The sequence below is a fragment of the Telopea speciosissima genome, chromosome 7, assembly GCF_018873765.1.
Source record: "Telopea speciosissima isolate NSW1024214 ecotype Mountain lineage chromosome 7, Tspe_v1, whole genome shotgun sequence".
NCBI lineage: Eukaryota > Viridiplantae > Streptophyta > Magnoliopsida > Proteales > Proteaceae > Telopea > Telopea speciosissima.
Genome location: NC_057922.1, coordinates 67,327,244 through 67,615,601, shown reverse-complemented (window position 1 = coordinate 67,615,601; position 288,358 = coordinate 67,327,244). Strand labels below are relative to the sequence as shown.

The 288,358-nt window shown below is 40.7% G+C and overlaps 4 protein-coding genes and 2 long non-coding RNA genes across 8 annotated transcripts; 4 read left to right on the top strand and 2 right to left on the bottom strand.

Moving 5' to 3' along the window:
- Window positions 1-64,221: 64,221 nt before the first annotated feature.
- Window positions 64,222-91,709, bottom strand: LOC122669684 (hepatocyte growth factor-regulated tyrosine kinase substrate). Of its 2 annotated transcripts, none has more exons than XM_043866514.1 (10): window positions 91,574-91,709; window positions 88,825-88,881; window positions 88,656-88,723; window positions 84,311-84,518; window positions 84,132-84,232; window positions 79,655-79,730; window positions 79,469-79,528; window positions 79,351-79,401; window positions 79,172-79,250; window positions 64,222-64,507 (listed from the first exon to the last, which is right to left on the bottom strand). In XM_043866514.1, exons 1-10 carry the CDS (start codon window positions 91,652-91,654, stop codon window positions 64,419-64,421), a joined length of 870 nt encoding a protein of 289 aa, XP_043722449.1. In that variant the 5' UTR covers window positions 91,655-91,709; the 3' UTR covers window positions 64,222-64,418. The 2 variants fall into 2 exon arrangements, with proteins under 2 accessions (XP_043722449.1, XP_043722450.1); XM_043866515.1 differs by having other exon boundaries at window positions 79,655-79,718.
- On the top strand, window positions 77,758-93,703 carry LOC122669686. Its single transcript, XR_006334067.1, has 4 exons — window positions 77,758-77,767; window positions 78,774-78,778; window positions 93,131-93,146; window positions 93,642-93,703. It is a non-coding gene; the product is annotated as an uncharacterized LOC122669686 (long non-coding RNA).
- An 11,388-nt stretch (window positions 93,704-105,091) lies between these two features.
- LOC122669183 lies at window positions 105,092-122,033 on the top strand. Its single transcript, XR_006333977.1, has 3 exons — window positions 105,092-105,393; window positions 105,993-105,997; window positions 121,997-122,033. It is a non-coding gene; the product is annotated as an uncharacterized LOC122669183 (long non-coding RNA).
- On the bottom strand, window positions 112,261-185,634 carry LOC122669182 (vacuolar cation/proton exchanger 2-like). 2 transcript variants are annotated; one of them, XM_043865874.1, is made up of 12 exons: window positions 185,519-185,634; window positions 185,164-185,421; window positions 184,781-184,848; window positions 184,657-184,685; window positions 182,676-182,872; window positions 182,363-182,575; window positions 171,041-171,175; window positions 156,944-157,060; window positions 156,800-156,853; window positions 156,363-156,479; window positions 136,974-137,067; window positions 112,261-112,305 (listed from the first exon to the last, which is right to left on the bottom strand). In XM_043865874.1, the coding sequence occupies exons 1-12, from the start codon at window positions 185,594-185,596 to the stop codon at window positions 112,292-112,294; spliced, it is 1,374 nt and encodes a 457-aa protein (XP_043721809.1). In that variant the 5' UTR covers window positions 185,597-185,634; the 3' UTR covers window positions 112,261-112,291. The 2 variants fall into 2 exon arrangements, with proteins under 2 accessions (XP_043721809.1, XP_043721810.1); XM_043865875.1 differs by having other exon boundaries at window positions 112,261-112,302; window positions 185,519-185,633.
- Window positions 185,635-241,437: 55,803 nt separating this feature from the next.
- Window positions 241,438-241,677, top strand: LOC122666625 (small polypeptide DEVIL 22-like). Its single transcript, XM_043862656.1, has one exon. It carries the CDS (start codon window positions 241,482-241,484, stop codon window positions 241,659-241,661), a length of 180 nt encoding a protein of 59 aa, XP_043718591.1. The 5' UTR covers window positions 241,438-241,481; the 3' UTR covers window positions 241,662-241,677.
- An 18,477-nt stretch (window positions 241,678-260,154) lies between these two features.
- Window positions 260,155-288,065, top strand: LOC122670094 (protein FATTY ACID EXPORT 2, chloroplastic-like). Its single transcript, XM_043867059.1, has 3 exons — window positions 260,155-260,670; window positions 286,831-286,965; window positions 287,806-288,065. The coding sequence occupies exons 1-3, from the start codon at window positions 260,205-260,207 to the stop codon at window positions 287,946-287,948; spliced, it is 744 nt and encodes a 247-aa protein (XP_043722994.1). The 5' UTR covers window positions 260,155-260,204; the 3' UTR covers window positions 287,949-288,065.
- The last annotated feature ends 293 nt before the right edge of the window (window positions 288,066-288,358 follow it).

Here is a 288,358-nt window from a genome sequence, read left to right as displayed (position 1 = left end):
ATCATGGGCTAGTTTCGTAATTTAGTTCAAGTCTCGTGACATGGAGACTGTAACGATGACAACTAGCACAGCGTCATATTTCAATTCAAACACGGAAGAGTGACGCGCCTATTTCATTAAATATTCCGAGAATGTGCTCCTTGTCAAAAGCGTGCGTTGTATGCTAAGATACCAAATGCAAATAAAATGGAATCTATATAGCGCTAAGAGAATACACACTTTACACCCGATCAAAACAGCGTACAGCCATGAGGGCATGATTCTATGAAGCGCATCCATCCAGCTAACTATAGATCTGACCAATAAGGAAGCTCGCGCCAGAATCAAGTTCGCCCAGTTCATTCCGCTCACTCCAAATGGAATCTAACAAGAAGGATTCCAATCCAATGGCCAAAAAGACTCTTGAACTTTACCAATTTAATAGGGAACGACTGTTCACAGAATGCACCTTATTTTAAGCCAAAAAAATTTGGCTAAGTACCCCAACATCTCACATCTATTCGATGAAAACCCCAAGTGGGCATCTATGTACACCAAGGCTGGCCCGGCATGGCTGCTCCATGTTGGGGCCTATGATACCATGTGTGCTCACATTGGCACATAGTTGTCATGGCGTCCTGGCGCTGGAGAAGGTTGCATGGCGACCTACGCCATGGCGTCCCTCTTTGATTTCTTCTTCCTGTCTCTCTTTCCCTCTTCGAATTCTTCTTCCTGTCTTCGATTTCTTCTTCCCTCTTCGATTTCTTCTTTCCCTCTTCGATTTTTTTCGATTTCTTCTTCGATTTCTGAATTTTCTTCTTAAAACTTGAGAAATAATAGAGAAAAAATAAAACATGGCTTGAGTATACATCTATTAAAACATTAAAAATAGAGAAAATAAAAAATAAAGCATGGTCGACATGCTCGCCATGGCGGGCGACATGTCGATATATCGACGTGACACCCCTCCACCGACTTGGATCGCCGTGACGCCGTGACAGCTGACAACTATGCATTGGCATGCTTGTATGTCCTCCTCTTTTATGTGTGCATGCCATGTGGTGGCTTAGGCTGCCTAGGTGGCCTGGGCTGCCATGTGGCAAATTTTTTTTTAAAAAAATTGCTCCCACAAGTAGCCAGTAGATCCAATAACAATTGTGTAAGCTCACTTTGCCGACCTACTCTAGATTTGCTCCGTTTTTGACAACCTGTAGGAAACCTTCTATAACTTCTCCGTTTCATATCGAAATCGAACAAAATCAGTTTCGTTTGAAAGAAGACTCGACGAGCTTCAACTTTCATGTTTACCACTTCTTTCAACTCTGCCAGTAAGAACTTCAAAAATAGCTTCAAAGACGACCCTTCTGCGGTGACCTATGATGCGCATTTTCAACATTTTTCCGAAACATCACCTGAAGCTTCCACATGCTGCCACACTTCATAAACCACTGTAAAACACCTCAAAACACTAAGAACTACTACCACAACTGCCTGGATGCTCTGAATCACTGCCAAACCTACCAAACTGATTGTAACTGATTGTACTGTCATACAAACTATCTGACAGCTCTTGAACTTCCACAACACACAAGAATGCACGGGAAGCCTATCTCAATCACTGCCAAAACCTGTGGGAAGCACCTTGTATCCATAGATATTACCTTTCAATCTCTAAGTTAGTTCCATTCTTTTTCAACTTTAGGGCTTCTTTTGATGGGAGCATGGAAGTGCAGTTCTTCTTTTACCATGCTTACTTTTCCACCATATGAGTTTGATGTTGAACCTAACAAGAATATGGTAGTGGTTCCTATCCTAGAAATTCAATAGAGATTGTTGGTATACTGACGTAGAAAATCTACCAAGTGTGAAGACAAGGATGATGGGAATGAAGCAATTGTTAATGGTGTGCCCTTTCTGGGTATGATACACACAATAGAGCTTGTGTCAATACCACTTGGGAGTGGAGTAGGGGGCCGGCTTGGGGGGAACCGTAGTGATTAGCTCCTCTATTTGGAGTTTCTTGAAAAGAAGGCCTAAAGGCATCCCAATGTTAGTAAACTACCTTTTAGGTCAGGATGGTGCCATGGCATCTATAGTGAATGGCGCCTAAGAGGGTTGATTGGTGGTTACAAACTTACAACATTGATCTCATTATTCATTGCTTGGAAGGGCCTTCTTGCTGTTGAGGAAAACACCTCATATACTCCAAGCCATGTTTTGATAATAACAAATAAAGCCTCTCTTGGACTAACATTTGTGTAAGATGTTTAGATGAAAGCGTAGCACTAAGTGAGGGGGAGCGTACACAAGAGCGTATACAAATGCATACAAGATTACTGCTTAAGATGATTCCAAAGACATGGAAGTCAAAGAGTCAATCTTTGAAGACTAAAGGCCTTGGCTAAACAAAAAAGCTTTTGTCAAGATTGAAGATAATTGAAGACATTGTAATTTTTTGTTTGTAAATATAAAGTCACAAATGATGTAATGCACACACGCACGCATACATTCATTTAGAATGTCCTTAGGAGGTAAAATGAACCCCTAAGTCATGTGACCATTTAGTTTTGGAACCCCCCAAACCAACCCCTTATTGGAATTGGCCTATTTCCACTGAAATTGCCCAATCCGGCGTACCGGATTGGAATCTGGGGTACCGGATTAATGACAATCTCAGGAAATTGGTCACAGTAGCCCTCCGAAGTACGCTGGATGATGATCCAGCATACCGGATTGGAATCCGGCATACCGGATAGCTATCCATCATACCGGATCAATATATTACTGTTATAATTTGACCGTTATTCCCCTGTTGAATATGGAAATTGGGTAATCCAGCATACCGGATTGGAATCCAGCATACCGGATTATATATGGCTTTTGGAATCCGATCCTAATTTAGATTCCTAATTAAATTAAGCCATCTAGCCCATAAATACCCACTTGTTTAAGATTCTAAACACCACTGCTAATCATAATTAAGAGCCTCCAAAAAACAAGTCACTCTCAAGTGAGAATTCAAGTACTCATTCAAGGCATTCACTCTCACTTAGCTTCCTTCATTCAATTTGCATTAAAGTTCAAGATTGAAAGGTAGCATATCATTACTAAAGATTGAGGTAACTCTAAACCTTTAGTACATTCATTTTCACTTATTATAAGTAGGTTGAGTTCTCTTGCTCGGAATCAAGAGTAGATTGAGTCCTCTTGCTCAGAATCAAGAGTAGATTGAGTCCTCTTGCTCATTAACTCAAGATTAGTTGTTGTTGAGTCCTCTTGCTCATCTTTCAAGAGTTGTACGAGTTCTCTTGGTCATACTCAAGATTTGTTATAGTGAAATTCTGTCTAAGGTGAGAGGAGTGGACGTAGTCAAGTGTTGGTCGAACCACTATAAATCTCTTGTGTCACTTTTGATTTATTGCTTGTCATTATATTGATAATTTGGTTTATTTCCGCATTAATTTTTTTAATTTCCTACCTTCACCTATTCACCCCCCTCTAGGTGAATTCACATTTGGTATCAGAGTGGGAGCTCAAGACTTTGATTGTTTTTCAATCTTTAAGAGTTAAAGACCATGGGATCCTTTGCCAATCGTAAGATTGAAGGATTCAACATTACCCGACCTCCCTTCTTTGAAGGTGAAGGATTCTCCTATTGGAAGAATCGTTTCAAGAACTTCGTGTATGCCAATAACATTGACGCATGGGAAGTAATTGAAAATGGACCAAATACCATAGACAAGCCCAAAGAAGAGTGGACCCCAGCTGAAAAAGCTAGGATTCAACTCAATTTTGTAGCTATAAGTTATATTCAATGTGCTCTAGGAGAAAAGGAGTACAATAGAACTTGCATGTGTGACTCCGCTAAGAAAATGTTTGATAAGTTTGTTGTTACCTAGGAAGGTACTTCAGAAGTCAAGCAATCTAAGATTGATATGCTTGTAAACGAGTATGAGCTATTTAAAATGAAAAATGATGAAGACATATATGCTATGTTTACCCGGTTTACTAACATTGTGAACAAGTTGAAAGGGTTAGGGAAGGTCTACTCCAATGGTGAAAATGTTCGAAAAATCTTAAGATCCCTCTCAAAGGAATGGAGACCCAAGACTACAGCAATCAAAGAATCCAAAGACATAGACAAGCTGAGTCTAGATGAACTATTGGGATCACTCCAAACCCATGAAATGGAACTCAAGCCGGACACCAAGGAGGATGAACCAAAAGAACCAAAGAATAAAGTTGTAGAGTTCAAATCTTATGAAATCAGTGACGACGAAGAAGAATTATCTGATGACGAGATCGCTTATCTATCCAAGAAATTCTGTCGATTCTTGAAGAACAAAGGAAAAGCCACATTCAACAAGAAGAGATTCTCAAGAGATCAAAAAGGTAAAAATACTCCGAAAGAGAATAATGACTCTTCTTCAAAAGAAATTGTTTGTTATGAATGTAGGAAACCAAGACATTACAGGGGAGACTGTCCAAAAATAAAGAAATACAAGAAGGCCTACAAAGCTGAACATTCCTTTGATTCAAGTGATGAAGAAGATGATGATGAAGCATCTTAAGAAGAAGAAGAACAAACTAATTTGGCACTCATGGCTACTGAAGATGAAGAAATCCAAAATAAGGTAATTCTCACTTCTCCATCTCATAAAGATAAGGACTTCCTAGAATTAGAAGAAACCTTTGAATACCTCTACCAAAGTAGAATGGAGTTAGCTACTACTAAAAAGAATCTCTTAAAAGAGATAAATACCCTCAAAGATCAAAACACAACTCTAACTTCTCAAGTTAATAACTTAGAAGAAGAAAAAGAAAAATTGTGTAAAGCCTTAGAATCATTTACTAATGGCAAGAAAACTCTTGACATTTTACTTGGAAATGCTTCCAAAGCATCTTTCAACAAGGAAGGAGTAGGCTATAAGGTGAACAAAGGTTCAAATCAAGCAAAAGAGCCAAGTACAAGTAAAATGGCAAGTAAGAAAGTTAAGAAAAAGTTTTGTAACTACTGTAAGAAAAAAGATCACTCTATTGAGGAGTGCTACTTAAGAAAGAAAAGCCCTCAATTTAGCAAACCCAATCCTAAAGGGAAGACTTCATATATTCCTCAAATTGTTGTGTACAATAATTGCAACAAGAAAGGACATACTCTATGGGAATGTTATCACATGAAGCAACATTTTCACCATCCTAGAAAACCTTTCAATGGTCAGAATAGGAGAAGTCATCCAAAGGTACAAAGACCAATTAAACTACCACCTAAGGTGCAAAGACCACCCAATAACCAAGGTTCATTTAGGGCATCCCAAAACCAAAGATCTTGGAACCCCCAATCATACCCGAATTGGTATGGAAACCAAAAGGCAAATGGTAACCAAATGGTTTGAAGACCAAGAGAAATGTATGATACTAACAATGATGGACCCAACATACAATGGGGACCAAAGTTTTATTGTCTTTGTCTTATAGGTGAGTTTGAGCAATATGGAATGGTACATTAATAGTGGCTGCTCAAAGCACATGACATCCAATCCAAAGCTGTTTTCGGAGCTCAAAAAGCAAAAAGAAGGATGGGTATCTTTTGGAGACAACAGCAAAGGAAGAATTATTGGTAATGGATCCATAAAATTTGGAGGTACAGTAATTTCCAACGTTAGTCTAGTTGATAATCTTAAGTATAATTTACTTAGTGTAAGTTAACTATGTAACAATGGTTATTTTGTTAATTTCAATGCTTCTAAATGTGAGATCAAGGATCCTAATGATAATATAATTCTTGAAGGATGTAGAAAGAACAATGTTTATACTTGCACATTTACTGTAAATTCTCATAATGCTTGCCTTATTTCTAAATATGATGATGCTACCTCATAGCATAGGAAACTGGGACATATTAATCCAAAGATAATTAGATCCCTTTCCTCTAAGGGCTTGGTGAGAAATTTACCTAAGTTGAACTTTGATAAGCAACACACTTGTGGAGCATATCAAAGAAGTAAACTTACCAAAGCTTCTCACAAAGCCATTAATTCTGTTGCCACTTCAAGACCCATACAATTACTTCACCTTGACTTATTTGGACCTATCCAAACCACTAGCCTGGGAGGAAAGATGTATACCTTTGTTATTGTAGATGACTACTCCTGTTTCACTTGGACCCTCTTTCTCAAGCATAAAAACGATGCATATGAGGAGTTTGTATTTCTTTGCAAGAGAATACAAAATCAGAAGGGTTACTTGATCACTTCTATAAAAAGTAACCATGGCGGTGAATTTGATAACATGGACGAATTTGGTGAGTTTTGTCGAAAACAAGGTATAACTCATAACTTTTCGGCTCCTCGAACACCACAATCTAATGATGTGATTGAAAGGAAAAATAGAACCATACAAGAAACTGCAAGGACAATGCTCAATGAGTATTCTTTGCCAAAGTACTTATGGGCCGAAGCTGTTCACACGGCATGTTATGTGTTAAACCGAGTTTTGATAAGACCTATTTGATTGAAAACCCCCTATGAACTGTTTCATAATAAGCTTCCTAAAGTTGATTATTATAAAGTTTTTGGTTGTGCATGTTTCATTATTAATACTAAGGACAACTTAGGAAAGTTTGAAGAAAATACTGATGATGGTATCTTTCTAGGCTACTCCACAAATAGTAGAGCTTATAGAGTATTTAACAAAAAAACTCTAGTTGTGGAAGAGTCTTTGAACGTAAAGTTTGATGAATCCATGGCCAAGGACAAGTACAAAGACTTAGAAGAAGATGATGAAGATGAAGTACTTGAGATTAGGAAAAGAGTCAAAAATGTCTCTTTAGAAGAACCTAATAATCAAGTACATCAACTTCCAAAAGAGATAAAGACTGTTAAAGACCACCCTCTTGACCTTGTCACTGGAAACCTTGAGAAAGGCATACAAACAAGAAGTAAAATTCAAAATGTTTGTTCCAATGTTGCTTTCATATCTACCATTGAACCCAAGAACATTAAAGAAGCCCTTTTGGATAGTAATTGGATAATTGCTATGCAAGAAGAGCTTAATCAATTTGAAAGAAATCAAGTTTGGGACTTAGTGGCAAAACCATCAAACACCAAGATAATTGGAACTAGATGGGTTTTTAGAAATAAACTTGATGAAGATGGTAACATAACTAGAAACAAAGCTAGGCTGGTTGCTCAAGGCTATAACCAACAGGAAGGAATTGACTTTGATGAATCATATGCTCCTGTAGACTTGAGTCTATTAGAATGTTCCTGGCTTTTGCCTGTCATAAGAATTTCAGGTTACACCAAATGGACGTGAAGAGCGCATTCCTAAATGGCTTCATAAATGAAGAAGTATATGTGATCCAACCACCTGGATTTGAAGATTCAAAGAAACCTGATCATGTCTACAAGTTAAAGAAGGCCCTGTATGGCTTGAAACAAGCCCCACGAGCTTGGTACGACAGATTGAGTAAATTTCTGGTTGATAATGAATTCTCAATGGGTAAGATTGATACTACACTCTTTGATAAACATAAGAATAATGATATAATCATAGTTCAAATCTATGTTGATGATATCATTTTCGGTTCTACAAATGAATCACTTTGCCATGAATTTAGTACATGTATGAGTAGTGAATTTGAAATGAGTCTAGTGGGAGAATTAAATTTCTTTCTAAGACTTCAAATAAAACAGACCCCTAATGGGATTTATATCAGTCAAACTAAGTATCTTAAAGAATTATTAAAGAAGTTTGACATCAATGGACAAAAGTCATCTAGTACTCCAATGGGTACATCTGTAACTTTGTCCAAGGATGAAGATGGAACCCCTGTTGACCCAACTAAATATAGAGGCATGATAGGTAGTTCACTCTATCTAACGGATAGTAGACCTGACATAATGTTTAGTGTCTGTGCTTGTGCTAGGTTTCAAGCCAAACCTATGTAATCCCATTTGAGTACTGTAAAGAGAATCTTTAAGTACTTGAAAGGAACCCCAAGCATTGGCCTTTGGTACCCTATGGACAATGACTTTGACCTTATTAGCTTCTCCGACGCCGATTTTGCCTGGTGTCATGTTGATTGGAAGAGTACAAGTCGAACTTGTCACTTCTTAGGATCTTGTTTGGTGTCATGGTTTAGTAAGAAGCAAAATTCTGTTGCTGTATCTACCACCGAGGCCGAATACATCGCAGCCAGACAGTGTTGTGCACAAGTGTTATGGATGAGGCAAACCCTCCAAGACTATGGAGTTAAGTTTGACACTTCCTCAATCCAATGTGATAACACCAGTGCAATTAACTTAAGCAAGAATCCGATTTTACACTCAAGAGCTAAACACATTGATATCCGTCACCATTTCTTACGTGACACAGCTCAACGAGGTGAAATCCGACTTGATTTTATTGAGACCGAGAAGCAACTCGCGGACATCTTCACAAAGCCTTTAAGTGAAGAAAGATTCTGCACCCTTAGAAGAGACCTAGGCATTTGTGATCCTTTTGCCTAATCAGTCATGCTGTTTAATCGCTGTTTTTGCCTCTATTTCTGCTGAAACGGCATACCGGATTGCCAAACGGTATGTTGGTTCAGCAAATTTGACTGTTTTATAACCGTTAGACCTAAAACGGTATACCGGATCATGAAACTGTATACCGGATTAGATTTTTTGACCGTTTTATGACTGTTATACAGATTGCTTTGCCTATTTAAGGCCCATTTTTTTTTGTCTTTTTCTCACTCACTGTTCACTCTAATCTTGCATTACACTTTGTTAAGCATCTTTCTCTCTATTTTCTCTCTTTTCTTTCACAATGAGTCGAAGAGGTAAGGAGGCTATGGCCGAGAATCAACCTTCTAAAAGAGGAAGGACCGGAGGAAGAGGAAGCACATCAAGACAGACTTATGCCGAAGGAGAAGACCGAATTTTTCGATCTAAGGAATGTCGTGCAAATTGGCATCTCTACCTTGCAAGAAAAATCGAAGAAGGACGTGAGGTTGACGTGTTCTCCTTCAATAACATTCGTCTTGAAAGAGATCGTTTGGGAACCTCTCCTCAACATTTCGGACCCTTGCTATTCATACCTTGTCAAATATTTCTATGCAAACCTCTACTTCAGTGGGGCGGAACAAGGTTTGAAACCTCACTCCTATGTGAAAAGTCACCACATAGAACTCTCTCTTGATGACCTTGCCCGAATTCTTGAAATTCCTAATGATGGACCTTGTATCTTTTGGACTCCGAAGAACACCAACTTTGGAGATTTGATAAACCATGAAGAAGTGTATTCCTCCATCCTCAAGCAATTCGATCCTCATGCGAGGACCGTTGTCACCGGACGACTACGGCTCATCCCTCATGTCATCTCCTACATAGTTCAACAAAACTTCATTCCTAGGGGTGGTGATAGAAATAAGTGTCTTACACCACAAGCTTATATCACCTATTACATCTATATCAATACCCCTACTTGTCTTCCATACTTCATTATGAGGTATATGGAATCGTGTGCTCACCTTAGCAAGCACACTAATCTACCATATGGTCGGCTCCTCACTCTCCTATTCCGGACCTTTGACATTGATCTTGATCGTGAGGAAGCATCCACCGTGTTTTTCCAACACATCACTCGTAATAGCTTTCGCACCATAGCTATTCCTCCTCCTTCCGATGTGTTTGTTGAAGAAGAAGTTTTGGATGATAGTGTGCCACCTCCTCATCAAGCACAAGAAGGGATACTAGCATCTCTACAAGGATGGGTTTCAAGCATTGATGAGTACATGGACGAAGCCAACAATCGGATCATGGAACTTGAATTCGGTCAACAAAGAATTCAAGACGATGTGACTTCTCTTCGCAACGACGTGAAGATCGGATTTGACTCTCTCAATGTTCGCCAAGATAAAATCCTAAATGTCATTCACCAACTCTCTTTCAATCTTGGTCATCTATCTCTTGACACGCCGAGAGCCACTCCTCAAGGGATCACCCCTCAAGGAGTTAGACCACCATTCCCCGGTGCATCAAGCTCAATTCCGCCTATTCAACCCTTTGATTCAAATCCATGATTTGTATTCACCCTCTGTTTGACAATAATAAAGGGGGAGAGTATATGGGAATAAAATGTACTGTTTGGAATTTGGAATTTGTTTGGATTATTTATGTATGAAACTTTTATGCTTTGGAATGAAATATATCTATGTTTGGAACTTTTTACTTGTAAATCCATGATATGTTTAATTGTTGTTTGCTTATATTATTTTATTCACTTGGATTATTTGTCATCATCAAAAAGGGGGAGATTGTTGAGGAAAACACCTCATATACTCCAAGCCATGTTTTGATGATAACAAATAAAGCCTCTCTTAGACTAACATTTGTGTAAGATGTTTAGTTGAAAGCGTAGCACCAAGTGAGGGGGAGCGTACATAAGAGCGTATACAAATGCATACAAGATTACTGCTCAAGATGATTCCAAAGACATGGAAGTCAAAGAGTCAATCTTTGAAGACTAAAGGCATTGGCTAAACAAAAGAGCTTTTGTCAAGATTGAAGATAATTGAAGACATTGTAATTTTTGTTTGTAAATATAAAGCCACAAATGATGTAACGCACACACGCACGCATACATTCATTTAGAATGTCCTTAGGAGGTAAAATGAACCCCCAAGTCATGTGATCATTTAGTTTTGGAACCCCCCAAACCAACCCCTGAAATTGCCCAATCCAGCATACCGGATTGCCGGATTGGAATCCGGCGTACCGGATTAATGACAATCTCAGGAAATTGGTCACAGTAGCCCTCCAGAGTACGCTGGATGATGATCCAGCATACCGGATTGGAATCCAGCATACCGGATAGCTATCCAGCATACCGGATCAATATATTACTGTTATAATTTGACCGTTATTCCCCTATTGAATATGGAAATTAGTTAATCCAGCATACCGGATTATATATGGCTTTTGGAATCCGATCCTAATTTAGATTCTTAATTAAATTAAGCCATCTAGCCCATAAATACCCACTTGTTTAAAGCTCTAAACATCACTGCTAATCATAATTAAGAGCCTCCAAAAAAACAAGTCACTCTCAAGTGAGAATTCAAGCACTCATTCAAGGCATTCACTCTCACTTAGCTTCCTTAATTCAATTTGCATTAAAGTTCAAGATTGAAAGGTAGCATATCATTACTAAAGATTGAGGTAACTCTAAACCTTTAGTACATTCATTTTTACTTATTATAAGTAGGTTGAGTTCTCTGGCTCGGAATCAAGAGTAGATTGAGTCCTCTTGCTCATTAACTCAAGATTAGTTGTTGTTGAGTCCTCTTGCTCATCTTTCAAGAGTTGTACGAGTTCTCTTGGTCATACTCAAGATTTGTTATAGTGAAATTCTGTCTAGGGTGAGAGGAGTGGACGTAGGCAAGTGTTGGCCGAACCACTATAAATCTCTTGTGTCACTTTTGATTTATTGCTTGTCATTATATTGATAATTTGGTTTATTTCTGCATTAATTTTTTTAATTTCCTACCTTCACCTATTCACCCCCCCCTCTAGGTGAATTCACACTTGCACCACTAGAATTGAACTTAGTTGCCTCTACCCCAGGCAATTTTTTATTGAACATAGCATCCTCTATCTATTCTCCTGCCTTTGCTAAGCTTTCGAATGTGGTGAGAGGTTGTGCAAACAAGTACCGGGCATATTCCAGTTGAAGATCCTTTACTAGCATCTTGACTTGTTCTTTCTCTATAGGGCGGTCCCACATTTGGGCAGCATTCTTTCTGGATCTCATAAAGAAGGTGGTGAAACCTTCCTTAGGCTCTTCCTAATAATTTCATATCTCCCCTGGTCAATTCCGTTTTTGTATTGTATGGGTATTGTTTTTTGAAGGCCTTCATCGTATCCTCCCAAGTACGAGTTTGGGAAGTCTCAAGTAACATGAGCCAACGCAAAGCTGGCCCGACCAAAGTAAACTGGAATGCTAGCCCCAGTTGGTCAACAGTGAAGCCTTTATTTAGGCTCTTAGATGGGCCCTCGGATCTCGAGTTCCATCCAACTTCTTAGATTTCCACTTGAACCTTTCAGGTAATGTAGCCTTGGAGAAGAAGCAAGGTCCTTCAAAATCAATTATCTGTTCTTCTACACCTTTGACATTCCTTCTCAACCTTCTGTCTAAGCATCCTTGATGCAGGGAGAAATTGGCTCACAAGGTTCTTTTCCAAAACCTGGGCCAAATGCGGGTCCAAAGGCCAGCACCAGCCCAAGCCGTAACCAAGTCCTTGCTGTCCCAACCTGGCCCTGCTGAGTTTATTTTATATAGTTCTTTTTTGGTTCACTTGGGTCCATTATTTTGGAACAGTTGTTGGAGAAGACTTTTGGTATTCTTAGAATCTTTTAGAATTCAAAGAGTTAGTTAATTTTCTTGGTTTTTGTTTTCTATGCATTGGAGGTGGGATTCAATGTTTTGGGTTTAGTTTTCTCTGTCTTGGGGGCAGATTTCTATGTCTAGGATTTGTTTTCTATGTATGGGGAATTCCAAAAGGATTTTCGAATTCTAAGGGTCTCTTTAATGTTATTTTGTTGTGTTCAAGATTTCCGTCTCTATATAATGCAAGTACTGGCTGCTCTCAAAGGCAACCCAGAATTTTGAAAACAAAAATCCTCTTGTGAGAAACAAGAGCTGTGAGACTCAGCAACTCAGGTGGGACTCCTGCGGATTGGCCTAGGTGGGACTCCTACGGCTGGTAGACTAGTGAGACTCCAGCTCTACAACCTAGCTATCTATTTTGATACTTACCTATTCTCTTCCAGATTCGATCTTGGCTTGCTTACCCTCTCGGGTTTGCATCAATCCTAGTCTCAATTGACTCAATGTTTGGCTAAGTGTAGGATTGGAGTTGATTATTATGTCATCATCAGCTATAACCACATTCAGTTCCGTAACATCACCAGCTATAACCACATTCAGTTCTGCACCGCGAGGGTTAATGGTCTGACTCTGGTCTGAAGCCGTTTGTAGCAAGGGTTCCGAATCGGGTTGTTCAGCCCAACCATAGCCTTCTTCAGATATGAAATTTCAGAAAAAATTTGGTCCAAATTCGGGGACAGATTATCATTGGTGCTCATGGTTGGTTCCAGAGAAGGAATTGGGATTGGTTTAGGGGGTGGTGAAGTAATGCTTCGAGTAAGCCTTGAATCACACCTGGCCCATGCAAGGGGTGAGTGAGTCTTCTTACATCACGGAATTATGCCTAGATAACTAGACCTTGGTTAAGCCAGCTTTTAACCTCTTCATAGACTCAACTAAAATCTAGCACTTGACGTCATGCTCGGAGAATGATCACACAAATGGTGCGCACACAATCACAAGTTAACCCATTTTGAAGATTTTGGATCAATTCCATCTTGATGGATAGGGAATACTATACATTATCTTGGTACAAAATCAGACCTTCCCTAGGGCTTAAGATTGACGCATGGTAGACCATATCTAATGCCTGGTTCCAGTTCATGACAAGTTCGTATCTCGAGAATCATATGGGTTAGACGGGCCACATAGGTGTTTGATCACCTATGTGAAGACATGTGAGAGTTATATACCAGATGCTCCTAGTTAGATGTGAAACCTCAGTGTCTTGGCTAAACCCTTACATGATGCATGAAGGGACTGGCCTAGGACATGAGGTTTCCCCTTAGCAAGGAGCATCTTATATAACTCTCACATGTCTTCACATAGGTGATCAAACAATACAATAATGCATCCCTCTAATATACCAGAGGATACAAGACTAAAAGTTGGGTTTCACTATAGGTTACCACGAGTCTGTCCACTAGGCCTATGACTATGTCACGTGACTCTTTGGGTGCCTGTGTTATGCTGTGTGATATAATGATGAAAATGCATGATGCATGAAACAAGAACTCATCGAGATCTTGGTAATATCTTAGTTTTTTGAAAAACCGAGACGAGATGCGAGGCAAAATGAGAAGATTGCATTGTCTCGCCGAGATCCCGGTGGGAAACCTCAGTATATAGACACTAATTAATGTAAGGCTAAATTAGGGTTAACTTAGCCCCAAATAAACCCACAATAATTCACGTCAGTCAACTAAAATAACCCCAACAGAAGGGTTTAAGCAAGGGCCGGAACGGGGATGTAAGGCCTAGATTGTAATCCAAAACCAGCCACTCACTAGGGCTGATAGCAAGGTCGAGTGCAGGTCCAAGGGTATTCAGCAAACCCTCCAAACAGGAACAGAATAGGATGCCAAAATCACAAGTTATCAACAGATCACAAAAATAGAAAGTGTTAATGATAAAATAAAGAAAAGAAGAAGAAGAGAGGAAATAGAGAACTTGGGGGATTACACGATATGTGTAATCTCCCTCTAAACTTCAATATATAAACTAACTTAAGGACAAAACAGGAAATACACAATTAAAAATAAAACAAATAAAAGAACAAATCTGCCCTCTCGGGCGCTAATACCGAGAGCACCTAACCACGATAACACTCCCCCTCAAGCTGGAGCATAGATGTTAGTCATGCCCAGCTTGTTACAAATATAATCCACTCTTGTACTCCCCAAGGACTTTGTGAACACATCTGCAAGTTGTTCTCCTGTACGAACATGATTAGGAGAAATCAATCCTTGTTGTAGCTTCTCTTGAATGAAATGATAGTCGACTTCAATGCGTTTCGTCCTTTCATGAAACCACAGTTTTATTGGAGAGCTATCAACAAAGCCAAGTTCAGCCATCAACTATTTCACCCACATCAGCTCATAGGTAACATGTGCCATAGCCCTGTACTCTGACTCTGCACTGGAGCGAGTAACTACTGTCTGTTTCTTGCTCTTCCAGGACACCAAGTTTCCACCAACAAATACACAATAATCTGTAGTAGACCTCCTATCAATAGGAGAACCTGCCCAATCAGCATCCGAAAAACCTTCTATCCGCCTATGGCTATGATCACTATAGAGAAGACCACGTCCAGGAGCCTTTTTAAGATAGCGTAAAATATGCACCATAGCTTCCCAATGAGATGTTCGAGGAGCAGACAAGAACTGACTCACCACACTAACAGAAAAGGCTATATCAGGCCTAGTCACTGTTAGGTAATTCAACTTTCCAACAAGCCTCCGATACTTCCCTAGATCGGGCAAGAGACCTCCACCATCTGCAACAAGTTTTAAATTGGGATCCATAGGAGTATCTAGAGGTTTAGAACCCAACATTCCTGTTTCTGACAGAAGATCAAGAACATATTTTCGCTGTGAGAGCGAAATTCCTTTCTTCGACTGAACAACTTCCACACCCAAAAAATATTTCAACCTTCCCAGGTCCTTGGTCTGAAACTTCTGCTGCAAGTGTGTCTTCAAATCATCAATACCAGAAGCATCATCTCCTGTGATGACTATATCATCAACATAAACCACAAGGAATAATTTGCCAACTGCAGAGCAACGGAAAAATACAGAATGATCACTATCACACCGTGTCAGCCCAAACTCTAACACAACTTCAGTGAACCTGCCGAACCAAGCTCTAGGGGACTGTTTCAGCCCATATAGAGACTTCTTCAATTTACATACCAAACCAAACTCCCCCTGAGCAACAAACCCAGGGGGTTGCTCCATATAAACCTCCTCATTTAAATCACCATGCAAAAATGCATTCTTGACATCGAGCTGATATAAGGGCCAATGGTAAGTGGCAGCAAGAGATATCAAAATCCGAACAGAAGTAAGCTTCGCCACAGGAGAAAATGTATCCAAGTAATCCACACCATATACTTGGGCATATCCCTTGGCAACAAGGCGGGCCTTCAAACGAGCCAAGGACCCATCAGGGTTCACTTTCACCACAAACACCCAACGACAACCAATAGCTGATTTACCTGAAGGTAAGGGAACAAGATCCCAAGTCTGATTTGCTTCTAAAGCCAACATTTCCTCAGTCATAGCAGCCTGCCAACCAAGATTAGACAATGCCTCTGCAACAGACTTAGGAATAGGATGAGTGTCAATATGTGTAAACAAGAATGGAAGGTGGAAGACAAACCATCATAGGAAACAAAGTTAGAAATGAGGTGTTGGGTGCAAGCCCGAACGCCCTTACGATGAGCAATAGGAATATCAAGATAAGAAGGAGGTTCCAAAGGAGAAGGATCATTACCTATTGCAGCACCTGCCGGCAAAGAAGAAGACTGAGTAGAAGTCGATGTAGCGGGGGTCCAAGCACATACTTTCCATTGGTGACAGTGAAACATACTAGGTTGGGGTGCCGGTGATGAGGCAGCCTGCGGATCATGGTGAACAATAGACCGAATAATAGAAACAGGAAGATCATCATCCAAGTCAGATAAAGAACAAGACGAACTATCATACAGCGTAGACTCAAAGAAAGAGACATCAGCCGTAACAAAGTATTTGCGCAACTCAAAAGAATAACAACGATAACCCTTCTGGGTACGAGAGTAGCCAACAAACAGACACTTTAGAGCCTTTGGATCCAACTTGGAGACACCAGGACGACAATCACGAATAAAACAAACACTACCAAACACACGTGGAGGCAAAACAAACAAAGGTACAGAAGGAAATAATATAGAAAAGGGAATACCACCACGTAAAACAGAGGAAGGCATGCGATTAATGAGGTAACATGAAGTTAAAACAGCATCAGCCCAAAAAGATTTGGAGACTTTCATTTCAAATAAAAGAGAACGAGTGACCTCCATCAAATGTCTATTCTTCCTCTCAGCTACACCATTTTGTTGAGGGGTGTAAGCACAAGAGGATTGATGAATAATACCACGTTAAGTCATAAATTCAGCAAAAGGGGCTGAAAAATATTCCTTAGCATTATCACTACGAAGAACACGCAAAGGATGCGAAAATTGATTATTGACCTCATTAACAAAAGCACAGAAGATAGAAAATAACTCAAAACGATTTTCCATTAGATAAATCTAGGTAACCCTGGAATAATCATCAACAAAGGTTACAAAGTAACGAAAGCCCAAAGTAGAAACGACAGGACACGGACCCCAGACAACTGAATGAACTAAAGCAAAAGGTTGGTCAGACCGTTTATTGACCCTAGGAGAATAACTCACACGGTGGAGTTTCCCAAACTGACACGACTCACAATTTAAACTAGAAAGTGACTGAAAACGACTATCAAGAAGCTTCAAACTATCCAATGAAGGATGACCCAAACGACAATGAATCTGGTGGGGTTACGCCACACCGGTACACGCCATAGATGAAGTGTCCTCAAGTATATAAAGTCCCCCCAACTCACGACCTCTACCAATCATCCTCTTCGACAAAAGATCCTGAAATACACAAGAATCCGAATAAAAGGTCACAGAACAATTATGAGTTTTGATAAACCGACTAACAGATAAAAGGTTAAAAGGAAAATCAGGCACATAAAGAACTAAAGACAAAGACAGAGAAGGTGTAACATGAACAGTACCAGTACCAGTCACTTTAGCCAAGGAACCATTAGCTAAAGTGACACTCGAAGAAGATTTCTAAAAAGAAGAAAGTATACCTGAAACACTAGTCATATCTTCGAAGGCCCCTGAATCAATAATCCTGGGATGAGAAGAGGCAGTCGAAAGGCATGCAGTGGCATTACCTGTCTGAACAAAGGTAGCAGTTGGAGGCTGGGCTGACTGAGAAATCTAGAACTGTGTAAAACGAGCGTATTCCTCATCAGACATCTTCACCGTCTTACCCTCAGGCTGTGGAGGTACAGGAGACTCAGTAGTAGCAGAGTTGGCAAACTGTTGCTGAGTTAGTTTGCCATGAAGTTTCCAACAGAACGTTGGATATGTCCTGGACGACCACAATGATTACAAGTGCGCACCAAACCACTAGAACTATCAGAATTACCCTGAGGACCCGAAGTAGGTGCTTTACCAGAACCAGCCCCACCACCACGACCACGGCCACCACCAAAATGAACATTGCCACCACTACCAGCCCCATTGTTGGGCCCACGGTTTGATGGGAAAGATGCCAAAGCTGAAGTGTCAACCTCAGTAGTGCTCTCACGAGAAACCCGAAGAACTCTTGAAACAGTTTCAGATAAAGTGGCTATCTTGTCACCACCAAGAATTTGGGAACGAACGGAGTCAAACTCCTTCCCAAGTCCTCCTAAAAATCCCATTACAGTAAGTTGCTCCCGCTGAAGTTGCATCTGTTCCACATTAGAAGTAATAGGAAGTAAGGAATTAAGCTCCTCATACATCCTCTTAAAATCAGCAAAATACTGGGTCAAAGTACGACCATTTCGATCAACCCTGTAGAACTCCTGGGACAACTCATAAATACGGGAAAGGTTGTTCTGTCCAGAATATAAAATATTGAGATACTCCCACAACTCTTTCAATGTATCAATGTGTGTTACCAAATCGTAGATTTGGTGATCCATAGAATTCAGCATCTGTTCCAAGATTCGAGCATCAACTGTGTCCCACAAGGGATCATCATCGGGCTTTAATTTGAAGAGGTGATGCTGCTGATCACGTCCAGTTAAAACTAATTTAACAATCTTCTTCCATTGCAGAAAATTGGTAATCCCCTCCAATTTCTTCTCAGTAATACGATTGGAGGAGGAAGAAAAAATTTCTGTAGTAGTTACAGACTTCGAACCATCACCAGATTTGGGTACATCACCCAATATCATAGTACTAAAACTCGCGAAATTTCGGTCGAGATATCGAATATTTCGAGTATCTCGACCTGTCCGAAACGAAACGCAAGTCCGAAATGAAAAAAATGCAATATTTCGAATATTTCGGAAATTTCGGTCATCTCGTTTCGGAAATCTCGATAATTTCGGCCATCTCGTTTCGAAAATTTCGGAAATCTCGGACATTTTTGGCATTTTACACCCACAGAAAAATACCATATTTCGACCGAGATTTCGACGAAATTTCGGTATCTCGGAAATTTCGGTCAGACCGAAACACCGAAACGAAACGAGATTTAGTACCATGCCCATTATAATGTGTTGGATTGATGAAGTGAAGAGAGAAAGCCAAAGAGGACAGAAATCGATTCTTCAAAAAAAGAAGAGAACCAGAATTTTCGTGCAAAAAATTCTCCCAAAAAAAATCCAGGTAATACGCACAAACTCAAAGCCCTAATAAAGAAATCGATTTTCCTCCCAACAAAAAAATCAATCTAAAACCCTGTAAGTGTCTCAGAGATGATGCTTGAGTCTTCAAAACAGTCTTCACTCCATCCAATTCCTTCAAACATATCCACAAACAAAAGAAAAAGACCTAGTTCTTAATTTATGCCATGAACTAGTCTTCAAACAATCCCAACAAACAGCATAGGGTGCTGCACCCCTTCAAACAGAAAAATAAGAGAAGCCAAGAGTCCTTTAAATCTTCAAGTACGTATCAATCTTCAATTGTAGGCTGTAGGAAGGAGACAAGGAGATGCATGAATGCTGTAGCAGTGCCTAACCTAGCTCTGATACCATGTTAATGATAAAATAAAGAAAAGAAGAAGAAGAGAGATCGAGAGGGAGAAGAAGAGAGGAAATAGAGAACTTGGGGGATTACACATATGGGGATTACACGATATGTGTAATCTCCCTCTAAACTTCAATATATAAACTAACTTAAGGACAAAACAGGAAATACACAATTAAAAATAAAACAAATAAAAGAACAAATCTGCCCTCTCGGTATTATCCCTTGGCGCTAATACCGAGAGCACCTAACCACGATAACAGAAAGTATGGATCAGTGTGTAGAAACCAAACCAGTCAATAGAACGGAACCAAACTCAGGTAGAGTGGTGTTTGTATAGAGGAGAAACTAGGCTGAAAGTTTAATTCAATTCTGATGGTGAGGTTGAGAGATATGGCAGCAACACCAAAATAGAAGGTTAAGAGTTATCTCACAAACCAGCACTTTGTTTGGGCTCCAATGAGGATCGAGTGGAGGCCTTGAAGGGGTGATGTCTAGCTGCAAGTTTGGTGTAATTTTGATGGACAGAAGTGGAGATATGAGATGAGAATGAAAATATAAGGTTAAAGCTGTGCAACAATCCAACCGATAGAATGGCATGTAACAATGGATCGAGTGGGGTGTAAGTTGGTGTGGTTCTATGCTCCAGAGCTCTGCTGGAACAAGGCTTAGGCTCCAGAGAAGAGCAGGTTCGATTGTTGCAGGAAGTAGGACACACACAGATCTGCAGAGGTGTACTTCAATCCTTCTTTTGATGATGAACAGCAGCAGCAGTTGAGAACTTGATTGGAGAACAACTTCTGGACTTCAGCAGGGATCGATTGCAGCAGTTTTTGCAGTCACAGATTAGTAGCAGCAGTGCTAAAGGAGATCAAGCAGAACAGGGAGCAGATAGGAGAAGAAGACAGAAGAGAAGGGGATGGGGGAATGGCTCTTTCAGCCGGGGTCTCCCACCCACAGCTATCCCAGCTGTTGAAACATGGAATTTCTCCCATAACCGATGGCAAGCTTCACCATAAATTCTATTCTCAAAATCTCACTGTCCTTCCTTACAATAGGGGGCCTTTTAATAGCTTAGGCAAGCTTACTATAAAAATATAAACTTTCTAAAATAGAAACTAATTGAAAATAGAAAGTAAGCAAATAGAAACTACCTAAAATTGGAAACTACTACGACTTTATAATTCAGCAAACATGCAAGGACAGAACTGGAAGCTGTGAAACAATCCAGCTGATAGAATATCATGTAACAATGGATCGAGTGGGGTGTAAGTTGGTGTGGTTCTATGCTCCAAAGCTCTGCTGGTACAGGGCTTAGGGCTTAGGCTCCAGAGAAGAGCAGGTTCGATTGTTGCAGGAAGTAGGGCACACACATAGATCTGCAGAGGTGTACTTTGATCCTTCTTTTGATGATGAACAACAGCAGCAGTTGAGAACTTGATTGGAGAACAACTTCTGGACTTCAGCAGGGATCGATTGCTGTAGTTGTTGGCTTGTCGCAGTCACAGATTAGTAGCAGAAGTGCTAAAGGAGATCGAGCAGAACAGGAAGAAGATAGGAGAAGAAGATAAAAGAGAAGGGGGTAGGGGAATGTCTCTCTCAGCCTGGGTCTCCCACCCACAGCTATCCCAGCTGTTGAAACATGGAATTTCTCCCATAACCGATGGCAAGCTTGGCCACAAATTCTATTCTCAAAATCTCTCTGTCCTTCCTCACAATGGGGGGCCTATTAATAGCTTAGGCAAGCTTACAATAAAAATAGAAAATAGGGAAATAGAAACTACCTAAAATTGGAAGGCTTTATAGTTCAGCCGACATACAAGGACAGAATTAGAAACTAGTAAATATAGTAACTACTAAAGGCTGCAGTCATAAAAAATAGAAACTAAAGTGCACCAATTCTAGTTGATTGGTCAAAGGAGAATTTGTCAAAATCATGGAGCATCTTTGGACAGCTTCTAGAAGCCCTGCTGGGCTGGCTCGAGTTGGTCTAGTTCTGGCCCAAAAAGGACCTGGTTCAATGGTTCTTCAGCTTCTTCTTCTGGCCAGAATCTAGATTAGCTCTCCCCCTCTTAAAAAAAATTCGACCTCCAATTTTGGAAAAAGTGAGACTGATCTTCACGTTGTGCACATCCGCCTTAGTCCATAGCAGAACTCAGGTAGTTCTTTGAAGAAACGAATGTAGTCTAGAAGATGTGGTGTTCGTTCTTCAGTGTACTTTGGTGGAATAATAAATTCCACATGTTCAACCTTAACATTTTTAGATGTATCCATGGGATCATCCACATATGTGTCGCCAACCATTTCTGATTCAGACTTGGACTTTTCTTGTAAAGGGGCTTCATCTGGTTCATTACTAGCTGTCAAGGTCTCCATGTGAGATAGTACTAGAAACGGCTTTGCAACATACTTTCCTTTAATTGTTTGCTGTTGAAGGTGTTTACCTTCCTCCTTTGCTAGTGGCTTCTCAAGAATTGGCTTCATTAGTTGTTGGCGCCTTGCTTGGGCGGCCTTCAATTTTGCTTTATGGCTGGTATATTGAGTGGGTTAAGTACCAATGGTTTTCCCTAGAAGTCAAAGAAACATTGGTTCTTGGTACCTCCCACCAAGACATTGTTGTCGACTTGTCGTAGATCCAAGGCCATCCTAGCAACACATCAATCAAAATCATAGGGACTACATCGCACCACACATCCTCCTCATATCTAGAAATCTAAAGTGGGATAGAACACCTTTGGTTGACCTCCAAAGTGCTGTCATTTAGTAACGCCTTTGTAGGGCTGTGGGTGTGGTTCAAGCTTGAGCTGTCTGTCAATAACGAATGCTTGAGAGACCACATTCATGCAACTCCCACTGTACACAATGACTTGGACTGTAGAATTTTCACTGTTCATCAATGTATTAAAAATGGTGTGACGCTCCAGTCCTCTCCCTTAGATTTCAGCAAGAAAAATTCTTGAAACAACATTACTTCATAGGTATTTTCAGCCATAGTTCAAAATCTCGGCGAGATTTCGGATGCCGAGATTTCGGAAATCTAGTAAAACTCAACATGGTCGAGACGAGATGTGATACTTAATGGGAAAATGCACTTTCTCAAAAATCTCGGTCGAGATTTCGACCGATATCTCGTGAGTTTCGAAAATCTCACGAGATATCAGCAGAGTATTTAAATCCACTTTATAAAAGTGACATAACTCAACCTGTGGTCCGAAATTTTGAACTCTTGGTTGAAACAGAGGTGTTTTGCGCTGAAGAGAGAGAAAAACCTACTTTCTTCATTTTTTTGGCCAAATCTTCGCACCATTTGCTACTGGGATTCACTACAAAGAGACTTGGGAGCTGCCTATTCCTCCGTATTTGGCTACATTCTTCCATTTTAGGTAAATTTACTATTCACGAAAGCTTTTTTTTTTTTGAAAAAAATACGAGTAATACTTGTTGTATGGGTGTGGATTATATATATGTTACACACCGGAGGCTGATCTACGACCTCATGGTGTCGAACGTTTTTTCTGTTTATAATTTTTTTTCGATTTTCCTACAACAAAAATCAGAAAAAAAATAAGGTTAATATATATTGGATGGAGCTCAATTATATATATGTTAAACACCGGAGACCGATCTACGACCTCACGGTGTCGAAATTTTTTTTTCAGCAATTTGATAATTTTTTTAATTTCAAAAATTATGAAAAATTTTTAAAAATAATAATAAAAAATATTTTGTTTTGTTTAGAAAAATAAGGGAAATTTATGGTACAACAATTGAAGCACATATGGGCTTCAAATTCTGTACCATACTTGTTTTTTGAGTATTAGACCCAATATTTTATTGAAAAAAATAAGGAGAAATAAGAAAATTATTCTGTTTTGATTAGAAAAATAAGGGAAGTTTATGGTGTACAGCAATTGAAGCACATATGAGGCTTCAAATACTGTACCATACTTGTTTTTTAAGTATTAGGCCCAATATTTTATTGAAAAAACACAGAGAAATAAGAAAAAATATTCTGTTTTGATTAGAAAAATAAAGGATGTTTATGGTACAGCAATTGAAGCACATATGAGGCTTCAAATGCTGTACCATAGTTGAAAAAAAAAATATGACGGGTTAGGAAAAATAATAAGTGCATACATAGTTGTTTGTATGCTGCTAGTTTGAAGTTTTCATGTTTATAATGACTTCTTTTTTTTTATGCAACAGTAAGGAGGTGAGATAATGGCTGGCAGCGAAGGCGATAGAGGAAGAGGCAAGAGATGAGGCAGGGGAGGTGATAGGACAGATATAGCATGGCAACATGGTGTTTCTATTGATGGTGACAAACAAAAAACACGATACAACTATTGTTACAAGACGATGAATTCAGGTGGGACCACGAGAATAAAACAACATTTGGAAGGGAATGCCACAGATGTGATGGCATGCACCCAGGTATCTGTGGAGGTTGCTAGGGCTATAGGTGAGAGCATGAGGGAAGGGAAGAGGAAGAAAGCAGAAAAGGATAAGGCAAAGGCAGCATTTGAGGAGGCAGTTTGTGCGACCCGCCTAGGCATAGTACAGAGGGATTATGATAGTGATGATGACAGTGATGACCCTGCATTTATGCCTAATGATGTGGAGACAGAGGCGGAGGCTAGAAATTTTAGGCGGGCACAGGCGAGGAGCATGGCCAGTTTACGTGATGAGCAGGAGAGACACAGGAGGGGTTGGTCCGTCTACGGCAGGTGGTAGTGGTAGTGGAGGTGGTAGGCAGCCTTTATTTCCCTTCAGGAGATTTTAGAGTACTCGGGCAGCTCCACCTCCACCTCCAGTTCCAGTGGTCCCACCATGAGTGGACCCCGTACTACAACATGATCCCGGCAGATATAGAAAAAAAAAAGGCAACAAGCAGCACAGAATTAAGGGCGCATGGGGTAATGTGAAGGGAATGGTTGGGGAAGTTGTGTCTAAGTGGTTGTTATTCCATAGCATCCAACAAACGTCACTACGGGGCCCTATTACCAGCCGATGTTGGATGCGGTTGCTGAGGCTGGCCCAAGGGTCAAGGGGCCCAACGCATATGAGGTGATGAATGTGTATTTACCAAAAGAGAAAAAAGAACTACAAGAATATATAGATGAGGTGAGGGTGATGTGGAGAGCTACGGGGTCACGATCATGTGTGATGGTTGGACTGGGCCCACAAGAAAGTCTATCATCAACTTTATGGTTTACTGTGATGGGAGGATAGTATTCCTTAAATTTGTGGATGCATCTAAGGAGAAAAAGATGCAAAATATATCTATAAGTTGTTTAAGGAGGTTGTTAGGGATGTGGGGGTAGAGAATGTTGTCCAGATTGTGACAGACAACGGAAGTAACTTTAAGAAGGCTGGCCAGAAGTTGATGAACAAAAAAATACCGGCTCTTTTGGACCCCTTGTGTAGCCCATTGCATTGACTTGATGCCAAAGGACATGGGAAAGCTAAAATTGGTGCAGACTGTTGTTGAGACTTGAGAGAGCTAGACAAGTAAGCACCTTCATTTACAACCATGGGTTTGCACTGAATCTGATTAGGGAGAAGTGTAATGGAGATTTGGTTAGGTCCAGAATCACCAAATTCGCGACAAACTACATTGCATTAAAGAGTTTTGAGACAAAGAAGACTAGACTCAGAGCTATGTTTGCATCTGAAGAATGGTTTGGGTGGAGGGAGTCGAGTTCCCCTAGTGGTAGGGCAGCACAGGCAACCATTGCATCTGAGGAGTTTTGGACCCAGTTGGGTAAGGTGGTCAAAGTATTAGGCCCAGTTGTCTCGGTCCTGAGGATGGTGGACTGTGCTTTCAAGCCCATCATGCCACAGTTGTATGTTGCAATAGACATGATGAAAGACCGAGTGTACAATACTCTGCAACGTGGTAGTGGGAAGTACCTAAAGATGATCAAAGACCGCTGGAAGCTTCAACTTATGCATCCACTACATAAGGCTGGTGAGTATTTAATTTATGTGTCTAATTCACATTAGATTTTGTTAGTCATACCTTCATAGAATATATAATACGTTAACAATATCTATAATTTTATATGTCAATTTTCAGCATATTTACCTAAACCCCAAGTATCAATATAACCATAGACTTAGGATGAATACGAACCTTATAGAAGCAGTGAAGGCAGTGGTTGCGAAGTTGGAACCAAGTAAAACCCAACATGCTATTTACAACAATGAGGTGAGTTGTGTACTTCTTTATGAATATAATAAATAATTACTCATAATGGATTCCTAATATATACAATTTTCTAAATGGGTATAGATGAAAGTTTCAGGGATGCGACAGGGAGTTTTGGGTCCTCAGCCGCACAGGCTGGCCGAAATAGTGGTGATGCTGGTAAGCAAATAAGCAATTAAGTAATAAGTAGTATACTAGTATATTCTCTTACTTACATATGTATTTAAACTTGGGGAATGCAAATAACATGTGTTCTTGTTGTAATGCAGCTGAATGGTGGGTGTTGTATGGGAGATCGACAGAAAATTCAAGGAAGGTAGCAATCAAGGTCTTAACCCAGAAATGTTCCACCTCCGGCTGTGAGCGAAACTGGAATACGTTTTCGCTCATCCACTTAAAGAGATGCAATCGATTAGGTTCCCAACGCCTAGCTGACTTGGTGTATGTGCATTATAACATGAGTCTGAGGATGCAACACATACGCCTTGGTATGGAGAATGACACTTCCAAGATCCAGCTTGCCGATGTTTTCCAGATCGAGTCAGATGATGAGGATCACATTGTGGATTGAGTTAGAGATAGAGGTAAGTAGGTGATGTATCACCCTGGGGGTAGACCTGACCCACATATAGCCAGTGAGATGGGTGTTAATGTTAATGAGTTCATGGCTACAAATGGTTTGATACACTCACAGACACCCCGCCCGTTCGAGCCCACACCCAATGTAGATGATGATGATGACCCTGATTGGTCCACTTCCTCGGGTAGTCAGCAGACTCAGCCTCGAGCTGGTCCGTCTACTCATGGAGGTGATGGTGATGGTGATGGTGACAATGACGATGATGATGGTGGTGACGGAGGTGACGATGGTGAGGGTGATAGATATGAAGGAATGCGAAAGCAGTATGATCAAGGAGAGGAGATTCAGCAGGTGCAACCAGATCCGGTTCGTTTCATGGGTGAGACCCAGTTTAATCCATAGTTTTCACGGCGTGTAGGCGACCCAAGGCGTTGGAGAGGGTAAAAAATCAAAGAGACACCAATCAGGCAAGCTAGGCGACCAAGGCTGTGAGACCCACCTCTAATTTAAGCCTTTCTGAACTTATATGATTTCAAGTTCTGGTTCAACGTCCATGCTTGCCTCAATGTTGTGGACTGCATCGGTTGTGGATTCGGACCAATCCATTGACTCACCTATGGAGGATTCCGGGGAGCCAACACAGTTAGCCATCATTGAATCCGAAGAACCTGTTGGGTCCCAGCACATAAGCTTCATATGTCAAGATCCATGAGTTAGACCTCATATGTCAAGATCCATGGCAGTACCCTTGGGTTCCCCTAAGTTAATTTGGGGGATTAGGTTCCATGCATGCCAAGATCCATGAGTTAGACCTAAAAAATCAAACACTGTATCACCTACCGGATTCAGGACTGTGACCCCTACGGCCGACCGGATTCAGGGCTGGTCTGAATCCGGTTGACCCCTACTGTCTCAGCTTGGATCCTGGATGGTTTAGGCTTTATCCCAGACTTATGTAGTGTCTGATCCATGTTGTTTACTACCTGTTAGGACTGTAATTTCCTGTTGAGTGAGGTTTGTTTGGGAGTTGTATCATCTACGAACTTGTACAGTCATCCAACTCCAGGTAAGGGATTTTTTACTTATTCTTTACTTAATTTGCTATTTATGCTGGCTGCCATTGACATGCATCAAGATAGAAGTATTAGTCATGTAGTTTTATAGCTTTCTTTTGCATTAGATGAATGCATGATTATAGGTTATCATTTCATATTGCATTTGCATATTTTTACAGTGATCTATATTGATGTGTTTGACAAATGATGCTAGAACTGCTTACTAAACTTTTACTGCCTCATGTCATCCATGATAGAAATGCATATGGTTAGGCTGTCATAAACCCAGTGCTACGACCCTTGCCAACAGGGGTGAGGTGTTGGATAACCCGTGGTAAGTCTGAAGGGTAATTTCGGAATGCCATTCACTATCCCAGGTCTGAAGAGTACTACCAAAATGGGAACAAACAGTAGGGTTATCATTTAGGGTCAGCTGGGGTCTGATGTGTACATTTCGGAACTGGCGGGTCTTCATCGTCATAGAGTGGTATGCTCGGGTGACCAATGTTTGGTTTGCGTTTCCGGGATTGAGAATATTATACCTACTACAGTAGCACTTAAACCTCATGAGACCTAGATCTGTTGCTAGTTGCATGCTTAGTTTAAGACATGCATCATAGACTATTTGCATCTGCTTGCATGGTTTCCCTTGCTGGGCTTAGTGGAGCTCACCCCTATGGATATCCCACTTTTTCAGATGGTATGGCTGGTTCTAAGAAACCAAGTGTTTGACCTGATGCTGCTTCGGACTTCCACACCGATGAGGGTCGTGTGGTGCAGGAGTTTGAAGTGCACGATGTGTCATGCATATGCGATGCATGCACGTTCCTGTGATCTGACCTGACGGAGCAGGCTATGTTTCTTTTGTGTTTATACATTGCTTTTGTATAGTAAAGCTTATAGTAGCTGGTTACATTTCTGACTTGTATTACTTTTGTAAGAACTGTATAGTTGTAAAACAAGTTTCAATCTATATAAATATCAAGTTTATCACTCAGATCTTCCTATTTATTGTTGTTATCATTAATCTTTATTCTCTTCCGCTGCGTTTGATTTACTTTGTTATGATAAATTGTGAATGGGAGTACTGTACTTGTGATCCTGGAGGTTGATTGGGTGTCAATTGGCATCCAGTCACACCATGCCCTTATTAACCGGACCAGGGTGTGACAAAGGCGCCCGCCTAGGCGACCAAGGCGACTGGACGCCTAGGCAACACCTTGACAACTATGGTTTAATCATACCACAGAGAATACGGACACGAAAGACGTCCATCCACAATCTACAAGAGAGGAAATCGAAACCGGTTTGGAGTAAATAGGCCGAGGCAGGCTGATTGTATGGACATTGATAGCTTGTCTAGCACTATGGACAGGATGAGTATAGGAGAAAGCAGAGGAAGTAGGCATTGGCATGCCCCATCTTTTACTGGAGAGAGCCCCATCTCAGAGTACAGTTCATATGAACATTCCATTAGCGTTGGAGAGCATTGATCTTCTTCATTTGTTCTGAGTTATGATTATGACACCTACTCACAGTCACAGGGACATACTGGATCAGCCTTTGTCAATAGTTTCTTTGCCTACCCAACACACCAGCCATACATGCATCCGTATGGATCTTATGAGAGTGGCTCAATGACTGGTTCTTCACATTACAGTGCCTTATACCCTAGGATAGGTTATATGCAGTATATAGATGAGACCATTTATAATGTAGTTGTGGAGGAGTACTATCGTTTCTTCTCGAACATTATGACATGGCATTCAAATGTCATGCAGACAGAGGACAATGCATGTCCTCTCCATCGGACCATAAATGGACTCAAACCACCACGTCATAGTTCCTATCAATAGGCAGTCACTTGTTGGGACTTAGGACTTGGGAGACTTATGTATAATTGTTCACTATACTTGGTAGTTGGTATTATGGACTTATTGTTGGGACTTGGGACTTCTGTCACACCCCGGCCCGGTTTATGAGGGCCAAGTGTGACTGGATGTCTCTGACATCCAACCAACCCACTAGGATCGCAAGTGTTGTACTCTATTCCCAATCATATTCACAAATACAAAATTTAAATGCAACGGAAGCAATTAAAATATAGAATTAAGGCAATAATAAAGGAAAGCCAGTGATAAGCTGTGATATATATATATATATATATATATATATAAAAGAACTGAGTTACAATGTTTGTTGCATATAGCAGTACATCTGAACAAAAAAACTTATCTACAGAAGTATAAATACAAAAGTGTATAACAAAAAAGGAGGAAGCCTGATCTAGCAATAGCTCAAGAGAAGGCGTAGTCGTCGCACGAGCACGAAGCATAGTGCTCCACTGCAAGAGTGTCAACTCCATAAACTGAAGGAGTGTCCTGAGCAGAAGAGACTCCCACAGAAGCACTAGAAACAGCAGCAGTAACATCATCTGAAAAATAGGGATATCCACAGGGGTGAGCTCCACTGAGCCCAGTAAGGAAATGCATGCAAACACATACAACAATCCATGATGAATGTCCTAAACAAGCATGCTCCTAACATGGATACTAAGTCACATGAGGTATAAGTACTACTGTAATAGAATACTAGCCTCGGTCCCAGAAACACATAACAAGACGTCGGTTACCCGAGCGAAAGCATTCTACTACGGTGGAGACCCGGCACCTCAGGCATCATACATCTGACACTAACGGACCCCCAGTGACTAACCCTACTATTTATTCCCACAGCGGAGTATTCATGCTAACATGGGACAGTGAATGGCAATCCGGAATTTACCATTCGGACCTACCACGGGTTATCCAACACCTCTTCCCCTGTTGGTAAGGGACGTAGTACAGGGTAATGAGAAATCCTAACCCAATGCACTCTATCATGATGGCACATGTATTTATAGAACAATTGTAAAGTAACCAGTGCACCATTATCATCATTTATACAATTTCAAGTAAATATCAATGCAATGCAGCATGCTAATGCATCCTAACTCACATGTAGTCTAGTGCAAAGAATATAAAGCTATACAACTACATGAATGGAGATATAATTATGATGCATGATATGACATACTGAACAAGAGATAATTAAATCAATAAACACGCCAGAAATTAAGTCAAATTCCCTTACCTGTAATGACAATCTAGTCTAGGCAATGTAATCCAAATCCGCAATCCAGGCCGAAGCTTGATCGAAAAGAGGCAAAAACAGATCCTAAAATAACACAAAATGTCACATATTAGGGTCAGGAATAAGCTCAGGTCAAACCCAAGCATTGAGGGGCAATTTGGTCTAAAAACATTGAATCGGATTCAGAGGCCAGACCCTACGGTCGACCGGTTGCAGACCTACAACTGCATCCGATTCAAAGGGCAGAAATGGGGGTTTTGTTTGTAGGCCCTGGATCTTGACATGCAAGGTCCAGATTTGGTGTTTCTAGCTTATCCTAAGGTGGGTCAAGCCTATCTGAAGATTTAATTTCAAAAGTCAAGTCCAATTTGGGGATTTAACCAATAAACCCCAAATTGACAATTCTAGGGTTTGTGAATTGATCAATAAAACCAGAAATTGGGTTCTTTAGGGGGCAGCCTTCAAGTTTCAGGTATGACTGAACAGTAATTGACCTAAAAGAGGTTAATACATGCTGATTTTTATAATTTAAGCTTGGTTTCCTAAGCTTTAATGGCTGAAACAGGGTTAGGGCATGGTTAGGGCTGAGAATTAGAGAAAATGAAGATGGGAAGGGATGAGATTAGGGCCTACCTGGTACAGCTCTGATTTCAGCTTGTAGGCTGCACAATTGTGTGCAGCAAGATGACTAAACTGCAGTCCAATTCCCAAATTCAGGTGGAGAGAACCAGCCCCAAAGGAATCCCTCCCTTTCCTTCTTCTTCTTCTTCTCCTTTCTTCCTTCTTCTACTTTCTTCTATTTCCTTCTCAGCTGAATCGTTTCTTATGTCTTAGATTAGTGAATAGTGAAATCAATTTGGTTATATAGTTATCATGACTAAGGGCTGTTTGCTTTATTAACTCAAAAACTGATTTCCTAAATTACTTCTCTAATCTGATTCTAATTAGAATTTTGTACCTAATTAACTTCTTTTAACTGTAAAATGATGTCATATGACTTCAAGGGTAATCCAAGCACGGGTAACTATTGGGAACTGGATTCCCCACTGGGGATGTGGGTTCCATAGAGGTAAATTACTAATCTGCCCCTATAACTCTAATTGATCCATACAATACATTATAAAATATAAATAAATCGTACTTACAATAGGTTTAGGAAATGGAAAGGTTCTGCATGCTGTCCAGCCAGCAGATCCAACACAGATAGCTTTGGTGCGGGGTTCCATCAAGGTCCTCTGACTCCAGAAGAGGAAGTTGGGAAGATTCCCTGGAATCCTCCATAGTTATGTCGAGGGATTGATCTATGTCCTCAACAGATGCAGCCCATAGCATCGAAGCAACCATGGACACAGAACTGGATCCTGAAATCACACAAGTTCCAAGGTTTAAATTTTTAGTGGTTTTCACAACTTCTGTTATGTATTATTGACTTATTGTTCACTGTAGTAATTAGTAAGTAATGTAGTTTGTAGTAGAAACTTTAAGTCTTTAACTATTTCTTTTCAAGATTATGTCTCTTCATCCATTACTACATAATTTACTTGTTTTACTTTCAAACAATGTGTAGAATAGGCAATATTACATTAAAGGTTCAGCCTTTACAGCCAACCAAGGGTACAATCCAAAACACCAAATTGGATGTGTTTTTTTTCCTTTCAATTAGAACCTTTAAATATGTTAATTAAGCCTAAAACAAGCTTCTCATAAAGTTTTGGAGCAAACTATGTCCATTTGCCCACCGTAACATTGTTCTGAAACAAAAAAAAATACACTATCTCACCGAGATCTCGGAAAACTCGACCTGGCCAAGATGGCTATTCGAGACGAGTTTTTGAACCTTGTTTTCAGCACAATCACCATCTAGGGTAGCATCCAAATCTTCACCCTCAAGGGCAGCATTAACAGCCCATCCATCACCCAACTGTGGCTCATAGAAAAGCACTTCCGGGTTGGATTCGATGGCGGAAATGATAGAGTTGGCCTTGCCGCGTTGTGGGCAGAATCTAGCAACATGGCCAAGTCTATTGCAATGATAGCAACGTGCACTAACTGTATTCATAGGGGCCTTACCCTTATCCAGTGTGACTTGTGGAACTTGAAAAGGGGCTCCACTAGGGCGGCTAGGGGGGAAAGTCTTCTTTTCTTCAGAAGCTTGTGAAACGTCTAGGAGCTACCTTCAATAAATCTTCCGCCTCAAGAGCCTTCTCAAAACAATCGTTAAGGCTGTCTATGGGTATCACTCCCATCTTATCGCGAATTTCAGCTTTCAATCCAAATTTGAAACGGGAAAGAAGCTGGTCATCTTCCTCATCAACTCCGGTACGGGCAATCAAATTATTAAATTTGTCCATATACTCTTTTACGGACAAGGTGCCTTGGCGAATGGTGTTAAGCTGGTCATGCAACCTTCTATGGAAAGTGGAAGGTAAATACTTCGTCTTCAAGTGATCCTTTGTCTCCTCCCAAGTAGTAGACTAGTAGGTTCGTTGTGTTGTCGACACAACTTGTCTTCATAATTTCTCCACCATTCTCATGTTGATCCAATCAGTTTGGTACGGGCCAGCTTAAGTTTACACTCCTCCGTCAAGGTAAACCAAACAAAATAATGTAACGCTAAATTAGGGTTAATTAGCCCCAAATAAACCCATAATAATTCACAGCAGTCAACTAAAATAACCCCAACAGAAGGGTTTAAGAAAGGGCCGAAACTTGGATGTATGGCCTAGATTGTAATCCAAAACCAGCCACTCACTAGGGCTGATAGCAAGGTCGAGTGCAGATCCAAGGGTATTCAGCAAACCCTCCAAACAGGAACAGAATAGGATGCCAAAATCACAAGTTATCAACAGATCACAAAAATAGAAAGTATGGATCAGTGTGTAGAAACCAAACCAGTCAATAGAACGGAACCAAACTCAGGTCGAGTGGTGTTTGTATAGAGGAGAAACTATGCTGAAAGTTTAATTCAATTCTGATGGTTAGGTTGAGAGATATGGCAGCAACACCAAAATAGAAGGTTAAGAGTAGTCTCACAAACCAGCACTTTGTTTGGGCTCCAACGAGGATCGAGTGGAGGCCTTGAAGGGGTGATGTCTTGCTGCAAGTTTGGTGTAATTCTGATGGACAGAAGTGGAGATATGAGATGAGAATGAAAATAGAAGGTTAAAGCTGTGCAACAATCCAGCTGATAGAATGGCATGTAACGATGGCTTGAGTGGGGTGTAAGTTGGTGTGGTTCTATGCTCCAGAGCTCTGCTGGAACAGGGCTTAGGCTCCAGAGAAGAGCAGGTTCAATTGTTGCAAGAAGTAGGACACACACAGATCTGCAGAGGTGTACTACGATCTTTCTTTTGAAGATGAACAACAGCAGCAGTTGAGAACTTGATCGGAGAACAACTTCTGGACTTCAGCAGGGATCGGTTGCAGCAGTTGTTGCAGTCACAGATTAGTAGCAGTGCTAAAGGAGATCGAGGAGAACAGGGAGAAGATAGGAGAAGAAGACAAGAGAAGGGGGTAGGGGAATGGCTCTCTCAGCCTGGGTCTCCCACCCACAGCTATCCCAGCTGTTGAAACATGGAATTTCTCCCATAACTGATGGCAAGCTTGGCCACAAATTCTATTCTCAAAATCTCTCTGTCCATCCTTACAATAGGGGGCCTATTAATAGCTTAGGCAGGCTTATTATAAAAATAGGAACTTTCTAAAATAGAAACTAATTAAAAATAGAAAGTAGGGAAATAGAAACTACCTAAATTTGGAAACTACTAAAGCTTTATAGCTCAGCCCATGGTTCAAGATTTCGCGAAATTTGGGTGATATATCGGTTAATTTCGGAAATTTCGACATGTCCGAGACGAAATGGCTAGGAAAAATGAAAAACGTATAAGATTTCGTCGAAATTTTGGGCCATTTCGGCATATTTCGGCGATATACCGAAATATCGCCGAAATGTTACAAACCTCCCCACGTGACTCATTAAAGACCCCCTATAAAAGCCATATTTCGCTGCTAAAGGTCGAAATATTTCGACCGAAAGCTGGGCAAATGCTCTTTTGAGGGGTTTTTACTTGTTTTCCACTCCTCCAACTTGTTCTTCATCTTTTTTGACGGATCATCGTTGGAAACACGTTGGAAACACCCCCTAGCAAGATTGTGAAGGATTTTTCACTGTTTAAGGTAATGTTTTTTTTCCTCTAAAACTATTTTTTTGAAAATACTATGTTCAAGAGTTGTTGGATGGTGATGATATTAATATATGTTAGACAACGAAGGCCGATCTACAACCTCACGGTGTCTAAATTTTTTTTACATATGTATTTTATATTTTATATCTTTTTATTTTAAAATTTGATTTTCCTACAACAAAAATAGGAAAAAATTAGGGATAATATAAATTGGATGGGGATCAATTAAATAAATGTTAGACACCAATGGATGATCTACGGCTTCACGGTGTAGAAAATATTTTCTGCCCATATATAATTATTTTTATTCTCAAAAATTTAGAAAAATATTTAAAAATTCAAAAAATAAATAAATAAATAAATAAGGAAAAATAATAGGTTTTGGTTTGAAAAATCATGAAAAAATATGAAAGTTCTACAAGTTTTTTAAGTGCATTAGATATATTATGTTTAATCATTTCGGTTTTGTTGTGTTAGGTCAATATTTATATGAAAATTATTTATTAAAAATTGTTTTTAATTATGAGAAAAATACAAGGGTTAGAGGAAAAATATTAAATAGCTATACAATTGTTTTCGTATTTTCAAAGTCTCAATTGAAGTACTTCTACATTATGAGAAAAATATAAGGGTTAAGGGGAAAATATTAAATAGCTATACAATTGTTTTAGCATTCTCAAAGTCTCACTTGAAGTGCTTCTACATTAAGTTTTTAATTATTTGTTTTACTTACATTGCAGTAAATAAGTATTATTATGGCGGATCATGGAATGCGAGAGCATTATGTGGTAGACGAGCAAACGGCGCCTGTAGAGCCAGTCCGATTCATTGGAGAAACACAATTTGATCATGCCACACAAGATACGGACCAAGGTGCACGTGAGGCCGCACCCACACCCGCACCCGCACCCGCACCCTCACGTACCCCCTTATCATACACCAGGAAGCGTAGGGGTCAGCAGACACAGGCTGCTGATTATATATATAGATATTGATGACCTATCTAGCTCTGTTGGCAGATTGAGTATGGGTGATAGGGAGGAAGGATCGAGTGGGCATCAGCGTGCCCCATCTTTTGACGCACATACCACTCCATCGTCAGCGGATTATAGTGCATCACAACCTCAAGGTGGATATGGATATGGATATGGGCAGTTTGTTGGGGACTATAACTCCCAATCCCAGTACCAGCCCCAGGGATGTACTAGATCATCTTTTGTGGACGACATCTTTTCATACCCTAGCTACCCAACTCACCAGCAATACATGTTGCCAACGCCGACATCACATTATACTAGATCAGTGGGTAGTCATGGTTCTTCTTCACAGTCACAGATTGGTCACCAATATCCTAGGATAGGTTACCTTCAGTATGTTGATGACTCCATTTAAATGGCAATTATGGATGACCACTCGTTTCTTCTCCGAAACTATACCGTGATCCACGTATGTCCTTCAGACAGAGAGCAATGGACGTCGACTCCAACGGAGCATGAGTAGGGTAAATCCAGGAAGGCATAGCAATTATTATTAGGATTTGTTTCATGACAGTTGTGAGTCTTGTGAGTTGTGAGTAATGACTTGTGAGTTGTGAACTTGTGACTTTGTGTATTGACTATTGAGTATTGAACTAATGACTTTACGCACTCATGAATTTTTTAGTTTAAAGTTTAAACTAAAGGCTACATTTGACTTTATTTTTTATTCATTACTTTGTTTCAATTTGTTATTATGTCTTTGAGTACTTATACAATGTGTATTTAACTATTTACACGTCAGGGTCCGACCGTATACTATCAATCAAGGGTGCAAACCCACAACACCACTTTGAGTTCACTTTTTTGCAATATGAAGGTTTAAATGTGTTTATTTAGCTTAAATAAGGGTGTGCATGAAGTATCAGGCCTTAATATGGCAAAAAACCCACCGAGATGGAGTGCCAAAATATGGCAGAAAAAATACCATATTTCGGCGAAATTTCGATATATTTCAGATATCTTGACCAGCACGAAATGGAGAGATATCACAAGATTTTAAACTATGGTTCAGCCAACATGAAAGGACAAAATTAGAAATTGGTAAATATAGTAACTACTAAAGGCTGCAATCATAAAAAATAGAAACTAAAGTGCACCAATCCTACTTGACTGGTCAAAGGAGAATCTGTCAAAATCATGGAGAATCTTTGGGCAACTTCTAGAAGTCCTGCTGGGCTGGTTCGAACTGGTCCTGTTGGGCTGGCTCTAGTTGGTCCAGTTCTGGCCCAAAAAGGACCTGGTTCGATGGTTCGTCTGCTTCTTCCTCTGGCCAGAATCTACATTACTTATTTATATCAACCTTGGTATACAGACAATTATTTATGCCAGAAACCAGGACAGCCACTTATTTATGTCTAATAACATTTAAGTACAGGTTTTATATTAGTTATTTCATTTACTTAAGATATTATATCCAGGATTGCTTAAATCTGATTTATATTGAAGGAGTTATGTTTCGGTCAAACCTTATTTGGTGTGCGCCACAGTTGTCAAGGCATTGCCTAGGCGCCTTGGTCGACTTGGTCGCCTTGATTTTGGACCCTCTCCAATGCCTTGGGTCTCCTAGACACCGTGACAACTATGGTGTGCACAAATGCTGTCAAAATCGCTATGAATAAAAATATTTTTTTACACATCAAAACAATGATTATTTTACTGCACTTTTGGTTTTTAGCAATGTTTTACCATATTAAGATTTATCGAATTTTTAGATTTGAGAAAAACCCCAGCATTTAAAAGTTGAAAATTACACCTACTGTAGAAAATCCAGCTTTTGTTTTTGAATTGGAGACTTGACTTTTTATCCTTTTGGAATTTGATTTTTTAACTATTTTTATTGGATTCAAATAGGGGATATTTGCATATTTAGGAATTAAATCATGTTAGGCATAAATAACTTAAATAAGTATATGTCCTGGTTTCTGGCATAAATAACTGTCTATCCTGGTTTCCCACAGAGTAAAACTCCTATTTGGACTTTGATTTTGGAAAATCTGATAGTGCCACTGTGTTTAAGTAGCCCTAAATAGGCTGATTACCAAGTTCATGGCCAAACTAGGTCAAAAACCCACCGAAACCATCAAACGAGTTCAAAAAAACAAAAGGGGCACCAACTCGCCGAGATCTCAGCCCAACTCGGTTTTTTGGCTGGGCGAAACCAATACTGAAACCGAGTTCTCGAACCATGGCATGATGTGGTTAGAGACTTGGAGCAAACAATATACATCAAATAATATACAATAGCAAAGGCCCAAAAACAAACAACCATACCAATCATGTGTTTAAGAAGTTTTATTAGTATACTGGTAGCAAAATCAAATACCACCAAACTAGAATCTATAGGGAAGAAGAGACTCGAAAGAGAAAAAGATTATTTAATCTGATCCATTGGTGCTATCGATGCTATTGTGGCTGCTCTTGATTATGAGATTTATGTGTTGCTCATCCTTTGTGATGCTGGTTATTGCTGCCTTATGATGATGGGTTATCCTTTTTTGCATCATCTATATTATTTGTCCACGTGAAGTGCTCCACGTGAGGGGGAGATTGGAATTACTATTTGATAATTGAAGATTATTATTATTCTCTACTCATGTCATCAGCATAGGTTCAACTTATTATTTGTTTGTGTCATTTGCTTGTGTAAGGCTGCATACAAATAGGAGTGGTTAAACAAAATGGCACCAATTTGTTGTTTGTGTCATCTGCTCATGGCGAAACTACTCCTATTTGTACGCAGCCTTACACGAGCAGATGACACAAACAACAAAGTGGTTAAACACAATGGCCCTCCCCAGACCCTGCTAAACGCGGGAGCCTTGTGCACTGGGTATGGCCTTTTTTATCTGCCCGTGTCTTCAACAACAAATTAGTGGAACTTGAAAGGAGACTCCTTGAAGGCATTTACTGACAAAGTGGTCAAACATGGAAAGCGGAACTTGGAGGGAGATACTAATTTGATGTGGAACAAGATGTCTACATGTATTAAGGAGGTGGCTAAAGAGGTCCTAAGAGGCTAAGAGAATCAAAGGAAAATGTCATTCTCCTAGGGAGACTTGGTGGTGGGATGATGAGGTCCAAACAAACATCAAGACTAAGAAAGCTAGCTTCAAGGCTTGGCAAAGGACTAAGGATGTAGAAGATTTAAAAAGGTACAAGCCTGCCGGAAATGAGGCTAAGAAGATTGTGGAGAATGCAAGGGCAAAGAAATACGAAGATCTCTATAACAATCTGAACACCAAGGAAAGAGAAAAAGCTATCTATAAGATAGCTAGAATGAAGGAAAGGATGAGTAGAGACTTCGACCATGTTAGATGCATTAAAAGTGATGATGAGAGAGTTCTAGTAAGTGATGAGGACAGTGAGGATAGATGGAATGGTTATTTCTATAGCCTACTAAATGAAACCAATCCGAGTTATAGTAGATTGGAAGTAGGCACTACACATCAAGTCACCTGTTAGAAGTATATACATAAAATTAGGGTTTCTGAAGTAAAAGAAGCATTAAGAAAGACGAAAAATAGCCAAGACTCCTGAACCAAATGGGGTGCCAACAGAACTGTAGAAGAGCTTAGGAATATGTGGCTTATCTTGGTTAACTAAGCTGTTTAACAAGATTATGTGCAATGAGAGGATGTCAAATGAATGGAGAAGCAAGGTGGTCCCGATTTATAAAAAATAAAGGTGATAACCAAAGTAGCAACAACTATAAAAGCACAAAACTAATAAATCATACTATGAAATTATGGGAGAGGGTTATTGAAAAACACCTGAGAAAAGAGACCACTATTTCGGAGGACCAATTTTGATTTATGCCAAGAAGATCCACGATAGAAGCTATCTACCTACTTAAGAGACTCTTGGAAAGATTTAGAGAGAGCAAGAAGGATCTCCATATGGTTTTTATTGACCTAGAAAAAGCTTATGACATAATTCCTAGAGATTTAATTTAGCATATGCTAGGGAGGAGAAATGTTTCAAGTAAATATGTGGACATAATTAAAGAGATATATGATGGCATGGTGACTAGTGTAAGAACCATGAGGGGTCACGGTAGTGAATTCCCAATTACAATTGGGTTACATCAAAGATCAGCATTAAGCCCTTACTTTCTTGCGCTTATCATGGATGACTTAACCAAAGGCATCCAAGACGAGGTTCCTCGGTGTATGCTTTTTGTTGATGACATCGTTTTGGTGGATGAAACAAAAGATGAAATTAATGCTGTTATAATATCCCTAGGGATAGGCATATTGCTGGTTTTTGGGGCCATGATCTGCCCTCCCTTTTCCCTTCAACCTCTGCGTAGGTTGGTTGTTTCTCCCCCCCCCCTTTTCTCCTGTGTATATTCTTTCTTTGTCCTGCCCCCTCCTGGGGTAAGGTAATACATATTATTCACCCAAAAAAATATCAGAAAATAATTAACCAGACCAGAGGTAGAAGAAGAGAAGAGAGGAAAGAAACCACGCAAACCCCAATAAGGAAAAGGGCCTGCGGTAGACCAGAATGTTCTATCTCAGGTCATTGACTAGATTTATTATGTTTAAAACAATAATACTGATGGGACAGAATTGCCCCTACATAAACCGAAATAATAAAAGACAGGAATAAACAAGAGTGGAAAGACATATCTGCCCCGATAAACACTTATTTTAACACTCCCCCTCAAGCTGGAGCATTTATATCGCCCATGCTCAGCTTGCTACAACAGGACTGAAAAGTAGAGGCAAACAGGGACTTTGTGAACACATCGGCAATCTGATCAAACGAGGTAACAAATGGTGTCCCAACCAACTTCTTCAAGACGGCGCTGCAAACAAAGTCACAATCCACTTCTATATGCTTAGTCCTCTCATGAAAGACCGGATTACTAACAATATAGATGGCTGCTTGGTTGTCACAAAACATCTTCATAGGGATTGAAATTGGAAACCCCATCTCAAGTAGGAGAGACCTAATCCTCATCAACTCTGCAGTGGTATGGGCCATAGCTCTATACTCTGCTTCAGCACTGGATCTGGCAACTGTGGTCTGTTTCTTGCTTTGCCACATAACCAGATTTCCTCCAACAAATGTACAATACCCTGTACTAGATCGACGGTCACTAGCAGAACCCGCCCAATCTGCATCTGAGTAGGCAACAAGTTCCATATTTTAGTCCGAGAGTAACCCAAAAATATGCATTTGGTGGACCAAGGGTCCAATTTATCACCAGGAAGGTGAAGGTTATGAACAAAGCAGACACACCCAAAAACTCGAGGAGGCAAGCTGAAAATCGAAACACCAGGAAATAAAATTGAAAACGGAGATTTATCGGCAAGGATAGACGAAGGCATCCAGTTAATCAAGAAGCAAGCAATAAGAACTACATCGCACCAAAAATGTTTGGGCACATGCATATGCAACATGAGAGCCCGGGCAACCTCACGTAAATGCCTATTTTTTTCGTTCCGCTACTCCATTTTGTTGAGGACTGTAGGAACAACTAGTTTGATGAATCATTCCGTTAGAGACACAAAAAGAAGATATCTCATTCGTACAAATTCCAACGCATTATCAGACCAAAAAATTTTAATAGAAGTATTAAACCGAGTCTTTATTTCATTGCAAAAACTTTGAAATACATGTAAAAATTCAGACCGATCCTTCAAAAGATACAACCATGTAGTTCGGGAATGGTCATCCATAAAAGTGACAAAATACCGAAAATCATGTCTATTACTTGCACGACAAGGACCCCACACATCACTATGCACTAAAGAAAATAAGGACGTACTACGGGGCATAGAACGAGAGGGATAGCACGGTGATGCTTACCCAAGTAACCCAACTCGCAGCCCTCACATTCTAACTTATCTAAAGATTTAAACTGCGGAAATAAAACCTTTAATCTAGACAACGATAAATGTCCTACCCTACAATGCCACTGAAAATGAGACTCTCCACCAACAGCAGTAGCAGCAGGTCGAGGCAGACGGAACAGCACCACCATTTAGACAATATAGTCCATTCTTCTCACACCCTCCACCAATCTTATTCCTCGAGTGAAGATCCTGAAAAATACAATGAGAAGGAAAGAAATTTACTGAGCAGTTCAAATTTTTAGTAAGTTGACTAACTGAAAGGAGACTTGATGGAAATTGAGGAACATGTAAGACAGAGGAAAGGGAAAGGGTAGAATTAAGACAGATAGTGCCATGCCCAGTAACAGGTGTGGAGGAACCATTGCCCACAATAACCGATGGAGTGTGAGAATCAGATGAAATAGAACTAAAAATGGAAGACTTACCAATCATGTGAGCAGAAGGCCTAGAATCTATGATCCAGGGTGTGGAAGTAGTGGAAAGGAAGGCAACTGGTGTACCTACATGGGCTAATGTGGCAGCGGAGAAAGATGACTCAGAAGTGGAAGTGGATGACTCGAGACTCTTGATACGGCACATCAGTTGTTGCATCTCATCACGAAGGATAGAGGATGAACCTCCCCCGGCTGAACCAGATTTAGTATCGCTAGGTATAACAAAATCAGAAACATCTTCAGGAGCAACGTTCGAAAACTCGGGTCTCGGTGGCATCTCGGCCAGGCCAGAAACCGAGTTGAGCCGAGATCTCGCTGCAATTTTTTTTTTTTGGACTCGGACCCCCAACTCGGTGGGTTGTACACATATTTTGGGTCTAAAACTTGGTATCCAGCCTATTTCAGGCCATTTAAACACAATGGCATGCCCAGATTTGCCAAAAAACAAGTCCAAATATGAGTTTCACTTTGGACCATAGGTTGGTAGGCGACGAGTCCTACTAAAACAACCTAATCTACATATAATTTAGTAAAACATAGCAAATTAGCAATCAAAACATTCCAATTAGTACACATCAATCAAAACATTGAAATAAAATGTACATTACATCAATATTCACTTAATTTGTTACATAAAATGAGATTGAACAAGAAATTCATCCCCATATCGATCCACATAGAATTCCCATGTCATGGAATTGTAATAGTGTTGCAAATAGTGTGACACAGTTTTCATATAAGTCTTCTGATCAACATATACCAATCTCCCTATCTTAGGGTACATGGGAGGCTGTTGGTATGAGGTGTAAGATCCACTGTTACTGTCATATTGAGTTTGAGGCATGTATGGCTGGTTTGGGACTAGGAATGTGTACCCAACACTTGACCCAGAGTTTTGACTGTCATACTCAGCTGCTGACTGCCCATATCGACCATAGGCACTATAATCAAAACCGGTGCTCTGTTGGCCATAGTCATAGCCATGATGATGCTGAGATGATTGCCATGACTGATGCTCACTAGTAGTATCTATACTCATGCTTCCAAAACTTGTAAGCATGGTGTTCATACTGCTGTTGTCCTCCTCCTGAGCATATAACTGATGTGAGTGTTTGCGACCCTTCTTTCTGTTGTATGTTTTAGGGTGGCCACCATGGTCTTGATCTTGAGTGGCATGCGTAAACTGAGACTCACCGGTGAAACGCACAGGGTCCTCCTGCGTTCCAACTTCTTGCTCGTACTGCTCGCGCATCCCCTCATGACAATCATCATAATAACCGCCACTCCGCATGCCACTAGCAGCAGCAGCTTCACCACCACCACCATCATCATCATCAGCAGGACTTCCTACAACAGGCTCAAAAGGTTTCGGTGACTTTGCATGTGCATGCCCTTCATGCGTCGACATATATTCATCAACATCAGTGCCGATTACAGACGCAATGGTGGGGTCGGGCCTACCCCCAGGCTGATCCATATAAGGTGTACCACGATCCCTCACCCACTGGAATAGGGGATCCTCATCGTCATCAGAGTCCTCTTGAAAAATGTTGGACAGTTAATGGGTTCTTTATCATTGGCCTCAATTCCTTCACGTATGCGCCTCATCCTTAATCTCATATTGTAGTGCACATACACAAGTTGCTCCAGTCGTTCGCTACCCAACCTGTTCTGCCTCTTTGAATGTATCAATGAGAATGTACTCCAGTTGCGCTCATATCCGGAGGATGAACAAGTTTGTGAGAGCACTCTCACTGCTACCTTCCTCAGGTTGGGTGAACTTGTACTATAAAGCACCCACCAGTCGGCTGCATTACAAATATAGAATAATAAGAATATGTACATTCTAAAGAGATAAAATTATAATTCATAAATGTAATATCATGCCACCTACCAGGGTCTGACTTTTGTCTACCCTCCACTGCAGCTAGTCGACCGAAACTTGTTGAGGCCTCTCTGAAGTATTTGATCTATTTTCAATTTGAGGCATTAGTATTTCCTATTTAGTAATTACATTCATAAACTAACTACCAAAGTGCAAAAGTCCCATACTCTCACCTCATCATTGCAAGCAGCTTGTGTCTTTGGATGGGGCTCCAACTTCCGAGTAACGACTGAACGCCTCTAACAATTCTATGTCTAGCCCAAGATCATGGGAGTAGTGATACTTTGGATTCAAATAGTATGCTGGTAAAGTAAACACCACAAATTTGATTTGTTAGTGACTTAATCGCTTTAATGCCTTTAGGGTTTTGAATATGTAAATGTAAAAAAGTTATAACATTTAAAGTATAAAGTATGTTGAACTCACCAGCCTTATGCAATGGATGACTCAAGTGCTTCTCCCACCGCTCATCAATGATGTTAGTGTAGGACTTTGCACTTCGAGGTATAGCAGCTCTAACCATTTCCTTCATTTTTTGGATGGCAGCATAAATGTGGCCCAAAGTAGGCTTCTTCTCTGTATCAACCATCCTCGATTTGCCACCACTGGCTCTAATATGCCAACCACTTTCCCCAAGTCCTTCCAAAATCCATCATTTGCAATGGTCTGTTGTGCTACCTTTGCTTCTTCTGACTTAGAACCTTGCCAACCAAACCATTCATGACTTGCAAACATACACCTTAAACCTATCGCCTTACTCTGAAAGCTCTTCAATGCAATGTAATTGATGGCAAATCGAGTGACACCAGGCCTCACTAAATCTCCATTGCATTTCTCCCTCATCAAGGCTAAAGCATAAGAATGCATGTACACAAAAGTTGTCACTTATCTTGCCCTATTTACCACACCGGCCACCAAAGTCTTTTTCCCCATGTCCTTCAGCATTAAATCAATAGAATGGGCTGCACATGGGGTCCAAAAGAGTCGGATCCTTTTACTCTTCTTATTCATCAACTTCTCTCCAGCCTTTTTATAGTTGGAACCGTTATCCGTCACAATTTGGATAACGTTCCTTGGTCCTACCTCCTCCACCACTTGCTTCAACAACTTATACAAGTATGATGCATCCTTTATATGCTTTGATGCATCGATAGACATCAAGAATATAGTCTTTGCATTGCAACTCACCATGAAATTTATGATGGACAGCCTAGTAGGTCCAGTCCAACCATCAGCCATAAGAGTAACCCCATATGTCTCCCACATTGGCTTCAAACCATCAATGTATTCTTTTAGCTCCTCTACCTCCTGAGGCAAATATACATTGTATAATTCAAATGGTGAAGGTCCCTTCCATCCTGCACCAGCCCTCCCTGCAGCATCAAGGAATGCATTATAGTATATTCCTTGTGCTACATTGGCTGGAATGCCATGGTAAAGCATGAACTTGCTGAAGCCTTTTCGTGCTTCCTCTTGTTTACCACCAAATACTTGTGGGATGGTTGGCTGGTAGGCATCTTGTTGCCTAAAAGTTGTGGGATCCTGCTCAAAAATGGGTTCTGGACCTTGTACTCGTGGTCGGGTTTGGGGTCGTGGTATATTTCTTGTCCCAGTGCTTCTCCTCCTCTCATCTTCTTGCACTGGTGCAGCTGAGCCAGATCAACCAGCTCCTCTTGCTTGCTCATATGCTCTTATATTATCAAAATGAAAACTTTGTCTACTCTCTGCCAAAGTCTGCTGGTAAATTTTCCATTCAGCCTTTTATTGAAACTCACCAGGTGGAGGCCCAATGTCAGTATCATCTCCGCCACGGACCTCTACACCAGCCCTCTCTAGTATTGCCTCATTAAACTCTTGTTGCATTCTTTCCCTCTCAGATTTTTTTAATCTTCCTCCTTTCAAATGTTGTGTCATTGCCACTTTCACTTGGATAGGAACATTTGGGCATGAGGAAACATCCTTGCTGTACTGCATAAGTGTTGTTTTAACCTAGTGGCTCCTCCAGGATAGCAACTTCCCACAATAATTGCATTTGGACTTCTTTTTGTCTGCGGACATGGGAACTCCATGTTGCCATGCTATATCAGACATTGTATACAAAATGTCTTATGTTTTACACTGTTACATAAAAAAACATGTATTAACAACCATGGATCACTTAAAGTAAGGTATTCAAGACTTAAAGTATGTTATTCAAAACTCTTAAACGTAATGTCAAGCTACTAGAACTATGAAATAACTATCTCTTATTTATCCCCTAACCCTAGTATTTATTTGTTAATTAAAAATAATATTTTAAATTTTTTTTAAAACTATTTATACCTTAAAGTATAAAAAAAATATAATGTAATGATGAATTTGACACCATTTGAAGTTGAATATTATGTACATATGTTGTACATAATTTTCCATAAGCAATAAGTATTTTTCCTTAATATTATATATATATATATATATATTTTTTTTTTTATAATATATTTATTAAATCTGAAAAATAAAATAATTTTTTTAATGAGTGAAAATAAAAAATTAATCCATGGGGCTGTAGAGTATCCCAAGTAGTTTAACATATATCAAAATCATTTTCAAACAATCACTATTTATCCTATTATTTTCATTTTCTTTTTTCAAATAAATCATTTATTTTTTCAGAAATTATAATAAATAATTTATTAACTGAAAAAAAAATCCGACTCCATCAAGTGATAGATCGGGCAAAGATGTTCAACATATATTAAAACCACAGAAATCTAACAAGGATTACAAAAAAAAATTTTGGAAAAAATAGATTTGGGGAAGAAATAGAAAATACCTTTGAAATCTTGCAAATAGGTGATGATGCTCCAAATTGGCACTTGAATCTTCACTTTGGCACTTCAATCTAACTCCAAACAGTGCATTCCAGCCAACAATCGAAAGAAAGAAGAAGAAATTTGAAGGAGAAGTGTTTTTCCCCTTGGTTTAGAGCCTATCGAGTTCTGTCCCTGCTCTCTCTTATGTTGGAAATGGGTTTTTGGGTGAAAAATGGGCTGAATACAAGTAAACAGCACTTTTGGGCCCAATCGAGATCCCGGCGAGATCTCGATATCTCGCTGAGATCTCGGTGAGATATTGGTTTTTTTGCATTGAAAATACCCTGTTTTTGAGCCTCGAGATCTCACCAGATCTCGGCCAAGAAATTGCACTCCTAGGAACTGACTGGTAACTCGACTCGGTATGGCCCAAAACCGAAAAACTCGGCAAGATCTCGACGAGATCTTGCGAGTTCTCGAACCTTATTCAGGAGCTGCATGATTGGCCAAGTTTTGAGCCCATTCATGCTTCTCATGCTTAGACCAACAAGTATCAACAGTATGATTAGTCTGCCCACAATAAGAACACAGCCGGGCAGCCTTGTCAGTATGCTGTCCACCGGAACCACGACTACCAAATCCTCGTCCTCCCCCTGAACCACGGCCTCTAGTAGTAATAAAAGCAGAATTTTCCTTAGGAGTGGTGTTAGGCTTGGAACTAGGGGAAACAATGCATTGCAGCCTGGAGTAGGTATCATTCAAAGTAGGGACAGATTCACCAGCAAGGCAGCAAGTAGATGTCCTTTAACATTCTTCAAACTAGGATTCAAACAAGCCAAAAACTTGAATACAAAAAACTCATTTCTTTGGGCTTTCAATTACTCAATACCAATAGTAAGCGGCTGGAACACATTTCATCCTTCCATCATGCCCTTAAAAGCACTATAATACTCCTGGAGAGATTTGTCGGATTGCTGAGGTCAAAGATACGTGTCATGCTCTTCTCTTGAGAGTATGTCTCCTTTAGGTCATCACAAACTCCCTAGACAGTGGTATGGAACATGACATTGGCAGCAATATCCGGCTCCATGCTGTTCCATAACCAAATCAAAATAATAGCATTCTCCTTCCTCCAGGTACTGTAATCCTTAGAATTGGATGGTGGAGGATCAGAAGTAACATAGCTAAGTTTGTCCTTAGCTATGATGTAGACACGGACAACTTGTGCCCAAAGTAAATAGTTAGAATTATCCTTCGATTTGATGGAGGTGATCTGAACATTGACATTATCATGGGGGGTCTTCGAATCAGCCATAGTGAACCACACTCTTCAAGAATCGATCAGAGAAACAAGTGGAGCCAAGGGACAGCAATCGACATTGAAGAGAAAATTAGAATAGCAGCAATAAACCAGCCTTCAAGGAATAAAAAATAGGGGCAGTCTTCAGCAGAGTAACCAGGCAACAAGCAGCAACCAACCAGCAACACACAACCAGAAGAAGCCAGCCAACCAAAAAACATCAATGTCAAGGTTTTGGAGGAGAAAGGTAAGGTCTTCAGATATGCAGCAAAAATAGTAGAATTCAGTAGCAATTGACCATCAGAAATAGAGCAGAACCACAGAACTTCATGACGAAACACAGAGCTTCAAGCCTTCAACAACAATCTTCTCATGTGAGATCGAGAACTGTCAAGGTTTTCTCTTGAGATCGATCCTTGCAACAGTAATTGTATTTGATGTAAACATTCAAGCAACAAGAAGTAGTAGGTAAATATAATTAAAATCACTCCATTAAATATTGATAGGAGTGGATTTAAGGCATAATAGGAGCAGCTATGGGTGGCAGCACACCACAAGAGAAAAACGAGAAAAAGGGATCAGAAGAAAATCGAAAGAGAACTCCAATCTGATTAAGGATGCTCTGATACCATGTTATAATATCAGAAAATAATTAACCAGACCAGAGGTAGAAGAAGAAGACAGAAGAGAAGAGAGGAAGGAAACCACGCAAACCACAATAGGGAAAAGGGCCTGCGGTAGAACAGAATGTTCTATCGCAGGTCATTGACTGAAATTATTATGTTTAAAACAATAATACTAATGGGACAGAATTGCCCCTACATAAACCGAAATAATAAAAGATAGGAATAAACAAGAGTGGAAAGTCACATCTGCCCCTATAAACACTTATTTTAACAAATGCTAGGGATGTAAACAGATCGAATTCGGCTTGGATTTACTACTATCTAAATCCGAATCCGAATCCGAATCCGTTTATTGAATGACATATCTGTATCCGATCTGATATCCAACGTTTTTTTAAAAACTAATATCATATTCGGATTCAGGAGTCTATTGGATATCCGGGTATTATCCGATTAGTAAATGAATCTGCCCTATATCGACTACGGATTTCCGATTCCAATTACGGATTTCCGCAAGATTACCGATTCCGATTACCAAAATATCCTTACAAAAGTGTTTATAATAAGGGTAATATAGTAATATATCATATGTTGTCACACCCCGGCCCGGTTCATAAGGGCCAAGTGTGACTGGATGTCTCTGACATCCATCCAACCAATCCACCTGGATCACAAGTGCAATACCCTATTTACAACAATTATCACAATATATAGAATTTAAACGCAGCGGAAGCAATTTAAATACTAAAGATAAAGGCAGTAATAAAGAAGACTAGTGATAATGCAGTTATGTATATTAAGTGAAGTTTGAGTTACATTGACAATCTCACACAGTAACCCAAAACAAAAGATATATCTACATAAGGCTAGGTATACAAAAGTGTTTTATAAACAAAAAGTGGGGAGATAGCCTGGTCTGTCAGGCACTTCAGGAGAAAGCATAGTCGTCACACAAGCACGAGACATCGTGCTCCACAAGAAGCGAAGTATCAACTCCATGAGCTGTAGGAGGGTCCTGAGCAGAAGAAACTCCCACAGAAACACCAACAACAGCAATAGGATCATCTGAAAATAAGGAATTCCATAAGGGTGAGCTCCACTGAGCCCAACAAGGGAAAACATACAAACATATGCAGATAGTCCATGATGAATAACCTAAATTAAACATGCTCCTAACATGGATACTAGGTCTCATGAGGTATAAGTACTACTGTAATAGAATGATAGCCTCGGTCCTGGAAACACATAACCAGACGTCGGTTACCCGAGCGAAACCATTCTACTACAGTGGAGACTCGGCAACTCAGGAATCAAAAATCTTACGCTAACGAAACCCCCAATGACTAACCCTACTGTTTGTCCCCATTCCTGTAATGTTCTTCGGAAATGGGACAGTGAATGGCATTCCGGAATCATCCCTTCGGACCTACTACGGGTTATCCAACGCCTCTCCCCTGTTGGTAAGGGTCGTAATATTGGGTTTATGCCAGTCCTAACCATATGCAGTCTAATATGATGGCATATGTTTCAATAAGAGTAACACAATAAGCTGTCCAGTAACATCATCATAAACCATACAGTTTCAAGAACAATAATATGTGCAATGCAATATGCAAATGCATCCTAAATCATGCACATCTAATGCAAAGAAATAAAAGCTAACAAACTATATGAATACAGTTGTAGGAATGATGCATGATATGGCATACGTAACAAAACATCAATTAATTTCACAAACACACCAAAATTAAAGTCAAATTCCCTTACCTAAGATAGAAGATAATCCTAGACAAATAGAAACCCAAAGGCCCAAGAAATCCACAGCAAAATAGAGTACAACAGTCCTAGATAGACACAAAACATCATCAATTAGTTATGGAAGGAGCCCTAGGTCAAAGCCATAACATTTGGGTTCAAAACTGGGCCAAAATAGTGAATCGGAATCACTCCAGGGACCCTACGGTCGACCGGTTGCAAGCCTGCAACTCCATCTGGTCCAAAAAACCAGAATTGGGGATTTTTGCTGCCTCCCTTGGATCTTGACATGCAAAGGTTCAATTTCATAATTCAAGCCTTATTTAAGGTGGGTTAGTAGTATTGGGTTAATTAAACCCAAAACCACATTTTAATTTGGGGATTTGCCCAAATTAATCTAATTTCCTATGCTAGGGTTTAATAGGGTATAAGATTCAACTGTAATTGAAGGAGAAGAAGAGAAATTCAGGGTATCTTGCTAATTGGGTCAAATTGGATCCAATAATAAGATAAATTTTGGGATTTAGTCAAGTTCTTATCAATCCCAAAGCTTAGGACTGAATTGGGTTTAGAACCCAATTGAAATTAAGAGAAAGGAGAGGAAGAAATAGGTGCAGCAATCATAATCAAGGCCTACCTGAACATGGAGTAGAAATGGTATGGCAGCCCCTAATTGCAAGCTCCAACTATGATCCCCAAATGCTAGGCTCCAAGCTCCAAGCCCTTCTCCTTCCTTTCTCTTCTTCTTCTTTCTCTCCTTTAGAGCTCCTAGGCTGAAACCGAATTCTGTTTTGGTGTAAATGAATCCTAAGACTAAGTATTGTACATATATAGTAAGCCTTGACTAAAGGCTGTTTGGTTCAGTCCATAGAGAAGTAGTTTGATAAAAATGTTTTTCCTAAACTAATTCTCATAGAATTAACTTACTAAATCACCTATTTCTAAGTCATATTAGTGATGTCATGTGGCATAAGCGGGAATCTAGTTGGGGTAAACTACGGGAAGTTGGATTCCGCATTGGGGATGTGGGTCCCACAAGTAATAATTACCATTCTGTCCCTAGCACATAAATTAAACAAATAAGTTACATATAAACATATAGGAACAGTATAATACTTACAACTCAGGCTATGCAAGAGAGAGTTTCTGCATCTGTGCATCCAAGCATGTCTGACACACGTAGCTCAGATGCAGGCAGCCTGCAGAATCCTCAGAATCAAGAATGGCTCGTTGTGATGACTCCCCGGAATCCTCCATAGGTGAGTCAAAGAAATGATATGCATCTTCCACTGATGCAACCCACAGCATCGAGGCAACTATAGACACCGAACTAGAACCTAAAATCACACAAGTTCCAAAGTTCAAATTTATAATGGATTTCACATATGTTTTTACAAATATTAAACTAGTCGCATTTTACAATCAGATAGTAAATTAAACGGATACTATCCGGATCCGAAAAGGAATATCCGAATCCGATTATCTTTCGGACGGATTCGAATATTTTTCAGAAACCAAAATTCTAGATTCGAAAACCCCTATACGGATTCAAACACGGATCGAACACAGATTTTCGACTATCCATTTACATCCCTAATTAATGCCAAACAGGAATTATAGAGATCAACCTTGGAATCAAAAGGTTTTAAGATGAGTAGAATGAAGACGGAGTATATGGTATGTAACTTTAGCAACTCCAGGACGGATAATGAAGGGGTGAAAGTTGATGAGATGGAGATTCCGTAAAGTGATCTTTTTAGATATCTAGGATCAATCATCAGTAAGGAAGGTGATATAGAAGATTACGTCTCTTAGAGGATTAAAGTAGGATGGCTGAAGTGGAGAGGTGAATCCAGAGTGTTATGTGATCGATGGATTCCCTTAAAGCTTAAAGGTAAATTTTACAGGACAGTCATAAAACCGGCTATGATGTATGGCGCGGAGTGTTGGGTAGTTAAGAAACGTCATATAGATAAGCTAAGTGTAGCGGGTATCAAGATGTTGAAAGGGATAAGTGGCAAAACCAGGAAGGATAAAATAAGGAATGACCATATTAGAGCTGGTTTAGGAGTAGCCACGATTCAAGATATGCCACAAGAAAGTCGCCTAAGGTGGTATGGCCATGTTCAACGGAGGCCGCCGGACACTCCAATACGGAGGAGTGACTTGATTCAGATTGAAGGTTCTAAAAGAGCTAGAGGCAGGCCTAAAATGACTCTAGGTGACTTGGTATGGAAAGACATACATAGTTTAGGTCTTGTTCCTAGTATGACGTCGAATAGAGCTGATTCGAAGGCAAGGGTCCGTGTAGCTGACCCCAGTTAGTTTGTTTTAGACTGATTTATAGTTGTGGTTGTTGTAGTACCTTTCATTTATTCTTATTATTAATTCTTGTTCTTTGTAGGGATCCGTGTAGCTGACCCCATTTAGTTGGGATAAGGCTGAGTTGTTGTGGTTGCTGAAAGGTTGTTACTTGTTTGCAGCAACAAGATTGTTATCAGTGGTTCGTAGCAACCTATGTTGCTCTTTTATCAATGGTTCGCAGAAAACTATGTTGCTCTTTAATTAGTAGTTTGCAGCAACCTATGTTGCTCTTTTATCAGTGGTTCGCAGCAACCTATGCTGCACTTTTATCAATGGTTTACAGCAACCTATGTTGCACTTTTATCTGTCTTCTTAGTGAAGATTACTACTTGCGTTCCTTGTGAAGGGCTTATGATATTGTTGTTGTTACTATAATATTTTGGTTTGTGGTTGGTATTCTCTATCACTTATTTGTTCGTAGTTGTCTGGATTTATCGGCATAAAGATTTCCTCTACTGTTGCTACTGATGATTGGTGTGCTTGTGTTGGCATTGCTACTGGAATGAAGTTCTCTCTATGCTCACTGGCATCTACGAATGCTATATATGTTCAAAACTTTTTCTGTTAATATTTATTCTTGTTGTCTTGGAGCCTTTTGATATTATTTATATATATATATATATATATATATATATATATATATCATACTATATTATAAATGTAGAAACTCAAAAGTCATGGCAAATCTTTTCATACCAAAAATACCCTTCAACAATATCAATAAGCCCAAAAAAATACCCTTCATTAATTATTAATTATTATTTGTTATAATTTTTAGCTAACTTAAATTCTTCCTCCATTAATAAACCCCCCCTCAATGTTACATTAATTATTCTTTTATAAAAAAAAATTAAGGGACCAATCATTTCCCTACTCAGTTTTCTCACGTTTTTTCAGATAAATTCAATGAGAGATAATTATTATTAATTAGAAATTAGAAAGAGAGAGTAAAATAATCCCATTTTTCGTTGAACAAGCTATAAAACCCCCACTTTCCAATGTATAAAATAATCCCATCTTATCTTACCAAAAAAAAAAATTTACAATATTATCCATTATTCATTATCCAATGTATAAAATGAAAAGAAGTTTTAAAGAAATAAAAGAAAAAATGGATTACTGTATTATTTGTTTATATAAACAATTTTATTATTTAAGTAAAACATCTAAAATGTTGGGTGTTCATTTCGGTGATTCATACATGAAAAAAAGCAAACACATGCATTTGCACGTGCAACTTTACTAGTATATATATATATATATATATATATATGGGAAAAATTACTCTGTCCAGGAGTGTGGCTTACGCCAGCACTTCCATGAGTCTATCTCTCTCCTCCCCATATGAAAAGACACATCTGCCCCCTTGTTTTGAGGAGAAGAGGGACACATGGGAGTGCTGGCATATATACACACTCCAGCTTTAGGGGGAGTGTTAAAAGATTACTACCGTGAGGAGTGTCCCTACTGAGTAGAACATTGGGTTATGTTGAGTGGTAGTTAAGTTGTAGTTGTAGTTCCGTTTTACTTGCTTAGTTGTTTTTTAGTCATTTACTTTCATTGTAATTAGACTTCGACTCTAAGTAGGTCTCCTACTAAGAGTGAATTACTTGAACATAATATAAGTGATGGGGCTAGACCACGATAGCAATAGATTCAGAACCCTATCGTAACCTAGGAGTCTCTTCCCTTTTCTCCTATCATGTTCTTTCGCTTTTTCTCTTTCAATTCTCTTCTTCTTTCTTTCTCCTTCTCTTCTTCTTCTCCATAGATTCTGGTTGGTGATATTTGATTTTGCTAAAGAGCGAGAACATGAAGGAGAAAAGGAGAGAGAATCCTAGGCCACGATAGGGTTCTGAATCTATTGCTATCGTGGTCTAGCCCCATCACTTATATCATGTTCAAGTAATTGACTCTTAGTAGGAGACCTACTAAGAGTCAAAGTCTAATTACAGTGACAGTAAATAACTAAAAAACAACTAAACAAGTAAAAGGGAACTACAACTCCAACTCAACTACCCCTCAACATAACCCCATGATTACTACTCAACAAGGGTACTCCCCCTCATGGTAGTAATCTTTAACAATACTGAAAGTAAAGGACTAACCATATGCAAAAAGCTAGATTTGACTATTGTTTATACCCTAAAACAGTACATGAAAGGTTTAGCAAACATGTTGTAAATAACGATAATGACACTACTCATGCAAAACATGACATATCAACATCATGAGAATAAAATACATATAAAACTTACACTCATGACATCCCAGATATCAAAAAGGACAAAAACAAATATAAAAACCATAGAAATTCGTGCATATGAAAAATTACCAAAATACCCCTACATGTAAAACTAGCCTAAGATGCTAAGATACATGAAAACAAAGAGAAACCAATAACATGAAAAATTCTCATGAAAAGACCATCCAAATATGCTGGAAAACATTATAAAACCATGACCAAAGATCATTAAAACCTCAGAAAACCTAATGAAACGAAAACCAAAAACGGAAGAACATAAATGCATAAAATATGTCAAAGAATCATGGAAATTAAAGTAAAAATAGCAAAAATCATCGGCAAATCCAGAAAAAATCACAGATGAAAGCTAATGAAACTTACTATCTTAATGTACCATAAGCCCCATTAGGGATTACAAAGACATGCTCCAATTAATGGCTTCTAACCACTGCCCCCAACGCAGGCAGCAAGGACGTACCTTCAATGTTTGGAGGATATCTCACTACTCAGTCAATGAAACTGAATGAAGTAAAAAGGAAAGGTAAGAAGACTTACCTAGCTTCAAAACTCATGAAAAGTGTAGGGATATTCGAGCAAGCTACGCTCAGGTTTGGAAGAGCTCAAATCTGCAGAAAGCAAGGGCCTTGTAGAACAGGGGAGACTCACTCATTATTTCTCTCTTAGGGACTCTTAGTAGGGACTAAGAATATTTCTTAGTTCTTCTAAAACATCTAAGGGACTTCTTATATATAGCCTAATATGTTACCCATGTCCAAGGCAATGTTCCTCATCCAAACTCTTAGAGAAATCCATGATCTTAAAGGAATAAGGTAGATAATAGCTAAGAAAATGGAGGTAGACTCCATTTTGGTTTAGGTAAGTCTATTGGTTGGTAATGGCAAGTTAAGGCCAATGCACAAGTTGAAAATCTCGGACTCAAGAGTCCAAAATTCTTCAACTATCCAAAATCCGGCACTGGAATGAAATATTCAAACATGCAATGAACTATGATCAACGTCGACACCTGGTCCGCCAACCAAGCGACGGCACTGAGTGATTCTCATTGCGTGCCGGCCTGAACCAGTACACTTGGTTGATTCAGGCTCGCAGTGGGGGTTAAGGCCCAGTTCACATATGACCATGAAACAAGGCCGGGCCTGGTTTCCGGATTTGGGCCAGGTCTCATCTATATGAAAGAGCCATTTTACCATTATTAATCAATTCATTTTTAGCCATTTTAAATCTTATAGACATCCTAAGGATTTGGAACACTTGTGGAGCACAGAGAACCTCCAGAACTATAAATAATGGGTCCCGCAACATCTCAGAACTCCTTGATCATCATCGTTAGCTTGCTCCGGGGTGACAAAATGAGACATCTACACCCAGGCTCGTATACTCTATCACAAAGCTTCTTTTAGTCCATGCTGATATATATATTCTTTTCCTTTTGATAAATAAGTTCATGAATTTACATTGACACTATCCTCCACATCACATTCACTTTATCCTCCATACCAGCTGTAAAAAAGGCAATCGTAAATGGATTCCACAGAAGGATGGTCACAAGATGTCCTATGACGCACTGATTAGGTGGCTAGTAAGGCAATAAATCAAAATTTTAGCTTAACATGCTGATTTTCAACTACCTGGATGTTGGAACAGTCGAAAGAGCTTGTCTGCGCAGTGCACCCTAGATGCATCAATAATCCTGATCCACACGTGTTGGAAAATTCCCAGCATTTTAATGTGGAAAATGAGAACTTTCTTGAGTAATATTTGGCGAAGGGGGAAAAAAGGGAAAGTAAATTCTTAGTGGAAGAATCAAGACTCGTAACAGAATTGGATGCAATATAGAATCCCAGATCCGGTACTTGAGGGGGTTTAAATGTCTGATACTAGTTAATGTTTCCATTTGAATTAAATGAAGGGACGATATGCATTTGATCTCCGCGGACGATACGAGTGGTCTTGGCCCTCTGGTTCTCGAATCGCGCAATCTGGCTTTCGAAACATATATATAGAAAGAAAAGAGAGGGAGGGAGAGAGAGAGAGAGAGAGACACAGATAGCGGAAGTGAGGTTGGATTGCGGAAGGCATCGGCAGACACCAGCATATCATGTCACGATTCATGAAACATCAAACAAGAAGAATAAAACAACAAAATTAAGAGAGAAAAGTACCCGGTGGTGAGGTTGGATGCAATTTCAGGCGCGTAAGTGGGCATCTGCAGTGGCGCATCCTCAGACAAATTCTTGCCGTAAAGGTCGAGACCGTCGGTTGCGCCCATCACGGACGGCCTACCGGAGCCAACGTCGCAGGCCTTTGCCGCTTCTGAGGCAACTTTAGAGGTGTCACTGGTGATGGTGGTGCTACTGCTCATCACTTCCATTTCTCCTGCTTTCTTCTCCCGGAGGTACCGCGACTGTCCCTTTTTCCCTTCCCGGCTCGTCTTCAGGAAACTTTCCAGCCGCTCTCAGAAAGTCCGTTGCGGGTAAGAGGTAATTCCCTCCGAACGATTCCTCCTAATATTCTGCCAACTCAAGCACCAGCGGATTTAATTGCTCCAATCCAGTCTATTACGACACCATCCAAGGCAAAAGCAGATGAAGAGGAAAGGAAAAAGGTAAAAGGAGCCAGCTAACACACAGGAGATACAAGGAAAACCGGAGAAGTGGTACAAACCATTATTGAGAACACCAAACGACGGAATCTCCAAAATTTTGTCACGTTTTTTAATACGAGGAATGGTTTCATGTGAGGTGGTCCACTAGAAAATCACTCTTCTCTGTTTCTCTCAGGTGGTGGGCTGATCAAGTGATCATCATCAAGAGGGTTACACGACAAGAAAAGTATTTTTTTTTTTTTTATAATTTTTTTAAGTTGCTTCTTTTCTTCACATTCAAACAAACTCCAACCTTACTGAGCTTTGCATCTCAGATTCCATGCGTTTTTCTCGCCCTTCTTATCAATAAATTTGTTACTTACCCAAAAAGAAAAAAAAAAACTTCAACCTCATATTACCATAAAGTGGTTGAAGGAGAACGTAGGTGAAAAGAAACTCAATCTTTTTCTATCTTAGTTTTGAAGGGTAAATTATACGTCACCTTCTGGTTTTAAACTCAGATCACCCCTTAGTTTAGACCCCAATATGATAAATTAGTCCTTACCATTAATTTTATGTTATCAAATGAAGATGTCAGTCAGTTAAATAAATTTAAATCCTTAAACTACCCTTGACCAACGTTGAAGATAAGGGTAGTATTGTAAATTTAATTCTAATGTTTTAGTAGAAAGGTAAAATAGTCCTTTCACACCAATAACTAACAGTAGACTAACACCGTTAGTATAGAAGAGGTGAATTGAGTTTTTTCAAAAATCATGGGTGATCTAAGTTTCATTTGAAAATCAGGGGGTGATGTGTAATTTATCCTATTTTAAAATACCTAAATTATTCTTCCCTTTTCATAACCCAACTGTTGTTTTCTTTTTCCCATTAAATTGATTCACATGATTTAATCAAGGGATAATTTCTTAGATCCACTAGATAAGAATTGAAATTACAAGATAAGTAGGCTTCAAATTTGTTTTACATCCAATAATTTTAATTTTAAAAAGATTTACTTAATCGGTTAATCCCCATAGTTAATTATTGGTCATACTCTCCGGATCAAAACAAAACTACACTTCCTTAAATACCCCAACCTCATTTCATCTGCTCTCCATATATTTTTGGTAAATTACGTCACCCTCCCTGTACTTTGCCCTAATTACACGTTCCTCCCTTGATTTTCCCACCTTACGTTTTGACCCCTTATGGCTGACGGGGTTAGGGTGCTGTTAGTTAATGGTTTGAAAAGACAATGTTATCCTTTACTAACAAATTAAAACTGCATTTCCAATTCTACCCTTTTCACCATCTTCAACCTAAAATACTTCTTTCTTTCCTTCTCCATCGCCAGCAGCACCACCACCACCACCACCACTACTGCCGCCGTCACCTCTTCCTCCTCCACCGCCAGCACCACCACCACCGTCACCGTCACCGTCGATGGTGATATACATGGTGATATACGAGGGTCTAACCACCTACCAATGAAACTCAAATTTGATATTAACCAATTAATGGCCAAACAGAAAGCTCATATTTAAGGATCCCAAAAGATGGTTTCATGAGAGCTTGCACCAAAAACCGGAAACACCTTCTACAGATCAAGCTCATTCCATGGTTTCAGATTGATTTATGAAATTATTAATTATCTGTCCAGCAATTTTTCTTCGTACTGTGTGTGATTATTGCCCTCCAAGGACACCTACTTCGATCCAGTTTTGTGGCCCATCTGGGCTGTGGTCTGTTGGCAATAAGAAATCTCCATCTCAGTCTGGTGGTATCCTGTTTTTTGGCCTATTTCTCTTAAGAACAAAAATACATTTCAGAAATTCACAGGTGCATAGTTGAACCAATTGTATAAGTCTTGATTCAAGACCAAATGACAAGTACTTCTAAGTTACCGAACTGCTACAGAAAACCATCTATAAAAACCCCTCACGTGAAACCCCTTCCTAAAACACTCATTACTAGCTTAAACCCCTACCTGAAACACCTCCTTGAAACCCCTGTCGATTTCTGAAACCCTGTTACTAGCTTCAAACCCCACCTGAAACATCTCCTTGAAACCCCCATTACTGCGCTGCTGATTCCTGAAACCCTAAAGGGTATCGGCAGTGCACTTCACCGAAATAGCTCCTCTCCCTGAACCCATACTTGCCAATCCACCTCCCTAAAACTCTGTGCTCGCATCCCACCTGACCTTGCGGGTCCATGGTGACCTGCAAATTCGGGAACTAAAAAAATAAAGCTGTTTCAGATGCGTTATGGGTGTTTGATTGAACAGAGCTTGAAGAAGACGAGAACTCCTCTCTTGTCAATGATGATATTTGTTTAAAAACAAAAGAAACCCCTTGTTTTAGTCTTTCATATGCACAACAGGGGTCTTGGATGGGTTCTTTCATGGGTTATTTTTTGGCCAGCTCTGGTATTAAATGAACAACAACAAAGGTGGGGGTGAGGCCGTGAGGGAGGGACAAGGATAAGTGGCGGGGGTGGGGAGTTGCAGAGGGCAGAGAGTGAGTACCTTCTGATCATCGACGATTTTAGGTTAGGAGGTTGCAAGAAAAGGGGTTGTAGGAGGAGGAGGAAGGAGGGTAAAAGGGTTGCCTGTGGTTAGGGTTTAGTGAAGCGGAGAGGAAGAGATGGAGGAACTCCATTTTTGTTCTCGCCGGAGTTTGCCGGAGAAGGGGTTGGACGAGGAGGAGGAAGAAGAAGGGTAAAAGGGTCTATTTATATGAACCCAGGTTAGTTTGGGGATTAAATCATAAGGGTAAATGGGTCATCTCACAAGGATCCAAGGTTAGTTTGGGGATTATAAAAAATTTTACTATTCCACATCAGCACTTAACAGACGGACGCTAACGACAGGGGTGTAATAGTAATTTTATTCAAAGTAGAGGGGAGGGGTATGTAAGGTGAGAAAATCAAGGGGAGGAACGTGTAATTAGGTCAAAATACAGGGAGGGGGATGTAATTTTCCCTATATTTTTTATGTCATACGTGGGATCCACCTCCTCTTCTTTCTCTGAAGAAGGCTGTACCATCCCCCAACTCGCCTGGAAGCCCCTTAGCCCACAGCTCCACCTCTACCTGTAACACCCACTCCCTCTCCCATGCTCTCACTCTCTCACTCTCTCACTCTCTCATCCCCTGCCTCCCTACCCTCCACCATGCTCTCATCAACCCCCGCCCCATCCCCTGGTTCTGTGCCCTCTCCCGTCAATACTGGGAACTTTGTCAAACTACAGGACAGTAAATTTGGCTGTTAGGGTTTTGATTCGCTCCTAATTGATAACAGCTCGATGAGATTCTCAAATGTTGCTTCACTATCTCACCATGGCTGCTCCGCTCCTGCTGAAATCCCAAGTCCCTTTGCTCGTAGACCCAAAATCGAGTCTTGAGTTAAGAAACGATGATTTCAGAGGAAACCATCTCAGGATCAGCTTTTCTGAGTTTTGACAGAACCCACTTCAGAGATGGAATCTCCAGAGAAACCCAGTTCCCATATTGATATTTTGGAGCCACCTACTTTTGAAGAATCCATGTAAAACTAGCTACCTCACCCTTTTTGCAAATTCAGCTACAGAAAAAAAGGTTGGTCAGGATAACGTAATAGAGGATCTTTTGATCTTCCCCCACCAACTGATTTCGTCTCAACAATACACTATTAAACAAAGGAGGTAGAGAGGGTAGACGTTGGATACTTAACTTCTCAATTAACGTTTTAACTAGAAATTCTTGAAGGGCTTGGAAGTTGGAATGGACGCTTAATGCACCAACATCTCTTCCGGGTTTTGAGTTTTCCAGAGCCCAATGTCTTCTTTTGTTGAAAATTGGGAGAAAGCTTACATTTTTATCATCATCAAGGAGATGCTCCAGTGGGAAACAGAAGGAATCCGAAGTTGAGTGATTGTGCAACATTTTATGCTCTGTCACGCACTAGAAAAAGGTAGAAGAGGAATCAAGTAAAAAACTCATTTCTTCGCTTGAATATTACATAAAGAATAATGCACCACAGATAGACATAGAAGAGGAAAGGTGGGAAAGGGTAAGGGTGGGGGTGGGGGTTGTAGAAAGGAGGTTGGGGGTGACGGGGGAGGGAACGGACGCGGGATGGGCAGGTTGCAGAGGAGAGTGAGAGAGAGAGAGAGGTGTTGCAGGTAGGGGTGGAGTTGCAGAGCAAGGTGAGGGTGTTGCAGGGGGTGGTTCGGCCTTGGGGGAGAACAAAGAAGAAGGAAAGGAGAAGGTGGTGGGTCCCGTAATTAATTAGGAATATGAAAAAAATGAAAGAAAAAAATGAAGATGCAGTGATTTTGAGGTATGAGAAGATGAATGAATGTCGGGGTATTCTAAGAAGTTCAGTCTCTTTTCAAAATTTAAACTAATGAATTTAAAATATTTTTATTTTAAATCTATGTATCTTGTAATTAATTTTCTTATATAGTGGATCTAGGTAATTTTCCCTTTAATCAAACCAAATAACTTAATCAGATAAACAGATTTTGATTTCTCTCTGCGTCTTTAAGACAATCAGTCAATCAATCTCTCCTCTCACATATGTGGAGATTGCTTCTTTTGTTTTTTGTGGTAACTTGTGGAGATTGCTCCGAGTCTGAAGAGAAGCTAGCGAAATAGCACATGTAATTTTATCAAAAAAAAAACATAGCACATGTAAATGTGGAACGATCTGAAACCCACCACATGACTCCACTCGAGTCAGCCCCATGATTGTCCCCATTGCCACTTCGCGATCTTGAGTTCTTGACAGAGAATGTCAAGTTGTCAACTACCTTCCTCAACTCCCAAGGGACAAGGGCGTCATTAAACTTCCCCATCGCACTGAGTGGCGATGTCAACAACCCTGCTTGCACCCTAGCACATCGCGCAACCCTACGCATCGTCTACCCCATTGCCACGTCCCTGCCATTGCAGCTCGCCGCAACCAACCCATCTTTGTGCATAGTCCCACTCCATTGCCGCTTTGCCAGCTATTCGCTATTTGCATAGGGCTTGTGACAGCCGAGGACTGGGTAAATTTGCAGGTAGTGGGTGCAGGGGTGGTTCATGGATGGAGAAAGACTTAACGATTGCAATTTGTAGGGTAGTGAGGATGCAGGGCTTGTATTGCAGATGTGACAGAGGGTGATGGCTGGGGTTGGTGATTGCGGGGTTGAGGGTTTGAGCGGTGGTGTCATAGGTGAGTAGCACCTGCAAGGGGTTGTGTAGGGTAGTAGTAGTGACAAGGTGGGGTAGGGTTCGGTTGCGGGTGGGCTAGGGGTAAGGCAGGTGCTTGATGAGGTCTCGCAGGTTGATCTCAATGAGATCTTACAGGGAAGGCAGTGAAGGTTCAGTAGGAATGGGGTTCGGGCGGGGGCTGTTGAGGTTCCAAAAATGGGTGGGAAGGTTGCAGTAAGGTAGGCTTTTGCTGGTATAGGGTGCTTGTAGAAGGGCGAGGGGAGAGAGAGGTTCGCAGGAGAGGAGGCGGGGGTTGGAGTTCTGGCACTCCGCACGTCAGAGAGAGAAGGTGGAAGGAGGTAAGAGTGATGGACATGGACTCACAATGGGATTGTATGTCTCCGAGACATGGGAGAAGACAAATAATCTGGTTCAAGTTATTTGGTATGTTTACATTTTTTTTTTTTTTTTTTTTGGGAGAATCAGAAATGAAACTTCAAATATGAGAGGCTAAATAAATATAAGGTCAGTATTAAGGGATTGACAGAAATATGACCATGAGTTTGAGTAAATAGAAGGTAAGTACAAGGGAGTCAGAGAAATTTGACCATGAAACTTTTGGACGGCCTCAATTGGGTTACGCCATTTTGAGAAAGTCAAAACTAATTCCAGTGTTGGATAGAACACCCTTTAGCAGTTTTTGCATGTCAAATTAAATCACATCCAACCACATGGTTCACAATCTAGTAGATTGATTCTCTTATGCATTTTAAACTACCAAATCAATAAATAGTTGGTCAATTCAAAATTTTTTTTTGAGTAAAGATCAATTCCATTAGATACATATGGACAATGTGGATTGGCCATCTATCATGTTTTAAACCTAGCTAGAGTCAATTTGTTGTCCATCATGTATGGAATCTTTTGCTTAACCAGCTAATTGTACCATGTGCAGTAATGCTTAAAATAAAAAATAAAAAAAGAGCATCCCAGTGCTTATTTGGCTAAATTTTATCCATAAATCAAGGGTGACATAAAACCACAAAGTTTCTAACCTATCACGTGACATATTTTGGAGCATTTAAAGAAAGCTCTCTAAATGGACCGTGTATGCAAGAACAATAACAAGTAAAGATGATTTAGAACATGACAATCTAAGGGGTGTATCTTTAAACTGCAAACCCAATCGTGCCACATGGATGCATGATATGGCAATTCCAACCTGTGAATATATAAGTTCGGATCGGCCACATGTCAATTACTAAACTTAAATTCAATAATATAGCATCATCCCAAATCATTAAAAAAAATTGATAATAATAATCATATACTGTCCCACGTATAGGGCCTGCACCCTCTTTGTAGTCCTGCTCTAGCTTTGTAATGCAGGATTTTTTATACTTTGCTTTTTTGCATATACCAGTGATTGTCACAAAATTCTCCCAAGACAGAATGCAGTCTTAACTCTTTCCAAAGAAAAAAGGAAATGCAAATTTCACATGGGCATGCAGAAAAACTTCCACTGTAGTGGCCTCAACAAGGTAGGAGGACTATCCCTAAAATGCATGGGTCCAAAAGTATGATCACAATGGGAACGTTCTTGCACTAGCACGTGCAACTACCCTTTCCTAAGAAGAGTATGCTTCCACATCACATGTGATATGGGTTCCATCCATCTATGTACCCGTACCACCACCACCACCTTCTATCTTCTTCTGCATTTTGAACTGCAACATCACAGGAGCACAATCTAGAGGTGTTTCCCCTGTGACCAAGAGCAATATATTCATAAGTTAAGATTAACTAATTCACCACTCATAAGCAAACTCTTTAAACTTTATTGTAATACTAATTCACATCATTCCAACTTGAAAGGAAAAAAGAAAAAGACAAAAATACTTCATTTCAGCCGCAAAAACAATGAGGTGTCAGTTGGTTATTTACAGTGATTTTGATAGTTTTGGCTGTCCCCTAAAGATTTGGACATTTTTTGCCTACTGGGGTACCTCAGCCATGTATAGTAAGGTGATTTTGTCAGTTTACTGGTAACAGAATCAGGGAAGAGAGAGAGATGCATTTATCCCCAATAAATAAAATAGATCAGGGAGAGAGGCAACATCGTGGAAACTCAAAATCTGAAGCTCAGGATGAGTCCAGCATGGATAAAACCAAAGTCACCAACCAAGAGCATGAGCACTGGTGCTGTGAGTAGCACCCTATTAGAACCAACATAGGCGACACCCTTTCCTTTTCATAGACTACGAGGGACATACTCCTGTTTTCTTTTTTCTCTTTTTCTATGCAGTCAAAGGAACAGTCTTTTGTTTGGTTTATCCATGTAAGTTTATGTTGAATAAAAGAAAGAGCATCCCAGTGCACGAGGCTCCCACTACTGCAGGATATTTTTATTTTTTGGGTACTCATGTTTGTTAGAAGTGTTGTGTGGGCCCATCTATAGGTCTCGGGATTAGCGCCAGGTGCTAATTCCGAGATCCCATATGGGTCTAGGTTTTTTATGCCTTTTATTTTGTTATTCCAGATCTGCCCCTAGCCCTCTTTATATTGTTTTTTTTTGGGTACTCATGTTGTATATAGGTTGACACTCATATCTAAGGTAAAAAAGAAAGAAAACGTTTGTGAGAATGCCCCCACTTTAAAAATAATTAACTAGGGCTCTTAACAGTATGGAAAGGTGAGAAGGGGTTTCTCTCACAATGCTGTTTGGTTGACTCAGAAAGACAAGTGATAAGTGAGAAAAGAGTTTCCTTCACAATGCCTTCCACCTTTTTTCCTAGGACAAATTTGTGGGAAGCACCTATAAAGTTTCCATCCCAAAAGTTCAAACTAGTAGGTGGAGGGGCTCCCAGGTGTATAAGGGAAAGGAGAGGGGGGGTTGTAGGCTAATTAGTAGCCGCTGTGGGACTAAATTCACAACACTCCCCCACGTGTGGCAGTACATACTGTAGGCACGTGGATTTGGTGAAAACCCGCACAGATACCATGTAACATTGGTCTATGACACTTTCACGATTGCGATGAGTCCCCTTCTCTGGCTCCGGCCATTCCTACTCCGACCAATCCTGCTGCTCTGACCTCCCACCCTCCCCTCTCATGCCGTCTTCTTCTTCCATGCCATCTCCCCCTCCACCTGCCCCTCCCTTACCCTCTCAGCCTGCTTCTTGGAGCTCTCTGGTTGCTCCGGTGCCTGGTTCTCAACCAAATGGGCTCCCTCTGCATTTCGTTGCTCCTGCCTCTGTTGGCTCCTCCAAGGTCGCTCTCTGCTCACCTGATCTCCTCGCCTCTGAAGCAAAGCTCTGGGAGAACTGTCTCGTGGGGCACTTCCTTGGATCCAAGCCCCCTTTCCGCATTGTGAAGCTGTCTCTCTCCAAGCAATGCAGGCCGCAGGGTTCCATGGATTCCTTTCTTCTGGATAACGGCTTTTTCATCTTCAAATTCTCTGCTGATTCTGATAAGACCCGTGCCCTTGAAGGTGGGCCTTGGCTTGTAGGTAAAAAACCTATCTTTCTGCGCCAATGGCACCGTCATCTCCAACTCCAGAGTGTGGATCCAACCTCCATTCCCCTCTGGGTTACCCTGTCAGGCCTTCCCCTGCATTACTAGTGCACTGACGGAATTAGTCTGATTGGCTCTGTCTTGGGCACTCCTCTCTTCTTGGATGTGAGAACTCGCCGCAAAGATAGACTCGCTTATGCTAGAATCTGTGTCGAGGTCTCGGCTGCTGAACCTCTCCCTTCATTTATCACGGTCAAGGAGGGCGAGGACTTCTCCTTCGAGCAAGAACTCCACTACGAATGGAAGCCTCCCCACTGTGAAGTCTGCAAGACGTTTGGACATGGCTCCCATCTCTGCACTCTTGCTCCTGTTGTTGTCGTAGACGTGACGAGTTGCCCAGCTGCTGTCGAGGGTGAGGCGACTGTCCCTACTGCCTCTGAACCAGACTTCACCTGCTGTCGCCGGTGTGGAGAAAAGTGCGCATCCGGCTAGTAGAACCTTTCGCTCGCCTTCCCGGGGAAGAACAAGAAACAGGCTCCGTCATCGGAATACTCGCCGGAAAGAGGGAGGCCAATTGATTCAACCGAGCCAGTAGGCATTCCACTCTGACTTGAACAGGTTCAGTGTCCTTGCCGTTGACGATGATGCAGATGATTCTGGCCCTATCTCGTGCCCCGAAAAACTCTCTTTCGATGTCATCTCGAGGAGCAGATCGCGGATGTCGCAAGAATCCAACCAAGAACCTTCCTTTCCTGGCTCTCCTGGCACTCCAACCTCTGCAGTCACTCCGTTGTCATCTTCCATGGCGACTTGTTCTGCATCTGCGATTGGCCTCCTGCCTTCGCTTTCGGCTTAGGGTACAACTGAGGCATCTCTGCCTCTGTCGACAAAGACTTCTTTATGCCCCCCTCATGTGGGCCCCTCATCCTTTGACCCTGTTGACCCTCTAGTGGTCCCCCCTGGCTCTCTCCTCCCTAATGTCTCGAACCATTTTGCCTCTGGGCTCAATCCCCTTTCTTTGAGTGAACCCTCCGTTTCTCTCTCGGGTACGCGGGTCTCAATCCAACCCTCTCATACCAACCCTCCTGACATCTCGTCTTCTACACCCGACAACCTCAACCCCCTCTCTCCTCTTTCTCCAAGCTCTCTTATGCCGCAATGCATTCTTGCTACCCCCCCCCCACACTGCTCCTACCGTCGCCGCCACCGTAGCAAAACCTATTCGAGGTCAGTCCTATCCAGGCTCTGTGAGCCATTGCTGCCCCTCCCCTCCCTTTCCAAATGATCCAAGGATTCATTTGGAACACCAGGGGCTTGAACTCCCCTTCAAAGCAAGCTACTGTTCGTTCCAAGTTGCGCCAGTCCCAGGCCAACTTCTGCTGTCTCCTGGAAACTCATATCAAAGAGCCCAATCATGCCAAAATTTTGCATTCGCTTACTCCCGGCTGGTCTTTCAAATCCAACTACATCCACCACCCAAATGGTAGAATCTGGATTCTATGGGACCCTTCAAAAATCTCCTTATCTCTTCTATCTTCTTCCTCCCAATTTGTTCACCTTTCCTTCTCTGACTGCCTGGGCCACTTCTCCTTCTTCTTCACAGTGGTCTATGCCCTCAATAGCCATTCTTTGAGAATTCCTCTGTGGTCTGACCTTCTTACTATTGCTAGACAGCTTGGTCCTCATCCTTGGGGCTTGGGAGGAGATTTTAATGTGATCAGATTCAGCCATGAAAAGCTGGGAGGTGATCATTTGGATCTGGAAGCAATTAACTCCTTTAATGACTGTATTGAAGACATGGGGGTAAATGATCTCAGATGGACTGGGTTCCCTTTAACTTGGTGCAACAAAAGAGCAGGTTCTAACTGGATCTCTGGTAAACTTGACAGGGTTATGGTCAATGAGGAATGGCTTTCAGCCTTCCCTTCTTCTCATGCCAACTTTGACAGCCCCGGCATTTCAGACCACTCCCCCATCTCTCTAGCTATTCAGCCCTTCCCTTCCTTGGCCCCAAACCCTTTAAATACTTCGACATGTGGGCCTCTCACCCCTCTTTTTTAACCACAGTCCTTCAGGCTTGGGAAAAACCTATCACTGCTTTCTCTTCCCCCCTCATTGCATTTTCTAAAAAGCCCAAAAATGTCAAGGCAGCTCTCAAGGATTGAAATTCCAGTACTTTTGGGAACATATCTCAGCAGGTCTTGGAATGCAAGGACAGACTTGGCTCAATTCAGATTCGACTCCAATCGGATCATTGCAATGGTGCTTTAGCAGATGAAGAAAAGGCTACTTCTATTGAGCTCACTTCCTTACTTGCTCGAGAAGAGAGCTTTTCGAAGCAGAAATCTAGAATCAAGTGGCTTGAGCTGGGGGACTCTAATTCTGCTTATTTTCACAGATCTCCGAAGGCTAAAGTTAATGCAAACTCAATTGTTCATCTTACAACCCAGGATGGTTCTATTGTCTCCACTGTTAAAGGTATCAAAGACTTGGCTATTCAGCATTTCAAGGGCCTCTTCACCAGCTCTCAGTTGGCCTCCCCTCCCATCTCGAATGGCCTGCTCAACAAATTCATCCCCTCGGCCCTCCATGAATCTTTGAGCTCCATTCCTAATGAAGATGAGATTGTGGCTGCCACTCACTCTCTCAAGGTTTCGGGAGCCCCAGGCCCAGATGGCTTCAGTATGGGGTTCTTTTTAGCTGCCTGGGACATTATCAAGCTGGACCTTACTGCTGCCATTATCAGCTTCTTCTACAATCCTTATCAGGTCAAAGGTATCAACCACACTTTTCTCTGCCTCATCCCCAAGAAGGACGTTGCCTCTGCTATGAATGACTTCAGGCCCACTGCTCTATGCAACCTCTTCTACAAATTTATTGCCAAGATCCTTGCTAGGCGGCTCAAAAGTGTGGTGGATATTCCTGTCAATGACAACCAATCTGCTTTCATCCCTGGAAGACATATCTCGGACAACATCCTTATTTGTCATGACATTGTCAGAGGCTTTGAGAGGAAAAATCATTCCCCTGTTATTCTCCTGAAGATTGACATCCACAAAGCCTTTGATTCTTTAAGGTGGGATTTTATAAGTCAGGTGATGACCAAGATGGGATTTCCTTGCATCTTTGTCAACTGGATTCAAGCTTGCATCTCTTCCCCAAAGTTTTCTGTGCTTGTTAATGGCAGCCCGGCAGGCTACTTCGATGCCTCTGTGGGAATTAGACAAGGCTGCCCTCTGTCTCCTTATTTGTTTACTTTGGCTTTGGAAGCTCTCTCCAGGGACATCCAAATTTGCACTCAACAATAGCTTATTGTGCCTATGCCTAAGTGTAAAGCTCTCAACCTCTCTCATTTGGCCTTTGCGGACGACCTGATGATCTTCTCCAAGGCTTCCATAGCCTCTCTGGAGTCTATTATGCTTTGCTTGCCGCACTTTCACGAGCTATCGGGCCTGCGCATCAACCCCTCAAAGTCTCTCATTTTCTTTGCGGGGGTTTCTAAACTAGACAAGGCTCCTTTGCTTAAGAGATGGTTTTCAAGAAGGGCACCTTCCTGTTAAGTATTTGGGTCTTCCTTTGATCCCTGCCAGGCTTTCAGTTCATCACTGCACTCCTATGCTTGACCTCATTCGGAAAAGGCTGCAATTATGGAAAGGCAAGCTTCTCTCTTATGCTGGTAGGCTAGTTCTTATCAGATCAGTCTTGGAATCTTCGTATATCTATTGGTCTGGAATCTATGGGCTGCCTCAAGCTACTATAAAGTCCTTGGAATCCCTTTTGGCTTCCTTCCTATGGAAGGGCAAAGATATTTCCAGATTTCTTCCCCCCTTCCCTGGGCTGCTGTGTGTCTACCGAAGAATGAAGGAGGCTTGGGCATCAGAGGAATCAAAGAAGTGAACTTGGCTAGTATCTTCAAGTTAATCTGGAAGATTGCTTCAAAGCAAAAGAACATTTGCGTTGACTGGATATACTCAGGGCCCCTTCGGCTTGATTCCATTTGGACGGCTGCCCTGTCGGCAGATTCTTCCTGGGTTTGGCAAAAAATCTTAGGCTCCCGTCACTTGGTCATCCATGTCATCAAATCTCAGATTGGGGATGGTCTCTCTTCCTATCTTTGGCTGGATCACTGGCATCGGAAGGGGATCCTCCTCCCCCTAATTACCCCTTGGATCATTTATGCTTCGGGCCTCCATAGGCTCTCTTTGGTGGCTGACATTTTAGATCAGTTTGGCTGGGCTCCCCCTCCTACTTCCTCTTCGGACCTTGCCATCATCTGGAACGACCTCTCTTCCACCACCAGAAGGCCTTTGGGCAGCCAAGACTGTGTTAACTGGCTGGCAAGCAATCCTCCTATCTTCTCCTCAAAATCTACCTGGGACACCATTCGGCACAAGGGCCCCTTAGCCCCTTGGAGAAAGCTTCTTTGGTCCAAGCACCATATTCCTAGGCACTGCTTTACTGTTTGGAGGATCTTCAACAATTGTCTGCCAACTCAAGCCTTTCTTCTGCATCGCCACATCCCTGTCTCCCCCTCTTGTTGCCTCTGCTGGAACAATTTGGAAGACACCGATCACCTTTTCTTTGAGTGCCCCACTGCAACCGCGATCTGGAAAGGCATCTTGCTTAAATGTTGGCCTACCCCGAGAAGAATTCTGCCTTTCTCTAGGGAATGGATTTGGATCGACATGACGTTTGTTGGCCGCTCTCTTTATGATATTGTGGGAAAGCTTGCTTTCTATGCTACCGTGAACCACATTTGGATGGAGCGCAATATCAGGAAATGGACCACCAATTCTAGATCTTACCAGCAGATTTGGGATTCCATTTCCTTTGACATTAAGGCGAAGTTATCGTCAGCCCCTCCTTCCCTTTGCCCTGACACCCCAAAGAACAGGCTCATTGTTGTCTCCTGGGGTCTCTCCTCTGTCTCCCTTATTTCTCCTAGCCCGCAAAGCCGAGGCTTGGGGCTTTTATTTTTTGTTTTGTTGCTCCCCTTTGAGGGCCCTGTAATTCTTTTTTCCTTCTTGGTAATGAATTTCTTATTCACCCAAAAAAAAAAAAAAAAACATTTCCACCCCAAAAGTTCGAACTAGTAGGTGGAGGGACTCCCAAGAGTATAAAGGAGGTTGTAGGCTAATTAGTAGCCGATGTGGCACTAAACTCCCAACAGAACCTTGCTAAAATGTCCCTAAAAGGAAATTTTCTTTCCTTAGAAAGCAACCAAAAGCTAAAGCATAAAGTGGAGACTTTACCTTTCCCTGTGGAACAAACACCTTCCTAAAATTGTCCCTAAAATGGCTTCCCCTTGAAAAGCAACCAACCGCTAAATTATAAAGTGGAGACTTTACCTTTCCTAGTAAACTTTAATATTTTTATATTTTTAAGAAATAGTTTCTCTGCTGAAAGAATAAAGTAATAATAGGCTAAAGCATAAAGATGGAAAGGGAGAATTTGTAAAGAAATCGGTAGTCCTGTTAGAATTTATGTAATAAGGGTACTTTAGGAACTAGATTGTTGTCTAATTGCCTTATATTGTAATTTTCCTTTTTAACCTTTTACCTCCCTAGGGAGGTGTATGTATTTCCTTTCATATTATTAGGGAAGTAATATAGGTGTGTTGGAGACAATACTCCAACACACAACATTCCACCAAACTCACTCTCTCTCTTTCTTTGTGTTCTTCTTCTTCTACTTCTTCTCTCTCTTCTTCTCTCATCTTCTTCCTTCTTCCTTTCTCATATTCATCTCCTAAATTCCAACTTCATATCAGAGCTTTACAGTTTGAGAGTCGTATTTCAGCTTACCCTTCTCTTCCACCTCTCTTTAGAATCCTAGGACACAAAGGATTCCAAGAAAGAGGCTACTATATGAATCCATTGAAAAAGCATGAGATAAGTTTTGAATGAAGCCTACAAGAAGTTCTCATGGTTGAATATGAGCTCTCTTGAAGCTCGAAACATAATCAACAGCACCCAAAGTTACAGCCAGCCCTAACCTATGGGTTACTGCCAGCCAGTTTGTGTTGGTCTCTCTCTCTCCCTCTGTTGTTATTGGACCTGTGGTAGAGCTCCTAGGAATCACCCAGGGGTCCTTTGAATGGGCCATATGGTCTCCATGGTTGAAGATACGAGTTGTTAGTGCACAACTCATTTTCGTGTGGACTGCTAGGTATAGCCAGTTTCGATTTTTTTTTTCTTCCTTTTTTGCATTTAGAATGCAATATAGGATGATTTCCAGTTATGAGATGGTTGTGAAATGTCTCATATGGATCCTTGAGTTGTCTTAAGATGTTGTTACCCTTCGGAGGGTTTGTTTGAGTGGAGTTCTTCACATTTGGAACCTGTTTTTCTTTGCTTGAATTTTTTTTTCGGAGTAAGACTGTATTTGGGTAGAGTGTGTACTCCCCCATTGGGTTTGGGTATCATCCCCACTTTTTCGTGTATTCCTATATCATGTCAGCTGTTGGAGAAAGAGGCCAGGTTCCACCCCAAGGGAACGACAGAGATAGATTTAGTAGTGACCACTATGGGAAATCTAGACACATTAGAGAGAGATGTTGGATAATTTATGGCTGTCCCCCTGGTATGCATGGCAGCAGGATGGGGGAGCCAGAGCATGCATTATGATGACTGAGGTTAAACCTCTGGGATCTCTACATGGACTACAGACAGATACCAGGTCTCTCCCTCAGGATGATATTGCAGCATTTCGCAGGGTTTTGTCATATCTGGATAGCTTTACATCTACACCTGCAGTGCCAAATTCTTCAGCTTCCACTTTACAGACCTCTAGATCTGTTCCTTCCCCCGTCTCTACATGGGGTCATCGACTCTGGAGCCACTGACCATATGACCGGCATAACTCAGTGTTATGACTCCTACTCTAAATGTTATGGTAAGGAAAATGTTAGGGTTGCTGATGGTTCCCTTTCTTCTATGTCTGGTAAGGGTAGTGTCCGTGTAACTTCTTCGATCTCCCTTGACTCCATTCTTCATGTTCCTCCATTTAACACTAACCTCTTATCTGTGACCCATCTAACCAAATCCTTGAACTGTTGTCATTTTTTTCCATTCATTGTGTTTTTCAGGATTTGGTGATAAAGAGGATTATTGGCAGTGCACGTGAGAAAAAGGGTTCTACCTTCTTGATCCAAGAACATTCCCTCTACCTACTGCTCAATCCTACGCATGTGGGCGTAGTGACAATAGTTCCGTTGACTCTGTGATGTTGTGGCATCACCGTTTGGGTCACCCTTCTTTTGGTGTTATGAGAAAAAAAATTGCCACACTTGTTTTCTTCTATTCCTTCTTCCCATGTATATCAATGTGAACCCAATTTGTTTGCTAAACATTGTAGTTCTCTTTATTCTTACCATGACAATAGATCCACTGTTCCCTTTCATATTGTGCATACTGATGTTTGGGGACCTTCTCCCACTACTTTATTTGGTTATTGTTATTTCGTTTCCTTGATTATTCTTGGTCTACATGGACTTTTTTGCAGAAATATAAGAGTGATGTCTATGATGCCTTTTAAAATTTCTATCAGCTAGTCCTTGCTCAGTTTGAAACTAAAATTAAAATTTGTTCGTTCTGATAAAATAGGGGAGTACATGAATGGTAGCCTCCAAAATTTTTTCACTGATAATGGCATTATCCATCAGGTAGCTTATGTTGACACACTCTAACAGAATGGGGTAGTTGAGAGAAAATTCATCATTTATTAGAGGTCACTAGGAGTCTTTTATTTGGCATGAACGTTCCTAAAACTTTTTGGTCTAAAGCTCTTTTTACAATTGCCTTTTTGATAAGCTGCATGCCCATTAAACTTCTTGGCTCCAAATCCCCTTTGGAAACATTGTTTCCTCAGATATTTGCTTTCTCACTTCCTCCTAAGGTATTTGAGTGTGTTTGCTACGTCCATGTCAATAGATCTGCTAGGACTACGCTTGACCCCAAGGCACCCAAAAGCCTTTTTCTTGGATATTCCTCCTCTACCAAACGGAATAAGTGCTACCAAAGATGTCACCTTCTTTGAGTCTATACCTTTCTTTACTCCTTCTCATCAGCATCCTCTTTAGAGGGAGAATAGAGGGAATGAAGAGGCTGTTGATATCCCTGTCCTCCCACCTTTGCCTACTTCTCCATTTCTGTTTGATATTGGGAAACACAAAGAAGGGGTTGTTGTTGATATTGATGATCAATCAGGTGTTGGTTCTGACAACATGAAGGAAATAAATGTGTACAAAAGAGGCTGTTGGAGGAAGAAGACCTGCCAAGAGTCCTCTTTGGATCCACCAAGGTTCGAAAACTCGGGTCTCGGTGGCATCTCGGCCAGGCCAAAAACCGAGTTGAGCCGAGATCTCGGCGAGTTGCAGCATTTTTTTTTTTTGGGACTCGGACCCCCAACTCGGTGGGTTGTACACATATTTTGGGTCTAAAACTTGATATCCAGCCTATTTTAGGCCATTTAAACACAATGGCATGCCCAGATTTGCCAAAAAACAAGTCCAAATATGAGTTTCACTTTGGACCATAGGTTGGTAATGTCAAGCTACTAGAACTATGAAATAACTATCTCTTATTTATCCCCTAACCCTAGTATTTATTTGTTAATTAAAAATAATATTTTGAATTTTTTTTAAAACTATTTATACCTTAAAGTATAAGAAAAATATAATGTAATGATGAATTTGACACCATTTGAAGTTGAATATTATGTACATATGTTGTACATAATTTTCCATAAGCAATAAGTATTTTTCCTTAATATTATATATATTTTTTTAATTTTTATAATATATTTATTAAATCTGAAAAATAAAATAATTTTTTTAATGGGTGAAAATAAAAAATTAATCCATGGGGCTGTAGAGCATCCCAAGTAGTTTAACATATATCAAAATCATTTTCAAACAATCACTATTCATCCTATTTTTTTCATTTTCTTTTTTCAAATAAATCATTTACTTTTTCAGAAATTATAATAAATAATTTATTAACTGAAAAAAAATCCGACTCCATGAAGTGATAGATCGGGCAAAGATGTTCAACATATATTAAAACCACATGAATCTAACAAGGATTACAAAAAAAAATTTTGGAAAAAATAGATTTGGGGAAGAAATAGAAAACACCTTTGAAATCTTGCAAATAGGTGATGATGCTCCAAATTGGCACTTGAATCTTCACTTTGGCACTTCAATCTAACTCCAAACAGTGCATTCCATCCAACAATCGAAAGAAAGAAGAAGAAATTTGAAGGAGAGGTGTTTTTCCCCTTGGTTTAGAGCCTATCGAGTTCTGTTCCTGCTCTCTCTTATGTTGGAAATGGGTTTTTGGGTGAAAATTGGGCTGAATACAAGTAAATAGCACCTTTGGGCCCAACCGAGATCTCGCCGAGATATCGGCGACATATTGTTTTTTTTGTATTGAAAATATCTTGATTTTAACCTTCGAGATATCACCGAGATCTCTGCACGGCCGAGAAATTGCTCTTTTAGGAACCGACTAGTAACTCGACTCGGTATTGCCCAAAACCGAGAAACTTGGCGAGATCTCGCGAGTTCTCGAACCTTGGGATCCACATCCTGAGCTCCATCCTCCTTAGTCAGGTGACATCCCTTCTTTTCCTTCTCATTTAGACATCCTATTGCTGTTAGAAAAGGAAAGAAAATTTGCACTAATCCTATTCGCAATTTATTTCCTATAATGCTCTCCCCTACAGGTGTTGCTTTGACTGTTGCCCTCTCCTCTGTTTCCAGTCCCAAGAATGTCACTGAGGCTATGTCTGACCCAAAGTGGAAGCAAGCTATGTCTAAGGAAATGATGGCTCTTGAAAAGAATGGTACTTGGAAATTGGCAGATCTTCCCAAGGGGAGAGTTCTGGTTGGATGTAGGTAGGTCTACACAATCAAGTACTGGTCAAATGGTGCAATTGAGAGGTACAAGGCAAGGTCGGTGGCCAAAGGGTACAGTCAGGTGTGTAAAGGATTCACTATAAGGAGACATTTGATCTTGTAGCTAAGCATAATCCTATAAGGGTCGTCTTAACATTGGTAGCAAATAAAGATTGGCCACTATATCAGTTGAATGTGAAGAATGCTTTCCTGCATGGTGACTTAAGAGGAGGAAGTGTACATGCAGCCCCCTCCTGGCTTCAAAGTCCTGAAGGGAAGGTGTGTCTCCTCAAGAAGGCTTTATATGGTCTCAAACAGTCTCCAAAAGCTTAGTTTGAGAGGTTTAGACAAGTTATTCAGAAGAACGGGTATTCACAGAGTCAAGCTGATCACACCCTATTTACCCGGTGAGGTAATGGTACTATTACAACCCTTATTGCCTATGTTGATGACATTGTAGTGAATGGAGATGACAAAGCTGAGATAGCTAGGCTGAAGACCTAACTGGCTCAACAATTTGATATTCTAAATTTTTAATTCCCCCAAATAAGAAGTAACAATAGAAGCAAAATCAATGATGTAGAGGATATATCAGAAGAGTAGTTGAACCAGTTAGACCAACAAAAAAAGTCAACCCAGAGTGGGCAGAGGTACTAAACAACATGGGTCGAATCATATATCAAATCGAAGCTCTCGACGAGCCCTACAGGACACACCGCCTCTAACAGTGACGTATCCCCTTTTTTGGCTAAAGATTTGGGTCCTTTGAAGTATTTCTTGAGAATTGAAGGGTTAAGGTCCAAGAGGGGAATCAACATATGTTAAAGGAAGTTTGTCCTTGATTTTTTGAAAGAGACATGGATGTTGGGCTACAAACCAACAAGTTCTCCTATTCATGGAACAAGAACTCGTCGAGATCTTGGTAATATCTCGGTTTTTTGGATTACCGAGATGAGATGATAGGCAAAATGAAAATAATACATTATCTCGGCCAAGATCTCAGTTTGACTGAGATCTCACTAAACCGCCATATAAAAGTGTATAGAACTTGACCGAGAAAGTTGAGATCTCGACTGTCGCTTCCTTCTCAGTGAGCATTCCTCTGGTGTACTCAAATTTGACTTAAGACTTCATCTTTCTTCGCAATTTTTACGGAAAATCACCACATAACTTCACCAAACGCGTGGAAACATTGATCTACATCAAGATTGATGTATTTTACACTTTTACATTTCTAATGCTTATTTAAGTTGTTTTACATTAATTGTATGATTTGATTGCTTTTTATTACTAACTTATGTGTAGAATAGGGCCTATTAGTACGTTGTAGCCTACCAACCTAGGATCCGAAGTCAAACTCCTATTTGAACTTTGATTTTGGAAAATTTGATAGTGTCATTGTGTTTAAATGGCTAAAAATAGGTTATATACTAAGTTTCATGACCAAACTAGGTCAAAAACCCATTGAAACCATCAAACGAGTTCAAAAAAAAAAGTGCATCAACTCGCCGAGATCTCAGCCCAGCTCGGTTTTTTGCCTGAGCAAAACCATGGGCGAAACCGAGTTCTCGAACCATGCTCCTATTGAGTAAAATCACAAACTAGGAGAAGATTGTGGACCCTCTCTTATTAATGCAGGAAAGTACTAAAGGTTAGTGGGGAAGCTCATCTATCTGCCTATGACTCGCCCAGATATTTCTTATGCAGTGGAAGTAGTGAGTCAGTTTATGCATGCTCCCAATAGTGGACACTTGGATGTTGTATATTGCATTCTCAGATACAAATCCTCTCTAGGGAAAGGACTATTGGATGCCAGGCACAATCACTTGCGAATAGAAGCCTTCACAGATGCCAATTAGGTTGGATCTATCTCAAACAAAAGGTCTACATTTGGTTATTGCACATTTGTGGGAGGTAACTTAGTCACATGGAGAAGCAAAAAACAGCCTGTTGTAGCTAGATCCAGTACAGAGGCAGAATTTAAGGCTATGACTCATGGAGTTTGCGAACTCATATGGTTGAGATGGATAGTCCAGGAGTTGGGTTTGACACTGGAGGACCTATGCAGCTCTACTGTGATAACAAAACAACTATAAGCATTGCTCACAACCCAGTGCAACATGACAGAACAAAGGACATCAAAGTGGACTGGCACTTCATCAAGGAGAAGATAGCCTTTGGCTGCATTTGCACCCCTTTGTGAAGACTGGTGATCAACTAGCGGACATATGGAATACTTCTCTCTAGTTTGGTACCCTATTATGCAACTGGGAATGCATGACATTTATTCTCCAGCTTGAGGGGGAGTGTTAGAGTTTATGTAATAAGGGTACTATAGGAACTAGATTGTTGCCTAGTTGCCTTATATTGTAATTTTCCTTTTTTACCTTTTACCTCCCTAGGGAGATGTATGTATTTCCTTTCATATTATTAGGGAAGTAATATAGGTGTGTTGGAGACAATACTCCAACACACAACATTCCACCGAACTCACTCTCTCTCTTTTTTTTTTGTGTTCTTTTTTTTCTACTTCTCTCTTCTTCGCTCATCTTCTTCCTTCTTCCTTCCTCATATTCATCTCCTAAATTCCAACTAGTCAAACAAAATTTTAAGATGAAAGGTTTTGTGAGCAGGCACACCCATATGGGATCTTTAGGCAGGCATAACTAGTTCTGTCATGTGGAAGGCTGATGAGGCATTTCTGAACAATGGATATCAGGGGACTGGTCTGGATTCTCACCTATCAAATTTCAGGCTCAAACTCAATTATAAACCCTGCACATGGCCAGGTCCATTTGGGATGCAACTTGAGATGAAAGTAGGGGACCTTTGGGGTCTATCATCAGTCCACAAAATTTTGGTAATATCCAACCTGCCACATAGCAGAACTAGGTGCCCATCCATAGATTTCATATGGGTGTCATTACCCATATTGCTACAAAACTTTAATCACCAAGTTCTTCAAAAAAACAAAATTTCGAAGTAAAATAGTTCAGTCTGAATGTGGGAACCAATTACCTTGTGCATTCTTGCAGTCCACTCTAGCTCCATGGTCCATGAGTGCAAAAGAAATCTCAGTAAGATTAAAGAGTGCTGCCTGCGGCCAGTTAACCCCATTGTTATATTCATAACCATCCTAAATTGCTTCAAAGTTTTGTAGAACCACACACACACACAGCATTGGAATTAATCTGTACCAAGTGTAGCAAGGATAATCCTTGTTTGTCACAGTAATTTGCATCCACACCCTGTCAGCATGAAAACAGTTTTGAGTCTTTAAATCCATAACAACAGGATATATCAAGAACTGTATACCTCACTCAGAAGCTTCTTGACTGCGGCAATGTCTCTGTTCTTAATAGCTTCTCTTAAACCCTATAGAGCAAAATGATTCAACCAAAGGAGTAAATGAATAAATGATTTCATTCAGTAGAAATGCTTTGGCAACCATAGTAAAACTTTTTTTTAAAATCATTTTCTACAGATCATCTAGAATTTTACCTCACCATTAACTTCATAATCCATCTGAGGATGATCCAAGCTACCATTTGTCATTTGACCTAGACTGAAAAGTGAACTGTAAAAGTCTTGCTCAGTTTAGTTATTGTTGGGAAATACAAACTGTAAAAAGAAACTTAACATGGTACTGAATCTACATAAATTCAGCTTGGATGGTAAGAGAACAAGAAAACAAATACAAAATATCAAAGCATACCTAAATTAGATACCTTTAGAAGGGAAAGTTTTTGCACTTTTAGGCCCTGTTTGTTTGACGGATAAAAAGGGGTGGGAACTTGTGAGGGTGGGTCCCACATGTTGTGGGTTGGGTTGACAACAAAAGGATAGGAAAGGAAATAAGGCCCCGTTTGTTTAGAGGGGAAGGTGGTGTGGGATTGTTGGGAAGATGGGACCCGCATGTTAGTGGGGTTTTGTTGGAGTGGAAATGTTGAGGTAAAATTGAGGTAAAGTTACTTTTCCCATGAACAATAACCAAAATCCCACCAATTTGGTAGGACTTTGGATAGAAAAGGGGTGGGATTTTGAAGTGCCACATTAGCAGACAAAGCAATTAATGATGTCCCCCTAGCTTTTGTAAGTTCACCACCCCAAATTAACCAAACAAGGTTGGGGTGGGACTTTGAAGTGCTACATCAGCATTTTACCACCCCAATTCTCCCACCCCACCTAAGTCCCCTCTAAACAAACGGGGCCTTAGGAAAACACACACATGCATGCACATGCACACCCATGGACAGAATATGGGTAAGGCTATTTAACATTCGTATGTCCATGTATACAGAGATATCTGAAGGAGAAAAAACAAAAGAAGTGGTGTTACAGCAACAGGAAAAAAGGAGAATGGAAGGGGGAAAGAGAGAGAGAGAGACATAGATGGCCCAAAAGAAAGAAAGCTAGGAAAGTCTCCACGAAGGTGTTCTGTGTCACCATGATGGTGCAATTCATTTTTGTGTTTTTCTTCTTCTGGCTCTGAGACGGAATCCGGAAGGAAAAACCTTGGCATTGAGGCAAAGTAAATTGAATAAAAAAGATTGATGCAAGAAACCAATGTAACAGAGAGGAGCATGAATCTGTCTGGATTCATGGAGGTTAGTTTTCTAGTTATGGAATGGTTGAAGTTAAGTATAAGGGTTCTGTACCCGTCTAGATTCATTGTATGTGAGCTAAGGACTGTGACTGTATTATGACTCAGCCTTAGCTAAGCATACCATATGTGTAATCCTTTATCCATCTATAAATAATAACGGCCTTTGTCACTACTGACAAGCCAATCTATTCTCTCTAATCTCTTCTTCTCAACTTGGTATCAAAGCGCAATCTCTTTGGGTATTTTTTCTTTTTCAGCCGCCAAAGGAGTTCTTCCACCACCACTGAGGCTTCAGCCTCCCTAATTCAGTATGATAAGACAGTTTCGGATCCCTTCCAAAGAAAGGAGCACATGAGGCCTTCCAATTTTACAATAACCAACTAAGGGATGCTAAAGATACCTGACCAATACAAATAAGAAGCTTGGAGGACTGATCTTATCAGTTCGAGGTGCCCTGCATAGGAAAGTAGTTGATCTTTCCACAGTTGAAGCCGTTTGCACAGGTGCAATGATGAGCAGTCAACCGGGAGGGGATCAAGGGGAGACCCAAATATTTTACGGGAAGGGAACCAAGGGAGAAGCCTGAGATCTCAAGGAGGGTAGCTTTGAGCTCCTCAGAGATACCTGAAAGGAAGCGAAAGGACTTGGAGAGGTTGACTCGGAGGCTTGACATGGACTCAAAATGGTCAAAGCATGAAATAGTGGATTGGACCGAGAGAATGTCGGCTTTAAAGAAAAGCATGAGGTCATTGGCGAAGGCCAAGTGAGTGAGATTTAGGTTCTTGCACTTGGGGATGGGGGTGATGAGAAAGAAATACACTAATTGGTATATTTAATCTTGCTGAAAGGTTAGCTGGTGAATGGTACATTCAATAGAGTCTGACAGGGATAAATGCCCAAATGATCCAATGCAATTTCAATCTCCCAGGAAGAAATCGGAATAGGTCAAAAGGAGATTGCAGTTTCCTTGGATATTAGATGGATATTACTAAATAAATCCATTCGTTAAAGTGAGGAGAACAGCCATTCCGCAAAGCCGCGAAGCAAGGGGTAAGGCTACGTACATTATGACGCTCCCCAGACCCTGCAGTGGCAGGAGCCTCGGGTATGCCCTTTTCATGAAAGGTGAGGAGAACAGGACTGAATAGAGACTTATCTCATTTCACATAGGAATGGTCTGGTTGATATTCCACATACAATCCCAGTCAACTCTAAGAATAGTCAACAGAATTCTCATCACTGGTTACATGGATGAAGACTAGCAATCATTAAAAAAGATGCTTGCCATGGCCAGCCTCTGCTCATGTTCATCTATTTCTTACCTGTGGACGTATGTACTTTGGGCCTAACCCTTTAAATTTGAAAAAAAAAACTGTGGAAATTGAGAGAACAGTAGCAACTAATGCCCCATGGAGGTAGCTTTGTTGGCAAGGACAGACACCTCACAATTAAGAGGTCATGAGTTCAACTCTCCTTGGGGCCTACCTATCCCCCCAAAAAAACAGTAGCATCTAATCTGAGGCAGAAGTTTAAGTTACTAAAAGAGAAGATTGAAGTCGGGAATAAACAGGAATTTGTTCAACATCAATACAAGGGAATGAGCTTGATGTTGAAAATAACCTGCAAAAAAAACTGTTGTTTTAGCAGAATGAAAGAACTCGAGTTTAGGAGGATTAGAAGGGGTTTAAAAAGACCTCCTATTAAAGGAAATGAATTTTGGAAGCATAAATCTTGGATCAGATTGCTGAGAAAGGGGGCTGATAATACAAGGTTCAAACACTTCCCAATAGAAAATGCAAACTATAAAAAAAATATATCAGTTCTCTCTTAATGTTAAAGGTGGCTCATCTTCTTGAAGACAAGCAAGATTTGTATGGACATTGTGGACTATTACAAGAATCTCCATACTTCCATAGAGAGCCTCTTCCAACACTAACTCTCTTGGCAGGGTTGCAATTCAATGAAATCCCACAGGAACTAAGAGATTGGTTAAGAAATCCAAGGGAATTGATGCTACTGCAGATGAAAAGTCCTGTGGTCTTGATGAGTTTCTTCACAAGTTTTCACAAGTGTTACTTACACTCAAAGAGGACATCATGTCTATGTTTCATGAGTTTAAAAAAGGAATGAAAGTTTTTCTGTTAATATAAATTCTCCCATGCAGAACAATGAACAACTAATGGGCAACATTTGGTTTTCAGAATATTTTGAAGACAAAGATCACTAGCAAAGTTATATTCTTACAGACCTCAAATGACTCACCACCTTATTGACAAGGGATGGCAGAATCCCAATAGGGCCTGCCATGTGAGAAGGAAACTAAAGTAGGAACTCATCTCTCACATGCATGCCCCTTGGCTTGGGGCTGGAAGGATAAAATGCTGAGAAGAGTTGATCAATTATGGGCCTGTTCGATGGTACTTCACTACCTAGGATTAACCTTAACATGGATGAGCTCCATGTTAGTAGGTTTGATGGATCATATTTGGACAAGGCTTCAATACTGATTTGAACAAAAAGAGAAACTAAACTAAATCATCCATGTTAAATATTCACAACCAATACAGCATTAATGTCAACTTTGATGCTTCATTCCTACAAACAAGAGTAGGACTGTAGGAGAATAAGGTGTATTAGCCCCAGAATACTCTAGCAAGCATTTAGCAAAGCTCTTGCAAAAAAGGCGTGCAGTTAAGAGCGACCAAGAATTCAAAAACAGGATTTGGTATTAAACTTTGAATGAGCTTCCGAAAAGTAATAGCGTCAGGGATTATTTCAATCATCCATGGACCATTAACATGATAATGGAGGATCATCCATCCATGTTAGACATACACCACCAATACACGCAGCATTAATAACAACTTTGATGCTTCATTCCTACAGACAGGAGTAAGACTGTAGGAGAATAAGGTGTATTAGCCCCAGAATACTCTGGCAAGCATTTAGCAAAGCTCTTGCAAAAAAGATCTGCAGTTAGAACGACCAAGAATCCAAAAACAGGATCTGGTGTTGAACTTTGAATGAGATTCCGAAAAGTGATAGCGTCAGGGATTATTTCAACCATCCATGGACCATTCACTTGATAATGGAGGATATTTGCACATTAGCAAGATAGTTTGAGCATATTAGTGCCTCAGGTCTTCAGAGAGGCCAATCACATGACCAACTGGAAGACACAGGTTGGTGCATCCTCATCCTAGGAGAGTTCCTGCTCCTATTCAACACCTGTCCTCTAGTTGGCCTTCTTGCAGCTGATTTAGGAGGGCATGCTGCTCCACAGTTATTATGGGCATAGTCATTTATCATTATATACACCAAGAATACAACATAAAATAAAGTATAACACCCAGTACCAGAGATGTAACAGACCTGGGATTGCTGTTCGAAACAGAACGGGCATTCTTTGGAACATTGTCCAACTTCCTTACTCTTGGGCTGGACTGTGTGGTGGAAATGGAAGCAGTTTGCATCTGCCACAAAAATCAAATGGTAGGAGAGATTTCTGGAAAACCCTCAAGATGATAATGAATTTTTTGACTAAAACATACCTTCAATGGAGAAGGAACTGGGTCTGGGTCTGGAGCTACACAAATGCATAAAGGCATCCCACACCTGCAGTCCTGATTATTCACAATAAGGTCTGGCCCCATCATTAGGTCATCCTTCACATCGAGAGTTGCTTTGTCTAATCTGGGAATCAAATCTGCCACAGCATCCACGCTATTTATTGGAGCCCATGAATCATCACCCCCAGATCTAGAGAACACCAAAGAAAGATGTCACAGAATAGGCAGCAACAACAAGAATCAGGGCAAAACCACAAGTATTATTTTGATTGTTCTCTATGTGAAACTAATGCATGGTTTGGGTTCAAAATGTCAAAAATAGGCAGCACAACAACAATCAGAGCAAAAAAACTTCTGGGCCTCAAACCAAGGTTCAAGTTACCCTTGAGAAAGTACCAGGTTTTGACTGAGATATGGTCGAAACCAAGACAATCCAGGTTTCTGGCTGGTCGAAACCAGTGTCAGCACCGAGTTCTCAATCCTTGCCTTTAATTGAGACTGATCCACGCTACTGATGATGAGTTATTGCTTTTCTCCAAGGGCTGGCGATACCCTGTTTTTCTGAAATTTCTGGACAGGTTTCTGTCTGCAATTATTTACTATCAGACCATCAGATGTGTCTGATTCTTTTGGTCATTGTTGGACCCACTTAAAGGCTCCCTCGGTCCAAATTTGGTGTCAATCTGACACCCTGATTTTCTGCTTTCTGAAATCACCCAAAGTTCTGGGTTTATGATTTCAGATTCTTATTATTTTACTGCTGACTTTTATTTGTCCAGATTTAGAGACATATCAGAAGAGGTTTTTCTATAGTTCGGTTATCTGGTGATCTGATCAGAATCTACCAAACAGTGGCTGCCACTGATTACATTCTTCAAGTTTAGATATTTGATATAGATTGCTATTTGATTGACTGCTTGTTATTGTATTGAGTATATCCGGTGTTCTTCATCTATAATGGGTGATTCCAAACCCCCCAGGCGCTCTTTCAACATCCAAATCACATATATTAAACTCAACGGTGCATCAAATTACTTAATCTGAGCACAGGCTGTTAGAGTATATATTACTGCCAAGCAGAAAATGGATTATCTGACAAAGCCACCCCCTGCTACAACTGCTACTGAATATCCGGAATGGACATCAGAAAATGCCACAGTACTTTGTACAAAACCTTTTGTGGCTTCCAATGTGATGTTTCATAAGGGTGTCTAGGATGACCTCAAAGAAACTTATTCTCAGGATAAGAACATGTCTAGGGTATATGACTTATATGAAAAGTTCTTTTCCTTCAAGCAGAAGGGAAAATCTGTTGGTGACTACTATGGTTCCTTGAAAAGCATGTGGGAAGAACTCAATGTGTACCAACCTTACTCAACAAATATTGACATCCTTAAAGCTCAACATGTTAAGTTCTTGGTTGCAAAATTTTTATCTAGATTCAACTCTGACCTTCAACCAGTGAAAAACGAAATTCTTGTGACGAAAAGATACCATCCATGAATGAGGCATTTTGTTGGATCCAGCGTATCGTGTCTCCCACCTTCATCAAATCTAATTCAACATCATCTGGCAAAAATTCAGCACTTGTTTCAAATAATGGGGGTCGTGGCTTTGGCATTGGTTTCTCTGAAAGAGGTCGCGATTCATGAGGTGGCCGAGGCCGTGGAGGTGGTTGAGGCAGAGGACAAACACAAAATCAAGATATGCGTCAGTGTACTCATTGTGGTAAGATGAATCATATTGTTGATACATGTTGGTCAAAGCATGGTAGACCAGAGTGAGCTCAACAACTGTCTGCTACTGCAACTACTACATGTCTACATCTGATTAAAATTCTACTGTGACATCATCCTTGGACACTAATCAGGCTTCTACTTCTGGAGGTAGTCAGTTCATTTCTCCATTACGCGATGAACTCAATTACTTAAGCGTATTCAACAAATTGAGATATTTACCTCTACATCCACTGCTGCCATCACTCATTCAAGTCTTGGCGCACTTTTTGCCTCTTCTTCTACACCATGGTTCATTGACTCCAGTGCCACATCTCATATGATTGGTAAGTCCTATGTACTTTCTTCACTTCATAAACTTACTCAACCTTCTAGAATCATACTTGTTGATGGCTCGTCTACTGAGGTACTCGCCTCTTGTTGTGCTATTTTGTGTTCTCTTCCTATGTTGAAATCAGTTCTTCATGTTCCTAACTTACCCTTAAGTCTTATGTCTGTTAGTCAACTGACTAAATGCCTTACCTGTTCAGTAACATTGTATCCTACCTGTTGTGTTTTTCAGGATCTCCAAACAAGGAAAATGATTGGTAGAGGACGTAAGAAGGATAGCCTATATTACCTCGACGATGTCGCTCCTACCTTTGCTTCTATTGCTTCTAGTGTGTCTTCCCCTCTCCAGTGGCCTAACCGGTTGGGACATATTTTGACGTAGTTTGGTCCACTCGAACTAGAATAAACCACGCCATATGTTGGGACAGATTCATGGAGATTGAGCAGCCATCTTTAAATGGACCAGCCAGCTCGTAGGAGTTTAATTCTTATAGTTTTATTTGCTTTATTATATTCCTAGTTCAAGTATGGGTTTGTTTATTTAAGTGCTACTTTATTAGTTAAGTTGTTTCGGAACTAAGTTACCATAGTTAGATTAGGATTTATTTTCCTACTCAGAGTAAGAGTCTATTTATTCCTTAGGTATAAGGTATCCAATGGTTGGTACTGCCACATCAGACTTCCATGTGGCACAAGTAGGTATTCTCATTTATACACCCATACAAACCATAAGGGTGTGCCCGTTCATAGAACTTTCACCAATTTTTTAATACAATTTATTGATATTGCTCCAAATCCACTATGACAGATCTAGATATGTCGTATACTTCGGACTGAAGCAATCATAAGCATGGGTTTTAAAAATAGCATCAAATGGAGCAGGTTTTTTCATAAACCTTATGGTAGTACAAATGAAAATATGAAGTTGGTGAAGAAAGGGTGCCCACTGCCCACCCTCCTTTGTTTTGTATTTCTCATATTTTTCTTCGACCCTCTTTGGCATAGTTTATATTTATATTTATGACCTATTTATGAATAATCAATTATCAATTGATTATGGGCTATAAACAATATTCGTCTGATTACTACTAGACATAATAGATTATATAATGAAAAATAGTTTTGGTATGCTTAAGTGAATAATATATTATTTATATTATTCATTATATATATATATATATAAAACAAAAGCCTTCTTTATATTATATTATATAATATTATAATATATAGGAAGTAGCATGCAGTGCAGTGCAGTGCCCCGGTGCCCAGACACAGGGTTGCGCGACCAGGTAGCATTCTCTTTCCCATATATATATATAGAGATAGATAGATAGATAGATATAGAGAAAGAGATGCTTTGTTCCTCTTTTTTTTTTTTAACAATTTACCCCCCCCCCACTTAAGTAACAATTCTGCACATGTTCATTAATAGTACCCGCATAAACAAACATTAACAGTTTATGGTGATAAATCATAAACAACTCTCTAGTTGTTTATGAATTTATGCTTATATTGGTTTATTTTAATGAGATCATATCAAACACATCTATTTATGTTTATGTATCAAATGAACATAAATTTAAACTATACGAAAGAGAGCCTTGCTCATTTATTAAATTGTTATATTGCCTATCCAAAAAACAAAAAATAAAGTTCCATGGGAAAAGCTCCAATCTTAATTTAGGATTGGTGAAGAATACCAGTTGCATAAGACAAAATAAACCCCAAACAAATAAGGGTTCTTAGTGTCCCTCCATATCTTTTAAAAAAAAAGTAAAAGCGAAGAAAGCATCGAGTATATGATGAAGAATCTTGTTTCCCTTTATAAACCAGAATTTCAAAAGGCAGGAAAAGAAAGGAAGTCATAAAGTTGTATCTACAGCCATGCTGTGAGTAACACTGCATTTGGTTGCCACTTAGAACAAAAGCATTTCATCGTTGTTTTTCAATAACATCTCACCATGTTTAATTATAGTCTATAATAGATACAAATTCATTTGGTGAAGCCTAAAATGACCTTAATTTAGTTTTACACGAAGTATCTACTATCAACACATGCACCCAATGGCTAAAGTGTTCAAAAATCAAAATAAAATGATTTCACTTCCTTTTTTTTTTTTGGTAGAATGATTTCACTTCTGGTGGCAACTGAACACAGCCTAAATGAATCAAGCCAATTTCAACTTTAGTTCTTGAAGTATCGTATATAAATTACAAAAAAAAAAAAAAAGAAGAGAAAGAAACAACAGAAATTGGTTTACCGAGATGAGGTATTAAAACAATCGGAGCAAACTCTAACACATGACTGAATGCCAAATTGAGGTAAAGCCTGAAACAACAGAGAAGAAAACATGGGATTGACAAATGATTACCCTTCCATGGTGAATATTAAATTCAAGATGAAGATAAAGGAAATGGTAAGGTTGATACCATTTGATTTGATGAATGTTCATGGCAAAAGGTCCTACCACAACAACGGCAGTGATGCTGCATAGAAATGGGACTAGTTAGAGAAGAGAGAGAGAGAGAGAGAGATTCAAAAACAACTGAATAATACGAACATGGAAACTTGCTATCATGAAATACTACCTATACTAGTAGATAGCTAGCAATACTAAAAGAGGTGCTAACTGTAATATAAGCATTAGTTTAAGGCCTGTATTTCATGGATGGAAATCATCCAGTGTCATTTCTTGACCTCCAAAAGAGAGGGACAAGCCATGGATATTCCATTTTTCCAAGAATATCTCTCTGACTTATGTTGCAGGCAGCTATCACATTCTTCAGTCGTATTGATGCAGAAACTGAACAGCTTGTGGTTCAAGTGGTCCAAAGGTCTTCGGCAGTAAGGTCATTCTGTGCCAGTGGGAACACCTTGGCTTCTAGCCCTCTACTACTTAGAGTTTTACAGCAGGATCACACATTTGCATTTAATAGGTGTTGTGGATACAGTATAATCTAGTCTCTCAGCCTATCATCCTCTCACCCACGGTCTCTCACTGTTGTCGTGTCTCACAGCTTCAACCATAACTCTTTTCTCTTCAATCTCTGTCCTTCTCTGCTCAGCCTCATACTCTTATTTATAATAACCCAGTTACAAAGCAACCCAATCTCAATCTAATTAAGAAACTAAATAATCTAGAAAAGGAAACTACTAATTCATAAAACCTATAAAATATAAACTTCCTATAAAATCTAGCTGCCATACATCAAAATATAAACTTCTATTTTAGAAAACAGAATAAAATAGTAACAATCTGAAATTAGAAACTTAAGCCTACTTTCTAAATATGAAAATAGAAACTAAACTTTGGCAGCATTAGGATATAAGCTTTCTCCCCTTGATGGGCCCACAAGATCTTCTAAAAAGTATCCCCACACAAGGTAAATATGGGCTGTGACACTGTTTACATGAACAGTGTTTGATCTTTTTTTCATATTTCGATCTAGATCACCTTAATTAGCATTACTGTTTTTACTAATATTGTTATAATATTGAGGCCTTACTTTTTCTTTTCTTTTCTTTTTTCTTTTTAGATTTATGCTCATACTTCTTTCAAAGAAACTCCATCTAATGATTGTCAGTACAATATTATTGGGGACTTCTCAATATTAAATTAAATATTATATTATATATGCTCAATATTCTTTTCAAAGAAACTCCATCTAAAGGTAGGCAGTGCAATATCGCCAATTATGAAGAACTTTCTGGCCTCTGGATTTTTCCACTCTTGGATTGGCGGATCCATCATGGGTCAGATTGGTTTACTGATGTGAAATCCAATCCCAAAACCATTAACAATGAGTAAAAGTCCCAGAGCGCGTGAAATGGAAGGAAATGAGTTATATAGGTGACTCCATGTGGTTTGATAAGCCTTGGATGAGTTGAGATTTATTTCAATGAGGATAACAATTACTGGATAGAGAACACCCATAAATAACAAGGAAATGTTATTTCATTGAAAAAGAAATGTCCCGGTCAAGAGTTAATTTCTAAAGTGCACAGGTACTGACGACAGTACTTAATGGAGGGAAGTTTAGAAATACAGTAGTGGTAAATCAATAATTGAGGAGATTAATCAATGATAGATGCACACGTAGTAATATAGACCTCACTGGTTGCAGGATATTGGCTAGAATGGATTTCAAGCCAATTGAGCACAGCCTTTTTGGTAACTTCCAAAAGAAGAATGAGGTAGTGAATTGGTAATCATGTCAGTAGGGAATAGAATGTTTATAGATGGAATCATTAGCTTGAAAAGAGAGCAAGAACGTCCGCCCTGAAGAAGAGCTAGAGTTGCATAAAGAAAGGAGCTCATTAGAACATAGAGTGGATTTGTAATTAAATACTGCTGAGGATTATAATATCGAAAGCAAACTTGTAAAGATCTTGCAAATCACTGGATGCATGAGCATCGTGAGGAATAAGGAATTCAAGCGCGTCCTGAATTGTTTTTGGGCTTGACTATTTGTTCTGTATTTTTCTTCTTCGTTATCTTCTTACAGTGGCTGTTTAAGGGAGTTTATATGGAATTCGGGATTGAAAGAGATAGTTAACAACTTAAATCAGCTTTCTAAGGTTGTGATGAACAGGTGAACAAATACACCTTCCTATAAACAAAATATGACGGAGTCAGTTCTAGGATATTTATGAGGAAGCAAAGTCAGACATTGGCCGGGATCCAGAAAATTATAAGAGGCATATTGTGCTGATTCAGTGCCTGAAAATCCAACTGCCGCATTCTGTTCAGACCTTGTACGACATTTAAGTAAAATAAAAATTAGAAAAAAAAAATAAAAAAACAGCACGGGAATGGTAGCCGCAAAATAATATCCATGAAGTGCAAGATCGAGATTCTAAATACTTACGGAAATTTTCAAAAGAAAACAAAGTAAAAATACGATTAAAAAATTTTAAACGAGTAGGATTCATTGAAATTTTTCATTTCTTTTTTCAATTAAGAAGAGGATCTACGGTGGCAATTTATTTCTCTATCAAGCAAGAGATCCATGAACACTTTATGAGATAAGTAATATTCATTCTTTGGAGAGTATAGTTTTTTTTGGTTCTTACACACACTTTCACACACTCGGTGTAGATCAACGACTTTGAGAATACAGAGCAAATAATAGAAGGAAAAAGTAAAATTGAAACCCATCAAATAGTAAAACGGCATACCCGTCGTTTGAATGCGTTGAAACTACAATTGCAGACGTCGCAGCGTGCTGCTTCCTGGAAAGGTGGAGGTTCCGACGACATTAAACCAGCAGTGCGATTTTTTCTCTTGCTCTCGATCCTACACCGGGTCAAATCCCGATTAATGCACCGTTTTCAGGTTTACCTCTTTATGAGCGTGAGCTTGGGAATGGAGGGGGAGGGGGAGGGGGTTTGGTTTCCTGATTCCCATATCCATTTGATTGAACCCAAATGGAGCGGAATAAAGAAAAGGGCAATAATTACAATCCCTCCCCAGCCCCACCTCTACTAATTTATATTGCTCAAATCGTCCGTGAATAACTCACAGTCGTTCAGATGAAATCTATTCTATAGGAATATTCCATCTGAACGACTGTGAGTCGTTCATGAACATGAACATTCATCCCGATCACCTCTCCTTCACCAAGTTCGGCTCGGATTCACGTGCACCCTCCTCTTCACCTTGGTAATTCAAAACACCCAACCTTTCTATATCAAATACCGATCGATTACTTTTCTTGCCGCATAGATTGGTTCAATTATAACGGTTTGAATCAAACCAATTCCTTTGAGTGAACCAGAGAAAAACAAGGGGATGTGCAGTGTAGGAAGACGACTCGACTCCTGTCTTTAAAGTCTCTGAGAACATCGTGCTCCCTCCCTGGGGCCAAAAAAAAAAAAAACAATTCCAAAACTCTCTCTCTCTCTCTCTCTCTCTCTCTCTTCCTTCTTATTCTCCATCATACTCCCAATCTCCAACCCAGGTGGTTCAAGTTGTTTCGGTTAGAGGTGGATCTTGTTGTAAATAAACTGGTGAACTGAGATCTTGTAACTTCATTTTGGTTACCTTTGTCAAGCTCCCAAAAGTTTTTGGGGGCCGATAATAAAAGAGGTATTCAAAATCTTGAAACATTACCCCACCCTTTAACGGTCGACGTCCTCGTCAGCCCACTTCAGCACCTGGTCGCCCCTCCCAGATAGCCCTTTCTAGGCAGCTCCACCCTGTTTCAGGACTCTTCCCGACAGCTGGTAGCCCTTTCCTAATAGCTCGCACTCTGACACCAAGTCGCCCCTCCCAAGTAGCCAACCGCAAAGGACGGGTCAATGAAAGCACCAATATTACGATTGGAAGAACTCACCCTTATAAACCGGTCTACTAGGGGAGGGAACCCAATATATTATATGCCCACACTTGAGCCTTTACGGGACCGATGTAGAACTATTGTACATAACACTTATACTCTTATCAATAAAAATAAAAAAGGGGCACTGTTCTCTGTGCCACAACGCAGCCTGCGCCCAGGCACATGGGGGTGGGTGCAATGACCACCCTGCCCCCCCTGCACAGGCTGCCCATGTTCCTGGACGCAGCCTGCGTTGCGGCACAGAGATCATTCTCCTAAAAAATATTGGCTTATGCTTATATTAGTTGTCAGAGTCAAAGAGTTGTCATTATTTTGCACACTCTTTTTAGTATAGATGTAAAGTGACAGGATTAAATCTTAAGTGAAAGAAAGGAAAAGTGTGTTATATTACAAGGACAAAAAAAACAGAGGTTACAGCAGAGTGAACTTTCATCTGGTAACCGATAATTTGTTTTTTAAATCAAGTTCAAATATAATGATTTGGGAAAATTTCACGAACACCCCCTGTAAGTATACAATATATCACGAACACCCCAAACTTTGGCAAAATATCAACCTTCCCCCTGACATTAAGCACAGTTAGCACCCAAAGTTAAAATGCCCATTTTACCCCTTAGTAATTTCAATAAAAAACTCTTATTCCATCATCTTCCCTTGGAGCTCGTTGGATCATCTTCCCTATTCTTAGCAATTCAAGGTGTGAACTCAAAATAACTGGCATTGGGGTTTCCATGAAGGTGGAGGCGGCGGTGGTGGTGGTGGTGCTGGTTGCGGTGAAGACTCAACTTTTGTTGGTACCCTTAGTTTTGTCTGGGTTTCTTCATAGTCTTCGTTTTTGAGGTCAGAACAGGAGCAGGTGGACTCTGATGTTTTTGACAAAGAGAACAGAGAAAAGCATAGCAGAGAAAGAGATGAGTCTCTTCTATCTCTTGGGTGCTTCTCTTCTCCGGCTTCTAAGTCTAATAACAACGACAACAACAATATTTTTGTTGGGGCAAAGAGAGGGTTCTTAGATACGGTTGAAGCCAAATCAAGAGAGCAGACAAGGTTGATAACCCACAACACAAACCAAAACCAGAAGCTTACATTTTAAGAAAAACTAGATGGGACTATTCTCTCTTCTCCATGGTGTTCTTCAACATCGCCTTCTCCTTCATCTTTTGGTGAAACCAAAGATGAGGTCAGGATTTAGAGATTTCGATCAATGAAGCTGAAGAGGGTTTAGATGCACAACAGCAAGTAGATGATGGCGACTCATTTTCGGTAAAGTAGAAAATGGAATTGGGGTCATGATTATGATAATGGAAGGTGGAAAAATGGAGAAACAAAAAATGGAAGAAGAAGATGAATTAGTACGGGCTTACCCTCTTCTTCCCTATTATTTCCCCTTCAAACCATTGGAGATTCTCTTAGAACCCATTTGGGAGTGAATTGTTAGAATAATTTGATCCGAATAGGGACAAAACTCTAAAAGCCAGGATTCTCATAGTGCGTTCAGGAACACAATCAAATAAATAATAGAGAACAAGGATAGAACCACTAACCTTGTTTCGCATCCATAGTGATGATGATCATAGCGGAAAATAAAGACCAAGATCTAGGTGCTTCCCCTCTATTCCCAAAGTAATTGGCTTGATTAGAATACCGTATGCACAAGGATGATGAACACTGAATATCTCCCCCTCTTTCAAGAATACACTCCTCAATGGAGATTGAGAATAATTAGTTGTGATGGGTAGAGGGGGGACCTAGCTCTCTTTATATAGTAATTCCTATAAGGCCTCACTTATCATAGTCCCAATAGGAATCTATCTACCCACACTAAAGCCAGTCCACATAGGATTCCTAATATAACCCAATGACCCCCTTAATTAGACCAATACTATAATTAGCCTGAGTTTAAGATATTAAATATTAGTCCATAATATTAGAATATTGAACCCAATAGGATTAAAATTATAACATTCTCCCACTTGGACTTATATTAAATTCCTTGTTTTTAAAAAGATTTAAAAGCAGTTTTGACCAAAACAAATCACAGACTAACAACCTTTAAGAAAACTTTATGTGCACATTTTTTAAAAACAAATTGGTCTAGAGGTTGTATTAGAAAATCAATCCTATCCCATAGAGTTTTAGACATCGAATCATGGTGGTAACTACATCTATGATCAAGCGACACAGAGCCTTCCATGGTCACGAGAGCCCTCAACTCTATTAACATGGAAGCAATGTGGTTGTGTGGCAATGAGATAATACTCACATAGTGATTCCTTGTGTATTATCCATTTGTCAGTCCAAAATTTCTCTTTTTTAAATGGCACCGGCTCACTAGAGAAATTATCCTTATGATTCCAATGAATCTGTATGTCTCATCTTGAATAACTCGAGTTTTACTTTATGTGTTACAAGACTTGCCTTTAGGCTAATAACTTAATACCCCAGCCTTACTTAAGATTAACACATTCCTTAAGTCTTTAAAACCAGATATATATATATACATCATGTCAATAAATGAAACATCCATGTGTTCAAAAGAAATTTACATGCAAATACAACTGATATATATAAGCCAAAGTTTACCCATACGGTAAAAAATTACAGATGAAAAGAAACTTCATTTTACAATGGAGAAACAACTCCCAACTAACCAACCGCATCCAATGATGCACCTAAGCCCATGCTTATGACATGTCTTTCAAAATACAAGGGCGAAGACCTTTGGTTAGGAGATCTGTAACCATATCATTTGTACCAATATGGTCCACTGGAATGTCACATTTCTATATTGTCTCCTTTATGGTCAAATATTTGATCTCTATGTGCTTAGACCCTCTTTATTGTTGTTTATAAACTACACAGCAGAGCTGTTAACACAATATATCTGTATGGGTCTATCCACAAAGTCTACACTAGTCAACTACTTTATAAGATTCCTTAGTTAAATAGCCTAAGTAGCAACCCCATGGTATGCTATAAATTCTACCTGTATAGTCGAAGTGGTCACCAATGTCTGCTTCGTATTCTTCCATGATACTGCCCCTCCTGCCATCAAGAAATCATAACCAGATGTGGACCTCCTATCATCCTCATAGCCAGCAAGGTCAGAATCTGTATAACCCACTAGCTTGAGTTCAGGAACGTGTCTGTATATTGCATATAATCTCTTGTCTCCTTCAAGTACCTCAATACTTTCTTGACAGCAACTCAGTGGCTAAGACCAGGATCTAACTGATATCTGCCAAGAAGACCCATCACAAAGGCAATATCTGGTCTGGTACAGACCTGAGCATACATGATACTACCTAGTGCGCTAGCATAAGACACCTTCTTTATTTCATCTCTCTCAGCTTCATCTTTCAGGTACTGTGTTGAGCTCAATTTGTCACCCTTGAGAACAGAAACATTCACAGGTTTGCAATCCAGTAAACTGAACCTCTCAAGAATACAATCAACATAAGCCCTCTGAGAAATACTTAGTAAACGGTCAGAACGATCCCTATGGATCTCAATGCCAAGAATAAAAGAAGTCTTACCAAGGTCCTTCATGTCAAATTCCCTAGATAATAGTTACTTTGTGTTATGCAACATTCCTAGGTCACTGCTAGCAAGCAGGATGTCATCCACATAAAGTATGAGAAAACAGAATTTGCTCCCATTGACGTTGTGATATATACACTGATCCACTTTATTTTCTACAAAATCGAATGAAGTCACGACACTGTCAAACTTCAGATACCACTGCCTAGAAGCTTGTTTGAGACCATAAATAGACTTCTTGAGTTTACATAAGATGGTCAGAACCATCCACCGTAAAACCGTCAGGTTAAATTCAACAAGCTCCCAAACATCATTATGTTTCATCGATTGCATCTCATCTCTCATCATATCTAACCACAAACCTAACTGAGGATTAGAAACAACGCCCGAATAAGTAACTGGATCAACCACACAACCTATCTCATAGTCATGTTCTCCCAGATAAACCTCATAGATAGATGGCATAACTGACTTTCTCTCCCTGATGGATTTTCGTAATGGTGCTACCACCGCCTCACCCTGAATCTGAGGAATCTCAGTTGGAACTGCATCAATGATAGGAACCTCAACCGCATCCTGATTAAGAGGAATCTCATCAGGTGCTACATGAATATCAGGGACTGTATCAATATCAGGCTCCTGAACTCCAGCAGGGGTAACCAATGGCGTAGTATGTCCCACATCCATCTGAATAGGTAGAAGAACAGGTACTGATGTACTAATCATGTCACTATCTTGAATAGTCTAAGAACAGTCATTCTTTTCGCCCATATCAAATTTCAAAAACTTCGTTGTCTGTGACTTCACAATCCAACTTGTTCAAAGTCGGATGACATAGTTTTACTTCTGCACGGCACCCCCAAACTCTAAGATGGTTTAAACTGGGTTTAGTAGGTACACGGTTAAGGATATAAAGAGTAATTTTCAAAGCCTCTCCCCATAAGAACTTAGGTAAATTTGTCATACTAACCATACTCCTCACCATGTCCATAAGGGTGCGGTTAAGCCTTTCGGTGACCCTATTTTGTTTAGGACTTTCTGACATAGTAAACTGACCAACTATTCTAGAGTCCTCTAGGTATTTGGCAAACGAGCCCTTAAGCTGTCCAACGTCGCCATGTCTGCCATAATACTCACCCCCACAATCAGATCTAACAATTTTAATAACTTTCCTTAACTGTTTCTCAACTTCAGTCCTAAAAATCTTGAACTTGTCAGGAAATTTAGACTTTTCTTTAATTAAGTACAGGTAGTCATGTCGGGAATAGTCATCTGTAAAAGTAATGAAAATAAAATTTCTACATAATGTGGCTAAATAGGGATCATTGATGTCAATGTGGATGACCTCCAACAGGTCATAACTACGGACTGCAGTTTTCTTCTTTATCTTAGTCATCTTTCCCTTACAATAGTCTACACAAGTTTCTACATCACTTTCAAGAGTAGGTAGGATGTCAGACTTTATCATCCTTTCCACTATTGCCTTAGAAATATGACATAGCCTCTTGTGCCATAATGTGAAAGACCGATTTTTAGGTAAAGTCTTTTAGAAACAACGTTTTCAACATTATATGAGACGTAGATATCATTGGGAGACAAACACAATCTGGACAATCCATTGGACATAATGCAGGAACCAACTTTACTTGAATTAAAAAACAAATTAACCATACTGTTATTTATTTCAAAATGGTAACCACTATTGTCCAAAACTGAAACCGAAATTAAATTTCGCCTAAAGGACTATACATAAAAAGTATTTTTTAAAGTCTTAAAACCAGAATCTAATAATAAAATGACATCTCTCACGAACTCTACGTCAGAATGTCCATCGTTTCATATGATCAGCCTTGATTCATCCTTGTTTGGCCTCCTCCAGTTTATGAACCCCTATATGGTAAGAGCAACATGGTTAATTGCACCGCTATCTAGCTGCCAAGAATTGCATGGGGCTTCTGATAGATTGGATTCACAAACAAAAGCCAAAGAATCATTATCTGATGGCTGTTTGGGCTTGATTAACCAAATCTTGTATTTGTTGCAGTCCTTCTTTATGTGACCCTTCTTTTTGCAAAAGAAGCAGCGATCACTCTCTTTCTTAAAAGAGTCTTTCTTGGGTCCCAAATTGTTAATCTAATTGGACTGTTTATTGGCAGACTTATGAGTATATTTTTTAACTTTTTATTTTTACGGGTTTTGGAAGTAAACAGGGCAGCATGCTTTTTGTCTTTCTTTAATTTATCTTCCTCAGACACAACCCTAGAAATTAGGTCATTAATACTCCAGACTCCATCTTGGGAAATGTAGTTGGTTTGAATGGTGCCAAATTCAGAAGGTAGGCTATTCAAGGCTTGATGAACAATTAGGGCATCAGGACGAGGAATGTTCAAGGCTTGAGTTTAGTTTGGAAATCAACCATCCTAATAATGTAATCCCTAACACCCCCAGAACCATCATATTCCATATTAAATAGCCCTTGCAGAAGTGTCACAATCTCAGCATTCGATGAAACTTTGTATCTCTTAGAAATTGCATCTAGCAATTATCTGGCACTATATTGGTCAGGCAGACCACTTTTAAGATGTTCTAGTGTTGATCTTTTTATGGACAGTATACCGAGTCGATTACTCTTTTGCCATGCAGCATGCACGGATTTTTTGTCCTCGATACTATCAGCAGTTAGATCCATTGGTGTATCCATAATAAGGGATGTATGCACATCTGCCATTTCCATGGCAAACATAATGTCCTCTTTCCACTTCTTAAAGTTTGACCCAATAAGAATCTCAATAGTGACCATGTTATTGCTGACAGAAAAGGTAACTAAAAATTTAAACAATGAACAGTATAATAATCAGCATGATGTAAGTATAGCTTAAAACCTTATAAGCAAATGATAATTTTATACACATCGTTGTGAAACACACCTTTGGGCTGAATTTCCAACATGCAATTATGAGAATCCCTACATACCAGTGGCAATGAGAATACAACTCAACTTTTAAAATCCACCACCTTTGGGTGGGCAGAATTCTAAGGTTGGCCTATTCACATGCATATTGTATATGTACCCCTTCAAGTACTAATACATGATCACCACCTTTGGGTGTATGACCACACATCAAAGTTGAAGGACATCCCACAACTGTATGAGACCGGTGCTTCACAAATCCAACAAGGAAGGTCACTTTGGCGGTTGCATCCTGTCAAACCCATGGAACCCTCTCTTGGGATTTTCTAAAATTACTTACATCTATTTCAATTTTATGTTATTTTATAATTTATGACAAATGGCTTAAATGTCTTAAAACTAACAAAAAAATTAATAAAATTTTTTGTCCATCAAGGTAGGTATTCTAGCAAGTCAAAAAATCTGTTTGGTTCCTAATGGATCAAACTGACCCAAAAAAGGGCAAGCATCAATAGAATACCAAAAATATTGAAAATATGCATATTTGATCACAACAGAGGGTACCACTGTGTATAGCACAAAAAAATAGAGCCAATGTAAAAAAGGGACCCCAAACGGAGTCTCCTAACACCCACACGAGCCGGTCAAAGTTCAGGCAAAAGGGTGGTTGACTGTTCTGGTTCTAACGGGCCGTACAGGCAAAGCGGTTTGGTCCGGTCCAACCAGCATGGTTCAACTCCCTGGCCAAATCGAGCCCGCGTAAACCCAATCGGCTCGTCATGTCGTGTCACCGGGTCAGGCCCTCGGGTCAAAAAACAGGTCCACTCGACCCGGCAATGCACGTTAGCACAGACATAAAGTTGTAAAGGGCGCACGATAGCAAACCCCAAAAAATAAAATTATTTTTTTTAAAATAAACTTGACCGGCGAGTGAGATCACCCACTACTGCCGACGGCGCGTGAGGGCGCGTCCGACGGCAGCCAACAGCGATCCACCCACCAAATTGTCTATTTTTCCGAGCCCTACGACCTTGTGAAATTAGATTTCACTATTGCCAGAGAAAAAATCTGGCAGTGTTCCAAAAAATCCGTACGGGTTTTCCCAAAACTGGAAAAAACCCTAAAAACTCGATTCAAAACGAAGTTTTTTTTATTCCCATAACATGATCTATTATTTTAAATCCATATAGGTTCAAGAATGGATCTATGGAGGCTCTGATACCACATGTTAGAATAATTTTATCCGAATAGGGACAAAACCCTAAAAACCAGGATCTTCATAGGGCCTTCAAGAACACCATCAAATAAATAATAGAGAACAGGGATAGAACCACTAACCTTGTTTTGCATCCATAGTAATGATGATAGAAACGGAAAATAAAGACCAAGATCTAGGTGCTTACTCTCTATTCCCAAAGTAATTGGCTTGATGAGAATACTGTATGCACAGGGATGATGAACACTGAATATCTCCCTCTCTTTCAAGAATGCACTCTTCAATGGAGATTAAGAATAATTAGTTATGATGGGTAGAGAGGGGACCTAGGTCTCTTTATATAGTAATTCCTATAGGGCCTCACTCATCATAGTCCCATTAGGAATCTATCTGCCCACACTAAAGCTAGCCCACATAGGATTCCTAATATAACCCAATGACCCCCTTAATTAGACCAATACTATAATTAGACTGAGTTTAGGATATTAAATATTAGTCCATAATATTAGAATATTAAACCCAATAGGATTAAAATTCTAACATGAATGCATCTGTGTGTTGGGTAGTTCATATTTGACTTTAAGAACTGTTCTAACTTCTAAGTAGTCCAAAATTTGAAGTAATATGTATTATATTGAATTGGGTTTTTCTCAAACTTTAAACACTTGTGGTCGTGTTGGAGGAGAAAGGTTGCAGATTTGGAGGGTTACCTGAGATTGAGTTTCCTTGATGTCTAGCTTCCTTTACACAGATTCCATGCTGGGTTTAAACCTTACTGAGTTGGATAAGAGTATGGCAATGGAAAGTGATGTTGTATTCTTGGAAGTAGTTCCTGTTAAGAGCAGAAAGTAGTCTCACAGAAGACTTTGAATATCGTTTGAAAGCTGAGACAGAGAGAACTCAAGAAAGTGGAAAGATTAGAAGAAGATGCCAACACTTTGGTTTTTGGATGAATTTGGGGTGTTGCTTTATGGGTAAATTTGGGGTTTTACCCTTAAGGGTATTATGGGAAGTTCACCCTTCTATAAGGGTAATTTCGCCATTATAAAAAATTAATAGCGACTTAACTGCACAGACCTAATGGAGTGGACTAAGTTGAAATAAAATCATACAGTAAGGGGTGTTTGTGATATTTTGACAAAGTTTGGGGTGTCCGTGGTACATTGTATACTTACAGGGGGTGTCCGTGAAATGTTCCCTAATGATTTTAATAAAATCAATTGCACTAGAGAAACAAATGTGTGGGTTCAAAGACAACTCAACACTTTCTCCATTGGTGTTTTATATATTTATTTAATTAATGTTAAATCCAATTGCTTCATTCTTTTTCTCCATCATACCCCAACCCTCTCTCCCCAATTGCCGACTTAGATGGTTGAATTATTTTTGCCCCAACATCAGTCATGGAGGATTCTTCGAGGAAGAAAATAACATAATCTGTAACCTCTACATCCATATTCGAAGTAGGTGAACGGATCGATCATGGATTTTTTTTTCTCATTTCTCAATAATTTAGTCACACTGAAAATGAATACCTATCAGTGATCACTTTTCCTTGTTCTGGAACATTTTTGTATAAATAATAGGTGGTCAATCATAGCAGCTGAGCTACCGGGACATACTGATAACCATATAAAGAACTACTAAAACACAAGGCCGAAGAAAAAGCTCTTGGGTAGGCAATGCAATGAACAACATTCTCATAGGCTCAGCTCCCTCAAGCAGCAATAGATGGAAAAAGCGAGTGGGACCCTCGTGCCTTCTGAGAGCTGCAACCAAAACCCATATTGGTTGGAGCTGCTCGTGGCTATACCCTTGTCACGCCCCAAGACCCATGACTCAACAACCATTCTTCCCTCCAAAAGTTGTTTACCAAGCTTGGTGGAAGATATTGTGATGATTTTGCTGAAGCCTAAATCTGCAGTGTGTAATTTATAGGGGTTGAGTGTGTTGGATATGTGTCCATCAATCCTGGTTTAATAATAAATTGTTTATTTTTTTTACGCATGACATATATTTTTATTGGGCTTGTAAGTTGTTCCATGGGTTTTCACCCACAACGGTTCTCGACTAGGGACAGGACTGAAAATCCCGTTCATATGGTCATCACATTGAATGTTATCAGAATGAGTTTTCGGTGAATAAATGTGGGTACACATATTGTGTGTGTATAGAAAAGAATATGGTAAAAATCTCGTATGTGCTACTGTTAGTTGTGTGACAAGAAGATCTGTACCTGTCATTTGACCTTTGACCTGAGAGATCCTATTCGTTGCAATGCTAGGTCATTTGTTTTGGTAAGCCAATGGTTGATGTCTTACGAATTATATATCGGCACATTGGACAAGTGATCATGCATTGTTAATGAAATAGATGCTCAACATGGAATCCATTACTGTTGATTCGAGAATATCAAGGAGAGAGAAAGTCTGTGATAGATCAGACAAAAATCTGGTACCAATGTTGTTTTTGTAAATTGTTTTCAAAATTATTTTGTAATATAAAAAATAATTATTTATGTATTTTAATTTATTTGAAATATTTTTCGGGCGTCCCATCACGATCACATAACCTTTGAAATGAACTTGTACAATGAATTAAGGGTTGACAGTATCTAATTACATGCCCTATAACTCATTATAGGATATAGATTAGTGAAAAGTTTTATTTGCAAATTAAAAAGTTTAATTGTACAAGACAATTTTTTTGGAATAATAATTGGTTAATTATTTTTTTAATAAGACAAGTAGGATTCACTTCATTGACTTTAATGTTGTAGGCATATTCATAAAGATAACAATCCTTTTTAGATTCTACCTCTTTCCATTATGGAAACAAAAATGTTACACAAAATTAGAAGGTAGAGAATTTCACCAATTTAGTAACTCTTTGGTTTTTGAAAACCATGTTTAAGAAAGGAAATTTGGTAAGTTGCAATTTTAGAAAATGCACATGATCAAGGTGTGATCGCTTTTGGGATAAAAAACATAAAAAGAGGAGAGGGAGAGAACACTCCACGATTTTGGAGTTTCTCCTCTCCTCTCCTCTTGTGAGTGTGAGTGTGTGTTCAAGGGTTTTGTGAAACCCGGATTTTTAGTAAACAGTGCATCACTGTATTTTACAGATGATTAGCAGCGACAAGGTGTTGATCAAGACAATCCATCTCTTGCTTCGGTGTAGAAAAACTATTACCTAGATGAGGAGCTTCACTTGCGGCTCTAAGATCACCCAACCCTTTACCGTGTAATTTTTGTTATTTGATTTTGAAGGCAAAAGTGGTGTTCTTCGATCCGTTCCGCTGCACCATTGGTTTCAAGCCAACGGAGTGTGCCTTGTAGTGTGCAAGTCTACATAATTATTATTGGGTTTGTTTTTGTAATTGGATAAGGTTTTAGATCCATTACACGTACAAAGGTAAAAATTGTAATTGTGAGGGTTACAAATAATAAGGTCGACAAGAAAACCCAAAAATAAATTTATATTTAAGCAGCAAAAAGATAAAATAATACATATAGTGGTAAGAGAAAGGGTTCTCTTAAATGAGGTGTTTCTTACGCCTACTCACATTAGTATTTTTTATTTAGTACTTTAAGGTATGGTTTTTATGCACACCCATATAATTCAGGGAGGGGTTACGATGCGTCAAATAAAGGAAGGGAGCATTTGGTCATTTCAACCCCTACTGTGAAGGGTGTGCATGAAACTTTTGCCTTATAAAAGAAAGAGAAAAAATAATAAAATATTCTTATGTGAATAGACATAGATACAATTCATGTTTCTTTATGCCTACTCATATAAGAATAGGAAAAAAGGGTCTGACCACTCTTCTACTTTGAAAGCGCAATAGCTAAACGGTTGGTTGGTACCAAGAGGTTGGTTGGTTAAGAATAAGAAGCAAAAAGCAACTAAGCTTTAGATTTGCTTTAGCTGTCGCTTCTTTCATAACAGAGCCGGGAATAACGGCTGGCATAGAAGTCTCTCGCATGTAAGGAGATTTGTTCGTGAGTGTAGCTTCTGTCCAGATACATGATGCGATGAAATGACCTCCCTGCCCCCATGAAAGGCAGAAATCCTGTCCTTATTGATGTTTCCTCATGTGTTCCCATTGCCCCTGCACTGGCGCAAGAGCCATGCTCTCGGACAAAAAACTCTTCCCTATAAGAATATTTTATTATTGGAAAAAAAGCTGCCTGTCAACATTTCCTACATCTAGACATAAAGGTGCCGCAAAATGATCATAACACCCTTGGTTGGATGTCCATGTGTGCATCCCATTGGCCCTCGCGCTGATATAGTAGCATGCAGCTGGTGAGCAATCCCCATCCATTTATTATTTTTTCTCTTTCTTTTATGCAAGTAAAGTGTAGCCGCATTGGTACGCTAGCACCGTGTGTCTGTCTTCTTCTTTTTTACATTATTTATTTCTTGGGGTAGAGTTCTTTGTCGGGGAGCGTGGCCCCTACGTACATGGGTGCCAATCGAAGTAAAAGCGGAAGCAGGACGGTCATTTCGCCCCCTCAGTTTCACAGGAGAGAGAGAGAGAGATCGTTATATGCACACCACTGCTGGATGTTCTGGATCGTTTCTGAAGCTATGCCGAATGGAAATGAAAAATGAATTTGCAAATTGCATTGTTTTCTACTATTTATTATTGGGGAAAAGTCTCTCTGAACATGAGGGGGAAGTGTGTACTGGTGAGTGAGTAAACCTGGGGAAGAGGGTGCCTGGCTGCCTGCTGCCGCGGTTGTCCCTGCTGATCCTCCGGAATTTGAAGATCCAGCAGAGTTCAGATTTGAGACAGAAGACTGAGCGAGTGACCGTCCGCAAAGAAACAAAGGATCAGATAGTGGGCAGTAGGATGTGGAAATTGACGGCGCTTCTGTGCTGCGTTTGGGTATTGAGCATTCTCTACGGCGAGATGGTTGCGTTTTGGCTACCGTCTCTGTGGACTTGTTCTTGGCCTCAACTTCGCCGAGCCTCTTCCCCCCAGGTAAAGAAGTCTATCGTACAGTCTCGTGTTGGTTTCATAATTCCTTCATAATAATCCTTCTGCTTTTTTACTCCAAATTTAACTCCACTTCACTGCAAATTTTTTTTTTTTTGGGTTTAGACCTAATTGCAGAATTACTCTACGAAAAAAACATGAAAGATGCAAGACCGCTTTCCAGATCCACGGACATAACGCCTAATATTTTGATGCTTTAACATGTCGGTTTGGTTTGGTTTTCCTCCTTCGGGACACACACATGAGTTTTGCAAGTTAAAAGAGGAAAGAAGAAAGAATCTTCCGTCCTTTTTTTTTTTTTGGTGTGCGTGCGTGTACCATACTAAGATAATACTAGAAATTGGTTTAAAAAGTTTATTTTAAATTTGGAAATATTAGGTTTTTTTTTTCTTTTTTAAATCCCCATATTTTTTCCTTATCAAAAGATTTTAAGATAAGTAGAACGAAGACGGAGTATATAATATGTAACTTTAGCTACTCTAGGATAGATAATGAAGGGGTGAAACTTGATGAGATGGAGATTCTACGATGTGGCATTTTTAGGTATCTAAGATCAATCATCCGTAAGGAAGGTGATATAGAAGATGATGTCCCTTAGAGGGTTAATGTAGGATGACTGAAGTGGAGAGGTGCGTCTGGAGTATTATGTGATGGACGGATTCCTTTAAAACTTAAAACGGAAATTTATAGGACAGTCATAAGACCGGCTATGATGTATGGGGTGGAGTGTTGGGCAGTTAAGAAGCGTCATATAGATAAGTTATGTGTAGCGGAGAGGTGCGTTCGGAGTGCTGTGTGACCAATGTATTCCTCTAAAGTTTACAGGAAAGTTCTATAGAATTGTTGTTTGTCTGGCTATGATGTATGGTGTAGAATGTTGGGTAATTAAGAAGTGTCATACACTCATACTAATAAGCTATGCGTAGCAGAGGTGAGGATGTTGAGAATGATGTGTGGAAAAATAAGGAGGGATAAAGAACGAAATGAATGTATTAGAGCGGACTTGGGAGTCGCCTCGAATAATGACAAGCTCCGAGAGAGTCGTTTAAGGTAGTATGGTCATATTCAACGGAGGCCTAGGGACGCCACAGTAAGGAGGAGTGATATGATTCCGATTGAAGGAGCTAAAAGAGCTAGGGGCAGGCCTAAAATGACCATAGGAGAAGTGATGAGGAAGGACATGCATAGTCTAGGTTTTGTACTAAGTTTGACCTCGGATAGAGCCTATTGGAGGGCAAGGATCCATGTAGCAGACCCCATTTAGCTGAGATTCTCCTGACGTGTTGGGTTGTGCCTCTTTCCACTAACTATCTTTCATCTTTCATTTGTTATTTTCAACCAAGGTTCAAAAACTCGGGTCTCGGTGGCATCTCGGCCAGGCCAGAAACCGAGTCGAGCCGAGAGCTCGCCGAGATCTCGGCGAGTTGATGCATTTTTTTTTTTTTTGGACTCGGACCCCCAACTCGGTGGGTTGTACACATATTTTGGGTCTGAAACTTGGTATCCAGCCTATTTCGGGCCATTTAAACACAATGGCATGCCCGTTTGCGAAAAACAAGTCCAAATATGAGTTTCACTTTGGACCATAGGTTGGTAGGCGACGAGTCGTACTAAAACAACATAATCTATATATAATTTAGTAAAATATAGCAAATTAGCAATCAAAACATTCTAATTAGCACACATCAATCAAAACATTCAAATAAAATGTACATTACATCAATGTTCACTTAATTTGTTACATAAAATGAGATTGAACAAGAAATTCATCCCTATATCGATCCACATAGAATTCCCATGTCATGGAATTGCTATAGTGTTGCAAATAGTGTGACACCTTCCATATAAGTCTTCGATCAACATATACCAATCTCCCTATCTTAGGGTACATGGGAGGTTGTTGGTATGAGGTGTAAGATCCACTGCTACTGTCATATTGAGTTTGAGGCATGTATGACTGGTTTGGGACTAGGAATGTATACCCAACACCTGACCTAGAGCTTTGGTAGCATACTCACCGGTTCTGTGCCATTGCCCATCTGACCATAGGCGCTATAATCGGGAATCGGTGCTCTGGCGCCATAGTTATAGCCATGATGATGCTGAGATGATTGCCATGACTGATGCTCACTAGTAGTATCTATACTCATGCTTCCGAAACTTGTAAGCATGGTGTTCATACTGCTGTTGTCCTCCTCCTGAGCATATGACTGATGTGAGTGTTTGCGACCCTTCTTTCTGTTGTATGTTTTAGGGTGGCCACCATGGTCTTGATCTTGAGTGGCATGCGTAAACTGAGACTCACCGGTGAAACGCACAGGGTCCTCCTGCGTTCCAACTTCTTGCTCGTACTGCTCGCGCATCCCCTCATGACGATCATCATAATAACCGCCACTCCGCATGCCACTAGCGCAGCGGCTTCACCAAGATCACCACGATCACCATCACCATCACCGGTGTCACCGCCATCACCACCACCATCATCATCATCGCGGACTTCCTATAGCAGCTCAAAAGGTTTCGGTGACTCGCATGCACGCCCCTCTTGCGTCGACATATATTCATCAACATCGCTCTGCGATTCTAGACAATGGTGGGGTCGGGCCTACCCCCGTTGATCCATATCAGTGTACCACGATCCCTCACCCACTGGAATAGGGGATCCTCATCGTCATCAGAGTCCTCTTGAAAAATGTTGGACAGTTCAATGGGTTCTTTATCATTGGCCTCAATTCCTTCACGTATGTGCCTCATCCTTAATCTCATATTGTAGTGCACATACACAAGCCGCTCCAGTCGTTCGCTACCCAACCTATTCCGCCTCTTTGAATGTATCAATGAGAATGTACTCCATTGCGCTCACATCCGGAGGATGAACAAGTTTGTGAGAGCACTCTCACCGCTACCTTCCTCGGGTTGGGTGAACTTGTACCATAAAGCACCCACCGTTGCATTACAAATATAGAATAGTAAGAATATGTACATCTAAAGAGATAGAATTATAATTCATAAATGTAATATCATGCCACCTACCAGGGTCGACTTTTGTCTACCCTCCACTGCAGACTAGTCGACCAAACTTGCTTGAGGCCTCTCTCGAAGTATTTGATCTATTTTCAATTTGAGGCATTAGTATTTCCTATTTAGTAATTACATTCATAAACTAACTACCAAAGTGCCAAAGTCCCATACTCTCACCTCATCATCATGCAAGCGACTTGTGTCTTTGGATGGGGCTCCAACTTCCGAGTAACGCTTGAGCGCCTCTAACAATTCTATGTCTAGCCCAAGATCATGGGAGTAGTGATACTTTGGATTCAAATAGTATCTTTGGTAAAGTAAACACCACAAATATGATTTGTTAGTGACTTAATCGCTTTAATGCCTTTAGGGTTTTGAATATGTGAATGTAAAAAAGTTATAACATTTAAAGTATAAAGTATGTTGAACTCACCAGCCTTATGCAATGGATGACTCAAGTGCTTCTCCCACCGCTCATCAATGATGTTAGTGTAGGACTTTGCACTTCGAGGTATAGCAGCTCTAACCATTTCCTTCATTTTTTGGATGGCGCATAAATGTGGCCCAAAGTAGGCTTCTTCTCTGTATCAACCATCCTCGATCGCCACCACCGGCTCTAATATGCCAACCACTTTCCCCAAGGCCTTCCAAAATCCATCATTTGCAATGGTCTGTTGTGCTACCTTTGCTTCTTCTGACTTTGAGCCTTGCCAACCAAACCATTCATGACTTGCAAACATACACCTTAAACCTATCGCCTTCCTCTAAAAGCTCTTCAATGCAATGTAATTGGTGGCAAATCGAGTGACACCAGGCCTCACTAAATCTCCATTGCATTTCTCCCTCATCAAGGCTAAAGCATAAGAATGCATGTACACAAAAGTTGTCACTTGTCTTGCCCTATTTACCACACCCCATGTCCTTCAGCATTAAATCAATAGAATGGGCTGCACATGGGGTCCAAAAGAGCCGGATCCTCTTACTCTTCTTATTCATCAACTTCTCTCCAGCCTTTTTATAGTTGGAACCGTTATCCGTCACAATTTGGATAACGTTCCTTGGTCCTACCTCCTCCACAATTTGCTTCAACTCCTTATACAAGTATGATGCATCCTTTATATGCTTTGATGCATCGATAGACATCAAGAATATAGTCTTTCCATTGCAACTCACCATGAAATTTATGATGGACAGCCTAGTAGGTCCAGTCCAACCTTCAGCCATAAGAGTAACCCCATATGTCTCCCACATTGGCTTCAAACCATCAATGTATTCTTTTAGCTCCTCTACCTCCTGAGGCAAATATACATTGTATAATTCAAATGGTGAAGGTCCCTTCCATCCTGCACCAGCCCTCCCTGCAGCATCAAGGAATGTATTATAGTATGTTCCTTGTGCTACATTGGCTGGAATGCCATGGTAAAGCATGAACTTGCTGAAGGCTTTTCGTGCTTTCTCTTGTTTACCACCAAATACTTGTGGGATGGTTGGCTGGTAGGCATCTTGTTGCCTAAAAGTGGTGGGATCCTGCTAAAAAATGGGTTCTGGACCTTGTACTCGTGGTCGGGTTTGGGGTCGTGGTATATTTCTTGTCCCAGTGCTTCTCCTCCTCTCATCTTCTTGCACTGGTGCAGCTGAGCCAGATCCACCAGCTCCTCTTGCTTGCTTATATGCTCTTATATTATCAAAATGAAAACTGTCTACTCTCAGCCAAAGTCTGCTGGTAAATTCTCCATTCAGCCTTTGATTGAAACTCACCAGGTGGAGGCCCAATGTCAGTATCATCTCCGCCACGGACCTCTGCACCAGCCCTCTCTAGTATTGCCTCATTAAACTGTTGTTGCATTCTTTTCCTCTCAGATTTTTTTAATCTTCCTCCTTTCAAATGTTGTGTCATTGCCACTTTCACTTGGATAGGAACATTTGGGCATGATGAAACATCCTTGCCTGTACCAGACAAGTGTTGCTTTAATTTGGTGGCTCCTCCAGATAACAACTTCCCACAATAATTGCATTTGGACTTCTTTTTGTCTGCGGACATGGGAACTCCATGTTGCCATGCTATATCAGACATTGTATACAAAATGTCTTATGTTTTACACTGTTACATAAAAAAGCATGTATTAATAACCATGGATCACTTAAAGTAAGGTATTCAAGACTTAAAGTATGCTATTCATAACTCTTAAACGTAATGTCAAGCTACTAGAACTATGAAATAACTATCTCTTATTTATCCCCTAATCCTAGTATTTATTTGTTAATTAAAAATAATATTTTGAATTTTTTTTAAAACTATTTACACCTTAAAGTATAAGAAAAATATAATGTAATGATGAATTTGACACCATTTGAAGTTGAATATTATGTACATATGTTGTACATAATTTTCCATAAGCAATAAGTATTTTTCCTTAATATTATATATATATTTTTAATTTTTATAAAATATTTATTAAATCTGAAAAATAAAATAATTTTTTTAATGGGTGAAAATAAAAAATTAATCCATGCGCCTGTAGAGCATCCCAAGTAGTTTAACATATATCAAATCATTTTCAAACCATCATTATTCATCCTATTTTTTTCATTTTCTTTTTTCAAATAAATCATTTATTTTTCCAGAAATTATAATAAATAATTTATTAACTGAAAAAAAAATCCGACTCCATGAAGTGATAGATCGGGCAAAGATGTTCAACATATATTAAAACCACATGAATCTAACAAGGATTACAAAAAAAAATTTTGGAAAAAGTAGATTTGGGGAAGAAATAGAAAACACCTTTGAAATCTTACTAATAGGTGATGATGCTCTAAATTGGCACTTGAATCTTCACTTTGGCACTTCAATCTAACTCCAAACAGTGCATTCCATCCAACAATCGAAAGAACGAAGAAGAAATTTGAAGGAGAGGTGTTTTTCCCCTTGGTTTAAAGCCTAAGAACTTTTGTTCCTGCTTTCTCTTATGTTGGAAATGGGTTTTTGGGTGAAAATTGGGCTGAATACAAGTAAATAGCACCTTTGGGCCCAACCGAGATATCGCCGAGATCTCGAGATCTCGGCGAGATCTCGGCGAGATATTGTTTTTTTTGTACTAAAAATATCTTGAATTTCACCTTTGAGATATCACCACGAAGTAGAACCGACTAGCAACTCGACTCGGTTTTGCCCAAAACCGAGAAACTCGGCGAGATCTCGGAACCTTGTTTTCAACTTTTCTTTTCTCTTCTCTTACCCCATCTCTCTTTTCCAATCTTTTCTTTCCCTTTTTTTGGTTAGAACTCAATTTTCCTTACCTAGTTTTGTTTGGATCCATGTAGCCGACCCCATTAAGTTGGGATAAGGCTGAGTTTGTTGTTGTTGTTTTCTTCCGTACTTATGAAATTCAACATCCCCCGCCCCCCAAGGGTTTACATGCAGGATACAATTAAGGTCTGGGTATATTATACTTGCTCTGGATCCAGCACTTTGGCGTCCATGAGCCAACCTGCACTAATATTGTCTCCTTACTTCATATAGTCCAAGTACACAAGTCAACTCAACCAAACCTTTTGCCAACCAAATGGGGTCATCTACATGGATCCTGTTTTGTCATTCAACTCTGTTTAAACCCATGTTTGTTGCCAACCAGAGTGCTCAAATAGATGAGCTGATAAGGGGATTACTCCAAAAACACAAATTTCCAGCACCTGTAAGGCGGAGAGGCACTGGCATCAATCCTTACATGATCACAGGGACCAAGAGTTGGACAGCAAGCCTATTTTAGATGAGAATCAGCCGCTCATAAACACTCAGACTGGCTTCCCTGTATGGAGAGAGAACTTTAGGGTGCTTCATGCTAGGCTGACCATCCATCTCTTAATTGTCAACTGTTCAGTACACAAATATTATTGGTTATCAAGCATATGTTTACGTTGATCCAAGATATGGTTCAGTATGCAAATGTATAGGAAACTACGCAATAGCATGTTGAAGTGCATGATTCCACGCCACGAAACAGCTAGGCTTATTTTACAAGGAGTTATAAAATGTATATGGACGTAAGCTGGGTCATCAAGGTGGTTGAGATCCCCCAAGTATTAGCTAGCCACTTCAATGCACTACAGTTTCAAATTCCACCGAGAGCTTTAGGAGGAATTAGCTACCATATGGTTCAAACCATTCAGTTTCTGAGGTACATGCAGAAATGCTCAAACAGGAGTGGAGCCAGGGATATTTCTTTTTTCGGGGGAGGGGGGATGGGGAAGGGCCCAGAACAATTCTACAAATTTAATATGAGCAAAAACATTAAGTTGCTCAAACATTGACAGAAGGCAAAAAGAAGAAACGAAAAACTTAAAAAAGTGACCAAAAACTTCTATAGGCCCGTCTTTAGTTGATTAATTTACTTATGTGTTTTTTCGGTATGGATTTTATTTATGCTTTTAAAATTTCTTTTTCTTATAGTTGTTAAATAAGAGGTGCCACATTGTTACAACCTGCAAAATAAAAAATATATCTAAAAAAAAAATGTGACTGAACATAGTTTGGGAAACAAATGAGAAGACCAAGAAAGCATACTTTAATCTATGAAATCTGATCGGTAAACAACCATCCTTAGGCCATTGCACAACATGACAGGCAAGGGATTTTTTTCATGAGATTTCTTCAACCTTAAGGGTTTTTTTGGTATCATTTTTCATTTTCATTTTCTAACAATTTTTCATTTTTTCACTTGTTTGGTATCATTTTTTAAACTTGTTTTTATTTAATATAAATGAAAACACCCCAAAATCATAATAGACTCAAGAGTCTATTATGGATTATGGCCACAAATATTTTTCCTTCATATTTTTTCGCTCAAGTTTAATGTTGCTTTTATTTTAAGAAAGGCAAGCCCCCTCCACCTTCTTCTTCCTGCAACGAGCCTCACCGATCTACTGTGCAACCTGCGATCAACTTAAGAGTCTATTATGGATTATAGCCAAAAATGTTTTTCCTTCCTTTTTTCGCTCAAGTTTAATGTTGCTTTTATTTTTAGAAAGGAAAGCCCCCTCCTCCTTCCTGCAACGAGCCTCACCGATCTACTGTGCAACCTGCGATCAACTCCACGGAGTAATTGTTCTTGAGTTTGCCACGATGCTGCTACAACCAGTGAGTGCTGCTGCTACACCGCTTGCGAAAACCTTCCTCCCTTCTATCCCTTCTGCCACACATCCAACATTGAGTTATCACCGAAACACTCCATCCCATATTGCGTCATCACAGCCAGAAATCCACCGAGGACATCCAGTACCCTCTCTTCTCTTTTCAAAACAAAATCAAACCCATCATTATCCATTCCTATTACAGCACCATCCACTACCAATCTTATTTTCACATCATTAACCCCATCTCACACTACCCCATTCCCTTCACCCCCACCCTATCCGGCAGCCCACCCACCATCACCACCCTACTGTTAATCCTTAAAAACATAAATCCCACTGTTTTTATGATTGATACCATCCATGTAACAAATTGCAACTCCTCCCAGTTGATACCTAGAGCACAGATTGATGTTGTATTTCAGGAGAAGAATCCCCATCCCTTACGGTTTAGAGTTAATTTAGGAAAGAAAATGGGTGATGGGAGAATTTCTTCACCCACTACTAAAATATATATGCTTTGGGCCAATTTCTCTAAAAAAGGCTTAATTTCAATGTTGAATTTCCATGACTTGGGCCCATTTGTTCAAAACTGTTATAGAAATTATTTATACAGGTAGTTACCAAACTTATTTTTCATTCTACAATCTATTGTGTTTAGTAGTTACCAAACTGTTTTTATTTTTGAACAAAATTGTTTTCAGTAATTTTTATTTTTTTTTAAATATGCCAAGAACAAAATGAAAAAATGATACCAAAAAGAAGATTTGAATTATGCCAAAAAAAATAGAGAAAAAAGATCGTGGGATAGAAAAGAGTCCCAAAACACAAAGTGAGCAAGAATGGGTGTAGAAACGAAAGCACAAGAACATCAAAATAAAATATAAAATCTAAAGTCAAGAGCGGCTTTTTAGTGTGTCTGTATTTAAGGATGCTCAAATACATGGACTCTAAGCTTTATTAAAACAGAAGGATGGTAAGCAATGGAAACACCCTCAGTGTTTGATCCCATAAGATATTTTAAATTTAGAATTATCAGAATAAATCAAAATTTCAGTTTACTCTAAGCACGCTCTCAATCCATATTGTGGCTTTCTTTACAACACACTCTCAAATATAAAAATATTGAGAGCGTAAGTGCCACCCCTATGAGAAGGATTTGTCACCAAGTGGCAAGGTCAAGGGTAGGAGTGTGGAACATGGGAGACCACCAAGAGGAATAGACGGGGGAAACCGCCGGACAGTGAGGCTGGACCTCTTCTTCTTCTTTGTTCCTTTTGTTAACATAGTCGACCAGCCCATTATTGAAGTCCCAATGATGTCTATGTAAGCTGTATACCCAACCCTCAATTGAAGGGTAATCACTTACATAATAATGTACTATACATCGTTTTTACACTATATATATATATATATATTATTGAACAACACATATTAATGGAGATGCTTCTCTGAGCAAGCGGCATAGGGGAACGCACCAATGAGGTGCGACAAATGTTATCATACATAGGATGACAGCAAGGTCATTTCATGTGAGGAAGAGAGATAGACATAGAGGTGCTACCATACCCTGCCCCAGCGACTCAGAACCTTTTCCCATATGGCTCCGTTTGTTTTGGCGTAAAATTTTACCTGGAAAATTTTTTGCGGTAAATGTTACTTTGTAAATGTAAAACTTTACATGTTGAAAAGTTTCCCAATGTTTGTTTCCATAAAAAAACCAAGCATTGGAAAATTTTTTTATGGGTCAAATTTTCTAAATAAAATTTTACACTAAAACAAACAGAGCCTATAGGAAACACACAATACATAGGATCAAGGGTATATCTTTGGCATTTTTTTTGGTTGTTCTTAGTTTTTAATGTTTTATGACTGAATAATGAATTATTTTGTACATATGGGTAAATACTTATACTGTTTGTTAAGAAAAGTAAATTAGCAACTTCATTAAATACAAGTTGTATCTGTTTATCTGCCAGGTAATGGGATTTCTTAACAAGGTTTTATTCTGACTAGGAGAGTATAGGTAAGGACATTACGCGACCCTATTGATACAGTAGCACTTGATTGGTTGGATAAATATGCCAACTATGGAAACCTAAACCAGATGGAACCGGGTCAACCCGGGTTTTTGGATTGGAAGTTTGTCTTTTATTTGCTTGGGTAGATAACAGGTTAGTTACTTTGTTTTGATCTCTAATTAGTCTAGTTATTTTCCTTAAAATATCTACATGCACCTAACTTTGAAGACACAATGGAATAAAGAAGAATTTGGTTTTCTGCTGTGAGTTGTGTATGATTGTGAGCTTCCTCCTTTCCCCCCTGAAACTCTTGAGACTCAATCTCAGATTTATCTTCTTCTCTAACTGGCCCTCCACCAATTTGGTATCAGAGCCCAAAGTTCCCCATCTCCCTCTCTCTACTTTCCTTTCTCAGTTCTTCCTCCCTCCTTTCCTTCATACTCCTTTTTTTGCTACTGTTTTGATTAAACAACATCAGCAGCAACCCGACCACATCCCCAGCAGCAACATCACCACAACCCTTCGTCTCCCCAAACCCCTCTCAACTCTGACAACAACCCCATCTTCTTTTTCCCCTCCTAGCAGTGAAATATCCTTCTTTTCAAGTGAAAAAAAAGGGACCTCAAACTCTCTCTTCTCGCATCCATCCGATTCCTCTGTAAACCTTTTTCCCTTCCCCCTGTAACCCTAACCTTTGCGCTATTACCCCCATCCCACCCCTTCGATTTCCAAAGAGACCACCCTTTTCTCTGTTAGCACCTTTTTTATCCCAACCCCACTGCCCTTTTTTCTTCCCATGATTTTGATCAATGCCTCCCACTGCAAAAACCCACTGCCCCCTTTTTTTCCCCATGATCTTGGACAAGCCTCCCCTCCCACTTAAGGCTCCATCTGCAAGGAAAAGAAACAGAAGAGAGAGAAGAGTTTCAGAGGTGACGTACCTACTTTTCATCCCCGGATTGCATCACCACTCTCTTCGTCAAGCTCACAGCACCTTCCGCCTTTTTCTGCTGAGTTCCTGGATTCCCACCACTGCACTAACATCGCCAGAGGAAGTAAACCACCCAACATGTCTCCATCCTCCCAACAATAAGTCCATGCTCCCATATTCTCTGTGCTGATAGCCCGGTACTTTAAGTCTTATTTTTTTCCAGATTTTCCCCTTCCCCTTTATTCTCCTCTTGGTTTGCCCCTTCTTATTTAGTTTCCAAGTTTGCCCTTCCCCATACGTGACACGCTTGTGTGTTAAGTAACTTTAGTTAAAATTTTCATAATTACTATTCTGCCACTATTAAGAATCTCAGTTTATTTACGTTTTGCCACTAAGCTTTATCTTAAGTGTTCTCTTACTATAGTGGGCCCACAGTGATTCCAAATAGGGTTTGCGAACCCTGGGATCATCACCAATTTGGGAATTCTATTATCATAATCATGGTGGCCAATATTAAAATTCTCCAACAGCTCTTCGGTCTGGCATTAGATCGGTCTTCCAATCTTCTTACATCTACTGGTCTGGCATCTTCGGTCTCCCTAAAGCCACCATCAAGGCCATGGAAACCCTCTTCTGTGCCTTCCTCTAGAAAGGGAAGGAAACTCCCAGATTCCTCCACCCAATCAGCTGGAAATCCATCTGCTTGCCTAAATCTGAAGGCGGGCTCGGCATCCGCCGTATCCGTGACTCCAATAATGCAGGTATTCTGAAGCTCATTTGGAAGATCTCTTCCAGATAGGACTCCATTTGGGTTCAATGGGTTTACTCCCATCTTCTCAAATCCGACTCCATCTGGACTATCTCCACCCCTTCGGACTGTTCTTGGGTCTGGCACAAGATCCTTTTCCTCCGCCCCCTTGCTCTCAGCGCTACCTCCTACTCTATTGCTGATGGCTCGTCCATCTCCCTTTGGCTTGACCCCTGGAACCCCTTGGGGATCCTTTATAATTCATTTGGGGCTCGATCCATCTACTCTTCTGGCATCCCCAAGTCTGCCTCCCTCTCTTCCATTATCTCCCTCGGTTCTTGGTCCCCCCCCCCTCCCACTCTCTCCCAGTTCTGGCATTCCCTCCCCCCCTCCCCCCATGCAGACAAGGTCATCTGGCTCCCCTCCCCAAACGGCCTTTTTAGCTTTAGATCTTCCTGGAACTTTGTCAGGCCTCCGCCCCTACCGTTATTTGGCATCAGCTTGTCTGGTTCAAAGGCCACATCCCTCGCCACAACTTCCCAGCCTGGAAAGCTCTTAACCTTTGCCTCCCGACCCAAGCTTTTCTCCTGCACCGGAGAATTCATGTCCCTACCTCTCGCATTTTTTGTTGGAGTGGTACCAAAGACATTGACCACCTTTTCTTTGATTGCCCCTTCACCTCTACCATTTGGAAAAAAGCCCTATCGTCCATCTGGCCTCGCAGCAGAACCCCCCTCCCCTTTGCCAGAGAGTGGCTCTAGCTGGTCATGACGTTCTCCAGAAGCTATATCTGTGACACTATTGGTAAACTTGTGTTTGGTGCTGCCCTCTATCACATCTGGATGGAGAGGAACTTCAGGAGATGGACCTCCAAATCGAGGTCTTTTGATCTGATTTGGAAAGCCATCTCTTCGGATGTCTCCTCGAAACTCCAGTTTCTTCCTCACAAGAGGTTTTTGGACACCCCAAGGAATAGGCATATTGTTGATTCCTGGGGCTTAGATAGTGCTCTCATGAAGTCCCCTTCCCCTCCTTAGTGGGTTAGGGGCTTGTCACTTTCCCCTCCCCCCCTCTCCCCTTTTGTATATCCCCCCCCTTTTTTTCCTCGCCCCTCCTGATCTTTGGTAATATATTTTTTATTCACCATAAAAAAAAATTCTCCAACAGCTCAACTCCTATAAAGGTGAAATGAATTAAAATATTGACACCCTTACTAAACGTGTTAATACCCTCACCACAGTTGTCAGTTCCCTCTATACTATGATGACATCCATGCAAACTTTTATTGACCGGTTGGTGGCTATTGATAAAGGAAAGAGTCTCATGCAATCTGAGGATTCTTCCAACTCCATCCCATAGGATCCACCTCATGGTACACCGCCACCAATAGCACCACATCACCACCAGTACCACCACAACCAACATATGGTATTGGTCGATATGATGATTCTAAAGCTGAGAGAGGAGCGAAGTTGGACGTCTTCAATTTTTATGGAGATAACTCAAAGCAATACCTTGACTAGGCTCATAGTTTAGAGATCTTTCTCAGATGGTACGGGTTGATTGATGCCAGAAAGATCTTATTTGTAGAGGTTAAACTGAAGGGCACATCTCAAGTCTGGTGGATCAAGCACCAACAACAAAATCGGACCCAGGCATTGAGTTAGTCACCACTTGGGTTTACATGAGTAAAGCCATGAACCGAAGATTCTAGCCTACTGACTACAAGCAGCGCATGCACCTCAGGTTTTCCAGTTGAGATAGTAAAGCATAACAGTTGTGAAGAATGTTGCTAGGTTTTACTATTTCGCCACTCTAACTTAAAGTGGGATGAAGAGGTATTGGTGGCACAATTCCCATTGCATCCTCAAATCAGTGTTGCACTACCATCAAGCTGACTGCCTACAATGGAGGATGTTGTACATGTGGCATATCATATCAGGTAGAAGAAAGTCTGAAGCGGCTATACACCCAAAGGACTTTCACAAATACTTTCCCTAGAGGTGCAATTCTAGTCAGCAACAGTCTTCACCCCAGGATTATCATTTCAATAAACCACAGGTTAGTGGTTCATCCATGGATCTTTACGACTTAACCAACCATATTCGCCACCTCAGCATGGTTCTGAAAGACCTCTTGTGATGCCAAAGACTGCCATTCAGTGGTTTACGTGAAAAGGATACAGACATAATAGTGCTCAGAGTCCCAACTGTTTGGTGGCCTATATTGATAAGGATACTTTTATACTTTGTGCTCTAGAAGAGCACCTCAATTTTGAGACTGATTTGGGCATAACGTGAGCCAGATGAAGTCAATGACAATAACAGTGATATCGAGGGACACCCTTGTTATGTTCTTTGCTATTTTTTTCCCATTTACTAGGTCACTGAGGATAAAGATTGGTGCCACAGCAATATCTTCCAGACCCATGTGAAGTGCAATGACCAATTATGTAACATGGTGATCGATAGTGGTAGTTGTACGAATGTCATCATTGATGACATTGTACATAAGTTGGGATTGCAGAAAGAGCTACATCCAAATCCTTAAGGTTGCATGAGTGAACAACACTAATCTCAAGATTATTGATAAGTGCTTGCTCACCTACTTTGTCGTCGGGTTCCCAAAAGAATGTGGCAGACTTTCAATGGGAGGACATCACACTGCACCTGATCAATCAGTCCACCAATGGAATATGTGAGCAAACCCAACTTGCAAACACATCTTCAGCGACAACATTGATACAACTGCCAGAGTCGATCACCATATCACACAGGTTGCCATTGCATCACGCCCTGGTCTGAAAAATACTGTTGTGATGCAAATCTTTATCTTCCTCATTGGGAACTTTCTACGCAGCCAAGAGTGGGCAAATAACATAGCAATACTATCGCTCACCATCGCTATCATCATCAACCTCACTAGAATCACGCTCATGCTCAGTTACCAAATTGACTGTCTCTGTTGTCCATTGCTCCTTCGGTTCAAATGGTATGAAATTATCCTTGTCAATGTGGGCTACCAACCGGTTAGGGCACTAAACAGTCATATGTCCATAACCTTACACGTGACGCACTGAATAGCTGCTTTCGGCATCACCGAAATTCTGTCATATCCACGTCGAGGTGGAGAATAAGGTCTGTCTGAAGTCTGAACCTCGCCGAGGTGGGGAATAAGGACAAACCAGTTGTGTAGATGTCATAGAGAAACCACTAGCCTGTGGTTTGCTAATCGAAACTGAATTCACCTGAAAAGAAGATTGTTGTGGGCGAAAGCTATCACCTCTAAAATAGGTGTCAGTAAAATTTCTTCGATTTTAAGGTTTCCTCAAACTTTCCTCAACCTGATATGCCACCTGAACTGCTTCCTCCATAGTAGGTAGTCTACTAGCAGCAAGTGCGGCACTGATCTGTGGATGCAAGCCACTGCGGAACTGCACCACTAAGACTTCCTCGTCCCACTCAAACTCAAATCGAGTAGCTAAGTAATAGAACTTGGCCACGTACTCCTCAACTGCATAAATTTGAGGTGTACACGTTGCTTGCAATTAGTCAGTTGGAATCTTCGGTCCATTACATTTCGCATCTTAGCCCATGTAGTAACTTACCCAAGATCTCGAGTCCGATTTTGTTGTTGATGTTTGATCTACCAGACCCGAGTCGTGACATTCAATTTAAACTCTGCAAATATCAATTTCCTGGCCTCTGTCAAGTTGTACCATCTGAAGAAAATTTCCAAACTATGAACCCAGTTGAGATATTGCTCTGGGTTGTGGTCCCCATAAAAATCAATGACTCCCAACCTTGCTGCTTTGTCCACTCCTTCATATCGTCCAGCCCCATATGGTGGTGGTGGTGGTATGTAATGTGGTGATGGTGTGGAGTTGGAAGAATCCCCAGATAGCATGGGACTCTTTCCTTTCTCAGAAGCCACCAGTCAGTCAATCAAAGCTTGTATGGATTCCATCAATGTCTGAATGGAATTAACAGTAGTAGTGAGAGTGTCTAATTTGGCATTGGTTTCAGCCTTATAGGAGTTGAGCTATTGAAGGACCTCACTATTCGCTACCATTGTTAAGGGAAAGTAAGAAAACACTTAAAAGACAAAGGGTGAATGGCAAAACAGTAAATAAATGGAAGTTTATGAAACAAATTAGAATACGGGATAGAAGGGAATAAAGCAAAAGGGAGAGGTAATTTAGGAAAGAAAATAGGTAAAAAAAAGGGCCAAAAGAAGTATTGGGGGGTGAGGTTTGCCGTTGGGATTTGGAATGTTACCCGAACCAAAGGAAGAATGCAAAAATACCGAAGATGTGGACTGCGAGGATGGAGGGGAACTCATGATTTTGAAGGTGCTACGGGCATAGTTGTCATGGCGTCGCGATGGCACCGCCATGGCATCCTGGCGCTGGAGAAGCCTGCATGGCGACCTATGCCATGGCGTCCCTCTTTGATTTCTTCTTCCTACCTCTCTTTCCCTCTTCGATTTCTTCTTTCCCTCTTCGATTTCTTCTTTATTTCTTCTTTCCCTCTTCGATTTCTTCTTCCAGTCTCTCTTTCCCTCTTCGATTTCTTCTTCCTGTCTCTCTGTCTCTGTTTTGCAACTAAGAAGTCGCCAGATCTGATTCCAGGAATTAAATACTCCTTGCTTAGTTGATTTCTGTGATGAGTTCTTGCTGGAATTGATAGAACATGATGTGGCGATGCTTTGCCTGAAGGTTTAGATTGAACCGAGAAGAGTTGAAGGAGTTATCTCCTTCGTACGTTGCCTTTTTCCGTCCCAGGCTGAAGTCGTAAGGTTGAAGATAACCATAAATCCGATCGTGGGTTATTACAAACCCTTATTTTTGCCTTTTTCCTAAAGTACCCTTCTCTTCTTTTATTCCCCTTTGTCCATACTTTAAACATCCCTCCAAGTTTACCCTTAGTCATTAAATCAAAACTCTTTTATGCCCTTTCTTAGATTCTGCTTAATTACAAGATTGCCATCCTTAAAACTTGAGAAACAATAGAGAAAAAATAAAACATGGCTCGAGTATACATTTATTAAACCATTAAAAATAAAACATGGTCGACATGCTCGCCATGGCGGGCGACATGTCGATATATCGACGTGACACCCCTCCACCGACTTGGATCGCCGTGACGCCGTGACAACTATAGCTACGGGTCGCGACTTGTGACAGAGGAGGCTGCGGGAGCTTCAAAGGGGTCGCTAAAGGCTTCATCAGTGGAGAGCTCGCGGTGGTGGAGTTGCGACTTCGAAGGAGACGGTGGGAACTTCGAACCAGGTAAGAATTCTTCTTTCCCTTTTTTTTTTTTTTTTTTTTTTTTTTTTTTGTTCTCCGCTTCTCTTCTTTTGTCTCCTTTTTTTTATTGTTCTCTAGTTCTCGCTCTCATCTTTCTTCTTCTTTTTTTTCGGTTCTAGCAGAACCAAAAAAAAAGGTGGTGGGTTGGGGGTTTTGGTAAGGGAATTGAAAGAGACGGGATTGGGGGTTTGTCGGTGGGAATCGCAGGGGTGGGATGGGTCACTGGACGAGTGAGTCTTTTTTTTTATTCAACCTCTATTTCCATAAAGACGACTCCCTTTTTTCGGTCACAAAGGGGGAAACGAAGGGGGGGTTGGGGAAGACCTGGGAAGCGGTTACTGTGAGTCGGGAGGGGTTGGGGATGGAAAGTGTTTATGTTGGTTTTTTTTTTTTTTTTTACTGGGAAAGAGAGAGTAGGGAAGAAGAATGGGATGATAGAGATTAATAGAGAAGGGAATGAAAGAGGTTGTGGAATTCCGTGAATACTGGCTTGATCGATGTGATCATAGCCCAGCCTTTATTTATAATATTGAAATCATATGACAAAAATATAACTACGCAATGTGGGACTAAAACCCACATACAAGAATACCCCCACGAACAAATTTACCCTTGGACCCATATTATAACACTCCCCCTCAAGTTGGAGCATACATATCAAACATGCCCAACTTGCTAACGAAAGGAAAAACCAATTTTGTACTGATTCCTTTGGTAAGGATATCAGCCAACTGTTCACTAGACTGAATAAATGGAATACAAATAATTCCTTGTTCCAGCTTCTCTTTGATGAAGTGCCGGTCAATCTCAACATGTTTGGTCCGATGATGTTGGACAGGGTTGTGAGCAATGCAGATTGCTGACTTGCTGTCACAGTAGAGTCGCATAGGAAGATAAGCACTCATTCCCAAATCTTGAAGAAGCCCTTTGAGCCAAAGAAGCTCACAAATACCTTGTGCCATATCTCGGAATTCAGCTTCAGCACTAGATCGAGCCACAACAGCTTGTTTTTTGCTTCTCCAAGTAGTTAGGTTACCTCCAACAAATGTGCAATATCCAGATGTGGACTTCCTATCATCAGGACTGCCAGCCCAATCTGCATCAGTATACGCTTCTATTCGGAGATGGCTGTGTGGAGAGAACAATACTCCTTTCCCCGGAGCTGACTTGAGGTAACGGAGAATTCTGTATGTTGCTTCCAAGTGAGAAGAGTAAGGATCATGAATGTATTGGCTGACAAGGCTTACAGCAAATGTGATGTCTGGCCGGGTATATGAGAGGTAAATCAATTGACCCACTAACCTCTGATAGCTGCCTTTGTCCACTGGCTCACCTTCCTTACTCTTCAAATGTGTGTTGGGCTCCAGAGGGGTATCTGCTGGTTTACACCCAAGCATCCCTGTTTCTTTCAATAAATCCAAGGTATATTTCCTTTGAAAGAGAGATATGCCCTTAGCTGAATAGGCAAACCTCAATCCCTAGGAAGTACCTCAATTTGCCCAAATCTTTGACTTCAAACTCCGTGCCCAAATAAGCTTTCAACTTTTGAATCTCATGTGCATCACTGCCTGTAATTATTATGTCATCAACATAGACAATCAAAAGGGTAACTTGCTGTCCCACTCTCTTAACAAACAATGTGTGGTCTGCATTACTCTGCTTATACCCATATGCGATCATAGCCTTGTGGAATCGGCCAAACCAAGCCCTTGGGGACTGCTTCAGACCATACAAGGCCTTCTTTAACTTGCACACTTTCCCTTGAGTCTTTGAAGAGGTAAAACCCGGGGGTACCTCCATGTAGACATCTTCTTCCAAGTCTCCATGCAGGAAGGCATTCTTCACATCGAGTTGTTAGAGTTCCCATCCTTGATTTACAGCACAAGAAATGATGACCCGTACAGTATTCATCTTTGCTACAGGAGTAAAAGTCTCTTGATAATCGATTCCTTGGGTTTGAGTGAACCCTTTGGCGACCAATCTCGCCTTGTATCTCTCCATAGAACCATCAGCCTTGTGCTTCACAACAAAGACCCATTTACAACCAACAGGCCTGTTCCCATGTGGAGAACTTACCAAATCCCAGGTTTGATTTTTCGCAAGGGCAAGCATTTCTTCATTCATTGCCTCCTTCCATTTTGGTTCGGCTATTGCTTCCAGCCAAGTGTTAGGTATAGAGACAGAGGACAAAGAGGATATGAAAGCATGAAACGCAGGAGTTAGACAGTTGTAGGACACAAAGTTTGAGATAGGATGCTGAGTGCAACTTCTTTTTTGTTCAAGAGGGGGCTTACCCGAAGTATGACTAGGAGCAAGATTTGGAGTAGGAACAGATGTCGATTGCGTAGGTGGTACAGCAGTGGTGGTTTCTTTCTCTTTGTACCGAGGACCATCTGTAGGAAAATCAGTTCCCCGAGTGTATTTACAAGTCTCTCCCCCTGCACCTGTTGCTCAATCTGTCCCACTTCTTGTTCTTGACTTGTAACTCCATCCTCTAGTTTAATAGAAACATCTTCAATGGTTGGTATCTCAACATCTCAAGGAGCAATCAGCGGGACCTCTTCATTACTTTGAGTCTCCCCCTGCAGAGGTACCGGCGGTGGAAAGTAAGCCTCCGACTCCCGAAAGACAACATCCATGGTGACCAACACCTTGCTGGTAGGAGGATGGTAGCATTTATAGCCCTTCTGAGTCAATGAGTAATTAAGAAAAATGCACCGTAATCCTCTGGGATCAAGCTTACCATGGACGTGGTGATTTCATGCAAACAAACACAGCCAAACACTCTTGGGGGCACCACAAAGGTGGATTTGCCAACCAACATATCCAAGGGACAGCGGCCACCCAAGACATGAGATGGAAGTCGATTGATGAGGTAAGTAGCTGTAAGCACGGCATCACCCTAGAAACGAGGAGGGACAGACATGGTGAACATAAGGGAACGAGCTACCTCCAGTAGATGTCTGTTCTTGCGTCCAGCCACTCCATTTTGAGCGGGAATGACAACACAAGAAGTCTGGTGTATGATCCCATGGTTGTCCAAATAGGAACGGAAGGTACCATCCATATATTCCTTGCCATTATCTGAGCGAAGAATCTTCACCTCGGCATCAAACTGCGTCTGGACCATTTTGTGGAATAACATAAAAAACAATTGAACACATCACTCTTGCTATGCATCAAATATACCCAAGTCGTCCGGCTAAAACAATTGATAAATGTGACAAACCATCGAAACCCAGAGGTAGAAACACAACAGGTAGGGCCCCAAACATCAGAATGAATCAAACCAAAAGGACTCAAACTTTTGTTATCTGAAATAGGAAAAATACTCCGAGTTTGTTTTGCCAAAGTGCAAGCATCACAAGAAAAATTGTGTTTATTACATTGTTTCACCAGACTAGGAAATAAAGCAGATAAAACCCCAATCAAGGGATGGCCCAAACGACGATGCCAATTATTCAACTCAAGCCATGCAGAATCAAAAGTAGAAGATGTCGGCTGTGATGTCAATGCTGTCCGGGAACTTTCAAGCACGTACAGACCACCAACCACCTTACCACATACAATCGTACTGTCCGTTTCCAAATCCTGAAATAGACAATGAGTTGGAAAAAATATTACTTTGTAGTTTAAATCCTTAGTTAGACTACTAATGGACAGCAAGTTAGTAGTAAACTTAGGAACATGTAAAACAGAGGATAGAGTGAGAGGAGGTGCACTGAACGAATCCCTTCCCAGAAATAGAAGAACGAGACCCATCAGCAACCCGAACCTTTGACTGGCCTGAAAGAGGATTATATGTGGTAAAAACAGAGGAAGAACCTATCATATGGTTGGTTGCCCCTGAGTCAATAACCCAAGAGTCAAGCATGACCGAGGTGCAATTCCCACCAAAAGAAATACCTGTGGAAGAAGGTGCATTGGAAGGAGCAGGTAGAGACAAAGCCGAAGCCGCCATGGAAGGAGATACAGATGCCGAAGAAGATGTGTCCAAGCGATTCATCATATCCCGCAGAGTTTGCAACTTAGCCATCACAGAGGAAGGAGACTGTTCAGATGGATCTTCAGTAGCAGCCTGATTAACACGAGAGGAATTGGGCCGATTGGAACCCCCATTTCCACGCCCATGAGTATCCGCAGGACGACCATGAAGCTTCCAACATCGGTCCTTGGTGTGTCAGTCCTTCCCAAAATGATCGCATTTAATAGGCGGGCGATCATAAGTTAGCCGATCAGTAGGAAGAGGACGAGAGGAATTTCCACGGGAAGATTGAGAACTAGAAACAAGGGCTGATCGTTCCTGAGTGACAGGATGAACCATGGCAGTGCGTCTCGTGTCCTCAGCCGAAAGTATGGTGTAGGCCTGCTCCAAAAAGGGAATAGGATCCCAATTCAAAATATTGGACCTGATATTATCAAATTTAATGTTTAGGCCGGCCAAAAAATAAAACAGCCGTAAACCATCCTCCCACTTCCTAAGGCTATAGCGTCAACATCCGTGGTAGCCTTAAATGTGCCCAAAAAATCCAATTCCTGCCATAGTGTGCACATGGTATTGTAATATTGGGACAGAGACAACTCCAGCTGCTTGGTAGTATGGAGCTTCTGACGGAGTTCATAGCATTGGGCTGCATTCCCAACCTGAGAGTATGTGTCATGACTTGTCTTCCAAATTTTTGCAGCGGTATCAAGGAGCAGATAACGACCAGCAATGGTCTGGTCAATGGAATTAACCAAATAGGACATCACCAAAAAATAGAAATTCATCCATCGATCCTGAGCCGATCCAGCCTCTGTAGGCCTGACCTTAGTACCCGCGATATAACCAGAGAGCCCACGGGAACCAATAGCAAATAAACAGGAACGAGACCACAGAAGATAATTGCTGCCAATCAACTTTATGGGATTTACCGGAAAGGGAACAAAGTCCCGCTGGTTGGAATCATCAGAACCAGTCGAAGCAGTAATGATCTCGGACTCGTCAGGCATGGTGGCTGGAGAAAAATTGGCAGAGACAAATCCCAAAAAAAAAAAAAATCAGAACATGTATAGGGGAAAAAACGAACCCTTGGTGGGAGGCAACTCACCACCAAGGGATGAAAAAATTCGAACAAGGTGGAAGCCCCCCCCCCCCCCCGAGGTGTGTAGAGGTGATGGAAAAAGGACGGAGGGAATTGCAGAGGTGGCAGGAGGAAGGGAGAGGGCCGGTGGTGGTCGACGGTAGCTGGCAGAGGCGGTTGAGGGTTGGCGGTGGCTGGCGGTAGCTGATGGTGGCTAGCAAAGTGGTAGAGGGGCTGGCGGTAGATGGCGGAAGAGGTGGAAGGGTGGTTTGTGGCTGGCGGAAGGGGGTGGCTGGCGGTAGCTGATGGTGGCTAGCAGAAGTGGTAGAGGGGCTGGCGGTAGGTGGCGGAAGAGGTAGAAGGGTAGTTTGTGTCTGGCGGAAGGGGTGGAGGGGCTGGTGGTGGGCGGTTTTAGGGCAGAATGACGAAAAAGAAAAAGAAGAGAGAAAAAATTTTACTTCCCATATCCCCGGAATATTTTTGGCTCTGATACCATGTGGAATTCCGTGAATACTGGCTTGATCGATGTGATCATAGCCCAGCCTTTATTTATAATATTGAAATCATATGACAAAAATATAACTAAGCAATGTGGGACTAAAACCCACATACAAGAATACCCCCACGGACAGATTTACCCTTGGACCCATATTACAACAGAGGTTGATGGGGAAAGGAGATGGATCCTTCGGCTCTGATTCCAAATGTTGCTCCAGAGCTGATGGAACGTGTTAAATCAAGCCCTTTAACCTATCCCATACTAGGCTGGCCCAATCTAGCGCCTATACACTAGAGTGGGCCCCGTTAGGCACATAACAGACCACCAAGCTTCCATAGCCGTCGTCCTTGGCAGCTCTCACTCTAGGCAACTTTCACACCAGCGGTAGGTAGCCCTTTCCAAACGGCTCCACTCTGCTCCAGGGTTTTTTGCCTGGCAGCAGGTAGCCCTTTCTTGATGGCTTTCACTCTACCCCAGGTAACCCTTTCTGTGACTCGAACCTGTGACGTGGTGCCCAGCTCTAATACCAAAATGGAGGGCCGGTTAGGAGAAAGGAGAACTAGGGAGGAAATCAGAATTGCAGGGGGGAAGAGAGAAGAGAAGAGACGCACACACAAGCTTCAACCTTCAATATTCAATTCTTCTAAACTTCAAATCTTCATGTCTGAGTATTACTACAACTACAATGAATAAATAGAAAATAGTCTTCATAGGAATAGAAACCTAACTAAAATAGAAACAACCCAAAGAGGAAACTACCAAAATAAACCATAGCTAAGGAAAGGAAACTACCTAAGAAGCTCTTGCGTAATCTACCCATTTCAAATAAAAATAAACTAAAATAAATGTAGCATCCAAAATAAACTACCAGCCTTTGCCAGACCAGAAAACTGGTTTAGGACCAATCTTTGGTTTGGGCCTCCAAAATGGGTCATGTCGGACCAGCCAAGCTAAGGCAATGCATCACTTCCTGCCAAAGATCTCCCTGACATTAAGTTCAAAAATGTAGCGGGATCATTTCTCCGACAGCTTGTTGACTCAAATGGCCTCCTTGGTCCTTGTCTCAACTCGACCGAGTCGTGTTCTTTTCAGAGGAGGCGAATTGATGTAGTAGCACTTAGTTGGTTGGACAAATATGACCAACTATGGAAACCCAAAGGAACTGGCTCAACCCAGGTTTTTGGTCCAACAAGGGTTGGAAGTAGTCTAGTTATTTTATGTCTTTTATTTGCTTGGGTAGGTAACAGGTTACTTAATTTGTTTTGAACACTAATTAGTTTTACAGTTGGTTTACAAGTCAATTTCAATCCTAGTGTCTAGTAAGAGTCTTGTTATTTTCCTTCATATATCTCATGTACTCAACTTTGAAGATAACGGAATAGACAAGAATGGGGTGTTTTACTCTTAGTCATAGTACAAGATCTCGACGAGATCTTGCCGAGATCTCAAAAATATCTCAGTTTCGTGAAGTCTCGAGACGAGACGGTAGGCGAGACAAGATTTATGCAAGATCTCGATCGTGATCTTGGTATCTCACCGAGATTTCATGGTGTATCTTGATCTCGGTTCGAGTCGAGACCAAACCAAGCTATAAAAGGCACCCTCTCTGCAAGATTTCGAGTTGTGCAAGATTTCGACCTCAACTCGAAATCTCACCCATCTCGCTCTGTTGTGAAGGATAAACACTTGGAGGTGAGGATTTTGGTGCTGTTTTTTTGGTAAATCTCACCTCAACTGAAGATTAAAGCTTGGAGATTCAAGATTGAAGCTTCAACATCAAGAGAGGGAATTAGTTGCATTGCATCTCAAGAACAGTTTTAGGTAAAAAGAAGAGCAATGCTTGATTCGACAACAACAACAACATGGTCGTTTTGATGATCCGGACCAACACTTGTTTCAATACTAACTACTCTCAAATGGTAGGACTTGTTACACACTTACACTTGTATTTGTTTAATCTATGTCTCTTTACAAGTTCTAACAATTATTGACAAACCGTCAAACCATCACCATGTATGATTATGTATAAGATGCCTAATGCATAAATGGTTTATGGTTTAATGTTTTCTTAATTCCTAATGCTAAATTAAGTTGTTTTACACCTCTACTTTAATTATGTGTTTTAAATACTGTGTGGAATAGCCTAGGGTAGAGCTCACCTATGCCGTAGACTACCAACCTACGGTCCAAAGTCAAAGTACCATTTTCGGTTTGAGTTTGTAAAAACTAATGTTTCCATTGTGTTTAGAAGGCCTAAAATATGGTGGATGTCAAGTTTTAGGACCTATCTTGGCCATATGGCCACCGAAACCCACCACTGAGTCAAGATGGGAAAAAATACACAAACTCGCCGAGATCTCAGCGGCAGAACTTGGTTTCTTGGCCTGGCGAAACTAGGGGTGAAACCGAGACCTAAATCCTTGCTTTGAGTGAGTGTGATTGAGAGCTTCCTTCTTCCCCCCCTGAATCATTGAGAATCAATCTCAGATTTCTCTTCTTCTCTAACCGGCCCTCCAACACCGAGGGGTGAGATTTTATAACATACATCCTCCCCGTAGGAAATTGTTCCATATAATATGTGTTTCTTTAAAATATTTGCCCTACCCCCTAAGGGTCCTCTTTTCACCCTTGCGCCCAGACCATACTGATCCTACCATCCAAACCTCTTTGGTTTATGCTCCTTTGGCATAACTGAAATTATTATGTCTAAAAGTCCATACCTATGATTAGTTAAACTACCAAACGGCTGAATCATGGATGCACCATTCCAAGAGTCAATTCAATTAGACTGCATTGGGTAAGAAGTGAAGTGAAATAAAGTTTTCATCGGTGAAGTGAAATGAAAAAGGGTAAAAGTAATCTTTTTCAATGGGGTGTTTGGTTGGAAGTAAAGTGAAAAAAAATTTGTTGATTTTGCTTCATTTCGAACTCTTTTCACACATTTCACTACTAATTGAAGAGACCATTCATGCATTTTCATCCTTCCAACACTGATTGGATTAGAGTTTATGAACAATTAGTGCATTAATAAGCTGGCAACTTACTCTGACCAGTGCATACACCCTCATAAAGTCATAAATAAATGCAATCAGGCTGGTAGAATTGTGTCAAATCCGCTCTTTGGCTCAACCACTAGCATCCCCTAGGAGTTATCCTTCCTGTTGTTGGTGCCCGTTCTGTATACTCTTCAGGTATACCTAAATCCACTAAGGTCTATTCAATTATCTCCCATAGCTCTTGGTACACCTCCCTCCCCCCCCCCCCCTCCCGAGCCTTTCCCCGGTCTAGGCCTCCCTTCCCCGCTCCCCGCCCAACCCCTCCTCTGACCTAATCCTTTGGCTTCCATCCCAAAATGGCCTTTTCAGCTCTAGATCAGCTTGGAACTTTGTTAGACACCGTGGCCCTCTTGCCCCTTGGCACAACTTGGTTTGGTTTAAAGGTCATATCCCCCACCACAGTTTCATTGTCTGGAGAGTCTTCACTCATAGCCTTCCCACCCAAGACTTCCTCCTCCACCGCCACCTATCTGTTTCCCCTTCATGCACCCTTTCTTGGAATGGCTCTGAGGACATTGACCATCTATTTTTCTCTTGCCTTTTTGCTCTGTTAGTTTGGAAAAAAGCTTTATTCTCCTTCTGGCCCCGTCGAAGGAGACCCCTCCCCTTCAATAGGGAGTGGCTCTGGATGGATATGACAGCCTCGGGTAGTACTATCCATAGTTCCAGAACTGGGCGAGATATCTCTCTTTTTGAAAAAAGCGAGACGAGACTTAAGGCGAAATGAAATATTACCCCAAATCGGTCGAGATTTCGGTTCGACCGACGTTTGGACTAAACTTACCTTTATAATGTACATATCTTGACCAAGACAGTTGAGATCTCTCAAGAACTCGACTGTCTCGGTGAACCCGACAGAGAAGTATGCATTTGATTGGATTTTTGAGGATTTTTTACGGTGGTTTATGATAGAGATACATGTAATATGTTAAGATTGATGTATTGTACACTTTTGAATTTGTAATGTTTATTTAAGTTGTTTTATATTAATTGTATGATTTGATTGCTTTTAATTACTAAATTATCTGTAAAATCGAACCTATTAGTACATTGTCGCCTACCAACCTAGGGTCCTAAGCGAACTCCTATTTGGACTTTGCTTTCGCAAAATCTGATAGTGCAATTGTGTTTAAATGGCCTAAAACAGGCTGAGTACCAAGTTTTAAGCCCAAACTAGGTCTAAAATCCACCAAAACCAGCCTTCGAGTTCAAAAAAAAATACACCAACTCACCGAGATCTCACCGAGATCTTGGCCCAACTCGGTTTTTTGGCTGGGCAAAACCTGTACCGAAACTGAGTTCTTGAACCTTGGTACTATCTGCGATGTGGTCGGCAAGCTTGTGTTCGGTGCTACTATTTCTCACATTTGGATGGAGTGCAATCTTCGAAGATTGACTTCCAACTCCCGCTCTCTTGACATGATTTGGAATGCCATCTTTTTTTATGATAGTTCGAAATTACACTTTGTTGGAATATGTAATCCAAAATACCGTGGGGGTATTCAGGTCTTTTGGGTGTTTTATTTATTCTTTATTTATGTATTTATGAGCAAGGGTAGAAATGTAATTAGGGATGTGACACTGTTCATGTGAACAGTGTCGTGAATAGTGTTTTTCCCTTGCTATCTCTTTTACTACTATAAATAGAGCTTGACTGATCTTATAGATTATTCAAGCCATTCTCCCATTCTTGGTTCAAGTCAACATGGCATCAGAGCTAGTCTGATCTAGGTTAGAAAAAGAGGAAAAAACCCTACTCCTTCTCTCCAATCGACTTCTTCCTTCTTCTCTCTTTCTCGGCTTCTCCTGCTTCTGGTTTTCTTCTTCTCATACTTGTAAGGGGGCAGCACTAATGAGGTAAAAAACCTTAACCAATGAGTTAGTTGCTGCCCTCCTCCATTCAATCTCTTTTTTCCATTAAAATTCTGTTGGAACCATCTTTGCGAATTGGAGCTTTCCAGAATTTTTTGGAGATCAACTTCCTATCACTATTGAAGGCTAACTTTCCACCATTGGAGCTCCCTTTGCTCTCTTTTCCAGAACCTTCCTACCCTATTCCATTGACCTCCTTTCCTTTTTTCTATTTCTCCATCTTTCATTAACCTTTCCAGCCCCTACCCTAATCGATCTCAACTTGTCACCAATCGATTTTAGGGTTTCCCTTTTCAGAAGCAGCTAATTTTTTGGGGGTGATTCCCTACTACTACAAGCCATACTAAACCTAAGTTTGGACCCTTTCTGATGGCTGGATTTGTTTCTACAGCAAAACTTTCTTAACCTGCTAATTTGGTTACTTGCTAAAACCCTAACTCCAATCGAAATTAGGGTTACAGGTTTCAGCTTTTGCTGATTTTTTTAGGGCTGATTACTTCATCTACAAGGACCACTCGACCTCAATATTGGCCTCTGTCCAAGTGTTTGAAGACCCCTAACCCCAATCGATCCTTATTTTCAAGGTTTTACAAAATCATGACACAAATCAATTTTTTGGGTTAGGGTTATTTGTTGCTGCTGGAGTTTTTTGGAGGTGTTTCTACCATTAAGAGACGCAACCTACTTCAACTATTCATGGCTTGAAGAAATTCTATTTCGTGTGATAGCTGCTGCCCTATTTTTCTGCATTTTTTTGGAGTTTCTCCCTCTTGAAGATCAAGTCTAAATCACAAAAAGATGTTAGTTATTCGTATTAGAGATCCATTCAAGCAGCTCTGGACAGCATCTATTACACACCATCAACAATCTTTGACAAGTCATCATCTCTTTTCTGAAGCCCCCTTTCCCTACAATCGATCTCAACTTTCAGGTTTTATACAAAACCCTGACTATAATCAATCTAAGGGTTAAGGCAGTCCTCTCTTGCTGATTTTTTGAGGAGAGTTTTGTAACCATCAGAGGAGTACTCAACCCAAGTTTCAGCATCATTCATGGATTTATTTTGAAAAAAAATTCAGGTTCACACTTATGGCTCGATTTCATCATTTATCAACCTATTCTTTTACTTGTTCCTATGTGGCTTGCTGCTTCAACTACATATGGATCTGTTGGGTTAATTAATTTATACTTGTTGGTTCTATCAAGCTTTACTACATACCTTGCTCTATTGATTGGCTTCTGTAAGCATGACTGGTTGACATGTTACTGCTGCCTTTATGAGGACTACTGTTGCCCTATTATTGAGTCTGAATATCCTACTATTGGAGTTCGAATTTCTTTCATTGTTGAACACTCGAATTTACTACCTTGGAGATCAGCTTATTTGGGATTACAACAACATTGTTCCATGGTTATTGGTTGCAACTACGAACCTATTCAGTTGTGTGAAGCTCTTCTACTGCTTCATATCCGACTTACTTTGGAGCTTGTTCCTAGCAGTGTTTACTAATTCAGATCTGATCCAAGTTTTTTGTTGAAGTTTATTACATCAATTCTGTCCAGATATCTTCGTCAGTTCTATTTAGCATGAGGGAGTTTATAAATTGGAGTTTTGCACACTTGTTCTTCCTTGTTTGAAGATTGATCAAGCCTTGAAGATTGGAGCTTTTCCTTTCTTCAAATCAGATCTGTATACTTATCAGATGTGAATATTGGAGTTCGGTGTTTGTCCCCTGTAGGAGTTTCCATCCAAGGAGTTTGTTTGGTCGTTTGAAGATGGTGAACAATTTCTATGTTGCATTATTTTTCTCCATATTTCATTATCCCACAACTTTTCTTTTCACTTCACCATCTCCCCTAACATACCTTTGGCATATACCCATAACGACTTTGGACGATAATGGTATTCTTTAAATTGCCATTTCTTCCTTTTCCATTCCCTTAGCACCTTTTGGAAAATTCTGGAATATTATATTTTTGCCTTATCTCTTACATTATCTCTGTTATGTCCACATGTACTACTACACGTGAGGGAGAGATTATGTACAGTACACCTACTGACATTGTAGAAGCAGAACTTGCAGGAATACTTGGTGCAAAACATAGAAGATCAGTGTTTCCACCATTGCTATTGGGAATCCTTCTTTATTGGGTTGAATTTGCCATAAGGGGGAGATGAAGAGTATTGAAGATGTTTGGTTATTACCTGCCTATATGAGGTTCTACAGTTGGGTTGATCTTTTCCGCTACCTGATTCATTTGTTCCCGCTACTTGCTGCCCTAGTTGCTTGTCTTCAAGATTATCAGTAAGAGATTCATCACTGGATAGCTATAGAAGATTGGTGAAAGCTGCCTTTTTTTGCTGATCAAGTCTGCCCAGTTTTTTGAAGATCTATATTTAAAGTTCTTGAAGGTTTATTTGGGAGCTGCATTCATCTCTGTCAAGCTAGATTCTGCTGCAACTTAGTTTCTACCCATTTTGTTCAAGTTGAGCATTAGTACCTTGTATGCACCAACTTGAGGGGGAGTGTCAGCATTATTATGGAGTTATTTTTTTCTTTTTAGTTCAAGCTGGTTTTTCTTTCTTCTCTAATTTGTATAATCCAGCTTAAGGGGGAGTGTTGGAATATGTAATCCAGAATACCCCCACGGTATTCTAGTCTTTTGGGTGTTTTATTTATTCTTTATTTATGTATTTATGCGCAAGGGTAAAAATGTAATTAGGAATGTGACACTGTTCATGTGAACAGTATCGTAAATAGTGTTTTTCCCTTGTTATCTCTTTTACTACTATAAATAGAGAGCTTGACTGATCTTATAGATTATTCAAGCCATTCTCCCATTCTCTGTTCAAGTCAACAGGTGTTAAAAAACTATTTATCCACCCGTGTCCCCCTTTGGATAGTCCGCCGTGTTAAAAGCTCCTGTATGCTATACATATTGTTTCCTCCCTTTCCTACAAGGTCGGCCTTTTAGAGGAAGCGGTTTCTATCACACTTGTTACCCCATCGTTCTATTATTGATTCCCCTTCTATACGTTTACCTGTTACATATTGTTTGTTAGATCACAGGCTTTATGTATTTCTCTTCTTCCTTAGGGCCCCTCCTAGGGCCTGGTTCTGTATAGCTCCCCCCTCCCCTCCTTCCTTGTGTATTCCCCTCCCCCCCCCCCTCTTTTTCTTGCTCTTCCTTTTGGTAATGAATTTTTTATTCACCAAAAAATTATATATTCAAGTAGTCAATATAAAATAGCATTCAGGAAAAACCCAATACAAATTCTTTTGCCAAGCCACTTTGTTGGGTTGTTTGGGCAGAGAATCCTGATTTCTGTTTAGATGAATGTACATGTTAAATGATGGTGCCCTGGCTAGAGGGAGAAAATTAAAAGCATAGGTTGGACAGGATTTTATCCAAACCTAATAGATCCCACATAGAAAAGAACTCTGCCAAACAAGGTCAAACCTACCATCCACACAATATTAGTCCATGAACACTTGGAAATCTATTAGATTCTCCCACCCCTCATGCAGGGAGGAAAGGTGATGAGTAGAATTGCTATCCCATGCAATTGACTGAACAGTCCCTGATGTTAAAAAAGAAAGAAAGAAAGAAAGAAAAAGGGGGGGGGGGGGGGCGGCTCTTTTCTAGGATATAAATTATTAGATCAGCTGATTTTTGAGCCATACCATAGGAAGGTTCAATCAAATGAATCCCCTCTATTACGAAAAAATTGGGTGGATTGAAAATCAAATTTCATGCTACATCTCATTAGTGTCTATTATTCAAAAACTAGATAACAAGTTAGGGAAAATGCCATATAATGCAGTGCATTCAAGACTCTGCTTATCCAGAGAAAATGAAAATTCCTGCAAATTTTATTTTTTTTATTTTCTGCGTGGGTTTCCTGCAAACTTACCGCTTGAAGGGTCTACATGCACAAAAAAACTGGCCGCAACTATAAGGTAGCACAAAATAAGCATCAGCCCTTTGAAATAGTTTGAAGTCCCTTCCTGCATCAATGGAAGCAATTATAATGAATCAAATATGTGGAATAAAAATGAGTTACAAACCATGAATGTTTTTTGCAAGGCATAATCTTTTTGGACAGTAGTTGAGAAGCATCATGTTCCCTATTGGAGATCTACCAAACCATAAGAAATCTGCTGAAAATTAAGTCCAAAAGTTACATTCATTTAATAGGATAAGAATCAAAGATTTGCAGAAAAAGGAAATTATATGTGCACCGCTATTTGGGTTCTTAAGTTGTGGGTCTTAAAGGAGATCTACTGTAAAAACGTTCCTAATTTGTCAAAGTTAAATTAGATGGTAGCTGTATGCAATAAGTGGGTTCTAAAAAATGACAAGGTCCTAATCATCCAGAAGCCCTGACTAGAGATTAAATTTATGTTTCAGGGAATCAGCCCCTTGTAATAGACGAATGGTACCTCTTGCACCTAGTTCATTACCTATAAGAGTTGAAGGTAATCTCCTTGCTCTTGTACGCCTAGTTCATGAGGATCTTTTAGTTTCCAAACATCATTGCTGTTGATCCTTCTCATCTGGATTTCTTGTGGCACTCAATGGGGAAAAAGTTGGACTAAGAACTGGAAATCAAGTTTTGGATGATGGGAAGAAGGAAAAAGTAAAAGGGAAAATATATTAAAAACCCATTAATAGATTTATATCTAAAAAACCAAAGTTCAACTTTTCTATCTATTAAACCCATAAAAGCCCATGGGGAAAAAAGAGATCTACCGTAGAAACGTTCCTAATTGGTTAAAGTTAAATTAGGTAGTAGCTGTATGCAACAAGTGGGTTCTAAAAATGCGAAGGTCCTGATCATTCAGAGGCCCTGAGTAGAGATTAAATTTCTTTTTTAAAGGAATAATCTCCCTCTGACCTGTCGCCTGCTTCTCTCCAGCGAGGAACCCTAGCTCTCGAACGTCGTTCTCTTCTTCCTTCGACCCTACCCCCCCCCCCCCTTTTGCCCATTCCACCCACTACTATGGTTGCCACCACTAAACCGTCCCATACACAACCCCAGTCCCACACTTTTCTGTCAAGCCCAACAGTCTCTAGGCCTTTGGTTCACTTAAGTCACACCCTTCCTTTTCTTAATCTGTCCCATCTGGTCCAACCCACCAACCCCATCCATTCAGTGCCTCACCCGATGCATCTCTCATCCTCAGGTCCTCTCAAAGGAACGCCTGACCCACCTCCCACACCTATTGATCCTCCTCCTTTACCCGACGCCTGCTCTATTCCCTGCTCGAGGATGCCAACGCCAAATCTCCTCTCTTCTTCCTTTCTAGAGGAAGTTACCACTCCTCATGCCACCATTGTTACCCTCCCCACTCTTCGCGAATACCGCTAGAGACACAAAAGCCACCCCTCTTCCTCCCATCCTGTCTTCTCCTAATCCAGCCCTCCTGGGTATTTGTAGAAACCTATCCCTCCTTGCCAATGAGCCAAAGTGTCCTTTGGAATGACTGAGGCCTCAATTCCTCGGCCAAGCACGCTGAAATCCGTTCCTGTATTAAATTCCATCATGTTGTAAGGGAGAAGAGATTTACAGCAAGAGGAAGAAGGAGAGAAAAGAAGAGGGAAAGAAGAAGAGAGTTTGGGAGAATTGATTATGTGTGTTGAGTGATTCTCAACACACATATTCACTTCAGTAATCACTTCTAAGAATTACATAGACCTCCCTAGGGAGGTAAACAGAAATAAAGAAGAAATAACAAAAATACTACTTAGCCATGTCTAATAATAAGACAATGACAGAACAACCCTTATACAACAATTCTAATAACTCTAATACTCCCCCTCAAGGTGGAGAATAAATGTCATACATTCCCAGCTTGCACAATAAGGTACTAAATAGACTAGAAATGAGACCCTTGGTGAAGATATCTGCTACTTGATCACTTGTCTTCACAAAGGGAGTACAAATGCACACAGAATCCAACTTCTCTTTGATTAACTGTCGATCAACCTCAAAATGTTTGGTTCGATCATGTTGAACCGGATTATGGGCAATGCTTATAGCAGCTTTGTTGTCACAATAAAGTCTCATTGGCCCTTCAGTTTCAAAACTCAAGTTTTGTAGTAGTCTCTTTCATAGTTGTCATGGCGTCCTGGTGCTGGAGAAGCATGCATGGCGACCTACGCCATGGCGTCCCTCTTCGATTTCTTCTTCCTGTCTCTCTTTCCCTCTTCGATTTCTTCTTCCTGTCTTCGATTTCTTCTTCCCTCTTCGATTTCTTCTTTCCCTCTTCGATTTCTTTCGATTTCTTCTTTCCCTCTTCGATTTCTTTCGATTTCTTCTTTCCCTCTTCGATTTCTGAATTTTCTTCTTAAAACTTGAGAAACAATAGAGAAAAAATAAAACATGGCTTGAGTATACATCTATTAAAACATTAAAAATAGAGAAAATAAAAAATAAAACATAGTCGACATGCTCGCCATGGCGGGCAACATGTCGATATATCGACGTGACACCCCTCCACCGACTTGGATTGTCGTGACGCCGTGACAACTATGGTCTCTTTAGCCATATAAGCTCACACACTCCATGAGCCATGGCCCTAAACTCAACTTCTGCACTGGATCTAGCTACAACTGGTTGTTTCTTGCTCCTCCAGGTAACTAAATTACCACCCACAAAGGTACAGTACCCAGAAGTAGATCTCCTGTCAGAGACTGAACCAGCCCAATCAGCATCTGTGTATCCTTCATTTTGCAAATGATCATGCCTGGCAAATAGAAGACCTTTTCCTGGACAGGATTTCAAGTATCTAATGATGCGATACACCGCATCCAGATGTCCACTCCGAGCATGCATGAACTGACTTACCACACCAACTGTATAAGAGATGTCTGGTCGAGTAAAGGAGAGATAGATTAGTTTCCCAACCAATCTCTGGTACTTGCTTGCATCTATAAGAGAAGAACCACATTCATCACCAAGCTTATGATTCGGATCAATGGGGAAAGTTGCTGGTTTGCACCCCATCATGCCTGTCTCTTTCAAAAGATCCAAGACAAATTTCCTTTGGCAGATGTTGATTCCTTCCCTTGATCTAGATACTTCAATACCCAAGAAGTATTTCAAGAGTCCAAGGTCTTTGATCTCAAACTGTTTAGCCAGATAAGACTTCAATCTGTTTATCTTAGTAACATCATTCCCAGTTACCACAATGTCATCAACATAGACAATGAGAGCTGTAACTGTACCATTACCTCTTCTGATAAACAAGGTGTGGTAAGCTTGACTCTGATAATACCCATTCTTCAGGATGGCTTGTCTAAATCTCTCAAACCAGGCCTTAGGAGACTGCTTGAGGCCATAGAGAGCTTTCTTCAAGAGACCCACTTTCCCTTCAGCTGAGGGACACTTAAAACCAGGTGGAGGCTGCATGTACACTTCTTCTGCTAAATCTCCATGAAGAAATTCATTCTTCACATCTAATTGGTACACTGGCCAATCTTTATTGGCTGCCACTGAAAGAATAATCCTGATTGAGTTATGCTTGGCTACAAGGGCAAAAATCTCCTGGTAGTCAATGCCATACACTTGACTATACCCTTTTGCAACCAGCCTATCTTTGTACCTTTCCACTGTACCATTGGATCTATACTTGATGGTATAAACCCATCTACATCCAACTGGAGTTCTCCACCAGGGAAGATCAACTAGTGTCCAAGTATTGTTCTTTTCCAAAGCCACCATTTCCTCAGACATTGCTTGCATCCATTTTGGATCAGATAAGGCCTCTGTGACATTTTTGGGAATGGAAGAAGATTCAAGGGCAGTGGAAAAGGCAATACCTGTAGGAGAAATAGAGTCATAGGAAACAAATTGGGCTATGGGGTTAGTACAGGCTCTCTTCCCCTTTCTCATAGCAATAGGAAGATCTAATTCAGAAGGAGAAGTATTACCTGACTGAGGAGGATAAGACTGAGAATGTGGATCCAAAGAGGGATTTTGGCAGGGTTGCTTTCCCTTCAATGCATACTAGGGTTGTTTTCTTGTTCCCTTCAACAAGCATTCACCTCTTGTGAATACAACATCTTTGAATCTTATTCCCTTGTATTCTTTTTTCCTGCTAGCAACACCACCACTACTAGCATCAATATCAACAACACCATTAGCATCAACAACATCCACTTCTTTGTATTTTCCAATATCAAATAGGAATGGGGAAGTGGAGGTAGGCAAGGGAGATAGAAAAGGAATGACATCAGCATCCTGTTCACTTCTAGTACTCTCCCCCTGAAAAGAATGCTGAGGAGAAGAAAAGTAAGGAATAGACTCAAAGAAAGTGACATCTTTGGAGAGAAGTCGCCTTCGGGAAGGAGGATGGTAGCATTTATACCCTTTGGTTGAATTAGAGTAGCCCAAGAAGATGCACTTGAGAGCATTGGGATCAAGCTTGGTGCGGGTTGATTTATTGACATGAACATAACAAACACAACCAAAGATTTCCAGAGGCAAAGAGAAGACTGAGGATCGAGGAGAAAGAAGAGCCAGGGGAGATTTGGAGCCAAGGGATGGAGTTGGCATTCGGTTAATAAGAAAGGCAGTGCTAAGAAGTGCATCAGACCAGAAAGTCTTAGGCACATGCACACCAAAGAGGAGACTTCTGGTGATTTCCCACAAGTGGCGGTTTTTTCTCTCAACCACCCCATTTTGTTGAGGGATGTCAACACAGGCTAGTTGATGGATGATGCCATTATCAGTGAAGAACTGTTGGAGCCCCCCATACATGTACTCACCCCCCTTATCAGACCTAACAATTTGGATTCGAGTACCAAATTGAGTACTAATAAGTTGATAAAAATCCTTAAAAGCATCACAAACATCACTCTTTTGTTTCAACAAAACCATCCAAGTAGATCTAGAATAGTCATCCACAAATGAAACAAAGTAACGAAATCCAGACAAAGAAGTAGTAGGAGAAGGCCCCCAAACATCAGTATGAACAAGAGAAAAAGGTGCAGTAGATCTATTACTACGATAAGGATAAGATGTGTGACAATGTTTAGCAAAAATACAAGATTCACACTGAAAGACATAAGAAGAAGGAAAAGAAGTAAACAAGTGGGGTAACTGTCCCCTCATAACAACAAATGAGGGATGACCCAAATGTTGATGCCAAAGCATTACAGACTCCAAAGTACTACAGTCACTCCGACCACAAACATAAGCTGTAGCAGTAGATTGATCAGGTAACCGTGGTTTAAGAAGGTAGAGTCCTCCTTTTTCAGTCCCACAGCCAATAACCCTCTTTGTCTCCAAATCCTGAAAAAAACAATAGAAAGGAAAGAAAGTGACACAACAATTTAAGGATTTGGTTAGGTGACTCACTGATAATAGGTTAGTAGCAAAATCAGGAAAATGAAGGACAAACTCAAGGGAAATAGAAGGAGTAACTCGCACATTACCCTTACCAGAGACTAAAGAAAGGGAACCATCAGCAACTCTTACCTTGTCCCGGCCAGAGCAAATGGAGTAGGAATCATAATACTTTGACATACCATTCATGTGATCAGAGGCTCTAGTGTCAATAATCCAGGTGGGTGCAGTAGGAGCAGATGAGACCTGCAGAGCTGAGGCAGAAGTAGCTGACCCTCCAAGGTTAGACATCAGCCGGTGGAGGGCTGCAATATCATCTTGTGAAAGGGAATCAAGAGCAGGCTGGGATCCAGATGTCTCAGACTCAGATGTCATAGAGTGAGCCCTAGCTCCCCCTCGCTTGCCTCCACGGGCACTAGATGAACCACCACGCATACTATAGGGCTGCCCATGAAGATCCCAACACCTATCCTTAGTGTGTCCTAGCTTTCCACAGTGATCACATTTAAATCTCTCACGGTGATCTCCACGAGTTGGCCCTTGGCCTTTCCCCCTACTTTTCCAGTCTCTGTGGGAACTAGAAACAAGAGCAGATCTATCTGTTGGTGGTGCAATATCCATAGTTGTTCTCCTGGTTTCCTCACTTTGCAAGTAACTACATACTTCATCCAAGGATGGAAAGGGAGACTTCCCTAGGATCTGTAGACGAATGGGCTCATACTCTGGATTCAGCCCATCAAATAGAGAAAAGATCCTTTCAACTTCTTGATTCTTGTAAACCTTGGCTTCATCCTCAGAGTTGGACAATCAAAGATACCTGTAGTGATCATATTCCTGCCACAGGCTGATAACAGTGTTGTAGTATTCAGAGATGCTCCTATCACCCTGCTTCATATTGGTGACCTTTTGGTGGATTTGGTACACCTTTGCATAGTCACCAACTCGACCAAAGGTCCGGGCAACATTGTCCCACATCTCCTCAGCAGTTTCCTTATCCATAAACCTCCTACTAATTTCAGGTTTCATGGAGAAAACCAACCAAGTCATAACTGTGGAGTTCTCAGTCTCCCACTTCAGATAACATGGATCAGTAGTGGCAGGCTCCTTAATAGAGCCAGTAATATACCCCAACTTTCCCCTACTTCGCAGGGACATCTTCACAGACCGAGACCAGTCTAAGTAGTTGGTATTGTCCAACTTCACAACAAAGATTTGGGTGTTGGGGTTATCAAAGGAAGCAATAGTGGGGTGGAGTCCACCAAAACCACTAGTAGAAGCTTCCAAAGGTCCACTGACCTCAAATCCAGACAGGCTAGACATTGTAGACATGATATGTAGATACTCAACAAACCAACAACAAACAAAAAAACTTGCACAACAGTCCAGCCAACAAAGGAGGCCAAATCAACAACCAACACTCAATATGCACTTTGGTTCCATTCCACAATAGCTAAAGGCATTCAAATAGTTGACATCATCAATTAATAGGGACCATCTCTCCCATTACAGCCAATAAAAAACTCAACAAGAAGAGAAACCAGAATCTGTCGATACCTGGGAAGCACCGATGAATTGAGCTAAGCTCCCCAATCAGCTCCTTTCAATAACCAAGCTGTTGGGGGTCTGAAAGAAGGCCCTCAGGCAAATCAAATGCCTCAGTCCTCATTCCAAATAGTGAAGAGATGAGAGAGAGATGAGCAGAATCCTCTACAGGCTGGCGGTAATGCTCTGTCCAGCTTCTAGGGCTTCAAATACACTTTGCGAGCTGGGAATCTCTCTCCATTGTTGTTGAGTTGAAGGATACAGCTCCAAAGCATGTAGTATGTGTGTTTTTTCACATAGTATAGCCTCTAATGGAACCCTCTACCTTCCTAGGGTCCCAAGAAGAGGTGAAGAAAAGAACCAAGCCTTAGTTGACTCTCAAACCAGTGGAAGTGGCTCTGATACCAAGTTAGAACTTGAAGATGGATCGATTCTAGTAAGGGAGAAGAGATTTACAGCAACAGGAAGGAGGAGAGAAGAGAAGAGGGAAAGAAGAAGAGAGTTTGGGAGAATCGATTATGTGTGTTGAGTGATTCTCAACACACATATTCACTTCATTAATCACTTCTAAGAATTACATAGACCTCCTTAGCAAGGTAAATAGAAATAAAGAAGAAATAACAAAAATACAACTTAGCCATGTCTAATAATAAGACAATGACAGAACAACCCTTATACAACTATTCTAATAACTCTAACACATAGGCACCGAAGTTGACCAAGGCGCCTAGACGCCTAGGCGACACCTAGACAACTATGCTTCCAATATACACACATGCACAACCACAACACAGAATATATGTGGTTCAGCAAGTTGCCTACATCCATGGAGCAATGCCCTAGTAGGGCCTCGTATATTGCTCGATACTCTACTACTTTAATCAGCTACAACTGACAAGGAGCTACACCCCACCCTAACCCAACATACAACTAGAAGGTAACTACAACACCAAATGGAAGGTAGCTACAACTCCTGTATCTAGCACCGACTGAAAACACCCCAGATACAGAATAAATGTGCTTATAAATGATGCCCTACAATTTGCACATCTAGCCTAGGATATCAACAATGTACAACCTAGCTACCACATGTGGATACAAGAATACAAATGAAGTTAACTAAAGGTAGAAAACCTTACAACTGTGCTTGGATTTGATTCTTGCTCGCGGCTGCGTGGCCCTGCTGGGCTGTGTGGCTGCCACTAGGCTAAGCACCCTCCAGTAAGCAGCAACCTCAGCCAATACTAAACGGACACATCATCACTGAGCACTGTGTCACACCACCAGACACATTGTCCACCTCAGCCACATCCTTAATACCATGCTACAAAAGTATGACCTGTCATCAAACCATGCCACATCAGCATGCTATGAATGAGGCCCCTCTTTGAGGCATTTTCTCTAACACCTGGCCAGTCTGAAGTGACTATGGAAACTGCCATAACTCCCTTATTCAGAGTCAGATTGACACGATTCCAGTTGCGTTGGAAAGAAGACTCGATGCTCTACGTTTCTCTAGTGCAACCCTCCTTCCAATTCAGCCACTTGACTTGCCCAAAATAGCTCCGAAGCTGACACATGCTGCCACTTTCAGTCTTAGCCACATCCTGCCACTTGTACACTGTGCACAACTCTAACTGACAGTGTTGACAACAATGACAACCATAAAACAACAATCTCCCTCGTTGGAGTTGTTAGCAACACTGACCACGACAACGTTCAACAGTGACTCACCTCTGGGACCTATGTGCCCACCGTATCTTTCAAATCCCACAGAGAGTGAAGTTTGAAGTGTCAAACTCCCCCTGTCTGCAATACCAATGGGACACCTCTCCCCAGTCTTCTCTACCTCTATAATACCCCTGGTTTTTTAGGATAGTTTGGTCATAGCCTAAACCCTAGAGGATGACATGGCAGTCTAGAGTCAACGTTGGACTTGTCAATATCAAAGGTTCCATGCTACAATTTTATTGCCTTTTTATTTAAATTCTTTTAAAATAAATATTTAGAGGATCTGTTTCTAATTTGAGTTTCTTTGATTGTTGTGCATGAAATATTAATGGTATGAGATATGTATAATATTGAGTTTAATCTAACTAGGTAAGTATGATATGATATAGGCTAATGTAATGGAAAGAAAAATTAAATCATGAGTTTTACTAGGGAAGGGGAATCTTTGAAAATATGGAAATCCCACTTCCTTTAATCAAGCAATGCACATGGATGGCTTTTGAATTAATTAAACAACCTACTATATTATAGACAAAATAGGAAAGAAATCTATACCTAAAATGACACCTAGAGATCCACTAGGAAGGAACCCTTCTCTCACCCTTAACCCCCTAAATTATACTACTACCCAATACAAACCGTGGAATGACTTGGTGCCACATTTGATTAATTCAAAAAAAAAAAAAGAAAAGAGAGAAAACATGGGAGAGGGAGGGTGAATCGTAGGAGAGGAAGAAGAAGAGAGGGAAAGAAGCATACCTTCTCCCACCGATTTTTGCACAAGCTTGGATCCTCTTTCAAGCCTAGGCTGGGTGATTCAAAGGAAGTAGGATTTGAGTGTGGAAGACCTTTTATCTAAAGGGGTTAGGATTTCATTATTTTGATTTCTTCAAACGGTAAGTACACTTCCTAATTTCCATGCTTGCATTCTTGATCCTCAAAGACTCGATGCTCTATTTGATGTCATCTTTAATGATCTATGCCTATCCGATTTTATTTCTATTGATCCATGTCTATTTGGTTTCTATCCTTAATGATCTATACCTATTCGATTGTATTTCTAATGATCTATGTCTATTTCGATTTCTATCTTTGATGATCTATGCCTATTCGATTTAATCTCCAATGATTCGATGCTCTATTCAATCTTATCACTGATGATCTATGTCTTCTCGATTATATCTTTAAATGATCTATTCCTATTAGAATGCTGATTTATGTAAATCCATCTTGAACCAAACTATGAATAATTCCAGATTCTCGATTTGTTTGTTTCGGTGAATCTATCTTATGATTTAATTACCATAGAAATTTTATGTGATGATTATAGCATGAACCGATTTTTTATTTCCTATAGTGGTACTAGTAGTGTGTTTTATTGTCGTGCTTATGTTTAAAGAGAGAAATCTTATAAAAGTATGTTGTACGTTAATACGTGAGTTGGAGAATATGTTCTCCTACATTTGGGTTGAAACAAAGAACTTATTGATTTTTACCTAATGGTGATGATATAGTGTTTAAGGCAGTATTACGTTATAGGTTGTATCACGTTATGGGGCACTATGTCATGATCCTGAAGGAAGTCTGGTTAATTATAAGATTTTGGCATTGTGGGGTGATGATATAGTGTTTAAGGTTGTATGACATTGCAGGCCGTATCACGTTACGGGGCACTATGTCATGATCCTAAAGGATGTATGATTAATTATAAGATTTTGGCATTTGTGGGGTGATGATATAGTGTTTAAGGTTGTATTACGTTACAGGTTGTATCACGTTACAGGGCACTATGTCATGATCCTGAAGGATGTATGATTAATTATAATATTTTGGCATTTGTGAAAACTGAAAATGGTTAAAGGCTGTATCAAGTTACAAGCCGTATCACGTTACGGGGCCATATTTCATGTATACACGAAATTAATTGATAACGTTCTGGAGAAAACTATTTTTATAACATGTATACTATATGATCTCATTTATTTATGATCTCCTATTTCGTTATCATGTTTTCCGTCTATTCTTGCCTACTGCCAATTTGTTAAATTGTGCTCTATTATGAAATGCTCAAATGTGTTTTTTTTTTTTTTTTTTTTTTTTTTTTTTTTTTTTTTTTTGGTGAATAAAAAAATGTATTACCAAAGCCCAAGGGGGGCGAAAGGGAAAGAGGAGGAGGGAATATACAAAGGCGGCAGAGAGAGAGAGGGGGAAATAGACCCCAGACCCAACTAAAAGGGGGAATGGAGCCTCAAAAGAGCACTATCTAAACCCCAAGATACAACAATGTGCCAGTTCCTTAGGAAAATCAAAAAAGTCGAATGAGGCAAAAAAACTAATCTTAAAGGAGACATCCAAAAAGATGGCTTTCCAAATCAAGTTAAGGTAGCGAGAGTTGGAGGTCCATCTCCTTAGGTTCGTCTCCATCCAAATGTGGTAAAGAGCTGCGCCAAACACAAGCTTGCCAATAGTATCGCAGATGGAGCAGCCAGGGTAAGTCCTGGTCAGCCAGAGCCACTCCCGAGCGAAAGGTAGGGGTCTCCTGCTACGAGGCCAAATAAAAGAAAGGGTTTTTTTCCAAATGGAAGAGGTAAACGAGCAAGCAAAGAAGAGGTAGTCAGTGTCTACGGATCCATCCCATCAGAAGATACAAGAAGGGGGGACAGGCATTCTTCGGTGAAGGAGGAAGGCTTGGGTTGGGAGGCAAAGGTTTAGGGTTCTCCAGGCCAGGAAGCTATGGCGAGGGATGTGACCTTTGAACCAGACAAGTTTGTGCCATAGGACAGTAAGGGCATGGGTCCTAACTAGGTTCCAGGCAGATCTAAAGCTAAAAAGGCCGTTTGTTTTGGGGAGCCAGATAACCTTGTCCGCATGAGCAGGGGGGTAGGGGGAGGGGGGAAGGGAATTCCATATCAGGGAAATGATAACGGGAAGAGGGGATGGGGGGTCCAAGATCCATAAGAGATGATGGAGGATAGGGGGGCAAACTTGGGAATGCCAGTGGAGTAAATTGCTCTGGCCCCAAAGAAGTTATAGAGGACTCCATTGGGGTGCCAGGGGTCAAGCCAAAGGGAGATAGAGGACCCATCAACAATAGAAGAGGAGGTGGCTCTAAGAGCCAAGGGGCAAAGGAGGAAGATCTTGCGCTAGACCCAGGAGGAATCCGAAGGGATGGAGACAGTCCAAATGGAGTCATTTTTTAGGAGATGGGAGTAAACCCAATGGACGCAAATGGAGTGATGCTTAGAGGAGATTTTCTAAATAAGCTTCAGAATTCCCGGAGTATTGGAGTTGCGGATACGGCGGATGCCAAGACCTCCTTCAGATTTGGGAAGGCAGATGGATTTCCAGCTAACTGGATGGAGGAATTTGGAGGTTTCCTTCCCTTTCCAAAGGAAAGCACAAAAGATGGTTTCCGTTGCTTTGATGGTGGCTTTAAGAAGGCCAAAGATACCACACCAATAAATGTTAGAAGATTGGAGAACCGATCTAATGCATTCGAGCCTACCCGCACAGGAAAAAAGTCTGCCTTTCCAGAGTTGACGCTTGCAGATATTATCAAGCATGGGGGTACGATGATGACTGGAGAGCCTAGCAGGGATAAGGGGAAGGCCCAGGTATTTCACTGGGAGGGAGCCCAAGGAAAAGCCCGTAAGGCGGAGAAGGGTGTCTCTATCGGAATCCGAGAAACCAGAGAGGAAGAGTTTGGATTTAAGGAGGTTGATACGGAGACCAGAGAGACTCTCAAAGAGGTGAAGGGAAGACATGATGGCAGAGATGGAAGAGGGGGAGGCTTTGGAGAAGATCATAAGATTGTCCGCAAAGGCTAGGTGGGTGAGGTTTAGGTGCTTGCATTTAGGAATGGGGGAGATAAGGTGGAGGTCCGTTTTGGCTTGGATGCTCCTCGAAAGGACTTCTAAGGTCAGAGAGTAAAGGAAAGGGGAGAGAGGGCATCCCTGGCGAATCCCAACTTTAGAGTTGAAGAAGCCGGCGGGGGAATCGTTGACGATAACGAAGAAGGAGGGGGAGGAGATACAAGCCAAAATCCAATGGATGAAGGCAGGGGGAAAGCCCATCTGGGAAAGCACATCGCAAATGAAGTCCCATCTGAGGGAATCAAAAGCTTTGTGAAGGTCAATCTTTACAAGGGCAGCGGGCAAGTGGGATTTTCGGTCGAAGCCACGCACAATTTCGGAACAGAGAATGATGTTGTCCGCAATGCTTCTGCCAAAGATGAAGGAAGATTGGTTGGGGCTGACCAAGGAAGGGATGACAAGCTGGATTCTGTTTGCCAGGACTTTGGCAATGAACATGTAAAGAAGATTGCAAAGAGAAATAGGTCTGAAATCAGACAGAGAGGAGGCTCCATCTTTTTAAGGGATGAGGCAAAGAAATGTCTGATTGACCTGGGCTAGCTGGCTGGGGTTAAAGAAGAAGCTGCGGACAACTTTGATGAGGTCTTCTTTAATATGGTCCCAACAGCTAAGGAAAAATCCCATGTTGAAACCATCTGGCCCAAGGGCCTTATTGGATTTATGGGACAAGATAGCCTTGGTAATCTCTTCATCAGACGGAATGGAAAGGAGCAATCTAGCCAGAGTAGAGGGGAAAATTTTGTTTATGAGGCCAGGAGGGAGGGGAGGGTTAAAAAGGGAAGAGAAAAAGGAGGCAACCTTGGACTTAATATCGAGGACAAAGGTAAGTAAGGATCCATCCCGAGCAATGAGTAAGGTGATGGAATAGCTCAGCCTGGCCTTTAAAGAACGGTGACAGAAAGCCGAGTTTGAGTCACCAAGCTCCAACCATTTAATACGGGATTTCTGGCGGAGAAAGCTTTCTTCCAGAGTGGTGAGGGAAAAGAGCTCTTCAGAAAGCTTTCTCTCTTCCTCAGCCAGCAAGGGGTTTAGCGGATCCGATTGAAGACAGGATTGCATAGAGGCAAGGTCGGATCGACAGGAGGATACCCGGGTGGGGATATTACCGAAGGTGGTAGAGTTCTAGGATTTGAGGGCAGATTTGGTGAGACAGTCAGCTTGCAGGCGATCCGGTCATTTCCCCCTCTTCGATTGTGCCAGGTGAGGGGGGATCCTGACCATCTAAGATCATCAATACTAATATCCTCAATACAAGTATTGAAGGCATTGACAAATTGGGAATCAAGGGGGCAACCACCAATTTTCTCAGATTGGAATCTGACGACATTGAAATCTCCCTCACCCCCCAGGGAAGGGACCCAGTCCCGGCTTTAATAAAAGCCAAATAATCCCAAAGGGAGGTGTGGTCCGCAGCCTGGTTGAAGGCATATACCACCGAGAGGTAACAGGAAATGGGGGAATTAGGGGGAGAGAGAAGGAGATGAATAAGCTAGGGGGAGGAGTGTGAAACGGAGATGTTGATTTTGGAAGGGTCCCAGAGGATCCAAATACGACCATTAGGAGAATGGTTATAAATTTATAATTGGAGAGGAAGGACCAAGAAGGGACAATGGATGCCACAATGCGAGAGGCATTATCTTGCAAGACACGAGTTTCTAGGAGGGCACAAAAAGAGGAATGAGAAGATTTAATAAGGGCCCTAATGTCATGATGCTTGGCAAGGGAATTAAGCCCCTTGACATTCCAAATGAATCCAGAAGACATGGAAAACTAGAGGGTATAGGGCATCGATGTCCTAGGGGGACACTCTTATACCTCCTGCGGAAGTAAGCAATGGTAGGCCGATGGCGGGCAATGATAATAGCAGCTAGGGAGCTGACGGTTTCACTGGGGAAAACCAAGGGGGAGGGGGTACTCGGCAAACAAGGCAAGGGCCGAAAAGGAGTTAGAACAAAGGAGTGGGGTAGAGGAGGGGTCGAGAGAAGGAGAAAAGGTTGGCGCAAGGTGAGTGTGGGGGGTATGGGGTCGATGATGGGGATGGAAGAGGGATTGGGTAAAGTGGAACGTGGAATGGATCAGGTTAGGGGAGAAGTGGGTCCGGTTAAGGGAGAAGAGGTGGATGTGTTTTGGTTGAGGATATTATTAAGGTAAAGATGGGTTGGGGGGTAGAATGGGAAGGTTGTAAATGAAAAAGGATGGGAGTTGGTTAAATGAAGACGGTTTGGATAGTGGTTGGACCGTGTTAGGAACAAGAGGGGATTTATTTAAAGTAGACGGGGGAAGACTGGGAATAAGGTAAGGAGTGGGGCCAGGGGGGTTAGGTAGGAGGGGGGGAGTACTGGTCTAGACAAAAGGGGGTTAACAAGGGAAAAAGGGGAAAAGGGTTCTTTTGTTTGACCTCGCATAAGAGCGAGTTTACCATCGAGAGAGGAGCTTATGGGGAACTGATCCCTGGTCTGATATGCAACAAAGGAAGCCAGCGATGGCAGGGCCCAAGTCTTCGAAGCATCCAGGTTTGAAGAGGAACAACCGAGGAGTTCAGGTGCCATTTTGGAGAAACTGTCTCCACGTGAACTGTTTTGCAGGGAGCTCAGAGCAAAAGTGGATGTCGATTCTGTCGTCTGTGGCGCTGATGGACAAATGGGAGCAGCAAAGATCGAGAAAGCTGAGGTAGCCCCCCGATAGGGACCAAGGAGCGAGGTACTAGCTTGGTTTGCAGTCAAAGCCAGAGCATCAGCAACGGCGCAGGAGTTCAGCGTACTCTCAGGCCCAATACCCAAGGAGTTTGCCTTGCGAAAAGGAGAACCAGAAGCTGGAGTGTCGCGGTAGTGACGCCTGTGACGGTGGCGCACTTTGGCTCGACCTCTGCTGGGAGATCTTGATAAGATATAACGACGGCGACCTCTGCTGGGAGGAGCAGACTCTCTAGAGGACCCAGGAAGGCGGTCAGTAACAGGGGGAGCAATATTCGAAGGGTCACTCAAGCTGGTAGGCTCAACTGGAGAAATATTCGAAGGGTCACTTAAATGGGTATTATGTTGTGCCTACTTGCTAAGCTTTTTTTCCCGAAAGCTTACCCCCTTACAAAATCCAGATAATAAATCCATAGATCCTGAACTCGCATATGGTGATTGGGCAGACAAAGAGGAGGAGCCGCATGGAGATAATGTTGGACCCTATTATTTTTGCTGTTAGAGGATATTAAGGATTTTATTAGTTTAGAAAATTCTTAGACATAATGTTTTATTTTGAGACTTTAAGGAAGAATTTTATTAAGGTTTTATTTTGGGATTTTGAGGATGACTGTAATAAGGATTTATGATTTAAATTTAAGACTTCCGCTGTGTTTATGAGAATAGTTGTGATTAGATACGCTGCTACTATAATTTGAGGCTTTGATGATTTATTTTGGGTTCACACTCTGGTTCCCTTTTGCTAAGACTATCGATCTTATGGACCGGTAACAACATAAACTCCTGGGCGGATTTGGGGGCGTTACAACCTCACACAGTGATGAGGACTCTCCCCTTTGACAATAAGTCCTAAGGGTGCATAGGACTTCCCTTGAGTCCAACATGGGAGCAATGATCAACAACCAACATGCTCCCCCTTTCCTTGTGTACCTAGTACTTGGGAAGAGTGACTACTCCCAACTTTTGTCAAAGATTCAAAGACCTCTTTGGAAAGTGGTTTGGTGAAAACGTCAACTGCTTGTTCAACTGTAGGAACAAACTCCAGTTTAACTTCTCCTTCAGTCTCTCTCAAGAAGTGATATCGGATTGCAACGTGCTTCGTCCTTGAATGCATAACCGGATTCTTGGAGATGTTTATGGCATTGGTGTTGTTACAATACATTGGATCTGGCTGATCCACTTGGATGCTCAAGTCTCTCAGCATCTGTCTCATCTATAATACCTGTGTACAATAGCCAATAGGATGTTGTCGAAATATGTTCTGCCTTTGCCGTCAAAAGAGAAACTGGATCCTTACTGCGCGTCTGTGCCATGCTACCAAGTTGTTCCCCAAATAAAATGCACCTACACCAGTACTCTTCTGGTCATCAACACATCCAGCTCAAAATGCATCAGAAAAGGCTGACAAAGTTAAGTCTTTGGTCTTCGGATACCACAGCCCATATTGGTGCCCTTCAGATATCTAACCAATAACAAATCATCTTCACTACTGCCCAAATTGGTGCCCTTCAGATTGCCTCCAATCCAACCATTGATGCTCATTACCTCACTAATTTGAAAATTTTTCTCTTGCAAGCTGCTGCAACTTCTCTTCTCCTTGAAGAATTGCTTTGTGTCTGATCAAAGCTGGTGGAATTGGTGTATGATCCAATCGACAATCTGCGGTGTGAAGCCCGAATGGTTCCTCTCAAGTTCTACTTTCAAGTTTCTGTCCAAGACTCAATTTTTATTCAAGTTCTTACATCAACAAGCTGCGGCCAATAACTTTCTGCCATTACAAGTGAGTTGGAAGCATTCCCATCCCCATCCCCATCTTTCTTCTCCTAATCCTCTACAACCCCAACCCTAGTTTTCCCCTTTGTTATTTTAATTTTCCATACCCTAAATTCCCCACAGACCTAACTAGCCATCCATTCTGTCCCACATTTGGATCAAACCTTCCCCTCTACTATTGGGAAACGCGATCTTAGTTTGTACCCCAACCACCCATTCAAACCCTAGAAATCCCAATCCCACTCAATCCCCCAAAACCCTAAAATCTGCCAGCCAATTCCTACCATCAGAATTCACCCTAATGCTGGCCAAGTGCACCACTCCCCCTAGGGAACACTCAATCCAAACCTGGTTCTAATCCCCTCACCCTAAACCATAGATTCCTCCAAATTCCACTTTTCAAAACCTTAAACCCTAAACTTAACTTGCTGCCCATTCAAGTTTACACACTTCCATCCATCAAAACATCTCAGTACCTTCATTGGAAGACTCCCCTACCTCAACTTGACATAACGCATACATTAAACCCTAACCCTAATTTGACCAAAACCCTATTTTTAGCCTACCCGATTGGCGTTCACAACAGATCCTGATTTATTGGCATCTAGTTGGTTCCTACCAATCTAGAACTACATTATCTTGCCTTGTTTCTCACAACCTGACCATCTTCATTGAGCTTGTTTCTAAAGACCCACTTGGTACCAATCACATTCTTGATAACTGGCCTAGGACCAACTCCTAAGTGAAGTTTCTCTCAATTTGATTAAATTCTTCATCCATAGCCTTCACCCAACTTTCATCTTTACTTGCTTCTTAAACTGTCTTAGGCTCAATGTGTGACAGAAGAGAGTAAGCATTGGTCTTCATCCTCCTAATCTGAACCAAGGTTCGAAAACTCGGGTCTCGGTGCCAACTCGGACCTTTGAAAAATCGAGTCAAATCGAGATCTCGGCGAGATCTCGCCGAGTTGTTGCACTTTTTTTTTTCTCGACTCGAAGCCTCATCTCGGTGGGTTTTAGACCTAGTTTGGGTCTAAAACTTGGTATTCAGACTATTTTAGGCCATTTAAACACAATGGCACTATCAGATTTTGCAAAAACTAAGTCCAAATAGGAGTGTTTCAGTTAGTAGGAAAGCAGGACAGACACTTACTTATGCTAGAAACCAGGACAGACACAGGACAAACACACTTATTTATGCCTTAAATGATATTGCATTTACTTAAGATATTATTCATAAATAAGCAAATACCCCTCTATTTGAATCCAATAAAAATAGTTAAAAAATAAAATTCCAAAAGAAAAAAAAATCACCCCCCCAGTTCAAGAACAAAAACTAGATTTTCGGCGGTAGGTGCAATTTTCAAACTTTCTAACGCAACTGGATTTTGACAGCATTCGTGCACACCGAATTAAGTTTGACCAGTACATAACTCTTTCAATATAAATCAGATTTTAGCAATCTTGGACTTGTTGGAAAGCTTTGTTTTGAAAGCTCAGATTTCACTAAAGAAGGGCCAGATTTCATGTGGTGTAAGAAATCCTGTGCATGGCATGGGTGAATACCATCTCAAAGGAAGGATTTGGCGGAAAATTTTTTTAAAAAAAATGAGTTGGTTGAGGAATCTGTCTCAAAAACTGGGGAGGAAAGTAAGAAGTTCTGCAGGTTGCCTTAGCGGCGAAAGAGTATTTTGCTTTTTATTTTATTTTATTTTTCTCCCAGAGAAGCGATACTAGGGATTGTTTTGGGATAAGTGGTGAGATAAATCTCAGAAATAGGGAGAACTAAAGTGCCAAAGAGAAAAGAAATATATATATATATATATATATATATATATATATATATATTCTGTTTCGATGTGGGGAGAAACCTTGATCTCTTTCAGATTTTGTTTGGTTCTGCCAGGGAGATATTGCTTTCATGTGCTTTGTCTGCTTAGTTTTAGAACTAACCAAACTGCAGTAGCAGATATAAGCTACAGAAAAGGAATCGTTTCCATCACTGTTGGCGACAGAAACAGGAAATAACTGAAAATTTTATAATAATATTGGCAAAGGATATCCTATTCTTGGATGAACCAGATCCTAAATGTATTTCATTACTCTAGATCAGTTCTGGTGAGGTTGGGTACTCTTAATAGGGAACCACACTAGTATCATTCAACAGAGTTAGTAGACATCCCCATACCAGCAAAATAAAGGAGAAATTTGGGCCAAACATGCATACCCGCCTGGAGTCCACTATAGCTCTAATTGCAACTTATAATGCAGTGGCATTTCAGACATAACTGAAATAAGCCATAGCATAGTTGTGTTTGATTTAAAAGTTGGAGAACATACCTGCAGCATAAATGCCACTACTAGAACCGTGATAAAGAGTGTAGCAGTCTCAAAGAGCTGAAAATTCAAGTCCATTGGTTGGCCCATAAGCCAACCAACAACCACACAGAAAGGAATCTGCATTGATAACATAGGAAATATAAGCCCATAATATCACCCCCCTAGCATAAACTTTTCTCATCTGACAAAATTTAAAACTACTCATAAAGGGGAAAAAAATCTTAAACAACTCAAATACATACAACTTTTATTCTCAAAAGGAACTTTACCATATACCAATATAAGGCCATCGTGAACAATTAATTCATATATAACATAAAAATAATAATAAATAATAAAAAACAAAAACAAAAAAAGTTGACCATCAATTTTTTTAGTTCAAGCTTTTGGTGGACGACATTAAGATCAACATACTACAAAGGCTTTGAAGGTCTTACCACAAACATAGATATCTGTGTAGATGACCCAATTGCAACTCCAAGAGTGATGTCCTGGATACCCCCACCCCCAAATAAGAAGAAGAATAAGGCATAGAATAAAATTGGGAAAAATAGGATGACTGCACAATTTTAGAAACTCACAAGTTTGTTTTTCATGGCAAACATGATTGCACTAGCATGCTCAGCAGCATTTCCTACGATGGGAAGCAGGATTACGCTAATAAAAGCCACTGGCATATTCAACGAATCAGATGCTCCCTGAAAAGGAATGTTACAAGATCAGAATGTTAATTGTTTACATGAACCTAAAGCCTCTTACATCCAAAAAGAAATGATAGAGCTTCAAATCAAACACATTCAGGAGTTGTTTCATATTTTGGATGCATGCTATATATAATAACCATGGTACAAAATTTCGGTAAATTTCGGTAATTTCGACACTACCGAGACGAGATGGGCTTCCGAAATGAAAAAAGTTCAAATTTCGTAGAAATTTCGGTATATTTTGGTATATTTCGGTATATTTCGTAGAAATACTATGTATTGAGCAGTATATTTCGATAAATTTTGGTACATTTCGGTATATTTCGGTAAATTTCGTAGAAATATTTTGTGTATTGAGTATTGAACTATTGACTATTATGAAGTTTATGAGTTATGACTTATGCACTTATGACTTTATGAGTTTAAACTTTAAAGTTTAAACTAAAGGCTACATTTTACTTTATTTTTGTTTCATTACTTTGTTTAAATTTCTTATTATGTCTTTTAGTACTTAAACAATATGTATTTAACTATTTTATACATCAGGGTCCGACCGTATACAGTCAATCAAGGGTGCAAACCCAAAACACCACTTTGAGTTCATTTTTTTTGCAATATGAAGGTTTAAATGTGTTTATTTAGCTTAAATAAGGGTATACATAAAGTATCAGGCCTTAATAAGGCCAAAAACCCATCGAGATGGAGTGCCGAAAAATGACAAAAAAAATACCATATTTCGGCGAAATTTTGATATATTTCGGATATTTTGGATATCTCGGTAGGCCCGAGATACCGATATATCGCAAGATATTGAACTATGATAATAACATGGTGCTTGTTAATTTTTTATCAAGATTACGCGGAAACAAACAAGCCCATTCATAATTCCAGTCCATCTTTGGCAAATAAACGTGTGTACATCCTTTTGTCTTTCCATCCCAGTTGAAGTAAAGGATGAAGAATCCGGCAATATTGCGAGGTGTAGGTTGCTAAAAATCAGAGAAGAGAAGAAGAAGAATAGAGAAGAGAACTCTCACTATCGTGAGCTCTATTCAATTCAATAATAAGCCTATACAAAGGGATATATAGGGTTAGGGGCATAATAGGAAAAACACCAGAAAAAGGGGGCTCTCGGTATTAGCGCTAGGCGCTAATCACAAAACCCATTAGCTCTCTATTATAGCTCTCTTCTAACACTCCCCCTCAAGCTAGAGCATATATATCAATCATGCCTAGCTTGTTACAAATACAAACAATTCGCCCACTACCCAAAGGTTTGGTAAACACATCTGCCAGCTGCTCTCCAGTTCTAACATGACTTTGACTAATCAATCCATTCTGCATCTTCTCACGGACAAAGTAACAGTCAATCTAAATATGCTTCGTCCTCTCATGAAACACAGGATTAGAAGCAATATGAACTGCTGCCTGATTATCACACCACAACTGCATGGGAACTGAAGGTTTAAAACCCAACTCAGATTAACAGCTATTGTATCCACATCAATTCACATGTCAGGTGAGCCATAGCTCTGTATTCTGACTCAGTACTGAAACGAGCAACAACACTTTGTTTCTTGCTTTTCCAAGACATAAGATTTCCTCCAACAAATGTCCAGCAGCGTGTAGTTGATCTCCGGTCAGTTGGAGATCCTACCCAATCAGCATCTGAAAAACCTTCAACTCGGTTGTGACCATGATCTCGGTATACTATCCCTTTACCTAGAGCCTTCTTGAGGTAGCGTAAGATTCGAAGAACCGCATCCCAATGAGAGGTCCGAGGAGATGAGAGAAATTGGCTCACCACACTAACAGGAAAGGCAATATCTGTCGGGTAACTATCAAATAATAGTTCAACTTACCCACCAGTCTTCTATACCTCTCAGGATCATCAAGTACATCTCCCCCTTCAGCAATAAGTTTTACATTGTGATCCATAGGAGAGTCAATAAGCTTGGACCCAAGCATACCTGTTTCAGTAAATCCAAAACATACTTTCTTTGTGAAAGAAAGACTCCCTTCTGAGACTGAGCTACTTCAATTCCCAAAAAATACTTTAACTTCCCCAAGTCCTTATTCAAAAACTTCTGTTGAAGATATGACTTCAAGTCCATGATACCCACTGTATCATCACCAATGATGATAATATCATCAACATATACTATTAGAAAAATCCTCCCCGCACCTGATTGTCTGTAAAAGAAAGAGTGATCACCACCACACCTTGACAGGCCAAACTGGAGAACAACTTCAGTAAAGTGACCAAACCACGCACGAGGAGACTGTTTAAGTCCATACAAGGACTTTTTCAACCTGCACACCAGACCAAACTCCCCTTGAGCAACAAACCCCGGTGGTTGCTCCATATAGACCTCTTCTTGCAAGGTACCATGCAAAAAAACATTTTTGACATCTAATTGAAATAATGGCCAATGGTGGGAGGCAGCAAGAGAGATCAGAATACGAACAAAGGCCAGCTTGGCCACAACTGAGAAAGTGTCTAAATAATTGACACCATACACCTAGGCATAACCCTTCGCAACAAGTCTGGCCTTTAACTGAGCAAGAGAACCATCTGGATTCACCTTCACAACATAGACCCATCTACATCCAATAGCAGTCTTGCCATGGGGCAGCGGAACAAGATCCCAAGTGTGATTCACCTCTAAAGCCGACAATTCTTCTTCCATAGCTGTCCTCCAACCTGGACTAGATAATGCTTCAGCCATAGATATAGGAAGAGGATGGGCCTCAACAGTGGACAAGAAGGAACGAAAAGGGGATGACAAACCAGAGTAAGATACATAATTAGAAATAGAATGTTGAGTACAGCTACGGATACCTTTCCGTTTAGCAATAGGAAGATCAAGATCTGAAATAACAGGGTCAGTTGGAGGAGGACTCTCTGCAAGACTTCTTGTGGAAGAGGAAGGGATAAATTGGCGAAAGAGCAGGGGGGGCAGCAGCTACCAATGGTTGCCAACGGTAAACATGGATGCCAGGAGGGCATTGACGAAGAGCAAGACCCTGTGGCAAAGAAGGCGGTGGCACCTGTTGCAAAGGAGACTGAATAATATAAACAAGAAAGGTATCATCTAACTCAGAAGTATCAAATGGATCAGCATGATATGGAGTGGATTCAAAAATTGACACATCAGCCGTGACAAAGTATTTATACAAAACAGGAGAATAGCAACGACACCCTTTCTGGGTGCGGGAATAACCTAGAAAAATATACTTGATAGTCTTGGGATCTAATTTAGACAACCCAGGCTGATGGTCACGAACAAAACATACACAACCCAAAATACGAGGAGGTAATGCTAACAATAGTTCAGTAGGAAATAGTAAAGAATGAGGAATCCCTCCCTTCAAGATAGAAGAAGGCATACGATTAATGAGGTAGCAAGCTGTCATCACAGTATCTGCCCAAAAAATCTTAGGAACTTTCATCTCAAACAACATAGAATGAGTAACTTCCATTAAATTTCGATTCTTTCGTTTTGCCACACTATTCTGTTGAGGTGTATCAGAACAAGACTGATACAGTACACCATGCTGAGCCATGAATGCTGAAAAAGGCTAGAGAAATATTCTTTTGCATTATCACTTCGTAAAATTTTCACATAAACACCAAACTGAGTATAAATTTCAGCGACAAAAGCACAAAAAATTGAGAACAATTCAGAACGATTTTCATTAAATATAACCATGTAACTCTTGAGTAGTTGTTTAAGTTAAAATAATACCGCAAGCGTATGGGTCAATCGTAGCTACGGGTCGAACACGAGGAGATATACGCCACCCTATTTTACTCACTTTAAAGTATGCAAAGTGAACCAAATTAAAGTGTTAAATTAAACTAATTAAACTAACAAATTAACACATCCTAACTCATAAGCATCTAACGAATTAAATTGGTATGAATTAAATTGGCGTCCTAACACATATCCATCTAACCACAACCACATAAAAAAAATAAAAGAAATAGAGGGAGAAGAAGAAGAAGAATGAGATGGAAGAAGAGAGGGAGAATGAGTTTAAGAGTTTAGAGAGTAAAAACCTGGATACTTGAACAAACCTTGCATGGCTTCCTCTTCTAAATCTCCAAGTCTTGTCATCAACTTAGGAACTTAGACTAGAAAGCTTGAAACTAAACTAGAATTATTACAACCATATTGAAGACATAAAATTAAAGCATGAATCAAAAGCATTACAACCATGAAATTGAAAGCATGAAATCAAACTAGAACTTAGAAAGCCAAAAACTAGAAGAAGAGAAAAAGAAATTTCACTAATTAATTGACTTGCAAGGTCTTCGGGCACGACTCCCACCTCTGCTCTCCTTTGGAAAAGCCTTGTGATGCTCCTGATCCCTCGGCAAAAGAAGTACCCGCCAGCAATGGTGGCCCTGGCCCCACCCCTTGCGTTCGAACACCTGTTGTTGCCGCTGTTGCTCGATCTCCCGCCCGTGGTAGATCTCGGCTCCGTTACCGGAATCAGCGTTGGAAGAAGAAGACTTGGCCGGAAAGTACCATTGTCCAGTCCGCTTTTGAAGGAGCAGCGTTGGTCGATGCCGGAGCCGTTTGATGCTTTCCGCCGAAGGCGCAGAGGGTCAGAGCCTCTCTCTTGCCCCGAGAAGCCCCAGTTTACAGTATTACCTCGGAGCAGATCTCGTATGGCAGAGGGCTTCTCTTTTGATCTTTCCTCTTCTGGCTCTGGAGCTGTTGCTCCTCCCCCCAATGCTTCGTGCGCTCTCAAATCCTCTACTGATCCTTTGATCTCTTCTGTCTGTGCTTTTGAGCCTTCGTCAACTTCAAAAGCCTGTGCCCTAGAGTCTTTGTCTGCTAGCGATGCTAACCCCCTTTTGGCTTCAGCGAACCTTTTGAACCCCCTCGTCGAGACTTCTTCGGCCTTGACTTGGTGGGCCCATAGTTGTCCGCAGCGTCGCGGCGATCAGTCGGTGGAGGGTGTCCGTCGATTGCTCGACATGTCGCCCGCCATGGCGTTGCCATGGCGAGCATGTCGACCATGTTTTATTTTTTATTTTCTCTATTTTTAATGTGTTAATAGATGTATACTCAAGCCATGTTTTATTTTTTCTCTATTGTTTCTCAAGTTTTAAGAAGAAAATTCAGAAATCGAAGAAGAAATCGAAGAGGGAAAGAAGAAATCGAAAGAAATCGAAGAGGGAAAGAAGACGGGAGAAGAAATCGAAGAGGGAAAGAAGACAGAAGAAGAAATCGAAGAAGAAATCGAAAGAAATTGAAGAGGGAAAGAAGAAATCGAAGAGGGAAGAAGAAATCGAAGACAGAAGAAGAAATCGAAGAGGGAAAGAGAGTCGGGAAGAAGAAATCAAAGAGGGTCGCCTGGCGTAGGTCGCCATGCAGCCCTCTCGGCGCACGCCATGGCGACGCCATGACAACTATGGGTGGGCCCCCTCTCTTGTCCCTTGTCCGGCGTTCCGGACGGCCTCTCCCCTTTGCTTCCTTCGGTCGGGTTTAGCCCCCTCTCACCCTTCCGAAAATTTACCCAGGTCTTCTCATGGGTCGGGTCAAGCTCTTTCGCCCTTTACCCAAATTCTACCCAATTTCTCCTTTCGGTCGGGCCCTCTCTCTCTTCTTGGACCTTTTCCAACCCAATCTGTTCCTTCGTCTTCTTCACCCGATAGGCCTGTAGCTGCCGCCACTGCTCCCTGTGTGTCTCCCCTACACCCTCCTCCTGCAGCTGCCACCCCCCTCCTTCGTAGCTCATACCGGCGCCGTCACCATAGCGAAACCAGGTCTTCGGCTGTTCTGACCAGGCTCCTTAAGTCTTCGCTGCCTCTCCTCCCCCTTGCTCAATGATCCGTGGCATCATTTGGAACACTAAAGGGCTCAACTCTCCCTCTAAGCAATCCGCTGTTCGCTCTCGTATTCGTTCCACTCATTCTTGTTTTTGCTGCCTTCTTGAAACTCATATCAAAGAGCCTAATTCGACCAAAATTATCAGCTCTATTGCCCCGGGTTGGTCGATTCTTTCAAACTACTCTCATCACACCAACGGCCGTATTTGGATTTTATGGGACCCCTGCGAGAATCTCCATCTCCCTCTCTTCCGCCTCCTCTCGGTTCATGCACGCCATGTTCTCTCGATTGCACGGCCATTTTTCCTTTTTCCGATGTGGTTTATGCTCTTAACGCCTGCGATAGGATTGTCCTCTAGGCTGATCTCGGTCTATTGCTTCCCAGTTGGTGCTCGCCTTGGGGGTTAGGAGGGGATTTCAACATTATCGGTTCAGCCATGAAAAGCGAGGGTGGGGACCATATGGACTTGGAGGCTATGAATTCCTTTAATGATTGCATTGATGATTTGGGGGCGATGCCCTCGGATGGACAGGCTTTCCACTCACTTGGAGCAACAAGAGGGCTGGAAGCAATCGCATCGCCTGTAAGCTGGACAGAATGCTTGTCAATGAAGAGTGGCTGGCAGCCTTCCCTTCCTCTCAGGCCTCTTTTGATAACCCAGACATCTCAGATCATTCCCCCATCTCCTTAGCCATTCAGCCTTTCACCTCTTTTGGCCCTAAACCCTTCAAGTACTTTGACATGTGGTCCCCTCACCCAAACTTCCTTTCTGTTGTGCAAGATGCCTGGAATAAGCCTGTTTTTGCCTTTTCTGCTCCTCTAATTGCTTTCTCTAGGAAACTCAAAAATGTTAAGGCTGCTCTTAAAGATTGGAACATCAAAGTTTTTGGCAACATTTCTCATCAAATCCTGGAGTGTAAGGAAAGGCTTACTGCCATACAGTCTAGTCTACAGTCTGATCTTCTTAATGCTTCCTTGGCCATTGAAGAGAAAGAAGTCTCCTCTCAGCTCTCCTCCTTGCTGGCTAGGGAAGAAAGTTTTCTTAAGCAAAAATCTAGGATCACTTGGCTGGATTTGGGAGATTCAAACACGGCCTACTTTCATCGATCGGTGAAAGCTAGGCTTAACACAAACTCCATTATTCAGCTCGCCCGGCCGGATGGATCCTTAGTCAACTCTGTGAAAGATATTAAAGATTTGTGATTCGGCCTTCCAGAGCATCTTTTCTAGTCCTCGGAGAATCTTGCCCCCATTCGGACCGAGTTGCTCAACAAGTTTATTGGCCAGGCCTCTCTTGATTCTTTGAGTTCTATTCCTAAAGAAGAGGAAATTGTGGAAGCTATTCACTCTCTCAAGGTCAATGGTGCTCCGGGCCCGGATGGCTTTAGCATGGGGTTTTTCTTAGCCGCTTGGAATATCATCAAATCTGATCTTGTAGCTGCCACCAAAAGCTTCTTCCTAAATCCTAGTCAAATTACTAGGATCAACAATACTTTTCTTTGCCTCATCCCCAAAAAGGAAGGTGCTATTGCCATGAATGATTTTAGGCCCATTGCCCTTTGCAATCTCCTCTACAAGTTCATAGCAAAGATTACGTAGGCTCAAAGGTGTTGTGGATGGCTTGGTCAATGACAACCAAACAGCCTTCATCCCTGGCAAGAATATCTCGGACAACATCTTTTTATGCAATGATTTAATTCGAGGGTTTGATCGGAAAAATCACTCTCCCTCCTTCCTCTTGAAGATTGACATTCACACGGCCTTTGACTCTCTTAGGTGGGAATTTATTACTCAGGTGATGACTAAGATGGGATTCCCTCTACTTTTTGTAAATTGGGTTAGCTCTTGCATTTCTTCCCCCAAGTTCTCGGTTCTGGTCAATGGTAGCCCAGCGGGTTATTTTGGTGCTTCTATGGGGATTCGCCAAGGCTGCCCTCTATCTCCCTACCTGTTCACCTTGGCTTTGGAAGTCCTATCCAGAGAGATTCAGATTTGTACTGATCAGCAGATTATTTTGCCAATGCCCAAGTGTAAAGCCATTAAGGTTACTCATCGGCCTTTGCGAGACGATCGATGATATTCTCAAAGGCCACGATCGCCTCTCTTGAGCATTTTAAGTTGCCTTCAGCATTTCCATGAGCGCTCGGGTCTCCGCATCAACCCCTCAAAGTCTCTTATATTTTTGGCTGGAGTCTCAGAGGTTCTGAAAACAGCTCTTCTTGCCAAATCTGGCTTCCTAGAGGGCAAGCTTCCAGTTAAGTACTTGGGTATTCCTCTAATCCCGGCCAGGCTTACTGCTCACCATTGCACTCCTATGCTTGATTTGATCAGGAAAAGGCTTCAACTTTGGAAAAGCAAACTTCTCTCTTATGCAGGCAGGTTAATCCTTATCAAATCAGTATTGGAGTCATCTTATATCTATTGGTCTGGGATTTATGGGCTACCTCAGGCCACCATCAAGTCCTTAGAAACTCTCATGGCCTCCTTTCTCTGGAAGGGCAATGATTCCTCTAGATTTCTCCATCCCCTAAGCTGGGCCGCTGTGTGTCTCCCTAAGACGGAAGGTGGGCTGGGCATCCGAAGAATCAAAGAGGTGAACACTGCGGGTATCATCAAGCTTATTTGGAAGATTGCTTCTAAGAAGAAAAGCATCTGGGTTGACTGGATTTATTCGGGTCCTCTTCGAAATGACTCTATCTGGACGGCTTCCCCTTCCTCTAATGCTTCTTGGGTCTGGCGTAAAAATCTTGCTAGCAGACACCTTGTGCTTCGGGTCATTCGGTCCCAGGTTGGTAATGGTCTCTCCACTTACCTTTGGCTGGACAATTGGCACCCTTCGAGGATTCTTCTCCATCAGGTCACTCTCCGCTCCATTTATGCAATGGGTCTTCACAGGCTATCTTTGGTTGCTAATATTCTTGATCAGGATGGCTGGGCTCCCCACCCTCTGGCACTTCTCTTAGCCTTATTTGGAGTGAGCTCCCCTCTATTCCAAGAAGGCCTACTGCCCGAGGAGATTGTGTTCTTTGGATAACAAACAGATCTGGCCTCTTCTCTTCTAAGGAAGCTTGGAACTACATTCGTTTGAAAGGCCAGCTGGTACCTTGGCGCAAGTTTCTTTGGTTCAAGCACCACATTCTCTCGCACTGTTTCTGACTTGGAGGGTTTTCAACAAGCGTCTCCCAACCCGAGGCTTTTCTTGAAGCCACGGATCCAAGTCTCTTACGCTTGCTTTGCCTATCTTTGGAATAATGTGAAGACTTGAGTCATCTTTTCTTTGAGTGCCCTACATGCTTGCTATTTGGAAAGGCATCCTCCTCAAGTCTTGGCCGGTCCGTATAAGAATTCTCCCCTTCTCTGAAGATGGATTTGGGTTGATATGACCTTCACTGGCTGCTCTATTTGTGATGTGGTAGAGAGGCTGGCTTTCTGTGCCACTATCAACCATATTTGGATGGAGCGTAATATCAGGAAATGGACCTCCAATTCTCGTCCTTACCAAAAGATTTGGGATTCCATTTCCTTTGAGATTAAAGCAAAGTTATCTCTTGTCCCCCCCCCCTCTAGTTGTTTAGACTCCCCAAGGAACAGGCTCATTGTTGACTCCTGGGGCCTCTCTAATGTTTCTCTTGTTTCTTCAGCCTCTCCTAGCTGAGGCTTTAGCTGTATGTGTTTTTCTTGCCCCTAGGGGCCCTCTGTATTTCTTTTCTTCTCTTCGGTAATGATATTATTTATTCACCCAAAAAAAAAATACTGAATTAAAACTAACTAAAGTTGAACTAAAATTGAACTAGAACTAACTTCTTACAACCCAAAGGGCAAGGGGTATTTATAGGGGGAAGGGAGAAGAGAGAAGAGGGAAGTGGTAGGAGAAATATTCTCTTCTCCTTCCTCCTTTACATTGCCTTGAATCCCAAGAAAAAAGAAAAAAAAATAGAAAGAGGGAGAGAAAAGAATCCTAGATACATAAACCTTCTATTTATTTAAAAGTAACTTTCTAATTCTAACTTGTGCTTCCTTTTCTTTGTAGGTGTCTTCTCCAAGCAATGAGATCAAGGCATCTTTGACTTTTCAACCTTCCATAGATGAGAGAATATTTTCCAAATTAAATCTCTCCATAGTCAAATCCCAAAAGTGCCCTTGGAAAGTTGGAGGAGAGAGAGAGCAAGGGTGATGACTAGGATTCCACTCACAATTAATGAAATGTCAAATCTGTCCTTCAAAAAATGTGGAGCATGGGATGCTTATATGGGCCTCACTGTTGTATTCCTTACGAAAAATCACCCAAAATAGACCCAAATTTCGTCCAATTTGGAGTTCGGGAGCCCAAGATATCTCAAGTTGAAGTTGGACTACTCCAGAGCCTTGCAAATGGAATCTTTCGGCTGACAGAAAGATAACTTCTGATAATTGCACTAAGACCCCTGGAATCTGAACTTCCGCTTTACTTTGTCCCCGGCCGACTGTTAATAATTACAAATAAACCCCTATCCACGGAAACGGCCGTAACTTCTTCGTTTCAACTCGGAATCAAGTGCCGTTTGAACCGTTGCGAAGCTGACTCGACGGGCTACGCATCCACACTATTAACACCTCAAAATTATGCTAAGGGGTCCACTGTAATCACATTCAAATTTGATTGCTTGGCGTGATTCTTTCAGTGCTCAATCCAAACTTGATTTTCTCGACTCCTGGGCGCTTCCGGCTATTCTTAGCATCTTTTGCTCCATTTTCACAAGAATTCACCTAAAACCTTAAAAGCACAAGAAAGCACCGAAGTAACTCTGTCCAATGTGGTAAAATGTATGCTTTATGCCCTAAGATTTCACACATAAATGTGCTCATCAGTAGTCATCAACAAAAGTGACAATATCTGAAACCCAAGTTGGAGGTAACAAGACAAGGACCCCATACATTTGAATGGACTAAAGAAAAAGGACTAACAGAACACTTACTGATTCTAGGGGGATAACTTACACGATGAAGTTTCTCAAACTAACAAGGCTCACATTCAAGACTAGAAAGAGACAAAACTAGGATCTAATCTTTTAAGACTTTCCAATAAGGGATGACCAAGCCAACAGTGACTTTGATGATGAGAAGCAACACTGGAGCAAGCAACAGATTGTGAACCATCAAGTAGATACAGCCCCCTTGACTCTTGGCCTCTACCAATGGTCTTCCTCGTAGTAAGGTCCTGAAAAACACAAGAGTCAAGATAAAATATCACCGAACAATTGAAAGCCTTGGTCAATTTACTAATAGACATAAGGCTAAAAGGAAAATTGGGATGGTAGAGAACAGAAGACAAGGATAAGGATGAACGTGAACAATGCCAGTGCCTTTAACCTTTGCTAATGATCCATCAGCCAAAGTAACACTGGAGGATGAAGGAGATAAAGATGAAAAGATACCTGACATTTCAAACATGTGATAGGAAGCCCTTGAATCAATAATCCAGGAGCGGGATGTAGCTGAGAGACAAGCAGTTGCATTACCTGTCCTTACTAAAGTAGCAGTGGAAGAAGTGGCTATGAAATCTAGAACTGATTGTACCATGCAAATTCTTCCTCAGACATGACTACCACCTTACCCTCAGTGGGTTGAGGCTGAGGTGTCAAATCACTACTAGCAGCAAAATTAGCAAATTGTTGTTGTGCTGGTTTTCCATGGAGCTTCCAACAAAACCTTTGAATGTGGCAAAGTTGGCCACAATGATGACAAGTCCGTGCAGTACCCAAGCTATCAGATGAGGTACTAGATTGGCCAAATCCTTGTTGGTTCTGACCTCTTCTTGTCCCACGACCACCACCACGGCCACCTCCACGGCCTTGGCCTCCCAAGCGGCCTCCACCATCCCCTGTTTGTGACACAAGGGCAGAACTCTCAACTTCAGGTGTAGCATCACGTGAACCCTCACAAGATACACGAAGAACACGAGCAAAGGTATCCGTGAGTGAGGCTATAGTTTCTCCTCCGAGAATTTGTGATCTAACCGACTCAAATTCTGGTCCAAGGCCTCCCAAAAAACCCATAACAACCAACTGCACTCTTTGAGTCTGCATTTGCTTCACATCTGAAGAAATAGGAAGAAGAGAATTTAACTCCTCATACATTCTCTTAAAGTCTGCAAAGTATTGAGTGATCCTTCCTCTCGGTTCGATAAAACTCCTTAAATATCTCATATATACGAGATAAATTGTTTTGGCCAGAATATAACACCCCCAAATACTCCCACAATTCCTTCACAGTGTCAATATAAGTAACCAAATCCACTATATGATTCTCCATTGAGTTCAACATCTGTCCAAGGATTCTGGCATCAAATGTATCCCAGGTTGGATCATCAGCAGCTCTAGTGCCTGATAGATGTGCCTGCTGATCCCTCCCTGTCAAAACCAGGTTCACTATCTTCCTCCATTACTGAAAATTAGTAATCCCCTCAAGTTTCTTCTCCATAATGCGATTGGAGGATGAGGACACAACCTCCGTAACCATAGCAGTCCTCTTATCATCATCACCCTTATTGCTCACTCAAAATACCAATGAAGTCGCCAGCAGAAAATTAAGAAGAAAAAGGACAAGTAATCGGCAACCTTGCTGCCTCCAATCAAATAATACTCTCAACAATCAAATCACCATAAAACAGAGAATATAACAAGACTCTCAACCATTGAAGCACCACAAAACACCAACGAAACACAGCACATAAGTATCACAAAAAAAAAAAGAGATACCCAGCATTCGAAGGCAGCAATCTCCCAAAAAACACCATCAAAATACAATAAAGTACCATAAACACCATCAACAGCCTGCTATCATCACTCCTTCACAACCGACATCATCAACCTCAATCGAAATCTGATGTTATAGTTGGGAAGAAGCAGATTTACTCCATCAGCAACACTTTCAACCCCGCAACCAAAGAATGAACAAACAACGAAGGGGTGAAGACACCCTTGTGCTCACGGTCGTAAACCACTGGTTAGTTTAACCAGAAATCACAGAAAAGAGAAAAGAAGAAAGGGAATAGCACAAGATGTAAACAGTCCTAGTGGATCTGCTCTGATACCATGTAGGTTGCTAAAAATCAGAGAAGAGAAGACAAAGAATAGAGAAGAGAACTCTCACTATCGTGAGCTCTATTCAATGCAATAATAAGCCTATACAAAGGGATATATAGGGTTAAAGGCATAATAGGAAAAACACCAGAAAAAGGGGGCTCTCGCTAGCGCTAATCCCGAGACCCATTAGCTATCTATTATAGCTCTCTTTTATATTTTTACATTCCTAATGCTTATTTAAATTGTTTTACATTAATTGTATGCTTTCTACCACTAAATTATGTGTAGAATAGGGCCTATTAGAGACTGTGTACGTCGTACCCTACCAACCTAGGGTCTGAAGTCAAACTCCTATTTGGACTTTGATTTTTCAAAATCTGATAGTGCCATTGTGTTTAGATGGCCCAAAATAGGCTACCAAGTTTCATGACCTAACTAGGTCAAAAACCCACCGAAACAAAGCACCGAGTTCAACCCAAAAAAAAATGCATCAACTCACCGAGATCTTGGCCCAACTCGGTTTTCTGCCTGGCCGAAACCAAGACCTTGAACCATGCTAGTTACCTGTGCTATAACTAACTAGCTACTTGTACCACAAGTAACTAATCTTGTCCTTTCACTACCTAGAGACATCAAGAAACTACCCAATCCAATAATTACAAAATTACTCTTATATTTGACAAATATTCCAAAAATGTTTGAAGGGAAAATTACCAAAATACCACTAAACTAAACTAATGACAAACAACATAAAACTTTAAAGACTCAAGTCACAGCCTCAACTGAGTGCGCTTCTAGATGAACCCAAGCAGGCCCCTTATGACAAATGACCCCTGCTGGCCATGATCTGCATCATGGAGGGCCATGTAATTTGTTTTTTAGTATCCTAAGCCCTCCCCCATTCCATAAAATAGATTTTGTTCCCTATATCTCAATAAGGTTACTTGAGTAGAAAGATAAAGCAATAATGCTCTGATAGAATGAAATTTGACAAGCCAAAGATGAGACAGAAAAAATAAACTATCTATATAGCATCTATCCAAAAAAAATGTATATAGATATACCTGTATGGCATCAACAAGATACCCAGAGAGGATGGAAATCCATCCAGTCAAAACAGCAAGCCATGTAATTGCTTCCCATTGAGTAATCTCAGGAATTTCCTCTTCATCAGACTCTTCTTCACTGTGGTTTATTTCCTGTAATAATTATGTTGTGGATAGTAATTAGAAGAATAATGTTCATATCCCATCCAAACGGTATCCTAAAAAAGCAAAACGAAGCAAGAACAAAGAATAATAGGCTTAAAACTGAACCAGAGGGAGAGTTTGATAAATCACAACGGAAAAGTGGGTATTTAGCAAGATAGGAATAGACAATTAGACATGAATAGTGGACAAGGATTTTAATCAGCAGCAGAATCCTAGCCACATTTGCTATTACCTTGACACCAAAGAAGAGTTCGACCCAATGCTTTATTTCTGTCCTAGTTGATCTCGATTCGACATTAGAAGCATATTGATTGTTCCCCAATAACCAAATGTAAACATACAAATCTAAGGTGAGTGAAACAAGTATCTCCTGAGCTGTCTGAAGCGAAGATCTACCAAGAAACAGAACCTATGATAACATAAATATATGGAAGTGCAGGAGGGCGGTCTAAATCAGTCAAACCCTGTCTAGCATTTGTAGATCACAGAGGAGCCATTTCTCCACTAGTAAGTTTGGGTTCCGCTACAAAAAACTTGCATTCAAAGGGTGTAAGTGCTCTACCACTCATTCGAGTGCAAAACGTTTTGCCGTTCAGAAACATAATGTCAAGGGGCCGACTGCAAATCATTAATGCAAACAACAAAACCCGAACTAACTTTTTAGGATAAATAACAACTTTTATTGAAGAAAAGGAAGAACATAGGGGTACACAGAGATAAAGAGAACATCGAAATACAAACACAATACGGATGGCCCCCCTAGAGGACCTAAATCCAAACAGAATTTGGTCTCTAACTACAAGTCCCAAAGGAATAAAGCCCCCATAACTATCCAAAAAAAACAGAAACCTCATTTGCACTCCTTGGTTGCCAACAGAACTCAATGTGAACTGGAGCAGGCTGCAAGATGCCAAAATGGCCTTATGTGATTATAGATAGTAGCAATAATCCTCCCTTAAGTCTGTCATCTATCTAACCACATTTGCTGAGTCCCCTTCCACTATTGTATGATTCCACCCTTGCTCAAAAAGAACTCCATCCATCAATTCTGCCCTAGTAGAATCTCCTACAATACGCCAGGACAAAAACACCAGCCACACTTCAATTCCACAACCTGATAACTTCACCAATATCTATGGGTCCAGGATTACCTAGACCGTAACCATACGTGTAGTACTCACCCAAAAACAAAAAAAAACAGACGTGTAGAGCTTAGTGACATCTTCAAGAGGGGCCTGCCATTTGGATATCATTTTCAGTTTTGTCTTCTTCATATAGAAGAGAGGATACTAGTCTCTAAATAATTGTTGGCAGGGATTTCTTTCATCCACTTGAGCCAGAGGAGCAACCCTCTATTTGATTCTTTCATTAACTTTCATGACACCCACTAGATTGTTTAGGAATAACTTGTTATTCCTCTCTTCCCTAATACACCAAAAGGACGCTATCAGCACTACCACCCAAAGAACTCTAATTTGAGTGTAGGGAATTGATCTCCACTAGTAGAATTTTCACTAGGAATAAGTAATCATTAGATCAGGTCAAGAGATTAACAAAACCACAACTTAGGGTTTAGGGAGAATTCTGCATATTTTCAAGCTAGAAACTCAATAGGGTGATCGGTGATGATCAAATAAGAACAGAAGGATAAGTTTCTCCTAAGGTGGTTAACTGTTTTAGTTCTGCTCAGATTTCTGATATCAAAAGTAGAAGATGTCGCAGAACTGCCAATAGGAAATTAAAGTTCAAAATTAGGAAATCAGAATCAAGAGCAGAGACTGTTACGAGTTCCCAGAATTGATTATGGATCAGAACTTAAAAAATAACAGCAAAATAGATTTCTGAATGCAAGGGAATTGCAGAATGCTAGTACACAACCAAACAGAATTGATAGGGAAAAACAGAAGTTTTCTGACCACTTAAATAGCTGCTGTAACTCCAAATTGATAGCACAAAACAAAAAGGAATAAGTTGAAGAAGAAGTTGGCTAGATGTAGGGAATCCACCTTAGGCTTGAGGAGTCCATCTACCTCAACTCGGGCAAAAGGTGGATTTTGCAATTCCTGCATACTTGAAACTAATGACATTCACCTTTGCACTACTCTGTCTACACTAATGGCACAATGAAGCTCTAGTAGGGCCTAATGGATATTATTCCAGTGACCAAGAGTTCAAACTCGATTGTAGGATCCACTAATCCTTTTCAAAATGTATCAAATGCTCCTGCTATTTCAATCAACTGCCGAGTGTGGCATTTTCTTCTGAACAAGCACAGTGCCTTTATCCCATTGACTGTCAATGAAATCACAAAATAAGTAAATCAAATTCTATTGGCCAACAAAGGTTTTCTTGATACACTAGAACCAACTACAGGGTTTGCGAGTCCACTTAAAATGATCAAAATACAATATTCATACTCTTAAAAGGTTCTTTTTCTTCTTTTTCTGTGAGGGGCGAGGGGGAATGGTGCAAAAGAATCCTTATCAAAATAACATATTTTTATTGTTCAAATTGCAAAATGTACTCCATTTGGCCTGAAGGGGATAACCATGCATTTATCATCCTTCTTACAATTTAACTAAGAGATCAAGGTGTCCCTAGAACATTTTTTTTCTCCATTTTTGGTTGGATTCTTTCTTTTCCTTTTCTTTTTTTTTTTCTTGGGGTGCACGCACAAGGGGGTTGGTTGTGAGGCACAGTTTTTTGGAGCTTTTTGCTTCCTTTATTTCTCCTTCATTTTCCTACAAGTAATATTTCTTCAGTCATTGCTGATTAAAAAAAAATTCTACATAGAATGTGCATATACAAGAATACGGAAGATGCAACATGCCAACTGCTATTAAAGGAGGGGGGAGGTTAGAGATACAACTGAAATGCTTAGGAAAAGGCTTTTATTTTGGAAATCCATACCATTGAAGAAATTGTTGATCATGTTCTTCATTATCTTCAACACAGACACAGTGGTAGACAAAATGGAAAAGGGGAACTTTTGAGGGTGCTTTTCAAATAAGTTAATGCCCTCTCCCTCCCCCCAGCCAAAAAAAAGGTAGTGATTTGAGCACCAGCCAATTTTGATAAAAGGTCACATCCTCACTGCCAACTAGATTTACCAATGAATCTTATTCTGAAATGACAATATTGAACTACACTTTTGGGAGTTTAGGTTGATGTGTCTCCACTATATTCGCCAACATGAGATAAAATAAAGTTTACATAAACGTCCCTTTACTAACATATAATATACATGTGCTTATTTCCCATTCTACACTCACTATATGTACTCTAACACTCCCCCTCAAGCTGGACATGCCCAACTTGCTCAAGAGGGTATGCAATTGTAGTGAGTTGATTCCTTTGGTGAAAACATCAGCCAAGTGATTCCCTGTCTTCACAAAGGGGGTGCAAATGTAACCGGAACCAATTTTCTCCTTGATGAAATGCCGATCAACTTCAATGTGTTTTGTACAATCATGTTGCACAGGATTATGATCTATGTTAATGACAGCCTTGTTGCCACAAGACAACCGCATGGAGCCCTCTCAAACCCCAATTCTCCAACTAGATTCTTCCATGGACCTAATCTCAGTCGAAACTGACCGAAATCTCCAAGTTGTCTCAGTTTCGGGCCTGGCCGAAACGAATTCGACCATGGGTTTCAAGCCTGGACCAAGGTCGAAACCTCAAAACGAGATCCGGCACGTCTCGGTTTTGGGCCTGATTGAAACCGGCCTCAAAACTGAGATTTAGAACCTTGGTTTCTTCAACCATAAGAGTTCACATACTCCATGTGCCATGGCTCTAAACTCAAACTTTGCACTTGATCTAGCCACTACAGATCGCTTTTTAATTCTCTTGGTAAACAGGTCCCCACCTACAAAAGTGCAGTATCTTGATGTAGACCTATCAGCAACAGAGTCTGCCCAATCAGAATCAGTGTACCCCTCAATTTTGAAATGGTCGGCAAATTTTTTTCCTGGACTGAACTTCAAGTACATGAGAATATGATATACAACATCTAAATGCCCACTCTTAGGCACATGCATGGACTGACTCACTACCACAACAACATAAGCAATATATGTACAAGTAAGGGAGAGATAGATCAACTTCTCCACCAGTCTCTAATACTTCCCTACATCAATTAGAGAATGTCCACCGTCGTCACCTAGTTTATGATTTTGATCAATAGGTGAGTCAGCGGGTTTACAACCCAACATCCCTATCTACTTCAAAAGGTCCAACATAAACTTTCTTTGACACATATTTATTCCCTTCAAAACATTGTGGGTATGCAAATAACCCTATTTAGTTGGGATAAGGGTATGTTGTTGTTTTTGTGACTTTGATACTTCAATTCGTAAGAAGTATTTCAAGGATGAATGTTTTCCTCTGAAAAGGCTCTGACTCTTCCAACTTGCTTCAGCCTATCAGTTGGGCCTCTGTTTATCTTCCAAAAGATGAAGGGGGCCTTGGCTTGAGAAGAATAAAAGATAAAAACATTTCTGGTATTCTTAAGCTGATCTAGAAGCTGGCTGCCAAGACGAATAAGCATTTGGGTTCACTGGGTCTGATTTAGGCTCATTCGTTATGATTCCATTTGGACTGCCCACTCTCCTCCAGATGCTTCTGGGGTTCGGAAAAAGATCCTGAAGTACAGAATCCTTGCCTCTGGGTCATTAAATCCCTTATCGATGATGATGCAGACACTCACTTTTGATTGGACCACTAGCGCTCCCTTGGGATCCTCATCCACTTACTTGGTGACAGATCGAAATATAGCTCCAACTATGACAGGCTTGCCATGGTCTCGGACATTCTTCGCTTCAATGGATGGGCCCCTTCGCCTTCTCCCCCACCCCTTTGGCCGTCGGGGATGCTCTACAAGCCATTGATAGAAGGCCCAAAGGGAGTGGCAATCTTGTTGTTTGGACTGCCTCCTCTAGCTAGTTTTGCTCCAAGTCCGCTTGGGACCTTATCCGTGCTTGCCCCCCCCCCCCCCCATGATTCCTTGGTGCAAAATTATTTGGTTCAAGAGACACAACCCCACCACAGCTTCACTATCTGGTCGGCCCTCACCCGCTCTTTTCCAACACAGTCTTTCCTTATTTGGAGACAGATTTTTGCTTCTCTCATTTGCTGCCTTTGTTGGAATTCCCTTGAAAATGTCAACCACCTCTTTTCGCTTGCCCCTTTTCCTCTTTTGTTTGGAAAGGGATTCTCATATATGGAGGAAGCGTAACTTCAGAAGATGAACTTCCAATGCCAGATCCTTCCAGCAGATTTGAGACACCCATCTCTTTCGACATTAGAAACAAGTTATCCGTGGTCTCTTCCAGGTGCATGGACTCCCCAAGGAACAGGCTTATTGTTGATTTCAGGAGCCTTCCTTTTTCTTTGTACTTGCCCTATGCCCCTCCTAGTTGAAGGTCGGGCTTTGCTTTTTATTGAATCTTTCCTTCTCCCTTACCTTTCTTGGGGTTTTCTTGTATTCTTTCCTCTTTCGTAATATATTTTCGTATTCACCCAAAAAAAACCTATGAACTCAAGTACCCAAAATAAACTTAAGGAAACTAAGCACTATCTAAAATTGCCTCAAACAAATACTAAATAGGACCAAGCAAACATCAATAAAGAAAAAATATTTTTTATTACAATCCAAACTATGTAAACCTGAGGTGTATTTTACAGGACAGTTGTGCGAGATAGGAATTTTTAGCAAGTTTGATGGTTTTCTAGCTTTTCTCTATGGGCACCAAGGAAAAATTGTGTAGAGGGCAGAAACAAAGTTTAGGCAAGGCCATGAGTTGAGGCTGCCTCTTAGAATAGGAAAAGTTGATGAAATAAATCAGTTTTTATCGTTAGATAAATAACTTAATAAATCAATATATCAACATAATAAAGTAGTAGTAGCTGTAATAATGAGATAAAACAAACAAAGAGGGGATGGGAAAGATTGTCTAAAACTTCCTAGGGTTTCCACAGTTGTAGCATCACCACCAAATGAGAAAATCTTATCCAAATTAACTGTGAAAAGGAACTAAAAGATATAGACAAAATCCTCCACATTTTGGACCTGTGATCTGAATCTAACTATGGACTCATGTACACAAAATAACCACTTTAGTAAACAGTATTTTAATTGGTTCAAACGACTACAATCTAAGGCTTGACAAACATTTATAGAGATAAAATCAGACCAACTAAACTTAAACGACTAAACCAGGACTCACTAAACTAAAAATTATGGGTCTCCAACTTATAAGGGAAATCATATCCAAACAAGTCCGTCATGCAATGCTGCGGTCTAGATCCATTGGTTGCCCTAAAGTGACTGATCATGCTCTTGGGGCCCTTGGTGCAAGAAGCCAATGTTCTCTCTAGACTCTCCATCCAAATCACTTAGCTTGGTCGCTTTTATTTCTGTTCTGCTTAGTGTCAAGTTGTCAATTATAGCCATATCTCCCATCGCCAGATTCCATTCTCTCCTTCCTGCTGCCTCTGTTGGAATGCTTCTTAAGATGTGGACCACCTCTTTTCTGCATGCCCCTTCTCTTCTATTTGGAAAGGGCTCCTAGCAAAATGCAGGCCAAGGAGTCGAAGGATTCTTCCATTTGGGAGGGAATGGATTTGGATGGCTATGACCTTTGTTGGTAAGTCTCCCTGTGAAGTGGCGGGAAAGTTCACCTTTGGGGTCGCAATTAATCATATTTGGATGGAACGCGATCTCAAGAAATGGTCCTCTAGTTCCAGATCTTTCCAACAGATTTGGGACTCTATCTCCTTTGAAGTCAGAAGCAAGTTATCTTCGGTCTCCTCTCATTGTGTTGATTCCCCAAGAAACAGGCATATTGTTGTGTCCTGGGGTCTGCCTCACTCCCTTCGGCAGACCCCTACCTCCCCCCCTAAGGATTGGGCCTTTCTTTGTTTGTTTGATTAGTTCCTAATTTTTTTTTCTTTTCCCCCTTTTTAGGGGCCCCTTGTATCTCCTCCTTTGGGGACGAATTTTTTATTTCACCCAAAAAAAATTCTAGAAGACTAAGTTCGGTCTAGGTCTTATGACTGGGTCTTATTCTCGTCACTTCTCTTTGAGCCTTATTTTTAGGGATCATTACATGTTTAGTTGGATTTCGGTGCCATTGGAGAATATCTTCAATTACCTATCCAAAAACCTTATATCACAATCTAAGGAATACTATGGCTACCAGAAAAGTACCAGTTTGTAACGAAATTCATCTATTTTAAAGATTGAACCATATTACAATTTAGGAGTAAAGGCATAGTTGTCAAGGCGTTGCGTAGGCATCCAGCATAGTTCAAAATCTTGGTTGAAACCACCAAGATTTCGTGAAATATTTCGGTTTCTGCAAAGGTCAAAACGAAACTGGGTGCGACTCAATAGAAATGCAAGGTTTCGACTTAGTTTCAGTACAAAACAGTATATATAACAGCACTGTTTCGATCAAAATTTCGGATTCAACTTGGTTTCAAATGGTTTCGCCTGTTAAGAGGGAATATTCCAAAAAAATCCAAGATTTGGGTTTTTTTTTTTTTTTTGCCAAATCACCTACATTCCTTGGTGCAACAAAGTGTTGGGAACTACAATGCATATACAGCGATGATTTTTCTGCATTTGAGAAAGATTTGTGTAAGAGTCAAATTTAAACCCTTTTTCCTCAAAGGTTTCGAGCCTTCACAAAACCCTATGTGGTACTGGCATAGAGTTCAAGGAACGGATTCACATGGTGTTTTAACCTTGGTTGTACGCTTATACTATATGATAACACTTGTGCATTTGTACTTGTAAAACTTTGACATTGTGTAATATTAAATGTTTTTTTTTCATTCCTAAAGCATATTTTAGTTGTTTTCATTGAATTTTGTATATTCTAATACTAAATTATGTATAAAATAGGCTCTATTTGAAAATTATACAGTCGGATACGGCATACACTACCAACCTAGGTTACAAATCCAAACTACCATTTTGGGTGTGTTTTTTTACAATCTCAAGGTTCCAATATGTTTAGAAATGCTTAATTAGGATTTCCCTGAAGTTTCAAGCCAAAATATGACCATTTGACCACCGAAATGGCCAACTGAAACATGCAGGCTTTTGGTCAAATTTTGGTTGAAACCCAAAATATTTCGGTTTCAACCAAGGTCGAAACTGAAATCTTGAACCAAGCATCCAGGTGACAGCACGCCTTGCTTGATGCAAGAAAGGTGACCGCCTTGTCTTCGCCTAGGCATCGCCTTGGACGGCATCTCCTTCTGGCCTTGTGACAACATGCCTTATAGTATATCATTTTTTTGACACTTTATGAGTTTGCGTTGATTTATGACTATTGCTTTGTTTTTTAATGAATATGCTTGTATTATACCAAATGCTTTGTTTATTATATGTTAGTTTTATCCATGGTTCTAAATCTCGGTTGAAACTTGCAGTTTAGACCGAGATATCTCGGTTTCCCAAGAAACCGAGACGAAATTTGGTACGAGTCAAGTTTCGACCATATTTTGCACATTTCGGTAGTTTTAACCAGTTTCGACCAATTTTGACCAGTTTTATTAGGTGAATTACAAAGAAGTTATTTATGACTTTAGTGTTACAATTTCAACCAGTTTTGACAGCACCTAACATGTCGAGTTTCGCCCAGAAAAGTACCAGGTTTCAACCTAATTTCGGTCAAAACTTGGGAAATCTCGGTTTCCTGGCTGGTTGAAACCGAGATTTAGAACCTTGGTTTTATCATATGAGGTAGCTACTAGCATAATTCTATCATATTACATTGATATGATTTCTATGTTGCATATAAACATAATTATATAAAATTATCAATGTTATATTAAATATATTGCACGCCGTAGGTGCCTTATCACCTAGGCTCCCCTCCAACGCCTTGGGTCGCCTAGCTGCCTTGACAACCATGAGTCTAGGCACGTGAAATCCACACAAAGGTCTCTTATACTTATTTTACACAAGAAATTAGTTAAGTTCATTTTGTCTTGCTGGATTTAGCATTAAAAGCAATCTCTTGATGATGTGAGGCTTGTAAAGATATAAACTTCAGATGAAAATACATTGTGCAACCAGTGTTCAACGACCCAGATTGACCCCGGTGGTCAAACCAGTTGATTCCACTAGCTGGGCCAGTTCAACCGTTAAATCGGCTGAGTCAATGTTCACACTGGTGTTTTCGGGTAAGTATATTTAGCTATTTTATTCTTTATAGCCTAACAACTTATTGAAAATATTAAAGCTTTTAGACTCATAAAAAGCCCCAAATGACCAAATCCCAAATTAGGATAGAAGCATGTCTCGTCTCTCATCTCTCCCATTGCTCTAACCCTAAACTCATAACAAGAGAGGGAGAAGGAGAAACAGATTCAGGCATTCAACAAGGCATCTTCTACATCGATGATTGATTGGCTGGGGGCGGCTTTTTCTCCAACAACCATGAGCAGGTACTTTTTCTTCAATTCCTTTTCCTTCTTGGCTTCTCCTCACAACCTCTGTGCAATATTAACTTCTGTCCATTCCATTCTCTTCTTATTTTATGGCAGATGAACTACTAGATATCAAGAGAAGGGGCAAGGCGACAGACTTGCAAATGAAGAAGATTGGCTCAAGCTGCTGAAATTCAGTCCTTGAATTCCATGAAATCTTATGAGTTTTTGAGTTACAGATGGACAGCTAGGGCCGCTAGGCACCTTAATGTTATATTACTTTTTCGTTGTTTCATTTTTATTCGTAGTTTCACTTTCACTAGTTTGGCATTTGGATCATTTACAGTCCTAAACTTTGAAATGCTTGTTTTTTCATTAATGCTCCATCATGTGGTCTGGATGTCAGAATTTAGAAGTTAGATCGTTAGATTTATACTTCCTAAACTGTTGCAATTCAATTTTTTTTACAAGTTATGCTACATGATATTTTTTTTCTTTTTTCAGATTTTTTTCTGAAATTCCTTATCTTTTCAGTATTTTTATGATTATTTATTACATCACAGGTTGGTTCGTCCAACTCCAATTCAGACAGTTGAACCGCTGACTCGCCTCTCAGTCATCTTTCTGGGTCGACGACCAAACAGGGGTTTAAGAACATTACTTGGAGCTTCATTCAGTCAATGGAAATCCCAATAAACTTATGGAATCCCAGGGGCACAGAAGAATCTTGAATGAAACTTAAAAAATGCTGGGATAAATACCAATACACATCTAGGAACCACTACAAAAGAGGGGGGGGGGGGGCAACAACAACAACAACCTAAGATCAATATCTAATGATATATGCTGCCAAATGCATAGAACACCAGGGTGCATTCCATATATTCAAAAATTCAAGCCAGATCATTTAGATTGGGGGGTCCATTTGTGTACAGATTCTCCTTTTCTGTCATTAAGGAAATTTTTGTTTTCATAGTCTGTTCTAATAAGCTTATTAGAACAGCCAACCATTTTGAGCCATGTGGCAGGATGATGTGACGATTCTAACCGTTGGATAGACAGGTCATTTTTAAATTAGCCACCGGAGAAATTCAGGCGTAAATGCCATCAAATAACCTCCCATGCATGTCTATGCACCCTTGTATTTTTTCAGCCATTTATTTATGCCATGCACCACCCCATAGTCCCTAACTTTATTTTGCTACTTGAAAAACTCTGTTTGGACTACAAATTGACATTTCGAAAAACTGTGTTTGGACTAAAACTTGACATGTATGCAGGGGACCTTGGGGTCTACCATCCACAAAATTTAGGCCCCATCTGATCTTCCACATGGCAAATACTTGGACCATTCTAATAAGCTTATCAGAACCGGCCCATTCTGGAAACATTTGCCTCATTACTTATACTTTAATCCAAAATAATTAAAAATTATTCCACATTTCCACATCAAGTGCAGATTGGACCAAATCATATTACACGACTGCATCTTGATGGCCCAAAATTTTTGAGCCACCTAGAGGGCTGATTTCAGCAACAAGCCATTCGATGAGGCCTAAAATGAAGTAGATGCATAAATAAGAAGTAAAACACTTCCCATGGGATTGAAGTGGGTAAATAAGAAGCGAGCTAATGTCAAACATCAACTTAAGGGCCTACTTGAGGGATAACAGTGACAGGTAGCAAATCTTCTGGAGAGGGAAAAGGATGTTAATATGGAGAACTCACTCCATCAATGGGACTATAGAGGTTCCGTTGACTCTTCAGCTGAAAAAAGAGGTAGCTTGCATACGCCACCAACATAATACAACTGCTAAATCTAGAAAGGGATAATTCTGACTTTCCAAAGTGAACCTCTGTGTGAGTGAAATGTAGCACAGCCGGGAACATTATACCCATGACAGCCATCAGCAGTAATCCTGAGTTCACCACAGCAGCTGCCTGTTGTCAAGACAATCCACTTTTAGTTTTACTACAACTACAAAACTCCAGAGGGAAAATTCACAGATATGTTCCCATTGGATGGTGGTTAATCATCAACCTTATTGAAGACTTGAACTTCCTTGTAATGAACAATCCCACCAGTGAAGAAGGCACACCCAAGAACCAATAGCATATTTGATAGTATGGAGCCCAGTAGTGACTGCTGAACAACTCTTATCATGCCATTCTTCAAAGCATAGATGGAAATTATCATTTCTGTTGCATTGCCAAATGTAGCATTTAAAAGACCTCCAACTGCAAATCCCAACAGTTAAATTGTATTACTGTCATGAACAAAACGTACATTGGCAAACAAGCATGATGTTGTAAGCTAATCCAGTTTTCTTTGCATGAAAAATGTCCCATTTCATAAAAAATACAAGTACTGACATTTAAAAAACTTACTCACACAACGGTTGAACTTTCTTAGAGACAAACTCTAGATAATCTAATATGCGGGTTCATCAGGAGAAGTAAAATCACTTGTGCATTTCAAACTGATACCCTCAGGCCTCAACCCCACCCTGGAATCCCCCCCCCCAAAGAAAAAAGGAGAAAAAGAGGGGGGGGGGGGGGGGGGAAGAATAAAAGAACTCAACATCACTGTGGGTCAATGATAACGTATCCAATAAGAGCCTGACTGACGCTTTTGTATTGATATAACAATATAGGTTATCAACAAATATATTATAATTTCATGAGTGATGCAATAGCTATTCAGTGAAAAGATAAACTTGCTAGGCTTTGGAAGCCCAAGACTAGGAAGAATTCCAACCAAATTCTAAGGCTGGGCTCTACTCTAGACCTGTTTAAGAATCCATATGGGTAGTTGGGCCAGATATCAGCTTTGAGTTAGTTATATAGTAGGTTATGCCTTTTGTTTTCGGCTTTGTTAATGTACTGGACCAATAATAGCCCATAATTGGGGGTCTTAGATGGTGTATGGGATTAGTTTAGAAAGAGCCTTTCTTAATTATTGAAAGTTTAGAAGAGCCCATATTACAGTTAATTTCTAATTTTTTGTCTTTGAAGTCAAGTTTAGAGTTGAGAGACCCCTATTAGTGTAAACTGTTACTTATTGTCTTGGAAGTCAATTTTAGACTCAAGCATCTGCCTTACCAGTCTATAAAGTAGTAATATTGTACACATCAATTTGATGGTTTCGGGAATATTGACTAGAGGATTTTGGTTGAGTACAGCAGCCTTTCTGAGCGAGCCTCTGGGATCTCCTGTAAACCCCCATCATGTGCAATGGGAGGATATTGGTGGAAGCAGTGAGTGCAGATTCCCAGACTGCAGAGGAAATTAAGTGAAGTACTCCAGATACAAGGTATGGAAAGGTATCTATAACTTCCGCACCAGGACCTGCCCCCAACCTAGAGTAGTAGCTAGATGGGGAAGTCAAATCAATCCTTGTTCAAAAAAACATACATAAGCTTCTCTGGTACGCGAAATGAGCCACTAAAAATAGGTTCATTGCTCGGAATATTTTCCCACTGCTCTGGTGAGAATTTTGGAGTACTCTGTTTTCTCACACTCCCTGTAATAGTCCTATCGCACCACTCTGGAGGTCACAGAAATTTGAGATTTTTCTTAGAGTTGTTAGTTCACATATCAGGTACAATCAATCTGCATTATAGGGCTCACAAATCAGTAATTTCTGATGTACCCAATTTCTCCTTTTGTTCTTAATTCTGACCCTGTTTTACTCATTAGTTTTCTTCTATTTTTCTGTTTTGGTTATAATTTAAATTGTGATTTCATAATTCTAAAATCCCATATCAGTTTCTAATTTGAATTCCTAAAGAGTCTTCACCTCTCATATCTGATTCCTTGCTTAAACATCAAATTCTTCAAACTCCATATATTATTTCCACTTCTGACCATTGTGACCTGCAACCCCATTTCCTAAATGGCTGAATTAGGACTACTCGAGCCAGAGTTCTGCATCAAATGGTGTTACGGACATTGATGTCTGAACAAGAATGGAAGCACTGGTAAATAACTTAGCAATGGTGGAGTCAAAATAGTAAATGTACCTGTAGGTCCTGTAAAGAATGCAAGCTGCCTGCAGAATATGAACATTGAATGTAAGCAACAAATTTCAGAGATGAACAAGAAACCCATAAAATGCCAGAGTTAAGTCTCAAAGTTGTCACATACTCTGTTACATAACCCAAACGCTCTGCTACAGGTGTGATGCCAACTAAGGTGAAGAGGAAGACCCATCCCTGAGATAAAACACTAACTATTAAAGGACTGGACCAGCAGTAAGAGCGATATACACCACTGAAATTTGATCCAAGTAAAACTTTAAAAGAAATGAGAGTTGAAAACTTATACACTTCCAACACAATCATACAAATAGCCACAGGTCAATATTCTGAATTTCCCCTGAAACATATAAGGGCTATCAATGAATATAACACCCCCCCCTCCCCCATGGATGTCAATGAATGTAGTTTCCCACTTCTGTTTTCTTTCTCCAATTTTTCCTAGTTTGAGACTTTGAGCAGGAGAAAACAGTAGGGATGAGAATAGCTCACATGCTTTTCAGTAAGGTAGTGAAGCAAAAGTGCAAGGGGACCAAAAGGTAACAACATATTAATCTTGGCTTTGATCAAGACGGCATTAATACTCTTGAATGCAACTTTATAAGGTAAACGTTTAGGGATCCAAGTGTGAGAGACGTCTGCTAAAGCATGAGATGTTTCAAAGGCATGCATCTTTCTCAAGGATTGTGATGAACGAAATGGGATCTCCTCTTCAAGTTCAAGGCCTGTTTTCTCCTCTATGGATCCCATCTGCAAGACAAGATCATTTCATCTATCAACGAAAGCATCATTGCAGAAAAAAGAGAGCTAAAACTGGAAGACACAAATCAAAATTACACACCAAAACCTCTGCAACTGTCAAAGAGATGTGTTCAAGATCTGCACAGTTTGGTTCCGGAAAGGTTGGCACCATGTTGTTATGCATGCAAAAAAGGAGGGAGGTAACAGTAAAACAAAAATGTGACTGAAAAATAAAATGATGTGAATAGTTGTTCAGTCAAAGTAACAAATGCAATTATATCTATTTTTCTGTTACCTGATTTGTTTCAGTATGCATTCCTACTGTTATGATCTCAAAGGGAGAGAAAAATTTGTAGGTGCAAGTCCAACTGCAACTCAGTGCACAGACAAGTTCTTTCTAGGATGACTGAATTATTGATAACTCTCTAAATCCATTTATAAAAATTGAGGTGAAGGACATAGTGACTGTACAGCTACAGTAAATGGGTTGAAATAGTAAGGAGGTGTTATTGAACTAAAGAGCAGTGGATGACTACACATAAAAGTATTTCACATATTAGAAAATCACATATATATATATATATATATGTGTGTGTGTGTGTGTGTGTGTGATTTTCAAATTTAATTAGTACACCGAATTACTAGAGAATCACAAAAATTCACGAATTTCAGTAATTAAAGCCAGCTAAACTGAAAACTTGATTAATCGATGCATGGACTGCATGACCAAAGAGCGAGAAAATTAACTTTCGCATAGGCTTCAAGACAACAAGGTCCAGATAAAAAGAGATCAAACTAAGAGATGGGGAAAAACATAAAGCCTTCTACAAGAGAAGGATGATTCAATTAAGTAGAAAATTAAGAAACATATCCAAAATATCTACATATTTTCTCAAATAGTTTCAATTCAAATTTCATCCGTTCAGATAAACAAACACTAGATTTTCATCCACAAGTAACTGATAAAAGCACTTAATGGAAACGGAGAACTGACAAAAAAAAAAAAAAGGGGGTGGTGGGGGGCGGGATGTGGAAATACCTTCTTCTTTCATTGGGGTGGGGGGAGGAAAAACTGAACGAATTTAAGAGAATTGACGCAAAGTGAAGGGGAAAAACAGATGAAGGATAAAGAGAAGGAAAACGAGTGAAAGATCAGAATTTACTAAGAAAGCAATAGAGATAACCAGGACTGATAAGTAAAATGCCAAAACAGATCTGGCTCCATGTTCTTTAAAAACGAATACATCTACCACAATTACCTCCGGGGAAAAAAATTCAAAAAAGAAAGAAAAGAAGACACCAGCCAAAGTATCCTTCCGTTTACGAGTTGGTACCTAGAGATGAAACAGGAAGGAAACACGTTCTTACCTGAAGAATCCTTAAAAGAAATTGGCGCAGTAGTGCGGGTGAGAAAGCGGGCGATAGAGAAAGGGCTTCAAATTCCGAATATCCTCCACCCTACAAATAGATTACAACGCCAGAATCAAAGTGCATAATGATAGAAACCAAAAATCACCAGCAGCACAAAATCTATGAATTTGATTTAGTAAGTCGAAAGACGGGTGAACGGAGGAGCCGCAAGGAGGGGTCAAGCCGTCAAGGAGAGGGAATTCGTTGCACTGGCAGACCAACGAAGGTAAGAAATTAATTAACCGTCCAAAATATAAGAAATAATAATATAATAAAATTCAAAATGACAAAAAAACAAAAAAATGAGAAGAAACAGAAAGATTTGTTTATGTTTGTCCCGTATTTATGAATTATGATTGGCTCTCTGCCTCCTTAAATTTACTCTTCCTACTAATGGCAAACGGGGACCAAAATCGACCAAAATCGAAAATTAATAATAGGTTACGGAGTCAATTTTGCAAGAACTGGAACTGGAGATTTTTTTTTTTATTTTCAAAATTAAACTGCAGCAGATATCTTATCTCATTATACGAGAAAGGAAATTGCTAGGAAACTTCCTCGAAGCAACGGACGGTCCCGCCTTTCTTTTCTGATTTAAGCTTACTCCACTTCCCTAATAAAAGATGATGATCATCATCATCATCATCTGCTATTATTATATTATATCATATTATTGGGATAGAGGACGCCACCCGGAGGACCAAATCGGTTGGACCATGACATTGATTTGAGGGCCACGAAAAAGGTTAGGTACTTGAATCGGAACTTCAGTTGAGTTCAACCAGAGCCCATAACCCACACCGACTTGACTGCTTCAAATAATCAAAATGTGGGTCGATGGAGTTTCATCTCTGCGCAGTATGTACTCTGCAATCAACTCCGCTTGCTTGGCTGACATTTAAACATTGAGGATTGAATGTCAATTTGAATGAAAGAAAGGGTTCGATTTGTTCTGTATGGCAGCCCTGATAAATGTTAAATGTTAAATGCCGCATGGCATATCGGATGGTCCCAAATTCTATGGAAGGCCGAAAGTTCCGTTAACAGTAACACAACAAATTCTATGGAAGGCCCAAATCTTCGGGATGGGCATTTTGTATTTTGTTAGGTTGCAAGCTCTTTTTGTTCACTGTAGAAGTTTGATGCTCAAATATTCAACTGCCTGGACTTCTTACTCCATCCTGATCTCCTTGATCATTTGAATTTTGAGCCGCTTTTTTTGCAAATCTCTGATCTTTCTAGGGATTTAGTATTTCGACACATTGAAGACAATTTTTTGTTGACCAAACTTATTTCTTTGACCTATGAGGCCTGTAGTTCAAATCATCCTTATATGTATGATCCTTGTAAAAATTTGCCATCTAATTAATATATTTTCTTTTTTTTTCATCACAAAAAAATAAAACAAAATTCAATCCTATTAGATTAGGGTTTCCTACTTTATAATAATTATAATTAGGGTAAATTACGCGACACCCCCTAGTTTTCAAAAGAAATTCAAATCACCCCTTGGTTTTTGAAAATACTCAACCGTCCCCCTCTAAAGTAACAGTGTTAACTTAAATCAAATCAAAAAGTGAAATGACATATTTACCACCTTTAGATTTAAACAAATAAAACAAATAAAAATTGATTTCATTCTACGATAAGTCCATCTCTTCTTGTCCTCTTCCATCTTCTTCCAACTTGTCATAATGTTTGAAGCACCATTTTTTGTTTTTGTTGTTGATGATGGAGACCCAGCTGGCTCCCCTATAATTTTTCCTCCTGTGAATGTTACACCCAAAGAGATTTTCAATCTAAATTCTCAAAACAAAGTTAAGTTGATCTACTTCTCCTTCACCAGTCATGAAGTAGGAAAACATATTCAGAGATTATCACAGTAAATTTGTGGATCCTGTTGCACCAAGAATCTTCCCCTGAAGGGAATCCTCTAGTAGCACAACTCACAGGCTAGGTTTGGACTAGCAGAATTGGGAAAGCGAAGATGATCCTACGAAGATAACTCCCTCTCTTATTTACTTAATTGAGAAATCCCCCCACAGTAGAGCGTAGAGCTCCTATTTATACAAATTTGGGGTTCACCCCTTTCCTTTTTGGTCACGACTCCTTTCTTGTGGGTTTGATTAGGAAACTACCATAGGAGCCCTTTTTTTCTTTCCTCGAATCTTGGGATCTTGTTATTCAAGGCGCCGAAGATACGGTTGATGGTATATCCACTTAATTGGAAGTTATGTAACCGTTGGGGTGGACCCGTCCTCGCTAGCATAACCGCCCTTGGCACAGTTCTTTAAGGCCGCGTTTCAGAGTTGGTTCACTTGTGGCCCAGGACAGGCCAGGTGTCCATCGGGGATTGGTAGCACGAAAAGTGGTGTATCATTTGCCCCCTACTCCCTTTAACCTAAGGTGAGGTACAGGGAGCATATGTCCTTGGTACCCCTCGCTGATCCGCGTGCATCTCGGGCTATGTTCTTTGGAGTCATTGTCCCTTCCAGGACAACATTACCCTTTGTAGGTCTTTTATGACCCCGCCGCCATTCGCCAGCGCTTGCACGTGGGAGCGAAATATCTTTACGCCTTTTGAGGGAAGTGTAAGGGGATGTCATAAAGTTTCGAATTCAAACCCTCTTACTATCCCGGTGCTTCTTTGCAAAGGTGGTTTCTTTCTCTGTCCTCTATCTTGGTGCCTTTTCTTCTTCTCCTTTAGGGCATCTAGGCCGTCCTTTAGAATGGGCGGTTAGATCTGGGGGTCCTATTCCGTTGCCCCCATGAGTATAAAGTGCTCTTACTTCCTTGATCTTCCCTTCTTCATCGTTTTCGAGTTTTCTTGCTAGAAAGTGACTTTCAGGCTTCTACAGTCACTCTGCTCCGTGTCTCCTCCTTTCTTCGACTGTAATCTCCCTTGCCCCAAGTAAGTTTTTCTACCCCTTTTTTTTTTTTACTCTCTTTGCCTTTTTTTTTTTGTTGTTCACTTTGGGGAATGGGGAAGTCTAAGAAAAATTCGATCTCAAAAGCTAGTTAGGAAGTTGAATCCCTGCTGGATGAGGGAGAGAGACTGTTTCATGGGGTATCCCCTGAAGGGAACCGGGGGGCCCAAACTCAGTCATCCACCATGGACGTCGCAGCTTCTAGGGTCCCAATACTAATTCCCCGAAGTTCTTCTAGTGCATTTGCGAGTAGTTCTAGCCGTGGCTCCAAGAAACCAACGGTTGGAAGGGGATATCAGGTTCGCCAACCTCAGCAGGATCCAACCATCGGGCAAGGGGTGGACAAGATTCTTCCGTCCATCCTCACGGAGTACAATCTGTGGGAGATTCAAAACGTGTATGGCATATTGATGAGCACATTTATGTGTGAAATCTTAGGGCATAAAGCATACATTTTACCACATTGGACATAGTTACTTCGGTGCTTTCTTGTGCTTTTCAGGTTTTAGGTGAATTATTGTGAAATTGAGCAAAAGATGCTAAGAATAGCTGGAAGCACCTAGGAGTCGAGAAAATAAAGTTTGGATTGAGCACTGAAAGAATCACGCCAATCAATCAAATTTGAATGTGACTACAGTGGGCCCCTTAGCATAATTTTGAGGTGTTAATAGTATGGATGCGTAGCCCGTCGAATCAGCTTCGCAACGGTTCAAACGACACTTGATTCCGAGTTGAAACCAAGAAGTTATGGCTGTTTCCGTGGACAGGGATTTATTTGTAATTATTGACAGTCGATTAGGGACAAAGTAAAGCAGAAGTTTGGATTCCAGGGGTTTTAGCATAATTCGCAAAAGTTATCTTTTCTGTTAGCCGAAAGATTCCATTTGGAAGGCTCTAGAGCAGTCCAACTTCAACTTGAGATATCTTAGGCTCTCGAACTCCAAATTGGATGAAATTTGGGTCTATTTTGGGTGATTTTTCGTAAGGAATACAACACTGAGGCCCATATAAGCATCGCATGCTCCACGTTTTTTGAATGACATATTTGATATTTAATTAATTGTGAATGGAATCCTAGTCATCACCCTTGCTCTCTCTCTCCTCCAACTTTTCAAGGGCATTTTTGGAATTCTACTTGGGATATATTTCTTTTGAAAGATATTCTCTCATCTATGGAAGGTTGAAAAGTCAAAGATGCCTTGATCTCATTGCTTGGAGAAGACACCTACAAAGAAAAGGAAACACAAGTTAGAATTAGAAAGTTACCTTTTAATAAATAGAAGGTTTATGTATCGAGGATTCTTTTCTCTCCCTCTTTCTATTTTTTTTCTTTTTTCTTGGGATTCAAGGCATTGTAAAGGAGGAAGGAGAAGAGAATATTCTCTTTTCTTAGGGAATATTTCTCCTACCACTTCCCTCTTCTCCCTTCGTCCTGTAAATACCCCTTGCCCTTTGGGTTGTAATAAGTTAGTTCTAGTTCAATTTTAGTTCAACTTTAGTTAGTTTTAATTCAGTTTTTAGTTCAATTAATTAGTGAAATTTCTTCTTCTCTTCTTCTAGTTTTTGGTTTTCTAAGTTCTAGTTTGATTTCATGCTTTCAATTCCATGGTTGTAATGCTTTTGATTCATGCTTTAATTTTATGTCTTCAATATGGTTGTAATAATTCTAGTTTAGTTTCAAGCTTTCCAGTCTAAGTTCCTAAGTTGATGATAAGACTTGGAGATTTAGAAGAGGAAGCCATGCAAGGTTTGTTCAAGTATCCAGGTTTTTACTCTCTAAACTCTTAAACTCATTCTCCCTTTCTTCCATCTCATTATTTTTCTTCTTCTCCCTCTATTTCTTTTATTTTTTTTTTTGTGGTTTGTGGTGTGTGGCTACAATTTATCCCTTCCAATCCGCGTTAGTTTGATGGGTTAGATGGATATATGTTAGGAAGCCAATTTAATTCGTTAGATGCTTATGAGTTAGGATGTGTTAATTTGTTAGTTTAATTAGTTTAATTTAAAACTTTAATTTGGTTCATTTTGCATTACTTTAAAGTGAGTAAAATAGAGTGGCGTATATCTCCTCGTATGCAACCCGTAGCTACGATTGACCCGTATGCTTGCGGTATTATTTTAACTCAAACAAGTTTTTGGCGTCGTTGCCAGGGAGATTATTGTCCACTTTATTTTTTTGATTTTTAAGTAATTCAAAGTGCTTTATTTTATTTTACCTTTTCTTCTAATAAATAAAAAAAAAATTCTGTTTTTGAAAACCTCATCTTATTTCTCTTCTGTTTCAAAGACTATGCGCCCAATCTAAAGTCCTTCTTATGTTCAAACCCAATCTCTTTTGGTGTCCCTCCTAGGATTAAGTTACCTATGACGCTGCATCTTGACTTGGTTGGGTGGAATGGCATATGACTTATCTTTGGAGGTGACCAACTTTGATAATAAGAAAGTGACATAGTGAGTGCCTTGGAAACAGAAACATATAGTAGTCCTCCACTCTACATTAGAATCCAATTGGAGTCGCCCGTAGGTGGCTTTTGAAGACTATACGGGTTCCCTTACTGTCAACCTATATGGCAACCTTACAGCTTTGGAATCATTGTTTCGATTTTTTAGGGCAATGCACCAACTGTCTATTTATTCCATCATGTTTTTAGTGAATTTTTTCTAGTCTTTTATTTTTCTTTAATTTTTCTAAGGGAGACCTCAATTTGGGATAGGTGATTAGTTTAGAATAATGGGAGATACACTTCCATCTATGACTTTGGGGGAAAGATGGAACTATGCTAAGGCAACCATGACTTTGGGGGAAATGTTTAAACAGGCTAGGAAAGCCAAAAAGTAGTGAGATAGAGAACAATTTTGCACCACCCCAGTACAATTTTGTTCCCCAACCCAACTATGGGCTTTCGGGAAATTTTGATTGGTCACATCCCCAGACTATCCATGTTGTGGAAGGATGCCCTAATCTTTATGGGGGTAGCGTTGGTGATGAGAATATGAGTCCTCTATTTCAGTACAATTCTTTTGGCACTCACAATCAGGGGTGGAGTGATCATCCCGATTTCTCGTGGGATCAATGGAATAACCAAGCTGGACCACCCAATTTCCAATGTCATGATCAGTTTGGTCCTCCAATGCCCAACCCTCCAATGAATTCCACAAGCATGAGTGAGATGGAGAACAGGCTTGCCCTTATAGAGCAGCAACTCACCCAGATTGTCACAATCTTGCAAGAGGAGGAAACGGATAAATTACCTAGTCAGCCTGAACCTAATCTCCGTTACCAGATTCCTGTTCCGAATGAACCACCCCATCCCCTGCCTATTGATGTTGAAAATCCACCACCCGAGTTTGAGGTTAACGAGAGTCAACCCCAACATGATGATTTTCATGATGATTTATTTGTTGAGATTGAGTGTCCTAAATATGTTAGTGAAGCGGAGTTTGATGAGCTACCTAGGAAAGTCTAACTTTTGCCTGAAATTTTTTTATCTTAGTGAACCTAGTTTTTCCACTGATTTAGAATCAGATTTTTATGATAGCATAGAAACCCTGGAAATTCGATCTCCCCCTCTCTCTTTGGAAAACCCAGATAATTGTCATTTTGAGATTCCATTGTCTCACATGTTGATTTGTCCAAACCTCTTAGGATTGATGATTTTATTGAGGAGGACAACGTTAGTCATGATGCTTTTGAAGCAAATTATCGTGATCCTTATTTGGCAAACCAAGTTCTGCAAAGAGCGAAAAGTTTTATTGCTAGGATTGATTTGAGTAAACCTCCCATTTTTTATGATTATCTTGATGAGGTTACTGCTATTTATGATCCTTTTGATGCTTACTGCGATCCGTTCTTGGTTGATTTTTCTAGACATGACATGTGTTCTACATTGCAAACGGGAGAGAAGGGGAGGATTTATGGCATGAGTTTTAATGCCTTCATTTTCCACTGTCCCATGGGGACAGATTTTTCTATTGGATATTTCTCAGTTGTGCTTAACTTCTATATTATTTATCGCTTTACTAAAATTCATAGTCGAGTATTTTCTGGTTCTGAAGCTCTTTCTACATTTGCCAGCCATGGATTGAGATTTCTTTTGATGCCCCAAGTACTTTTTATAGAGCTCATGACTCTTCATGATCCTCTTTGTTGATTATATCTGGTAAGCCCCTTCATCTCCTCCCTTGTTTGTCTTTTTTATTTTCTACATGCATTGAGGACATTGCATTAATTAAGTGTGGGGGGGGGGTGTGAGCTTGCTTATTTGGTAAATTTTGATTGTGGTGGTAGTTTGGTTTTATGCATACGTTTCTTTGATTGCGAAGCGAGAGAGAGGGAATTAGGTGCCCTAGCATGCGAGATAATAAAAGAATATCTTTTTAAGGACGGTAATTGGTATGTATCCGGTGATGGAAATTGAGTTAGAAAATATGAGTACTATTTCATTTGATGGCTAGATTCCTCTATGTGTTTTACGGACCCTTTGATCTTTTGGCTAGTAGTTGAGACCAATTTGTTTGTAGCAAGGCAAGGCATGAAAGTGGAAGTGAATGAAAAAAAAAAAAAAAAAAAAGGGGACAAAAAAGAAAAGAAAAAAAGAAAGTGAAATTCCTAGGGACTAGACAGGGCACTGTGCTTTAGGAAGCAGAATGACTTGTTCGAAATTTCTTGGAAGGAAACTCAAAAAACTCTTGCGTCAATGTCTCAATGTCTTTATGGATATATGCAAAAAGCGAAGCTAGCAAGTATTTGGGTGTCTGATGTATGCTCCACCATGTCATTCAGAGAACAGTAGTGGAGCAAAAATAGAGTTTACTGTTGTGAAAGAAAAGCTTTTGCCTTAATGTCTGAAAAGAAAGTGTGGTAAAAAATACTCAAAGCCTAAGTCTTTGGTTCCATTGATATTATGAGTGGTTTACCTGAAGGTGAGTACTGTTCAGAAAATATGAGGAGATCCCTTGACCTTGATGCATGCTTGTTACTTGAATTGATGTGGGGTGACAAAATTCAAGTGTGGGGGGAACCTTTGGCTCCTTGATCTTTAATTGAGCATTTTTTGGGATTATGTGCACTTTCCTACTTATGCCATGATTAAAATTTGCAGCATTCATTTACAATTGAATTTTGGGTGTATATTCACTGCAAACACCCACAAGACAAAACTCGTCCACTAGGGGTAACCTAGGGGTTCAAATGCTTGTTGCACATGCTAAGTGCAACTGTGATTCCTACGAAAGTGAGTTAGGATTTTTTGCATTCTAGGTTAGTTTTTCTTTTTTGCTTTACTTGAGGACAAGTAACGTTCAAGTGTGGGGGAATCTGATGAGCTCATTTATGTATGAAATCTTAGGGCATAAAGCATACATTTTACCACATTGGATAGAGTTACTTCAGTGCTTTCTTGTGCTTTTTAGGTTTTAGGTGAATTCTTGCGAAAATTGAGCAAAAGATGCTAAGAATAGTCGAAAGCGCCCAGGAGTCGAGAAAATCAAGTTTGGATTAAGCACTGAAAGAATCACGCCAATCAATCAAATTTGAATGTTACTATAGTGGGCCCCTTAGCATAATTTTGAGGTGTTAATAGTATGGATGCGTAGCTCATCGAGTAAGCTTCGCAACGGTTCAAACGCCACTTGATTCCGAGTTGAAACGAAGAAGTTACGGCCGTTTCCGTGGATAAGGGTTTATTTATAATTATTGACAATCGGCCGGGGACAAAGTAAAGCAGAAGTTCGGATTCCAGAGGCTTTAGCGCAATTTGCAGAAGTTATCTGTTAGCCGAAAGATTCCATTTGGAAGGCTCTGGAGCAGTCCAACTTCAACTTGAGATATCTTGGGCTCCCGAACTCTAAATTGGATGAAATTTGGATATATTTTGGGTGATTTTCCATAAGGAATACAACAGTGAGGCCCATATAAGCATCCCATGCTCCATGTTTTTTGAAGGACAGATTTGACATTTCATTAATTGTGAGTGGAATCCTAGTCATCACCCTTGCTCTCTCTCTCCTCTAACTTTTCAAGGTCACTTTTGGAATTCTACTTGGGATAGATTTCTTTTGAAAGATATTCTCTCATCTATGGAAGGTTGAAAAGTCAAAGATGTCTTGATCTCATTGCTTAAAGAAGACACCTACAAAGAAAAGGAAGCACAAGTTAGAATTAGAAAGTTACTTTTTAATAAATAGAAGGTTTATGTATCTAGGATTCTTTTCTCTCCCTCTTTTTATTTTTTTTATTTTTTTTGGGATTCAAGGCAGTGTAAAGGAGGAAGGAGAAGAGAATATTCTCTTTTCTTAGGGATTATTTCTCCTACCACTTCCCTCTTCTCTCTTCACCCTTCCCCCTATAAATACCCCTTGCCCTTTGGGTTGTAATAAGTTAGTTCTAATTCAATTTTAGTTCAACTTTAGTTAGTTTTAATTCAGTTTTTAGTTCAATTAATTAGTGAAATTTCTTCTTCTCTTCTTCTAGTTTTTGGCTTTCTAAGTTCTAGTTTGATTTCATGCTTTCAATTCCATGGTTGTAATGCATTTGATTCATGCTTTAATTTTATGTCTTCAATATGGTTGTAATAATTATAGTTTAGTTTCAAGTTTTCTAGTCTACATTCCTAAGTTGATGACAAGACTTGGAGATTTAGAAGAGGAAGCCATGCAAGGTTTGTTCTAGTATCCAGGTTTTTACTCTCTAAACTCTTAAACTTATTCTCCCTTTCTTCCATCTCATTCTTCTTCTTCTTCTCTCTCTATTTCTTTTATTTTTTTATGTGGTTGTGGTGTGTGGCTGCAATTTATCCCTTCCAATCCGCGTTAGTTTGATAGGTTAGATGGATATGTGTTAGGACGCCAATTTAATTCGTTAGATGCTTGTGAGTTAGGATGTGTTAATTTGTTAGTTTAATTAGTTTAATTTAACACTTTAATTTGGTTCACTTTGCATTACTTTAAAGTGAGTAAAATAGGTGGCGTATATCTCCTTGTGTTCGACCCGTAGCTACGATTGACCCGTACGCTTGCAGTATTATTTTAACTCAAACACCAACCGGAGTCCGTTAATCTCAGGGTTCCCTCTCCCGAAGTGAGGTTAAACCAACCACAATCCAACAAGGTGGGCCTCATTCTAGACGCCTTCGAGGCGGAGCTTCGTTACCCTCTTCCCACCTTCATTTCTTTTCTGCTCAGACACTACCGGGTTGCCCCCAGTCAACTAGTTCCTAATTGTTGGGGATGTATGGGGGCCTTTGTGATCAGATGCTTTTGGCTGGGGAGGCACCCCTCCCCTGCCCTGTTCATTAGGTGTTTCACCTTGAGCCAAAATAGCGGCCATCCGAGGTGGTATTACCTTCGCCAACGCGATGTTCCCATTGTGAGTCCTCTCCCGTCAGCCATTCACGGTTGGAAGCAGAGGTATTTTTGGGTTGCCTGTGAAGGGCCTTGGTGTCCCACTGTGTGGGGTTACCCTGATACCACTACTCAAAACAAAATCCCTCCTCTTGACCCTGAAGATCAATCCACTTTGGAGAAGATGATGGCTGACAGGAGGTGTGTTAAAGTGGATGCCATTGACGCCCTGGATATAAACGAAGTGGAGAGGGGTGAGCATCTCGGGGATTCATCTTTTCTCGCCTCCCTGTAACTCTTCAAATGACGCTAACTCTTTTCACCTTTTCATTGTGGTTACAGTGGAGTTTCCTCTAGAGTCCCTGACTGCGTTCATGGAGAGCGAGAATCTTCAGGTGGCTGGGGATAATGTCCTTCCCCTTGCCGAGAAGAGTAAGAAAAGAAAATCGGCCCCCAGCAAGCACGACAAGGAGGCCCCCAAGAGGATATCTGCCAAAACTCCTTCCCTGCCTTCTCGGAATGTAAAAATTGTAGAGCATTCCTCAGAGAAGGGGAAGGGGAGTTCATTGTCTGGTTCACGTGCCGAGGAGGAGGGACCCCTCGTGGTCCTCAACGATCCTTTGCCCTCAGACATGACCAAAAGGAGTAAGGCGAAAGAGAAAGTCAGTTTCAACCTGTTCGTCCCTAAGTAGTTGATGAGCACATTTATGTGTGAAATCTTAGGGCCATAGAACATGCATTTTTATACTTGGAACGGAGCTACTCGAGGTTTTTGTTTGTGTTTTCAGGTTTTATGTGAATTATTATGAAAATGGAACAAATGATGCTAAGGAAACATTTTTAAGCTGTTTAGTGGTGTTTGGCAGTAGTTGGAAGCGCCCAGGAGTCGAGAAAATAAAGTTTGGATTGAGCACTGAAAGAATCACGCCAATTAGTCAAATTTGAATGTGATTACAGTGGGCCCCTTTGCATAATTTTGTGGTGTTAATGTTATGGATACGTAGCCCTTCGAGTCAGCTTCGCAACGGTTCAAATGGCACTTGATTCCGAGTTGAAACGAAGAAGTTACGGCCGTTTTCGTAACGACGCTTGAAAATGGTCTATAGGAGTTTGTTTGTAATTATCGAAAATTGGCCGGAGACAAAGTAAAACGGAAGCTCGGATTCGAGGGGCTTTAGCACAATTATCAGAAGTTATCTTTCCTGTTAGCCAAAAGATTCCATTTGAAAGGCTCTGGAGCAGTTCAACTTTAACTTGAGATATCTTGGGCTCCCAAACTCCAAATTGGACGACATTTGGGTCTATTTTGGGTGATTTTTCGCAAGGAATACAATAATGAGGCCTATATAAGCACCCCATGCTCCACGTTATTTGAAGGATAGAATGGGTATTTTATTTGTTGAGTGGAAGCCTAGTCATCACTTTCTCTCTCCTCTAACTTTCCAATGGCACTTTTGGAATTTTACTATGGATAGATTTATTTTAAAAAATATTCTCTCATCCATGGAAGGTTGAAAAGTCAAAGATACCTTGATCTCATTGCTTGGAGAAGACACCTACAAAGAAAAGGAAGCACAAGTTAGAATTAGAAAGTTAATTTTTGTTAAATAGAAGGTTTATGTAGCTAGGATTTTTATCTCTCTTAGTTTCTATTTTTCTCTTTTTTCTTGGGATTCAAGTAATGTCAAGAAGGAAGATATTCTCTTCTCTTAGGGAATATTTCTCCTACCTCTTCTCTCTTCCCTCTTCTCCTCTTCCCCCTATAAATACCCCTTGCCCTTTGGGTTGTAATAAGTTAATTTTTAGTTAGTTCTAGTTCAATTTTTAAGTTAGTTTTAGTTTAGTTTTAATTCAGTTTTTAGTTCAATTAATTAGTGAAATTTCTTCTTCTCTTCTTCTAGTTTTTGGCTTTCTAAGTTCTAGTTTGATTTCATGCTTTCAATTTCATGGTTGTAATGCTTTTAATTCATGCTTTAATTTTATGCCTTCAATATGGTTGTAATAATTCTAGTTTAATTTCAAGCTTTCTAGTCTAAGTTCCTAAGTTGATGACAAGACTTGGAGATTTAGAAGGGGAAGCCATGCAAGGTTTGTTCAAGTATTCAATCTCTTCAACTACATTCATGCAAGCAATTTCAGTCCGTGTCAAGCACATCCATGTTTTTACTCTCTAAACTCTTAATCTCATTCTCCCTCTCTTCTATCTCATTCTCCTCCTTCTTCTTTTGTTTTTTTTTATGTGGTTGTGGTGTGTGGCTGCAATTTATTCCTTCCAATCCGCGTTAATTTGGTAGGTTAGATGGATATGTGTTAAGACGCCAATTTAATTCATGCCAATTTAATTCGTTAAATCCTTGTGAGTTAGGATGCGTTAATTTTTGTTAGTTTAATTTAACACTTTAATTTGGTTCACTTTGCATGACTTTAAAGTGAGTAAAATAGGGTGGCGTATATCTCCTTGAGTTCGACCTGTAGCTACGATTGATCCATACGTTTGCGGCTATTATTATGTGCAAACAAGTTTTTGGCGTCGTTGCCGGGGAGATTATTGTCCACTTTATTTTTCTGATTTTTAAGTAATTCGGAGTGCATAGTTTCTTGTCTTTTTCCCTTTTCTTTTAAAAAAAAAAAACAGTTTTTAAAAACCTCATCTTGTTTCTCTTCTGTTTTAAAGACTGTGCGCCTTATCTAAAGTCCTTCATATTCCCAAACCCAGCCTCTTTTGGTGTCCCTCATAGGATTTGGTTGCCTATGACGCTGCATCTTGACTTGGTTGGGTGGATTGGCATGTGACTTATCTTTGGAGGTGACCAACTTTGATAACAGGAAAACAACATAGTGAGTGCCTTGGAAACAAAAACGTATAGTAGTCCTCCACTCTACATCAGAATCCACTTGGAGTCAAACGTAGGTGGCTCTTGAAGACTATACGGGTTCCCTTGCTGTCAACCTATATGGCAACCTTACAGCTTTGGAACCATTGTTTCGATTCTTGAGGGACAGATGCACCATCTACCTCGGACTCCCTCTTGTTTTTTGTGATTTCTTTTTCTGGTCTCTTATTTTTTTTTAAACTTTTCTAAAGGAGACCTCAATTTGGGATAGGTGGCTAGTTTATGCATGTCTGGAATAATGGGAAGTGCACCTCCACCTGTGACTTTGGGGGAAAGGTGGAAACAGGCTAGGGCGGCCAAAAGTAGTGAGTTAGAGAACCACTTTGCACCACCCCAGTACAATTTCGTTCCCCAACCCAACTATGGGCTTTCATAAAATTTTGATTCGTCTCATCCCCAGGCTATCCATGTTATGGATGGATGCCCTAATCTTTTTGGGGGGAGCTATGGTGATGAGCATGTGAGTCCTCTATTTTAGTACAATTCTTTTGGCACTTACAATCAGGGGTGGAGTGATCATCCCAATTTCTCGTGGGATCAATGGAATAACCAAGCTGGACCACCCAATTTCCAATACCATGGTCAATTTGGTCCTCCACTCCCAATCCTCCACTGAATCTCCATGAGCCACCTCTCCTTACACCGTATCAACAACCCCCTAAGTTTCAAAACATGGGTGAGGAGGCCAGAATGAGTGAGCTTGACAGGAACGTTGCCCTTTTCGTAGAAAGTAGTAATAGAATGGAGAAGCAACTCTCTCAACTGAACACCATGTTACAGGAAGAGGAAATGGGTACATTACGTAGTCAGCCTGAACCTAATCCATGTTACCAGATTCCAATTCAGAATGAACCGCCCCATCCCCAGTTTAATGATGTTGAAATTCCACCACACCAGTTAGAAGTTAATGAGAGTCAACCCCAACAAGATGATTTTCAAGGTGATTTATTTGTTGAGACTGAGTTTCTTGAAGATGTTAGTGAAGCAAAGTTTGAGGAGCCACCTGGGGAAGTACAACTTTTGCCTGAAATTTCTGATCTTAGTGCACCTAGTGTTTCTATTAATTTAGAATCAGATTTTCATGATAGCATAGAAACCCAAGAAATTCGATGTCCCCCTCTCTCTTTGGAACACCCAAATGATTGTCATACTGAGGATTCGATTGTCCCGTATGTTGATTTGTCCAAACCTCCTAGGTTTGTTGATTTTATTGAGGAGGGCAATGTTAGTCATGATGCTCTTCAGGCATATTATCATAATCCTTATTTGGAAAACCAAGTTATGCAAAAGGCATATAGTTTTACTGCTAGGATTGATTTGAGTAAACCCCCCATTTTTTATGATTATCTTGATGAGGTTACTGATATTCATGATCCTTTTGATGCTTACTGCGATCCATTCCTAGTTGGTTTTTACGATAATGACATGCATTCTGCATTGACCATGGGAGGGAATGGAAGGATTTATGGCCTGCCTTTTAATGCCTTCATTTTTCACTGTCCCATGAGGATAGATTTTCCTGTTGAGCATTTCTCATTTGTGCTTAACTTCCATGTTATTTCTTGCTTTACTAAAATTCATGGTCGAGTATTTTCTGGTTCTGAAGCTCTTTCTACATTTATCGCCCATGGATTGAGATTTCTGTTGCTGCCGCTAGCACTTTTTGTAGAGCTCATTACTCTTCATGATCCTCTTTGTGGATTATATCTGGTAAGCCCCCTCATCTCCTCCCTTGTCCTTAATCTTTCTTTTCTGCATGCATTGAGGACATTACATGAATTAAGTGTGGGGGGGGGTGTTGGACTTAATTGGTGAATTTTGATTGTGGTGGTAGTTTGGTTTGGTGCATACGTTTATTTGATTGTGAAGAGAGAGAGAGAGAAGGAATTAGGTGCCCTAGCATGCGAAATAATAAAGAAATCCCTTTTCAAGAATGGTAGTTGGTTTGTATCTGTTGAGAGAGACTGAATTGGAAAATATGAGCATTATTTCATTTGATGGCTAGATTCCTCTATGTGTCTTATGTACCCCTTGATCTTTTGGCTAGTAGTTGAGACCAATTTGTTTGTGGCAAGGCAAGGCATGAAAGTGAAAAAAAAAAGAAAAAAAGAAACAAGAAAGGAAAGTAGAATTCCTTGGGACTAGACAGGGAACTGTTGCCTCAGGAAGCAGGGTGACTTGTTCGAAATTCCTTGGAAGAAAACTTCAAAAAAAACTCTTGCATCAATGTCTCAAAGTCTTTAGAGATATATGCAAAAAGCGAAGCTACCAAGTATTTGGGTGTCTGGTGTATGCTCCACCATGTCATTCAGAGAACAGTAGTGGAGTAGAAATAGAGTTTGCGGTTGAGAAAGGAAAAAAAAAAGAGCTTCTGCCTTAATGCCTGAAAAGAAAGTATGGTCAAAAAAATACTCAATGCCTAAGTCTTTGGTTCCATCGATGTTGTGAGTGGTTTACCTGAAGGTGAGTAGTATTCAGAAAATATGAGGAGATCCCTTAATCTTGATGCATGCTTGTTACTTTAATTGATGTGGGGTGATAAAATTCAAGTGTGGGGGAACCTTTGGCTCCTTGATCTTTAGTTGAGCACTTTTAGAGCTTGTGTGCATTATCTTACTTATGCCATGATTAAAATTTGTAGCATCATCTTTTTACTTATTGAATATTGGGTGTACATTCACTGCAAACACCCACGAGACACAACTCGTCCACTAGGAGTAACCTAGGGGTTTAAAGGCTTGTTGCACATGCTAAGTGCAACCGTGATTCCTGCGAAATGAGTTAGGATTTTTGCATTCTATATTAGTTTTTTGTTTTTGTTTACTTGAGGACAAGTAACGTTCAAGTGTGGGGGAATCTGATGAGTACATTTATGTGTGAAATCTTTGGGCCATAGAACATGCATTTTTATACTTGGAACGGAGCTACTCAAGGTTTTTGTTTGTGTTTTCAGGTTTTAGGTGAATTATTGTGAAAATAGAGCAAATGATGCTAAGGAAACGTTTTTAAGCTGTTTAGTGGTGTTTGGCAGTAGCCAAAATCGCCCAGGAGTCGAGAAAATCAAGTTTGGATTGAGCACTGAAAGAATCACGCCAATTAGTCAAATTTGAATGTGATTATAGTGGGTCCCTTAGCATAATTTTGAGGTGTTATTAGTATGGATGCGTAGCACATCGAGTCAGCTACACAACGGTTCAAACGGTACTTGATTCCGAGTTGAAACGAAGAAGTTACGGTCGTTTCCGTAACGACGCTCGAAAATGGTCTATAGGGGTTTGTTTGTAATTATCGAAAATTGGCCGGAGACAAAGTAAAACGGAAGCTCGGATTCGAGGGGCTTTAGCACAATTATCAGAAGTTATCTTTCCTATTAGCCAAAAGATTCAATTTGAAAGGCTCTGGAGCAGTTCAACTTCAACTTGAGATATCTTGGGCTCCCGAACTTCAAATTGGACGAAATTTGGGTCTATTTTGGGTGATTTTTTGCAAGGAATATAATAGTGAGGCTTATATAAGCACCCATGCTCCATGTTTTTTGAAAGACAGAATGGGCATTCTATTTGTTGAGTGGAAGCCTAGTCATTACTTTCTCTCTCCTCCAATTTTCCAAGGGCACTTTTGGAATTTTACCATGGATAGATTTCTTTTGAAAAATATTCTCTCATCCATGGAAGGTTGAAAAGTCAAAGATGCATTGATCTCATTGCCTGGAGAAGACACCTACAAAAAAAAGAAATCACAAGTTAGAATTAGAAAGTTAGTTTTTGATAAATAGAAGGTTTATGTAGCTAGGATTTTTATCTCTCTTAGTTTTTATTTTTCTCTTTTTTCTTGGGATTCAAGTAATGTAAAGAAGGAAGGAGAAGAGATCTCTTAGGGAATATTTCTCCTACCTCTTCTCCTCTTCTCCTCTTCCCCCTATAAATACCCCTTGCCCTTTGGGTTGCAATAAGTTAATTTTTAGTTAGTTCTAGTTCATTTTTTAAGTTAGTTTTAGTTTAGTTTTAATTCAGTTTTTAGTTCAATTAATTAGTGAAATTTCTTCTTCTCTTCTTCTAGTTTTTGGCTTTCTAAGTTCTAGTTTGATTTCATGTTTTCAATTTCATGGTTGTAATGCTTTTGATTCATGCTTTAATTTTATACCTTCAATATGGTTGTAATAATTCTAGTTTAGTTTCAAGCTTTCTAGTCTAAGTTCATAAGTCGATGACAAGACTTGGAGATTTAGAAGAGGAAGCCATGCAAGGTTTGTTCAAGTATTCAAGCTCTTCAACTACATTCATGCAAGTAATTTTAGTCCGTGTCAAGCACATCCAGGTTTTTACTCTCTAAACTCTTAATCTCATTCTCCCTCTCTTCTATCTCATTCTCCTTCTTCTTCTTTTATTTTTTTTTATGTGGTTGTGGTGTGTGGCTGCAATTTATCCCTTCCAATCCGCATTAATTTGATAGGTTAGATGGATATGTGTTAGGGCGCCAATTTAATTCATGCAAATTTAATTCGTTAGATGCTTGTGAGTTAGGATGCGTTAATTTTTTTAGTTTAATTAGTTTAATTTAACACTTTAATTTGGTTCACTTTGCATTACTTTAAAGTGAGTAAAATAGGGTGGCATATATGTCATTGAGTTTGACCCGTAGCTACGATTGATCCGTACGCTTGCGGTTATTTTTTTTGCAAACAGTGGTCAATCAGTACCGACCAGAGGCTGATTGGCAATGTTACTACTGCTGAGAATCTGGCCCTGAACTGCGTTCCTCCAGTCGACCAGGATTGGCTCTCCGAAATGGATGACGATACATTGGAGAGGTCTAGCCTTGCTCGGGTTTATAAGGTGACCTTTCCTCCTTCCGTGCTATTTATCCGCCAATTCGCAGTTGCTAATCCTTTCCTTGTTCCAGGCTCTGGCCTTTGTCTCCGGGCTAGTGGAGCGCAAGAGGAGGATCGCGTCTGTGTATACGGGCTCGGAGAAGGAGATTCAGGAGTTGAGGAAGGCCTACCGTGACAGCGAGGATCAAATCCCTATCTAGAATATCGAGGTGAAATATTTACAGGTGGTGAAGAAGGCTGTGGAAGAGGCCGCATTGAGGCGGAGGCGAAGTTGGCAACAGCAGAGAAGCAGGCTAAATCCGTTTCCAACTCCTACGATAAGATCAAGGGGAAGTTGGCCAGGAAAAAAAAACTGGTTGATGATCAAAAGAGTGAGATCGCCGCCCTGAAGTCCCAACTTGAAGACTCGCGTGCCTAGGCCGTGGAGGAGTATGTTAAGTCAGAGGCCAATACTAGAGGGCATATAAAAACGGCCCTGAAGGCATATCTGAAGACGGCGTATTCCATTTGGTGTCGGCTATAGGAGAGGCAACCAGACTTTGACTTCAGGGGCATACCCGAGGTAGAGTCCATGCTTGCCCAGCTGAAGTCTGGTGCTTACGTCCCCTCGTCCTCGGTGGGTCAACTGGACATCCCCTTACCACATCCCGATTTCGTGATTCCTTTCCATAGCTAGTACTAAGGTTGGTGGGTCTACTTCATTGGCAGGCGCATCGGAGACGGATGCTTTGGTTTTTGAGTAGGTCGAAGGGGATAATCCAGTTACTAAGCAGGTCGTGGTGCCAGGAGGTGTTGAGTCAGGAGGGGAGAATCCTCTAGTGTTGTCTACCGAGGGCGACGTCGCACCTGATGCCCAGGATAATCAAGAGGCTCCCGTAGTTTAGCTTCTCCCCTTGTTGTCTTTTTTTTTTTTTTTTTTTTTAGAAGATGTATTCCTGCCTCTTGGGGCTCTCAATGAAGAATGATCATGCTTTCGTTATTTTTTGCGTTGTCCCATTGATTCCTTTGTCTTTACTCCTGTCTGAGCATAGGCTTTTTCTTTTCGTTAGGGTAACCTTATCCTGCACAGTAATATGCATATTGGCATTGAGAAGCAAGAGAAGGATTTGCAAGCTCGGATAGAAGTGTACACCAACGCTAATGTCGTGCTAAGGAAGCGTTATGCTCGTCTGGAGAGTGAGTGAGATTACTATAAGTCTTTGGAGCATTGGGAAGAGGATCTGTTGGCCAGACTGGACTTTGCTCGGGATATAGTCGACAATGTGGCTGAGTATCATTGGGCTGAAAAGTATGCTGCTGCCAACCTTACCATAGAACATGTTGTGCAATCAGCGGCCTTCAAACGCTTCAGTGAAGATAAAGCCCTGGAGGGGGCTCAACGTTTATATGACAAAATAAGGGAGGTTGCCCCCCATTTTAAGTGGGGGAAGATTAAGTTGGGTTTTAACCCCAGAATTCCTGCACAGGAGGTGGTACTAGACCCTTCCTCTCTTTCAATACCCTTTTTCCCCCCTCCTCGGAATGTTCTAGCACCTTTGCCCCCTATCCCCGGGCGTCCCGAGCTTAAATACTTGTAATCATTTGTATTATATCTCGGGTGGCAGTAACTGCCCTTATATATAAAATCACATTCTTATTTTGTGTTTCACTGGCATTCCGAGCTCTTTGGCTCTTATGTTCTTGCCAAATATCTTCCTCACCGGTGTGTTTGCTTGATCTTCCCCGTTGACATCACGATTTTTATGGAAAAGATCTTTTTCAGAAGATTTCTTGTGAGTTCCCACAAAAAACATTTATTACCCGTGCTTTGATTGGCGCCTCGTTTATCATGCCTTTAATGGAACTTAAGTTGAAGCCGAATCGCTGCCTCTGCAATTGTACCCTTTCCTTTTTTTCCAGAAGGTACGGGCCCAATAAGGCTCGGCCACGTGGCCCTGAAAGTTACTTCTCTTTAATTTGAGTGGTTGTCTTTTAATATTCTTCTTCCTGGTGGAACCGTCGCCTAGTTCTTTAAATATCGCCTCTTCTTCTTGTTCCTTTTATATCCTGTGTAACCATGAACGTTCCGCGTTTGACATCCTCCTGCGGTTAGGTTGAAGCTCTCAATCTTTTCTGGCCTTTTTGATATCGCTGTCTTTGTAGATATAAAGGCTGTATGTTTTTGGAGATTTATCTTTTTAGAGACGTTTCCTTTTTCGGCTTCAATCTTCAATCGACATTGGCCCTTACAGCTTCGATCCTCAATCGACACGTAGTGTCTTTTGGGTTTTCTGGCTTCGGGGTCGTTTCTCTACGTAGTGTGCCCTCGCCAGTACCTGGAGTGGAAATGTTACAACAAAGAATTTAAGAGTTTTGAGGGGGTTGTTCCCTGCCACTCTAACCTCTTCAGGATTCGAGGCGTGGAGATTTTGCACAAGCAGCGTACGGGAGGGTTGTGACCCGGGACATGCTTGTGCTCTTCAGGCTCTTCGCTTCTTGCAGATGTGGGGGACTGATAATGGGGGCTGTTTTGGGCTTTGGAGGAGCTTCTAAACCCTCTGATGGCGAATCCCATTTGGCAAAATAGCCCACTCCTGACTTCTCAGGGTCGCTTTGAGACCGGTCATATTGCACCGAGGATGTCGGAGTTGATTTTCAACTATCCGATGTTGTTTTTAATGCTACCCCTGTCTCACACTTCACGTCCCCTGGTTCCTGCGTTTTTCAATTCGCTGCTCAGGAGGATCAAGACAAGGCACATTGGGCTTGTGGTTTAGGCGCACTACTAGCTTGCCTCGTTTTCTCCTTTTGGCATGGAGAATCCATCTCGAACCGAGCTCGACTTGACCCTTAGGTTTGTAATACCCTTGTATGTGTGTCTGTAGCAATCTCACATACTTGCACTAACATTTTGAAATGTCAATAAAGAATAAAGATCTTTATTGTTTACACATGGCCTCTTTCTAAATTCTTTCTGCTACGCTTTATACTCTGTGTTTGGATTCTTTTGGTATCTAGGAGAATACACTCCTATAGTGGCAGGTTCCATGACCCCTATTCATGCACGGATTATTGCTCTTCGTGCGGGATCATGGTCGGGTGACCCTAATTCTCATTGGAGAGGCACTCTTACGGTGCGACTCACCATTATGGCCAGGTGACCATGAATTTTATTGGAGAAACGCCCCTATAGTGCAACTCACCATTATGGTCGGGTGACCATGAATTTTATTGGGGAAGAGCCCTTATGGTGCAACTCACCATTATGGTTGGGTGACCATGAATTTTATTGGGGAAGCTCCCCTATGGTGTAACTCACCATTATGGTCGGGTGACCATTAATTTTATTGGGGAAGCACCCCTATGGTGCAACTCACTATTATGGTCGGGTGACCATGAATTTTATTGGGGAAGCACCCCTATGGTGCAACTCACCATTATGGTCGGGTGACCATGAATTTTATTGGGGAAGCGCCCCTATGGTGTAACTCACCATTATGGTCGGGTGACCAAGAATTTTATTCGGGAAGTGCCCCTATGGTGCAACTCACCATTATGGTCGGGTGACCATGAATTTTATTGGCACATAATTAGAAGCAATATATAAGTAACACATAAATTTATTTGAATGACTCAACAAAATTTTATTGCAAGAATAAACCTCTGCCATGAATTATTGGATAAGCACTAACATTCTTATTTGTGTTTGCCTCTTGAGTATTGAAAAGAATACTCATTTTTTATTTCAAACAAAATGGAAACTAACCAAATGGAAACTAACCTTACTGATAAAATTTCTGTAAATTCTCTGCATTCCAAGATCGTGGTATGGGTGTCCCCTCCAAAGTCTCCAAATGGTAAGCTCCCGGTGCCACCTGTTTGGAGATTCTGTATGGTCCTTCCCAGTTTGGCGATAGCTTACCCGTTGATCTTGGGTCAGAGGCTTCTACCTTGCGTAGGACCAAATCCCCTTGGAGAAACTTTCTGAGTTTGATCTCTGAATTGTAATGGCACGTCGCTCGTTGCTGGTGAGCCACATTTTTGACCTGGGCTGTCTCTCGAACTTCCTCCAGTAAATCCAAGTTTGCTCGTAGCTCTTCATCATTTAGCCCAGGATTGTAGAACTGTACCCTTGTTGATGTCTCCCCTATTTCCACGGGGATTACTGCTTCCGTTCCATATGCCAACATGAACGGTGTTTCCCCAGTTGCCAGCCTCGGGGTTGTTCGGTATGCCCATAGAATACTGGGCTGCTCCTCCACCCATAATCCCCTAGCCACCTCTAACTTTTTTTTTATTCCATCTAACAGGATCTTGTTCATGGCTTCTGCTAGGCCGTTCGATTGTGGGTGAGCCACCGAGGTCTTCCTCAATTAGATCTCATACTTGTCGCTGAACTCCTTGAACTTTTTCTCAAATTGCTTCCCATTGTCGGTGATAAGAATTCTTGGAATTCTATATCGATAGATGACCGAGTGGAGAAAGAACTTCCACACTTTGGTTGCTGAGATCACTGCCAAGGCTTCTGCTTCCACCCACTTGGTGAAGTAATCCACGGCCACCACTATGAACTGCCTTCCTCCTGAATCTTTGGGGAAGGGTCCTAAGATGTCCATGCCCCATTGTACGAAAGGTAATGGGCTAGAGATTGATGTGAGCTTCGTGGCTGGTTGTCGCGGGACTGGCATAAACATCTGGTATTTATGGCATTTGCGGACGAAACTCATTGCTTCTTTACGCAGGTACGACCAAAAGTATCCTTGTCTGATGACCTTATGGGCGAGAGCCATGCCCCCCAAGTGTTGTCCGCAACTACCCATATGTATCTCCCGAAGGACATAATCTGCTTCAGATTGCCGGAGGCACTTCAGGTATAGCATGGCATAGGCCTTCTTATAGAGTATTCCTTCTATCACTGTATACCGCGCGGCTCTCATTCTTATTTTCCATGCTTCTTCCTTGTCTGCGGGCAATGACCCTCTTTGGAGGTATGCTATTAAAGGATCCATCCAGTAAGGCTCCAAGTCAATAGGTAATATCTCCTCGGCTTCTTCTATACTTGGTCTGCCGACCACATCCATATATACTGTCCTTTTGAGGTCTTTGAAATCTGAGGTGGCCAGCTTAGAAAGGGCATCTGCTGAGGCATTTTGCTTTCGAGGCACCTGCAATTTTTGGAAGTGGGTGAATTTAGCCATCAAAGCACGCACTTTGCTGAGGTACTGTGTCATGCGCGGTTCCTTTGCCTCATAGTCCCTGTTGACTTGATTGACCACTAACTGGGAGTCACTGTGAACAACAATGCTTTTCACTACCAAACTTTTGGCTAAATTCAGACCTGTGATTAATGCTTCATACTCTGCCCCGTTGTTTGTAGTCTGAAATTCAACCTTAGGGCATACTGTATTGAGAATCCTTCTGGAGTTGTCAGTATGAGGCCAGCGCCACATCCGTTTACACTAGATGAACCGTCCATGAACAGGGTCCAGGTCTCCGCCGGCTCTCCGGTTTCAGCATCTGGGTACACTCCCTCCTTGGGCAGGGTACACTCAACAACAAAATCTACTAAGACTTGGGCCTTGATGGTCGTGCGGGGCTTATACTGGACGTCGAATTCTCCCAGCTCCATTGACCATGCTACTAGCCTACCCGAATGGTCAGGTTTGGCCAGTATTTTCTTCAGAGGTTGATTTATGATCACCTCTATAGTGTAGGCTTAAAAGTTAGACCTTAGCTTTCGAGCTGTCGTGATCAACGCGTATGCATACTTCTCTGCATTGCTATACCTGGTTTCTGCATCCAGGAGCACCTTGCTGACGTAGTAAATGGGTTTATGTGCATGTCCCTCTCCCCAAACCAAAACCGCGCTTACCGCTACTGTCGTGATGGCCAAATAAAGCTGCAGGGTGTCTCCTAATTCTTGTTTGTGTGAATTCACTTAGAGGGGGGGTGAATAGGTGAAGGTTGTAAAATTAAAAACTTATGCCTAAATAACCAAGTTACCAATGTAAAGAGAAGCAATGAATAAATAAATCAAAGAGTGACACAAGAGATTTATAGTGGTTCGGCCAATACTTGTCTACATCCACTCCTCTCACCTTAGAGAGAACTCGTACAAATCTTGATTAAGAGCAAGAGAACTCAACTACTCTTGATTCCGAGCAAGAGGACTCAGCCAATCTTGATTCCGAGCAAGAGGACTCAATTAAAACATAAAGTAAAAACTACTAGGAAAAGGGTTACTTCAACCTTAGTAGGAGTGTATGCTACCTTCCACCCTTGGAGCTTGAAGCTAGATGAGGTTGTGGAGCTTGAGTGTGTGAGCTTGTGATGACTGGATGCTTGAATGCTCACTTAGGCTATTGTAATTAGAGCTTGTGATGACGTCTCTTAATGATGATTATTAGTAGTCATTAAAGCCATAAACAAGTGGGTATTTATAGGCTAGATAGCTCTAATTAATTAGGAATCTATTTTATGATCGAATTCCAAAAGCCATAAATAATCCGGTATGCTGGATTCCAATCCGGTATGCCGGATCACCTAATTTCCTTATTGAACAAAGCAATAACGGTCAAAAGATAATAGTATTATATTGATCTGGTATGCTGGATTATGATCCGGTATGCTAGATTACAATCCGGCATGGGCTGGAAGGCTACTGTGAGCAATTTTCTGAGATTGCAACACTGATCCGGTATGCTGGATTTTTAAATTTCTGCTGAAATTTGTTAAGTCCTTTATTGGACTTACATGGATGAATCCAATTTGGTTTGGTCACATGGATTGGGTTTAATTTAAACCTCCTAAAGTCCATCTAAATGAATGTATGCAAGTGTGTGCAATACATTAATTGTGACTATAAACATGATACAACATGATACAAGATTAAACAACTTCTATGAGGTCTTGTATCCCATTGAGTTGCTTGAATAGAAGTCTTGAACGCAGTCCTTCACTTCACAACATTCTTTTGAAATCTTTGTCTTAGTGCATCAAACTTTTACATGCTCCCCCTTACTTGATGCTCATCTTTTATGAAGTCTCTCTATACAATATCACAGGTTAGTACAACTAACTTATTTGTTATCATCAAAACCATAATGGGTGATGTGTGGAATTTACCCCAACAGTTTGGTTTGGAGGGGTGGACGGGCTAAATACCTCTTTAACTCTGTGAACGCTATCTGACACTCTTCTATCCACTCAAAGGTGAGCTTGGTCCCCTTTGTTTCTCTTTCTCGTGCTCGGTTTTTTAAAGCCTTGAAGAAGGGTAGGCAGTGGTCCCCCAAGGTTGAAATGAATCTTCCTAGCGCTGCTACTCTTCCTGTCAGTTCTTGTAACTCCTTAACCCTGCTAGGCGGGTGCATCTCTACTATGGCCTTAATCTTCGTGGGGTTAGCTTCTACTCCTCTTTTGGACACCATGAAGCCGAGGAACTTACCCGAGGTAATACTGAAAGCGCACTTGGCCGAATTTAATTTCATCTTGCTCTTTCATAGGACTTGGAATGTTTTATCAAGGTCAACAACGTGGTGTTCTGCCTTTAAGCTTTTCACTAGCATGTCATCTACATACACCTCCATATTGCGCCCTATTTGATTTTTGAAGATATGGTTCACCAACCGTTTGTAAATTCACCTAGAGGGGGGTGAATAGGTGTAGGTTCAAAAATTAAAAACTATGCGGAAATATAACTCAAATAAAAAATTATAAATAGAGAAGAGTAAAGACAAGCAATAAACAATAAGAAGAGAGACACAAGGATTTAATAGTGGTTTGGCCAATATGTGCCTACGTCCACTCCTCTCACCTTAGAGAGAATTTCACTATTTAGAATCTTGAGTGAGCAAGAGGACTCGACAACTACTCTTGGGAATTAAGCAAGAGGACTCCTTCTCTTGATTTCGGGCAAGAGGACTCAACCAACTAAAAAATAAAGTTGAAAGTAAACACTAAAGGTTTAGTATTACCTTAGACCTTAGTGCAAAAATGGATGCTACCTTTCAATCAATGCAGCTTGAGTGCTAATGTAAATGAAGGGAGCAAGAGTGAGATTGAACTTCTTTAATCTTGAGTGTATAATCTCACTAGGGAGTAATTGATTCTTGAGAGCTCTTGATTATGAATAATTGTTGTGTTTAGAGCACTAATCAAGAGGGTATTTATAGGCTAGGAGCCTAGAATCAATTAGGAATCCAATTAAGGATCGGATTCCATAGTCTATAAATAATCCGGTATGCCGGATTACCTAACTTCTTTTCAAATAAAGGAATAACGGTCATTTTACAACAGTCAGAAATGATCCGGTATGCTGGATAGGAATCCGGTATGCCAGATCAGGGCACATAGCAGTAATCAGAATCCGGTATGCTGGATCCTCATCCAGCATGCTTAATTGAGCTATTGTTTTCCATTTCCTGAGATTCACCATTGATCCGGTATGCCAGATTGAGAACCGGTATGCCAGATTTGGCAAATACTGTGTAATTTAAGTCCAAATTCCTTAGGGTTTGTTTTGGGAATTTCAAATCCATTTGGTCACATGATTAGGGGGTCAAATAGCCTCCTAAGGTCATTCTAGATGGATGCATGCGTGTGTGTGTGCATTACATCAAATGTGACTCAAAAAGAATAAAAAATTACATATGTGAAGTTTTACAAAGTCTTCAATCTTCAATACTTTAAGCTTCCAAAGTTTTGGCTTTGACTTCTAAGCTTCAATTTTCTTTGAGAATGGTCTTTGTACACTTGTATATGCTCCCCCTCACTTGGTGCTATGATTTGACTCTAAACACACACAAGCATTAGTCCAAGGATGGTCTTTTTTGTTATCATCAAAACATCATCATAGGGATGACTTGGAGGGTATAGGGTCATTTGCACTTTCCCTAACACCGTTGGTACGTTGCCTCGGCATTCTTCAGCCCAAATGGCATGCGCGTATAACAATATGTATCCCTCCCAGCAATGAAAGAAGTTTTCAGGATGTTGGGTTCGTACATTCTGATCTGATTATATCCTGAGTAGGCGTCCATGAAACTCAACATTTCATGTCCTGCAGTTGCATCTATCAATAAATCAATGCGAGGCAAGGGATAATAGTCTTTAGGGCATGCTTTATTCAAATCAGTGAATTCAATACACATACGCCACTTGCCGTCAGGCTTGGGCACCATTACAACATTAGAGAGCCATTATGGATAAACATCTTCCTCTATAAAGCCTGCCTCCAACAACTTAGTTACCTCATCGATCACTTTTTCCTGCCTTTTTGGTGCGAAAGCCCTCTTCTTCTAGAAAACTGGCTTCGCAGTTGGATACACACTGAGCCTATGCTCGGCTAAATCTCGATCCACCCTTGGCATGTCGGTTGCTGACCACGCAAATACGTCAGTACTGGCCCTCAAGAAGTTGACGAGGGCCTAGCTTTGGTTGCCTTTCAAGCCTGCTCCAATCTGTACGGGTCGCTTGGCGTCTCCTTCAATAATCTCCACCGGGACCAAGTCCTCCACGGGATCTATCCATTCTTGCTCAGTGGTATCTCGGTTATCATCCAGGTTGATCATGAGCATCTGTGACCCCTTTCACTTAGCTCTCAAGTACCCCTCATAGCACCTCCGGGCGGTGATCTGGCTTCCTTGGCATTCCCCTATCCCCTGATCAGTTGGAAACTTCATCATCAAGTGTGGGGTGGGAATGATAGTCTGCAGAGCGTTGAGCCCGGGTCGCCCTAGTATTCCATTGTGCATGGAGTTTACCTTTACCACTAGGAAATTCATCTTCACAGTGGCAAGTCTAGGCTTAGTGCCCACAGTCACCAGCAACTCAATCGAGCCTTCCACCTGTACTGGGGCCCCATTGAATCCGTACAGGGGGGACTCAACCCTTTTCAACATCTCGGGCTTTAGGAGCATTTTTTTTTAATGCATCATAATACAGGATGTCCGCCAAGCTCCCGTTGTCCATAAGAATCTTTCCTACTATGCAATTGGCGATAACCATCTTGATGACCAGGGCGTCATCATGGGGAGATTGAATATCTGATAGATCTTCATCTGAGAAAGTGATTTTCTGGTCAATCTTCCTCCTCTTGTCTGGGACCTTAGTTTGGAATACACTCAGAGCATGATGTTTCCAAGAATTGGAGGTTTCTCCCCCTAGGCCTAGACCTCTGTAGATTGTGGCTATATCGTGTAGGGGAGCATTCTTGGCGTGTTGCTTCCCATGCGGGTTGTTTTCCCTCTCCGATCGATCAGGTGATCGGTGTGTCGGCTTAGGTTCCCGAGTTTGATAGTCTTGTCTCCTGTCGCCATCTTCCTTCTTGACAAATCGGCCCAATCGTCCTCTTTGGATGAGTGCTTCAGTCTCATCCTTAAGCTATCGACAGTCCTCAGTGTCATGGCCATGGTTGATGAGCACATTTAAGTGTGAAATCTTAGGGCATAAAGCATACATTTTACCACATTGGACAGAGTTACTCGGTGCTTTTTTGTGTTTTTCAGGGTTTAGGTGAATTATTGTGAAAATGGAGGGGATGATGCTAAGGAGATGTTTTTAAGTTTTTTTTGGTGTTAATAGTATGGATGCATAGCCCATCGAGTCAGCTTCGCAATGGTTCAAACGACACTTGATTCCGAGTTGAAACGAAGAAGTTATGGCCGTTTCCGTAACGATGCGCGAAAATGGTCTGTAGGGGTTTATTTATAATTATTGACAGTCGAACGGGGATAAAGTGAAGCGAAAGTTTGGATTCCAGGGGCCTTAACGCAATTATCAGAAGTTACTTTACTGTACCCGAAAGATTCCATTTGGAAGGCTCTGGACAGTCCAACTTCAACTTGAGATATCTTGGGCTCCCCAACTCCGAATTGGACGAAATTTGGGTGATTTTCGCAAGGAACACAATGGTGAGGCTTATATAAGCACCCCATGCTCCACGTTTTTTGAAGGACAGAATGGATATTTTATTTATTCTTGAAGGAATCCTAGTCATCACCCTTACTCTCTCTCTCCTCCAACTTCTCAAGGGCACTTCTGGAATTCTACTTGGGATAAATTTATATTTTCTCATCTATGGAAGGTTGAAAAATCAAAGATGCTTTGATTTTATTGCTTGGAGAAGATATCTACAAAGAAAAGGAAGCACTTGTTAGAATTGGAAGTTTACTTTTCTAGAAATAGAAGGTCTATGTAAACAATCTTCTCTTCTTCTTCTTTCTATTGTTTTTCTTTTTTCTTAGGATTCAAAGCATTGTAAAAGAGGAAAGAGAAGAGAATATTCTCTTTTCTTAGGGAATATTTCTCCTACACTTCCATCTTCTCTCTTCTCCCCTCTTCCAGCTATAAATACTCCCTACTTCTCTTGTAAAAATTGCTCATTCACTTAGTGAAATTTCTTCTCTTCTTCTCCTTCTAATTTGTGATTTTTGGCTTTTCTACGTTCTAGTTTGCTTTTATGATTTTTAGTTACTGGTTATAATAGGTTTAGTTTATGCTTTAATTTCAATTTAAGTCTTCAATTGGGTTGTAATTTCTTAATTCTAGTTTAGGTTTTAAGCCTTCTAGTCTAAGTTCTTAAGTTGATGATAAGACTTGAAGATTTAGAAGAGGAGGCCATGGTAAGTTTATGCAAGTATTCAAGCTTTTCAATTACATTCATGCAAGCACATCTAGGTTTTACTATCTAAACTCTCAATCTCAATCTCCATCTCCTCTATCTCTCTCTATCTTCTTCTTCTTCCCCCTCTATTTCTTTTATTTTAATTTTATATGGTTGTGGTTTATGGATGCATTTTTATTCCCTTATTTCTTTTTATGTAGTTAGTATGTGTGGCTGCATTTTTATTCCCTTCAATTCGCTTTAGTTTGATAGGTTAGATGCTCATGTGTTAGGACGTCGATTTAATCCCTTAATTTTGTTAGATGTTTATGAGTTAGGATGCATTGATTTTCGTTAGTTTAATTAGTTTAATTTAACACTTTAATTTGATTCACTTTGCATTACTTTTAAGTTAGTTACATAGAGTGGCGTATATCTCCTCGTGTTCGACCCATAGCTACGATTGACCCGTACACTTGCGGTTTTTTTTTAACTCAAACAATGGTCCTGGTGGAAGCGGCAGTACTTGTTCTTGTTGAGCTCGTGCGCGGGTTTTGCCATTTTTGCTGGCCAGCGCAGAGTCACCTGGTCCTTTATTTTGTTTAGGATGTATGCTCGGTTGTGGGTAAAAGTTGTGTAGGCTGGTTCCTCGTTCCTGGGTACCCAGGCCTTCTTATCATCTCTTTTCTTCCTTCCATCTTTCTCATCCCTTACGCGCTTAGCACCGGCTTCCCCGGTCTGTGCATTCTTCTTCTTTGGGACTTTCTTTTCAGATTTCCCTTCCTTTTCATGCTCGACAGCCAAGACTTCAGCCTGGTTAATGTACTTCTCACACCGTGAGAAAAGCTCATACATGTCTTCCGACTCATCCATGATTAAGGATTTCTTCAACTCCACATCCCGAATGCCATTGCGCAATGCCTAAAATTTCACCGTTTGATCCAGGTTCCATACTTCCCAGGCTTCCTTGTTGAATCTGGTGAGTAAACTCAGATGGACTCGTCTGGGCGCTGCTTTATGGCCAAGAGATTCGCCGCAGTTTTCTTATGGACCCTACTACTCACAAAGTGGGCCAGGAAGGCCCACCCCAGAGCCACGAAGCTGGAGAGGGAGGGTGGCGGGAGGCGTGAGAACCATTGTCGGGCCGCCCCTTTCAGAGTGGAGGGGAAGGCCCTGCACATGATGGCGTCCGAGGCGCCCTAAAAGAACATTAGGGATTTGAAGGTCTCCAAGTGGTCCTCAGGATCTGTGGTGCCCGTGCACTGCTCTATGGTAGGCATCTTAAATCCCTTTGGCAGGGGCTCTAGCTGAATTTCATCCGTGAACGTCAAATCAGTGGTGAAGTGGAAATCGAGACTTGGGGCATGATTCTTCCCTCGTATGACCTCCTGGATTTAATCCTGGAGCTCCAGGACTTTATCATTCAGTGCCTACTCAACTTTAGTCATTAGGGAGCCTTGGTTCTTGGCGTTCACTTGAACTTTCTTATCCATTCGCCGGTCATTATTTGCGTTGCTAGGATTCTCGCTATGCTCCTGGGAAGGAGTTCTTTCCCTTTCTCGTAGTGGAGGTGGGGGTGCTTGGATCCCCTGCAAGAGGTTATGCTGCATCTCCATCATCTCTTCCATCTTATCTTGCCAGCGAGTCTGCATCGCATCGAACTGTTCCACCGTCACATAGCGTGGCGGGTCCCTGGGAGACCTCAGATGAGATTCCTCCTGTTATGATTGGTTAGCCTCTCTGATAGGGTAGTCTACCACCTGGCAAGAGCCGTCGGGCTGAACCTGATCTCCTTCTTGACCGATGGCGGGAGGAATGTTAGGAGCGGCGGCAGCCGCGGCTACGGCCGCCGCGGCTCTAGTGGTTCTAGACTGATTTTTGGTGTTGATCATGATGGGGTCTTCGCGGGTCTTGTTTCCTCGCTTCCCACAGACGGCGCCAAAATGTTGCACCAAGAATCTCTTCCCCTGTAGGGAATCCTCTAGTAGCACAACTCACAGGCTAGATTTGGACTAGCAGAATTGGGAAAGCGAAGATGATCCTGCGAAAATAACTCCCTCTTATTTACTTAATTGAGAAATCCCCCCACAGTAGAGCGTAGAGCTCCTATTTATACAAATTTGGGGTTCACCCCTTTCCTTGTTGGTCACGACTCCTTTCTTGCGGGTTTGATTAGGAAACTACCATAGGAGCCCTTTTTTTCTTTCCGCGAATCTTGGGATCTTGTTATTCAAGGTGCCGGAGATAAGGTTGATGGTATATCCACTTAATTGGAAGTTATGTAACCATTGGGGTGGACCCGTCCTAGCTGGCATAACAACCCTTGGCACAGTTCTTTGAGGCCGCGTTTCGGAGTTGGTTCACTTGTGGCCCAGGACAGGCCAGGTGTCCATCGGGGATTGGTAGCACGAAAAGTGGTGTATTAGATCCAAAGAAAAAACCAGTTTACAGTACTTGCAGAAGAATATGAAAAACAACAAAAAACAAACAAATAGAAAAAATTTCCTAACCGTTCACTTGCTTCTGAAGCTCCAATTGGGATCCTTATCTCTGAATCAACAGAATTAATAAAACAAAATCAAGAAACGATTTTTACCAATCCAAACACATCCAGATCAAAGCTTTGACATACTAACCTGCACACAAGCTTGGTGAAAGAAACCTTCGGTTTATAAATCCATCTGAAAAATTAGGGAAAGAAACCTTCGGTTTACAATCCATCTAAAAAATTGGGGAAAGAAACATTCGGTTTACAAATCCATCTCAAAAATTGGGGAAAGAAACCTTCGGTTTACAAATCCATCAACCAATAAAACCCTAAAATCAAAACATGGGTAAAAAAACAAAATCAGTAAGATCTGAATCCAATAATAATGAATTGATAATCTACAGTTTCTAAATCCTGATAAGAAGCATATAAGCCAGGATCTTGGACCACGCGTACCAAATACAGGGACAAAGTCTAACTGTGTAATCTGTGCTCTGTCTTAGAAGAATCTCTATTGTCTCCATGAAGAGATTCAAGCTTCGATGGAAAATAAAGCGTCAAAGGCACCGCCGAGAATGACCTCCGCAGTCACCATTAAGGACCTCTGTCGTGAGCTCCTCTACACGTTCCTCTACCTCCTCACCGTGACCCCTCCATTAATGACCTCCTCCGTGAGCTCCTCTACACGTTCCTCTACCTCCTCACCGTGACCCCTCCATTAATGACCTCCGCCGTGAGCTCCTCTACACGCGAGTTGCAGGTCATGTGAGGAAGATGAATTTTGGGGTTTTTAGATTCAAGGGTAATATAGTAACTTTACACTGGCCAAGGGTAGTTTAGGGATTTAAATTTATTTAACTGGCTGATATCATCACTTAACAGCATAAAACTAATAGTAGGGACTAATTTGTTATATTGGGGTCTAAACCAGGGGGTGATTTGAGTATTTTCAAAAACCAGGGGTGATTTGAGTTTTGTTTGAAAACCAAGGGGTGACATGTAATTTATTATAATTATAAGCATTTAAAGTCAATTGAAAGGTGGTCAAGATGGTTGAAAATAAATAGAGGTTCGATGATAGAAGGGAAATATCCAATATATATGGAGTATATGACCAAATTTAGTTCTGAAATTTGATTAACTAACAAATGAGCATGTGTTCAGCAATTTCATCTAAATGGAATTATTATTATTATTATTTTTTTTTTGTCAGAACACTAAAGCTATAATAGGGAAACCTGTTAGAAGGAAAGTACCCCGATAGAAGGGTTACGAAAAGAAATAAAAGAAGGTGATGAAAGCCACCAAAACCGAGAGTCACCCATTGCTAACATATGGGCCTCAGAAACTAAAGCATGAGAGACATCAAGAAAACAAACAAATGCAAGCAAACTAAGGCTAAAACATCCTCTATGACTACCATGGCAGCCCAATCCAACGAAGAAGGGCAACACCTAAGAGCCAGGGTCGCAGGTCAGTAGTCTGAACACACCATCAAGTGAGTGATATGAAGGTTGTGACTGTTAGAACAACCTTAGGTTTTGTCAAACCCGAATCCAGCTCCATACAGAGTTTTAGAACATGATTGAATAAAATAACAAGGGAAAATAAATTGTACCTATCACCCACGTATGTTGGCGAAGAACAATAACAAGGAAAAGCTCCAAAGCTTGATTCGTCCTCGAACAATAATTAATGTCCCTCGGTCTGGATCTTCCACAGCCTTCTCCTCCCACTTTGGTTCCCTTTCTTGTGAGAATAATAGAGACTGAGACTAAGAGGTTGCAGGGACCCTAACCATATATTTATAATAAATACAAACCCTAATCCAATCCACCCACACAATGGAAAAGACTAGTATACCCCAATATCCTTAAAACTATTCCCAAATAGGGTTTATGCCTGTGGACCCACACCAATAGGTATGGCATAATTAATTAAGCCCATAAAATCCTAACAATCTCCCACTTGGGCTACATTAATTATACTCAATTCCCTACTGGCTTGGCCAGTGAGTCACACCATAAATAATAGTTTTGAATCTTTGATTCAATCAACAAATCGACTCATATCGGACAACAACAAAAGATACACCTCAATATACTTGCATAACTTTCTGTCAATCACAAATGCAAGTCCATCTGTTAATTAGAATCGCATTGGGAAATAAAACCATGACAACCACCATATGATCATAACCTTGTTGTTATGCCCTTAACAGGTCTTTTCTTTGATGTTAACCGACATTGGGCAAACCACCACAACCTTGTTAACATCTAACTTTGGCAATAACAAAAGATACACCTCAATATACGTGCACAACTTTCTGTCAATCACAAACGCAAGTCCATCTGTTAATCAGAATCGCATTGGAAAATAAAACCATAACAACCACCATGTGATCATAACCTTGTTGTTACTCCCTTAACAGGTCTTTTCTTTGATGTTAACCGACATTGGGCAAACCACCACAACCTTGTTAACATCTAACTTTGGCAATTACCGCCTAACTTTGACATGTCTAACAATCACACACACAACAATGTGAAAACAAAACACATTCCAATAAATATCCATGCTTAACAAAATAAGTTTTAACATACTAGTTACGCAAATAAAACATGCTCCCACTGAGCTCCCACTGATTAACCAAAACAAGCAATGTATCATCTAAAGGAAGTAAATAGTCCAAACTATAGGAAATAGTTCAAAATAAATGTCTAAAACTCTGAATTCACATTCAATCTTGTTTAAGATTTTCCTGACCAGATGCTTCTATACCCTTCTTCTTTTCCAGCCATGCCTTGCGAGCATTGCAGTCCCTTTTGATGTGCCCCTTCTTTCTGCACCAGTAGCACTCCATGTCATTCCTGTTGTCCTTATCAAAAGGTTTGTTCTTTCTCTTACCAGTCTTATGAAAACCACTGCCAGACGCTCCCTTGTTCTCAGTTAGGTGGTGCTTTCCACCATGTTCTTTTTTAATCTTCCTTCCTCCTGGGTTACAACACTGATAAGTTCACTCAGTGTCCATGTTTCCCTTAATGTATTGTATGTAGTATATAAAGTCTTGTAATACTCTGGTAAAGAGTTGAGAGCTAGGGTGATCAAAAAATCATAGTCAAACTTGATGCCCAATTCCCTGATCTTGTTACCTGTTGTTACCATTCCTAGTATGTGTTCCCTCACGCTACCATTCCCTTCAAACTTTGCCCCTGTAATCTTGGTCATCGGATTTCTTGCCTCTAACTTCTTGGTTTCCTCAAACATAGACTTCACAGTCGCCAAACAGTCAACTCTGCAAGAGTATGAGATCCTATGCTGCCACGCCTTTCCTCAGGTATGGAATGCTCGATTAGTGCCAAACTCTTCTTGTTCGCATCTTCCCACAGTTTGAAATTAGTTTTATCTTCAGCAGTACTAGATACAGTAAGGTCAACCAGCTTATCCACCCTCAAACAAAGGTCCAAATCCATAAGTCCCAAAACTAGTTTTAACTCCTCAAGCCATTTCTTATAGTTTTCCTTAGAAAGGACAGGGACAGAGTTCAAAAAACTAAGGTTGGAAACCATCCTGGTGATAACATTTAAGGCAAATAAACAACCATTGCAAGAATCAATCGACAAACACTTTGATGTAGTACACCCATACCTATTAAACCTTGCTAGTAACAAAACTAGTTAAACAAGAGTTTCAACCGTACTACATTCTCAACCTTGGTTGATGGAATGCACTGGTCCTCTTACCGCAATTACCGTGAGAAGGCAATGACGTTCAAAAATCTCTTCCACCTTTGGGTGATAAGAAACCCCTAGGCCATGCCTCTCAATTTCTTGTGCATTAACCTTTAACTTTGACAACGTCACCTTTGGGTTAACATTATCTACTTTGCTGCCATGGTAATTTTGATCATAAAACCTTGAATTACAAGGCATTATAATACAATTAAGCATGCCACTTTGGTGGGTCCCGCCTAACTATACCATAATATCATGTAATCTTAGTTTGCAGCTAATATGTGTGGGATTACAGTAAAAATTAATGCACTTAAGGATGATCATGTATCACATAATTCCTGGCTACAGTTCCATGCTCATTGACAAATAATAATTGACCTAAACATGCATTTAAGGTTTATAGAAAAACGTAAAAAATATCAAAACGGTGGTCTCCGATTTTTCAACATATGCCGAATTGCATATTAAAATGAAGAGCACAAAAAAATAGATGTTTCAGAAAAACTGCATCTCAAAATTCATCCAAACGAACCCACACGGGCCTCTGGAAGTTTCTTTTTTTAGGAGTGAACCAAACCGGACCGAACCAACCCAATCTGGTTCAACCAACTCGGACCACCGATTCACCCAACCTCGCTTTCGGGTAAAAAAAATGGGTCTCAGATTGAGTCATTTGACCAGGTAAGAGAATCTTTGACCGAGTCAGTTTGATCTGGCCCCAGTTGACCGGGTCAGGGTATCTTTGACCCGGGTCGGGTCCTTCTCTGACTGGGTCAAACATAGCCCGCAAGTCACAGTGGTTGACGTCACGATGATGTCATAATAATTATAATTATTATTATTTTTTTAAAACAGTCAGAGAGTGGATCTCACCCGCCACTTCGGTCGGCACATCTGACCGTCGACGACGGCGATCCACCCACCAAAACGTTCATCTCGCCAAGTCCTATCATCTAGTATAAAAATTTTTGATTTCATCGGTGAAAAATTCTGACAGAGGCCAAAATAAGTACGGGTTCACCTGAAAAAATTCGAAAAAAATTGTTCTTCGTTGTTAAAAATTGATTCAAGTGCTCACACAAATAAATAATCGATTCTTGATCTGTATGGATGGCTCTGTGTTAGAACAACCTTGGGTTTTTTCAAACCCGAATCCATCTCCATACAAAGAACTAGAACACGACTGAATAAAGTAATAGGGAAAATAACTTGTACCTATCACCCACGTATGCTGGCGAAGAACAATAACAAGGAAAAGCTCCAAAGCTTGATTCATCCTCGAACAATAACTGATGTCCCACGGTCTGGATCTTCCATAGCCTTCTCCTCCCACTTTGGTTCCCTTTCTTGTGAGAAGAATAGAGAATGAGACTAAGAGGCTGCAGTGACCCTAACCATGTATTTATAATAAATACAAACCCTAATCCAATCCACCCAAACAATGAAAAAGACTAGTATATCCCAATATCCTTAAAACTATTCCCAAGCATGGTTTATGCATGTGGACCCACACCAATAGGTATGGCATAATTAATTAAGCCCAAAAAATCCTAACAGTGCCCAAGAAATATAGTGTCGCATCTAGCCTTTACCTCAAAGAAGGACGTTGAATGGCCAAGGTTGGCCTTGCATCTAGCACCAAGGCAGCGGCCAGTCGGATCACAAACTAGACAGCCCCATCCTCTGCAACAAGTGGAAGAGGACCATGAACCATCCACAAGTGCAAAGCAGCAACTTGGGGGGTTGATCTGAAGGGGTGACAGGCGAACCACGAGGGACTCCGAAAGGAGGAGATAAAACTCCAATGTTGCTCTCTTCCACAAAAATTGAAATGCAACAATAGAGGAAAACAGATCAGGGGTAGAAAATTTAAAAATAGTGTTGTTTCTTGATTTCCAAAATTGCCAATTTAGTGAAGTCCACAAGGTGATGATACGAAGAGGTGAAGCACACCAGCATTCAGCCGCAAAGGGACATAGGAACAAAGCATGTGTGATAATTTCTTCTTAGTCCTTGCAAACGGGGCACTGAGAAGAAAACGTAAGGTTCCTTGCTACAAGGAGCTGATTAACAGCGAGCTAGTCAATGCAACACCACCATATGAAGAGCTTAATCTTGGGGAGTAACGATAAGCTCCAAAGCCATGTCCAAAATGAGCTAGTAGACTGTGAGGGAAATCATTTGAATCTACCAAGAGGTGATATGCAGATTTTACCAAGAAGCAACAAGTTTTGGAAGGGGTCTAAATCTAATCATTAGTAGTATCAATGATAGGAATCGGAATCTGGGCAATGGCAAAGGACTCCGGCGCTGAGAAAATGTTATTTAAGATATCAAATTCTCATTCTTTAGTTGGATGATAATGAGATCAGATACAAGGGGGAAAGAAGGGTGAGGGTGGTAGCTAGTGATATAACCACCAAGTAGGGAGGGTATCCAAGCATCATCAAATGTACAAGTTGCTATACCATTACCAGTACGTTGCCGGAGGCCTCAAATGAGAACGTCATGTTGGATTATTTACATTTGATGTGTGTGTCCAACAAACCCAATTTAATTTGATTAAATTAATTATTACATTTTTATATCCATGTGTTTGTTGTGATTATTTCGATAATGTGCAATTACTCACTTTTATCGTTACTTGTTCACAATTATGGACAGATTTGAGCACTCTGTTCTAGGGTTGCCACAGTATATATTTTCCTAATAGAGATTAGAATGAAAGTATAAGTATGGAAACCTAATTGTGTTGAACGTTGATCCATCGAAATTCCCGATTTAGTTTACCGTCATTGTATTCACAAGGGTAAATTCTGGTAGTTTCTTTTCATGCACCTGAGAGGCACTTACTATTCGTTTATATTTCATGCAATCGTGGTGATCCAATGGTTGATGTATACTGACAAGATGGACTACACATCAGACACTCATTGTATGGGGTATATACATGAATGGAGGTGATCCTCAATAGGGTTTCCGCACCCCTATAGGGTGAACATCCAAGTATGTGAATTGCTGGACTTTGATTGATCGAAATTCGAGGCCTCGATAATACTGGTTTATTATTATTATTTAAAAGAAATTCAAAATAATTTGATTGGTTATTGGCCTACATACTCACGGTTTATTGTACAACACTTGTTTTAATGCCAGGTTATTTAATTCCATACTTGTAAGCATGTAACGTTGGTAGTGCGGAGGTAAAGTGTAATGCAAATATCTATCATAGGGGTTTTCAGGTTACATATAAGGTCATGCATTCTTTCTAAATTACATATGTTATTTTAGATTCTATACTGGTAGGTGCAGTGTAGGAAATACCAATGGAAGCTAGTGTGGGATAAAGACCGTGTTTGGTAAGTATTCTAGACGATGTTTTATGACTGTGAGGTGGTGTGGGACAATATTTCACAGCCATACTATATGTTGTTTAGAATATTATAATAATATAATGATGAATGACATGTATTGGAATTAAATATTCCTAATGGAATTAAGCTATAGGCTGAATCATTATATATATATATATATATATATATATATAGCACGTTGTGGCAAATCTTTCAGTTACCTATTCTACCCTTCATTCTTCTCTAAAATTCCGTTTTTCAAATCTTAATCTTTATGTCATTCTTTTTTATAATTCCATAATCTTAGGTACCCTTAGTATTAATTACTGTTTTTAATTAATAATAATATTAATAATATTTATTATTATTTAAAGCAAATCTTTCAATTACCTCTTTTATCCTTCATTCTTATCTAAAATTCCAATTTTCTATTCTTAGTCTATAGGTCATTCCTTTTTATAATTTCATAATCTTAGGTACCCTTAGTATTAATTATTGTTTTTAATTAGTAACAAATCTTTCAGTTCTCTATTCTACCCTTCATTCTTATCTAAAATTCCATTCTTCAAATCTTAATCTTTATGTCATTCTTTCTTATAATTTTATAATCTTAGGTACCCTTAGTATTAATTACTATTTTTAATTAATATTAATATTAATAATATTTATTATTATTTAAAGCAAATCTTTCAATAACCACTTTTATCCTTCATTCTTATCTAAAATTTCAATTTTCTATTCTTAATCTATAGGTCATTCTTTTTTATAATTTCTAAATCTTAGGTATCCTTAGTATCAATAATTATTTTTAATTAATAATATTTATTATTATTTAAATTTAAAAATAATCATTTTTATGTTTGTTTTTAATTAAAATTCATGGTTTCAAAATTGAAAAAAAAATGGGAGAAGAAGTATATCTAAAACTATATCTATCTATCTATCTACTATCTATCTATATATATATATATATATATATATCTCATATCTATCTATCTATCTATCTATCTATATATATATATATATCTCACTATCTCTCTATCACTGTTTACAATGTAACTATACAAGGGCATATATTATTGAGTAAATTCTGATTTCGTTAGTTTCACTCTCTAATATCTCTACTTAGAATCCACGTACGGTTACACGTGCATTTGCACATGTATTCTTGCTAGTATATATATATATATAAGTAGGTGGTTTTATATTGGTTTGATTTGGGTTGAACGAAATGGTTCAAAAGATGAAGTTAGCCATGGGTTTATGTAATACCCATGCCCAAAGTACAAGGGTAATTTGGCCTTTTTATTTTTATCGCATATTCTGTGCAGTGGTTAACTAAGGATTTTGACTTTGGTGACCAATTGTTTATATTGAAGGTGAGTTGACAATTTTGAACCTTATTAATTGTGTGCTAGTGTATGTTTTATTAAGTAGTATGTTATCCAGTGTATTGCCAATGTAGCTAATTTGATGTACGTATTTATTTTGTTGAGCTTTGTGCATAAGCTAGCTGCTAGCCTTGTGGTTGTGATTATATTTGAGTGTGGGTCTAAGGTTCAATAAGAGGATTTATATTTAGGACTCTATGTTTAAATCCTAGTCATAGGTGGGCTCCACTTGATTAACTACTTTCAAAATTAGAAAAGGAAAAGAAAGAGAGGAAGTCAGAGTGAAAGAAGGAGCTGAGAGAGAATAGTGTGCGAGTTAGAGAAGGAAAAGGACATTAAAAGGGTAAATGGTAGTTAGAATACCTAATGTTTTGAGAAATTGTAGCTTAGATACCCAATGTTTCACATATTATGTTTGGGGTACCTAAACTAGATTAATGTTACTCAGATTAATCAATTTTGGTTTTATTTTCAATGTTACCCTTATAAATTGTATTTTTTTTATCTTTTAAATACCAAAAACTAGTAGGACCCACATCATCTTCTCCTAGTTACTGTTCCTTCTTCTTCGCCAACGCCATCTCCCCATCCCACCCTCTACAATCCACCCCAAGGTCCAAGTAGGTTTTGCCCCCATCCTTTGCATTTCCACTCCGGCACTTGCTTACCCGGCCCTCCCCCCACCCACATCTCTCCCTCTCGTCACCCCTCTATCGTGATCACCTACACCTACACCCTCCTCATACGGGTATTAACCATGTCGGATACCTGTTCAAGTTGAAGATCGTCAATGCATTTAAGGCATAGAATAACTCAAGGGAAAGTGATCCATCACATAGTTTGTGCACCTGTATGATCTTGGAATTTTTAGCTGAAGTTTTATAAATGCTTCTGTAGGAGGTCGTTGTAGTATCAGCTGGGGTTATTAATAGAAGTCTATTTCTTTGATATCATGTTTCGTTCTCCTATTATATACTACTGTTCTCGGCTTTCACACCTAGTTAGTCTTCTCCCTAGGTTTGCACACACTTCAACTATTCTCTTGAAGTTTTTAAGTTAGAACCTAGTTGTGGAGAGTAAATCAAGTGTCTTCCATTAGACTGTGATCGGTGCAGAGCATCACGCTCTGATATCATGCTGTCACGCTCCTATTCCAGCAAAGAATAAAATATAATAAAAAGGGATGACTGGGACTACACGTGTCATCCCAATAAGCTACCAGGATCGCGAATACAGTGTCCCAATACACAATCATTAACTAGCATTAAAACATATTAATATTAGAATACGGAAGAGGAAATATTACATTCCAAAAGATCAGAAATAAGCGGAAGCGTTTACATTAGTAGTTATTGTATGTTCAACTGTCTAGATGATAATTCCATAAATTTAACCACTTTCCGACTGACCAACAAATAACTACTCAAAATATAAAGTATAACAACAGATGTTTATACAAGGCATGACGCCCCCAAAATCAAGAAAAGAATGGGAACAAATCCCATTCAACAGTACGGCCCATAGACACAATCATCGCAAGGACATCCATCACCGTGCTCTTCAGTCACAGCCTCTGGATCCTCGGCGCCAGTATCATCATACCCCAAGGTCTGAACATCAAGACCAGCGAAGTACCCACCATCTGCATTATAATCTAAAAAGTGTGTACACAAGGGGGTTAGCTCCACTGAGCTAGTGTGGGGATGGGGAGTGCATATACAAACAATTCACATAGTCTATAAATGCATGTAAATGTTAGTAGATTTTTCACCTAACAAACAGTACTAAGTCAATGGTATATGCTACTATAACAACTCGGGAGGCATTGTGGGTCACTTATATTATCACCACAGTGAAACCTCAAATGTTACGAGGGGGCTCGCACCGAAAATAGCCCCATTACCTCCCAGAGGCAGACCCCGATAACCAATGACCACCCAGAGGCAGACCCGAATTATCCAACACCTAAACCCCTGTTGGTAAGGGTCGTAGCATAGGGAACTGAAATCCTAACCGTAATTATACTATACGAAAACCTATCGTCCTGAGAGGTATTCCGGGTGCATCAACGTCCCATACCATCTAGCATCCAGGTACCAGCATGGCACAACATATAAGGCAATATGATAAACAATAGTAATTTATTCCATGGGGTTTCGATACCGGCACACCCGGTACCATGACCCGACATAAGTAATGATTCTCAAACATACTTCAAATTCATAATCACATCATTTCATTAATCAAGATAATATTATGCAACATGCTTGTAATGATGCGAATATATATACATGTTTATAGGCAAACCCAAACAATCACCCAAAACCCACTCACCTTTTCTAATATTTAGTTGTTCAACTGATTGTCGGTTCTCAATCATTCTCCAATACTCTTCGTTGAGCAAAGCGCTATATCCTAAGATTGATTTCATCAAAAGCAAGTAATAAACAACGTTTAAGTGGATATAGGGTTCAAGAGTACCCTTGGTCTTAAATCTAAACTAAGGCCAGACTTAAAATAGTGAAGACAACAACACTGTTCGATCCAATCGACCAGTAGTGCTGACAGCAGCAAAACTAAAAGGGATAAATGAAATTTTACATGGTTTCTCACCACAGGGCTTTCAGATGATAATCTAAGAGATCTTACATGGTTTGATCAAGGTTTCAATCAAGGGCTTGCACTGGTTGACTGAACTATTTGATCCAATCAACTCGAGTGAATCAATATGTTGTCCAAAGGTAGCACCAATGTTGGGAGTGACCCAAAATGTCTTGCCCAGATCCTGGCTCGGGCGAGGGAGCGATGCACGCTGGCTGGTGTGTAATAAGGAATTAAAGTTGCACCTTCCCTCACAAGGCGTCTTTTGGGGGATTGGCAAGCGTTTAATCCTACAATTGGTATTAGAGTAGGTGATCGTGAGTTCGAGTCTCCCTGGTGCCATGGGTGCTCTGTTATTGGGCATGCATTTGAGGGGGATTGTTGGGAGTGACCCAAAATGCCTTGCCCAGATCCTGGCCCGGGCGAGGGAGCGATGCACGCTGGTTGGTGTGCAATAAGGAATTAAAGTTGCACCTTCCCTCACAAGGCATCTTTTGGGGGATTGGCAAGCGCTTAATCCTACAACCAAGGCATGGTTTCCTATTTGGTATACATAAATGGTCTCTTATATGATGGTTCAGGCCATGGGGCTAGTCAGGTTTAAATTTGGTTTAAGTTTCAGGTAGTGGTCGATTGGTACTGGTCCATCCAATCAACTAGTGGCAATTGACCAATACTGTACAGCCCGAGAAATTTTACATGCAATCAGTGTTTTGGCTTGGTTTTACTGATCTAACATTGAAAAAGATGATCAGGGATCACAAGTAAGCTACATCTATGACAAACTTCATAATCCAAAGGGAAGATTGAACATGCATGGGGGTTTTAGGGTTTATGGTTCACATAGCCAACATGTATGGGTTTCAACACATGAGATCTGCAGAATACATACAAGGAAGGGTTGGATTAAGTCTATATCAGTTCTATTACAACCTTTAGGTTAAGGTTTTAACATGCATGCTTGAGAAATTGGGTTCCTAAGCAGAAAATCACCATGGGGTCTAAGGGAGATTAACAATTGACCATGAGTCTATGAAGATCAGAACCCACATAAGGGGTTCATGTTCTAAAACTTTAAAGAAAAGAGCAAGAGATTGGGTTGCATATTCATGGGTTTGGGTTCCCAAGCTCATACACATGAAGGATTTAACATGGGGGCCAAGAGATTGGTAAATCTATGGTTTAAACTTCTAAAATGATACAAATCAGAAACAACAAGGGTTCCTGCGAAGGGGAAAAATCGTGGGGTTAGGGTTTTACCTTAGAATTTCCAAAGCTAAGAAGGTTCCTAGCCTTCCTTCCTCCTCTTTCTCTCCTTCTTTCTCTTCTTCTTTCTCTACTTCTCCTTCTTTTCTCCTTTTCTCCAATGAAATGAATAGGGTTCTAATATGAAGTTTAATGTAGTTTACATAGAGGCTGACTTAAGGCCTGTTTGGCTAAAAACACATTCTATAGCCTATTCCTAAGCCCTTTAAGGCTATAGGTGGGCCCCACATGGTCACATTACCGGGGCAATATTCCCACGGGTTAATCGGGATGCGGGGAGGTGATTCATGGTGTGAGACATTGGGCCCCACACATCAGAGATGAAAAATACACACAACAGCAGCACTGGCTGATCGGACTGGTTGATCCGAATCGACCAAAGACAACAACAATAGGAAGGTTTGGATTTGAAGTGGAATTTCAGCTCACTTGGAGGGAGAATTGGAAAATGGTTTCTTCTAACAAAATCAAGTCCTATGAGTCTAGTTTCTAACAAATCAAGACTCAAGGAAAATGATGTTCGGATGAAGAAGTTATGCCATTTTGATTGAACAAGGGTCAATCTGCCAGAGTAGCAGAATTTGGCCAGCAGGTGATTCCTATAGGAACAGGGCAAATAACAATCTAAAATGGTCCGGACTTGGACCACACATCAAAGACTTAGAGACGGTAATACAAGAAATAGATTGGGTCAGTAACTTACCCCTCGTCCATCACAGTGTGTCCTTTGTGACCCCAAAGAGTTTCCTCACAGCGATGCTAACTTCATCGACAGACGAAGTGTTGATATGGCCCGACACGGGGTGTTCCTTCTGGTACTCATCGCTCTTAGGGCTTGTACTGGGAGGATAGTTGGTGAAGTCACCATCGACGAATTTCCCTCATTCCCGATTGAGGAACCTCTCCTCGATGGGAAAACCCATGTCAAAGTCAATAATCTTGTAGCTGGGTTTGACCATCATTGAGAATAGCTCATCAGCATTCATGGCAGCACCATCTGCACGTCACGAGGTTAGAGATAAACCATTAGAACCTCCGGTGTAGATGTAACAATTATGGGCAATGGGGTAGTAGCAAGTGATTTATTGGCTTAGAAGAGGTTTCTTGGGGCTTATAAGAGCCAAAATTGAGATCCAAGTTGCCAAATTGAGCTTGGTGGCGAAGGGAATCAAGATCGGAGTAAAAAATGGCAAGTTTTGGCTTCTCGAATTTGCACAAATTCGACAGTGAACTGGGGTCGAGTCAACATCGAAGAGGGGTGAGGTCGACATCGAGTGGTTATCGATGAACAACACTTGACATCGGGGGAAAGGGCTTGGATGTCAAAGGTTATTTTTTGAATGTCAAGGTAAGTTAGACAATAGGAAGGTTCTATCCGACAGTCAACTGGGATATGTCGATGTCGACTTGGGGTCTTTGAGTGTCGACCTAGGTTTCGGTGTTGACAGGCATGAAAGGGGCTGTTTGGGCCAGGTTCTGTGCTGGGCCAAGCTGGTTCCAAGTGGTCTGGGTCAGGGCTAGCCTTTTCAGGGGTTCTTGGAGGGCTTGGAGGCTCTGGTTTGGGCTCCAGCAAGGGGGAATTGTCGATTGGTATACGATTAGGTAGTGCACACTGACGCTACATCCACAGATACATCAGTTCTAGGACTTGGAGGGTACTCGTCATCTTCACGGGAAACCTCCAGGGGAAAAGACAAAATGAGATGTCTACAGAATGCCCCTCTTTGACTGGGACTGTGCAACAGTTGTAGGTCAAAGAAGTGATTTTGCAAACACTTTGCTTCGTTGAATTGAGCAAAAACTCGCCAGTGCCTTGCTCAGGGACAATGGAGTGCGGGGGATAGATGCGTACCTGCACAGGTGGCTCCATCGGTTGAACTGATAGTCGAAAGACGAAAGGCAAAGTGTTGCAGAATTGATCCGTTCCATTGGTAAAGGTCTTATGGAAGAACCATTTAAGACAGGAAGCATCATGGGAACTCGAGTCCGATATGAGGGTGAAATATCCCTAGCTGTTTCATGATCAAGGTATGTTAATTTCGAGGAAGAAATTCTTATAAGGAGGGGAAGATGTAATACCCCACACCTAGAACTGTCAATCTAATAATTATTTTATTTATGGATTAGCAGAAATGATCAGACTGGACGGGTGGAAGCCAGTGTACCAGCTTGATGCCTAAGTATTTAAGGTATATTTTGGTGTATTTATTATTATTCATGATTTTTATGACTTATGATGTTAATTTGGGCATAAATATGATTTATGGGCTAATGTAGACATTTATGTTGATTTATGGCTCATGATCCTATTTATACATTATGGTTCTTGTTAGATATATGAATTTATGTGACCTAGGTATATATGATACATGTTGGTCCAATGAATTGGTTCAATTTAAGTGATCTTGATCTAGTTCATTAATAGGCTAAGAATCCTAGGGCATAAAAGGAAAGACATGAACAAGATACCTTATAGTGGGTTACTATTAGTTGATAGATTTAGGGTGATGATTATTAACATGATTTTATGGGCATTCCTTTGAGAAGCCATTAATATTACAATTTTGATATTGAGTATAAATATTCCTTATGTTGAGGTTATTATCCAACAAAGGATTCTTCACAACTTTACCAAATTAGGGTAAAAGAATGAGAAGAGAGAATAATAACTTGAATATGAGGTAATCAAGCTGTAATCAATAGATTGAAGGTTTATGATCAAAGATTAAGGTGTTTTTATGGAATGATTGGAGCAATGGGATGAAGAGGTGAACTCATTCAAGGGATTTTAAGGTAAAAGAGATTTGATTTTCATTTGATCTCACCATAGGAAGTCAAATCATGTTTTAATTTCATAGATTGATGGTAAAACAACTTATTAATGATGGTTATTGGTTGTATATAATAGGTAATACAATCTAATAGAAGTTAATCCCATTTTTGGAAGGATTTTGGGTATTTCCATGCTAAGAAAGCTTAGAACCGAATTGATTTTGCAACCAAGCAAGGGTTTACGTTTCTAATAGTTTGAATGTCTTATTTATGTTGTTTTGGTGCTAGAACCTTGATGGATTTGAAGTATTTTAGAGATTCAAGATCCCAACCATGAGTTTTAGCCAAGAACAAGGTATAAACCATTCATTTTTTATTTGGTATTGAATCTGCATGTTATTGAGATTAATTTAATGCATGTACAGTGTTAAAATGATGTTTCAAGCATCAATGTATGGTGGATTTAGTGAGATTTGATATGGGGACGAAGCCCCAAAATTGGGAAAGGAACCCTAGTTGAAATCTGCTCTTCGAGTAGCATTTCTATAGGTTTCGATCGACTGGCACAAAAGTAGCGGTCGATCTGCTAGTCAACTAGTGATTGACCGACAAGCATTCAACTAGCACCAGTCGATGCTCCGATCGACCGGTAGCATCAATCGACAAACAATAAATGTGAGAATTTTAAAGATTGGATTTAGGGGTTTTGTTCTATGATTTGGTCAGTCTTTTGGCACCAAAAAGCACCCCATAATTTGGAGTTTTGGTCATGTGTTGGACCACTCAAAGTAAGCTTAAGTTTGAAATTTTGAAGGACAAGTATAAGGTGTTTGGAAAGAGATTGAAAGGTGAGTAGAATTACTCAATAGGTGTTCTATTATATGTAGTGTTATGGATGATTGATGAAATGAATAAGCTAATGCTTATTATCTGATAATATACCCTGATAAATGCTATGTATAAGTTGTATTATCAAATGAAAGAACTTAGCATGCCATGTGTACTAAATATGTAGTACATCGTAAGATGCTGAGTGACACGAAAGTTATGAAACATATGAATGGCATGATCATAAAAGATAGCCAAGATATTGCCCAGCATGACATGCGAATCATGAAAATGTCTAAAGGTGTGCTTCGACACCGCAATTGATGAACCATGATGAGCTGTCATGTGCTTTGAGAGGCGTTGAGACATAAGAAAGATAATAAAGATAAAGAAAGATACTAAGGCTTAATATAAAGTAAAAAATAAATAAAATGACATAAGAATTCAATTATTTATGTGCTTACACCATAATGAAGTTATGAAGCTATGGTTATCAGATGATATGACATACATGATGAATGATATGAAATGACATGTATGATGAATGTATCCATAATCTTTATTTAAGAATCAGATTTACCATGCTCACATGCTAAAGTAAGGTTATGTACATAATGTGTATGTAAGCACTATTGTTTAATTATGCTCACTGGGCTTTATAGCTTATACCATAATATATGCATTTTTATGCTATAGAGCAGGGCAGAAAGGACAAAGGAAAGGGACCTATAGATCCAGAGCAGGCGTGATCAAGAGTCATTTTATAGTTGTTGAACTCTCATTTTGAAGCGTATGGTCCTTGTGAGCTTTTGATGTAATTAAATAGTATTTTCAATATAGTTTATCTTTTGAGGCTATGGACTGTATGAAGGTTTCTTGGACCTAGTTTTGCCATCAGTGTTACCCTTTTGATATGAGTTTTAGGTTGGGACCTTTTATGAACGAATTTGTATAGTTGGCACTATGTACATGATAATATTATTTATATGATGAATTTTTAAGGTTTTGATCCCATTCTTACCTTATGTTTCTGCTAATGTACTCTAATGAGGTTCTTCGCATTAAAGTTATGGATATGGATATGTTTTAAATCAACACTTTATAAATGATCCCGGATGACACTAGTGTCATGGGCCCCACAGCGTAGTCCGTTGGATGGGGTCGTTATAGAATGTACCCCACAACACACTAGTGACCATCCTCGCTTATGATTCCAAACCGGTTCAATAAAGATCAAGGGGTGTGACTTAGTCGCGGATTACCCATGACTACACATAGGGTCCAATGACTAAACCACATGGTTGAGTGTTTTCCATGCCATGTGTATGTGCAATGAGTGCAATGAGTGCAATGTAGAAAGTGGCCATCAATTGAACTCAGAGTACTTATGATGTTTCTCAACTCCCAGGGGTTAGAGGCACAAAAGGGAGTATCCTCGTCTTTCGAATTTCATTTCGAACATTTTTGTCCAAGAAGTGGCTATCATTCGATCTTAGAGTACTTAGTATGATGTGTCTCACCTCCTTGGGAGGCACAACAGGGAGTACCCTCGTTGTTTGATTTCATGTTGAATCCGACGCATGATGCAGATAGTACAATCATCAAACTTATACTATAATTAATCAAACATGTTATCAAAAAATGATGCATAAGAGATAACATTCTTACATTCAATGGTAGCATCTAGTGTCGAAAGCTTGATATCTCCCCAGTGGAGTCCCCACTGTAAGGTTCCAGTCCAGGATCTCGTGACACCTTGCGGGTGTCCCTAGGGCTGATCGCCTCTTGGTGAGGTATATAGGTACTGCAGCTTCATGGAAGCAGTGGTGAGATATCATACAATATTTAAAATTAAAATGGAGTCGCCAACTAGGGTTAGGGCCTAGGACCCAATGGGTGTAGCCCTTTTCATAAAAGTTGAAAGGGCTACATGATTCCATATAGTCTGCTAAGAGAATTTGGGTAAGCTGTCAGGTAACGAGAGTGGGAAGGTGTTAGGCATCCATCTCACCCCCTGAATCGGTCTTTCTGCTAGATGCTTGATTTCAAATGTTCTCCCATGATGATGCAATTTTTACTAACATGTAAGATGATAAATATGCATAAAATAAAGAAAAACAACAAAAGAGCAAAAATATGCTTAAACGATCTACATTATGCAAAATAAATGGACATAATGAAAATATGTACCTGACGGTAAATTTACCAAAGACGCAAAAAATGCAAAGTGAGGGACCAACCAGCTTAGGCGGAGATGGACAGACTACCAAACTCTCTATTGTCGGGCAGAATAATGACTATAAATGAGGTATTTTGCATTCGAACTTCGGGAAGAGTAATGGCTATACCATTGTGAAAAAGTGATTTCGCAATTCAGGCTTCGGGCAGAGTATCGACTATAAGTGGAACTCCTACTACTAAGACTTCAGGCAGAGTAACGACATCATCGAGGATGAAAGAGCATATTGCTTGCACTTCGGGCAGTACCTCAGCGCTATATAGACTAACACGTTGACAGGGCTTTATAGACTCTGACAAGGCTTTCGCATCCTAGAAACCAATGGGCTTCCTGCTGCCAAGACTCCTATAGTACTCCCACGTCCTAGACACCAAAATCCTAAAGCCTAAAAAAGACGAAACGGCAAAAAAATGGATAAAGGTACTTTAGGGACCAAAATCCTTGTTTTTGAACTGTTTTCAACTAAAATAGGGGTCCTTTATTTATAAAGGGTCCCAAGACATGGCGACGGTGCCAAGAGCTGGATGACGCTGTTGGGAGCTCGATGGCACCCATCGCCATCTTGGTGGTGCCGGCGAGCCTCTGGGTGGTGTCATTGAGTGTTTCGACGGTGCTACTGACCCCCGGGATGAGCCACCGAGGCAGGTGGCGATGCCACCAATCCCGGTTTGGCTCCGCTAGGCTCTGTTTGGAAAAAACTGGTCTTTTCTCTTAATTTTGGGTATATTTTAATGGGTTTATGGGTGACTTGAGAGAGACATCATCTATCCATGTCCTTGTTGTCATCATTGAGGGGTGACAAAATTCAGTGTCTACACTTTCGGTTACCTAAAATGATATTTAACTTATTTTGTTTTGGATGTAGTAACTTGATCCTCTCGTTTATAGCGGCATCCCCTCTATCTACAATTTGAAAGAAGACTAGCTTTGCTTCAGAGTGGGTGTGTCTGCTTCTTTGAATGATTATGCCCCATACTTCTTCTCCATAGGCATTGCAAATCCAAATCACAAGATTCGTGAGAAAGGATGGGAGGTCTTGGTTCGGGAAAAACAAGAACCATTGTTTCGGGAAAAGCTGCTTCACACTATTGTACATTATTTTACCCTACCTAAAGGCACCCTTGCCCATGTTTCAGAGCGAGCTTCAACAAGCTCCTGTTTTGGGTCCCTCTTCGCTAGCTGTATTGCTGGCTCTAAGCGCCTAGACCCTCACTGAATGAAGGAAGAGGGGAAAAAAAGCCAAAAACATTTATTTGAAAAAACACACCTTGACACTAACCTATTCAAAACAAAAATAAGTTCATTGCCATCCTTTGGTAGCATCTTTCTCTTTTCCTATAGGACCAAAGGCCTCTTCTGCTTACCAGACTAACACCGTCAGCCAGAGGGAGTCTGGGTGTAATTGGGGAAAATCGATGGCAGGAATGTGTAATAGGGCAAAGTACAGGGGAGGGGATGTAATTTATCCAATTAAAAAAAAGAATCGAATCTCTGAGCCCAAGTGTCCAACTCCTCTTCCGATCCATTATATTATCTCTTGGATCAAAGCATCTCTTGGACCCTGCAACTCAACCCACTGAGCCCAACTCTTCTTCCATTATATTAACAGGAAAATTAAAAACCTAAAATGCCAAAGTGTCTCCATATGAAGACTTAAAGAGTCAAGTCTCATCATCCCCTACCTATTTCTGGTGGGTTATATCGGATTTAGGTTTTAGGTGTTCCATTTTCTGTACCCATTACTGTATAAATAGATTTCCTTTCCATTCCCATTTCCATTCTTGCTTCCATGGTTCCCTCCCTTTCCTTTTCGTACTCTCTTCAATTCCTCTATTTTTAATACCCTTCTTCGGAGAACACTGCTGAACTCAATTAGTTGATACTGTTAATTTCAAGGAAACCATTGGATTCTTAAAACCCTGGATGGATTGAATCTGTGACTCACTTTTTCCCCCTTAATTAAATTCCTCTATTGTGATTTGTGAAGGTTTGTTGTTTGTTGTTATGGTCAAGCTACTGCTGGAAATTAATTGCCTTAGTGAATTCTGAGTTCCTAAATCTATATTGAGTCCTCCGTGTCTTCCATAGTTATTAAATAATTGTTTGTGCTTGCACATTATTAAAATAATTCTTTAACATTTCACGATTTAAGTAGATTATTTTCTAATTAATGATTATGTAAGGGACATGGCTAACATACACCGTTATTCTTTAACATTCACTGTTATAGTGCTCTTCTTATTAATATGTTGTGAATTTGGAATGAAATATGTTCCTCTTCTTTGTTTGTGCTACATTTGGATTCAGATATATAGGTAATTAATTACCAATTTATGTATGTATATTGCCATTTTTTGGGTGCCATATTGTTCAAATTTAAACATTTAAAATACTTACCGTCCGATTTTGCCTTTTTGCCATACCTACCGTATTTTACTGTATTTTTTACTGTCCCGTTCACGTTTTGATCCATTTAAAACACGCCCGTATCAAACACCATTTTGTTGTTCCCATTTTAACTAATAGAGTGACTGACTGCACATATCCGCGGCCTACTACTACTGTTGTTGTGAGCAAGGCACAAGCACGTGCAGGGTGAGAGAGAGAGAGAGAGAGAGAGAGAGAGAGAGAGAGCCAAGAGCTTAGGTGTGCCGATAGGGCGCATTGGCAAGGGCGCAGACTGGCAGTTGCGCGAAGCGCAGGTGCATGCTAGAAGAAACACGTGATGTGGGCAGGAGAGTAGGCCGACACAGCTATGTGGATAAGGTGCGACTTAGGGCGTAATGGCAGCAGCCGTGCACGTGCATTACCATGGAAGTGTGCACGCGCACCACCCTGGAAGTGTGCACCGCCACTGGTTGCGGATCTGAAGAAATCTCTCCAAAAAAAATTCTCTACCTATATTGAGAGTGAACTAAAACCCTAATGGCTCTAATACCAATGTTAACAAATTACATCACATGGACACTGTTAGGGTGTTACCTGAAACGGAGATGGGAACGCAACGGAAATAGATCTTAAACAAATAATGGTTATGAGCCCCCACAAACTTACAAATCTTCTTCAACTTATAGGTATCTTGTTAGGTTTCTCCACAGAAAAGTCCACACCACAAATCCTTGGGAATTGATGAAATCCTACAGAGAACAGAATAATAACTTGGAGAGCAATAATGAGAGTGAGAGAGAGGATTATCTCAACTTAGGGTTTGGGGGGTTGATGATATGCATTTATAAAGAGCCCCCCTCCCCCTCATAGTATCCTAGTAGGAATAGGATGTAGGGGGAAGGCCACTTAAAGTGGCCGACCTCCCCATGCAGGTCTCGCTTGCTCGGATGCCCTCCCACAGGTGGGCGCTCGAATCAGGTTATACCCGCTTCGGTTTACAACAAGGACGATTGAAAGTGAAATTTAGGAATGCTAAGACCCTCATATCAATTAGGACTCAAAGCCAAAACCAATTAATGCTACATTAGGTATGTAGTATTGGAATGCATTCTAGGTTGATAATGTATTATAAGAAATCATACCAAACGCAACCTTAATTTCAAAAACTTCACTATGATTCTAAATGCTTTCAAAATATAGTTGTATAGTTCATTCACTTTAACTACAATTTAGAGTTGAGATCTTCAAAGGGTGGGTATTTGAGACCCACAAAATGTTGAGGTTGAGAAAATGATACTACAAATATATACGTCAAATAAAATGTGGATCCAGATATTTAAGATCATGAGTAGAAGACTAAGGTTGTCGTTTGCTATGATTTCTTGAAATGCATTATCGACTTAACGCAACCTAAGACTAACTCAGATCAATCTGGGAGCTGGGACCGCTGGGCGCGGGGGGTACAGCCAACTCTGCCCCCTCACAGAAGATCACCTTCCCGGCACTGTGATCCCAAAGCTACTCCTTTGCTTTGTGTTGCTTAAGCAGCTCTCCTTTTCTTGTGCATTCTTTAATTACCACTTTAGTCATTCCCGCACTTCCACTTTTATGATTTTACCAACTCTATTTATTAATTTACTTATATATAATTATATTAAAGAGTTCCGCATTCCGATACCCACGTTCAGTCCCCTTCTCCTTTGGTTTCCTTGGCCATTCTGGCCTTCTGATTAAATATTCCCTCCCCTCGGATTAGACTAAAATGCAAGAAAAGATCGCGCCTTTCCATGCACAACCCAATTTTCGAAACTGACCATGTTCATGACTTCATTCACTCCCCTTCCCTTCCCTTGCGACCTAATCAACCCCCTTTTTTTTACCCTTTTTCTCTCGAGGCTCATACACTTGCAAATAAATATGTATAAAAACTCCCCTCCTCAATCCTCCTTACCTTGATCCTTAGGACTCATAGGTAGCAGGTGTTGTTGATCTTTGATCAACACCAACCAACAAAGTGAACAAACCATGGTTCAGGTTGATCAACTCCATCAAAACAATAAATGTGTCCGTCCCCGCTCGAAGAAGAGTGTCCATGGCTTCTCTAGCAGGTGTGCCTCTCTGGTGAAGGAGCAACGTGCCAGAATTTATATACTTCGACGCTGCGCAACCATGCTTTTGTGCTGGTACATCCAGGGTGATGATTGATCGATCGATCCATAGAGAGAGGGGAAGGGGACTGGGGACCCCTTCAAGTATTAATCTTCCCTCCTCCTGAAATACCTATATATAGCTCACTATGTCCGTTTGATACGTTGCGCTCCCGGCCCGTTCAGTTTTAATGGCTTATGGTGTAGCTAACTTCTATTTTTTCTCCCATTCCTTCTCTTCATTTTTGACCTGATCGACACACATGATTGGGTTTGTGGACATGGGAGAAGTTTCTTGCTGCTCCAATATTGCTTTGCACTGAACTGGGATCGAAACTGCAGGTAGCACTAACGCAGGACGTTCGACTCTGAACGTTGCTCCTTTTTTTTTCTTTTTTGTGAGTTGGCGGGAGGGGTGGAGATTCAAAACGATTTAAAGACGTTGAAAGGACTCCATATGTATAACATGCTATTTCCTCCTACCTTCTTTCATTTTTTTCCCTGTATTTCCACAGCAGATGCATTGTGTTGCTTAACAAATATGTAATCGGTGTTTCATCCCAATAATAACAAATTTGGTCATAAAAATTCTGTGTTGTGTATGTGCCAGTCGGTGGGTGTTTGGGGGGGGGGGGGGTTGGTGTATGCAGGCATGTGTGAATGCACGCACGCACACACACAGATGGAGTGATGGTGTGAATGCACGCACGCACGCACACAGATGGAGTGATGGACCATAGATTCGAATCACTCGTTTTGAGTTCGGTTCCTCTGCACGGAGTTCGACCCTCTCCAGCTTCATTGAAGAGGATTCCTCTCCAATAACGCTCTCCTAAGGCCACGTTTCATATCCATTCACGCTGATTTAACTCCGTTTTCCTTGTTCTTTTTTCTTATTTTCTATTTTTCTTTTTCCTCTCCCTCTTTTATAGGAATCCATAAAACGTAATTGAAAAGGAAATAAGTAATTAAATCTAGAATCTAATCTCAAATCTCTCCCTCTCTCTCATACCTTACGCGAAACAATCTTGCAACTCAGTTCATGGGCTGAGGTATTATCACAGCATGAGGTACTGGTATCATATCGCTCCTATTGGGGCAATATGTAACAGTTTTGGTTGTGGCCGATCTTGATATTGTGTTAATATTGTATCGGTGATACGTTACGGCCAAGGGGTAAAACAGTTTTTTAAAAGGAGATCAGGGGTAATTTTGTCAGATACGGCCGATCCTTTTCGTTATCATAGCGGTATCATATTGGTTTTGCAAGTGATTGATACCTAATCCAATACCATGTAGTAAAACCATGGGTTTTAGTGATCGATAACGGTCTCTAACGATCCAGATTGGTTAGGTTCACCCCTGTTTCCTTAAAAAAAATTAGATTTTTTAATTTAATTTAAAATTTTACCCTTGTCTATACTGGTCCATCGAGATTGGATCGGCAAGGAATCGGTATTGGTCTCAACCGATACTGATTCTATGATCTTGATATTGTGTCGATACTGTATTGGTGAAATGCTACAAACAAAGGGTATAGTAGTAAAAAACCTATTTTTTAAAAAAGAAAATCAGGGGGTAAACTTATCCGATACAACCGATCAGTGTCAATGCCATATCGATATCATATCGATTTTACAAGTGATCGATACCCAATCGGTAGTGTTCATCAGAACCAATGTGAGTTGCACGATTGGTTCGCATAAGGAGAGAGAGAGTAGATTTGAGATAAGATTATGAACTTAAGAGAGAGAGAGAGATTTGAGATTAGATTCTGGATTTAATTACAGGAAAAAAGAAAAATAGAAAAAAGAAAAAAGAATGAGGAAACGGAGTTAAGTCTCCGTGAATGGCTATGAAACATGGCCTTAGGAGAGCGTTATTGGAGAGGAATCCTCTTCAATGACGCTGGAGAGGATCCAAACTCCTCTGCACGTACCAATAGGGGAACGTACATGTGAGAGCCAACCACCTGTCCTATTTTTTCCATTTAAAGGGGAGGAGGGGTTTTTATGGAAACAAAAGTAAAATGTGATTGGCTCTGAGATGTACGTTCACCTGTTGGTATGTGCAGATGATCCAAACTCATTTTGAGTTCGGTTCCTTTGCACGTACCAACAGGTGAATGTACATGTGAGAGCCAACCACCTGTCCCATTTTTGCCATTTACAAGGGGAGGAGGGGTTTTTATGGAAACAAAATTAAAATGTGATTGGCTCTAAGATGTACGTTCACCTATTGGTACGTGCAGATGATCCAAACTCGTTTTGCGTTCAGTTCCTGTGCACGTACCAACAGGTGAACGTACATGTGAGAGCCAACCACCTATCCTATTTTTGCCATTTACAAGGGGAGAAGGGGTTTTTATGGAAATAAAATTAAAATGTGATTGGCTCTGAGATGTACGTTCACCTGTTAGTACTTGCAGATGATCCAAACTCCTTAGTTTTTTATAGACAGTGGGTGTAGGAAGACAAATTTGAATTAAATTGAGAAGCTCATATCTATCAAAAAAAAAAAAAAATTTGAACTGAATCTCATAGGCAACAAAATAGGTGTGCAACCACGTTGGGTTGGGCCTAACCCCGCCTAAGGTCCATCTAGGATATCCTTAGAGAAGGGTTGGGCTGGGCCGGGGCTGGACCGTTCTAATATTTTCATATTTATGGCCGGGGGCGTAGATCTATCAACCCTAGCCCAGATAGTATGCTGAAAAGCCCAGTTCAAGACTTGAAATATTCTAAGCAAAGCTTGCACCCCCTCCAATAAAACTAAATCATTTGGGATTAATCAAGGGGCACTTGGTTCACTGGATGATCCACCCAAAGAAAAACTAGTCCTTTGCTTCTAGTCTAGCCTTGTAGCAATTTGGCTTATGTTGGATATTGTGTTCATCAAATCCAAAATAAATTATTTAATTTTAATTAATTCACATTTATGGGCGATAGTGTGTCCAGAGGTATGACTTCAAAGTATATATTCTCAACTAGAGTTGGGCTTTCTGTTTGAATGGTTTTCATATTGTATGTTTTCTGAGAATAAAGATTCTAGGCACCAATGTTAGTATACATTTATGTGTTTATCGAACTTGATCATTCAAAAACCCTGCATGGTTTACTGTTGGATATGTTATGTAAAAGGATTCTCGTGATAGTTGTGTGATCCCTAGACCTGAGAGGTCTTTATCGTTGCAGATCGACATTATGTGCTTTTGTGTACATATGGTTGTTGTCTATATCTGACTGGCTATACATCATTACACTGGGTTTGCCATGTTTGCATGTCAACATAAGTGACGCTTAATAAGGAATCCACTTCCCGTGGAGGGAGAATATCTCAAGAAAGAATCCTGAATTTGATTGGACGAAATCCCAAGCTCGATGGTTTAATTGGAAAGTGTTCACTAAGAATCTATAAAATTATTATTTGTAATAATTATATTTTTAAAATGCTTTATCACATTATTTTGGTGTCCAGATAGTGGCCTGGATACTCTATGCTAGTTGTTCAGTGGAGTAGAGTAGTGACAGTAATTTAATTATATGCGTTGAGGTCCATTATTAGATATTGTAAAGTGGAGGCATATTTACGTAATGTTTTCTATCAATATAGGATTTATGGTTATTACAATACTAAGGTGTACTTAGGGGCAATTATGTTGAAGAAAGGAGGGTGAATGGTGGGTGTAGGTGATTGTGATCTTATAGCAGAGAAAGATGTTAGAAGTTTGGTTGTATGCTATTCTGACCATGCTTTTTCAAAGCCATTTTGGGAGGCAGAATTCACCTTCGTGTGAATGGTCAAGGAGAAATCGTTGGGGATAAGGTTGCTAGGGCTCCTAGCTTGCACAGTTTTGGGGTGCATGAGAGTTTTGTCGTTGGGAGCGAAAGGAGGGAGGGGCAACTTCTAAGAAGTCCTTTGCTAAGGTGGTAGGAGGAGGAGGGCTTACGAACATAGTCGCATTGTCGATCCAATCCATGTTAGTAGTGTAACCAAGGTTATTATTCCTCAGAAGGCGTATAAGGAACATTTATAGAAGTTTCATTTTGATCTGATTGCAAAGGTAACTTGCGTTTTCTATCAATTGAAGATCTTCATAGATTGGCTCAAGAAGGCTGGAATCTCAAGGGGAGAGTGGAGATGACGTCCCTTGGCAAGGGTTTCATGGTTTCAATTTTTTTTAGAGGCAAACATGACTGTGGTTTGGAGACGGAGCCCTTTTAAGATTGCAGGTCAAGTTCTTCGTTTCCAAAAGTGGCGTCTTGATTTTAATATCATTGACCATTCTGTTTTGTCAAAGTTAATCTAGATCCGTTTTTTGGATTTTCCTTTCGAATATTGGCATGAGGAATTTCTTCTCTCTATTGCAAAGGTGGTGAGTCATCCGGTAGCTTTGGATAGAAGAACGTGTCGGTCGTCAACAGGCCATTTTGCTAGGGTTCTTGTGTAAAATCTAAATTGGGTTTTTTCACATAAGCCCTAAACATATCCTATACAAGCACTAGAACACGAATCAAATAAATATCGGTGAACAGAGGCGTACCTTGCACCATAGTATGTTGGAGATGATTCGATGCAGTTCCCAATGAACTTCTCTTCCCTGGTTCTGGATCTTCCAAAGCACCTCAAACCTCCTTATTTGCTCTCTACCTTTTTGTGTTAAAGTGGAGAAGAAACGAATGAGTGTTGTGGGGACCCAAAATAGAGTATATATAATACTATCCTGACCCTAAAACCCTAAACCACAATGGGTTGGGCCAGCATATCCCTAAACTAGAGAGTGAACCGAACCAGTCTGTGTAACTTGATTCTCACCAATTAATCAACCTAAATAATTAATTTAGCCCAAAATCTTGTATTCTACCACTTGAGCTATATTAATTATAAAGATGTCCTTTAATTGGTGTGGCCATAGAACCTCATTACTATAACCCCACTTACTTTGATCTAGTTGAAAAACCCACTCATGTCGAGCAACAACAGAAGATAAACCTCAACATACAACATACAACTTTTTGTCATTACAAACATAAATGAATTATCAACGTGAACCCTGTGAGATATTAACATGGAAATAGTGACATGCACTGTAACTTGACAAATGTCATTCCATGCAGGTCCTTAACTTTGATATTAACCTATATTTTGGCAAACCACCTATAACCTGGGATTAATATCTAACTGTAGTAAAACCACCTATCAACTTTGGCAAATACTGCCTATAAACTGTGGCAAATTAAACCATAAATATCAACAAACAAATACATGATGGAATTATTTTGCATAAAATAAATGCAGATGTCAAATAAGGAATATAACCATATCCATCAAACTGTACCCAAACAAACGGGCTAAAGTACCAAACATAAATGAATAACCAACAAGAAGCAAAATTCCCACTAACCAAGCATATCGAATGACTCGATAATACCCCTGTTTGAAACCTGACCTTTGAACACTCCCACTGGCAAGGCCTTAGTTAGAGGATCTGCCAACATGCTATTAGTCTTCAAGTGCTCAACTGAAATTTGTTGTTCAGTGATTTTCTCTCTCGTCAGAAGATACTTGAGCTCAATGTGCTTGGAACTACTAGACTTCTTATTGTTCTTTGAGTAGAAAACAATAGAGCTGTTATCACAATATATCATCAAAGGTCTTGATATGGAATCTATAATCTTCAATTCAGAGATGAAAATTTTCAACCACACAACTTGTTTAGTACCCTCATAAAGTGCTATAAACTCTGCCTGCATTGTGGATGAAGCCAAAATAGTTAGCTTTGCACTCCTCCAAGAAATGGCACCCCTTGCCAACATAAAAAATGTAACCTGAAGTGGACTTTAGATCATCAATAAACCCATTGAAGTTTGAATCTGAATATCCCATTACCTCAAGTTGATCACACCTGTTGTATACAAACATAGAGTCTTTGGTCCTTTGCAGATACCACATGACCTTCTTGGCAGGCATCCAATGAGCCAAGTCGGCATTGGATTAGAATCTACATAATACACTCACTGCAAATGCTATGTCGGGAAGAGTACAAACATGTGCATACATCAAACTCCCTACTGCTGAAGCATAGGGTATGTTTATTATGGAACCTTTCTCAACTTCATTTTTGGGACATTGCTCCTTGTTTAACTTGTTACCTTTGCTGATAGGCACATCTCCAGCTGAATACTTGGACATATTGAACCTGTTGAGAACTCGATCAATCAATGCTTTCTGAGATAATCCCAGAAGTGCTCGTTTTCTAGCACAAACAATATCAATGCCAATGACAAATTTACTTTCACCTATGTCTTTCATCTCAAAATTTTCAAACAGAAAACACTTCGTTTTGAGAAGCAAAGTCATGTCATTGCTAGCCAGGAGAATATCATCAATATAGAGCACCAAAAATATGAATCTACTCCCACTGATCTTCTGATAAATGCAGTGATCCATGGTATTTTCAGCAAAGCCAAAAGATGTAACAACATCAACGAACCTTAAGTACCACTGCCTTGAAGCCTGCTTCAAACCATATATTGACTTCTTGAGCTTGCAAACCATTCTCTCTTTACCCTTAAATTTAAAACCCTTTGGTTGATGCATATAGACATCCTCATTCAAATTTTCATTTAGGAAATTTGTTTTAACATCCATCTGATGTAGTTCCAAGTTATAATGTGCCACAAGTGTCATGATAATCCTAAAGAAATCTTTTGATGACACTGGAGAGAAGGTCTTCTTGAAGTCAATTCCTTTATTGTGTGTAAACCCTTTTGTTACTAGTCTAGCCTTGTAGTGATCAACATTGCTTTTAGAATCTTTCTTGGTTTTGTAAACCCATTTGCAGCCTATGGCTTTACAACCCTTTGGTATTTCAACCTCCCACACCATTGGTACTCATGGATAACAATTCATCCTCCATTTTATCCACTTAGAAGAATTCATGCTGCTAATGGCTTGTTCAAACTAACTGGATCCTCTTCATCTCCTATGTAAAAATCACATTCATTTAGATAAATAATAATAGTCTGAAGGAATGGTTAACCTTCAAGCCCTAACCGGTCTTGCTGGTCTTTCTGGTGGTAATGCTGCCTCAACCTCAATTGTAGGTACATCTGGCAAAGCTGTGTCAACAATCACATCGTCACCAATAGCCTCAACAATAGGCTCTGGTAAATTATCTCCAATCATCAAGGGTAGCTCAGTAGAACGAACTGTCTCAACTGGAATCTCAACTCTCTCTTCCTCAAACACAAGATTGCGTGCCTCAGGAGTTCTCAAAATCATCTTCAATGAATTTAACAACACTATTCTCAACTAGTCTAGTGCCTGAGTAGGGACAATAAAATCTAAAGTCTTTTGACCTCTAAGGGTATCCCACGAAATGACAACTGATAGTTTTGGGATCAAACACCTTTTCATTTGGGTTGTACAATTTAGCTTCCGCCCTACAACCTCAAACATGCAAGTGTCTAAGGTTGGGCTTCCTACCAATCCAAAGCTCATATAGGATTTTGGGAACCGATTTACTTGGTACCCAGTTAAGAATAAGTGTCAGTCTTAAGCACCTCACCCCATAATGATTCTGGTAGACCACTATTACTGATCATACTCCGCACCTGTCTTTCAAGGTACGGTTTCTCTTTTCTGCAACACCATTTTGTTGTAGTGTCCCAACCATAGAATTTTGATGAGATATCCTATGCTCCTGTAGGTATTTGGCAAACGGTCCTAGGTATTGATCTGTATCACCATGCTTCCCATAGTACTCACCATCTCTGTTAGACCTGACAACCTTGATTTTCTTGGAAAGAAAATTCTCCACTTCAACTTTAAAGATTATGAAAACATCTAGGGTAGTGTAGGGAAATGCCCACAAATGTCTGTGTGAATGAGCTCCAACAATTCCTTGCTTCGGACTGCCTTCTTCTTTTTAGACTATCATATTCCCCTTCATGCAATCCACACACACGCATGCCATGTGAATCAAGTTCGATCAAGATGCCATCCTTTACAAGTCTATCTATCCTCTCCTTGGAGATATGCCCTAACCGTTTGTACCACAAATTGTAAGATTTTTCATTGATAATAGGATGCTTAGTGCCAACATTCATCACCCATGAAGATTCATGATTCACTTTATAAAGCCCATCAACTAAACATCCACTACCAACAATACTAGAGGCATGAGATAAGGTAAAACCATCTTTATTGAAATTAAATGAATAACCATCTCTAGTAAGAGTAGAAACTGAAATCAAATTCCTCCTCATGGAGGGAACATAAACTGTATTGTTCAAATCAATAAAAATGTCTGAACTTAAGTAAATCCTAACTACTCCAATGGCTTCAACTTCTACTCGCTCTCCATTGCCAACGAACACGTGCACCTCATCCTTGCTTGGCACCCTCCTGCTTATTAGCCCCTGCAAAGAATGAGCGACATGTATTGAGGATGCAGAATCAATCCACCAAGAATTCATAGGAGCATCAATTACAAAAGATTCAAAACAAATAAGTGATAGATCAACAATACCAGGACTACTATTATGTTTCGGCTCATGAGGTTCAAGTATTTGTCTTGATTTTGACACTCTTTGAGAAATGCTTGTATGTTCTGCTGTTGATTGGCCATGTCCCTAGTTTATCTTTTGATGAACTGGGCCAAGTTTTTGAGTTCTTGTGCTATTCCTGGTAGGGATCTTATGTCTTCGATCTGCTCATATTGCTAGTATGCTCTTTGACTATAGGGTCCAAATGGGTTGAGACCTTTTGAAACATAAGTCCAAATAGAGGCATCGACTTCTTTTACGATCTTGTAGATCTCCTCCAGGGTGGTATACAAGCTTTCATCTTGTTCCTAATGACATGCCCAAGTGCTATAATGACATATCTCAATTGTTGGATGGTTGAAGCAAGCTCGTCCCTTTCTTGGGTTTGATCGAGTAGTTGATTGTTTCCAAACATGTTGTCAGTTAGACTATCAAGTCTTTCACTACTTTGCTCATCAACATCTATGCCAACGAAGTTGTTGTCACGGTCCTCTTCTTCTTGTAGCCCTTCAGGTATGGACTCGACGGGAATCTATTCTTCATGATCAGAATTGATCATCATCAAAGTCTTAAGAATCTTCATCCTCATCAACCCTTATGTTTATCATGATGACATCATCAGGTAGGGCTTCCACTAGAATGATGGCAGTTAGGGCTTGGACCAGCTATTCAGTCCATTCTGTAACAGGGGGATCATGTTGACCCTCGACCGATGTGATCAAGGCTTGTAAGTTAATTGGTCGATCCTCCTCTTTAAGATTGTTAATGGACTTAAAGTTTCCATCATGTGGCGGAAGGAGGTTGGTCTGTACATTGGGTTGGCTTGATTGACTCGCAAACTTTCCCTCATCAAGTAGATCTTAGATTGCATGCTTTAATTGGTAACACTCATCAGTCGCATGCCCATTTTGTTGATGGTACTCACAAAAGAGGTTGGGCTTGTACCATTTCGGTAATGAGTTTGGCAAGTTAGCTACTGGATCTTGGTCAGGACCCCTTGTTGGATTAGTTTCTTGAGAACTAAGCTCAGGGGCATGCCTATATCTATCAAGTGTTTTCTCTGCCGGTTCATTCCTGCCCTTGGGGCATTGTTCTCAATCAGAAGTGGGGCCTCTATGGTTGGTGCCACCACGTTCACCTCGGTGTTCTTGCTTGGAAAGGTCTTTTTACTTGCCCCAGTTCACTGATTATTCAATGTTACACCTTGCTTAGGATTCCCTTGGATCAAGTCAGGAGGGTTCAAGGCATCTTCAACTTGCTCGCTCGCTTCAAACAAGGCCTCAAAGGTAGTCAAGGGTTGAGCAAACAAATAAGTCGTGTAGGACATCTGGAGATTCTTGATGATCATCTTGACCTGTTCTTTCTCCGTGGGCTGGTCTCACATTAGTGAAACCTTGGACCTGAACCTCATCAGGTACTGAGTAAACCCTTTGTTAGCCTCTTGCTTAGTAGTTTCCAAACCTCAACTGGTCAATTCATCTAGGTGTTGTACGAGTATTGGTTCTTAAAGACCTTCACCATGTCATCCTAAGTGCGGGTTTGAGAAGAATCCAAGGACATAAGCCATCTCAAGGTGGGCCCAGTCAAAGACATTTGGAATGTCTGGCCCATTTGTTGTTCAGAAAAGTTCCTCATTCTCATCTGGCCTACGTATACCCTAAGGTGGGCTCATGGGTAATCGATTTCATCAAATTTATTGGATTTCCACTTGAAACCCTTAGGTAAACGTGCTTCAGGGAAGAAACAAAGTCCCTCAAAGTCGATCATCTGGTCCTCTACCCCTTTCACATTCTTCATAACGTGTTCCAATTTCTCAACCTTTTGCTTTAGGAGTCGAATCTCAATCGAGTCAACGGTGAGCTACAACCCGGATGTGATGACCTCCTCTTCTAGGGCCAGATTAGGGAATTGTAAAGAACCTCTATGGAGTCGTGTGTGACTCTGGTCCAAATTGGCTTGTGGCAATGCAGGAGTAGGGACACTTGTTGCCAACTTAGTCAGTAGGCTTACAAGAAGTTGCATCTGAGTCTTCAGCTCCTCAATGTCCGTACGATTGGTTTCATTACCCATTTCTTGTTCAAGGGGACTTGAGACGCGAACTAATCTTCTTTCGTCCCTAGCCCAACTAGTTGTAGAACTGGTATCCTGTCGTTCTAAAGTAATGGTTCCTAATTAGATAGGGTCACGATTAGACCAAAAAGGAGAAATTAAGGAGAACCTAGGCCTATGATAAACCTCATACCCCAAGTATGTCACCCTAGGAAAGTTATGATATGCAATATGATATGCAATATGATGTGCAAACAAGTTCACAACAAGCATGCCAATCCCAAACAAAGGCTAGTAAGTGTGGGCGCTAAGTTGATAAAGTTCTAAGTTGACCCATACGTCAGACGTCGCAAATTGGCGAAACGGGCCCAAAACGAGATCAGAGTTGATCAGGCCGGTTAAGAGCAAGGTCAACAAAGTGCCGATTCGGTTCTCAAACAATATTACAGTTAGTGTGTCGTGACCTAAGCGTTGGGCTCTAAATCCCTACATGATGCATGCTGGTTAGAGGATAATAGGACCGAAAAAAGGTTCCCTTAGCAAGGTGCTCCTATATACCTCTCACCACTCCTACAAGTAAGATGATCAAGCGGTACGATGGTGCAAGCCTCTTTGATATACCAAATGGTACGATGCTAAGAGTTCTAGTTTCACCAAGGGTAAGCCGCGTGTCTACACACTGGGCCCAGGGTTACACTATGTGGTGTAAGTAACAGGGTTAAACCATGCGTTGTTGGCATGACCAATGGTGTGTGATAGTGTATGCAAATTATGATGCAAGTTAGTGCATAGAAGTTAGCATCCAAAAGCATACAATAAAAGAAAAAGCATGTTATAACAATACAACATATGCCAAGCACATCAAAAGTCTGACATATTTTACAAAGTAAAAGCTATCCCTAGTGGAGTCGCCAATGTTAGGACAATGACATGATGGAGGATCTCCATGTGGACTCCACCTTGCTGCCTCTTTGGGGAGGAGGGAGAGGTCCATTGAATGTTTGGATTCGCTTCCTAGAGGAGGGTCTAGGACCCAAAAATTGTACTATAGTGACTCTCATGCGATGCCCTTTTGGGGATAAATGGTCCGTTGGTATTGGTACGGGTCAAGTTACGGTCTAGGGAAGGTATTAGGCACCCTAGTCCGTCTGGACTTGCTGGTCTTTCCATTGCTAGGCACAGTTGGCTAAGGTCATTGCATGCTTTTGGGGGCTATGTAAAGTACAAGGAAAATTGTAAGAAAGTAAGATATAAGGATGAAGGGGGAGAAAAACATACCCGGAGGTTCGGCTGCAAGGCAAGGGTTAGTATACGGAAAGTAAAAGTAAAGGACTCAAAACCGATGGGACCTAAGCATGATTGACTCTAACTAGTTTGAGCATGATGGAATGATGGACATATGAAAATAAAGAAAACAACCTATTCTAAATGCACAACATGGAGGGAGTAAAGAACAAGAGAGTAAATATGCAAACTAAAATTAAAGATGCATGAGAGACATATGTATGGCATGTGAAAATATGTAATGTTTGAATGTAAACATGAGGGAGTCTTAGAATAAGGGATAGGGATCATGAAAAGATGCATGCATGGAAGTGATCAAGATATAGCATAAAAAGCAGTAAGAAAAAGCAAGGACTGTGTGTGATCACCATCTAGATAGATGGGATCACCTTCCTCTAGAGATGTAAAATGAAATAGAAAGGGAGAACCATGTAGATTAAACAAAACTTAAAAAATGAAGGAAAGCCTACCTAGTTTGAAGATGACCCAAAACAGAGGTGTGGAGATTTCCCTTTTGTAATTCAGGAGATTTGGACGTTGAGCAAGTATCGACGCTTGTAAGGGGTTTCTCTTGTCTCTTTGCAACACTTCATTGTCCAAGTGCCAAGATCAGCGGATTGATGCCTCTAAGCCTTGATCTTGAAGTTTCAAGGGGGTATGTATCACTCAAGAGGTGGGGGAGGCAATAAGCTAAGGCTAAATGAGGGGTCAAAGACTAAAGACTCAAAGCTCTTGAATAGGGGAGACTGTCTATGAACGGGGGACCAAGCAAGACTTTATGTGAAGTGCATGTCACCCAAGTTGATGCCTCTAAGCCTTGATCTTGAAGTTTCAAGGGGGTATGTATGACTCAAGAGGTAATAGGCTAAGGCCAAATGAGGGGCCAAAGGCTAAAGACTCAAAGCTCTTGAATAGGGGAGACTGTCTATGAACGGGGGACCAAGCAAGACTTTATGTGAAGTGCATGTCACCCAAATTACCCTCCTCAACATGGGCGGGGGTGTATTTATAAATGTAGAGGGGTGTGTGCACTCCCAAATTCGTGTAGGGATCCTTGGCTTAATCCGGATAGTCCAAAGGAGGGGTCTTTGCATCGATGTGGGTGTAAAGTCAAGGTAAGAGCCGATGGGTGGGTAGCAAGTATTTAGTTGCCTTAGGGTACGTTTCTTGGGGCCTAAGGGAGCCAAGATTGAGATCCAAGTTGCCAAATTCGTGCTGGGTCGCGAAAGGAAGTGAAATCGAAGCTAAACATGGCAAGTTTTGGCTTCTTGAATTTGCACAGATTCAACATTGAAATTTCCCGAGTCGATATTGAAGTGGGGTGAGGTCGACATCGAGCGACTATCGATGAACAACACTCGACATCGAAGGAAATGGATCGGCTGTCGATGTTTAATTTCTAAATGTTGAAGTAAGTTAGATAGTAGGGGGTTTTGCTTGACAATCAAAGGGTATGGCTCGATGTCGATGGAAGGTGGGCTCGATATCGACTCGGGGCCTTTGACTGTTGACCTAGGTTTCAGTGTCAACAAGGGTGATTTGGACTGTTTGGGCCAGGTTCTGTGCTGGGCCAGACTTGTTCAAAGAGGTCTTGGTTAGAGCTAGCCTTTCCAGGGGATCTTGGAGGGCTTGGAGGCTTTGGTTTGGGCTCTGGCAAGGGGAATTGATGATCGATAAATGGATTCGGGCAGTGTGCATTGACGCTACATCCACAGATACACCGGCTCTAGGCCTTGGAGGGTACTCATCATCGTTACGGGAAACCTTCGGGGGGGGGAAGACAAAATGAGGTGTCTACATCCCCTTGAAAAATCATACGTATAGAAATTTAATTACAAAAATGACATTAGGCAACATCCCCATACCATGGTTACCCCTCAAGCCCCACATGTGACACGACCATAAGCCATACAGACAGCGCTGGACGAAACGGTCGTGACAGCGCGCCCAATGAGCATCCAACGGCTGGGCATGTTGGGTGTGCCCCAGGATGTGTGCCTACACGCATCCCAATGTATGCACAACCAGCCTAGTAGTTGGAGGGCTCATTGGGCTCTCAACTCATTGGAGAGGATATTAAAAAAAGGGAAAGAGAACGCTTCTTGACTATGTGCGACGTCTGTGCCCAGACACAAGATCATGTCAAATGATTGCCACACCCTTGGCAATTTCTGCCTTTTCATGGGGGTGCGGTGATCATTTCATATGACCTTATGTCTAGGCGCAAGGGTTGCATGCTCCACGTGACTAGGTACTCAATTAGTGTTCTTTCTCCACCCCAAAAAATAAAAATAAAAAAAAAGCACAATAAAAGGAGTGGACGTTAATACCAATTTTGGCCGATTCCCTTCCAAAAACAAAGATTAGGGCATGTTTGGGCCCATTCTTTACCGATCCTGAGAACGATTCCCGATCTGGATCATAGTTGGAAAACTAGGTTTTGACTCGGGCGAGTCACCCGCGTTGAGTCAAAAAATGGGAAAACTTGGTCATGATTCATGTAGACTCGTTCAATCCAAAAACTAACCAGACTCGGTCCGCATTTGTCTAAATCGCTTGTGACTCGGTGTTTTGTTTTTTACTGAGTCAAATAAACTCAACCGAGTTTAGTTAATCTTTAACTTCTCTCCGAAAAACTAGTTTAGAGATCCTCATTGAACCTAAAACTTGCTCAGATCGCTCTGTGAAGCGTTGCTGCTGCTTCGTCTTCTTTTTCTTCTCTCTTACTCTCTCATTATCTCATAACCAAAACCAAAAATAAGAAGGATAAAAGGATAGAATGGGGGTGTTTCAGCTACAAAGTACAAAGCCTTGTTGATGGCTCTCATGGCGATTGTTCTTATCATCTTATATGTCATTGAAGACGCTAGCATTGCTGATCTCTGGCCCCAAGTCCTGCTTCACCTCAACACCCATAAAGAATAATAGAAAAACAACCTAATCGTTCTCCAGTCATCTCGTGAATCTCTCCCTCTTCCCCTCCATCTTTCTCCCTCTATCGTCTTCTTCCTTAAATCCTTTCTCCGAGTCTCTCCATGAGTTTTTGCATCTGCTAGCGTTAGCGTTAGCCATTGGGAATCGTGAGATGGACAAATAGAGACATTGAGGGAGCATCTATGGCTGAGAGCATGAATTGCATGTTTTCAGGTTTTTAGCTAGTAAGTAGAGTAGCCTTTGGGCTCCTTGAAGAAAGAGAAGGATGATTTTTTTGGGAAATGAAATGAAGGACGGTTAAAATATTCAATATATATTTGATTTAAAGCTGTGAAGTATTAGTGGACTTCAAAAGATAGAATGTTAGGCCAGTTCTCTAATTTTTTTTTGCTAAAGAACGATTAGGCCTGTTCAACTTCTCGTGTGTGAGACTTGAACTGAAAAAATTGAATGCAGACTTGTAGAGGAGCGTAATTAACTATATAAGAAGTCAAGGTCATTCCCATTATGTATTTTGACGGATTATTATCCCCTCCAATTCTGACACCCCCCATTCCTCCAATTCTTCTGTAGATGATCGCCACATGGCCAAAACTAATCTTACGATCCATTTTAAAATTCAGTTTTTGCTTTTCCCAAAAAAAAAAATCACTTTACATTGATTTTGTCTTTTCTTTCCCGTTATTCTCTCTCTCCTTTCTACCTCTGCAACCTACGTTGCGATAGGGATGAGAGCCTGCCGGAGTTCAAAATCGGACCATTTTTCACAAGAAACTATGATCCGAGAAGAACTTCTCCGAGAGATAATCAAATCAGTCACACAATGAAACAATGCAATTCTTAAGCACATTTTACAAACTGCAAGGACAATCAGTACGAGAGCATAAACTGCAAGATGGAATTGGGGATCCCAATTATATTGGAGAATAGGATGTTAAAACTCAACTGAAATTCTTTTTAAAACATCAAAGCTCGAGAATAGGGTGTTTAAACTCCCAAACTGGAAATGCTCACCTCACAGATTTTGTGAGCCTCATGAGCCCTAAAGCCCAACCACCCTCTATTTTATGCGACTCCCAATGTCTAGTATCCAGTTTTCCATGTTTGAATAGGGCAGTGTGACATTCAAAGTGAATGAAAAAGAAGTGAGAAGAAAATGGAGGTGGTCGTTAGTCGTAACCAAACCAGCAACCATCGATGAGAAGAAATTTCCAACTTTTTTCTAAACTTTCAAGGCAGCACATGGAGAACCATGATTCTTTTTCATGTAAAAATCTCCAAGGTTTCCTTCTCGTGGGGTTGGGTGATTTGAAGAGATTGGGGGTAGAAATCTGTCTTTTGTTCTTCTGCTCCCTATTGCTGTCAAATATAAACATGAATGTTTTGTTAATTTTTCTCTCTACTCAATCCAGTTATGATGTGTGCATTGGGCCACATCCACTGATGGATTAAATTATGGGACTTGTTCTATTTCTTCTTTGCTGGTTAAGAGTTAGAATTTGTATCTTATAATATTGCATTGTAAGAGATAATCCCCTACAAAAAAGAACTATAGAAGGGGAAGATTGTTCAGTGTTGCAGAAGATCATAAAAATAAAAATGATTTAAAGGAGAACAGGACTCGTCAGAAAAATTCCCTTCTTTTTTTAAAGGGAAATTTATGAAACACCCCCCGAAAATGGGTTGAAACTCGGATCACCCCCTGAAATTTGAAAATACTCAGATCACCCCCTGAATTAGAGCCCTATACTCAAATTAGACCCTACCGTTAGTTAAGTGATGAAGTCAGCTAGTTAAATTTTTTGAAAACCCTAAACTACCCTTTGGTTAATGTGAAGTTACTTTTTACCCTTGGATCTAAAAACCCCAATTTTTTTTAAGTTCATAAGGATGAGGGGAATCAGAGAGGAATATTCCCTCATCTTCCCCAAATCAACAGAAAGACAAATGCAAGCCATTGGTTCCAATCTGTCCAAGTTGCAGAAACATCGTCAACAAAAATCTACCAACACCAAATTTTCTTCACTTAATGCTGGCGATACTCTGTTTTTCTAGGCAAAATTGAGATTCGTTATTCTCTGCATCAAGCCATTGGTTCCATCTGCGATTTCAGGGATTGATTGGACATACCAGCAAGGACACTTGACCCTTACCTGAAGCTGGTCCAAGTGATTGTTGTTGTGTTATTAAGTTTTCTCCATGTGCAGGCAAACTCTTTTTTTTTTTTGCAATTTCTGGGCAGTTTTGCATTTAGCATAAGTTTTTATCTAACATTAGATGTGTCTGATCCTTTTGGTCATTATTGGACTCCATTAAAGACTTCTTCGATCTGAGTTTGGTGTCAATCTGACACTCTAGTTTTCTGTTTTATGAAATCACCCAAAATTCTTGATTTCTAATCTCAAACTCTTATTTGGGAGATGAAAAATCAGGGAGAGTGAGGGATAAAAAAAGAATGCCGAGAAAGGGAGACTAAGAAATCAGGGGTTTGAGAGTGAAATCATAAAAGAAAAAGGGAAAGAGATCGAGAAATTAGGGTTTTAGTTTCAAAGCAAGAGGAAAAAATTAGGGGCTCACTACCTACACAGACGGAATCGGATCTCAATCTAAAACGAAGAAAGGAACTGAAAACCCCAAAATTTTCCATTGGAGACCGCTGTCTCTTGGCTTTTTTGTTTTTTTCCCTTCTCTCCGGCGACTCTCCGGCGAACTTACAGGTGTGCGGAAGAGGATGAAATCAGGTTGAGGATGAAGGAAAGGGTAGTATTGTAAATTTAATTTTAATGATTTAGTACAAGGGTAAAATAGTCTTTTTACATCAATAACTAACAGCAGACTAACTCCGTTAGTGTAGAGGGGGTGATTTGAGTATTTTCAAATTTCAGGGGGTGATCTGAGTTTCGACCCATTTTCAGGGGGTGTTTCATAAATTTCCCTTTTTTAAATCAAAGATTAGGTTGCTCACTCCTCAACCCCAAAATCACCATCAGAGCACCAGAACAGAACCTCAGAACCCACCCCTTCATCGCCTTCTGGCAATCCCAAACTAAAGATCCTAACAAAAACAACCGTAAAGTTCCACAAGCCAAATCGGTCTCAGGTTTCCTGTTATTACTAAACAAAATCATCAAAGCGCAAACACCCAACAATCGAAAAACCCCAAATTTAACCCTCCATCTCCTCCTTCCCCATCCCTCAAATCCTCCTCCTCGCGAGGTTGTAGGTCCAGAGAGGAAAGAGAGGTTTGATTTTGAAGAGGTTTTCACCGAGAAACTACGATCCGAGAGGAAAGCGCACACAGGTTGCAGATCTAGAGAGGAGGGAGGAATGGTCCGATTTTGAACTTCGGCAGGCTCTCATCCCTCTCGCACGCAAGTTGCAGAGGTAGGTAGAGAGGGCAGAGAGAACAACGGGAAGAAAAGTGATTTTTGGGAAAGGGGAGCAAAAAGTGAATCTTAAAATGGACCGTAGGATTAGTTTTGTCCACGTGGTGACCATCGGGAGAGGAATTGGAGCCTTGGAGGGGTGTCAGATAAAAATCCGTATTTTGACATGATTCGATTTGATCAGATTTGACTCGCCTGAGTCACCAAATTTTTTTAAAAAAAAATCCATATTTTGACACGATTCGATTTGATCAGATTTGACTCGCCCGAGTCATAAGATTAAAAAAAAACGAGTGAAGTCGAAAAACCTGGTTTTCCAACGAATCGAGGATTTTTATCCGTAGTCAAAACGCAAACTCCTTTTAAATTATCATCCAAACTCGCGCATTTACAAACAAAATGGCGGAGTCATCGGTGGTTTACTCCAAGTCATTTCATCTGCTAACCCATGCCGGGACTTCGGTTTCAGCTCGACGCCGATCGTCCCGCTGCTACCCGATCTCGTTGGGTTGTTTGAATCAGTACAGATCTTCGAGTGGTAACCTGCTCCACAGCAAAACTTTCGCCAAGCAGCAGCTTCGTCCCAGTGAGATTATAAGGGTTGTCGCGGGTTCTGACGTCACGCCATTGATCCCTGAATCGACGAAAGAGGAATTTGAGTTTCCCCTGGATACGAGCGGTGGAGACGGTTTTGGTGGTAGTGGTGGTGGCGGCGGCGGTGACGGTGGAGACGACGAGAACAGAGGCGGCAACGAAGGCAATAATAACGAGGGGGAAGGAGATTCCAACAGAAACGAAAATAACAAGACGATGGCCATGTCAATGTCCCAGAAACTGACACTCGTTTATGCTGCTTTGGTTGGAGGTATACAGTCATTCTTCCTCTCTTTTTACTGTTTTTCCTCTGCTACATTAAACCCCAAGTAGTTGAAAAAAGATTTAGAAGAGTTAGGGTCGTTTGATTAGATGTGATGTAAACATAAAATAAAACGAAGGAAAATGTTCTCTGAGCCGCAGGGGAAGGTACGCTGGCACTCTTTGTTTTTCTCTCTCTCTCTCTCCTCATCACATGAAATGGCATCCCTGATTATCTGCCTCCTATTTACTAAATCTATGCTGCTTGCTCGGAGAACCCTCTCCCTTAAACAAAATGGAAAGTTTTGTAATTCACTACTAAGAACAATTATGTAACTTACTTAAAATATACATGGTAACTATTATATGTTGGAACAATTTTTAGCTATATTTGGGATGAAAGTGATGTAAAATTTAGTTTTTGAACTATTTATACGATTATTTTTTGAGTAATCCCACTAGGAGCCAGGGTAATGGGGTCACACACAAGGGCTGGCCGATTGGGTTAGGGTTCATAAATCTAGGTCAAAACTAGGGTTAGGGTTGGACAATGGCAATGGGGTTTATGGGGTTTTAATGTGCAAGTCTAGGGTGCTTTTATGGCATATAAATAATAGGATTTGGGAAGGTTTTAAAATTCTGCAATTTTGGACAGAATTGTGTTGCAGGCTTTGGGTTTTAATGGAGTGAAGGAATGGAGGGGATAGAGTGGGAGTTATGAGCTGGGTTTTGGATCGAGTGTAGGGAGAAGTGTGGGGGATGTATGCTGGAAGTTTGGTTTGAAACTGATGGACAGATTTGAAGTTATGGAGGAGTCCTAGTTAGGGTAGGAGCTGTAGGTTTAATGGAGGGGGTGTAAAATTGGTTTTGAGGTATGATGGGGAAAGGATGGCTTAGGTTGGAGGATGAAGGAGAGAAGGATGTATTCTGGAATTGAGAGTAAACTTACTGATTTGAAGAACCAGCAAGGCAGTAGCTAGGAACTTGAAGAAACCTCCCGATCTTCATGATGCAAGGAGTCGTAGGAGTCCACCCACCCTGTATCACCTTGAGATCCACAAGGATGCAAGCTCAGAGAGCAATCGGCTATGGCAGCAGCAAGCTAGAAGCAAAATTTATTTAATTGAACTGTGGGGGAGCCTCCCACGTTGGTGTTTATTTATAAGCAGGGTTGAGCCCAAAATCCTATTCAGATTAGGACTGATAATTCCCATTCTGATTCCTTATTACAAACAACAGACTTGTACTCCAAATCTGAGTACAAAAACAAATTTAAACAAATCAACCCTCTAATAAAATCGTGGAGGGGAAGTAAATCTAAGCAACAACTTAAAAATAATTAAAAGGGGGAAAAGACTGATTTGCCCCTAATAACTTAGACACTAAAAAAACTAAGTATGGGAAAAGGCTCCAACGAAAAAACAAAACAGCAGCCTTCTCAAGGCTTCTTCTTCTTCTTAGTGCTTGGACCTGCATCAGCTCTCCCCGGCTTAGAAACATTCATCTCCGATGAATGGGTGAATCGATCATACAACTCGGGATCAAGCCTCTTGAAGTCATCTTCATGGATCCAAGTACTGTCCAGGCATGGGCGACCTTTCCATTTGACAAGGAAATAATGGTAACCGGTGCCGTGTCAAGTGGTTTTGTGCATGTCATCCAGAACCTCCTCGATCACATCTTCAGTAGGTGGCTTGAGTTGGGCCAGCCTCAACATATGCTCCGAATCATCATCATCTGAATGATGCCCGGTGTACAAGTAAAGATCAGCCACGTTAAATACATTACTTATGCCTATGTCAGTAGGCAACTCTAGAACATAAGCATTGGGTCCAATATGTTTCAGCACCTTGTATGGACCCATCTTCTTCGGATGGAGTTTACTATCGACACCCGGCTGGTGTCGCTCTAGGTTCACCCGGACCATGACCATGTCTCCAGGCTTGAACTCAGCGAACCGGCGATGCTTATCAGCAGTGGCCTTGTAGTGATCAGTGCTGAGTGCTATCTTCCTTCGAACATCTGCGTGTACCTCGGTGATATGGCAGAGGAACTCATCGGCTTCCATGCTTACCCGAGCTTGAGGAGGTAAGGGAACAAGATCAATAGGACGTTTGTGCTGTATCTCAAGAAGAATCTCGAAAGGGGTACGTTCGGTGGTCCTGTTCATAGAACTGTTGTATGCAAACTCAGCAATGTCAAGGATGGAGGGCCATGTCTTCTCATAATCTCGGACCAAATACCGCAACAAGTTACCAAGGCTTTTGTTTACTACCTCTGTTTTCCCGTCAGTCTAGGGGTGAAATGCTGTAGAGAACAGAAGCTTGGTGTTTGTCTTCAGCCATAGAGTTTTCCAGAAGTAACTTACAAACTTTACGTCACGATCAGAAACAATGGTACTTGGCAGCCCATGGATGCGAACTATCTCCTTGAAAAACAACTTGGCAATGTGGGAAGCATAAAGTGTTTTTCGACAGGGGATAAAGTGAGCCAACTTGGTGAATCTGTCAGCCACCACCATGATGGAGTGAAATCTTTCTCTGGTAGGGGGCAGTCCAATTACGAAATCCATACTGATGTCAACCCAGGGCTGGTGAGGGATCGGCAATAGTGAATAGAGGCCTGTGTTCTGCTTGGTACCCTGAGGTAGCTGGCAAACTCGACATCTCCTGATTACATGCTTTACATCTTTGGCCAAATGAGGCCAATAGTACCGATCAGTCACCTGCAAGATGGTTTTATCTTTCCCAGAGTGTCCTTCTAGGCCTCCTCCACGTAACTCCCTGATAACGTGGTGCCGTAGGGACGAGTCGAGAATGCAAAGCCGTGTTCCTAAGAATAGGTAACCTTCATGTAAGGAATACTTAGGGTGCTGTCCACCTTGCTTCAAATCAGCATATAGGACTTGAAAGTCCTTGTCACTAGCATACTTTTCTCTGATTTGCTCGATGCTAAGTGCATGGGCTGAAAAAGTGTTCAGGGTCAGGACTTTTTTGCTCATTGCATCAGCCACTGTGTTCTCCTTTCTTGACTTATATTTAAGGGCAAAATTAAAATCCTGTAGATAAGCAACCCATTTAGCATGCCTGGTGATAATGGATTTCTGTGAATGGAGGTGCTTGAGTGCCTCATGATCAGTGTACAGGACAAATTCTTTGCCAATAAGATAGTATCTCCAATGTCGCAATACCTGAACAACAACATAAAGCTCAATGTTATAGGTAGAATACCGAGTCTTGGCATCATTAAGTTTTTCACTGTAGAAGGCAATGGGATGCCCATTTTGCATAAGAACTCCTCCTAGACCAATATGGGAAGCATCAGTAGCAACTTCGAATATATGGTCAAAATTGGGCAAGCGTAGTACTGGAGCCTCAGTCATTTTCTTCTTAATCACTTGGAAAGCTTTGTGAGCTGCTGCTGTCCATTCAAATTTGCCCTTACTCTGATGGTGTATTCGGTTATGGGTGCCATGATGGCCCTAAAATTGCGAACAAATCGCCTATAGAAAGATGCCAAACCGTGGAAGCTTCGTACTTCAATGAATGTCGTTGGAGTAGGCCATTCAACAATGCTTCTGACCTTTTCCGGATCAGCTTCAACACCCTTCGAAGAGATGATAAAACCAAGGAAAACAACCTTGGGCAGTATGAAGGAGCACTTCTTCAAATTGATGTATAACTTCTCTTGCCTGAGTACTCTTAAGACTTGTCTCAAGTGGTTAATGTGGTCATCTGGGTGCTTACTGTACACCAAAATGTCATCAAAATAAACAACCAGAAATTTACCAATAAGGGGACGAAGTACCTGTGTCATGACTCATGAATGTGCTAGGTGCATTTGTCAGACCGAAGGGAATAACCTTCCACTCAAACAGTCTGTCTTTAGTCTTGAAGGCTGTCTTCCATTCATCTCCAGGCCGGATATGAATTTGATGATACCCACTTCGAAGATCAATTTTAGAAAAGATCATTGAACCGGACAGCATGTCTAACATATCATCAAGTCTAGGAATTGGGAACCTGTACTTGATGGTGATCTTGTTGATAGCTCTGCTGTCCACGCACATGCGCCACGAGCCTTCCTTCTTTGGAGTCAACAAGGCTGGAACTGCACAAGGACTTAGACTTTCTTCAATGAACCCCTTTTGGAGCAGCTCTCCTACTTGCTTATTAAGTTCTGCATGCTCTGTCGGACTCATCCTGTAGGCGGGCAGATTTGGTAACATAGCATCAGGTACCAAATCGATGGCATGCTGAATGTCTCTCAGTGGGTGCAACTCGTTGGGCAGTTCCTCTGGCACCACATTTGAGAAACCTTGTAATAAGTCCTTGATGGGCTGTGTAAGCTTCATTTCTGATTGGGCAGCAACCTCTTTTGTTACCACGGCAAGAACCAAGCTTGAATCATGGCTGGTTTGTTCAAACTCCTTTTGTGGGACAGCTAACAAGTGACCTCCAGATTCTGTCCCCTTCTCATTGATGCGCATGGTACGGCGTTTACGTATCTCTTTAGGCAAATTAAGGGGTAACCAAGTAATCTGATTTCCTTTATGTTGAAACACACACTGGTTTTTTCTTCTACGGAGAGCAACATCGTTGTCGTATAGCCATGGTCTTCCCAATAGAACATCAGTCATTCTCATCGGGATGATGTCACACCAAATCTCCTCTGAGTATTGTTGGGCCTGTTGGGGAACATAACATCTCTTGTTCACATCTAGTTTATTTCCATTTAGTAAGGAGACTTTGTATGGCATTGGATGTTTTTCAAACTTCAGGTCTACTTTCTTCACAAAGCCTTCGGAAACAACATTAATCAACTACCGCTATCAACAATCAGCTGGGCAATGCACTTTCCTGATTGCATGCGGGTATAGAAGATGCAACTACGTCGCCAATCTTCACCTTTGGTTTCGGCATTCAATATACGTGCTACCACATGAATACCTCGGGTATCTTCAAATTCATCACCCAGGTCATCAAAGTAAGCAGCCCCATCATCATCATCAGTAGGGGGTAATGCATAAATACCCTGTTCATCAATATCATCAGGGTTTTCTTCTTCCCTTTCAGCTACATGAATTGGCTTATGCTTTTGTAGACAATCCTTAGCATAATGGCCTTTTTCATTATAGTAATAGCACGTGTTTGGGTCATTGCTGGTCATTGGAGCTTTGCCCCTATTGTCTACACGAGACGAGCTGCCAGTAGAGTAGGCTGTCCGTGTAGAACCAGCAGTAATGTTGTTACCTCTATTGTAACCATTAGTTGGTTTGGATGCTGGAAAAGATTTCCTGGAGTCGACAGCAGTGCAGCCAAACCTTCTAGTGGTGTTCAATAGGTCTTCAGCCTTCAAGGCTTTCTCAAAGCAGTCCTTGATGTCCACAACATCAGCAACTCCAGTACCCCTAATAATGTCTGGTCTCAATCCCAGCCGAAATCGAGACAGCATCTGAGTAGCACTTTCTCTGGTGTTAGTACGAGAAGAAAGAGCGTCGAACTTCTACATATACTCGAATACAGTCATAGTCCCTTGCCGTAAGGAGTTGAGTTGATCTTGCAGTTGATCTCTGTAGTGTCTAGGCAAGTATTTCTCTTTCAAGTCATATCTCATGTCTTCCCAATTAGTAGGTGCATCGCCTTCACGTTCCATGTCTCTCTCTACCTTTCGCCACCATTCTCGAGCAGGACCAATCAACTTGGTACGTGCCAGTCTCATCTTTCGATCTTCAGGTAAGTCATACCAGTCAAAATAATCATCCAGGGCAGCAAGCCAGTCATAGAACACCTGGGGATCACCATGCCCATTATACTCCTTCAGCTCGAGTTTGACCTTCTGCGTATCGTACTTCCTATTAGTAGCTTCATCTCTAGTGAAGTAGGATCTCATGTATTTCTCGAAATTAGGTCTTCGAGGGTCTTCTCTAGTTCTGTCCCTATCCTCTCTGTAGTCATCTCTGTCATACCTACGTCAATCTCTGTAATCTCTGTCATGTCTGGAATGGTCTCTGTGGTGGCTGGAGTGATCTCTGTGGTCCCTGTGACGCCTGGGATGATCTCTATGATATTCATCCCTTCCCAGAGTTCCATGGACTTCAGAGTGAACTTGAAACCTGTCCTGCCGTACATACAAAGGGTTGTTTATAAGAGGCACATTCTGCTTTAGTTCCATTGATAACATCCTCTCATTGAGAACTTGCTGATCTGCTGAGAGCTTCTTGAGCATATCCATCATTGCAATTATGGGATCAGGTGGGGGGGGGGGAGCAGATTGTTGTCTATGGTTGGATTGCCATGGTCGGCCATTGCTCTGATACCAATTAATGTGCAGGTCTAGGGTGCTTTTATGGCATATAAATAATAGGATTTGGGAAGGTTTTAAAATTCTGCAATTTTGGACAGAATTGTGTTGCAGGCTTTGGGTTTTAATGGAGTGAAGGAATGGAGGGGATAGAGTGGGAGTTATGAGCTGGGTTTTGGATCGAGTGCAAGGTACTAAAACTCGGGTCTCGGTACCAACTCGGCTCTTGGAAAAACCGAGACGAGTCGAGATCTCGCCGAGTTGGTGCATTTTTTTTTTTCCAACTCGAAGCCTCAACTTTGGGTCAACCCAAGATCTGGACCCGAGATCTTACCGAGATATGTCGAGTTTTGTCCAGTTAGGTAAGGTATTTAAGTGGTAGGTGGGTTAAAATAATGGGTCGAAACCGAGATCCAAATCTAGATCTGAGATCTCGCCGAGATATTGCACTTTTGAGACTTGCAGGCAGTCTCATCTCGGCTTTTCCAAAAACCGAGAAACTCGGCGAGATCTCGAACTATGATCGAGTGTAGGGAGAAGTGTGGGGGATGTATGTTGGAAGTTTGGTTTGAAACTGATGGACAGATTTGAAGTTATGGAGGAGTCCTAGTTAGGGTAGGAGTTGCAGATTTAATGGAGGGGATGTAAAACTGGTTTTGAGGTCTGATGGGGGAAAGGATGGCTTAGGTTGGAGGATGAAGGAGAGAAGGATGTATTCTGGAATTGAGAGTAAACTTACTGATTTGAAGAACCAGCAAGGCAGCAGCTAGAACTTGAAGAAACCTCCCGATCTTCACGATGCAAGGGGTCGTAGGAGTCCACCCACCCTGTACCACCTTGAGATCCACAAGGATGCAAGCTCAGAGAGCAATCGGCTATGGCAGCAGCAAGCTAGAAGCAAAATTTATTTAATTGAACTGTGGGGGAGCCTCCCACGGTGGTGTTTATTTATAATCAGGGCTGAGCCCAAAATCCTATTCAGATTCCTAATTACAAACAGCAGACTTGTACTCCAAATCTGAGTACAAAAACAAATTTAAACAAATCAACCCTCTATTAAAATCTTGGAGGGGAAGTAAATCTAAGCAACAACTTAAAAATAATTAAAAGGGGGAAAAGACTGATTTGCCCCTAATAACTTAGACACTAACAAAAACTAAGTATGGGAAAAGGCTGCAATGAAAAAACAAAACAGCAGCCTTCTCAAGGGTTCTTCTTCTTCTTCTTAGTGCTTGGACCTGCATCAGAACCCCAAACACGCCCCTTTTTGTCCCCTGCCATGTAGACAATTATTTGGCACTCTGCTTGGCTGTTGGATATATAGGAAATCCTTGATAGGGGTATGTCAATTTTCTGGCCTACTTCAATGTATGGCCTACTGTAGTACCATGTGTGTGCATAGGGCTTATCGTCTTATCCTTTATATGTTTCAACGATCCTGTTCATTAAGCATTGAATCTTCGAACAAATGTGGATGATAAGATATGCAGCGTGATCAGAACAGTCTGAAATTAGACACATGTTTGGATGGTGATGTGGGTATTTCACTAAAATTTGGGTGCTTACTTAGCTGTCACATGGACTTCAAGCCATACTTTCTTTTGGTTTTTCCCCCTCTTTTTTGTTGGGGAGGGGGGGTTCTAGAGGAGGGCGTTGTTGTAATAGCAAAATCACTATAAATGAAAAGAGATGTAAGTACCTGGGGTTTTGTTAAGCATTTGTGCTGCATGGTAGAAACTACAACCCAGTCGTGGGCATAGGTTTAGTACACGGTGATGCAGATTTATCACCAAACTGAGCTTCTTTGCTAAGGAATAATTCTAGGGTTGGGTTATATACATGTCGGGCTTTTGATCCCATGGGTTTTCTGTGTAATAGGTCACTTTTATAGGCCTAAAATATGGGTAATTAGGTTGCATACAGGATTAGTTGTTTTAGTTTCATACCTAGTTTTATTTTGGTGTGTTTTTTCATATATTGAACCGGTTCATCCAATGGTTCAATTTAAGTGATTTTAGTAGTTTTCTTTTAAGTGTTTAGTGGGGCTGGATTAGGACTCTGTTTGAGTCTATTTCAGTTTCCTAATCAGTTTAAGTTACCTAATAGGTTAAGGATTGAGTTAGGCCTTTCCTTTTTAGTGTGGGAGTCTATTTTTGAATATTGAACACGAATTTTGATTAATGAAAAGTTTTTTGTTGCTCATCTTCTCCATTGAAGATTTTTGTCTCGTGTTTAATCAAGGCTAGTGGGATTGGTGTTTGATCCAATCGACATTTTGCGGTGTGAAGCCCGGGTGGTTCATTTGAAGGAATTGGTGTTCGATCCAATTGATACCTTACGGTGTGAAGCCCAGGTGGTTCTTCGAAACTCTCATTCAAGTTCTAGTTCAAGTTTTGATTTTTATTCAAGAGCTACAATCAAATAAGCTGCTGCCAAGGAAATTATGCCAGTGAAGTAAGTTTGAATCATCCTCATCCCCTCAATTCTTCTTCTAATCCTCTCACAGCCCAACCCAAACTTTTCCCCTTTTTGTTTTCACTTTTCCTAGTACCTAATTTCTGCCTAGACCAAACCAGCCTACAAAATCCCTCCTTTTGTGGATCGAATTCTCCTCTCACCATAAGGGAAATTCGATCCAGATATTACCGTATCAGCCATAGGTGACCATCATGAACCCTAAAAATCCATTTTTTCCTCTTTTCAAAGACTGAAACCCTAACCTCCACCTTGGTGCCGATTCCAGTACTCTTAACGTAACCTTCACTGGAAGACTTCATTACATCGACTTAGCATAACCCTACCATCAAACTCTAACCCTAATTTCACAATTTTCACCTATTTTGACCTAGCCAAATTACCTAGTTCATAACAGATCCTGGTTATTGGCTTCTAGTTGGTCTTCTACCAATCTAGAACTACATTACATGGTATTGATGCAGGTGCACTGTCTTGGACCGATCCAAACCCATTTGGGTATCCAGACGGAGATGAACTGGGTCTAGTTTGAGTTTTTAGGGCCTAGTAGGATTTTAGGAAGTTTATTTTATTTGGAAAGTATTATGTAATCTTTTAATTTGGGTAGGATATGTAGGAGACAGATAGCAAGTTATCAGTTTCAGTTTTAGAGTCTATCTAGGAGTCATTAAGTCTTTGGTTTTTGTCTTTGTTTTTCCCCTTTAAATACTTGCATTGCAACCAACGTGAGAACAGATTTTGAAGAAAGGATTAGTGAAGTGTTTGTGAGTGCCTGTGAGGCCAAATTGATTGTGCGATCTTCCCCCACCCCCCCTCTTCTTCATATGCGATTTCCTTCTGTCCTTTTCTTTTCCTTGCAACTCTGAAATCCTATCTCAGGATTCACCTTTCTCCTAACGGCCCTCCACCAATTTGGTATCAGAACCGAAGGATCCAACTCTTTCCCTATTAATTTATCCCATTCCTTTCTTCTTCTTCTTCCCTATTCTCTCTTATCCGTTTCTGTTCGACCATACAATCAGCAGAATTGGGAAAAAAAACAATTATGTTGAAATAGAAATTGAATCAAAACCCTAACCCCATCTCATCCCTCCCCACAACAACTTCCGCTGAAACCTGACCCCAGCCCACCCTTTCGATTCCCAGTTTCCCACCCCACAACAGTTTCGTAAAAAAAAAAAACCCCACTGTTGAATCCAACGACAACCTCCCACAACCCTTTTTTTATTTTTCCCCTTCCTCAATTGAACCCCCCTTTCTAGCCCAGGATTCCGCCAGTAAAAAAAAAATAGAGAAGAGAAAGAGAAGAAAGAATGAGAGCCAAAGCACCGAAACAACCAAAAAAAAGAAGAGCAAAGATAGAAGAATACATACCTGATTTCCCGCTGTGTTATCTCCATCGCAAGGCCTTCCTTGCATTGAAGCCCTCTTTTTTCTCGCAAGTTGCAAGTCGCGAGTCCCCTTCAAAGTCGGTCGCAAGCTTCTGGTTTCTTTCTATAGAGTAGCAGGCTCCAAGTAGGAGACTGTTTGGTAAGCTCCACGATTACCCTTGTTTTTTTTTTTAAATTTCCTAAACTATTCTGCCCCTTTAATCTAATTTTGAGTTAGCCCCTCTCCTTTAATTTTATTATTCATCATACCCTTTCTCTAGCCTGCTTTAGTATCCTTTCTTATTTCTCTTGTTTACCATTCTGCCATTCTTCTTATAAACTCATTTTATTTATGGATTTCGCCATTAACTTCTTGATTTGAGTATCCTCTTATTTGTGTGGACCCATACCGATTCCAAATACAATCTTAGTGATGGATTCCTTTGTGTTCAAGTTTAGAGTGCGTTTGCCCAACGGAAAACTTGCTGCTCTGTTTATTGATGAAAGGCAAAGTGACGATTTTATCTCGCGATCTATGGTTGAGATGCTCTCAAAGAGTGACCAGATCATTATTCACTCTGAGGATTATGTATTTGTCGAAATCTTCGTTTCTCAATATTGTGACGGTGCATATTGTGAAGTGTTTGATTCTCCTCGGCACATTAAATTGGGTCGTGAAAGGTTACAAGAACGAAAAGGCATCATTGATCGTGACGGAAACTTGTGTACCTTACATATTTTTCACATGCACCAGATGTTCAATCTTCATGGGTTAGTTGATGACGTTTGTTCTAAGCCAATAGAGGCAACACCAGTGATGCAGCCTCAACCAGGATAGCAAGTAGTGGCAATGACAGGCGAGAAGATCATGGAACAGGTGACGACGGAATCCAGTGCAGTGAAAGCTATTCCCCCATCACGAGTTTTGCTCTTCCCCATGATTTTCCAGCCATGGATGAACCTATAGCGCTTAATATTTTAGATTTTCTTCAAGTTGTTGACATGGAGTTGATAGCCCCCGCTCGTGAGCTTTTAATTCTTCTGTTCTACAAAACTTGAGGTTAAGTTTTTCTCTACAACGGGGGAATTGATGCAGGTGCATTGCCTTGGACCGACCCAAACCCATTTTTGTATCCAAATGGAGATGAACCGCGTCCAGTTGGAGTTTTTAAAGTTTAGTAGGATTTTAGGAAGTTTATTTTATTTGGGAAAGTATTACTTAATCTTTTAATTTGGGTAGGAAACGTAGGAGATAGCAAGTTATTTCAGTTTCAGTTTTAGAATCTAACTAGGAGTTGTTGAGTCTTTGGTTTTTGTCTTTGTTTTTCCCCTTTAAATACTTGCATTGTAACCAACATGAGAATAGATTTTGAAGAATGGAATAGTGAAATGTTTGTGAGAGCCTGTGAGGCCAAAGTGATTGTGCGATCTTCTCCCAAAGGGCGCCAAAATATAAAATTCAAAAATGTGCCAAAATTCAAAATTCAAAATTTGCGCCAAAACTTTGAAGTCCCAGACGGCCTTGAAAACGAAGTGTTTTTTTGGGTGAATGCCTTGGTTGAACGGGGCTACGCTCTATTAACCTGTAGATCTTTGCACACCATTTCCGAAAAGATATTTTAATGGCGAATTGGACGAGAAACGACAAAGTTACACCGTCCGGAAGTTGGCCCTGAGAGTTTTGGTATTTTCTGCTAGATCGGGCCACTTTTTGTCGGTCTAGAGAATCTAGGAACTGGGCGGATACTTCCTCTACATCACTCCCAACCACTTGTGAAGAACTCGCCCTCGAGTTATTATCAGAATAAAGTGGTGTCAGTGGGTAATACTCATGCAAGTCTATCACGTTGAAGCTCTTAGAAATGTCCATGTCAGGAGGAAGGTCTACTATATAGGTATTATCATTAATCTTGTGCAGAATCATGTTAGGTCTATACTTCTGGGGCTTCAATTTGCTGTACGTGCCAATTGGAAACTATTCCTTTCGCAAGAAAACCATGACCATGTCTCCCTCCTAGAAAACTTTAGTTCTCCGATTTGATCTGCAGCTGCTTTGTATTTGGCATTGGACTCTTCCAATCTATCTCGAACCTGTTCTTGGACAGAAACGAACTTGTTGAGCCATGCGTTCTGCAGCCAAGCTCTAACCATGGAGTTTAGGTAGTTGAGCCAAATCCAGAGCATGGTGGGGAAGTTTTAGATACACCACTGAAAAGGGGGACATTCCAGTAGACCCATGGACAACACTGTTGAAGGCAAATTCTGCTTGGGCTAGAGCATTGTCCCACTGAAAAGGGGGACATCCCTCCACAGATGCTACGAATGAGGTTCCCCAAAGTTCTGTTCAAAACCTCAGTCTGCCCATCAGTTTGTGGGTGAGCAGTAGTGCTATACTTCAAACTTGTCCTGAACCTTCTCTACAGGGTGCTCCAAAAAACTGAGAGAAACTTAGAGTCATGATCAGACACAATAGAAGTCGGTTCCTCAGGCAGGCGCACAATCTCTTGGAAGAACAATTTAACCACATGTATTGCATCTGAGGTTTTCTGACAAGGAATGAAGTGCACCACCTTCGAGAATTTATCAACACCTTCGTGGGTCCGTGGCAGACCTAGCACAAAATCCATAATGAGATCTTCCCAAATATCCTTTGGTGTCGGTAGTGGCATGTATAGGCCTATGTTCTGACCTTGGCGCTTTGCAACTGGACACACTGGACAGCTTTTCACAATAGTTACCACATCCTTCTTGAGCTGGGCCAATAATACCGCTCCTCGACACTTGCCACCATCTTGTCTCGTCCTAAGTGTCCACTCAGCCCACTCCCATGGAGGTCTCGAATCACCTTTTTGCACAGGGACATCCGTGGGATGCAAAGCTGATTTCCCTTGAATAGATAGTCATTCAATATGTGAAAGTCTCTTGTAGGTTGTCGCTGTAGGCATTTTCCCCAAACCTCTGCAAAGTCTTCATCTCCTTCATACAACTCCTTGATGCATTCGAACCCAATAATCTCACTGCTTAATGTGATCAGGAATGTAGACCTCCTACTCAATGCGTCAACGACTCCGTAGGTAGCTCCTGACTTTTGCTTAATCACATAAGCAAATTGTTCGAGGAAGGACGCCCACCTGCCCACCTGGCATGCTTCTTGTTAATGTGCTTTTGAAAGTATTTGAGGGATTGATGGTACTATATCACGAACTCTTTGGCAATCAGATAACGCTCCCAAATTTTTAGGGCCCGAAACACTGCATAAAACTCCTGTTCATAGGTGGACCACTTCCTCCGGGCTTCATTCAGCTTCTCACTAGAAATGCTTTGGGTTGGCCTCCTGGGACTAAACAAAACCAATCCCTACCCCACAATCATCACATTCAAGTTCGAACACCTTCTCAAAATTAGGTAGGACTAGAACTGGTGCGGAAGTCAGCTTATCTTTAATCACAGCGAAGCTCTGGGCGGCCTTGTCAGTCCATTGAAACTTTCCTTTTTTGGTGCAATCTGTGATTGGGGCCATAATGCCGCTGAAATTTTTGATGAATCGACGATAAAAGGTTGCCAATCCATGGAAACTACGAACCTTAGTGATGGTAGTAGGAGTTGGCCATTCTCTGATGGCGCACACCTTCTCCTCATCGACATGAATTCCTTTGGAACTGATCATGAACCCCAGGAAGACGAGGCAATTGGTCATGAAATTGCACTTCTTCAGGTTAATGAATAGTTTGTTGTTTCTTAACGTTGTCAGCACTTGCCGCAGATGGCTCATGTGATCAACCTCATTATGACTATATATCAAAATGTCATCACAATAAACCACCACAAACTTCCCTAAAAAAGGTTTCAGTACCTGATTCATCACTTGCATGAAGGTACTAGGTGCGTTGGACAGTCCGAATGGCATCACCAACCACTCGTACAAACCCTCCTTAGTTTTGAATGTTGTCTTCCACTCATCTCCAGGCTTGATGCGGATTTGATGGTACCCACTATGCAGGTCTATCTTTGGAACCTCCCAATTTGTCTAGCGTATCATCCAGTCGAGGGATCATGAACCGTTATCTGATTGTTATTTTGTTGATAGCCCAACTGTCTACACACATCCTCCACGTCCCGTCTTCTTTGGTATCAGCAGGGCGGGAACAATGTAAGGACTCATGCTCTCTCGAATGTGCCCCTTCTGCAACGATTCTTCGATCTTCTCCTTCATTACCTCACTCTCCTTTGGGTTCAACCGGTAGTGTGGTAAATTTGGTAGACTAGCACCTGGGGCTAGGTCAATGTGGTGCTGGATGTCTCTCATAGGGGGTAGCTCTTCTGGTAACTCGTCAGTGATGACTGCATGAAACTCCAACAGTGGTCGCACTGCAGCTGGGACATCTATTGTCTGGAGTTCCTCCCCTTTCACCACTAGGGCGAAAGCCATGCTAGCTCGCTTCATATCCGCAAAGGATTCACCACGACAAGAAGAGACAAAAAGCAATGCCTTGCTTTCTACTGCAGGAGCATTGGGTCGATCTACCTTGCCTTCTTTTGGTAAAATGGCATTCTTCTTCTTGTTCCACCAAAAGATATAGACATTTGCCCTTCCCTTATGGGTGGCATCCACATCGTGTTGCCAGGGTCTACGAAGCAGTAAGTGACATGCATCCATATCCACAGCATCACATGTAACACTATTGCAATTTGACTTGCCAATAGAAAGAGGAACTCGACAGATTTCTGTTACCTTAAGGGTTGGCCCCTTCTTGATCCAACGAATCTGATAAGGAGAGGGGTGTGGCTTTGTCGGTAATTGTAGGGTGCTTGACTAGCGCCTTCGAGACAATGTTTTTACTGCTCCCGCTATCGATGATGAGGTTGCACACCTTCTGATTCACGGAGCACTTGGAATGGAATATTTGGTGGCGTTGGGAAGGTTCAGCCTGCTTTGGGGTTAGTAATACTCTTTGTACAACGCAAGAGACATGGTCGCCTTCCTCCTCTGCGAACTCAGCACCCTCCAGTTCGTCTTCCTCCTGACCTTCTTCTAGGTCTCCTTCAGTCCTTTGTGCTCTGCTAGTGCTACTGGTCGTCGCTTGGGACACATGTTGGAGTGATGCCCCGGTTCACTGCACCTGTAGCACTTGAACTCAGCTCCTTTTCCTCCAGTGTTCGCTCCTGTTGTTGTGATGTTGTTGAAAACGCCATTGAAAGAACTTTGGTTAGGGTTAGGAGTAAAAGTCCTTGTAGGGGGACACCAGGTGGTTGCTTCTCAGCGTTGAGTGAGGGTCGTGAAGGCTCAATAGGAAACCTGCGTCCAAACTGTTTTGTTGATAGCCGCTCTGCCTTCAAAGCCATGTTGTGAGCCTCACTCACTGAGAACATGTTCTACATCTGGAAGAAGAAGAGGAACAGAAAGCTGCTGTCCAAGTAGTAGTAGTAGGGATGCCTATGTACCTGTGTTGACATGATACTACACAGGTTGGGGTGTGGGTTCTGTGTCGGTTCCTTCTAATGATGGTTGGACACGATTTCTTGTTGAGGGAAAAGGGAAAAAGGGCAGCTGGTCTGTTGAGTAGATTCATTCCTTATTTCCTTAACAGCCATCCAGTAAAACTTGTCCTCCCAGTTATTTTATTTTTATGTGTTCTAAGTAGCATACTTGGTTTAGGAGTTGAAGTATGCTTAGCTTAGGAGTTTGTAGCAGTCTAAGTTGGAATTGGTTTAAAATTTTGGGTCCAATTATGAATGGGTTAACTCAGTAGGACTTGCTTCTGACTTATTTTAATTATGAATTGAACTTAGTGGTGCTTTGTCGATGAAAATATTTGTTGGATCGTTTAGGCAACCCAAGAGGGGGGTGAATTGGGTAATGCAGAATCTTAGCCCAATTTCAAATTTTTTCCTATCTATCTCAAAACTCCAATCAAATGTTAGTAAACAAAAACAATGCTTAATCAAATGGAGGAGATAGAGAAAGAGAGAGCGAGTGCACACACCAACTTTGTAGTGGTTTCGTATGGCCTCAATACCATCCTATGTCCACTCTTCAAGCCCCCCAACTTCGAATCCACTAAACCACTCTCCTTATCAAGGTAGGAGAAACACCCTCACACAATGATCACCCCGTGATCAACCAATGATAGTTTTCCAGAATCTATCAATATTGATCACCACTCTCCTTGCTAGGTAGGAGAAACACCTCACAATGATCACACCGTGATCAAACCAGAATCACTAAAAAGTGATAAAAAATGGCTTACCAGCCAAAAACAAAATACCTATTTCGTAGGCAGATATACAAGATGAAGTGCAATTGATCCCCTTTGCTCAAATGCTTCTTCCACAAGCTCATTTGATTTTCTAGTTTAAGCTCACTTGGACTGTGGAATATCTAAGTATTTGCCCAGCAGAGTTTCTCCGCACTTTTTCCAAAAGTCTTTTTTACAAAACTCGACTTTCCCCTGTTTACAGAGGAGGAATCAAACAATAATTTTTCTAGCCATTATGTTGTCTAGTGGACTAATTTTTCAAATACCGGTCGACCGATAACCAGAGTCGGTTGGCTGCATGTAGACTGAATTTGAACACCTCTCGGACTCCACAGATTGATGGTTCAATCGGCCTTCATATCGATCGTGTGCATCATGGTGTTCTCGGTAACCAGCAGTGCCTGTTCCAGTCGACCGGTGAACCTTGCATCCGGTCAGCCGCTTAGTCGACCGCCAGTGCCATTTTGGCCGTTTAACCAATATAAGCACATTTCACTAGGACAGATGTTTTAGTTAATTCATAAAGCATGCCAAGTGAACCAATATAGGGTTCAATTGGGTTACCAGAGGGCTAAGTCAAGATTCATGATAAATGTCAACCGTTAGGTCCATTTTGATCCAATTTAGGTCATTGGGTGATTAAATGAACTTTGAGCACTTGGTATTATTACATATTTACATCCTAGGATCATCTAAGAAGTCTCATAATGAAAATATATCCTAGGAACAAATTCAAGCAACTAATAAGATCTTCCAATCTTGGCTTGAGTTGCTTGAATCCTCATGGATGGCTTGACTTGATCTTCAAGTTTATGCTCCACCACTCCATGACAAAGTCTCTTGAGCAGCTAGATATCTCCAGTTTGATGCTCTTGGTTCAAGGGCACACATCTTCAGTGCTTGGAACCTGGTTACTCATTATAGCACTTAGAAGAGCAAATTGGTTTTTTAATAGATTGTGAGCATCAAAATATATAAACCATTAATCATGGATTGTTCACTCAACAACCCCTTTCCTCAACAATAGCTATTTGTAACCTGGTATTTTAAAAATGATTTCTCAGTTCTGTTTTGCGGGGATAGGCAAAATGAGGATATTAATCAACTGTTTTACGAGTGCACATTAGTTGTGAAGATGTGGCATTTCAATGAAAGCATGTTGGACTTTCATATGGGCCATGCTAGTGGTCTACAATGGTGCCTTAGTGTTTGGTGATGCTGGAATGGCCTGGAATGGCCTGGAATGGCTAGCCAATTTTCACTTGCGAAAGGTATCTTACAAAGCTTAATCCTTTGGAAAATATGGAACGAGAGGAAAGGGACTTGATTTGATGATAATAGCCGGTCAACATTTCTTTTTGATCTTCAAAATTTAGCTCTTTTCATTGGAGTTAATACAAGACTAAGTTTTATGAAGAATTATTCAGTTCTTGAAGTGCTCGCATTTGAATACAACTACCTCAACCCAACTAAGGACAACTAAATACGGTTGGTTAAACCAATCATGTTTTGGCATTCAACTCTATTATGGTCATATTTATGGATCCCTCTTTGGAATCAATGAAAGTATATACTAATGGTGCCAGCAGGGATACCCAGGTGATAGTGGAGGAGGGGCATTTAGAAACACCTGTTGCTCTTCATGCATTCTCAAGCTTCTATTGAAGAGGTACCAGTGTGCCGACTCAAACTACGGAAATTTTTATGTTTAAGGCATGACAGTTCTAATAGAATGTGACTCCTTATTGGTGGTTCATTCATTGAGAAGGGGCCTGTCTTCTTCTTCTTCTTCTTTTTTTTTTTTCCTTTTTGGTGAAAAGAATTCATTATGATTGCATATTTACATGATGAGGGCGATAAATGCCACGGTAGTCAAGACTAAGAAGATGGATAAAAAAAGGGGGAGGGGAGATGTGCCAAATAACAAACAGCTTAGTATTTACAGCAAAGCAAGCTAAACTGTCTGCCACAAAATTTCCTTCTCTATATGTATGAACGATAGAGATACTGTGGAAGTGAGTAAAGAGTTCAAAACAGTCGGCCAGAATAGGTCTGATCCGCCAAGGGATTGCATCAGATTTCTTGGTGAGGATGTTAATGATCAGTAAATTGTTGCCTTTAAGAATCACATCTTGATATCCTCTTCTTCTAGCTATATTCAAAGCTTGTCGGGCTGCAAGAGCTTCAGCAACATATGAGTACGTACAACCCACATATTCAGTGAAACCCATTAGAAAAGCTCCCATTCTATCACAAAAAAAAAAAAAAAACCATCACCAGCTAGACCTGGAGCACCCAAAGCAGAACTGTCAAAGATAATTTTAACAAAGTTTCCAGTAGGCGGTTGCCATTTGATATGTACATGTGATTTGAGCGGGCAGGTGGGGCCTGAGGAGGATTATAATCTTGAGCCATGAAGAAGGATTTTGCTAATAGATTATCAACAGTAGGATGACGATTCCGATGAATGCAATCTGTATAAGCAAGCCAAATCTTCCATAGAAGTGCAGCCATTACTGACCCCCACCAATCTGATTTTGAAATTTTTTTGCATTGGAATAAGGATTGCATAAATAAGAGAATGAATTGCCAGAGGGTTAAGAACCAATTAATGGAAACTTGCTGCTTGCCGTAATGAAGAAACCTAAAAACAGGTGAGGAACAAATGATTCACATCCACTTGGGATTGGTAGCAAAAGGGACAAAAACTTGGAACATGGATTCCTCTGTTGTTCAAGAGAGGAGGTAGAGGCATTTTGTCATGGAGGATCTTCCAAATGAGAAATCTAAATTCAGGTGCAGTACTCAAATGCCAAACACTCTGCCATATAGGATTTCTTGAGGTATAAGAGTGATGAAGAGAGGCGGTAGGCTGATCCGGCTGTTAATTGGCCTGATGATGTTGGAACTGAGATAATACGATAATATTGAGTAGATGATGAAAGGGTAATGGCCAAAATAATATCTGCTATGTCCGGGGGCCACCATAAATAAGGGGAGCAACTTGACATGATGGAATGATCTATGAGATCGGCTACAGTAGTGGGAGCTAGAAAATGAAGAGGAAAAGGAGCTGCGGATGGACAAACCCCCAGAATCCAAGAATCCAACCATGTTTCACTGAATAACCCGCACCAATTTGGTAGAAGACACCCTTGAGTAGAAGTTGTTTGCACTTGAAGATGGATCTCCAGCCCCATGACGTTGAGGGTGGACAAGATTATTGAAGAAAAGTGCATGAAGGGAAACATTTTGCTTTCATAACCCTTGCCCAAAGAGAAAGATCCGGTTGGAGAACCTCCTAGGCCTTCTTCATAATAAGGAAGAGTTCATTGAAGCTGAAGGCTTCATCAGGCCTCTGGAAGATTTGGGGGAGCATATAGTCTTCCATCCAATTGTAGGGATCAGCTTGTGATCCCCACAGGACCAAAAGAAGTTGTGGCTCGCAGCATAAAGTTTCTTGTGAGCAGCTGTCTGCAGTTGGAAGCACGACATGTAATATTGTGGGAGTGCTGATAAAGTAGATTGAATCAAGGTGTGTCTACCGACTCTACTAAGAAATCTTGTTTACCAATGACTATGCCGGGAGTTGACTCTGGATAGCAGCTCGGAATAATGCTTTTTGGACAGTCTTCTTCCCGTAAAAGGGATCCCAAGATATAGGTCCAATCTTGAAGTAGGGATATAATGAAGTGCTCATAGAGAGGGCGTTTCAGAGAATTAGGAACATTCAGGCTGAATTGAGCTTTGGAGCTCTAAACAATGGTTTTGTCCAGAATGAAGACAGTATTGAGTTATGATGCCTTTGAAAGTCCTCGCTTCCCTCATACATGCTTTGCCAAATAGGATGAGATATTTGGCGAAGGACTATTCAAGGCAATCATAAGCCTTACACATGTACTTGGACTTCATAGACCGATCATAATAGAATTCTGGGAGCACATAAATGGATTAGTGCAAGGTCTTAGTCAAGGAGAAAAGATTATTAATGGGGGTGACCTAAATGGACATATTTTGGAGAGATCGTAGAGGCTATGAAGGTGTACATGGAGGATATGGGTTTGGAGAGAGGAATGAGGGGATTTAAGTTATAGATTTTGTTGTGGCATATGATTTGTCCATTGTAACATATTTTGAAAAGAGAGAGGAGGACTTAGTTACCTACAGAAGTAGGCATCATATCTTCCTGACTAGAAGGTCCGACAGGTTGTTTTGCAAGGATTATAAGGTTACACTAGGGGAGTGCTTAACCACTCAACATAGATTGGTGGTCATGGATATGTGTGTCATTTTTTTTGGGTGAATAAATATGTATTACCATACCCCGGGGGGGGGGCAGGGAAAAGAGAGAAAGGAATATACAAGGGAAGAGGGGGGAGGGGAGATACAAAGCCGACCTACGCAGAGGTGGCAATAAAAAGGGAGGTCAGATCAAGACCCCAAAAAACTGCAATGTGCCTATTTCTAGGGGTGTCTCTGATAGCACGAAGAGGGATATGGCTGAGCTTGGAAGAGACATCAAAGGAGATGGCTTTACAAATCAGATTAAAGGATCGAGAGTTGGAAGTCCATCTCCTACTATTACGCTCCATCCAAATGTGGTGAACAGCAGCTCCAAAGATTAGCTTGCCAATGATGTCGCAAATCGATGTCCCTGAAAAGGACTTAGCCACCCAGGGCCATTCTCTGTCGAAAGGGAGGGGTCTTCTGCTACGGTGCCAAATGGACGAGAGGGCTTTTTTCCAGATGGTTGAGGTGAAAGGGCAGTCAAAGAAGAGGTGGGGAATGTCTTCGAGACTGTTCCAATATGGGAAACATGGATGTGACCGTGAATAAGGAAGGCTTGGGTTGGGAGGCAAAGGCTGAGGGCTCTCTAGGTGGTGAGGCTATGGCGGAGAATGTGGCCTTTGAACTAGACAAGGTTGTGCTAAGGGATAATGGGGGACGGAGTGGCGAACGAAGTTCCAAGCAGAGAAGGAGGTGAAGCGGCCATTGGGAGAGGGCAACCACAGAAGTTTGTTACCAGAAGGGGGGGGGGGGGAGGGGGGAAGGGGGGGGGGGAGAGCAGGCCAAATCTGATCGACAATAGAGGGATTGAGAAGAGGGGGGGGGGACACCAGGATCCAGAGGAAATGAGAGTGGACAGGGGGCATATGTGTGTCATTACGTAGGATCGAAAGATAGGGGAGCCTATTTGCCCTAAGGTAAGATGGTGGAGATTAAAAAGAGACTCCTTGATGTCATTTGTTGACCAAGTGGTCAAACAAGGAAAGTGGGATTCAGGGAAACACTAATACGATGTGGAACGAGATGTCTATGTGTATTAAGAAGGTTGCTAAAGAGGTCCTAGGGAATCGAAAGGAAAACATCATGCCCCATGAGGTCCAAGCAGCCATTAAGACTAAGAAAGCTAGTTTTAAGGCTTGGCAAAGGACAAGGGAGGTGGAGGATCTAAAAAGGTATAAATCTTCCAGAAATGAAGCTAAGAAGATTGTGAGGAAAACCAAGGGCGAAGAAATATGAAGATCTCTACAACAATCTAAGCACAAGGAGAAAAAACTATCTATAAGATACTAGAATAAGGGAAAGGATGAGTAGAGATTTTGACCATGTCAGATGTATTAAAAATGAAGATGGCAGAGTCCTAATAAGGGATGAGGACATCAAGGAGAGATAGAAGGGTTACTTATACAACCTACTTAATGAAGACACTTCGAGTTATAGTGGACCGGAGGAAGGCATTATGCACCAAGACATCATCTATCATATGTTATAAGTAAAACTAGGGTTTTTGACGTAAAAGAAGCCCTAAGAAAGATGAAAATAGCTAAGGCTCCAGGTCCAGATGGGGTCCCAATAGAAGTGTGGAAGAGCCTAGGAATAAGGGTGTCAATCGGTGCGGTTTACATTTTGATAAGGTGAAATCAAAACCGAACCACATAGTAATCAGTCAAAATCAGAATCGTTTAGCATACGGTTTGATTTTACTGGTTTTTCATTTGGTTTTCGTTATTCGATTCACAACCAGTTTACATGCGGTGTGTAGTGTCGGTTTTGGGAAACAGTAATGAAGACCTCGGTTTTCAAAGCGTTTATATTCCCTTGTTTTCCCATTCTCTCCTGGTCTCCCTTACTCATCATATGTCTCATGCCTATGTAATAAAAAATAAAAAAAAAAACTTCCCATCTTCACCCATCCTCCTTTTCCTTTCCTGTTCTTTGTTTTTCCTTTTTTTTTTTCCTTCTCCACTCTCACATGATAAACAAACAATTTTTTTATTGGCAAATAGGGTTTTGTTAATCTATTTTAACATCATCCATTATTTTCAATTCGTACTTGAACAAATATAATATATAGTTAACCCAAGACATTTTACTTATTTTATGTTTCAATAATTTTTGTTTATTATATTAATTGTTATGTTATTAATTAATCCAATTGATGCATGAGCTAGTATTTGAGTAAGAGGTATCGGTTTCTATTAGGTTCCTATTCCGTTTAGAAACGTGGTTTAACAGTGCAAATAAAAACCGAACGGGGAAGAGAACCTATAAAATCAAAACCGAATCATTTTTTTGCAGTGCGGTTCGGCTCGATCATAAACGGTAGGTCGGTTCCATTTTGACATCATTACCTAGGAATCTATGGCTTATCTTGGCTAACCAAGCTATTTAATAAAATTATGGGCACTAGGAAAATGCCAGATGAATGGAGGAGAAGCATTGCACTCCCGATTTACAAAAACAAAGGTGATATCCAAAGCTGCAATAACTATAGAGCCATATAACTAATGAGTCATACTATGAAATTATGTAAGAGGGTTATTATTGAAACTCACACGAGAAAAAAAAAACTACTATTTCATAGAACCAATTTGGTTTTATGCTAGGAAGATCCTCAACAGAAGCTATCTACCTACTTAGGAGGCTCATGGAAAGATATATAGAGAGAGATAGCAAGGACCTGCATATGATCTTTATTGACCTAGAAAAGCTTACGACAGAGTCCCTAGGATCCATGTAGCCGACCCCATTTAGTTGGGATAAGGTTGAGTTGTTGTTGTTGTTGTTGTGTTAGGGAAGAGAAGTGCTTCATGCAAGTATGTGGACATAATTAAAGATATGTATGATGGTGTGGTGACTAGTGTAAGAACCATGGGGGATCAAAGTAGTGAATCCCCAATTTCAATTGGATTACATCAAGGATCAGCTTTAAGCCCTTATTTGTTTGCGTTAGTCATGGATGGTCTAACCAGGGACATCCAAAATGAGGTCCCTTGGTGCATGCTTTTGCTGCTGATATTGTTTTGGTGGATGAGACAAAAGCAAGAATTAACACCAAGTTGGAGTTATGGAGATCAACCTTGGAATCAATAGGTTATAAAATAAGTAGAACGAAGACGGAGTATATGGTGTGTAACTTTAGTAACACCAGGGCAGAACATGAGAGAGTGAAGATTGAAGAGAGGGAGATTTCGCAAAGTGATTACTTTAGGTATCTGGGATCAATCATGAGTAAAGAAGGTGATATAGAGGATGATGTTTCATAGAGAATTAAATTAGAATGGATGTAGTGGAGAGGTGCATCCGGAGTGTTGTGTGATCGACGGATTCCTTTAAAGCTTAAAGAAAAATTTATAAGACAGGCATACGACCGGCTATGATGTATGGTGCGGAATGTTGGGCAGTTTAAAAACATCATGTAGATAAGCTAAGTGTAGCGGAGATGAGGATGCTGAGATGGATGTTTGGCAAAACTAGGAAGGATAAAATAAGGAATGACCATATTAGAGCTGATTTGGGAGTAGCCACGATTCAATATCAGCTAAGAGAATGTCGATTGAGATGGCACGGCCATGTTCAACGGAGGCCTTGGGATGCCCCCAGTTTGGAGGAGTGACTTGATTCAGATTGAATGTACTAAAAGAGCTAGGGGCAAGCCTAAAATGATCCTAGGAGAAGTGACAAAAGACATGCATGGTTTAGGTCTTGTTTCAAGTATGATCTCTAATAGAGCTGATTGGAGGGCGAGGATCCATGTAGCCAACCCCATTTAGTTGGGATAAGGCTGATGTTGTTGTTGTCTGTTTATCCTTGGGATTCAGAAAGGCCATCCTTTTGGCCAAACTGGTTCCCTTCACCGGCATAGCTTTGTAGTCTTTGAAAGTATCTCACTTTTGAATCTGTCAATATTCCCTTATTAGGGTGACTGGTTAGTTCTCTCTGGACGAAAAGGTTCTCCATGCTCCAGGTGTTTCTGTTATCCCTTTGTAAAGTGCACGACAACTTTCTCAGGATTGTTTCTTAATTTCTGTTTGAATTAGATGATCCAGACCGACAGAAGGAGATTTTGAGAGTACTACTCAAAATCTTTGATTTCCTTGGGTATTACCATGAGTAGGCTTCCCTTTTGTGCAAGATATTTAGCAGTGTTGTCTTGCGGTGGGAGCACAGTAGCATACATGCTGCACAGACTTCCCACCAAAGATTTGGGAACCCACACCCTTAAGGACATTCCTTGCTCCCTTTTGGTCATCTGAAGGTACTAACATTTGAATGTTATGTTTTTTTTGTTGTATCGTTTACCAATACCAGTATACTATGGCACCGAAAGTGATTAAGAGATGAGAGTGGCTCACTCCATCAGAAGTTGAGTTCTAAAAACTCTCCATTAGTTCAACTGCCCTTCTCTTTTTATAAAGAGTTGCAGGCCTTCTATGTATAACAACTACCAAAATGAAGAGTATCTGACCATCTCCAATTTCAAATTGTGCCATCTCATTTAAATTAAAACTCCAAATGTGGAACCGAGGGATGCTGACATTTCTTAAGTTGAAGCTCTGATGCTCTCTTTAGTGAAGCCTGAATAGGCCTATGATCTGAGCTCCTGAAGGGCTTCCATATGTTGATTCTGAGATTGAGGCCATTGAATATGGACTCCCTTTATGATTAATCTGGAGGACCATTCTTCGAAGTTGGAGCAAAAAGTAAAAGCAAATAAATCTCCATGATACACTAATGACTCTCTTCTGGTGCTTTTCCAAAATTTTTAAAATAAAATGCAGTTATGTCTCGAGTAGGTTTGCACATTAGCTGATCAGTTTGGCCTGATGGGCACCTGATCGATGCGCAGTTCACATTGAGCTGGGGCATGATAAGACTGATGCTAATGCATAAATGGGCAGGCATGGGCTAGAGCCTTCTGCTAAAAACAAGCTTAGGCATGGCTGAACCCTCATTGCCTGCCAAATCAGGTCTCTGACAGGGTTTGGGCCAAGTCTTTTGCCAAAACAAGCTTAGCCATGACTGAAGTTTCATTGCCTGCTCAAATGAGGTGTCTGACAGGGGTTTGGGCTTATCCATGTAAGCCCCTTTCTTGACTGCAATTCAGTTAGTACATAATGAACTGACTGGGAAAATCTGGAGAAGTCCTGGTTGTACATGTGATCCCAAATTCATTCATATAGTTTATTTATTTATTTTGAATTAAACTTATTGGTTTCATACCAAACAAGGTTTCTTCTGTGTGGAGAGGTAAGAACCAAAAAGCATAGTATCTGAAGCCATCAGCTGCATGACATAGTTTGGACATGGGGTTGGGAGACTGAACAAAGTGAATTATTAGTCATGCAGGTTTTCAAGCAGTGCTATCTGTATACTAAAGAAGAAAATGTTTATTGCTGAATGTTCCCTGGCTATTAATTGCTTGTTCTATATCTTAGCTTAAATCCAATTTATATGTTGTTTTGGCGGACATCCGGACAGTTGGTGGAGTCATCGGCTATTTAAGGAGGGGTAGCCAGAAGTCACTAGCTGCAGGGGGTTTGGCTGTCTTGCTACTGTACTATGTATATACAGAGCTTCCTGTAAGACCAGCCTTTGCATCGTCCCTTGGGCTTGGTAAGTGAACATTACTTTCCAATCATGATTGTTTGTTTTTTACATTTGTCTTCTACCACCACAATAAAAATATGATAAAGTGGAGTTCAAGGTGTCATATGGCTATCTTCAACTTCATCCAGACAGCTATAGTCATCATAATTCATGAGGTTGGATTCACCGTTCAACAGTTCCCACTAAGGTGCTTTCTTATGGTTTCTACTTGTGATTGAGTGCGTCATCTGACTATTAGATAAACAATGCAAATAATCTGAAGAATCTTTACATTGGATGGTTACAATCATCTGGGCATGCCACTCTTTGTGGTGGTGACTTATGTGGGATGGACCTGTCATGGTGTTTTCCTGGTAACACAATCGAAGATGGTATGCCTACGGATTTTTATCCGCTGCTGTAACTGGGGTGCTGCTGCGCCGCATGATGCGCACAGCAGCGCTCCAGTTATAGCAGCGGATAAAGGTCCGGGGTTAAAGCCATGGTTCTAAGTATCGGTATCGTATCACCCGTATCGTACCAGTTTTGCTAGTCACCGATATCGATATCATGCCGATACCGTATCGGTAGCACGGTACGGACAAGGGGTAAAATGGTTAGAAAATTCAATTTTTTTTAAAGAAGATTCAGGGGTAATTTTATCTGAAACAGCTGATTCAGGCTGATACCGTATCAGTATCATATCGGTTTTGCAAGTTACCGATACCCGTTCCAATACCCTACACTAAAACAAAGGATAAGGTTGCTTGCATTTGCCGCTCCTAGACTCTGCAGTTGTGGGAGTCTCGTGACACTCTTATTTTTTTATATTTTTATTAAATATTAATTGATTTTGCAATTCTCCAGGTTTGTCTGCTGTCCTTCTGGGCGTGATGGGTTCTCGCTTCAAGAAGTCTGGAAAGATATTTCCAGCAGGGGTTGTGTCACTTTTGTCCCTTATAATGGCAGGTGGCTATCTCCATGGGTTTCTGCGTAGTATGCATGGATAACACTCAGGGTGTTCAAAATTTCAGTCGCTTCCCTGAGTTGACCTAGCCCCATCTTAGCAGTGTTAGCAGTCCAACATATTTTTGTAGTAAGATATTCAAAATTTGGAATTTGACTGCTCGTCTATATACTGCTTGTCCAGTTGAGTCATTACATTTTTTTTTAAGAAGAAACTCCTGAATTGTTGTTACCTTAGTTGTGATTTGGTCGATTTACACTTTCTTGGGGACAAAATCTGGGGTCTCTTATTCTTTATTGAGTAAATATCTCCCCCTCTCCTCTAAGTATCCATAACATCAGTTGTACCCTAATCGTTAAAAAATGCCATTAAGTGATGATGTGGTATTTACAAAATTTCTAAAATCCCATAGTACCCGTAATGTAATTTTATTCTAATTTGGCCCTCTTCAAC

What these genes read in the sequence shown, in the direction of transcription:
- LOC122669182 (XM_043865874.1), bottom strand. Translation starts at nt 185,596, where the DNA reads ATGCATAACAACATGGTGCCAACCTTTCCGGAACCAAACTGTGCAGAT. An exon ending in TCTCTTTGACAGTTGCAGAG is followed by an intron (nt 185,422 to 185,518) that starts GTTTTGGTGTGT and finishes CTTGTCTTGCAG; the next exon opens with ATGGGATCCATAGAGGAGAA. An exon ending in AAGTTCAAGTCTTCAATAAG is followed by an intron (nt 182,576 to 182,675) that starts GTTGATGATTAA and finishes TCTTGACAACAG; the next exon opens with GCAGCTGCTGTGGTGAACTC.
- LOC122670094 (XM_043867059.1), top strand. Translation starts at nt 260,205, where the DNA reads ATGGCGGAGTCATCGGTGGTTTACTCCAAGTCATTTCATCTGCTAACC. An exon ending in TTATGCTGCTTTGGTTGGAG is followed by an intron (nt 260,671 to 286,830) that starts GTATACAGTCAT and finishes ACATCCGGACAG; the next exon opens with TTGGTGGAGTCATCGGCTAT. An exon ending in TGCATCGTCCCTTGGGCTTG is followed by an intron (nt 286,966 to 287,805) that starts GTAAGTGAACAT and finishes GCAATTCTCCAG; the next exon opens with GTTTGTCTGCTGTCCTTCTG.
- LOC122669684 (XM_043866514.1), bottom strand. Translation starts at nt 91,654, where the DNA reads ATGTCGTCGGAACCTCCACCTTTCCAGGAAGCAGCACGCTGCGACGTC. An exon ending in AACATTCATCAAATCAAATG is followed by an intron (nt 88,724 to 88,824) that starts GTATCAACCTTA and finishes CTGTTGTTTCAG; the next exon opens with GCTTTACCTCAATTTGGCAT. An exon ending in ATTATGAAGTTAATGGTGAG is followed by an intron (nt 79,529 to 79,654) that starts GTAAAATTCTAG and finishes TTTGCTCTATAG; the next exon opens with GGTTTAAGAGAAGCTATTAA.
- LOC122666625 (XM_043862656.1), top strand. Translation starts at nt 241,482, where the DNA reads ATGGTTCAGGTTGATCAACTCCATCAAAACAATAAATGTGTCCGTCCC.